This window comes from Rosa chinensis, chromosome 4 (assembly GCF_002994745.2).
Source record: "Rosa chinensis cultivar Old Blush chromosome 4, RchiOBHm-V2, whole genome shotgun sequence".
Classification (NCBI taxonomy): Eukaryota; Viridiplantae; Streptophyta; class Magnoliopsida; order Rosales; family Rosaceae; genus Rosa; species Rosa chinensis.
In genome coordinates this window covers 13,729,944-13,990,990 of record NC_037091.1, presented here as the reverse complement: position 1 = coordinate 13,990,990, position 261,047 = coordinate 13,729,944, and the positions used below count along the sequence as shown (strand labels likewise).

General features: G+C 39.0%; 5 protein-coding genes, 2 long non-coding RNA genes and 2 pseudogenes across 11 annotated transcripts; 4 read left to right on the top strand and 5 right to left on the bottom strand.

Annotated features, from left to right (window-relative positions):
- Positions 1–57,115: 57,115 nt before the first annotated feature.
- LOC112198843 (disease resistance protein At4g27190) lies at positions 57,116–85,988 on the bottom strand. The gene is made up of 8 exons (XM_040518864.1): positions 85,726–85,988; positions 85,514–85,564; positions 85,267–85,427; positions 61,247–63,630; positions 59,816–60,178; positions 59,226–59,702; positions 57,807–58,583; positions 57,116–57,552 (listed from the first exon to the last, which is right to left on the bottom strand). The coding sequence occupies exons 4-8, from the start codon at positions 63,620–63,622 to the stop codon at positions 57,172–57,174; spliced, it is 4,374 nt and encodes a 1,457-aa protein (XP_040374798.1). The 5' UTR covers positions 63,623–63,630; positions 85,267–85,427; positions 85,514–85,564; positions 85,726–85,988; the 3' UTR covers positions 57,116–57,171.
- A 20,297-nt stretch (positions 85,989–106,285) lies between these two features.
- On the top strand, positions 106,286–106,738 carry LOC112198842. The gene has a single exon (XM_024339944.1). The coding sequence runs from the start codon at positions 106,286–106,288 to the stop codon at positions 106,736–106,738; it is 453 nt and encodes a 150-aa protein (XP_024195712.1).
- Positions 106,739–116,404: 9,666 nt separating this feature from the next.
- On the top strand, positions 116,405–117,934 carry LOC121052743. The gene is made up of 2 exons (XR_005810092.1): positions 116,405–116,778; positions 117,430–117,934. It is a non-coding gene; the product is annotated as an uncharacterized LOC121052743 (long non-coding RNA).
- Positions 117,935–119,818: 1,884 nt separating this feature from the next.
- On the bottom strand, positions 119,819–124,536 carry LOC112195885 (annotated as a pseudogene).
- Positions 124,537–133,046: 8,510 nt separating this feature from the next.
- On the top strand, positions 133,047–221,119 carry LOC112198838 (annotated as a pseudogene).
- Positions 152,091–168,965, bottom strand: LOC112198839 (cycloartenol synthase 2-like). Its single transcript, XM_040519329.1, has 16 exons — positions 168,768–168,965; positions 167,740–167,824; positions 167,554–167,618; positions 167,313–167,420; positions 166,729–166,917; positions 166,401–166,514; positions 166,179–166,301; positions 154,749–154,871; positions 154,570–154,668; positions 154,413–154,469; positions 154,245–154,291; positions 153,845–153,988; positions 153,562–153,739; positions 153,338–153,418; positions 153,023–153,106; positions 152,091–152,213 (listed from the first exon to the last, which is right to left on the bottom strand). Exons 1-16 carry the CDS (start codon positions 168,963–168,965, stop codon positions 152,097–152,099), a joined length of 1,812 nt encoding a protein of 603 aa, XP_040375263.1. The 3' UTR covers positions 152,091–152,096.
- On the top strand, positions 193,062–195,771 carry LOC121052690. Of its 4 annotated transcripts, XR_005809801.1 has the most exons (4): positions 193,062–193,806; positions 194,840–195,239; positions 195,346–195,391; positions 195,574–195,771. It is a non-coding gene; the product is annotated as an uncharacterized LOC121052690 (long non-coding RNA). The 4 variants fall into 4 exon arrangements; XR_005809799.1 differs by having other exon boundaries at positions 194,840–195,391; XR_005809800.1 differs by lacking the exon at positions 195,574–195,771 and having other exon boundaries at positions 194,840–194,922; positions 195,172–195,496.
- A 280-nt stretch (positions 221,120–221,399) lies between the features above and the next one.
- Positions 221,400–229,752, bottom strand: LOC112200892 (cycloartenol synthase). Of its 2 annotated transcripts, none has more exons than XM_040518127.1 (18): positions 229,546–229,752; positions 229,276–229,467; positions 227,242–227,331; positions 226,037–226,231; positions 225,037–225,121; positions 224,749–224,915; positions 224,144–224,332; positions 223,823–223,936; positions 223,595–223,722; positions 223,368–223,485; positions 223,184–223,282; positions 223,031–223,087; positions 222,868–222,914; positions 222,464–222,607; positions 222,181–222,358; positions 221,958–222,038; positions 221,598–221,681; positions 221,400–221,516 (listed from the first exon to the last, which is right to left on the bottom strand). In XM_040518127.1, exons 1-18 carry the CDS (start codon positions 229,750–229,752, stop codon positions 221,400–221,402), a joined length of 2,292 nt encoding a protein of 763 aa, XP_040374061.1. The 2 variants fall into 2 exon arrangements, with proteins under 2 accessions (XP_040374061.1, XP_024197671.1); XM_024341903.1 differs by having other exon boundaries at positions 223,368–223,490; positions 223,600–223,722.
- Positions 229,753–254,716: 24,964 nt separating this feature from the next.
- LOC121052785 lies at positions 254,717–255,550 on the bottom strand. Its single transcript, XM_040518651.1, has 2 exons — positions 255,481–255,550; positions 254,717–255,117 (listed from the first exon to the last, which is right to left on the bottom strand). Exons 1-2 carry the CDS (start codon positions 255,548–255,550, stop codon positions 254,717–254,719), a joined length of 471 nt encoding a protein of 156 aa, XP_040374585.1.
- Positions 255,551–261,047: the final 5,497 nt, after the last annotated feature.

Sequence of the window (261,047 nt, the reverse complement as noted above, 5' to 3'; positions counted from 1 at the left end):
ACGCCTGCGCAACCACTCGCTCAAAAGAGACTGTTTGCACACCAGCTGGTTATCAGTTAAAGGTTTTTGGACCACGGAGGCTCTCGTTAGGCTCTGGGAAAAATCCTCTAGTGCCAAAATGTGCCAAAATCCTTTAGAAGTCAGGTCACGGGACTACTCCAATCACTGGAAAATGTTTGGCTCCAAAAACCAGCTGGTGTGCAAACAGTCTCTTTTGAGCGAGTGGTTGCGCAGGCGTGCCAGCACCGCGGGGTGCAGTCTTTGGGGTAGTCCCGTGACCTGACTTCTTCTTCAAGCGCTGTGGACGAGGAGAGCACCAACCTCGTCACAGGGTTCTTTTCTTGCCTTTAGGAAAAGGACTTCTTGCCTTACGCGGGTAAGGGCTTTAGTTGTGGTCTCTTTGCGTTCACCGAATCGATACTTAGTGTTGTAAACTAAGCAGAGCAATCACTGGGAAGTTGAGAGAAGCACGGGTTTGCTAAAGCGTGACTTTAGCTTCGCTGGGTTGCGAGGGCGTTACCCTTGCTTCGCTGGAAGTAACAGTGGCGGTTGTGCTCGCAGTCGGCTCCTGGGGAGACTAGGACTGGAAGTACGGTCGCCGGGTTGATCTGGTGAGGCTGACAGTCGGCTCGCGAGGAGACTAGGACTGGCGGGCGGTCACCAGGTTTCAACAAGGTTGAGGGTTTGCTCCGGGGAGGCTTTGTAATCGCTGGGATTGATTGATTTTCGAGGGCTCTTTCTCTGTATCGTTTTTAGCCTCTATATATAGGCTACTGCAGATTCACTTTCCAAATAGGAATGGAATACTATATTTTAGGCCACAGTTATTGGCCTTGCAAATCAAAACTCTTAATAGTTTTGATATTATCGTAAGTAATAAAAGATTGACTCTGTTATCGCTTAGAATATAGGTCAAGATTAATTGCCTCTTAGAGTCCTAGATGTGATCGCTGGATGCGAACAGTAGGACCCGCACGTATTAATTGCAAATATATCTTCACGCCTTCGCGAGCGCTCATATCTTCATACAATTAAAGCCGATATCTCCTTCCGAAACACGGGATGAGCAGCGTCACAACCCAAGTCCATGTAGTTCCATTTTTGGGCCGCAAGTATCGGCCCACTGGCTCAGACCCACTAAAGGATTTTGCCAAACTATGTTTTGGGCTCAAACATTGCCCCCCAGGCCCCGAAATCAGGCCTGCTAAAATGCAACTGATTGAAGGGGACTTAGAAAGACGCGTCGGTCGCTTGAAACGATGCTATTAATGAGGGTCGCGTCCCTTCATTTGTGAAACGCTTTCTGTCGCATCGTTTCCCTCACAAAGTTCTTTATTTAAACGTACAGCCGCAACCCTGTCCCACCAGACACTCCGTCAAACTCTAAACCCAGAAAAACCCATCTCTGCTCCATCTTCTTTGCAAAATCAGAAATGGCTCCCCCTAAGAAAATCATCATCGATCAGGAAGAAGAATTGAACGAAACGGCTGCTCGGACCTGGGGCACCAGTATCGGTGCTCGCATTCATCTAGAGACCACTATTCACCGACCCCTACTCCTTCGTTTTTTCGATCACCACACCGGATTAGGCCCAGCACCGCAAGGTGTTATCCCAGATGATGCCATCGCTATGTACGGTCTTCCTGTCCGACGGCCCATTCTAGTCCTCCGAAGGACTCCCGGAGACTTTAGCGGTTGGGGTGTCCAAAACCATCGAGCCAAGATAGGGAATTGGCCATCCTCCATCAGTGCACAAGAAACTTCTTGGTATCGCGAGGCGCGGGCGCGAGATCTAGGTCGCTGGAATGCTGCAGGTATCACCCACGCTATTGATCTGTGCTTCCATCTTCCTCGCGGTGGTAATCGTTCGCCACTCGCTGCTTTCCTCTGTTTCTGGAATACCGCCACCAACACATTTGATTTCAGATTTGGTCAAATGAGCATTACCCTGTTGGACATTCTCGCCATCACTGGCCTTCCCATCGATGGCGAGCCGTATGTGCATGGTCAATTTGACTCTATCGACTTTACTTTGACCATGGCTCAACAGGGCCGCAGCGCTCATAGCGGTTCATACCCAAGATGGCTGGCATATTACAGTCGGGAACACAATGCGACCGGAGGAATCGCTTTCCTCGAATATTGGCTCTGTAAATTCATATTTTGCACCTCCTCTTGCAAACCCACTGGCACCTGGACCTATTTAGCAACGGCCCTCTACAATGGCCGCAACATCGGGCTCGGACAACCAGTCTTGGGCGCCATTTATCGCATGCTATACCAAGCGACGATGCATCCCTTTGAGATCAACATTTCCGGACCCTTCTGGATCTTGGACTTCTGGATCCAGACCTACTTCCCATTCTTCCGCCGTGAAGATATCCTGCAATCCCCGCCGGTCGATCAATTGGTAGGTCGATGGTTTTGTCGCGAGGACAAGTACTCCTCTCCCCCTTATTCTGAATGCTTTTCTTATCTGTACTTGCTAGACGACATGCCATACTGTGATTTAATTCTGGGGAGAAGATTCCCTTCTGTGCTTTAATATGGCTTCCTCCCTGGCGATCCTCGTTATCCTGACCGCGCTCGCCTGGCGTTCCACCGCGCCATCTCCTGTTCAGACATCCGGATTGCTGCCGAGGAACTCAGCTATGAGCTCTACGCTCCTAATCATTTCGCCCGCCAATTTGGCCTTGTCCAATTGGTACCAGTCCCTCTGTATGATGCCTGGAATTATAACACTTCCTGGCGAAGATTCGGTCCACCTTCCGGGCCCCCACCGGCACAAAGTATGCTCGTGCTGGTCGACCTTCCCGATTGGGCCCAAAACCTAGAGGCTGTCGACGGAACCGAAGAAGGGTATGGGATTTGGTGGAGAGAAGTCTCTGTCAACTGCTGGACTCAACCAGATGACGAACTCTTCGCTACTCTCTTTGGCGAGCTCAGGAAACCATACCCCGCTGATATTGAATTGCTCGCTCGCTTTTCTGAAGACGCCAACAGGCCTCGACCCCTCCAAGTGGTCAGACCTACGCGAGCTCCTCGCCCGGCCCAGGCTGGCATCGTAATTCGTGAACCACCTCCAGAAGTAAGTACTGCAACTCTAATCTCTGCAAACTCCTTCATTGTTCCTTTATTCATTCTTGTTTGTATTAGGGGAATGCGCCGCGCCCTGGCCGCCGCACGAACCATGCTTCACCGGCCGCTGGACAAACTGGAAAACAGAAGGCAGTACTTGCTGAAGCTACAGCTGAGGGTTCTTCTTCCTCTTCTGATGACGACGATCTACAAACCGTAAGAACCCTTTGTCTTCAGGACCAACTTTGTGATTTGAATGCTAACCTCTTGCTTCTCCCAGGTCGTGGCTGCTATAGCCCGCAAGCGTAGTCGCTCAGATACTCATGCTGACCCCTGGGAAGGAGATGAACCGATGGTTGACCGGCTGGTAAGAGGCAAAGAGCCTATGTTAGAAATTATCCCTGTCTCTGCCCATATCTCATACCCTTCTCCTTTACAGGTTCGTCGCAGACCATCTACATACGTTGGGGAAGGTTCTTCGGCTGCCATTCAAGGAACAACTGCTTCGCGAGCGCCAACACCCGTGGGCCCTGAAAATCTTCCACCTCCTGTCAGCACTGATGGTGGCTCAGCCCCTATTCCTGTGCAAATCATAGCGGATAGCTCCGATGAAACGGAAGAGAATGCGCTCCTTCCGGACACACCACATGAGGATTTGATCGCTACACAACCACCGGCGCTCGCATCACCTGATCACAATCCTGATGAGGAAGCTCAGGAATCCGCGCCAGTAAATGTCTCAGGCGAGGATTCTGTCGCAGAGGTATTCTTAATTGAAAATTGATGCCTCAGTTCTTGTCCTTCTTTGTACACCTGACCGTCTTCCCTCATTGCAGAGTGATGTCCCTGCTGAGGAGGTCGCTTTCGCAGACCCTGCTGAGCCCGCTGATGAAGGCATGGTGAATCGAGAACCTGCCCCCCAGACTCCAGAAATAGGTGTTGATATGGATGCATTATCCGAACAGGTTGCGGCCCCGACCGTCGAACCTCAAGTAGGCCCTGCTGCTGCTGCCGGTGATGCCGATATCATCGCTGAAATTCCTCCTCCTGAGCCTCCTAATAGGCTGGAAAGACTTGTTCGCGTACTCGAAGTGGCTCCTCCGAGGGTCGCAGATGAAGCGAGGGACAATCTGCAACGACTCCTGGGTCCTGACATTTTACTGCCGGGCGCAGCTGCCAGAGCTCAAGAGTATCTGATGGTACTTCGTCGCGAATGTGCCATCACTGAAGACAAATTTGTTGAGATATATAAGCTCTTGCAAAATCTTCCTGCACGGATCAATGATAGGACGACCGCGGCCGCACAGGCCAGGCACGTTCAGGCTCACTATCGCGGCCTTGCACAACAAGCAGAAGTATCTCGCGACTCTCTAGGCGATCAAGCGATTCGTGTCAGGGATCTAAGGATCTCACAGAATCACCTTCGGACCCACATTCAGGACCTCCAAGCCCAACTAATCGAAGCCCAGGCCCAATTAGTGACGGTCACGGCCCAACTGGCGCAAGAGGAGCCTCAGATAGAACAGCCCTTAACGGCGCTAGAAGCGATGTCTCAGAACCTGGCTCAAGCGCGCGAAGCAGTTCGACAAGCAGAGCACGCTGCTGCCGACGCTAGCTTTCGTCTGGATGAGCACTTGCTTCGCTTGACCCATGCGGGTCGAAAACTTTAGGCCTCCTGTTTTAGGCCCATCTTACTTTGTATAAGGATATGTTTAATAGATACAATATTCAGCCCGCTTTGTTCGGCCCAAATATCATTTAAGGTTTGCCAATTAATGAACAGCAAGACCGTTGAAAAGATAATCCCATTTTGGGCGGTTGCTTTCTTGGAGACCGTCCTGCTTCCCACGCGTTTTCAATATCTTCCATTTCCGAGATAATCGCATTTAACCGCATTGATTCTCTTATTGATGGCGTTGAAAGCGTCTCAACTGCTTACCGCACGGTGTGAGATCAATCCTATAAATACCAGCATCCAAAGAAGAGCGATAACCAAACCACCATGTTCCTTCCAAAGATAAACTCGCAAGCCCTGTTGCTTTTCCTCCAATTTCTAAAGTCTTCCCACCGTGATCTCACCCTTAGCCACAGATTCCTAGGCTTCATGGCTTAATCTCAAGACCTGGTTAGGCTTCATGGCCTAATCTCAGGTCCGGCGGCATATCTTTGGTTACTGAAAATCTGGACGTACTTGCCAGTCTCAGTTAAACCGAAGAACACGCCGCGCTCCTAACGCGGCAGAACCACCTTCTGAGGAGTCCAACTTTTCAGATTGCCCGCGCGGAGCAAACGGAGGAAGGGAGGAAGGCCATTTTGAGGCTTACCTTTCTGCCTCCGCGGTTTACCTCTGGGGCCTGGGCACGCACTTTCTGATTTACCCCAGGAGGTAGATGTGGTTGTGAGTCGCGCCTGCTCTGGAGTCGAACTCTTGCCTGGAGGAGAGGCCCCAGAAAGGGGAATGAAGGCTCTCTTTTTCTCCAGTACCGATGACAGCAGCGGCGACTTAGATGGGAGGAAGTTCTGATCGTAGGGGGAAGAATGCTCTGGGGTGGTAACGTCCAGATCCTTCTCACACGGCCACAACGAACATTTTGAACTTTTATGTCTGTAGCCTCGCATGTGAAACTGTATTGCTCTATTCTGTTGTATGCTTCTGGCCGCAAAGCCACTTTATGAATAAAATGCTTGATTTACTCAATAGTCTGTACTAAAAAATTCTGCATAAACCAAAAAGCAAGAAATAGTCCAAAATAAAGCCTCTTGTATAGGCCCTTGTATTTACTCTTAACACGTTTTGTCAAGATCATGAATAAAACCAAGTAACTGATAACATAGACTATAAACGTAAGTAAAGCCTTTTGTATAAGCTCTTACAAAATAAGTTCAAAATAAAGCCTCTTGCATAGGCCCTAATCGATATTGAGGTGCCCCCCAATGTTCAGCGGGGAGCAGATAAAAACAAAAAGGCCACAGAGACAAGGCCGAATAACCATAACGCTGCGAGTCGCTGAAGATTAAGGTTGCCCCCCAGTCGGACCAAGAATAGAGTCGGGAGGATCGTCAAACTCCCAGACACTTGGATAATATTTCTTCAGAAAACGACCGTTAATAGGGTTGCGATGGAGATCACCGTCGATGTCTTTGAGGTGGAAAGCACTGCGCTCCAATATGCGGTGGATAACAAAGGGTCCCTCCCATCGCGGCGTCCATTTACCGCGACCGGCTACCTTTTCACCGAAGGGTAAAATGGCCTTCCAAACGAGGTCACCTTCTTTGAAACTGCGACCCCGTGTCCTCTTGTCATAGGCGCGGGCGATACGCTATTTGTCCATCACCAAATTGTCCAAAGCGGCCAAGCGCTGCTCGCTTAAGTCTTCGTGCTCCTGCCACATAGCTTGAACATAATCCTCGCCAATCAAGTGATACTGTTCTTGGACTCTTAAGGAATGAACATTGATTTCTAATGGTAAAATAGCGTCATGTCCAAACATAAGCCCGTACGGCGTCGTGGCGGTGGGGTTACGTTTGGAAGTGTGATAGGCCCAAAGTGTCTCGTACAAAGTATCATGCCACTGTCGAGGATTCTCCAACAACATCTTCTTCAGTAAGGTGATGATTGTCTTGTTGCTCGCCTCCGCCTGACCATTAGATTGAGCATAATACGGAGTACTATGTGTGAATTGAATGCCAAAGTCATTTACCAACTCCTCAACGCTGCCCCCTGTCCGATACCAGCACTTCAGGGATGCCAAACCTGTATAGAATATTACGGAAAATAAACTGGCGAATGGTAGTGCCGGAGGCTTCCTTCAGAGGCTCTGCTTCAACCCATTTCGTGAAGTAGTCAATGGCGACGATGATAAACTTGTGCTGTAGGGAAGAGTGAGGATGGATCATCCCAATCAAGTCCATTGCCCAACCTCGCGCAGGCCAAGGTTTAATGATAGGTTGCATAGGAATGTTAGGAACATGCTGGACAGGACCGTGTGCTTGACAGTCCGCACAGCCTTTGGCGAATGCGATACAGTCCTTCAAAATGCTAGGCCAATAGTAACCATGACGTCGGAGGAGCCAACGCATCTTAGGCCCAGCTTGATGAGAGCCACATATCCCCGTGTGCACCTCGCACAGCAATCTCTTGGCTTCGCGACCGTAGACACATCGAAAATCTATGCCATCTTCTCCACGTCTGCGCAGTTCATCGCCTCTAAGGAAGTAATTCAGTGCGAGGAAACGAGTTTTCCTATCAGCGCTGGGGTCTGGTTGTTTGAGGTATTCAATCAATGGAATCCGCCAATCGACATCAATGAGCTCTAGTACCGCAACCACGGGATCATCTGGAGGGTCAGGTCGAGCAATCCACGAAGGTAGTGTGCGACGCTCAACTTTCAGGATGCGCTCGCGCACTCCGTACTTCAAGCTAATGCCTGTAGCCAACTGAGCGAGCTCATTAGCAGCAAAGTTACGCTCACGTGGTATATGTTCCATATCAACATCTGTAAATTGGTCCAAAAGCTCGATGGCTCGATTCAGGTATGGGATGAGCAGCCAACTCGTACAGCGATATTTTTCTAGAAGCTGATTGATAACGAGCTGAGAATCGCCGCGAATCTGAACGTCCCGGACGTCCATTTCCAACAAGACTTCAAGTCCAATGATAAGAGCTTCTTATTCGGCCTGATTATTAGTACATTGGAACGTGAGCTGGAAAGAATAAGAGAAACGATCACCGGCGGGGTTCTCCAGAACAATCCCTGCGCCGGCAAGAGTATCCGTTCTTGAGCCATCAAAGAATAACACCCAGGGCTGTAGAGAGATTGTAGCCTGATACCAAACCTCGTATTCAGGGATGCATGCTTTATCTGATCGAGTCGTGGCGTTGCAGGCAATTTCCAACTCTTTCAGTACGGGCATTTCTAGCGGCGGATGATGTGCTAGAAAGTTTGCGATAGCCTGCCCTTTGACCGCCTTCTGGGGTACGTACTGGAGCGAAAACTCCGAAAGTGCCAATACCCATTTACCAATGCGGCCTCTCAAGATAGGCCGGGACAACATATATTTGACCAAATCGGTCTGAGCGATGATGCAAGTAGTAAAGGATAACATATAATGTCGCAACTTGCACGCCGAAAAGTATAGGGTTAAGCACAGCTTTTCCATAGGGGTGTACCTTGTCTCGCAATCCGTCAGTACACGGCTGAGATAAAATATAGCGTGCTCGACACCGTCTTCATCGTCCTGAGCGAGCAGGCTACCAATGGAGGCGTCGGCTGCTGCGATATATAGCTTTAACAGGACCCCGGTTCTTGGTGGAACCAAGACTGGTGGGTTTGCCAGATAGGCCTTGATACTGTCGAAAGCGTCTTGGTGCTTGGGTTCCCACACAAATTCATTCTGTCCTTGTAGTCTCAGCAAGGGTGAGAAGGGCTGGATTTTCCCTGCAGAATTAGAGATGAAACGCCTTAGAAAATTAATCTTACCCAAAAGACGCTGTAATTCCTTCTTCGTCCGTGGGTGAGACGCATTAATGACTGCGCTTGCCTTGTCCTTGGGGACCTCAATTCCTCGCTGGTGGACTATAAACCCCAGAAAGTCCCCTGCTCGAACCCCGAACACACACTTGGCCGAGTTCATTTTGAGTCTATGTCGGCGCATGCGCTCAAACACCTTCCTGAGATCCGCGATGTGATCCTCTCGCTTATGGGACTTGACGACTACGTCATCAATGTATATCTCTAAAACCTTTCCCAGTAGGTCGTGGAAGATCAAGTTCATGGCTCTTTGATACGTCGCACCGGCGTTCTTCAGGCCAAAAGGCATGACCACATATTCGAAAACTCCCGCGAAGCCAGGGCAGCGGAAAGCAGTCTTGTGTCTGTCCTCTTCAGCGACCGGAATCTGGTGATATCATGCGATGCCGTCCATGAAGGACAACAGTTCATGGCCTACCACCGCGTCTACCAACATATCCGCGACCGGCATGGGGTAAACGTCTTTAGGTGTGGCGAGATTCAAGTCTCTATAATCAACGCAGACTCTCAACTTGCCATTTTTCTTTCGGACAGGCACTATATTAGATAACCACTGGTTATACTTGGCAACCCTTATGATGCCGGATTTGTGCATTTTTTCTACCTCCTCCTTTACCAGAATTTGGGTCTCGGAGTTCATTCGTCGAGGTTCCTGCTTGACGGGCCTCTTTTCAGCAAGAGTTGGTAATTGATGACAAACCAAGTCTGGTGACAGGCCGGGCATGTCCTCATACTTCTCCGCGAAGCAATCCTTGAACTCTAGCAATAGTTCGATGAGCCTCTGTTTCTCGTTAGGCTCTAGGTAAGCACTGATCAATACTTCCATGGGCTCACTTACAGTACCCAGGTTGACCTTCTCAGTAGGGTCTTTGACCTTGGGAGGTGTATCGTCCAGCGCCACCGGAGCGAGCTGAATATGGACTTCCTCGTCATCCTCCGGATCAGCGAGTTCTTCATTGACGACCTCTAAGGTCGCAACGCGATCGTAAGCCTCTTTTCCCACCATGTACGATGACAACCGTTCGTGTATCGAGTGGAAGGCTTCCATTCCCTCTTCAATGAAGTCGTAATCCATTAATCAGTTAAAGGTTTGGGCACAGCATGGCCGGGCCGCTCCAAGCCTTCTTTTGCGAGCGTGAGACCCCACTGTGCCAGTTCAGAGGCCGTCACCCCTGTGGGGCGGCCCTTATCATCGATGCCACTAACCTGCAATGGAGTGATAGGCTCCAAATAGTATCTGGCATCTACATAATTTGCGGAGACCGGGAACGGACGGGGATCTGCTGGGACCACCTCTGCCGTGTCTGTTTCTCTATTCCACATAGCTAACTCTTGGTGGAGTGTCGACGGAACACAGTAGCTCCGATGGATCCAATCCCTGCCCAAAATGGCGCTGTAGGCCGCATAACAGTCCGTCACAAAGAAAGCATAAACTCCCTCTGCTGGTCCGACTTTAATACGCAAGAACAATAACCCTAGGGTTTTGGTTACAGTTCCTGCGAAATTTTTGAGCGCAAGAGATGTGGATTGGATTTTCTCCCGCTTGATTCCAAGCAAGTGCATGGTCCGAGTAGTGACTACATTAACGGCTGCTCCGGTGTCAATCATGATTTTGCTGACTTTAATACCACCGATGTCTGCCGTAATGTATAGCGGCCGCATGTGTTGGACCATGGCCGGTGTTGGCCTAGAGAAGTGCATGAGTGACCCCTTGTCTGGAACCCCCGCTGGTTCTGGTAAGGCCCCGTCTTCTAACGGTGTTGCGGCTGCTGAGGTGACCTGCAATGGTTGCGCACCCTCTTCTTCTGTCTCTACGCAATCCTGAGCCGCGACCGGCAAGGCATATTTCGCGAGGAGCACGTAAACCATGTTGCAAGAAACATTATCTGACTCAGTCCCCTCCACGTCGACATTCAGATCAATCTTGGGTTCTTCCAACGGGATATCAGTCTGAAACTGCCGAGCCAAGCGATCTACTAACGACTCCTCTGTAAGGCCTTTTACCTGGCAATGTTCAGGCCCTTGTGACTCGAGTTCTTGCTCAACTGCCAACGGCTTAGGGTTTTCCGGTTCCCTACACTCTTTTGGGGCGGCAATGACCGCACTTTGGACTTTCTTAGGTCGCCATTGCAAGGTGCTAACCACTCTGTCCTTGCCCCCAGCCTGTCGAAGACTGAAGCCTTGACCGCCGGTGCTTCATAGGAGAGTCTGCGCCTGATATGCGGTCGCTGAGTTGGCGAGCCATTCCTTTGGGTAGGCAGCGGTGAGATCTCTTTAGCAATCCTGCAAAACACACTGGGCTTTGAAGCCCCCATTAGCAAATTTGTTTGCTTGTCAAGACCACGGAGAGGTCTCAGTGGTTTAGCGGCCAGTGCCTCCATTTCTTTCTGGTATCGTTCAGGCGACTTGACCAATTGGGAAGGTTTGATTAGGCCTTGGTCTAAGGCCTCTAGAGTGCGCTTGGCTTCACCGAACCTGCGCTGTAGCTTCCTCTTCCTGGACGGGCTAATCTCCACTGCCTTCCCCTTTTCCCTGGTGTACCATCTGCCTTCTTTGATAGGATTAGCTGCTGCAGGTGGTATATAGGGCTTGGTCAGAACATCTTTGCAGCCGCTTCTGACCTTTTCCTGCTCTGGTTCTTTCTTAGTTGCTTTTAAGTTCAGAAATAAATTGGAGTCTCTGGGGGGTGGTGGTGATGTTACTTTCTCCCGTTCCCTCGGGCTGGTAGGCTGATAGTTCCGCGACGGGGAAGCCCACTTGACTGGTGGCAGGGAACCAAAGCGAAATGTCTGCTCGACTTCCTCATGCGGCATTTGGATACCACATTCCTCTTTACATCGCGAGCACAGAACCACGGGTGAGGCCTGGTTGGTTGTCGCAATTTCATCCTTAACAGATGCCTCACCTGCGGTGGATTTATAACCCTGTTTGCTCGTGGCCAAATCCAGTGTTGGTTTCCGTCGCTGCTTTCTATTCCAGTCTACGTTGACCATATTGACCCCAGTATCAGGGAAAGGGTCCACATCCACCAGTGTCGTCGCGGTGACTGGAGCTTCGACCTGCAAGTTACCGTTATTAAGCCATACCTGAATTTGGTCCTTGAGCTTTACGCAGTCCGCAGTGTTGTGGTTCCACAGGTTATGGAACTTGCAGTATTTCTTCCCTTTCAACTGCTCTGGCCGCGGAAACGGCCCAAAATCAGCCTTCACCATCTTCGCAGCAATCATTTCGTCGAGAATCTCGTGCGCTTTGTTGGCATCGTAGGTATATGCTGCGAACTCGGGCTTAGTGAAGGCCATCGACTTGAGCTTAAAAGGCTCCTTGGCAATCTTCAACTGTTTCAAAGACGAGCTTTTCTTCCCAGTCAGTTCGTAGGCTGCTATATCATTATCCTCATCCTCTTCATCGTCCTGGCTCACCTCTCCAATACCGCGATGATAATAAGGGTCGTAAGTGGTCGGCTGGTAGCTCAGGGCCGCTACCGTACGGTGTCTACCAGGCACATACGTTCCTTTGGAAGCATTCTTCCTTGCATCTGTCTCTCGAAGGAGATGCTCAAAACTGCCTACTTCCGTGATGAGTTCTCCCATCGAATGGATCATGCTGCCATGCTGCTTCTTTCTTTGCCGGGGTTCCAAGCCTTTAACCGCTAACTTGACCAACTCCTTCTCGGGCAGAATGACGTTCAGTTTGGCTTTCTGGATTTGAAAGCGCTGAAGATAAGAGACTGCTGATTCTGTAGGCTGTTGGGCCATCTGAGTAAGAGAGGCCAGATCTACTTCAGGCTCAATATTCCCAAATGTTTCCCGGAAAAGTAGTTCCATCGCCGGCCAATCCGTCACTGTCCCTGGCCTAAGTTTGGAGAACCATCTGAAGGCAGCGCCGGATAGGGAGGTACCAAAGATCCTGCACTTGAGGACGTCATCATTCTGATATTGGCCGCACTGCACCCTAAATCTGGCCAAATGAGTGGCCGCATCTTCCGTGTCTTCCCCTGAAAAAGTAGAAAAAATAATGTTCTTATAACCTCGAGGGAAAGGTGCGAGCATGATGTTTGGCGGGAAAGGTCCCTCGTACACTCCATCTGGCTGAGCCCTAGGGTTTGCCAATCTGATCATCTCCTCTACCTCCTCACGTCTCACGTACTCCGGACCCGGAGGCGGAGGAGGCATGACCGCAGCTCGGTGAGCAGTATGCCCAGGGGCTGCCTGGTTTACTATTGTTGATCCTTCCCCGACATGTACAGTGTGGGTAGCCGCTTTTGGCTGGAGAGTCACTGCAGGGTTAATCTCTTCCTTTGACAAAGCGGTTATCCTGATCGGAGTGCCAGTTTGGTCGAGCGCATAATAGCTTCCTGGCAATTCTTGATATACTATTTCCGCTGCGTCACTGTCGTACTGGATAAAAGTCGTAGGCTCTGACGCAACTCCTATACCCTTCGAGGCTTGACGCTTCTTGGCGGCCTGTCCACTCGATGAAGCAGCCTTTTCCTTGCTGCCAGGAATAACCAAGGCCTGCTCCTTGTTCTTTGATGGAGTAGCAGCAGCCATCGTCGACGAAGAACCGACGTTCTGGTTGGCCTTGTCGCGCTGATTTGGTGGTACGTACTTGCCTGAACCGGACGGCTGGCCAAGAGAACCAAGGATAGTATTAGGGTCTCCTAAGGCCGTGTGCATCACCTCCTTCGCATGGTTCAATTCAGCTCTCTGCATAGCCACTTCAGTTGCCAAGTTGGCTCCATCCTTGCGGAGATCGGCTATGTTTGATGCGGTTTGCTTGGAATGATCCGCTATAGCGTTCAGAATTGTCTTATGACGCTCATTTTGTGCGGCAGCGATCGTTATAGCTTGGGCTTTCAAGGCGCCCTCTGTCTGTGTGACCTGCTGCTTGGTGTTCTCCGCATAGAGAGTCATGCGCTGCTCAAACTCGCGGAGGAGCCTTTCTGATTTTGCAGTTTCTCTGGCGAGATCCGCGTCCATCTTCTTGCGATAATTCTCGACATTCTCCATAAGGATCGCGATAGTCTCATTGATGGTTGCTCCTTCCGGGATAGGCTTCGAAACAAAAGCCTCTTCCTCTTCACCCTCCAACACAGTGTTGACAGTGGAGGGATTGACAGGCTCGCTGGCCTGATTAGTGTTGACGCTCTGACCCTCAGTTGCGGCCGAGCGATTCTCACCTTGAGAAGTTGACATACTGGATGATTGAGTCTGCAGAGAGAATCGTAGCGTCACTTGTTCCTCAGATAGACCACGACAGTCCGCACGAGAATGCGATCTGTAGCTGGAGGTCTTATGCTTTGGGCAGCTAGCGTAACCTTTTTGGTAAGGGTTATCGCTGGGCTTCCCAATGGTTGCGTTCAGTAAGAAACCCTAGTCTTGATCCCACCGGGCGTGCCAAAATGTTTGGCTCCAAAAACCAGCTGGTGTGCAAACAGTCTCTTTTGAGCGAGTGGTTGCGCAGGCGTGCCAGCACCGCGGGGTGCAGTCGTTGGGGTAGTCCCGTGACCTGACTTCTTCTTCAAGCACTGTGGACGAGGAGAGCACCAACCTCGTCACAGGGTTCTTTTCTTGCCTTTCGGAAAAGGACTTCTTGCCTTACGCGGGTAAGGGCTTTAGTTGTGGTCTCTTTGCGTTCACCGAATCAATACTTAGTGTTGTAAACTAAGCAGAGCAATCACTGGGAAGTTGAGAGAAGCACGGGTTTGCTAAAGCGTGACTTTAGCTTCGCTGGGTTGCGAGGGCGTTACCCTTGCTTCGCTGGAAGTAACAGTGGCGGTTGTGCTCGCAGTCGGCTCCTGGGGAGACTGGGACTAGAAGTACGGTCGCCGGGTTGATCTGGTGAGGCTGACAGTCGGCTCGCGAGGAGACTAGGACTGGCGGGCGGTCACCGGGTTTCAACAAGGTTGAGGGTTTGCTCCGGGGAGGCTTTGTAATCGCTGGGATTGATTGATTTTCGAGGGCTCTTTCTCTGTATCGTTTTTAGCCTCTATATATAGGCTACTACAGATTCACTTTCCAAATAGGAATGAAATACTATATTTTAGGCCACAGTTATTGGCCTTGAATCAAATCAAAACTCTTAATAGTTTTGATATTATCGTAAGTAATAAAAGATTGACTCTGTTATCGCTTAGAATATAGGTCAAGATTAATTGCCTCTTAGAGTCCTAGATGTGATCGCTGGATGCGAGCAGTAGGACCCGCACGTATTAATTGCAAATATATCTTCACGCCTTCGCGAGCGCTCATATCTTCATACAATTAAAGCCGATATCTCCTTCCGAAACACGGGATGAGCAGCGTCACAACCCAAGTCCATGTAGTTCCATTTTTGGGCCGCAAGTATCGGCCCACTGGCTCAGACCCACTAAAGGATTTTGCCAAACTATGTTTTGGGCTCAAACATTGCCCCCCAGGCCCCGAAATCAGGCCTGCTAAAATGCAACTGATTGAAGGGGACTTAGAAAGACGCGTCGGTCGCTTGAAACGATGCTATTAATGAGGGTCGCGTCCCTTCATTTGTGAAACGCTTTCTGTCGCATCGTTTCCCTCACAAAGTTCTTTATTTAAACGTACAGCCGCAACCCTGTCCCACCAGACACTCCGTCAAACTCTAAACCCAGAAAAACCCATCTCTGCTCCATCTTCTTTGCGAAATCAGAAATGGCTCCCCCTAAGAAAATCATCATCGATCAGGAAGAAGAATTGAACGAAACGGCTGCTCGGACCTGGGGCACCAGTATCGGTGCTCGCATTCATCTAGAGACCACTATTCACCGACCCCTACTCCTTCGTTTTTTCGATCACCACACCGGATTAGGCCCAGCACCGCAAGGTGTTATCCCAGATGATGCCATCGCTATGTACGGTCTTCCTGTCCGACGGCCCATTCTAGTCCTCCGAAGGACTCCCGGAGACTTTAGCGGTTGGGGTGTCCAAAACCATCGAGCCAAGATAGGGAATTGGCCATCCTCCATCAGTGCACAAGAAACTTCTTGGTATCGCGAGGCGCGGGCGCGAGATCTAAGTCGCTGGAATGCTGCAGGTATCACCCACGCTATTGATCTGTGCTTCCATCTTCCTCGCGGTGGTAATCGTTCGCCACTCGCTGCTTTCCTCTGTTTCTGGAATACCGCCACCAACACATTTGATTTCAGATTTGGTCAAATGAGCATTACCCTGTTGGACATTCTCGCCATCACTGGCCTTCCCATCGATGGCGAGCCGTATGTGCATGGTCAATTTGACTCTATCGACTTTACTTTGACCATGGCTCAACAGGGCCGCAGCGCTCATAGCGGTTCATACCCAAGATGGCTGGCATATTACAGTCGGGAACACAATGCGACCGGAGGAATCGCTTTCCTCGAATATTGGCTCTGTAAATTCATATTTTGCACCTCCTCTTGCAAACCCACTGGCACCTGGACCTATTTAGCAACGGCCCTCTACAATGGCCGCAACATCGGGCTCGGACAACCAGTCTTGGGCGCCATTTATCGCATGCTATACCAAGCGACGATGCATCCCTTTGAGATCAACATTTCCGGACCCTTCTGGATCTTGGACTTCTGGATCCAGACCTACTTCCCATTCTTCCGCCGTGAAGATATCCTGCAATCCCCGCCGGTCGATCAATTGGTAGGTCGATGGTTTTGTCGCGAGGACAAGTACTCCTCTCCCCCTTATTCTGAATGCTTTTCTTATCTGTACTTGCTAGACGACATGCCATACTGTGATTTAATTCTGGGGAGAAGATTCCCTTCTGTGCTTTAATATGGCTTCCTCCCTGGCGATCCTCGTTATCCTGACCGCGCTCGCCTGGCGTTCCACCGCGCCATCTCCTGTTCAGACATCCGGATTGCTGCCGAGGAACTCAGCTATGAGCTCTACGCTCCTAATCATTTCGCCCGCCAATTTGGCCTTGTCCAATTGGTACCAGTCCCTCTGTATGATGCCTGGAATTATAACACTTCCTGGCGAAGATTCGGTCCACCTTCCGGGCCCCCACCGGCACAAAGTATGCTCGTGCTGGTCGACCTTCCCGATTGGGCCCAAAACCTAGAGGCTGTCGACGGAACCGAAGAAGGGTATGGGATTTGGTGGAGAGAAGTCTCTGTCAACTGCTGGACTCAACCAGATGACGAACTCTTCGCTACTCTCTTTGGCGAGCTCAGGAAACCATACCCCGCTGATATTGAATTGCTCGCTCGCTTTTCTGAAGACGCCAACAGGCCTCGACCCCTCCAAGTGGTCAGACCTACGCGAGCTCCTCGCCCGGCCCAGGCTGGCATCGTAATTCGTGAACCACCTCCAGAAGTAAGTACTGCAACTCTAATCTCTGCAAACTCCTTCATTGTTCCTTTATTCATTCTTGTTTGTATTAGGGGAATGCGCCGCGCCCTGGCCGCCGCACGAACCATGCTTCACCGGCCGCTGGACAAACTGGAAAACAGAAGGCAGTACTTGCTGAAGCTACAGCTGAGGGTTCTTCTTCCTCTTCTGATGACGACGATCTACAAACCGTAAGAACCCTTTGTCTTCAGGACCAACTTTGTGATTTGAATGCTAACCTCTTGCTTCTCCCAGGTCGTGGCTGCTATAGCCCGCAAGCGTAGTCGCTCAGATACTCATGCTGACCCCTGGGAAGGAGATGAACCGATGGTTGACCGGCTGGTAAGAGGCAAAGAGCCTATGTTAGAAATTATCCATGTCTCTGCCCATATCTCATACCCTTCTCCTTTACAGGTTCGTCGCAGACCATCTACATACGCTGGGGAAGGTTCTTCGGCTGCCATTCAAGGAACAACTGCTTCGCGAGCGCCAACACCCGTGGGCCCTGAAAATCTTCCACCTCCTGTCAGCACTGATGGTGGCTCAGCCCCTATTCCTGTGCAAATCATAGCGGATTGCTCCGATGAAACATTTTGGCACGCCCGGAGCCTAACGAGAGCCTAACGAGAGTCTCTTTTGAGCAAGTGGTTGCGCAGGCGTGCCAGCACCGCGGGGTGCAGTCGTTGGGGTAGTCCCTTGACCTGACTTCTTCTTCAAGCGCTGTGGACGAGGAGAGCACCAACCTCGTCACAGGGTTCTTTTCTTGCCTTTCGGAAAAGGACTTCTTGCCTTACGCGGGTAAGGGCTTTAGTTGTGGTCTCTTTGCGTTCACCGAATCGATACTTAGTGTTGTAAACTAAGCAGAGCAATCACTAGGAAGTTGAGAGAAGCAGACTGTTTGCACACCAGCTGGTTTTTGGAGCCAAACAAACCCTTTATTTGTTGCTAATAAAAAGTTAGGCAATACTAATGCTCTCATTGCTGAAGCAATTGCTTTAAGGATGGTTTACATACTGCTTTCCTCATCATTATTCAAACATTTCTGTTGAAGGTGATTCCAAGTTGCTCATCGATTGCATTCATGGAAGATGTGAATTAAGTACCTTAGCGAATTAAACTTCTAGTCCAGGATATCAGGACTCTGGCTCAACAATTCAACTTCATCATATTCAGGCATGTTTACCGGGAAGCGAACTATGTCGCAAATCACCTAGCTTCATTAGCACATAATTCTCAAAATAATTTTGTATGATTTTCGGTTTACCCCTTGCTATGTCCTCAGTGTTCCACTTAGATGAGCTAGGAGGGGGTGTTGATAGAGGTTTTATGTTTTAGTTTTCTGTTTTTGTCTTACTTTCATGAAAGAAAAAAAAATTCACTGATATTATCTGCGATTTGCAGTAGGTCCTAGGTTCTTATTTTACTCATGCTTATCGTCAAGCTAATTCTGTGGCTCATAAGTTACATAAACTAGCTAATCATGCTCTTTATTATTATTACTATTATTATTATTATTATTTTTGTTTCTCTAGATGCTAGCTAGAGGTCTGTTTCCCCCCTATTTTATTATAGATGTAATTGAAAAGGAGTACTATGCTAATTAATAAAGAATTGTTAGTTTATTCAAAAAAAAAAAACCAAAAGAATAAAAGTGTAATAAAAGACTCCTGTTTAAGGAAAACTGAAATTGGGAGAGAATTGAGTCATGCTTTCATTGATAATAAGGGCCTCTTTATATAGAGGATTACAAGACATAGAATCAGAGTTGTACAAGGAAAGATTATCGCACAATTAATCGGATATCTATGAATATCTCTGAGAATATCTCTAATTCAAAACCCTATTATAACTAGATCAAGTAACCTAGAGTTTGGGCCAGACACATATTCTGGATTTACTTGAACACTCCTCCTTGTGTCGCTCAAACGTGGTGCTTCTCTCGTTGCCTCATTAAAAAACCTTTGCTGAGTAACAAAAACCCTATGGGACAAAAATAACCTCGGTCGAAGGGGAAAAAGAGCACAACATACCCTTCACGTTTCGAGACCACACATGTAGACACCTCCCCCTGATGTCTGCATCTCCCTCTGATGACTACGATTATTGGAGTTCGGATAACTTCCACAAACAATGCTACCAACATGTTTCTCGAAAGTGAAATTTAGGCAATGACTTAGCGAGCAAGTCTGCCATACTGTCCTCAGATCAAACCTAGTTCACTTTGATCTTGAGCAGAGTCTGTTGTTGCTGATTATGCTTGGTGTTGTCGCTTTTGACGTAGCCTTGCTTCATTTGTTCAAAACAAGCAGCATTATCCTAAATGCTCGTAGGTTCATCTGTGGTAGACTTCAAACCACAATTGTTCGAACATGCATAATTATGGATCCAATCCATATACATTCACGAACTATATCGTGAAGAGCAATAATCTCTGCATTGTTCTAAGATATATATAGCGACTAGGGTCTGTTATGTAGACCTCCTAGATATCATAGTCTTTACCCATGGTGAACACTTAACCATTGTGGGAATGACCTTTGTGTGGGTCAGAAAGATACCTAATATCAGTAAAACCTTCCAAAACACATGTCATTTTGGGATGGGGATAGAGGACGCAGGCCAGTGTTAGCGGCGTTCCTGGTGATTGATGGGTATGAATCTATCATCTCTATGTAGGGATAAAGTATGCCCCTATCAGTCGTACATCTTTAGTATCGAAAGATATCTTTTTACATCAATCCAATAGTGTCGCGTTGGAGCACAGTTATACCTAGCTAACAAGTTCACAACATATAAGATGTGTCCGGTCTTGTGCATTGAGCTAAGTACAATAATGCACCTATTATACTCAATTAAGGCACTTCTGCCTCTAGCACATCTTCGTCATCATCCTTTAGACGAAGAGGATCATTTTCAGGATCAAGACTACGGATGATCATGGGGGTGCTTGAAGTTTTGACCTTGTCAAAATGCCTAAGCATCTATTAACACGACGCTGAAGTTCCAAACTGAGACATAATCGTGTTCTCCCAAAATCGTTCACCTCAAAATTGGATTTCAAGTGTTCAGCGGTTTCCCTTAACTCTTTAAGGGCTTCCAATGAAAATCATGTCCAACATGAATCGCGATAGAATCAGGAACTTGTTATGGAAACGCGCGGGCATATCCCTTCCCAATCAAGTAGTCACTTTAGTGAGCGTTTCAATCTTATTGTAAACGCGCTCCGTGGTCTAGAGCCTCTTAACTTGGGTAAATGAAGTTCACCATGAACCTTCGTGTATATTCCGTATTTAGATCCCCATAGAGATACGTAGTTACCACATTTGTAAGCTGCATGTTCAGTTATTCAGAAACTACCAAACTAATAGGGTAGTTGAGTGCAATGACATCCATTACTAGAGAATATGTCTCATAGTAGTCGATTCCAAGGCGTTTTGTGAGAAGCCTTGCTCCATAAGGCTAGATTGCCATATCTTTTTCTCATCACGCTTTCTAACGAAGACCCATTAGTCAATAGGTTTTATGTTAGGAGGTGTTGGCATCACTGGCTCGAAAACCTTCCTCTTCATTAGAGAATCCATCTTAACCTGGATCGCATCTTTCCATTTAGGCCAAATTTCTCTACGTTGGCATTCATTCATCAACGGAGCATGGTTCGATATCATTAGACTCAACAAACTCATGCATAACGAAATGCGCAACTACATCATCAATTATGATGGAGTTTCTATCCCACGCCTCATGTATACTAGTGTAATTTTCATAGAGCTCTATATTCTCAGCAATAGGTTCTGACGTTGAGGCGTCTCCCAACGATAACCATATTCCGGAAGATTCTCATGAGACAGATTTTGAGTCTTGATGATCAAAAGATTGGAATGTGCCAAAGTATCCTTCGAACCCACGGGCCTCCCACGCATCCTAGCTGGGGCCATGGCCTACAACGCTAGAGTGTCATTCTCTTTGGCGTTAGCGCCATGACTGCCTCCGTGTAGAGTAGCACTAAGTCATCTAGTAGGGACGTCCATCCTTGTAGGCATGTTTGCAGCAGATGTATGATCTCGTCACTTTAATAGGGATCGAGATGAGACATAGTAGGGACAGGCCACGACAATTCCTGTCGTTCCTGCTGAACATCCATGTTCTTATCTCCCCCTAAAGACGGGAAGACTGTCTCATCAAAGTGGTATCCGCAAATCTAGTAGTATGGAGACCGCCTAGCAAGGGCATTAAGTGGCAGACGATTGTTGGAATCTCATATCCAACATAATTGCCCATTCGTCTGTAAGGACCTATCATAGTGCACTGTGGCGGCGCAATTGGCACATAAATGGCTCACTCAAATGTGTGTAAGTACAAAATACTTGTACCTAGTCACTAGCTGTAACGCAGAGATACATTAAGTGGCGGTAGGTCGTAGACGAATTAGCATAGCTGCATGGGATATTGCAACATCCCAAGCGGATATAAGGAGGTTGGTGCGCATTATCAATATCCTGACGACCATCGTAGTCGTTTCCGCTAGACCATTTGGGTGTGTACATGGGAATATGATGTCCAACATCAGTCTCATTGCAATAATCATCGAAAGTCTTTGATGTAAACTCTCTAGTATTGTCAAGTCCAATTGACTGAATAGGATGATCAAGGGAGTGAGCCTGTTGTTATATGGTATGTGCTAGGAGTGTAGTATAAACAGCATTTACAAGTGGACAATGGCACAACACGTGACCAGCGTGTTTGCTTGTAAACCAACATTATGAGATATTTAATCGTCCGCAAGTTGGTTGAACTAGTCCACAGAATCCCTACGGATTCTATGTAAGAACAGAATGAGTATTTTCATATCCTTTGCATAGGACGATCTCAGTTCTAATTTCCCTAAAAAACGGGCTTTGTAAAATGAGCGAGAGACTTTAGAAGCAACCAATGAGGATTTTGGTTTGGCCTGAGCGTCTGAAATGCTATTTGAAGCAAAGTCGGTGATTGCAGCATCACCTAGGGCGTCATCACCATGATGGACGCCATCCATGGCTTCATGGATAGAGACTGTGCCAGCCCTAGGCTGGTCATGGATGGCGGCGGTGCCAGAGGCAACAGCGGCGGTCACACTGAGTCTAGGAATCAACTTTTGATTCATGCTTCGTTTCGCTCGAGAGAAATGATGTCCATGTGAAGTCTTTAATAGACGGATCATCATATCATGACTAGGATGACCTATACTGTCGTGACAAAGCCAATATGTGTCTAAATCGAAGAGATCTTCTCTCATAACTTTATTGGATTTAATAGTTCGAATAGTGGCATAGAGTCCACTAGAGAGACACATAAACTTCTCTAAGATGCGCCTTTGTTCGCAATCGTTAGAGGTATTGCAAAGGAACTCATTTTTGTTCTCTACATGCATTTTCGCATGGAATCCGTTGGCTATTCATAGGTGCAATTTGCCCTAGGAGCGTAGAGAGTTTCTGTGACAGTAATCAAGGTGCCATTTGGGAACTTGGGCTATTCCAATTCCTTGAATTAATACTGATGGCCCAGCCATCGTAGTCACAAAGTGATATGCTCATAATCAAAATTGAGTCATAATGAAAAGAACTCGAAATTTTATTCATAAGCCAACAGAGTACATCATTGTCTCTTAACCATTAGGAGAATCTAATCCAAATGATAGCTAATGCAAAACAAAGGTAGTAGTTTGACTTCTTTCGGTAACTCCAAAATAAATATGACCAGGTGAGTAGAGAGATGTCGGTGGAGCAAAGCTTGCTTAAGTACCACTTATCTCAAAACCTTCCTAGACATCACACTCATTTTGGATGAGCCTATGTGAAGAAAAACTAAACCAATGGCATTTACTACAAAGTATATGGCTCGCAATTGCCTATTACATCTCTTGGAAAAATAAAGACTTAAACAGAATTGGCGATCTATTGATCCCAGCCAAATTTGTAGTCTTCAACCCTTCACTCTAGATCATCTTCTTGATCTTCTTGTTCCACATAGTGAGCTTCTCTTGCTTCATAATATGCTTTGTAGGCGGTGACAATTTCTTCACGAGCTTTTCAAATGTGTGCCCAATGACTGGATACTTCACATCGAGAACATACATCTCTTTGCTCAGGCTCCATTGATTGAGGCACTTTGAAAGCGTCATTTAGATGGCTCTTAGTGTTGGTGGTGCCACCAACATGGCCAGAGGCGTTGCCTCCCTCTCTCTTTCCACATTGACCTCTTCGGTTCTGTGTTCGCCTATTTTGGGGGTTACCTTCCCAAGTAGAGTAATTATATGGACCAGAACGTCCAGAATTATCCATGAGATTAGGGTTTCGCTTTTGGCGCTCTCTCTTAGGGGCGCGACTATAATTGGATTCCAGAATATGCTCTGTTTCCACGGATTTTGAATTATAGTTCTTCACAAGGATGTTGTCATGCTTTTCAGCGACATTCATAGCTCCAATAAGCTCATGAAACCTTGTCATCCGTCCTGCAGTAACATCGATTCGATAGTTCTTAGCAACCATCAATGAAGAGACGGGGAAGGTAGAGAGAGTCTTCTCAATCAACATCGCATCTGTGATCTCTTTACCACAGAATTCCATTAAGGATTTAATGCGAAGTGCTTCCGAGTTGTAGTCAAGAACTGACTTGAAATCACATAAGCGGAGGCTATGCCATCTCATTTCTAGGTCAGGAAGCAGGGAGTCACGGACGTTGCCAAATCTTTCTTCAAGTGAGACCCACAGCCTTCTTGGGTCTTCTTCATTCATACACTCGTCCTGGAGTGAATCATCCATATGTCGAGTCATTAGGATGATGGCTTTCGCCTTATTTGCCTCTAAGGCTGCTCTATTTACTTCCAAAGCTTAAGGTTGCTCAACAGTTAGCATGTCCTGGCTAGGCTCTAGAATCGTATCCAAGATTCCATCGGCCTTGAGATGCTGGCAGACATCACGAACCCACCTATGATATCCAGAGCCAGTTGTTCCCAATGGAGCAAAGTCCAATTTGTTTAGGTTACTCATCCTGAAAGAGAACAAGAAAAAGGGTTAGTTTCGGAGCGGAAAAAGCTACCACGAAAACATATATAATTTCTGAGCGTAATCACTTCCAAGAAATTAGGAATTTCTGAGCGAAATTGCTTGCAAGAAGTATTGGATTAGATCGAAACAATGACGTAGTACAAACTCTAAATTTGGAGATCTCAACAAGCTCAAAGCTTGGAGTGAGCACGAACCCCCACAGTTCGGATTAATTAGGTCTCCCCTATGATGAAGAAAGGGGGGTAGAAGAAGGGAGTTTGCAAGTCCCCGAGAAAAAGAATACAAACTTCAAAAACGGGAACTTTTAGTAAAAATTACCTCGAAATAGGTCGCGGGGAAATTTGGCCGGAAAAGTCGCCGGAGGTGACCTGTCGCCGATGATGACATGGCACCACCTGACTGGCTGCAAACGTGGCGTGCTGATGTGGCAGGCTGACCTGGTGTTGAATTTGGGCCTAACTGGAAGTGGGCCAGGGACGTCAGTGGGTTGCGTTAGCCTTCTTTCTTCTCCCTTTTTTTTTTTTTTTTTTTTTTTTTTTTTTTTTTTTCTGGGATGAAAATGACTGTTCAATACTTGCAGTAGTTCCACCGGCCGGTTCAAGAACTTTCCGGCCAGTTTTGGCAGTAATTTTATTGGTTCCGAGTTTCTGGGTTTAGAGAGCCTGTGATGGAAAAGTTTCAAGGTAGAAGGCAGACTGGAAGAGTGTGAACCGGTCAGGGGACTATAGTTCTCTTCTTGCGGTCGGTTCGGTATTTTTCGGCAGGTTCTGGGGGTGGCGCTGCCGGTTTCGGACTCCTGGGATTGAGGGCTTCAATATATGTTGCGGTGGTTGCTAGGATTTGAAGGCTACGATTTTAGGGTTTCAGGGCTAGGGTTTCGTGCTGATAACGTGTTTAAGGAAAACTGAAATTGGGAGAGAATTGAGTCATGCTTTCATTGATAATAGGGGCCTCTTTATATAGAGGATTATAAGACATAGAATCAGAGTTGTACAAGGAAAGATAATTGTACAATTAATCGGATATCTATGAATATCTCTAATTCAAAACCCTATTACAACTAGGTCAAGTTACCTAGAGTTTGGGCCAGACACATATTTTGGATTTACTTGAATAACTCCAACATTTTTTTTTCTTTTGGCAATTGGAAACAAAGAAGAAAAGATCAAACCGAAATAAAGGAGCAGCTCCTCCGTAGTGGGGAGGAGGGGGAACACCATCATACTATAGGATATTAAAGGGAAGCAAGCTGTTTGACCCAACTAGCCGGGTCCAACACCAGTTAACAGCTGGTGAAGCCTGCGCAAAAAAACATTATTAGAAAATTGGCTACCAGCCACCTATTAGACACACTTTTGTAACAGTATCATCTGACAAAGCAAATGAGATCCTTTGTTATTTTCTGTTTCATTTATTTAACAGACACACATAACCATAACAAATGAGAGGGTGAAATTGGTTTATCAAAATATAAGGACTTAATATATACCAATATCAGTATGTATCTAAGAAAAGATAGAGCTAAATAAAATTATATATATATATATAACTGATATATCACACCATTATCCGTATGTTTTATTTGTACACTATTATTATGACCGTGGCTTTTAATTTCTCCCACTGAAATCGATCTGTAATACTTAAATGTTTATCTAATTTATGTTTTTTATTTATTTAATATGCTGCTAAAACCGAAAAATATATACCAAAAATATCTATCAGAGATTTTGCTTCATAATTGCTTTAGATTAATTTCTTATCTTTAGATAAAAAAAAATGGCGAGGGGGTCTTCGAAACCTGCGGAGAGACCCGGTAAGGCGAAAATTCATTTTCGTGATGGCGAGGGCGAGCCTCGTGCTCTCCAATCCAGGCTGAGGCAAGATGACGGCGGCGTGGGATTGAAGAGTCTGTGGTCTCTTCTGCAACGACGTTGGGATCTCGACCAAAATTCTCGAAGGCTCCGGTTGAGGGCTGAGGGTGTTGTTTTGGCTGTGGGTTGGCGGATCGAGTCGGAACTGCGACTTTGGTGTCGGTAACCCGGCTCTACGTCATGGTGTCGGAGTTGGTTGGTCGTTGTCTGATTTGGGCGGCTGGAGGTATTACCTTTGGTGGCGTCGGGTTGTGATGCTGCGAGTGTGCAACGCTTTGTGGCGGCGGCAGGAGGGTTTGCCATGACGTCGGCGGTGGCTAGGCAGGATCTAGAGTGGGCTGGGATTGTTTTGCCGGTCCTGGCGGTGATTGCGGTGGCGGACTGCGCGCAGGAAGAGCGGTCGGAAAAACTGGTGGGAAACTCTAGGTTTCACCTAGGGCTGACCACTGGGTTGACCGGGCTGACTATGATTGGGCCTGAGGTTGTGGCTGGATTTGGGTTTGATCTTCATGGGTCGCTATCTTTGATTGGGCCAGCTTGGAGAGGGATCAATTTGGGCTTTATACTGCATAATCTCCAGAAGGGCTCGAGGAGCAACCTGATGCCGAGGTTGTTGGCTACTGAGGAGGCTGAGCAAGGTGCTGGTTCCAACCCTATAGGGGAGGGACTAGCCCTTGAGTTCTCCAAGCTTTTAGACATTCTGAACACAAGCCTTTTGTTGTAGGGGTTATTTCTATAGGCTTTCTAAGACGTTTCTAGTTGATATATGTACCACAATTGCATGCTTGGAAGATTAGACTAGATGAATATATTTTCCTTAGAGAGCGAGATTAGTCTTGCTTAGTTTAGGCTTGCTGTTCAGCAAGCGTACCTTTAGGCTTTAATGAGTTTAGTTTGTGGCTTAGATAGGTTACCCGGTTTGTTCCAGGATTTCTTATGTAAGTTCAGTTAAACTCTGGCCTGTCTTCATGGCTTGATTACTAATGCAATCAACTCAAAAAAAAAAAAAAAAAAGGATAGTGAGTTATTTTGTCTCTCTCCTTTGCACGAATTTTCTCTCTACAAATAGAGTTCTTCTCTCAAGCACTCAAGAAGCATATATGTCTCTCTTCAAGTCGAATTGGAAAGCCTACTTTGCTACAATCTTCTTATCACTAGGTAATAAAAATATTTAAATCCAATCTTGAATCTTTTATCTTGAGATATAAGCAATACTCATAATAGATCTTGACCGAATTATTTTCTACAGATTAGACTGAGCTTTAGCCGCATCAGATCAGCATGCATGGTCATCCATGGTTGGTTGGTTTCTTTGTGATTATGGTTTTCCTTCTTCCTTTTCTATTTCATACTTTGTGACCTTATGAGTTGGTTGACTTCTTTCTCTTTTTGATCTATTGCTATAGGCCATGATGATGGGTGCCTGGGTGGATACTTAAAAAAGAAAATGGTTGGAAAAAAGAGAAAGAGAGATGCAAAGATAAATGGAGAAAGAAAGAATTGTCAGAGAAAGAGATGATTTTGTCGCCGGAGTTGGGCAGTTAGATATGGCCGTAATTAAGTTAAAAATAAATAATTTACTTAGAAGAAAAGATAATATAAATCAAACATAAAAATGATAAATGAAAATATATTAGTAATAATTTTTTTTTTTTATAGGAAATATTTTTTATTTTGATAAATGTACAAAGAAAGAATAAAAAAATTCTAAAAAACAAAATGAGGAGCGAGAAAAAGAAATTATCACAAAATAATAAAATAGAGAAAATAGAGATACTGAAGTCCAAAGCGTGGCTTTTGGTTATAAAACATGCTATAGAGAATACTCTTTTTCATTACATAGTTGCACCGTGCCTAATGAGTTTTAGATACCATTTAAAACAAAAGATACATAAAAAATTGGGTCTTTCTAAATGTACCAAACAAATTTCTATGTAGACCCAGCAAATTTTTTACCTTCAATAAAAAAATAGAATTTGTAATTACACCAAGCAACTTTTCCAACAATACCCTTATTTTTAACTCACACCCAGCAAAATCTCACGCTCAATTTGCTTATAAGAGAGTTGATCAGTTTGATACCAGAAGCTTATTTTATTTGTTTGGATGCTTTAACTCATATGCTTGAATCAAGTGGATGGCTTGAGTTCTTTATATTGATTATTATAATTGAGCCGTGGCAATGTTTAGACTTGAGGCTTTGTTTGCATTATTTAGCATTGAATTTGCACTTGAAAAAGTAATAAACTCTTATTGAGAACTTGAAAATCGATTTCAATTTTACAGCAATAGGGAATGAGGGATTCAGTTTACATTACGAAACTGATTGATAACATATATGGGCACCAAACTATAGCTAGGACTTCAAAGTTGCTCAACATTTTCTGAAGAAAAGATGATAAGACCAGCTGAAAAAGATATGTTTAGAAATAGATCTTATACATATCGAATTAGCCTAAATGCAGACCTGTTTGGTACCTTAAAAAATATGATTGGATCAGATGTGTTTTTTTTTTTTTTTTTCTTTCCATTTCTGTTGTATTTTCTTTTTGGTTGGTTGAGAAGCTTACAAAAGGTTGTTAATTTGGTTGATCTGGAAAAATTGCTTCATGCCTGACACTATTTAGTCGGCTCATCCCAGACTTTACATCTCTCTTTTCACACTAAAGTCCTTTTTTTGTTTAATTAACATAGTCACACAAACACTCATGGCATTTGTTCCCTTCATATCAGATCCCCGTCCTCTAGTACGAGCATTATTTCATTACTTGCTAGGTACAAATACAAAAAAGAGTTGTAAACTTTTTGATTTCTTTTATTGTTATTTTTATTTACCATAACTATTATGGTCATTTCGTATGAGGATATAAATGTATTTTCATACAAAATTGATTTGCTGGGTCTATATAGAAATTTGATGGGTACATTTAGAAAGACCCTATGTATTCTATGAGACTTTTTCCGAATGTGAATGGTTCAGCCATGATTACAAAATTCCTGGAATACATTTTTCTTTTAAACCAAATACATACTGATGTCGTGAACACACAATATTAATACAGACTCGCTCCATAGAGTCATATATCACATTATAGAAGTTTACGAATTAAGTTGCATAACAAAATAATAAATAAATATTCCTCAGAGCTTACAACACAGCGGAAGTCTTAACAACAGTAAAGTCACAAAAATAGCTTTCTATTCATATAGCTGCTACTAGATCTCAGCTTCACTTGCGATTATCCTGACTTACAGGATTAACCCCTATACCATCGAATAGTGCACCGGGTTGCAACCAGTAAGCTTATGAAAGCTTGTATGAGTAAACTCAAATACATTAATCGAAACAACTCACACCAATCACAAGAAAATCACCCATTCCATTTAAGGAAGCAACTCACACAAATCATGAGAAAATCACCCATTCCATTTAAGGAAGCAACTCACGCTTGATTTCTTTCAAAACTTCCTATCATTTTCTCATAAGGAAAACTTGTGTCACACAGTGAAAAAATCATATTAATTGAAACTCTGACAATTAAAAATAAAAACCCATGTCCTTCATGGACAATAAAAGAAAGAATATACTCAAAACAAGAGTTTTAAAATTTGTACTCACGAGTCCCAAGTAACTTTACTGTTACCCCCATAAGATACTCCGGCAGACAGACTAAAGCTCTAACTAATTGTAACCGCTAATCCGGTTAAGGTGTGGTTCCCAATAACATACCTTGGTCACATTTTTCACAGAGAGAAACGTAGTTTTTTAGTCTCCTCTTTAATTCTCTCTGTAAGTTTATTTAAGATATATATAAAAGAAAAAGAAACATGACACATAAATAAGAACTTAAATTTTTGTATATCTCTGCCCATTACTATTTGGTTTAGTGACATAGTCTCTCTTTTATAAATGAGAGGTTGTGAGTTTGACTCACAAAAAACTAGTTATAAGATTTGAGTTGTTTATCTGACTAAAAAAAATTATATATGTGTATTACTTGCTTTATATGGGTAAGGAATGGCTGGACTAGTTGACACTTGACAGTACGTTGGCTATTAATATTAGACATGAAGAGTTGAAGAGTTGGTGACATGTAGCAGTCATGCACAGGGGATCCCAATATGAAATTAAGAAAATTTTACAAACAATCTCTTCATTATTATATATTAAAGGCCATTCAATAATGCAATGTTGGTAGTCAGGTCATTATTATTAAAAGCCATGCAATCATATATGTTGATTACGTCAGATCAGAGATTTTGCCTCTTCTTTTTTCTTCTATTAACTGGTTTTGGACCAGCAGGGAAGCTAACAGGGCAGCTGATCATGTTGCTCAACTTGCTTCAAGGCTGGAGTGCCCTCTGAATTGGATTCAGAACCCACCTCCAACCCTCTTATCACATCCTCCAATTTGACGCAGTATCTCCCCATGAGAGTGTGTTCCTTGGGGTTTCTGTTATGTCTTTTCTTTTGTTTCTGTTTCTTTCTTTTTGTATTTGTAATGTTACTTTCAATGGGAAAAAAAAAAAGAAAAATCATATATGTTGATGAGAATATGCCAGCAATGACTAAACTAAGTAGTTTTTTTTTTTGGTTGAAAAAAGTAAAGTAGCTTTTCATATTGGCCACAATAAAAAATTGAATTTTCTACATAGACTGAGAAGATAAAGGAAATTGGCATGGACTAGTGCTACTGTCTTCCACTTCTAAAAAGGTAAGTCCTTCCACTTTTTCTTTTGGTCGAATGATAATATTCATTAATAAGTCCAAAAGAATAAACCCAAGGAGGGATCCCTTGTGAATCACATGGTTCGGCAATTTCCAGCAAATCCCCATAATTTGTTTCAGTGGACGTCAAGTTCTTATTCTTAATCAGTTATTTTTATTTTTACATAATAAGTAAATAAAGCAGTCATGTAGAGAGGATCCCAATAATTGAAGTTTTTTTAATTTTTTATATATATTGTTTTTTATAGATTATGATTTGTTACTTCCTTAATAACAATTCTGAATTCTTGGTTTAATAGATTATGACCGGGTGGCTCTTATAAAAATTTCTCTCGAGTTTTTTTTTTTATTGATTATGATCGGTTGCCTAGCCAAAAACCTCACTTATGAGGGTCAAATTTTATTAACTAATAAATTAAACTCATTTTCAGTCATCCTCTAGAAATAACATAATTTTTTGCTAAAAAAACATAAAAGAATAACACATCATTCAAAACATATTAGTTTAAGAAAATGTAAGTGTAATATTTCTTGTACTAATGCGGAAATTGAAAGATTTTAAAATCATGTTGACAGTGGCGTAGCTAGAAATCTTAGTTAGGAGGGTCAAAATTTAAATTATAATATTAAACAAACATAAACTTCATCATATAATATAAAAATTATAAATCATCACAATACTTAAAAATAACAAGTCTATCTAAAATAAGTATAGTTGTCCACGACGATTACTCATTTCTGAAATATCATCATTTGATCATTTGATGTATTTCTTATTTGAGGAGCTTCGGGTGGTGTCAACTGTTCTGTTGCTTTTCTCTTATAATACCTCTCTAAAAAGGCTTTCATATTCCAAATTTTCAATTACGAAGATTTCAATTTGCTGTTCGGAGAGACAAAATCTGAGAGAGACAAAGGACGAAATTATAAGAGGAAATGACTTAAGAGAATGAGTAGGAGACCAAAAAAAGCTATACAAGTCTAAATATATATAGCCATACATAGGAGAAAATAATCATTAATTAGCAAAATATATTAAAATATTAAAAGAATGGGGGAGACCGTTTTCTGTTCAAATTGGGACAATTTTGATTAGGAAAATATATTAAAATATTGGAGATTGTGGGATACTAGGAGTAGGACTGTAGGAGAACCGTCCAAATTGATCATGATAATAATTAAAAGCAAACTTTTTTTTCTTTGTCAGAAGGGTCAATTATTGGATTAAAAAGTCACTATCACATATTTCGACCAACCATGGCTCAGTTTGGAAAATTGAGAAGGGTCAATTGACCCTTCTTGCCCTACTGTAGCTACGCCCCTGCATGTTGAATAAATTATGGGATTTTGAGATGAACAATAAATATAGAAAAAAAGTGTTGGGTGCGGCTATTGCCACCCTACCATTTTCTTAGTTTACTCTACCAAATTTGAATTATTGAAAGACTATATTACTCAAGTGCAAAATGACTAATAAATACACTAATTTTCTAAAATCCAAATCTATAAGAAAACGTAAATACATAACCAATTAATTAAATACAATGACTACCTTTTTTTTTTAATTGAAAAGGTAATTTATTAACTCAAAGAGAGTACTTCACAATGGGGATAATCTGTTCTCAAACGGGGGTTATATCTCAACTAAACTAGTCACCATCAACTAAATCATGGAGCCACAGAGGACCTTGCTCCTTACAGTGCATAGCTTGTGCTAATGACAATTCAAATCTAGCAAGCATATGATCCACAAGATTGAAGCGTTTCTTCACATGCTTCCAAGAGATTAACTCAAACTCACTCATTAACAATCTAACCGCGTCTAACACTCCTCCAAAGTCGCTAAGAACTCAACTATGAGAAACCAACCCATTAAGTATATCGCACTTCACCTCAACTTTTCTTACCTCCAAATTCCTAAAGTACACCAACCCATGCCATAAGGCAAGGGCATCAGTTGTTTCAGGGTTAAGAGAAATTGAAGTGGCAGCGGCATGGATGAAGCACCCAAAAGGCTTCCTTCGTAGTTCAATAGACCTGCTCCCAGTCCGACCCTCCCATTCTCCTTGTCAACCGCCCCATCAAAATACAAAACAGATTCTGAATTTGTACCTATTAATTAAATACAAAAACTACTCAATTTCTCATTGGATAACATTTCGTTTGATAGCTTTATGCGAAGGCGGTGTTCCCTGTTGGAGCGTCACTTGGCCATCGAAAAAGGCGCACCTACATATGTCTTCTTTCTCTGTCTTCTATCAATTCCCCTAAATAAATTTTAAATTTATTAAATTTTCTTAAATCATTTTGTTGCCTTCTCATCGTAATTCATGATTCAATTCACAATACTATTAGTGTTAACATCATCAAATCTTTGCAATACCCTTCATGAACACCGAAAGGAAAAATTTAAAACACAAAAAAAAAATCACTCTCTTATTCATTGCTCATAGTTATTAACTTACTAATCTTCTAACATAGATTGAAATAGAAGAACATTGAAACTGGAAGGAAAAAAAATGGAAGTAAACCATAGAGTGTTTCTATTGGGACCTCCAAATTTGCTCACTTGACCTCACTTTATTTTGAATTATTAATTATTAATGACATATATAATCTACTAGAAAATGACTACTAAGGATAATAATTATACCAAAGAAATATTATATTAATTTTCTCTAGACTTTCCAATTCAATAATATTATATTGTATTCTTTATTATTTTTCTTATCTATTTTCATTTTCCAATTTTACTACTATACTTACATAGGCATTTGCAAGCATAATTAGCTATAATGAGCCACGCTCATGCTACCGCCAGCGGTACCAAAACCCGCCAAAGGAGTGACCTACGGGAACACAGCCAAGCAGGCTATCGCCTGAGTCTTGGCTTACCCCCAGATCACCGCTGACGCACCGCCACGCACCGCGCCAAGATAGCATCAGAAGCTCCAGAAGCTTGGAACTGAAGCATATCAGTCCCACATCGAAAACATGGAGAAGATCAGCTCCCTCCTCACCCATAAAAGGTTCTCTATTCTCTCCTCATTAATTACGCATTTACTACTTACTTACTGTTACTTTGTCAACATAAATACATTGACTAACTTAGGCATCAGAGAAGAGAAGACCGCCCAACGCGGTCTCCCTCTGACGCCCTCTGTATTTTACTTGACAGGTAGCAGAAGCTCTGAATCACAAGTAGCGGTCCGCCCATCGGATCAGCGTTAACCAAGGTTCAGCTACCGCTGAACTTTAAACATCAACATTGGCGCCGTCTGTGGGAATCCTTGAACAAAAGGCCATCCCACCACATCCACCATGACTAACGGTAGCGGGGCAAACACTGAAGAGCAGGCCGATCAATCCACCAACCCCCATCCCACCAACCCAACGACCAACATTAACCCAGCGGTTAACGTTAATCGTGCACTATTCAACACACCGGTCAACCCCAGCGTGGAACCCCAGATTACTCTCCAGGCCCCGCCAACTCAAACTAAAGCGGAGGCTCAGCCGAGTGGCAGCCGCCCACCATTGCAGGACCTAGCCGTTATGTATGAAGTGGCATTGGCGAACCTCCACAGGGAAAATAGAGAGCGCGAGCAGGAGCGCAAAGAAAAAGCCAAGGCCCAAAAGCAGGTGGCCACGCTGATGTCAAGATTCGACGAGCTGAAGAAGGCACTGGAAGCAAACGCTAACCCAGCGCCGAGCGAACAATCGCGGAGCACCAGGCGCAGTCGACCCAATATCGGCGGATTGGTACCTGTACCAATCATACAAATGCAAGTACCGCTGAACCAACCGGAGCTATTGGAAATGGGACCACCTCCCCCGCCCCGACTAATGTTGGAGCAGGAGGTAGAGTCACAGCCACACACCAACCGCTCGGCAATCAGGGCTAGAACTAAGGGAAATCCACCTGCCCCCAGGCGGGAACTGGCCCAGCGGAACCTCCAGGCAGGGCCCACTGGTGACGCAACCGCCCTAATCCTGGAAAGGATGCAGCAACTAGAGCAAAGGCTAATCCGGGTTGAGGCAGGTGCCCCAGCGCCAATGCCAAATCCACTCTTTGCGTCCAGGCCAGGACCATTCACCGCCAGGATCCTACATGCCATCCGCCCAGCACACGTAAAGACACCAAAGATGTCACATTATGGCGGCATGACTGACCCCTTTGTTCATATGGACACCTTCAAAAAAGTCACCAACAACAAGGGGTTTGATGACGCCACCCTCTGCCACTTGTTCAACGAAACGCTGGATAGTGAGGCAATGAGTTGGTTTTTTGAATGTCCGCCAGGATCCATTGACTCATTCCATGTACTATCAAATGCTTTCCTCTCTCGGTTCATCCTATTGGCTGCCGGACACCACAACACAAGTCAGTTGTTCAACGTTAAACAGGGCGAAGAGGAAACATTGAAGGAATTCGTCACCCGGTGGCGAGCGGCGGCATCTCATTGTCGAGATCTTGATAAAACAATGGCGCTAGCAGCCTTCAAGCAAGGACTCCTAAAGGGACCATTCCTCTATCATCTCAATTATAACCATCCAAATGCAGCATATGACCACGTCATGGGTGAAGCAGTCATCCATGCATATGCATAATTCATCACATATGGAGAAACCCCCCCCACCTCCGCCAACACCGGCAAAGGCCACTCAGCCTTCCTCCAGCCATCAGGAAACCGCTAACAAAGCCCCCGCTACGCCGCCAACTGATAAGAAGAGAGAGTGGCAGCAGGGCAACTACTAGAGCAAGCGGCAGAAGGACCAGCATTACAACAAGGGCAACCACTCATCTCATGGGGATAACCGTTATAAACAGACGGAGTCCTCCTAGCGGTACGCAGTGTTCACATTCCTCACAGCCTCGTATGAGGAGATATACGACCAGTGCAAGACCAGATTCTGCCACCACCCCCAAGAAAATACCCAAGGGTGGGAAAGCCCAGAAACACCGGCAAGTGGTGCAAATACCATGAGGATAGTGGTCACAACACCAACAATTACAACGCTCTCAAAACAGCTGTGGAGACTTTGTACCATGACGGCAAGATGGAACAATTCAAAGTGCGCCAACCGCCACCCGTGGTTGCCAACATCGAATCCATACGCCGCATCAATACCATCAACGACGGTGCTCCGATCACCAACATGTCTCACAGGGCAAAAAAGCGTTATGCACGCTCTAACCACCCCAAAGAAGTTTGCAATATCCGCTATGAGCGATCCGCTAAACTCTTAAAGTCTGGGTGGGAACCCATTACCTTCTCAGAGGAGGAGGAGCGCGGAGTACATTTGCCCCACGACGACCCATTCTTAATCGACGCCATACTCGATAAATGGTCAGTGGGAAAGGTCCTTGTAGATAGCGGATCCGCTGTCAATGTCATCTTCAATAGTTGCTATAATCAACTCCAGCGGAACAGAAAATTACTCCAGGATCATGAGCCGCTGCTCAGCTTCTCCGGTGACGTCACGCAACCACTCGGTTCTGACTATATGCGGCTAGTTATCGGCACTAGCCCATGCACAGCAGAAATACATATAGATTTCATCGTCGTCAATTGCTTCAGCTCATACAATGCCATCATTGGTCAACCAGCGCTCAACAAACTAAAGTGCATCATAGCCGGGTACATGCTTCTCATGAAGTTCCCTACGCCCAACGGGACAGGCTGTGTTAAGGGAAATCAGCAATTGGCACGAGAATGTTATTCAACAATTGTGTCGCGGTCGACACGCCGCCATGAAATCTTAACGGTAGGAAACCATACACCAGCACGAAATATCTTTGAAGATCATAGGGATGATGAGAAGAAATATGTCAAAAAAGAGCCTGTCAACCCAGAAACATCCTTGAGGGTTATCAGCATATCCGACGAACACCCTGAGCGGACAGTCCGCATCGGCGCTCAGCTAGACCCAGTGGTAGCTACTGAACTCACCCAGTTTCTAAGTGACAATGCCGCCGTCTTTGCATGGTCCTACACTGACATGCCAGGCATCTCCCATGAGATCATCAAACACAAGTTGAGTATCAAACCATCCTTCTATCCTGTCAAGCAGCGGCGAAGGGCCTTTGATGAGGAAAGGTATCGGGCAATAGGGGAAGAGGCGACAAAACTCCAGAACATTGAGGTTATCCGCCAAGTCAATTACCCCCAGTAGATTTCCAACCTAGTCATGGTCAAGAAACCAAGAGGAAAGTGGTGGATGTGTGTCGACTTCAAAAGCCTCAACAAGGCATGCCTCAAGGATAGCTTCCCGCTACCCCGCATAGACCAACTGGTCGATGTAACTGCTGGACACGAGCTAATCAGCATGATGGACGCCTTCTCCGGCTAAATCAGATCAAGATGCACCCTGGTGACCAAGAGCGCACCGCCTTCACTGACAAGGGCCTATACTATTACAATGTCATGCCCTTCAGTTTGAAGAACGCCGGTGCAACTTACCAGCGGTTGATGAATGCCATGTTCGCTGAGCATCTGGGCAAAATCATAGAGGTATACGTGGACGACATGTTAGTCAAAATCATCAAAGCCAGCGGACACGTGGCCAACCTCCGCATCATATTCGCCATTCTATTGGCCTATGGCATGCGCCTCAACCCAGAAAAATGTTTCTTTGGCGTCACCGCTAGCAAATTCCTGGGTTACATTGTTAGTGAGCGGGGCATAGAGGCCAACCCTGACAAGGTACAAGCCATCCTCACCTTGAAGGCCCCAGAGTGGAAGGTGCACGCCCAGAGGCTCCAAGGCAAGCTAATAGCCCTTTCTCGATTCATCTCCAGACTCACTGACAGATGCCTCCCATTTTTCAAAGTCCTGAAAACGACCCACAAGAAGGTAATCGATTGGAACCCAGACTGTGAGGCGGCGTTCCAGAGTTTGAAAGAATACTTGGCGGCAGTCTCGCTTCTTTCCATTCCCGTGTAAGGGGAGACACTATATGTATACCTAGCGGTATCACTATCAGCGGCAAGATGCGCCATTGTCTGACGAGAGGGCCAGGAGGAGCTCCCTGTGTTCTACGCCGGCAGAGGCATGAACGGGGTGGAGACAAGATATACACCCCTGGAGCAACTCGCTCTCGCACTCATTGTCTCTGCTAGACGCCTCCGCCAATACTTTTAGGCCCATACCATTCATGTCCTAACAAACCAACCGCTGAAGCAGGTAATACAAAACCCCGAACACTCCGAGCGCCTCAGAAAGTGGGCCATCGAGCTCAGCGAGTTCGACATTGACTACAAGCCAAGAACCGCCATGAAAGGCCAGGCAGTGGCGGATTTCATCGCTAAGCTCACCGAGCGTCAGGATGAGCCCAACCCAAGGACACAAGCGGCCAACACAGAAATGATAACCACTGAGGAGCCAGCCACCCAGCATTCAGACTGGAACCTCCACATGGACGACTCTGCTTGCACCAAGGCCAGCGGCGCCAGAGTCATCTTAACAGGACCAGGGGGACTAAACGTGGAATACGCGTTAAAATTCAACTTCAAAGCCTCAAACAACATGGCGTAGTATGAAGAGCTCATTGCTGGCTTGCTCCTTGCCATCGATTCAGGGGATGATAGTGTCAACATATTCAGCGACTCCCAGCTAGTCGTTAACCAGGTCAACGACAGCTTCCAAGCCTAGGACCAGCAGTTGGCGGCATACTTGGGGTACATCAAAACACTCCTAAAAAAAATTCAAATTTCATACCATCACACAGATCCCCAGGAAAAAGAACGTCAAGATTGATTCACTGGCACGACTAGCAACCGCTCAACCACACCAAAGTCCAGCGGACACAAGGGTGGAGTGCCTTGACAAGCCAAGCATCACAAAAACCCTAGCGGAGATTTTCAACATTGAGATCAGTCCTAGTTGGATGGATGAAATCATCGAATACAAGCGCAATGGGACACTGCCAGGGGACAAGGTCGAAGCACGACAACTCAAGCGGAGAGCAACCCGCTACAACATTTAGAATAGCAAGCTTTACCGCCAGGGGTTCACTCATCCCAACCTCCGGTGTCTGACCCCAGCGGAGGGAAACGACGTTCTTACAATGATACACGCTGGGGAATGTGGAAACCACTCAGGCGCCAGGTCTTTGGCCAATCGCATAATGCGACAGGGATACTTTTGGCCCACGCTCGGCGACGACGCTAGAAGGGTGTCAAGGTCTTGTCACAAATGTCAGCAATATGCTGACCTCCCCCATGCCCCAGCAAAACCTCTGTCAATCATCATTGGTCCATGGATTCACTCCACCTGGGGCCTGGATTTGCTGGGAAAATTCCCAACCACCAAGGGTCAGTTCAAATACATCATTGTCACCATCGACTACAACAGCAAGTGGATCGAGGCAGAACCACTGACGGCAATAACTACTGCCAAGGTAACCCACTTCTTCTGGAAGAACATATACTGCCACTACGGCGTCCCCCACACCATCATCACAGACAATGCACGCAGTTCAACAACAAAGAACTCATATCTTTCCCCGCTAACCTGGGCACCAAGATGAGCTTTGCATCTGTCGCTCACCCCCAAACCAACGGCAAAGTCGAAGCATCAAACAACATAATCAAGAAGCTGCTGATAAAAAAACTCGACGACGCCAAGGGTTTGTGGGCGGAGAAACTCTCGGAAGTTCTGTGGGCAATCAGGACTACCCCAACTTCCGCCACTGGTGAGACACCATTCTGCATGATGTATGGCACTGAGGCAGTCCTACCCATCGAAGTCACCCAACCCACAGCTAGGGTCGAGGGCTATTGCTCTGAGACCAACGGCGAGGGCATCAGCCTCGACAATGACCTCCTCGAAGAGAAACGACACAAGGCCCATTTACACAACTTGCAAAACAAGCAGCGGGTATCACGTTTCTACAATGCAGAGTCAAAGCCCGGAACCTCCAACTGGGGGACTGGGTAATGAAGGAAGTCATTCCACCACCAATGGCACTCCGCCCAACTTAGGAAGGGCCATACAAAATAGTGGAAGTCGTTAGCCCCGGCACCTTCTACTTAATGGACAAGGATGGCGTCACGTTGACCCACCCTTGGAATACCGAACACCTTCGCTATTATTACAAATAGTCATGTCGCTACCCAAGAGCATCTTAACTTAGCTAAATTTTTGTTCTATGTTTAGCTAAGGGAAGCTACCCAACGGGTACAACCCCGCTTTTGTAAGCGCTGATCTGTCAGCTATCAATGAAACGAGGAATTATTCAAACCATTGTCACCAAGTCCAAGCACAAGAACTAACTGGCACCGCCAACAGTATCGCTACATCGTGCACTTGGAACAATTTTAATTCCTTTAATATTTCGATTGATTGACAAAAGCCAAAGTCAAAACTCTAGCGGTATGTCAACATGCAAGCAACGCAATCATTATAAACAATCTCACACTTAGAAAATATCAGAGTAACAGCGTTTCATATATCTAGGGTCGGGACTCCTCGCCCAAAAAATATTGTCAAATAACAAAGGCCTTAGCGGCATTACAAAAAAAGGGGGAAGTCAACAAGCGCAGGGCTACAAGGGCTCGAATGATCTTCAGGGATTGTTGAGCGCAGCAGCAACTTCGTCACCATCCACTGGCGGTTGTCGATCGACCAGGTGGCTTATCTGATCGGACCCATGAGCGGTAGGGCTTGGCGTCACTATGGTGCCATCCGCACGGGTATGAGCCGCCATAAAGTTGGCATGAGAAGCTTCTGATTGAGTCGGAGGCGAGGTTTCATAAACAGTCATCCGCCGAACGGTCACAGCTCTCGCCACTGCCTGAGAGGACAGCCTCAGCTTGGGTAGGAGCCGCACTGCTCTCGGGAGGTTCTCTCTGCCCCGACGGCCCAGCAGACTGAGACGCCTTGACCCAGTCAATGGTGTCCTTCTGGTTCAACAATTCCAGGTTGGCGGTGGTGCCAGCCTTCGCCACCTCCGTCATCGCCTGCTTATATTCTGCAGACTGCTTGAATGCCTCCACGGCGGCAGCCTCAGTAGGCTCCTCTCCGCTTCCCACTGGGCAATCTCGCCCTCCAACGGCTGCACCTCCGAGGATTTGGCGGCAGAATCCCGCTGAAGGATCTTAATTTTCTTGACCTTTGCCCCCAATTGATCCTTCAGCAAGGCTATGTCTTGCTCCAGCTGAGACACACAGTCATTCCGCTCGAGGTCCAGTGCGATGGCAACATTCAGCTTGTCGCGGGCATCAGCAGCGTCGCACTCTGCCTTGGTCAGGCACTGCGCAACGTCCACCAGCTTGTCTTTGGCCTCCCCTAGCTCCCTCTGGAGACCGTTAATCTCCTCCCTCAGTTGCCGCTCAGCCCGGGGCTGGCTCGACGCTGCCAAAAACATCTCATGCAGCCCAACAGACAGATGCCCGAAGGCCGAGCTGAATAGCGATTGATCAATGGCAGTCGAGCGCACAATCCCCTCAAGTCTGCCGAACCCCAGCCGCTCACAAAGATGAAAGAGAAACTCTCGCTCAGGGCCGGTCAGGAATTCGGAGTACGCAGCAAAAGAATCTAGCTCGCTCATCTGCACCTCCTCGCCAGTGGCCACAGTCACCTTTGTCACGGCCTGCTTCGCTTTCTTCTGTTGGCGGGCCCCGATGGTCTCCACCTCAGTGACCTCGTCCTCCTCATCTGTGTTGTTCTGCCGCTGCTTCCTCTGCAATACCGCCCGTGTGGTGCCAGCGGCGACAGGCCTCTTTGTCATCTGCGGCTCCAACCCCGCAATGGTAGTTGGTGCCTTCGTGGGCACCACCCTCTCCTTCTACAGCCCGAGCCGATTGGCGGGCACCCATTCTTTCAGCTACGCAGGGGCAGTAGGAGCCTTGCTCTCCCCGGTAACATTGTGATCACCGCCAGCTCCAGCCTGAATGACTGGCAAACTGTCGGCGCCGAGATGAGAGTGGTGCGGCATCGGCAGCACCACTGGGGTTTCATACTGGCTCACCACCAATGTCTGTGGATTCACCGTCGTCTGCTGAGCTGCTAACCCGGCGGCGTACATGACCTCCAAAAAATTGTTCATCTCGGCACGGTCCTTGGCTTTGGCGAAAGCGCCGCGGCTCGCTTTGTTACCCGACAGAGAGTCTACAAAAACAACAGGTTAGCCTGATACAAAACCAAAGCTAGGGCAAAGATCAACGGAAGTCACTTACCAAGGGAGCGTGTCAACTGTTGATCGACCAACAATTCCCAACCGGTGAGAAGCCGAAGGTCAAGTAGGTTGCGGTTCTGCCAACAGCCTCTAATCCTCGCCACGCGGCACTCTTCCTCGCGCGTCAGGTTGTAACATAGGCCCACTACAAAAACAACAAAATAAGAGTGAGAACAAGGTACAACAACATCTCATACAAACAAGGCTAGCAACTAGATTTAGCGGAACCTAGCGACAACCTCGGATAGGTTGGAACTCCGATTTAATCCTGAATGTCGGCTCCCCAACATTCTCCCCCGCCTCATATTCCCATCCAATAGTAGCAACACAGAAGGTCCCCCGCCAGGGAGACATGGAATCCTTCAAATTCTCGATTAGCTTGGGCGCCCCCTAGCGACTGCTCAAATTCACTTGCCCGTTGCAGTCTTGGCGCTTCACATATACCAACTCGTAGAAATGTAGCACCTCCGCCACGGTTGGACCCTCGCAACCAGATAAGCGCCATAGCGAGTTGAGCGCCATGAGCAACCGCCACATATAAAGGCATACTTGCCCAAAAGCGATACCAAACTCGCAGACTAGGATTTGCAGATTTGGCAGAAGAGGAAACGTCACCTCCTGGCGAAAGATCGCCTCATGCACGGCAGCATACCCCACTGGCAGAATGGAGGCCTTCTCATCAGCAGTTGGCGGACGCAACTTCACCACTCCGGGCAGGCGGAACACCCGCTTCAGACGGTTGACGGCGGCCACAGTTATCGGCCCTCCAGCCTTATCAACTGCGGTGCCATCACTTAGAACCCAAGCGGACTCTATCTCTCCATCACCATCCTCTCCCCCGTCAGCGAAACCGCTAGTGGCGCTATTGCTCGCTAACTGCTCTTCGCGCCTATTGCCGGCGGCAGCTCCCCCCCCCCCCGCCCTAGAGCTCTCTGCACGCCCGGCATGTCCCATTGCTACCTCCCAGGTATTGTCTGTAGCGGCTCGATATCTAGCCATTCGGACAGTGAGGTTCCTGCATGGGTAGACGGACGTAACAAATCAATAAATACCCTATCCGCCACACTGAACGACACGTCAGACCTGGAATCCTCACTGCTCGAGACCTCTACGACGTTAGCCATCACAAACCTTAAAACCTAAACCAGTCAGTTCACACAAGATCTAAGCCATCCCTACGTCAATTTTCATCCAAGAACATCAAGAACACCCATACCCAGAAATCCCAGAAAGTGCCAAAACAAGAACAAAATGCATCCACACTCAAACCCAGATTCAACCATCTAGCAAGGCAAGAAACCCCAACCCTCCGTCAAACACCTAAAACCCACCCCAAAACACAATTCAAGACCCTTAGATACACCAGGGAACGACAAAAACCACTTAGAAATAGCAAAAATAGAAACAGAAAAACAAAGAAAATCCAATGAAATAGGGACGAGATTCAGAATACCAACCTCAAAGATGGAAACTCTGGCGTGCTCGAGGGTGCTCGTCTTCTCTTCAAGAGGACTTTGCCCTTCAATTTTCGATAACTTCACAAAATCGTAGGATCTCCTCCTCGGATCTCAGAGCAAAGCTTGACGACGACGATATCAGTTCAAAGTGCGAAGTGTCAAACTACTCAGTTTCCCTCTCTTTTATGTCAACATCAAACCAATCTAGGCCATCCGCTGAAAAACGACATCGCACCACGACCGTACACGTGCCCCACGAACGCACTAACTCCCCGGATTTGCCTCGGTTACAAAATTAATAATTACTCGCATTAATGGCGAGGAGACGGGCGAGTTGCGGGGACGTTGTTCCACACGCTAACCCAATACATATCAGCCACGTGTTGGGCGTCTTCAGACGAAGCGTCTGTACGAAGTAACTATCCACAAGGCAGGCATACTAACCGTCAAGAGCGAGACAGTCTCCGCTAGGGGAACTTCTCCCTCATCTCGCGAGCGAGACAGTCTTCGCTGAACTTCTCCCTCATCTCGCAAACGAGACAGTCTCCGCTAAGCGCAATTCCGCTAGCGGAACTTCTCCCCTTCCATCTTGCAAACAATCTCCGCTTAGTGCAACACCACTCACTGGACTACCGCCAGGAAAATCCTTGCGAAACTGCTGGCCACCCTCTTTCAGAGGATGGACCCCCACCAACGGCGATTCCTGAGGCAACGCCTCACTCGGACAACGACTGCCAGGCGGCGTTGCAGTCAATCCATGGTCCTCCAGGACAAGTAAGGGGACACGTTAACAGTCTTTGACTGCCCTGATCAGGCACGTTGACCTCCGCCACTTGGGTATCAAAGATTGGGCTCGCTACCCAACACCCTCTGCTCAGCGTAGCTCCCCTCAACAAATAATACACCGACCAAACAGAGGTCTATCTTAGCCGGGGAGTGGGGGACTCCATGGGGGGCCTAGCTAGGGCCCGCCCGAAAGGGTATAAAGCGTTTGCTCAGTAAGTCCATGGTTGACAACGCACTGACGCTAATTATGCTTTTGCAAGTCTAGCGGAAGTAATGCTTCGAACAGCTAGGCAACTCCCCAACCAAGATTGCCCTCCTTGACTGGGGACTTGGGGGACTTGTACTTACATAGGCATTTGCACGCATAATTAGCTATAATGAGCCACGCTCATGCTACTGCCAGCGGTACCAAAACCCCCAAAGGAGTGACCTATGGGAACACAGCCAAGCAGGCTACCGCCTGAGTCCCGGCTTACCCTCAGATGACCGCTGACGCGCCTCGCCAAGATAGCATCAGAAGCTCCAGAAGCTAGGAACTGAAGCATATCAGTCCCACATCGAAAACATGGAGAAGATCAGCTTCCTCCTCACCCATAAAAGGTTATCTCCTCTCTCCTCATTAATTACGCATTTACTACTTACCTACTGTTACTTTGTCAACATAAATACATTGACTAACTTAGGCATCGGAGAAGAGAAGACCGCCCAACGCGGTCTCCCTCTGACGCCCTCTGTATTTTACTTGACAGGTAGCGGAAGCTCTGAACATCACAAGTAGCGGTCCGCCCATCGGATCAGGGTTAACCAAGGTTTAGCTACCGCTGAACTTTAAACATCAACAACTAAATACTCATTAAAGTATTCATATATATTAAAAAAAAAACCTAGCTGCTCCTTGTAGCCGCTCCCATATTCCAAACCCTAGCCTTCTCTTCACTACATCCCAACCTGCCCTCACCGTAAGCATGGCATCCATTAAGGATGTTACTGCAAGCTTTGCTCTTTCGCTCGCTCCAGCGGGCTTTGATATTGTCGACATCTCCCACTTAAACGATGGAGGCAACAGATCAAACTCTCAAGCTTTTCTTCTTGCCAAACCCTGGACGAAGAAGAAATATGAAGCATTGGACCTTCAACGCCATTTCCGACGGATTTGGATCCTTGATGGAGGCTTCAAAGTGCAAGCCAGTGGGCAAGGCTGGTTAGTGTTTACTTTTGATCTGAAGAGAGACCAAAACAAGGTTATCTGTGGAGGGCCATGGTACTTTAGCAGATCTCCTATACTGCTAATGGGCTTGCAGATCCGCTTGAGGTTCCCATGAATCATCTCTTCTTCTGGGTCAAGATTTCAGGTATTCCACCTGCCCTAGAGGATAGGAAAACTATTATGAATTTGGCTTCGATTGGATGCAAGTATCTAGACTTTGATCAGAAGCTATTTGATCACAAAGGCCTAATTAGGGTTCATGTAGCGCATGCTATATCCCAACCTGTCTTTCTGAAACGAATGTTGAAACTCATCCCTGGTGTGGTGAAGGAGATAACATATTTCTTTGAGAATTTACATGGAAAGTGCATGGACTGCAATTTGATTATCCATGAATAGGATGAATGCCCTCTGGGGGCTACACCGAAGTTGTAGAACAACACTGAAGCACAGGTTACAATTGGGACTTCTCTGGCGTCTCATTTTCTAGGCCTCTCTGATCTCCGCTTTCAAAATGGAACCTTTCTTTTCATGGAGTTCAAGCCCCCATACTACCATCTATCGCTCGAAATCTGTTTGGTGCTCCATCTACACACTAACCTAGGCGTCCTATTGTCATCAGGAATGAGGATGTGAGGCTTGAAGAGGCAAATATTGTGTTAGCCTTACCTCCTATTGAAACAAACCAAGCAACAGTCAAGAGAGGGCATCCATCCTCACCATTCACATCCCCAAAGAAACTGAAAACTCCTTTTGGAGAGAGTAGCCAGGCTACATGTCCATCTATGCTCCAAAAGAAGCTGAAGTTGCCGGAATTCCACACCAAATTCTCTGCCAAGTGATAAGAGCATTTTAATGCGATGTTTTAATAGTTATTTCCTCATATTTTACTTAGTTATTTCCTTACATAAATCAATTTTAATAAAGTTTCTATTTTTAGGTACCTTGGAGCAAATGGAGAAGAAATGAGCTTAAAGGCACATGTGAAGTAAGGGAACATTGGAAATGAAAGAGCCAAGGCACCAGGGCTGCAGAAATGAGCTGAAATGAAGAAATGAAGTTTTCCTGGTCCAGCCTAGAAATCCTGATTCGACCTGGAAACCTACTCCTGCCAGGAAAAGGAATCCTAATGACACAAGGAGTCCCAGTTGAACTAGGAAAGCAAAAGAAGATTCTGAAAGGTTCAAGAACTTTTCATGTGAAGAGTACTCATTGGACTAGGAGAGCCCAAGAACAAGCTCAAAACGTCCTCTACAAAGGTGATATGGATTGGGAGTCATTTTTGGCAAGAAAAGATGGTTAAAAATCAGATTTTGGGTCTGTATTAGATGCAAACTGATTTTGGCCGAATTTCAAGAATATATATGGATAATGACATCTCAATTAAATCCTAAATGCATGATTATGGCCAAAGGGAGATTTCGACAGATAAGGAAGGAGAATTTCAAGGGATTGCAATAAGCAGAAATGTTGAAAACAAGTCCAGATACATTCCTTGATGTCCACATTCATTTTTGGCTGAAATTGAGGAGACAAATCAGAAAATAATCATGTAATTAATGCAAATATAATCTCCCTAAATCAAGGTGTTAAATTGGAGGTTTCTCATTGGTTGGATGACATAGCAAAGCTGACGTTGAATTATCTGATTGGCTGATGCTGTGTGGATCAATCTTGAAGACTTGGAGACTAAGTTGTCATCCTCCTATAAATAGGAGCATCATTGAGACCACTCAACAACACCACAACACACCACTTCTCCCATAATTCTAAACACCAAAAAAATTCTCTCCATTCTCTAGTCTTCAGAAGCTCTGCGTCTCAACCTAGGAGGAGAAGAAGTCATGCAATACATCAAGATCCTATCCTTGTGTCGTCCCTAGAAGATTTCTTGTTTTCAAGGATCTTCAAGTTCTTCGTCTCAAGGCTTGTCATCCATCTTTCACGGTTTATTTCATACTTTCTTTTGTTTTCCTTTGTTTGATTTCGTAGAGTTATGAATTCTAGTTAACATGACGTTAAGGGCAAAGTTTAAAGCCCGTTTATATGTTTTGAAATAAAGTTTTGATTTCTATATGTTGATTTATATGTTGCTTATGTGAGATTGCTTGATTGATTTTGGATTACAGAAAACTTTTATATGTATGTGTTCTTTGGTGGCCAACTTAGGATATATGCATATAATTGGAGCTAGATTTAGGTAAACAATTCATCTAATAGTTTTGTGAACCTATTTCATAAGTAATAAAGGCTTTGGACAAAAGTCGAAATCAATTAAGGAGGATTGCAAATAGATGAACTTTTTCATACTAGGTTGTGCACTTTGGTTGACATCCTTTCTTTGTTCTTCATGCGTTGAATGTGTTCTTGATTAGCTAGCTTTCTAGACTATGATTGCATGTTCAATAGATTTAATTTAGGTGCTTTCACTTAGATTAAATATTCAAGGAAAGTAAAATATGGGAAATCGTTTGCTTTCTAACATTTCACATGGTCAACTTCTTTCTCATGACATAGAAAATCTACTATAGGATTTGTAATTGGATTTCATTCATATGATCGTGGTTTTGATCTTTGTTCATTGCGTTCCACCCTTGTATATATGTTTTTATATTTTCTTTATTTTATTTATTTGATTTCAAATTTATAATTCTAAAACCCCCTATTTGTGTTTACTTGTACATATTTTTATTCTTTGTTGTATTTTTGTAAATAATATGTTAATACTTATATTAATTCTTTATTTATTTTTGCAATTACAGGTGTACCCTCAATCCCCGGCTAGAACGATCCCTACTTATTCTATATTGACAACTACATTTTACAGGGTTAAATTGCGCGCTGTCTTTCAGCGCATCAATTTTTAGCGCCATTGCCGGGGATTGAAAAATCACTTGTTTTTGTTTATAATTGTTGTATATAAACTGTTTGAAACTTAGTATAAATTGACTAGGTTGTTTTTTATATTGTTGAAAACGAGTTTTAATTGTAAGTTGTAAATTGAATGGAATAGGTGAAGTCTCTTTTGTTAATATTGGCCTAAACCCCTTATTGGTACCTAGTTCAGATCCCTTAAGGTTGAGGGCGGCCTTTATTAACACTTGTTGAACTGTCTTCACACTTATTACCTGTTTCATCTCAGTAAGTATAACCTATGTGGAATGGTGTCTAGGAATGGGACAACGTTCATGACGGGTTTTTGAATCCAGAAGTGCTTCCAAATGGGCCTAAACCACTATGTGGGAGTAGCTCATGCCAAAATGGATTCTGCCTCTCGTGGTCGCCCTCCCCTACCTGGCCATTTCAGTAAGGTTGCCCAAAGAAACTGACAACTACATTTTGCAGGGTTAAATTGCGCGCTTACTTTTAAGCGTATCACCAAGTCTCTTGGATTGATTGAGGCTCCAGTGGGAATCCTAGTTCCTAAGGAAGGAGTTATCAAACAAGAAGACATGCAGCTGATCAAGAAGAAGAAAGGAAGGCCTCTGGGGTTGAAGAACACAAAACCCTCCAAGAGTAAGAAAGTTTATGTTGAAGATGTGCTAAGTGTCATCTGCCCTAGCAAACCTCCAAGCCCTAGTATTAAGGGCAAGGAGAAAATTTAATTTTGTTTCCATTTGAACTTTGCATATTTACTTGTCATTGGTAACATAGTTAAGTTATAGGCTTTCTTTGAATAAATGAGCATGGGTACAGTCAAATGATCGGACATAATCTATGTATCGCTGTGGTGTTACCACAAACTCTTTATCTACCCAGAGATGGTAGAGAGAGGATATGTAATGGTCCTTTATGGCCTGAGATTACTAATATATCGACATGATACTCTTCAAAAATTAAAGTATTCATATATATTTAATAAGAATTAAAACTATGATTAAGTTCATGTGACATAAAAATGTATGATATACATATTGAACTCATATTGGTGAGGGAAAACAAAATAAATCATATTATGACCTAAATCTAAGTCTATCCATTATATTTGTAAAAAACAAAAAAATGAGCTAGCAATTAAAAATATATATATATATATATATTTAAATAATTAATCATGAGATACAGAAAAATAAACATTAAGAAAAAATGATTAATCTTTTTTGTTTTTGCACAGCTAAAAAAGAAAAAAAAAACCACATAATAGTTCATGTTATTTTCTTACTGATTAGAAATTAATTTTTGAAACTCAATACCTTGTGGTTGTGGGAGGAGCCTATTTACTATGTCATCTTCCATAGTTTATAGGCTCACTTTAAATAAGTGAGCGGTTAGTTCGAATATAGATGGTCTGTCTTTATGTATCACAGTAGTTCTCTTATTACAACTTCTTGATCTGTCTAGTTGAAGGTAGCAGAAGGATAAGTAATGTCTATCTTGGCATGCGATAATGAAATCCACATTTCCCTCAAAAAAAAAAAAAAAAACCTTGTGTTTGATTTTCTTTTATTGAAAAAGAGATTTATGGTTTTTTTTTTTAAGGAAAAGAGATTTATGTTATCTGATTAAGGAATGAATATATAATTAAGATTTCTAGAGTAATTAAATCATTGAAATGACTAAGTTTTTTTATTTTAAAGATAATAGTTTGTTTGCAAATTATATGAATGAGGTTATTTGAGGAACTTTAGTGAGGTTTAGTGAGTAAATTTAGTACTTACAAAGTTGATAGGAGGTGTAAAAAGCATAGGAGGTCAAGTGCATGAGTAAATTTGGAGGTTCCAATAGAAAAACTCTAAACCATATTTTGATTTTATTAGGAAACTTAATATATTTTAGTTTTTTCATTGGTATAAACTAAAGGGTGGTTCTAGTTGGACCTCTGAATTTGATATTTGGACCTCCATTTTTTTTTAATTATCAATAGATTTTGTCAACTTATATGAAAAGACAAATTAGGACAAAGAAAAAAAAAAATCTTCTTACCTCCCCTATTAATATAACATTCAAATTTTTCCCGAAATTCCTTATATTACTTATATAACTTTATAATTTACCTAAAACAATTAAGTAAAGATAATTAATTTCTATACAGGGTCCTATCATTTAAAAACAATATGAATTTGAAATTTCCTTAAACTAAACTTATTGAACATCTTGGTGTAATTATTACTAATTAAGATCCAAGCTTTTAATTAGATTTAATCGATGTATATATATTATTTTTCTGAGAACCAAAGTTTTTTCTAGAACCATCCATATTGCATAAAAAAGCAAAAAAAAATTATGATCTGGATTAATAGAAAAATCTTTGTAATTGTCTACTTGTTCGGATCCTCCAAGAATCACTTTCTTGTTTCGTCACTGAAAGTATGTACACCAAAAATATAGGTAGCTTACTCACACAATTCTTCATGATTGAATTTATAGAGATAAGAACAAAAAAAAAACAACAAATTGTTGAAGGTACATATTTAATTGTTCAAGAGTGTTTTGGTAAAATTAAAGAGGTCTACTTAGTTATTTAAGTATTCAAAAAAGTGAATTGGAGGTTTAATAAATAGGAGAGGTCCAAATATCAAATTTGGAGGTCCAACTAGAATCTCCCTAAACTAAATGAGAGATTTTCGTTAGAAAATATTATTTTTTAATTAAATATGTCATATAAAGATATTTCTGGCAATCTTTTTTTTTTTTTTTTTTGAACAATGAGCAATGATTTTATTCATCAAATATGATCTAGATCATACAATAGGGCATCCGAGATAATAGTCGGAGCAGAAGTGAACCACTCGGTCTGAATAGAGGATTCAAAACCAAGGCTAGCCAATCTATGAGCAACAAAATTTGCTTGCCTATTCACATGAAGAAATTCAATGGACTGAAAGGACTTACATAAATCCTTGATGTCGTCTACTATGTTACTTAGTAGAGAAAGGTCACCAACCTGATCAGTAATAGATTGTATAGCAACAAGGCAATCACTTTCAATTTCTACATTTTTCGCTCCCAGCTGTTGAAGCATCTGCATGCCATGCTTGATAGCTAGTGACTCAATGTGAAGGGGTGACGTAATGAACTGCACTTTACCTGAAAAAGCAGCCAAAAAACTGCCGTGCTCATCACGCAATACCCCACCAACACCCCCATGGCAAATACCATTAAGGAAGGCTCCATCCGTGTTCATTTTGATGACACCATAAGGCGGTGGGCTCCAAAACCGGTTCCTTGAAACCTTCTGGCTCAATGAGGTAGGCTTCCTAGTAGCACAAACTTGAATAAACTCCTCCAACCAACTCATGCCAGAAGCCACTAGCGCGGAACCTGTTCTATGATGCCCATTCCACAATTGATCATTGCGGTTTTGCCACATGCTCCACTTGAGAACTAGCAGCTCATCAAACTCAGAAGAAGACAAAGTGCTAGCCTTGTCCAATAACCAGTCCTTAACATTCAAAGGATTAAAAGTATCAATATTAAAAAAGAAGGGAGAAGCAGTCCAAATAGATTGGGCGAGAGGGCATTGACATAAAACATGTCCCAAGTCTTCCCAAGGAAAAGAACACAGTAAACACCTCATCTCCCCTTCATATGCTTTCAGGGCCAAAGATGCTCTAGTAGGCAGTAGATTGTCGGCAACCCTCCACCGAAAAACCGTGACTTTACCTGGTACTTTGGCCTTCCATAAGGCCCTCCATAATGTAGCATAAGGATCTCCTCCAGAACCGGAGGCCATTTCTAGCAATCTATTGCCATTTAATCTATTCGTTTAATTGGATATACCATATAAGGATTTGTTTTTAATTGGATATATGTCATTTAATCTATTCACGCAATAGATTGAATAGACCATAAATTTTATGGTCTATTCAATCTATTGCTTGTAATTCAATCAAAAAAAAATATTGCTTGTAAATATGGAAACGGAGGCGTGTAGAGTTGGTTTACTTCTTGGTATTCACCAAGGCTGGACTGACATTGATATTGAAAGCGACTCTGCCATTCTGATTGCTGCTCTCAGCAGTGAAGAGAAAAATTTCTCTGAGGTAAGTCGAGTTTTAGATGATTGTAAAGAGTATATGTGTGCTTTTCAATCAGTTAGAGTTCGACATATTTACCGTGAACCAAATGGTGTAGCGGATATACTTGCTCACCTTGCTAGTGGGTGTGATTTTGATGATTTGTGGTTAGATGAGATGCCTGTAATCATTCAGGATATTCTCTACGAGGATCAATGTAACTGTTTCTATGTAGCTCGGGGTTCAAGTTTTATGTCCCCCTCGATGCAAAACCCTAATATTAATATAATAAATGGAACCGGGCGTGGGGCTGAGCTTCCCAGCTAGGCTGGGTTCTAAACCCCTTTTAAAAAAATATATATAATAAAATAAGAAAGGGTAAGAGATAAACAAGAAAAGAGAACGCGCCCCACGCGGGAGAGAAAAGAGAACAGATTTGTTCGTGCGATCTCTCCCGGCCGAACGCCGCCGGCGCTCCCGTCGCTGCGTTTCGGTCCAGGAGAGAATGATGGTCCGGGATTTCAGCATGGTTCTTTGGCAGAAGCGAGGTCCACGGTTGGAGAATGGTGGATTGATATTGAAGTGGGCAAATCGATTTCGATCTGTCTTTCCCCGATTGTGGGGGAGGGCAGACGAGGTGCAGCGATGGGGCGCGGCTTGCCGGCGGCGAAATCTGGGGTCACTACTGCAACGGGGACCTGTGCAGTGGCTGGGATCTCGATCTCATGGTAGAGATGAGCCTGGAGAGGGTTTGGCTAATTTTGGGATCTGGTTTCGGACGTTGATCAAGTTGTGGGGTGGCCTGCGAAGGGTTGCAGTGGTGCGGTGGCGTAGTGGTCCAAGGAGGCGGCCTGGTGCCGGTGGAAGGCATTGGCAGCAAGCTTGGTGGGCTGCAGTGTTGGGTCTTCGAGGGAGATGGTGGTTGGGCCGAGCCTTTGTTTTTGGGCCTTGCTGATGGTCTTTAATTTATAGTTGTTTGTTTACAATTGTTGTTTTGTTGACAATAAGTCTTTGCCATATTTTGGTAGGATGCAAAGGACTTTGTGTCGGTCTATGCACCTTGTGTGCCTCGTCTGCTCTAGGTAGGTGGTGAATTTTTTGCATTAGCAACTGGCCGCAACCTCCTAGTTGCAGTAATATGTCTGCTCTAGATAGGCGGCGAGTTCCTTACTTGGTCAAATGGTCGCAGCCTCCTAATGGTAGGGTGAAACTAAGTGTAGTCAGATTTATCCTCGGGCGACAACATAGTAGGAAAACTGTGCAATTGGTAATTATGCTACGTTGTAATCAGGTTACATATTGAGTTATCTTTCCGTTATGTCACCGCTATTTCAAAGCAAATAGAGTAGCCAATAGAGCACTCTTTGCTAGTTGATGCTTGTTAGAAAACATGTACTTTGTAGAGATTCCTGATATTATTTAGGGGAAATACTCTAGATGCTTATTGTAATCAGGGTTTAGGCTCCATGTTCCCCCTTTGTATTCGACAGTTTTATTAATCGAGGTTTGAGGGCAGCCGCACCAGCCCTTTATTCAAAAAAAAAAAAGTTATAAAATATGAGAGAGAGTGAGGAAGATCTAGACTGCGGCACTTCCCGTCAGATCTAGCTGACTTGCTGTACCCGAGATCTAGCGGGATAGGCAGGTGCAGCAGACCTACTTCGATTTTGGCGCCTGATGCAGTTGATAGGTAGGCCGCCAGAGATCATGACAGTGGTAGAGATGCATGGGAGCCTTGCTCGTCAAGATCTGGCTTGAGCTTGGGCATACAGGTTCGGGTTCAGGTTGGGGCTAGTTGGGCTTGTTTTTGGGCTTTAATGTTTCGTTAGGGTTTTAAGCCTGTAAGAGGTGAAAAAATTTATGTGTGTCGTCTATGACATTTCTAGTTTCTTGTTTATACCATATATGCATGATTGGCAAGTGAGGGCTAGTTAAATGATTTCTTTTCCGTAGGAGGCGAGGTTTGTTCTTTCTTATATAAGCTTACTTAAATGTGATCATTCTAGTGATCTTTAATGGTTTGCTCTAGCTTAGATAGGTTAATAAGGATTTTTTGCTGGATTTCTTATGTTAGTTTTTGTAGACCCTGTCCTTTGGCTGTTGATTTAATGAATTCAACTTCTATTTCAAAAAACAAAATGTTATAAAATATGAGAATTATTGAGATGCAGGAAGTCAAGGTGTTCCTTATTGGGGGGGGGGGGGGGGGGGGGGTTTGTTGCTTTGTTTGTAAGAAGGGTAAGATAGAGTTTTAAAATATTTAAAAACAAGTAGAGGTCTAAATGCCAATATAGAAGCTATGACATTCTTTCAAAGCCCAATTGGTTATTATGTAATCTTGTTAAATTATTAATACATTGACATGTTCTCTGTAAAAAAATTTAGTAAATGCTCATTTGGTGTCAGATATTCTAAAGAGTCTGAGAGTTTTTTTTTTTTTCCTGCTTATTGCAAGGATTTGGGCCTTTAGGCCTTTGTTTGGTTTTTTTTCGTTTGGGCTTATGACTACTTAGGCCTGAGCAATGAATGGGTTCGGAGCTTGGGGCTCCGAAAGCGCTCGGTCTTATCAGTCAATAATCATCACACGCCTCTTCTCTGTTTCTCCTTCGGCGTCTACTCGATTCATCCTCCCAAAACCTTCCGAAGAACCCAAAGCAATACCAAGAACCAAAGAGAGTATGGGAATCTTCGAACCCTTCAGAGCGATCGGCTACACAACCCCCTCCGTCCCCTTCTCCGTTCAGCGCCTCGGCACTGAAGCCTTCGTCACTGTCAGCGTCGGCCAAATTTACAATGTAATTTTCACCGAGTTTTTACTCCTTAATGTAAATTTTCAATTTTGGATGATGACTAATACTCATACTCTTATACCCTCCATAGTTGCAGTGCGCAATGAAAGCTCTCTGGTGCTCGTTGGTGAGTTCCTTTCTCTTGTTTTGGTTTTCCAATTTCTAAATTTCTACGCTCTATGACAAAGAAGAATACTTCTTTGTATTGTTAGGTAAAAGCTTCACTTCATTTTGCTGTGTTTTCAGGGTGTTTTGATCAAGTTGTGTGGTTAATGCGAACTCTGTTTGCTTTCATTTCTGAAGGTTCGCAATTTTCGTTACATTACTTATTTCTTTTGTACACAATTAGGTTGTCAAACCCTGTAGGTAGGACCATAGGAGATAAGTTGGTGATTGTAAGTCAGTCGTTATAAGTTGTTTATTGAGCTTTTCGTTCTTCATCAAGCAAAGAAGCCTTTCTATGAGTACCATGACAACTTGAGCTTATATATCTACTCCATGAACCACCAATGACTGGGAACGATATACTGTTTCTCCTGCCTTAGCATATCTATATTTGCTGATAGTAGTTCTACAATCATAGGCATGTTAATTGGACTTAGGATTGCAAAAGTAATTATCAAACTATAAGTTTTTGTTTATTCCTTTTGAAGATTGTTTTCTTCCTCTGTCCAACATGACCCTATTTGTTTTGCAGAATTAATTACTTCTTCAACATTAATCTTTTTTTTACTTTAGATCATAGTTATTCGGCTCTCTCGTCGTTTTTATTTCTTGCTAGAGGTTTTTTCTGATTTGTTATTATTTCTCATGTTATTTCAACCGGTATGTAATAATATTGATGGCATTTTTACTTCTCAAAAAATAAAAAAGTATTGGATAACTAAGATTGAAATGCCAATGTTTAATTGATTAAGATTTGACTCTTTATTCGTCTTTAGATGTGGATTTTTGACACAAGTGATGGAGATGCTCGTCTTTTACAGTTTAGAAGTGGTCATAGTGATCCTCCACAATACATATGGTATAATTCTTTCCTACTAAATACATACACCCAAATGCAAAACTGAGGTCTACAATAGCTGGCGGAGATAAGTGACGATGGAAATACATAAGCTATCACTCTCAGCTTGAGTCCTAAGCAACTCTTGGCTTGTTGAATCCACAGAGAGTTGGTTGAGTTGCTGTTCCTCAACTAGCTGATCCAAGGACGCTTCAAAACCAGAATACCTCTTTTTGCCAAGGGTGATCTCAGCCCGGATTGAAGATGCTCGCGCCTCAAGCTTCTTGATTTGCTCTTCCAGAGCCAGCAGCACCATCTTCTGCTTCTGAACCTTCTGGATGTTTTCTTCAGCTAAGGAACCTTCACAGAGGAGTATGTGACTCCTTACATCAAGCTCGGAGCCCTGAGCTTTAAGAGCAGCCAATTCTTGGCATAATGATTCCTCCTTGTCCAGAGCCAGTGGTAACTTCGATAGCTCTTGAACAGTGAGATCAGCAATCCATTTGGTAGCAGACAGTTGGAGAGTGGGCAGCATTGCCAAGAGCTGTTGTCTGGTGTGGGGGTCTTTCAAGTCTGCAGTAGCAATAAGAGCTTTGAGCTTGGCCTTCTCCTCCTCGGGCAAGCTGGAACTGCTACCAGCCTTTTTGGCAGACAGAGCTTGAAGTTTCTCTCTCAAGGATTGTTTCGTCCCAGATGACTTCGGAGAACTTGGAGGAGGCAGTGCAGGAATGGTAGGTGTTGGAGTTCCTGTAGCAGCAGCTGAAGGCTCCAAGGGATCACTTTGTTCCTCAACAGGCTGCTCTCGTGCATTGGGAGTTTGATGAACATCAGGCTTTACTTCTTCAGGTAGAGGCTCTAGGTTCTGGCCTGAGAATGCTTGTTCCCCAACTTCTTCAGTATGAGGTACTTCGGTGACAGGAGCAGACTTGATGACTGGGAACACAGGAGTTGTGACTTCGCCTACTGGTATGATGGCCAGATTTTCTTCTACTGGTGTTATGACCCCCTGATCAGTCGCAGTGGTCTCAAGGGGCTGAACATGTTCCTAAGAGGTCAGGCAATGGTTGAGCATCAAAATCATGTTACAATCAATTTCAAAGTAGAAGCAAGCAGTGTTATTATACATAATAGAAGAAAGTGCTTATTGTGTGCCCCAGGACATACATATACTACTTCCTGGTGTGAAATGTGGTGAAGATATCAAGTAGACATATATCTGAAAATAACATTTGAATCTGAGAAGTTGAAAACTGAACAACGTGGGAATTTTTTATTACTATTATTTTTCTTATGAAAGCAATACGCAACTTTAAAATTTATAGTTCTAGTTATCTGACATGAGTATATTATGTATACAAGTAAAAAAAAACTAAAAAATGGATTATAGTCTCCGCTGTGATAGTATTTATTATTGTCTGTATAATGAAGACGTAAGAGATTGAAAATAGAAAAGATGTTTGGTGAATGAAAAGTTACCGATCCATCAATGTTTGCGTCTTCGTTTTTGTTTGTTATCCGTGTAGTTTCATCAATTTGTTCACCACCAGCACCAGTATTTGTGTCGACCTTTTCCTTTGTTACCTGTACCGTTTCATCATTTATAAAAACATTTGAAATGCATTAGAAAAGAACTACGAAATTAGTTGGACCAGAAACAGAAATGAAATTAAGTTGCAAAATTGATTTGATAACGACTGCACGTATATAGATAGTAGTAAGTAGTAACATGGAAAGTGTGGCATATTGACTGTCTTTATATAGGGGACATATGTTCAAGGTATTGGAAACCTGAATAAAAGATGTTTGGTCTATAATTGTCATGAATAAAAACTTACCGTTTCGCCATCATCAGCATCAACGTCTGTGTCAACATTTTCGTCTGTTATCTGCAGTGATGAAACATGTTCATCATTATGAAAAATCTTCCATTTGAGGCGTTTGCTCATGGATAAAGTTTCCAAAGATGGGAATCCGACAATGCAATCTCCAGAGCAAAAGCCTCGCAATCTTGGTAGTTTAGAAAGTTCAAGATATTTCAAGCAGCTGAATACAATCTCATGACCTGAACCATCATCGTCTTCTTTGCTACCCACTATTTCTACCAGTCCTGCACAATCCTCAACTCTCAGGTATGTGAGTTGCATGAAACTTTTAGCTGTGGAGTAATTTATCAAGTATTCCAATCCCGGACAACCAGTTACTTCCAGGTTTGTCAGATTTTGGAAGGATATCGCTGATGATCTTAGATTCCTTAGGCTATCACAGTTCTCTATTTCCAGATTTTTCAGGTTCGGAATATTTTGGCCTGCTGATTGGGTGTCGTCTTCCCATTGATGCATCAGCTTCGACAGGCCATAAAGCCGCAACGTACTTAAATTAGGGAGGGCCTCAACTGCATTTATATCCCCACTATGGCTTTTTTCATTGGAAGCAGCAAAACTCGTTACACTTGGTTTTTTGAGATCAAGGAATTTCTCAAGCACAGCTGACATGGAGTGCTGATTCCTGACTTGAAGAGATTCTAGTTTGCTAAAGAACTTTACCGGAACTGCTGGACCATCCCAAATGTCCATGTCCTGCACGTTGACTAGTTTCAAGTTGGGGAATGATTCCTGAAGTGTTTACAATGTGTTAGTGAATGTTAAACAACACAGAGTACTTTCTGAGTTTCTGAACACATACGTCAAATTGATAAATAAGCATAATCTCATTGAATATATAATACTAGACTTGACTACACATGCTTTGTGTTTCGTCAAACAAAACTTTCTAGTAAATCTCTCACATGCAGCACATCGTCAAGGTAAAAAATGAAATAAAGTGGGAGCTGTTTTTAATTACCTATTTAAAACAAATTGTTTTATATTAATTACCATAATTGTTGTTCATGATACAATTGATTTTCTTTTTTTGAATAAACAATTGATTTTCAAAATCTTATAATTTTTCAAGTTCATGTTTTGTCAAAGCTTTCAGTTTTAGTTGACAATATATGTTCTCTTAAATACTAAAAACTACACAAGAAAAAGATTACAAACTCCAGACGGGGCATACAATTAATTATACAATTTAAGTTATATAACTACCTACTTTCATTTCAAGTAAAACTTGGAAAATGATTTTAGCTGCTTCAGTATTAACTAACTACCGGTGTCTACTCTAGTATCAACAGTCAAGAGATCTACCCAAAAAAATGAAGGAAAAAAAAAGGTCTTGGGTACGTGTAATGTATTGCCAAATAAAGATGACTTTACCTTCTTAATTAGAAAGAGAGCTTGGCTAGTTGGAGTAGGATTCGTCGACTCATAGTCTCTCTCAAAGCTTGAACATTCCTGGGCTAAAAATGCCACTTTACAACAACCAAATACCATCAAATCTTCAAGCGACGGCCACCTGGAAGCATGCATTCTGGGATAGAAACACCTCAGATGGGGCAAACCCTCAAATCTAACATATTCTACTTTTGAAAACACAAACTCATGTGTTGTTGTTTGTAGTCCGTCTTCATTTGCAACTATTTCCTCCACTCCGCAATTGACCACTTTCAGATGCATTAACTGCTGCAGACGTCTGACTATTGTGGATGGGAAAACACTTTTCAAACTCTGACATGAGCAAATGTCTACGGTCTCTAGATTTTTGAAACTCTCTGGAGAAAGTTGGCTGTGCCATAATGTTATTAACTTGGTCAAGCCATTGATGAACAATCCCTTCAAGCTTGGAAATAATACCTGTACACACAAGTGACACAACCATTCATCTTATGTAAGATGCATTTTCATTTAAGTGAATAGATTAGAAATAAATGATGAAAGAAATATAAAAAAGACAAACAATCGATCACCTTTTTGTCAAAGAAAGCATTCCCAAGGTTTTCTCTTGAGTCCATTTCTTCAATTTCATTGTTGTTCTTTAGTTGCGAAATCTCCAAAGATGGAATTCCACTATAACTCCTTGGGCATAATCTTGGGCAGAATCTTGTGAGGATTGGAAGATCTTTTAGCTTCAGATGTTGTAGCTTAGAGAATATGTCACTCATATGCTTTTCATCAGATTCATCTGTTGATACTATTTCTTCCATGGTTTGACATCTAGATACCTCAAGATGTGAGAGTTGTACAAGACTTCTAGCCATGGAAGATGATAACAAGAATCCCAAACAATGTAGGTCACTCACCACCAACCTTTTTAAGTTGGGAAAAACACCCTATAACATAAAGCAATTCTGATTATGATACTGAATTAGTATTATAATTAAAAGGAAAAAATATCGTTTTAGTCACTCAACTTTTGCTTGATTGACACTTTAGTCATTCATGTTTATAAAATCTCACTTTAGTCACCCAACTTTAACTCTGACTATCACTTTAATCCGCCAGTGAATTTTTTCAATAAAAAAAGTCACATGACACCTAACATGCCATTTTAAGGGTTATTTTTGTCCTATAATTTCAGAAAATTTCAACCTATATTCAAACCAAAGGTCTCACATCTCTTCAACATCTTAAAATAACCATTGAAAAATGGCATGAGAGGTGTCATGTGACTATTTTTATTGGAAAAATTCACCGGTGGACTAAAGTGATAGTCAAAGTTAAATTTGAGTGACTAAAGTGAGATTTTATAAACATAAGTGACCAAAGTGTCAATCAAGCGAAAGTTAAGTGACTAAAACTATATTTTTTCCTAATTAAAAATGTAGACTGATGAATTTGCATCACATTATAGGCCGGCTATAAAAAATGTTGGGATAGGTGTGCTCAACAATTCTGATTATGGATCGATATTATATAAATATTCTATTTAGCCAAAAATATATAGCAACACATTATAGGCCGGCTATAAAAAATGTTGGGAAATGTGTGCCCAAGAGAGTACGTATTATATACCATTTTAAGTTACACAAATTTGCATATGTGAAAATTTCTCAACATATGTGTCTTTTTTGACTAACTAAAAGAAACTTTTCAAACTCAAAGAATACATATTAAGTTACAAAAATTTGCATTTATGAAAATTTCTGAACATAAGTGTATTTTTTGTCTAACTAAATAGGAAGTTTCTAAACTAAAAGAACGAAAATGGAGTGAGGAAGACAAAAAAAAAAAAATGCCTTTCTCCTAGACTTAATATCCGTAGTGTAACAATAATGTGTTTGCAAAAAGAAAGAAATTGACTAAATATTTTCATAAGAATATGTTTATACAAATGAAAGATAAACTCGATTGGATCAAAAAGACAAAAAAAGATGTCAAACTGAAACTAAAAAGCGTACCTCCCCTTCAATGATGTGTTTAAATTTAGCATTGTGGATGTGGAGATGTTTCAGATGCTGAAATCCGTCAAAATATAATTGATAGGCAATATTATTACCAGCCTCCATCCCATTTAAGTGTAACTCGTCAGTTCTTTTCAGCAGCATATTTACACCAGATTGATACAATTCATTGCTAGTTGTGAGCTTGATCTTTAGTGTGTTGAAGTTCGCATCCTCATCATCCCAGTCCCACACATCACCGATATATATTCGATACCTTTTCAATGCTTTGGAGAACAAACCTGTTGGAAGAATGTTAGCATCCAAAATATGTATTTCCAAGGCGCTTAGCTTAGACAATTTCTTGAGCTCTGAAAGGCTTGCATTATTTTTCCCAGTACTGATGGCTCCTTTGACCTCCCATCGATTAAAGCTATTTCCCATTTTCAATTCTTCTAGTCTTTTCAAACTTGATATAACATTAGGTGAAATTAGTTCGAGCTGAGAGCAATTAGTCAAATCCAACAATCGTAGCCTAGTCAATTGCCCTATTTCTTTGGGCAACTCTTTAAACTTGGATCCTTGAAAGCTAAGCATTTCCAAGTTTTGTAGTTGACCAATTAGAGCTATATCTCCCAAGGTGCACAAATCTAGACACAATGTCTTCAAACTTTTTAGGAACTTAAGAGATGGAGGTAGTGATGGGAGACTCAGACCAGTTAAATCCAACACACTGAGTTTGGCCATTTCTTGAAAAAGGTTGCACGGGATTTCCAGGTAGCAATGAACAGCAGCACTAAGAATAAACAACTTCAGTTCTACGCATTGCAAAACTTCAGGAAGCTTGGGGATATTGGACACTTCGAGGATGATCATAGTGCACTTTTCATAAAAATCTTTATTATCTGGCCATTCTTTCAACTCATCACCACCTTCTACTATCAACACGTTTTGATCCCTTGATAAAATACGTTTAGCAACATCATGCACAAGATCATGCATCTTGACACATCCACTATTTTCATGGTCAAGCAATAGACAAGAATCCTTAAGTTTCTCAAGCAATGAATTTAAGGCATCCCATGCTTCTCCCATTGTATTGAGGTTTTTAAACAAACCCAAACCAATGCCATATTTCAACAGATAAATGATGTGGATAGTTTTTGAAGAATCAGCATAAACTCCACAGAGCAAGAACAATGGCTTTAGCTCCTCATCATCTAATTGTTTATAACTCCACTCTAGAGCCAAGTGTGTCTTTTCTATGAATTCTTCTTTGTCAAAGCTTTTCAAACGTCTCAACACATCTTTCCATGCACATAATGTACTTCTATTTTTCAAGGCACTGGCAACAGTGACAACTAAAACAGGCAAAGCTCCACATCTTTTGGCTACTTTGGTTGCTACAGGTTTTATGGCAGGATCTTTAATAACATCACCTGCCTTCTTCTTGAACAAGTTCCAAGCTTCTTTTTCCCCTAAAAGATCAAGTTGAAACTCTTTTTGTGTATGCATCTCTCGGGATAATACTTCTCGCGTTCTTGATGTCAGCAATATTTTACAAGTAGCCACACCAGAAAGTCCCACATCCTCCAAATTGATTTTTTCCCACACATCATCTAATATTACAAGAGTCTTTTGGTCTTTTATCCGGCTAAATAGACGACGTGCTCTTCCACCAATTGTCTCACTTTCAGGAAGGTCAAGACCTAACTTCTCAGCGATTTCTTTCTGAATTCTTTGGATGGTTGGATTTTGTTTTACATCCAGTATCATAGCCACATCATCAAATAATGTTTTGTCTCCTGTAGCTTTCCAATAAATTTCTTTGATGAGTGTGGTCTTTCCCACACCACCAAGCCCGTACACTCCTATCATGTTAATATTAGGATGATTTCTCAACATATCCATTATTTGGTTCACCACTAAAGTTCTTGAACTGAAAGCCTCATAATCTGTAGTGGGTACATCTTGTGGGGTGGTAGCATATGCAAAAGTGTTAAAATCCTTTTTTCCATAGAGTTTAGCAATGTCGGGAACCAGTTTTGTTGATTTTCGACTTAGCTGATAACGAAGCACTAAATTAGGACAAAATCCACAAAAACACTTCATCTTTTCTTTATGTTCTTCATTCAAGATCTCGATTGCCTCTCTTCTGATCTCTTGGACATCTGTCAGCCATTTGTTGACATCATCTTCAACTTCTCTTATGTTTCTCTTTTCTTCACCAACCTTGCGCTCCACACTATGACTCACAGCAACCAAGTCATTCAGTTGGTCCTCTAGTTTTTTGACGTTCCACTTGTAGTAGATTAGATAACCCACTTGGCGTCCAACTGGCATAATTGTTAACTCCAGAAGTTTTCCAACAATTCCATCAATAAGAAACGCCATGATTGTTACTGAAAAAGTGAAAAGAAAGAAAAATCAAATAAAATTTATAGAAAACATAAAAGGCCTTAGACCACATCTAAACAAAAACAAAACAAAACAAAAAAGATTCAAACGCCCACAACTTTTCTATTCATGAAAATAAGTAACTTTTTTTTATTTATAAGGATGGCTATTTTTAATTCCCATTTACACAACACACACACACACCTAAACCATGCTTCCTTTGTCCGTCACCTTCTTCCTCTCTTATCACCCTTCCACTTACTTTCTTAAGCGGTCTAGTAAGTTTAGTTTGTAAATAAATCTCAGATCTGATATCGACTTCACAAAGTTTTAAGATATTTTGAGAACTTTTATGATGATAAGTCTCTTGCTTATAGACTCTAATTTTGAATTTTTCTTGTAATGCATCCTATGGTCAGATAGCTATGCCCAAACTTTTATATCATAATTAAAAATAAATTGATTTGTAGAACCAAAGATATTCTTTAATTCAAATGATATTTAGGTTTTTCATACAAACATATCATTTCCTACCATGATATCTTCTTCTAGTCAACATCTATTTGTGCAAGTTTTTGTTGGTGGTATTGCTCATGGTTTGGTTTTTGTCCATGCAGCAACAACTAGTGTGGCACGTCATCCTTTATGGTCCGTAATTGAACAAATTAATACAAGCTTCTCGGGTCTTTTGTTGTTAGTTGGTGATTTCAATGCAATCTTAGGAGCCCATGAAAAGATGGGTGTAGGCTGCCTACTCGTGTTTCCTGTGATGATTTTCAACATATGGTGGATGTGTGTCATTTGACACAAATTGATCTTAAAAGGTCGCCGTTTACATGGACAAATGGTCGAGGAGTTGGCTCACATATTGAAAGATTGTTGGATAGGTGCTTTTGTTCTATTCCATGGTTAGACTCTTGGCCTATGACTAGTTGTTCCACTTTGGTTTGGCACTCTTCTAATTATAATCCTCTCTTGATTTCATTCACCAAATATATTGCACAAGGTCCGATTCCATTCCGTTTTCAGAAGATTTGGTTGAGGCACTCAGATTTTCTTAAATTTGTTCAAACAACATAGCAATCCTTTGAGATATGTGGTTGTCCTATGTTTATTCTTTAAAGGAAGCTTAAGCTTTTAAAACCTATTCTGAAAGAGTGGAATGTTAATGTCTTCGGTAATATTCATACTGCTGTGGATAGTGCACGCACCCCTTGAAAAAATTTAACTAGCCATATCTCTTGATGCATTTATTGAAGCGCGTCATGTCGAGGAGCTTTTAGCTCATGATGCTTTTTCGAATGCTTTATTGGTTCAAGAAAAATTCCTGGCAGAAAAGGCTAGGGTGAGTGGGTTAGGGAAGGTGACAGAAATACTGGCTATTTCCATACTTTGGCAAAAATTCGAAGAGCACGCTCCTCTTTCACTTCTCTTCGCATTAGGAATGACTTGGTGGATAATGTTAATATTTTGAGTGATCATGTCGTTCAACATTTCACAAGTGCCTTTTTAGGTGATGGAAGTATTATTGATACAGGTCTGGTTGAAAATATTATTCCTTCAGAAAATTGCTCTTTACTTGCTATTCCTTCTGCTGATCGAAGATGTAAAAAATGTCGTATCGTCCATGAATGTTGATAGTGCCCCAGGTCCGGATGGTTATACTGGTTATTTTTTTCAAGCTTGTTGGGATGTAGTTGGGTTAGATATGGTCCGTGCTGTAAGATCTTTCTTTCAGTCAAGTTATTAGATATTGCCTAATCTAAATTCCAGCTTTGCGGTGCTCATTCCAAAGGTTCAAGAAGCTAATGTTATCACTCAATTTCGGCCCATTGCTATGGCTAATTTGATGTAGGACGAGAATGAGTCTAGTTTAGCCAGAAAACTAGAAAACTAGAAAAAAAAAAAAAAAAAAGCGGCGTGGAATCAAGAATAGTGATTGGAAAATAGGTAATTCACGCATAATGAGGTTACTAGCCGCTGCAATATCCAAGAAAATTTGGTTTTGGACTTTTAAGGTTTCTCGTGCTAAAAGTCAGGTCTTAATTGTGAATCAGATTTGATCAACTTTTAGCTAGAATATCCGTTTGAGAAGCATGACACCTTTCCAGAATGGGAACGACGAGATCTTCAAAACTCACTTTTGTGAGCCCTAACAGATTTAGGCCAATATATATCGTTTTAATTATCTGATTAGGGATTTAATATTTTTAGGCTTGTCTTACATTTGTTTTAGGATTCTTTTTATTTTAGGTTTTTAGTTTTCTTTTAATTTGGATTCTTTAGGATTTCTTGATAGATTATGATTTAGGATTTTGGATGCCTATATAAGCACTATTATGCTTTGTACTAGAACTAGTTTTATCATATCAAATTTAATAAAATGAGAGATTTTTTTTCTTAAATTCTCTTGTGGACACCAAATTTATCTTTTTAGGGTTTATTGCTTGTAAACCCCGTTACTTCCGACTGCATCAGGTGGTATCAAAGCAGGTCTTTTCTGTCTCTTTTATTTACCTTTGTAGCAATGGTTGATGAACGTACTCCAATAACAAGAGCGGATTTGGATGCCCTTACCACTCATATGATTGCTCAGATGACCGCTGCTGTGAACACTCAAATGGCAGTCATGAACGCTCAAATGGCAGAATTTTGTGGCTTGTTGGAAGGAAGGAACAACAACACCAACTATAACGGAGGCGGGGAAGGACAATGTGCTAGGGCTCCACATGGTGGTGGAGGTGATGTTGATCTTGATTCCCAAGATCTCATAACCAAGGCTCATATTCCTTACTTTTTTGGTCACATAAGCGTGGAGGATTTTCTAGATTGGCAGGTTGAAGTGGATAGATTCTTTGAGATCATGGAGGTTCCAAAACACAAGCAGGCTAAGATGGTTTCTCGAAAGCTAAAAAAAGATGTTGCTTATTGGTGGGATCAGTTGCAGAGCTCTCGTCAAAGGCAAGGAAAAGAGCGTGTTCTAACATGGTGCAAGATGAAATGTCTTCTTAGTGAAAAATTTCTACCTAGAGATTTTTCGATCAAAAATTACCTTTTTAAGGTTTTTGAGAAGAAGTTGAAGTCCAAAGAGTTTTCTTTGCCTGTTGAGATTTATAGTTTATCTGAAGAAAAGTCAAAAGAATTTCTAATGGAAGATGCTCCGCAAGAAATCATCCGTCATGACCAAGAAGAGGTTAAAGATGAAATTGTTCATGTAGGCATGGTTATTAATAATGAAGAAGTCTTAGAGCTTGAAATAAATCACTCAGAACCAGATACCATTCAAGAATGCAACCTTGAGAGCCAAGAAGAATCTACTACGGTTGCCTATGAAAGCCAAAATGCATATGACAGACTCATCTATGGTGTTGGGTTCATGATTGTGCCATCAAAATATGCAAAAGATCCTGTCAATAATCCACAGGTTCAATTGTCTAATTTTTTCTCAAGTCTTTTGTCTACCTATTCTTGTCCTTTATTCAAGAGGAACTCGAGGGCGAGTTCTTTCATAGTGGAGGAGAATGATGTAGAATGAGAATGAGCTTGGTTTAGCCGGAAAACTAGAAAAATAAAGAAGCAGCGTGAAATCAAGAAGAGTGATTGGAAAATAGATAATTCACGCATAATGAGGTTACTAGCCATTGCAATATCCAAGAAAATTTGGTTTTGGACTTTTCAGGTTTCTCGTGAGAAAAGTCAGGTCTTAATTGTGAATCAGATTTGATCAACTTTTTGCCAAAATGTCCATTTGAGACGCACGATACCTTTCCGGAATGGGAATGACTAGATAGTCAAGACTCACTTTTATGAGCCCTAACATATTTAAGCCAAAATATATCGTTTTAATTATCCAATTCGGGATTTAATATTTTTAGGCTTGTCTTACATTTGTTTTAGGATTCTTTTTATTTTAGGTTTTTAGTTTTCTTTTAATTTGGATTCTTTAGGATTTCTTGATAGATTATGATTTTGGATTTTGGATGCCTATATAAGCACTATTATGCTTTGTACTAGAATTAGTTTTATCATATCAAGTTTAATAAAATGAGAGATTTTTCTCAAATTCTCTGGTGGACTCTAGATTTATTTTTTTAGGGTTTCTTGCTTGTAAACCCTGTTACTTCCGACTGCGTCATAATTTTTCTTTTAAAATTATTACTTGCATACTGGCAGACTGGCTTGCTCCTATTGCTTCCAGGATTATATTGCCGAATCAATTTGCTCTTCTGAAAGGAAGACAAATCTCTCATTGCATCTTTATGACTTCTGAATGTGTAAACTTGTTGGATAATAAATGTCGTGGAGGGAATGTTGCTATTAAGTTTGATGTAGCAAAGGCCTTTGACACTCTGAATTGGGACTTCCTTTTAATGCTTTTGGTTTTCATGCAACTTTTGAAGAATGGATTAGTTCTACATTGGCTTCAGCTCGACTCTCCATATTATTTAATGGCTCTCCAGTGGGGTTTTTTGGTTGTAGCCGTGGAGTTCGACAAGGTGATCTACTTCTTCCTCTTCTTTTTTGTCTTGCTGAAGAGCTTCATAGCCGTGGTATCTTGCGTCTAGTTGATATGGGGTATGTCTAACCTATTCCCTCTCCTCGTGCTGTGAAAGTCCCTTCTCATGTTTTATTTGCTGATGATATAATGGTTTTTTGCAAGGGAGATAAAAGAAGACTACTAAATCGTATGGCTTTCTTTAAGGAGTACGGACTCAACTCGGGCTAGTTGGTGAACAAAACCAAGTCTCATGTTTAGTTGTTCATTGTCGTACTCTAATTTATTCTTGGTTAGGTGTTTTAGTGGGTAAATTTCCCTTCATGTACCTTGTCGTGCCAATTTTTGTTGGCAGATCAAAGCGAATTTACTTCCAAGTTTTGGCTGATCGAATTCGTAATGTTATGTCTACTTGGAGAGGGCATTCTCTTTCCAAGGTAGGACAGGTAACTCTGGTCTATTCTGTGGTGGTTAGTATGCTTTCCCATAGTTTCACAATTTATGCTTGGCAAAGAACTGTATTGCTACAAGTTCAAAATTGGATGAGGAATTTTATTTGAACCGACAATGTGTCTTCTAGAGCCTATCATCTGGTTTCTTGGAAAAAGTGTTGTGCTCCATTGAAAGAAGGAGATCTTGGAGTTCATAATATTATGGCTCTTAATAAGGCTTTCCTCCTAAAAAAATTTTGGGATTTCTTAACTAAGTCTACACCAGCGGCTGTTTGTTTGTTTGTTTGTTTTTTTTTTTTTTCTGCTCGGTTTCTTCAACGTTCAGGTCAGCCATGTTCTTACTACAAAAAATCATCTATTTGGTCTGGCATGCGACCCATGTTTATGGATATTTTTTACAGCTCTAAATGGTTAGTGGGCAATGGTCGTTCAATTGATTTTTGGCATGGTAATTGGCTTAATGGTTTAGTTGTTGATACATTGGGTATTGAGCATCAACTTGGCATGGCAAAATTTCTGATTTGGTCAAAGATGGCTTTGGGTATTGCTTTACTAATTTAATTGTTGATCTTGTTGCACTTTAGTCAGAAATTTCAGTTGTTAGGCGTCCTTATTCAGACATGGAGGACATGCTAGTGTGATTGGATTCTTCGAATGGGAGTTTATGTTTATCTATAGCCTATGAGTTAAAGAGGAGTAAATAGGCAATTGTTCTTTGGGATAGATGGGTTTGGCGTCAGTACTTTCGTCCTCGAGAATCTGTTACTTTATGGAAATTTCTTCATAGTAAGCTTTTAACAAATGATCTCTTACTTTAGCAAGGCTTTTCTTTTGCCTCTATGTGCTCTCTCTGTCATGCCCACCACCTTTTTATTTTTAGTGCTCTCTATCTATGATGGTCTGGTCTGTATTTTTATCTTGGTTTAAAGTCAATACTCTTGTCCTGGATATATATGCTTTTTTCTCTTACCCACTACAACATGGTTTTGGTACTCAATTGCAATTATTGTGGTGGGGAATGATGGGAGCTGGCTTTTACTCTCTTTGGGATGCTAGAAATTCTATTGATTTTGATGAGCATCACATAATTGCTGATTATTTGATTTGCTCTAGCAAGCTGCAAATTCGAGAGTTCAAGAGGTCAAGAGTTCGAGCCCCATCAAGGGTGGGAATGGGGTGGGTTTTTTTTTTTTTTTTTTTAAAAAAAAAAAAAAAAAAAAAAAAAAGCTGCAAATTCGAGAGGTTGATTCTTGGGGTTTTGGAATTATGCGTAACTTAGTAGATGAGCTTTGTATATTTAGTGCTCTTGGAATCAGCAGTAGAGCCTCAAGAACACATCAAATTTCGTGAAGTAAATTAGCATGCTCTTTGTGTTTTTCAGTTAAAGGTTAATACTAATGGTACTGCTCGTGGGACGCCGGGGCTCGTGGGCTATGGAGGTATTTTTCATGATCACTTGGGCAATTGTATGGGTTGTTTTGCTGGTTTCGTGGGTAATACTACTGCCCTAGAAGTAGAGCTTCAAGCCATTATTCATGCAGTTTCAATAACATCAAGAAAATGATGGACTTCTCTCTGGATTGAGTGTGGTTTAGCGGTAGCAATTCACTTTCTTGCCAATAAAATTTGCTCAGTCCCTTGGCATTCAAGTGTTGATTGAGTCAATTGTTGTACCATTCTCTCCTCAATGCAAATTCGATTTTCGCATATTTATCGAGAAGGGAATCAAGTGGCTGACTGCTTAGCTAACTATAGGGTGGATCATGAGGGGCATTATTGGTGGGACTCTTGCCCTCCTTATGCTTTGCCTGCCTTTGTTCACAATCTGCAAGGTTTATTGAATTTCCATATTAGCTAATTCTAATGTGCTTGATAGATTTCAGGAAAACGTAGGCTTGGGTTATGGTGGTTTCTGCTGCATGGTTGCTGAGGCACTATATGTGTGTTCCACATAAGTGGTTATTGCATGGTCACACACACACACACACACACACACATATATATATATGCATGGTTACTAGATACACTTTTTCTATTCATCAGTTCGTAACTATTTTAACTTAGTGCTGACTTTGAGTACTTAACTTCATTTTGTTCTCAGAGAGATTTTGGTTCATATCTCCATCTCTCTTCTTGTACTTTCTCTTCTTTTATTAATAAAATAAAATAGAGGGACGGGCGGTGGGTTTTCGGTTGAGATGGCCCCCTTTCTTTCGAGATTCTGGGTGGGTGCTAGTCACTTCAAATCGGTTGTCGCAGAAGAAATAATATTGCCTGATCCTCTATTTTTTTTATTAAAAAAAAATGACATTAGATTTAGAAGAACCTAGGTATAACTCAAATTTTTTTTCATAATGTAACTAATAAGGTTGTCGGATAGAAATAAAGCAGGTCCTACATTCCACATGCAAGCCCACACTTTATCGGCCTATGTGCAAGTGCTTAGCCTAGCATATTTGTGACAAGAATGATCAATTCTAAACTTTCAGACACTTAGAGCAACTCCAACAGATTCTCTATAATTTTTATATTATAGGGAAGCAAAAGTCATAGCTTTAAGCAATTTTTCATGTCCAACTCCAACAAATTCCCTATTTTATAACAATATCTAAAATCTCCATAATTCTTCCTTAAAATTTTAAAGATTGCAGTAAATTTAGAAAATTTTATTTCCTCTTTCCTCACTATTCCTAAAATAGTAAAAGCTATAGGGGATCTGTTGGACCAAAAGATACTCACTTTTCTATAAAATAGAGAAAAATCAAAATATTTGGAAGCTGTTGGAGTTGCTCTTAGAAATGAACAGGCCTATGCTAGGTAATTCTTGAGTAGTGATATATTTGGGATCGGTTCAACCTAGTCCATTGTACCATACCCAGGTATTTAATTAGGGTTCTAAACTCATAAGGACATGTTGGTTTTCATTCAGTGGGCTATAAGGGAACTATTTGCAAGTATTTTCTTCTTATTTTTTAATTGAAATTTAGTACGCAACACTATGTTTTAGATTTTTGACATTTTTAAGCAAGAAGCCATTCCTACATTTATACGCTAATATGGTCCAAATAGTAAAAGAAAGAGCAATGTTATGTTATATAAATATAGTTGTGAATGATAATGACTATTCATGCAATATGTATTGCTTAATATATGCGATTGACAGAATCGTAATATATGCAATTAACAGACTCGTAATGTATGTGATTGACATACTTGTAATATGCGATTGATTAGTATAGCTATTATGTATTGCCTTTTGTATACATGATGTAACCCTATATAAACCTCATGGTGAGATGAATACAATACATTTTTCTAATTCTCTACAACACGTTATCAGCAGGATATTCTAACCTAAGCCCTAGCTAGGAAAAAAAACCCTAACACCCGAAATTTCTTTCACCAAAAACTGCCTCAAGCTCCTAGCCCTTGTTAGCCATACCGTGCGCTACTTCTGCAGCCCTTGAGCACCCGTGTGCCTCCTACTGCCCCTGCAGCACAGCAGAACGCTCGTTTATGTGCAGATCATCCTGTTTGCACACCCCAAAACATCTTGATCGGGACCTCAGATCAAAATCCTTCCTTCATCAATGTTTTTCGTCTCTGCCTCTTCTATCTTACCCCCAAATTCACTACACCAAAAGTAGGCTTTAGAGACAGAGCCTAGTGACGGAATAAGAAAGGCGTCTCTAATAATATATAGTAGAGACGAAATTATTAAGAACGTCTCAAATAATGATAAAGGCAGTAGTATCCGTCTCAATTGATATAGTGGGTCCCATCAATTTTTGTAACTTTTAATTTTTGGAGTCGTTTTGAGATCTATACACCATTCGAAGTGGGAGCTGTTCGGAAGCGAATCTGCTCCTAATTTCAACAAGTTTTAAAGATTAAAGTTCCTGCTTTCTTGTCTTTTCAATTTCTTTATTTTCTCCAGGATTTTCAATATACGAACATGGGTTTGATTATTTAATAAAGCGAAATTGTAGGGATTCACGCTTAACGAACTAAGAGTGTTCATAATGCTCGGACTAAGAGCGTCTGTAAGCATCAAATTGTGACCATATTAAAACATTATTGTTTGGTCTAATCCAAAAGAGATTCTTGGAAATTGTTTTCTTGGTACCATAGCTCGGAAATCTTATTATTTTAGTTTTCGTGGAAGTTTAGCTCCGAAACTAATATATCTTCTCTTCTTATTTTCAGGATGTCAAATGAACCTAGACTCGACTTTTCCATGCTTGACTTAACAGGCTCGGATTACCAAAGTTGGGTAACCGATGTTGAGAACCACCTCACTTCAAAGGGAATATTACCCATAATCCAGGCACCTAACCCGGATTGTGTGTTCGTGCGAACACCTACAAAGCATACTCAAGCTGTTATCTTGATGCGACGCCATATGGACAAGGCACTCAGATTGGAGTATATGTCGATCAAGGATGCAAGAGAGCTATGGGTAGCGCTAGTAGAGAGCTTTGGCAATGTCCAAGATTCCCTCCTCCCTGACTTGAAGGTTCAATGGAATAATCTGCGCTTTGCTGATTTCAAGTATGTTGTTGAATATAATTCAGAACCTCTTCGCCTACAATCCATGTTAAGGTTTTGTGGACAACATGTCACAGAGCAAGAGCTAATTGAGAAAACTCTCTCCAACTTCCCCGTTTCAGCCATTGTGGTATCAAAGCAATACCGCACTGAAGTCAATGCTGAACAGATCACGAGGTTTCATCAGCTTATCAATCTCATATCTGTAGATGAGAAATATGATAACATACTCGTGAGGAATTATAATTAAAGGCCCATTGGAACTAAGAGCGTTTATGAGGCGAATTATAATGCACCTAAAAGAGGGAGCAAGGAGCGGGGCCCTAAGAATAAGGGATATAAGGGACATATAGGTCCATATAACTGCCCTAACAAGGAAGGCAACCGCAGGTTTGGTACGAATACATGTGGTGGCAATGCCACACGTGGGAGAGGTGGTCATGGTATCCCTGGTTGTGGTGGTGGCGCCATGGCTCGTGGTGGAAGCGCCATGGGTCGTGGTGGTGGTGCCAACCCTCCTAGGGAATACCCACAATGTGCACAACGTGCACCTCAATTAAAGAGAGGCAACCACAATGACATGTGTCATCGATGTGGATCAAGTGAGCATTGGTTCAAGCAATGCAAAATGCAAGGCAAGCGAGCAACTAGCTTCAAGATACAGGGTATACAGGGACCTAAGGGAGCAAGAAGTGTACCTTGCAGAAGAAGAAGATGGTGGAGATGTCAATCTCACCATAGAGGACTTCAAAGCTGAAGATGAAGTGCACAAAGCTGCTGCAGACTTTGATTAGAATAGTCCTTTTATTTTTCAAGAATTTTTGTAATGGCAATATGCCTTAGTCAATAAATGACAATTGTATTAAATTCTTTCTTATGTGGTGCACCCAATGAAATATGATGTCTAGGAAAGTCATTGAGATTAATGGTACTTAAGAGAGCCTCGCTCCACTAACATCTCTCTCTACTTTCCTGGTCATATTTGATTGGAGTTACCAAACGGATAGAGTAACTACAATGTGTCTTAGTTTGATTTTATTTTGGATTAGACTTTTTGGGACCTTTGATGTAATCATTGGCTATCTTTATTAATAAAGTATAGTATTATTACTCGATGTCATGGACATGTTTTAATTCCGAACTTTATTATTTTTCAGTATGTTTCCTAGAGAGTTGGAATGCTTTGTTGATAGTGGTACTACACATACTATATTACGACATAGGCAACTATTTCTATGGATGACGCCTAGTCGATCTTCTGTGACTATGATGGCTGGACTATCACAATTGATTCATGGTCAAGGACCAGCTCAATTTATGTTGCCAAATAGCACAAGTATTAATATCACCGAAGCTCTATATGCTCCTAGGGCTGGAAGAACCCTATTGAGTTTTAAAGATATAAGAGCCAATGGTTTTCATGTGGAAACACATTATGAGAATGGACAAGAGTTCCTTTGTATCACCTCTAATGACTACGGACATAAACGAGTATTAGAGAAACTTATGTGTCGCTCTAGTGGGTTGTATGCAACCAACCACTACTCAAATTATTGAATCCAACCATATCATGAGAGATAACTTATGGGATTCTGACACATATAGGCTTTGACATGACCGTTTGGGACACCTAGGTCATGATATAATGATTTGTATATTAATGATTTCACAAGGACATCCATTTTTTAGTCAGAACCAAAATTCAATCCAAGGTAGGGCTGACGCCACCTACTCCCTGCGGCCCAAAAGTGGTATTGACGCCACCAATACCTCCTTGATTCCTTTTTCTACTTCTAAAGTCAATTGTGACTGCTTGGCTTAACCGGATACTTCCCTGGTTGCTTCTAAAGCCCATATTTCGTTTTGCAAAGCCTGCTCTTTAGTAAAATTAGGATCGAGACCATCCTATGCAAATGACACTAAGGAAAATATTTCATTCTTACAAAGAATCCAAGGTGATATTTGTGGACATATTCAACCAACTTGCGGACCGTTTAGTTATTTTATGGTGTTGGTTGATGCATCGACATGATGGTCACATGTTATGCTATTGTCCACAAGAAATGCTGCATTGCTAAACTCCTAGCACAAATCATTAAATTAATAGCTCACCACCCTGATCATCCCATTAAGTCAACTCGTCTTAACAATGCTGGAGAGTTTACATCAAAAACGTTTGATGACTATTGCATGTCCATTAGGATTGAGGTTGAACACCCTGTTCCTCATGTTCACACTCAAAATGGTCTCACAGAAGCTGCCATTAAAAGAATTCAAATGGTCGCTAGAGCATTGGTTATGTGCACTAATTTCCCTGTTTCTGCTTGGGGCTATGCAGTATTGCATGCAGTTGTGCTCATTCGTCTGAGGCCTACTGCCACTCAACCCTTTTCTGCATCCCAGATGGTTACTGGATATAAGCCTGATGTCTCACACTTACGCATATTTGGGTGTACATTTTATGTGCCAATTGCGCCGCCACAGCACACCAAAATGGGTCCTCAAAGACGATTAGGCATGTATGTTGGATATGACTCTCCAACCATTATCCGCTACGTAGAACCCTTGACAGGTGATCTATTTACTGCTAGATTTGCGGATTGTCACTTTGATGAGACAGTCTTCCCGTAGTTAGGAGGAGATAGGAACAATAATGTTCAATAGGAACGACAAGAATTGTCGTGGTCTGTCCCTACTTTGTCTCATCTTGATCCCCAAACCGCACAGTCCGAAATTGAAGTGTGGGGAATTCTCGATCTTCAGAACGTAGCAGACTCTATGCCTGATGCGTTTTCTGATATCGCTAAAGTGACAAGATCACATATACCTGCTGCAAACATGCTTGCAGGGATTGCTGTCCCTAAAAATCATGGACATGGCGCCACCCCTAGGGGTATTGGGCATGGCACCAGCACCAATAATAGTGATGGCAATGTGGCTCAAGCCGAGCTCCCAGAAAGGAAACGTGGGAGGCCTAAAGGTTCGATGGATTCTCGCCCAAGAAAGAAAGCGAGTTTGGCACAGAAAGATCCATCAATCATCGACATAAATAACCTGTCTCATGAAGATATTCCAGATTATGGTTATGTCCAAGAGACATCATTGGGGGACGCTCCAATGTTAGAACCAATTCCAGGGAATATAGAGATCTCCATGAATTACACTGGTGTACATGAGACGTTGAATCGAGATTCTATTATCCTTGATGATGTGTTTGCATATTCTATTGCTCAAGGATTTATAGAACACGATTATATCGAACCTCGCTTTGTTGAAGAATGTTAATGAAAAGCATGCTGGCCCAAATGGAAAGATGTGATCAAGGTTGAATTGGATTCACTAACAAAGTGACAAGTATTTGGGCCTATAAAGCTGACACCCCCAAGTATAAAGCCTGTTGGCCATAAATGGGTCGTTGTTAGAAAGTGTAATGAGAAAAATGAGGTTGTTAGATACAAAGCCCGCCTTGTGGCGCAAGGTTTCTCACAATGCCTTGGAATCGACTACGAAGAGACATATTCTCCAGTAATGAACGTTATAACGTTCCACTACCTTGTCAGTTTGGTAGTTTCCAAAAAACTTGACATGCAGCTTATGGGTGTGGTTACAGAGGATGACGAATTAGAGGGAATTGTATTAAGTTATTTTCTGCGGTTGTTTGCATCCTCTAACCCCACTATTTTCTATAATATTCTAGAAGCATTGCCATAGTTACAGCAACTGACAATCATAAGTTGACTAGGTCATTTGAGGCTGATGAGATTCTTAATGTTGTCACGGCTATGCACCCATCCAAGGCACCAGGCCCGGATGGGTTTTCACCGTGCTTCTACCAGGCGTTTTGGGAGTTGGTTGGGGAAGATGTAGTTACGGCAGTGCGCTCGTTTATGGAATCAGAGGAGCACCTTAGACAGATCAATCATACTATGGTTGCTCTTGTTCCAAAAGTTAAGACCCCACAGTATATGGGCCAGTTGCGACCAATTAGTCTTTGCAATGTTATCTATAAAATTGGCTCGAAAGTTCTAGCGAACTGATTGAAACCATTATTAAATTCCATTATTTCACATTTCCAAAGTGCTTTTGTTCCAGGGAGACTAATCTCAGACAACTCATTGGTGGCTTTTGAGGTCTCGCATTGTTTGAAGCGTCAGCGGAGTGGGAAAAAGGGGTATTGTGCTCTAAAACTTGATATGAGTAAAGCGTACAATCGTCTTGAATGGGTTTTCTTGGAGGCCATTATGTATCGATTGGGGTTCTGTGAGACTTGGGTGAAGTGGATTATGGACTGTGTTCGTACGGTTTCTTATGCTTTTATGGTTAATGGAGTGCCTAGAAGACGAATTATTCCCTCTAGAGGTATGCAATTTCACCATACCTTTTCCTCCTCTGTGATGAGACTTTATCAAGACTTATTATTCATGCCGAGCAGGCTGATCTACTCCATGGGGTTGAGATTTGTCAGGGGGCTCCTAGCATTAGTCATTTGTTCTTTGCAGATGATTCCTTTGTGTTCTTCAAGGCAGAACTGCGAGATTGCTTCACTATGAAGAGTATACTGCAGTTGTATGAGAGTGCATCCGGTCAAGAAGTGAACTATGAGAAAAGCTGTATCTCTTTCAGCAAGAATGTGGAGTTAGACTTTCAGGAGGACTTGGCAACCATACTTAGGGTGAATAGAGTGGAGAAGCATGATAAATACCTTGGGTTGCCAACTGAAATTAGTTACTCAAAGGAGGAGGCCTTTGCTTTCCTAAATGAAAAAGTATGAGATAGAACCCAAGGGTAGAGGGAGAAGACGCTATCTATTGCCGGCAAAGAAGTATTGATCAAACCGGTGGCACAATCTATCCCTTCTTATGTTATGAGCTGTTTTGAGTTGCCTAAACATTTGTGTAACGAGATGCATCAATTAATGGCGAGGTTTTGGTGGGGAGGCACGGAGGATGTTAGAAAGATACATTGGCTCTCTTGGGAAAAATTATGCCGGCCCAAGTTGGAGGGTGGAATGGGTTTTATGAATGGAAAATGATTTGTGGCCTCAATGAGGCCTAAGATTTGTGGCCTCAATCTTAGGTGTCATGCCATGTCATCTACACAAATCACGTATTTGTCAAATCATGCCACGTAATTCTTGAGAAAAAGACCATCTTATCCTTCCAAAATCTAATGACTCTAAATTATTTTGGTTTTCTACCTCAAAAATTATTTTGGCTTTCTTCTAAAAAAAAATGGCTTTCTTTCATTTCTTTTTCATTACACTCATGCTTAGATTTAGATAACAATTTTTTTTTCTTCAATCAAGAGTAGAAAAAATTTCATGAAATTCAGTCAATAGATTTGCACGTACATTCGATTAACAGATTTGTATAACACATGTATATGAATTCAACCTTTGTTGGGTTCCTGCAAATTTTGAAAATATAATGTGAAAAATACATATTCATATAACTGTATTTATTCTTTTGTTCATTGTTTTCTCTTTATGTAGCTAGGGTTTAAAAGTTAGATCTGAATTTATTATTTTTTGTTCGTCTTTCCCTTATATTTAGATTGTAGATGTTAATTAATGGTTGCTAACGTGTAATTTTTTCTTACATCTTAATTTAGACATAAGTATTTCCCAAATTCAATTTACTAATGCTATATTTTTGTGGATAAATTAATCAATATTTGGAAAGAAAAGTTAACGTCTATTTCTTGACACATAATTCAATATATTAATACCATTTGGGAAGAAAAATTAAATGATAAAATTTAATTAAATGAAGAAAAATATTGATCAAAGAATCTGTAGACATATCCCTTAAATTAATATATAATTAATAGCTAATATTTTTTTTCACTTAATTAAATTCATTAATGTAATTGATGCACCTCCTAACATCTAAAAGGAAATGTAAAAGGGTAAAGTTGGTGTTGAAATAGTATGATGTGGCAAGATATATTATATGGAATTGAAAATAAATGTTTATTTACTTACATGGCATGACACTTAGGATTTGAGGCCACAAATCTTAGGCCTCATTGAGGCCCTATATCATTGCCCTTTATGAATATGCACGTATTCAATCTTGCTCTTTTGGCTAAACAAGGATGGAGGTTAATACAAAGGCCGGACTCATTAATTGTGAGATTACTGAAAGCTAAATACTTCCCTACATGCTCTTTCATGGATGCGGAGTTGAAGAAAGGTGCTTCTTATACATGGCGTAGTATTATGGCGGGGAGAGTAGTGCTCCAGAAGGGATGCAGGTATCAAGTGGGTGTGGATCAACTATCTCACTCTGGAGTGATCCTTGGCTCCCCATTCCCTATTCTTTTCGGCCCTTCTCCCTAATTATGTAAGGAACTGAAAACAGGTCGGTGGCTGAGGTGATTGATGTAGACGGTGGAGGTTGGATACTTGAGGTTCTGGAGGAATTGTTTACAAATGAAGAAGTGCAGAAAATTGCTTCCATTCCTCTAAGTTCACGAAAAACTGATGACAGAATTATGTGGCACTTCGATAAAAAAAAGGGGTTTATAATGTGCGCAGTGGGTACCATGCTTTCTGTCAATCAATGAAACTGGCAAAGGCCATACCCTCTTCATCCTGTGGAGATGGAGGTCCTTTTCATCTTTTTTGGAGCAAGCTTTGGAAGGCTTCGGTGGCCCCTAAAGTCAAGGTCTTCATGTGGAGACTCATCCAAGGCATCCTACCTACCAGGTTTGCCCTCTCTTCACGTAAAGTTGATTTGGTTGATATTAATTGCATGTTTTGTCATACCTCAGTGGAAACGGGAAAACATATATATTTAAAGATTGTGATGAGTTAAAGAATTTCTGGGACTATGTTCCTTTGCATCTGAAGGCCAAGTCGCATGCAGCGTCGACTTTGAAGGAGTGGATCATTGATCTTGTGGAGGTGTTGGGTGGTGATCAGATTGACTTTTTGTTCATGTCTCTTTGGACCATTTGGACATAGAGAAATAAACTAGTCTGGGAGGGGGGTACGTTTCAACCCATGCACATGATTAGTTGGTGTGTTAACAGTTTGACTGAGTTCCAGAAGTACCATACCAAGGCTATAAGGAAGAAGAAAAGACCACTGACTGAGTGGGAATGCCCTCCACGGGGTAGGCTGAACTTAACATTGATGGTGCATTCTGATATGAGAGTGGAACTAGAGGTATTGGGGTAATGGTCAGGGATGATTTGGGCATAGGGTTGGCAGCTATTGTGAGGCCTTTTCTGCATGCACACTCAGCTATTAATATGAAGGCTGAGGCGCACAGGGTTGGTCTTCTTCTTGGTATACACCAAGGTTGGACGGACATTGACATTGAGAGTGACTCTGCCCTTCTGATTGCTGCACTCAATAGTAAGGAGGAAAACCTTTCAGAGGTAAGTCGGATTCTTGATGATTGTAGAGATTATATGTCTGCTTTTCGATCTGTAAGGGTTTGGCATGCTTACTGTAAAGCAAATGGTGTGGCACATAGACTTGCCCACCTTGCTAGCTTATTTTCCAATGATGATGTTTGGCTAAATGAGACTCTTGCTATTATTCAGGATGTACTCTACTAGGATTATTCTCTTAGTTCTGTTGTAGCACGGGGTTCAGGTATTATGTCCCCCTCGTTGCAAAATTATGAAATTAATATAATAAATGGAACCGGTTGTGGGGCTGAGCCTCCCAGCTAGGCTGGATTCCAAACCCCTTTCAAAAAAAAAAAAATGCATGACAAGGACTGAGGTGTGCACCTTGCAATATGAGAGTAATAATGGTGAGAGCAAGTTTACCCGTTAGGTCACTGGGTTAGAACACCATTCACTATTTTTTTTTTTTAATGTTTTTTTTTTCCATCCATTATGTTTGAGTCACTGGGTCAGGACACTGTTTATTCAATATTATATTAATTTATTTATTGTAAATGAGAAATATATGATGTAAATAAATAGTAATGATGAACATTTTGGAAGACCTATCGATTAAGAGATATTAATTTTAGGTAATTAAAAATTTTGTGAATTTTTTTTTATTTTTTACGTATTTATAAAGAATTTTTCACAACTTTTTAGAATATTTTTATGGAATTGGATTTTTATGAAGCTGTATCTTGATATATCATTAATTCTCTTCTTTTTTTTTCTTTTTTTTTTTGTATAGCCAAAAATAATCTCCATTAGTGACTAATGAAGTACGCAAAACAAGTTGTAATTAGGCCTGGCAACGTGCAGGTATAGTGCGGGTACGGTGCGGGTTCTTAACGGGTTGGGTTTTTAACGGGCCGACCCGGTAAGAACCCGTTAGCTTAACGGGTTTCGCGGGCCAAACCCAGCGGGTTTGCGGGTTTTCCATTGGAACCCGTTAAAACCCGTAAACATTTTTTTAATTTTTTTTTAACTTTTTATCAAAGCAATTAAAATCAATTAAGACTTATATATATCCCCCTCATTTGCCATTTTCTCTATATGAACTTTTTGGTTTTCTATTTTGAAATTTTTTATTTTCTATCTTTTTAGATTTTTTTTCCTTTCCTTTTTTTGACAAAAAATAATTCACAAATCAGAATTATACGACGATCCAAAGGTCAGACCCTCACAGATCACCTAGAGGATCATCTTTACTGATTTATACGATGATCCAACGGTCGGATCCTTACGGATCGCCCTTAGGTTCATTCTCTCAAAATTATACGAAGATCCAACGGTCGGATCACCTAGAAGATCATCTTTACTGATTTATACGATGATCCAACGGTCAGATCCTCACGGATCGCCCTTAAGTTCATACTCTCAAAATTATACGAAGATCCAACGGTCGGATCACCTAGAATATTATCTTTACCGATTTATACGATGATCCAACAGTCAGATCCTCACGGATTGCCCTTAGGTTCATCCTCTCAAAATTATATGAAGATCCAACGGTTGAATCATCACGGATCACCTAGATGATCATCTTTACTGATTTATACGATGATTCAACGGTTAGTTCCTCACGGATCGCCCTTAGGTTCATCCTCTCAAAATTATAAGACTATCCAACCGTCAAATCCTCACGAATCACCTAGATGATCATCTTTATCGATTTATACTATGATCCAACGGTCATATCCTCACGGATCGCCCTTAGATTCTTCCTCTCAAAATTGTACGAAGATCCAACGGTTGGATCGTCCCGGATCGCCCTTAGAATCATTCTCACAAAATTATATGACGATCCAACGGTCGGATCCTCATGGATCGCCTTTTGAATCATCTTTGCACAATTATACGAAGATCCAACGGTTGGATCGTCCCAAATCGCCTTTAGAATCATCCTCACAAAATTATACGACGATCCAACGATCGAATCCTCACAGATCTCCTTTTGAATAGTATACGAAGATCCAACTGTTAGATCCTTATGGGAAATAAGAAAAATTATAAAAATGTCTTGGTTGAAAAAAAAAAAAGGAACCCGTATGTGTAAGGGGAAATGAGTTTTTGGGAATGATTTTTAGTTAACGGGTTCCAACGGGTTCCAATGGATTTAGCCTGCAAAACCCGTTAATTTGCGAGTTTTTTGAGTGCAGGCTTTTTTTAGCCTGGATTAATAAACGGGCGGGTTTGTGCGGGTTTTTAGCGTGCGGGTTTGCAGGTTACATGTTTAAATGTCAGGCCTAGTTGTAACCTTGTCGTTTATCACATAATATAATCATAGCTGACTAGATAAGAAGACGAAATATGTGCTTTGATCCCTTCCCATGTAACTAAAAAGAAGTGGAATATAACCTATGTTTTATCATACGCCATGTTCCAACAGATATGTAGCATATGTCTGTTTCCTTTCCTCGGACATGCCGAAGAACACTCTCAGCAGGTCATGTTGACGAGCTAAAATGTTCGTGGCTCGAAAGACATGAAATTCTGTAAGGCCGTCAATCTTGTTCAACTCACTATCAAGTTTCGCTTGCAATTCAGCCACTTCCTTATCACTTGAAAAAATATTAACAAGAGCATCAATCTAAGATTGATTGTGCTTACATTCTTACTCATCTCCTCCATAACCTTTGCTTTCACCCTACGAATGCTCTCTGTAATTATCGCTCTCAATAATTAACATGCACAACCATTTCATCACTCCTCATTTCCTCAATATCAGTGGCGGAACGTTATTGGGCCAAGAGGTGGCCCGCCCGCACTCCCCCCGCACAAAAAAAAAATAATCATTTAAAATATGATGTGGCTATGTGTGATTGGCTGAAAATTATTTCAGAAAATATAAAACAATTAAGTTAGAGCATCTCTATCAACTTCTCTATAATTTCTCTATTCTAATTTCTAAGGAAGAAAAAGTTAAAATCTCCAAAAAAAATTCTGCTCCAATTCTAACAGATTCGCTATTTTACAGATTTCAAAATTATTCTCGAAATCATTCCCTAAAATTTTACAGATTGCTGTAAATATAGATAATTTTATTTTTTCTCTCATCACTATCTCTATTCTAGGAATAATTATAGGAAATCTATTGGAGCAAAATAACCAAATTTTTCCCTAAAATAGAAAAAAAATAAAGATATGGGGAAGCTGAGTTGCTCATATGACCCTCCATTTTCCTAAAGTGCTATGTTTCCTATGTTTTGTGAAAGGAAACTATTAATTAATTCTTCAATGTTGAGTGTAATTACTTCTAACCTAGTTATTGGTGTTTTGGAGAAAGAAATTTTTTAAAGGAAAACATTAAAACAGATTTTAATATGTACATTTATAGAAAAATAGCAAAAATATTATTTATTTATTTTTTATAATAGTTTTTTTTTTTTTTTTGGCCCCTCCAAAGATAACTTTCAAGTTCTGCCACTGCTCCTCGTGCGCATGTGTATATTCATTCTGGGACGAAGCCACGTAGCAGCATGAAATTAAAGTCCATCCAATGAGAAGGAGCCATGTGCGTGGCAGAAGGTTAATATGAGAGATTCTTAGGTAGGGCAGGCGTGCTACGTGACCGTACACCAAGCGAATCATTGTCTATGCAGAAGGTATTTTGAGTATTTCATTATAATTAAACATGGTTAGTTTTGAAATTCAATTAAAAAAATAGAGAGATATGATTGGCTGGACGTATCACATGGCTGGTACGTTTGCTCTACTTAAAAATTTCTCGGCTAATATTGCTCTACAGAACAAAAAACGGCGCACTAGGTGCCATTACAATCATGTCCTATCTTTTGACTGTTTCGCTGGCGTCAGCTACGTTTTTTAGTTGGGCCACGCTGAAAGCTGAGCATGCTGGGTAGGAAATTGACCTGGTGAGTGACTTGGGTCAGGAAGAGACCAATCTTTTTTCTTTTCTTTTTTTGGCCGATGGAGACCAGGCAAGAAGTACAACACCGCTAAACTTGCTCTGAGGGAGGATATAAATTCCTCGGAGTGAACTTCTGTTCAAATATTTCTTATGATTATGTGTAAAACTTCTTTAAGAACTAGTAGATAATTTCAGTCACCCAATTCACTTTTATGTCACTGATTTGATCACCCAACCTTGAAAGATATATATATTGATGATGTAATAAGAGAATCTTGCGTGGCGAGGACTGCACGGACATGTGGTAAGGAGGACCAATCACTGCCCAACAGATAAGTGTTTTGGGTATTGCACTTTAGGGAGTAGGGGCAGTTTTGAAAAAGATGAAAAATTTCATTTCTTCTAATTGGCTAGCCGTAAATCTACGTGGTGGAGAAACCCCCACCTAAGAATTTCTTTGACGTAATACATATAGAGATAACATAAAAGGAAACAAATGTCAAAAGATGAGAGATGAAGGTAGGGTATTTGGTAAGTTCCGTACACCATACGGAACCTTTTTAAAAGCTGAAAAACACTTGTAAATTAATAGTAATTAGCATGTAGGGTGGTTTAATGAGTAACTGTTTTAAACCCACCATTATCATTGTAAAAGTTTTGAGATCATATTCTACATATAATTAGGAATATATAATAGAAAGGTGTCCCTTGCATCAACATTTCAAAAATGAGTAAAAATGATTAATCAAAAAGTCAAATTAAAGAGCAAGAATTTTTGAAGCAGAGCAAAATTGAAGAAGGAAATTGGATCTCCATGCCTCTCAAAAAGATTAAATAGCCAATAAAATTGTATCGGAACTAAAGAATGTACCTTATCTCTTTGGTTTATATATGACTTCTGAATTTTGGAGCAGATGAAATTACGAACTTAAGTCATACTTCTCCCAATAGACTATTTGGTGTACTTGTCTCTCCATTTCTATATCCCAAGCATTTCTTTGGAATTTGCCAGGACGAACCTGTCCTCGCAATCTTGTTTTTTGTATTTAAAGAATAAATATATAAACAAATAAAATAACAAATAGAATTGAAGATTGGAATTGAATTAAAGGACGTACCTTATCTATTTGATTTATATATAACTTATCATCAAGTTTCTCTTCAAATTCCTTCACTTTGAACATGAGAGTGCAATTAAAATCCTTCTTGTAATAAAATAAGGAATTAAGTACTTAAACTACTCTTATTATAAACAAGATGTAGGTCTCTGTCCTCTCCTTTGACCTACAAAGTAAAATGTCAAATTCCAACTAAAGCAACTAAGAAATACCTGATGTCGACCGCAACCAGTAGGATAAATGAAAACAATCAGCGTAACACTTTCAGCACATGAGGGAGCTGTTTTTCTGGGGATTTGGCTTAGATCACAAAACAAAGACTTTCATGTAGATACAGGAAAGTATGAGGGACAGTACTCAGCTTGTGAATTATCTAAGTTATGCCAAAGCTGAGTTACTATGGATTAATTGGCACAATGTTTCTCTCGAATGAGCTATCTATATAGAAAGATCTACCGAATATTTTTTAAAACATATAGGCGCAGGTTAGGAAGAGTGGAGCCGAACGTGGACACCTGAAGTAATGAGTCTTCATCTTCTGATTTCTGAATCACATTGAGAACTTGTGAATGTGAATCATTTTTTCTCTGCCAACTTGAATTATTGCTATCGTACAGTTACAATATGAAATTGAGAAAATTTACGGTCCCATCAACATTAAACGTCATTAACTTTGAATCACGTTCTCTCTGCCAACTTGAATTATTGATGTCGTACGGTTACAATATAAAATTGAGAAAATTTACAGACAGTCCCGTCAATATTAAAGGCCAATCAATGATGTTGATAAAAATCTGCCAGCAATGAGTAAATGAGTAAAGTAGCTTTCATATTGGCCACAGTAATAAATTTGATTTTCTGCAGAGAAGATAAAGGAGATCGGCATGATTTTTTTTTTTTAATCAGAGAGAAACTCTATTAATAGACGAAGATTATAATGATAATAATGGGACTAAAAATTTTCTCAGCCGGCATGATTTGGTTTTAATTGTTGGAGAAAAATTCACTGTCAGTGTATGTACTTAGGTGTCAAAGCCAACGTGATACTCAGACTCTCATGTGTACCAATGTGATACCTGAAGTCTTAATTTTGTATAAACGTAGTCCCTTCGTCCAAATTCCTTGACAGCTCCGTCTAAATGTTGACGTGTCAAGCACGTGCCCAAACAAAGGGCAGAAGGGACATTTTGTCCAAATGAAGCCATCCTTGAAATTAAAACCTGAATCTCTTCCATTGTGTATCCATTATCTCCTAACCCTAATCAAAGACATACTCAAACCCTTCCAAATCAAGATTGGACTTTTTTTTCTTCTGAGAAAGTGACGAAGGAGGGGAATCTACTTTTACAGTCTGATCACCGCAGGACACGGACTAGATTCGTGAATCTCCGACAGTAGAGGATCATGGAGGAGACGAAGATGTGGGGGATTTTTAGGGAATCTGGACCACCACCACACAGTAAGTGTTTGAATAACACTATCTCAAATGCTATCGTTCTGTCTCTTCTGTCGTATCTCGTGAATTTGCACCTCGTACAACTATTATAAAAATCTGGGTTTCATCGAGTTCTAGGGTTTCATCGACAAAGATTTAAAAATTGGTTTCGTGGTGCTTGAATAATAAACAATAGAGAATAAAGGCAATCGATTGTGTGTTGTGGGTGTTGTGGGTTTTCCAATGTTTTCTCTGTTGGATTGTAGTTGAACATGGGTGTCACGCCCCGAATTTTAAATAAATAAATTCAAATCCGAAAAGCGATAACTTAATGAGCACAAGAAAAACACATATAAAATTTTTCATTTAAATTAAGGAAAATTCCACAAATGGTCACTCAACTATGACTCATTCGACACTTTGGTCACTGAAGTTTCACTTGGTCACTCAACTATTACACTGTCAATCACTTAAGTCACCCAAAGAGTATTTTTTTATAATTTTTTTTAATGAAAAAAATTAACAAAGTGACTTAAGTGATTGACAATGTAATAGTTGAGTGACCAAAGTGATATATTTGAAACTTCAGTGACTAAAGTGTCGAATGAGTCATAGTTGAGTGACCATTTGTGAAATTTTCCCTTTAAATTAAGCAACTAAACAAACTGAGCTCACAATGTCAATACCAACTCGTTCTTTGGAGTCACATATTACATTACAGATAGTTTACAAATTAAACTTAATGACAATTCAAGAAGTAAACACACCCACTACAACTCACTACATAGTGGAATACTTAAAACTAAGAGTACCCTTCAATGTCCACGCTACCGAACGTACACCTCAGCTTTGACGATGATTAATCTATATTCTAACCTGCATAATAAACCCTATACCATGGAATAGTGCACCGGGTTTAAACAACAAACCTAGTAAGATTTTACAAGCTCGTGTGAGTAAACTTAATTAAAATGACTCACGACACGCATGCTTATAATTTCTCAACTCGTGAGATAAATTAAAGCAACAACATTTAATTCCACAAAACACAACCAAACATATAATCACACTTGGTAAAAATTAGTAATCCCTGCATAGAGAATTAGTTCCGGAGATTACCTAAAATTACATAATTCAAATCGTAGCAACTCCTGCATGAAGTTTAGTTCAGGAAATTATATTAAAACAAACAATTCAAAAGGCAGTAATCCCTGCATATAACTCAGTTCAGGAGATTACATTTAAAATCACCTCCACAATTCATTCGAAATCAAGTCTCACATGAATGACAAAAGAAATGACACCGACACTCTCTTTTAAAACAAATATACACATGGGTACACGATAACTCAAAATTATCCCCCAAGAAGTATATTGTACTCAAAGGCATACAATAACTCAAAGTTATTGCCTAAGCAGTACATTGGCAGACAGACTAGTGCTCTAACTGAATCGTAGCTTGTCACCTCGGCCGAAGTTCAAACCTATGATAATACTTGTCTCGATCACCAATGTAATAAACGATACTCAACCGAACATTTGAAAGCCCACTTGACTCAAATACTTTCCTCAAGAAAAATAAATTTTTACACAATAATCAACACATCATGATAATTGTATGCTCGTAAGAGAAATGCTCGAAATAACAATTCAATCGACTCTCAATCATTACTTCACCAATGTCACACCATCCAATATATATATTCCACGTGTGTGTGTACACACACACACACACGTAGTCATTCTTGCGATTCACGCAAGAATGACCACTAATACCAACTATAATTCATACATATTAAAATCAAGAAATTCACTTTATACTTAAATTCATTTTTTTACCTGTGAGCCGTAGCCCTTTGAACAGTAGTCGATCGAGTTCATATTATTTCAAACAAATATTTATTTTCGAAAACAATTTACAATTATCAATCAATTCTGACAATTAAATAACTCGGTTAGTAAATGAACCACGTGAGATTTACTCACCTCTAATCCAGCTCTGTCTTCTATACAGCTCAAAATCACAATCACAATCGTACGCCCAAACAAAACCGTCAATCACCTAATTAAATACGATCCTAACTTAGCAATTATTCATAACACACTTAAACGACGATCCAATAGTCTGATTCTCACGGATCGCCCTTGGGATCATCCTATCAAAATTATACGCAGATCTAACGGTCGGATCCTCGCGGATTGCAAACCGAAGAAAACGCGTAAAACCGAAACCCTAGCATGCATCAACTTTCTCTAAAATGACCTTATAATATATCAAAACGACCGTATCGATACGTAGATGAATAAACTGAAAACAGAACACAACGTTGGACTCGCCGCCACAAGCGGCGGGTCAGCGCGTGGTCAACGGTGGCGGTCAACACCGGGTCAACCACCTCCGATGCAAAAGTTGTCAACTACAAACTTGTTCATATTGAAGAGATGAGCAACCTTCATACCTGGGCTAAGCGAGATTCGGTCTAGATTGTCCTAGATCAAGCTTGGGAGTTGAATTAATCTCGGCCCTCTATTCAGATTCCAGATTCATTATGGACCGTCGATATATTCAAACCTTGATATTTTGCTCCACATTCCAAATCATGATGCAAGGACCATATGGGGATGATAAGGAGGAGGCGAAGATTCCAAAACCGGGAAGAAGTAGGCCAAGAAGTCGCCGGAGACCGAAAAACCGGTCGGATCCTGATTGTGCGACTGAAGGTGGCTTTGATCTCCTTCTAGGGTGCTCAGCCGGTGAAGCTGACACGAGGGATCGACGGAGGGAGGCAAGACGCATGGGTCTGGGCCGGGTCCTCGGTTGTCGGTCACCGGGAAGGGTAGTTTCCAGCCAAGTTGGGTCAAGCGAGACCCGTAGGGTTTGAGGAGAGAGAACGGAGCGTTTATGGGGAGGAAAATGAGATTTTCGGAATTTTTGGGATTTATGAAAAATAATCCGGAATTTTCTTATATTTATAGAATTTTTCCAATTTTCTATCCCTCATAACTTCTTAATATGAACTCCGATTTTTACATTCCACATGTGCACGGACTTGTATCGACGCGCTCTACGACTTTCGTGAAGAAAGTTTTCACAAAATTGAAACGTATAAAAAGTCAACCTTAAGGCGAAGCATTTCGAGCAAATAGTAGTTCAAAATAATTTCCGCTCCACCCTTGAACTACGAAATAGCTCAACGAACACTTTATTAATTACCAAAAACTATTAGAAATTAATAATGAATTTCTGGGATCTTACAATGGTTGACTTCGAATTAGGGTTTTCCAATTTAAAAATCCCCAATCCAGAAATGAGAAAAATAATCGATTTTATGCTGGGTTTCAATATTCAATGGGCAGTTTTTATGGATTTTTATGTTTAGATTAGTGGTGATTGCAAGAGGGGTATAGGGTTTACAAGAAGCTGACTCTAGTTTTCCTTAAATTTCAGTTCCCGATCATTTGTTTACAATGGAGATTTTCCATGGAAGTTATTTTGACAAGCAGCTGGATGGGACGAGGATGTATAAGGTTCCTAGGTTTAACAAGTTGGGGGGTAAGATATACTTGGATGGGCTACATCCTGAGAAGATATAATGGGTAGAGATGAATAACATAGCCCATGCACTGGGGTACTGGGAGTTGCCCATTTCCTACCACTTTAAGCTACTCAGGACATCCCCTGGTGAAGAATGGATTCAAATCAGGAATGATGGAGATGCTGTGGAGATGGTTAATGTGATTCCATTGAAGAAGAGGCAAATTAGTGTTTACATAACTGGTGGTGGGAGAAGGAGGAAAAGGGAGGCTGGATTGGAGTTTGATCTGCCTGCAAACCCAGATTGGGTAAATCCATTAAACAACCAGACTTCAAGACAGAAGGAGAGGGCTTTTTTTGAAGCAAACCTAATGGCCAGTTAACTTTATAGTGAACCAGATAGGGGGGAGGAAGAACCATTTAATGCAGAACCGTTAGATGAAGAACCCTTAAATGACATACCAGGCCCAAATGTCATTGACTTGGAAGATGATGAGGATGTTGAAGTTAATGTGGGTGAAGACAGCAGCAACAAGGTGGGTGAGGGTGTTAATGTGGATGGTGGGGAAACAATAAGGCTGGTAGACCAAGTGAGGGAACTTTTGCTGGTTTGTCTGATATAGTGAAGGATATGAACATGAGTTCACAAGCTAGTGGAGGCCAACCTGAGGTGGGGCATTGTGATGATAATAGTGAAGGGAATGGGCATTGTGGTAACTTATCTGAGAAGCAAAACCCTAAAAGGGTGAAACATTGTGTTAGAAGGCCTTTTTCGGCCTCTGCCAGGGCTGCTTTGAGAAGCAAACTTGAGGCAATATAAAGACGAGAAAAAGAGGAAGCCGAGAAGAAATTGCAAGAGGACTTGGAGAGGGTTGAAAGAGAAGCTGCTGAGTTGAGGGAGAGCCAGGCTTCTGCGGGTTTGAGTGGGGAAGAAGTTGAGTTGAGGAATGTTGAGTTAGTAGAGGAAAGAGAAAGGGAGGCTGCTGAAAAGAGGGCAGTATTGTGAAAGGCCCCTTAGGATCTTTTGTGTTTTACTATCTAGCCAAAATCAGAAGATAGATGAACTGAAAACAGAAACAACACATAGCACTTTTATAGTGGTTCAGCCAAAACTTTAGCCTACGTCCACTTTGTGATCTCTCTTGAGAATCACTAGCACTATGGAGAATAACAACTTTATTACAAGTACTTATTGAAATCCCTATGCTAATCCCCAACCCTTTTGCTAGATCTTTCTATCACCCTTGGCTCTCCCTGCCCCTGTGTTTATATGTAACTGAGAACTATCTGAGAACTCTCTTTGATCTCTTCTCTGATCTGAGGACATGTTATGTGACCTCCCTGCAGCCCTATTCATAGATTATAGGTGCTGGTTACAAACATGTCACATCAGGATTCCTAAAACTATTAGAACAAAGAAACAGAGCAAGCTTTCCTATTCCTAACTTGAATAGAACTTACTTTCCAGCTCTAAATCAATAGGAATAACTCTTCCTATTCCAAAACCCATTAGGATACTAGAAGAATTCTTGTGCGCACTAATCTTCATTTACCCATCTGGTTTTATCTTGAATCCTAATCAACTTAGGCATATTGTTGGATCATAATTCATATACATATTTGTTCCCTAAAACATGAGAATTACTTGTTCTAAAGTCCAAATTTAATGTTGACTAATCCAATTTCATTATTTCCCTAATCTTGTACTTTTGTTTAACCTTTGTGTTTATTTATATATATATTTATTATGTTTTTCTTATCATGCTAGGAAATAATGAAGAAGAATGGAAATGCACTAAAAAGTCAACCTTAGAACATTTTCTTACTCCGGCTAGGAGAACGGGAGCTAGACAAAAAAAGAAGGGTAGCCGCTTGATCAAACTAAATCCGAATGAGTTAAAACTTTCCATTTTCATTCTAGACATCCCAAGGATCATTTCTTATGAAGAGTGCCAGAGCTAGTTTTGAGTGGAAGGCCTTCAAACAGTCAATCCAATGTTCTGAAAGATGAAAACGAGAAAACCTGACCTATAGGTATTTCAGAAGCATTTATGGGCCAACCACAGTGAATTTAACTCTGAAATTTTACCAGGATGATCTACACTCATAGATGAACATTTGATATGAAAAATCAGAGGCCCATTCTGAAGTCTTGGTGGAGAATTAATTGAAGGAATAAAGGGGCAGAAAGTGACCTAAAACCAGCTTAACATTCATCATGTTCATGTTTCCCACCCACATAAAGAAAGCTAGATGCTTTTCTCTTTTTCCTTGAATATATTTTTCTACTCCATTCTCTTTAATTTATCATCATCACATCCATATTTCTGCACCTTCATGCTTTGCTTTCATTTCATCATTACTCCATCTTTTCCATATTTTATAAACCACTTCCATACTCCACTTTCATTATTTTTCTTCCACTCATCATTTCAGTCTTCTTTTTCTTCCCTATATAAACACCTTCTCCTCTCACTCTCAAGGACATTCCTGGATCCATAACATCTTCTTTTCTCTCTTCATCTCCTTCATAAAACCTCCATTACCATCACCATAACCTTCATCATCTTTAACATATACCCATTCCATTTCATAGACAAAAAGCTTCACTACTCCACCATTTCACCACTTGATCATCTCTACATTTCATATTCCATCATCAACCTTTGAAGAAGAAGGAGAGGAGTCTAGCATCACTTGAGGAATCATCATCACCATCACCATTTTCACCATGTCAATGTCTTCATGAGTTCATCTACACCATCCTCAACTTGATTATCACTAGTGCCTTCTCTATCCCTACTTTTTAGTTTGATGTTCATAAACATGTTAAAGCTTATGTATTTGATTATGAGTGAGTAGTTAGTTTGTTGGGGCTAGAGTTGAAAGCCCTAGCCAAACTTGTAATGAATTGATTTTTGAGTCTTATTTGATGCATTTTCCATGATCATCTTCACATGCTAATTCAAGAAGTAAATGCTTGTATTTGAATCTAGCTAATTTGAATACTTTGCATTTGTCATTACATGAACAATATTTAGAGAATAGCTAGCTTTAGACATTAAAAGCATGATAGCACACTAGGTGTGTATGTGAGGGTAGTGAGTTAAATTCACCTAGATCTAGGATTGGTTTGCTTGCTTGATTATCTAAACTCAACTCTTTATGCATCTAGGAACAAGGAATTGATACTTATCCGGTAATATAACTTGTTCTTGGGTAGTTAGTTTCGCACTTATTCGGTGGAAATTGATAAAATAAAAGGAGTTTAGGCCTTAGTAGTCTTATCCAGATGCTAAGAGGGTAATTAGATATTTGAGATTGCATTACTTATAGTTTGAACATCAATGCATGCAAGGGAGGCTATGGTGAACAACCTAAAGCTCTAACTTCCATCCATTTTATCATATCTAGTTTAACATAGCCTAGTTTACATTTTAAGTTTCATTTTGTGTTAATTTGATTTGAAACCATTTTCAAAGCCAAAAATCAAACCACCACACCATCTTGCATATATTCACCATGAACTTTGGTTCACTTGTGAGCTCTTGTTTATGACTTGTACATTTGCATATTCATCTAGCACCCTTTAGGTTTTCCCTAGCTAGAGTGGATTTTCCAATCCCTTGGGTACGATATTTCATACTCACAATCCCTACACTATAACTTGGCCCTTATACTTGAGGGTGGCTATTTGGCTAACACATATCAACTAGCCATAGTCACAACAATCTCCACCTTGGTGAGTTGATACCAAATTGATTGCTGCAACCTCCAGGATATCTTGTAGTTCTTGAAGTAATCCTGAAACCTTCAAGAACCTTCACTTAGGCAAGAGTCTACTTGCCTCAACGCACCTCAAGTGAGGATGTCACACCCCAATTTTTAACATAAATAAAAATCGATATATAATCTCATAATTATACATGCGTGATGGTTCAACCATCAATACAAAATACTTGGAAAATTTTTTCCTTTTAAACCAAGTACATACTGATGCCCTGAACTCACTATGTCAATACAGACTTGCTCCGCAAAGTCAAATATTACACAAATTTACAAATTAAATTGCCACAATAAAATAATATGTAAATGCTTCTCAGAGCTTACTACAAGCGGAAGTCTGAATAACGGTAAAGTCACAAAATTGGCTTCCTATCGTAAAGCTGTAAGCACGCGATTTCAGCTTCAGCCACGATTATCCTGATTTGCAGGATTAACCCCTACACCATTGAATAGTGCACCGGGTTGCTACACAACAAACCGGTAAGCTTATGAAAGCTCATATGAGTAACTCAAAACACACACGCAAAACTCGCCCAACGAGGAAAACCCATCAACTCGTGAAAAAAGAACACACACCTTGTTTTCCCAAAACAACCCATTCTTTTCCCAAAAGAAAACAACACAAATCATCCCGTGACAAAAATTATATTAATTGAAACTCTGACAATTCAATATGCATTTCCCAAAGATCACAACAAAAGTCACACCGTGACAAAATCATATAAATTGAAACTCTGACAATTCAATTATGATACATAGGTCCACCCCAGACATTTAAGAGAAAGAATCCCTGAAACTCCTTTTAAAACACGTTCTCAAATCAACAAAAGTCACTCCGTGATAAAATCATAATAATTGAAACTCTGACAATTCAATATGATACACAAGTCCTCCCTGGACATTTATAAGAAAGAATCCCTGACACTCCCTTTTAAAACACGTACTCATGAGCATCAAATAGCTCCCCACTACCCCCTCTGATGTACAATGGCAACAGACTAAAGCTCTAACTGATCGTATCCACAAACCCGGCCAAAGGCGTGAAGTCCCGATATATATGCCTGAGGTCACTCCCAGCAACCCCAAATCCTCAGACCTCCCCGACCGTCAGATCAAAACATTTCAAAGAGGTCACTCAGGACCAAAAGTTACTCGACTCTCAAAAGGAGATGTCACCCCGTGACCTCCGAATTATCCGACCTTCCTTGTCGTCAGATTCAAAACATTAAGCAAGTCTCACTGGACCCAAAATGTTAAATCAAATCAAAAAGAGAAATTACCACTTGTGACTCTCAGATCTTCCAACCCTCGGTCGTTAGATCAAAACGTTCAAATGACATTAAAGCAACTCACACCAAATCTTGACACTTTTCAAACAATAGAAATTCTCAATTCCTAAAACAATGTTTCCTGAAAAGTCAAGCCTCAAAACAATAAAATGAAACCCTTCAATCCCTATTGCTTAAATCACCCATCAACTCATAAGAATATACATATTTCACGTAAATATATATATATATATATATATATATATGTGGTCATTCACTCAGGAATGCTACTAATACCAACTATAGTTTGCAGTTAACTAAATAACTCTCAAAACAATAAAGGTAATTTCGTTCGTAAATGAACATTGTGAGATTACTCACCTCAGAATCCTGCTGCGTCTTCTATATAGAACAGAACTAACACTCACACCAACAAATCGTCTAAATCACCTTTAGAAGCATCTAAGCACCAATGATCTCAAATTAGTGAATCACCAAGTGATTAAAGTTTGAATCCCCTAATCAAACAACAACCCTGAGAGTAACGCCAATCGAGGTGAAACCTCATCCGAGACCACCCAAAGTCTCTAAAATGCTACTACGATCGATATGTCAAAACCACAAGTTGATCGGATAGTTAGATCCTCACGAATCGATAATCGAACGGTTTGAAACCATAAAAATCATAACATATTCATTCGATCTCCAAAAATTATGTATTATATATCAGATCGCTTGTATCGACGAGTAGATGATATATAAAACCAGAAACTATCCCTTACATGGCTGGAACGCCGCCACCTGACCAAACTCAAAATCACAACAATCAAGCCATCTAGAAATGTTCATCACAAAGAGTAGAGCAACTTTCATACCTGGAGCTAAGCCTAAATCAGTCTAAATCATCCTAGATCACACTTACAAGATCGATCAATCTCTGCCGTCTGATCAAGCTTTAGATTCGTTGTGCACCGCTTATTTTCAAACCTTGATCTTTCATTCCACATGCAAATCATCATTCAAGGAGAGTATGAGGATGATCAAGAGGAGGAGGAGATTCCAAAACCGTGAAAAAATCAAACGGAAGGTCGTCGGAAATTGGAAAACTAGTCGAATCCCAATCGTACAACTGAGGCAGCCTTCAATCTCTTTCTGGGGTGTTCCATCAGCGAAACCAACACCAAGGGTCGACGGCGGAAGCTGAGGTGCGTCGGTCCAAGCCGGGTCTGCCGCTGCTGGTGGCCGAAAAACATAGATGGGTCCGGGTCGGGTCCCACGGAGTGAGGAGAGAGAACGAAGAGAATCTGGGGGAGAAAATGAGAAAAAAGGGAAATTTTTGGGATTTAATGAAAAATCATGTAATTTCTCCTATTTATAGAAATTTCCCAAATTTTCAATCGCTCATAACTTTCTCATACGAACTCCGATTCTCGCGTTTCACATGTCCACGAACTTGTATCGATGCGCTCTACAACTTTTGTGATGGAAGTTTTCAGAGAAACCCAATGTATAAAAAGTCAACGTTTGTGCCCCCCCCTAAAATCATACTTTCCGAATAAAAATTCATCCGAAACACTTCCGTTCTATTCATGAATCACATAATCGTACCAACAACCACTAAATTAATTTCCAGAAAATCATCGGAAAATAAATATGAATTTCTGGGGCATCACAGAGGGGGTGCTCCACCTCAATCTCAACATGCTGTAAGCTCGAGCAGGTTCAAGTAACACTTGAACTCCTCCATGGCAATGGTCCTGGTCAAACAATCTAAGACATTATCCCTTGAATGAACTTTCTCAGTTGTTATCTTCCTTGAGATGACCCAATCTTCGTTGCGATGATCATGAACATCAACATGTTTCGTCTCTGCTTGAAACACTTAATTCCTTGTCAAATTGATGACCCTATTCTTCACCACAACTTCTTGTTGAATTCCAAACTCACTCATTAATCCATTAAGCCATAATGCCTTTGCAGAAGCTTCTGTTAGTGCCATGCAATCTACTTCAATGGTAGACAACGTCGTAGCTGATTCTTTAGTTGCTCTACAACTCACTTCAATGGTGGACAACGTCGTAGCTGATTCTTTAGTTGCTCTACAACTCACTAAATCTTTACCATAAGTAAAGACAGTACTTGTTGCAGGTCTTCTCTTGTCTAAGTCTCCTGCCAAATCTGAACCCTCATGACCAGCATTGCCTGCTTGTTCTTGTTGCCTTTCAAACACAAATCCATGCTCCTTGGTGTCGTCTACCTAGATTTGCCATATACTTTGACACAACGCTCAATGCTTAAGCTAAACCAGGTCTTGTGCAGATTCTAGCGTACATAAGACATCCCACTACTCTTGCATAAGACACATTCATCATCTCATCTAACTCCTTCGTAGATGATCGCTGCACACTCAACTGGAAGTGTGCTACTGGTGGAGTAGACATGGGTTCATATAACAACCATATTTTTTCCGCTTCTTTGTCCCTCCTTATCTTCACTCCTAGGATCTGTTGTGTAGCTTCTAGATCCTTTATGTCAAATTCCTTCCCTAGTTGTGTCTTTAACTTTGAAATTCTAGACATATCCTGACATGTAGTTAACACGTCACCTAAATAAAATAGCAATAGTAAAACCATACTATCCTTGAACACATGATGATAAACGCAGCTATTCGTTGGTGAGATTTGGTCATAATCGACCTTTACTTTCTGTGAATACTCCTGGGCCAATACCTGAGCTTTGAATCTCATGGCTTCCTTATCATGCATTACTTCCTTTTTCCTATAAACCCACTTACAGCCAACCTGATTTCTTTCTTTGGGCTTAGGAACCAACTCCTGAACTAAGTCCTTCTGTATGGACTTCTTCATCTATTCTAACATAGCTGCCCTCTAACTTCCCCGTACATCATTTGCTATAGCTTCCTGATATGTGGTTGGATCTCCTAGACTGAAACTTAGAGCATACTTGTCCAATGCTATGCTTCTCTGGAACTCCTGCCCAAGTGACTGACGAACTGAGTCGTAGGTTCGTAGCGCTAATTACTCCACCTGAGCTTGTACTAATGACTGTTGTTACTGCTCTAAGACTTCATCCACAATAACCCCTTTATCATGCTCCACCTGCTCAATTTGCTCCACCTGAGCTGGAGTTTCTTCCATGATGCCTTTGGTTAGAGGAACTTCGGTTGCTTTCTCTACAACATCAGTCTTCTTCTTCACCTAACTTGTCTTGAATTCATTGAATGGCATTGTCTCCTCATCAAAAATGACATGTCTACTTGGAACCCTTTTCTTGCTGACAATATCCCATAACTTGTAGCCATTCACTCCTTTCTCAACACGGAGAAATATGCACTTGCGTGACTTTAGCTTGAGTTTCATTTGCTCATTGTTGGAAATATGAGCATATCCACTACTACCAAACACCCTTAAGTAAGAATAGTCAACTTGTTTTCTAGACCATACCTCCTCTGCACACTTGAAGTCCAAGACTTTTGATGGTGACCGATTAACCAACTAACACGCATGGTTAACTGCATCTACCCAAAACGTGTCCCGTAATCCTACATGCAGCCACATGCTTCTTTCTCTCTCCAAGAGAGTTTTATTCATCCTTCTAGCAGCCCCGTTTTGTTGGAGATTCTCCTTCACTGTGAAGTGTCTCGTGATTCCTTCATCCTTACAAAATTGTAAGAACCTTTTCATTCTATATTCACTGCCATCGTTACTTCTCAAATACTTGATTTTTCTACCTGTTAGATTTTCTACTTCTGTTTTCCACTCCTTAAACTTGGTGAAAACCTTCGATTTCTCCCTAATAAAGTAGACCCAAATCTTCCTCGAAAAATCATCTAGAAAAGCAACAAAGTATTTGAAGCCTCCCATAGACCTTACTGGTGTCGGGCCCTATACATCTGAGTGAATATAATCCAGCAATCCTTTGCTTTTGTTCTCACAGTTTGGTAATTTGAATGCCACCTTTTGCTTCCTAAGAGTACAATCCTTGCAGAAGTTCATTTTGCAAACACTGACACCTTCTAGCTTACCTTTCTTGTGGAGTTCCTACATTCCTCTTTGACTCATGTGCCCAAGGCGATGGTGCCATAGCTCAGTCTTGTCTTTTACCTCAGTAGACATTGCAACTCCACCTATTATTGTAGTCCCTTGAAGCTTGTATAAGTTGTTAGGTTGAATGTCGCCCTTCATCACAAAAAGTGATCCCTTAAGAACTTTGAGTCTTCCTTCTTCAGAGAGATACCTATATCCGGCCTTGTCTAAAGTACCCAAGATATCAAGTTCTTCCTTAACTTAGGAATATATCTGACATTCTCCAGCGTTCTAACAACTCTGTCATGCATTCTGATTTTCACTGATCCAATGCCTAGGATCCTACATGGTGAGTCATCTCCCCTAAAAACTTCTCCGCTGCTACTCTCCTCATACGTGTCGAACCATTCTCGGATTGCACACATGTGGAATGTACAACCGGTATCCAAAATCCAATTTCTGAAAGCATTGGAGCTGGATGTTACCACAAGGAGTTCACCATCATCTTTATCTTGTTTGATGACTACATTGGCTGTGTTTGAACTCCCAGCGGCCATTGCCTCTGCTCTAATCTTCCCTTCTTTACAGTTTCTTTTCAAGTGGTCAGCATCACTGACAAGACCAGCCTCGGATTTCACCCTGAAATCCGAAATGGCCCTGCGGGTCCCACCTTAAAAGAAATTCATCCAAAAATTTGGCGAAACTTCCCCTAAAAATGGACTACCCAAAACCTGTAGAAAGACTTTTACACTTCTAAACCATCCATCCTTATTCTTCTGGAGCCACCATGCTCCCCAAATCTCAACATCTCAACCTAATAACATTCATCCCACAGGTTATCAGAGCAATTTTAATATAAAAGGTAAACAAGGAAAACATGGATAAAATGGATACGCGGAAGCTGTGCTGTTGGCTATGCCTCAACTCCATGTACGCCCAACCTCAACTAATCTCGCCTGCAAACTGGGCATTTGAAACCGAATGGCCTAGGAGAAAGTAATTGAAAAACATGTTAGTGTGAGTGGATAAAAATCAATAATCAAGATAATTTAAATGAAGCAAACTTGAATACTTTCCCACTTATTTAAATTTATAAAACCTCGATGGATGCAACGTTATAAAACATATTTCTTTAAACTCAAAATCTCGTAAAAACATACCAGCCCCGCTGATTAGGAGAAAATCAGACTAGGCCTGCTAGTCAAGTAATAGTAGAATATGGGGAAGAAGAAATTATCACCATACTGGTAAAGGAGCCCCTTAGGCTCTACCCTCGACTGCCACACACACATTGATTGTATGAGGAGGAGAACTAATAACCTTGACTACCACTCACAAACACAAAGTAAGTGAGGAGGAGACACTATAGAACGACCCCAGTATGGTGAAGAAAACAATCGAAAACCAGTAAATCCATAAATCCATAAAGCTTCCCCAATTTGTCACGAAAAAAAAATAAGTATATTCCAATGACGTGGCCCCGCACGCCAAAATATTCTCAAATTCATAACAAAATAGGCGAGATCAAATTATAAATCGCAAATCAGAAACAAAACCAAATCTAAAATCATCATTAAGGCATTCCCAATGCCAAAACCAAAAGTCGATAAATAAATAAGAAAAATATCTCCATCGAAATTCCATTTTGAAAATCTTTCAGAAATCACAAATCGACGAATAGAAATATAATTAGTTCCGTAGACCACCTCGGAAAATAATTCGTCGAAAATCATTAATAAAATCATAGATCATACTTTATTTTGAAATTCACAATATCCTCTTTAAAACGTAAAGCCAAACTCATTCTGAAACTATAACCGAGATAAATCATAAATTCGAATAATACTCATATATGGAAAAATATACCATTGAAAGCTCAATATCCGAGGAATAGCAACACAAATCCATTTTGCAAATCATAATCAAGGTAAAGTATATTCGATCTCCGAAAATCGTCCTTGAAAGCAAATCCACAAGATAAATGGAAAATCAAATTCTGAAATTAAATTATATGCTCAAAATATAACGTGATAAGTTAAATAAAGCATTAATTCAAGAAATAAACGCATGCATCAACATTTAAAACAAAAGTCCACTCACAGTACTATTTCAGCGACCATGCATACGGGTTTCTTCATCGAGCGGTAGCTCGGTACGTCGCCCTGTACAAAATTATTCGCAAATTAAATACGATTCTAAAATCAAATCCTCGTAAATCACTTCTCTATTTCTTCTCGGATTCAAGCCAAACTCCACCATTGATATCAATCTGTCGATTAAAGTATTCCATATCAGAAACAAGGGAAATCTGAAGGTTCGGATTCCCCTAAATCGACCTCCAAAACTCCAAACTTCGGAAATTCACAATCAATTTCAAACTTCTCCAAAATTCACCAAAATCACATATTCAACTTCTACAACAATTATAGGATTTAACTAGCTAAAAATCGAAACCAGAAACCTACTTTACACTCCCCCTACGCGCCAGCCATAGTGGCGGCACGTGGGCCCCACGCGCCACAGGCCACCACCTTTGATGGTCACCAAATTTCGGCAGCAATACCTATTCTACAAGCCTAACAACTTTCTCAACTATGACAAAGTCAGAAAATACGTCTAAGTGGCCGAACAATTAAGCAACCTGATTGTACAGTGAAATTTTCCAATTATGCTTTCTTCCTCCACGCTTCAAATCGCTGCAAAAGGTTTAGAGAGCATGAAGAGTGGCTCAAGTTACTTCTAATGGATCTGGGTTTGTGGTCGGAGGTGGCCGGATTTGAGAGAAACCGGCGTTGACTTCCCAAACATGAAGTTTACGGCCTTGGTCCTTCATTTTCTGGCCAAAGCATGGTGTTCCACCACCACAGATGCGTTGGGGACAAAGAGAGGAGTCGAACGGTGGTCGAGGCTCGTTCCCAGTTGGTCGGGTTTGCTGTCGGTAGAGGTGAATAGTGGTGGTTGAAGAGAGAGAGAGAGAGAGAGAGAGAGAGAGCACGGGGGAGGAGAGTGAGAGAAAATGAAAAATTACCGTGCAACACAGTAACAATTCAAATTTATACCGACTTACCATGAACAATAATTTTCATTTTCCACTTATAACTTTTGCATACGAACTCTGATTTTTACATATCACATATGCACAGACTCTATTTAACATCCTCTACGACTTCTATGAAGGAAACTTTCTTAAATGTTGACCCGAACAAAAAGTCAACTTTTAGGGCCACTAAAAGTATCGAAACAAAGTAAAAAGTGTAAGTAATTGTTGTTTACCGTCCAAATGATTAGTAAACCGATAAATTTAAGTTCGGGACGTAACAAGCACCACATTTGAAGCAACCTTTTTTTTGTATTTTTCCTTGGATTTTGATATACCCCTATTACGAGATTTATCCTTCTCACTCATCAACTGACCCGTTTCCTTGCCCTTGACATGAAGGCCTCCTTCTTGGGAGCTTTCGGTCTCCCTACTCATCTTAAAATAAGATTGAATAGCTTCTGTAATCTCATCGTACTTGAGAGAATCCTTACCAGAAACAAGTCTGGTGATGAAGTGCTCGAATGAAGCTGGTAAAGATTTTAGCAGCATAAGTGCTTTCTCCTAATCTTTATACCTCACATCCACCTTTGATAAATTGGTAACACAAATCTGAAATTTATTCAGATGATCCTGCAGATCCCCACCTTCTTCCATCCGAAGACTATAGAGTTCGTCTTTTAAGAAGAATTTATCCGCGTCAACCTCTTTGACATTGTCCAATGTCTTACTGTTGTCCATATTCACACCAATATGAACCTTACCAGCATAAACCTTCTCGAGATAATCCCAAGTCTCTTTGTTGTTCATATTCTCACCGGCACTAGCCAACACATGAACCAATACATGATCAGCAAGATGTAGCTCTATAAAGCTCTTTGCCTTCATGTCCATCTTCTGCCAAACCTTGTTTGCCATATCAGCCGCCTTATTCTCTATCCCAAGAATAGCCTCGTAAAGACCTTGTAGAATCAGGACACTTTTCATCTTCCTCTGTCATAATGTGAAGTTATCCTTCCCATTCAACATAATGGGCATCACATTGCTGCCTGCGTCTGCCTTGTCATCTACCATCTTAGAAACACCTTGAGTCTAAGCTCTGATACCACTTATTGTGAAAGCCCCCTTAGGATATTTTGTGTTTTACTATCTAGGCAAAATCAGAAGATAGATTAACTAAAAACAAAAACAACACACAGCAGTTTTATAGTGGTTTAGCCAAAACTTTAGCCTACGTCCACTTCGTGATCACTCTTGAGAATCACTAGCACTATGGAGAATAACAATTTGATTACAAGTACTTATTGACATCGCTAGGCTAATCCCCAACCCCTTTGCCAGATCTCTTTATCACCCTTGGCTCTCCCTGCCCTTGTGTTTATATGTAACTGAGAACTATCTGAGATCTCTCTTTGATCTCTTCTTTGATCTGAGGACATGTTATGTGACCTCCCTACATCCCTATTTATATTATAGGTGCTGGTTACAAACATGTCACATTAGGATTCCTAAAACTATTAGAACAAGGATAGAGAGCTAGCTTTCTTATTCCTAACTAGAATAGAACTCACTTTCCAGCTCTAAATCAATAGGAATAACTCTTCCTATTCCAAAACCCATTAGGATACTAGAAGAATTCCTGTGCGTACTAATCTTCATTTACCCATCTAGTTTTGTCTTGAATCCTAATCAACGAGCCAAATTCACAACAGGCAGCAGATGCATTTGCTGTTAGGAAGCAGTTAGCTACTGAGTTAGAGGCCAGACTAGCTAAAAAGAAACAGAAGGCTGTTGAGAGGAAGGAAAAGAGAACTGGGAAAAAACACGATTGTCTGCACATAAGAAAGGGAAGAGACCTGCTAAGGAAGGTAAGGGAAAAAGAAGAGGTGGGAAGCCTAGGTACAACACAAGGAACAAATGGCAGAAGCATTATGAAGCTGTAGATGAAGATGAAGACAGTGATGAAAGGTCATACTTTTATGTTGACTCAGATTATGATCTTAATGCTAATGAGTTTGATGATGTGGAGTATAAAGAAAATGTCTCTGAACCAAGGGTTGTTCCAGAATTTGATGAGATGGGTTTCAGTGGCTACTACTCAGATGAAGCATATGATTCAGATAAGTTGAATAGCTTAAGTGGAAGTGAGACTGATGAAGATGAAGATGGAAATCCAGTTCTAAAGAAGGGACTTAAGGGAGTGAAGATCAGACCTTGGATCAGATCTGGTGATCTGAAAAATCCTAAGTTTAGGTTAGGTCTAGCATTCCCAAATTCAGAGCAATTGAAGGAAGCTGTAAGAGAGTATGCTATCAGAAATTAACTTGGGCTATGGTTTGAAAACATTCAAAGAAGAAGATAGAGGTGAATTGTCAATGGGACTGCCCATTTAGGTTGTATGCTAGCACAACTAAAGGTGAGGGTGAGACCTTGATTATCAAGACTCTGAACAACAAGCATAACTGCAATCCGGTGGAAACAAGTCATTTTTTGACTTATAGGAGAATAGCTCAAGAGGTAGCTGAAGATCTTTTGGTGGATGAGAATTGATCAAGGAAAGGCATCCACAAACACATTGAGAAGAAATTTAAGTTGGACGTGGGTGTGTAGACAATATCTAGAGCAAAAAGAGCTGCCAAAAGGATGAATGAGGGCCACTATATTAAGCAGTACAACAAGCTTGCTGCATATAGGAAGGAGCTGTTGAGAAGCAACCCTGGATCAACTGTGGAAATCAAGACTTAAATGGATGGTCCTGTGAGGAGGTTTCATAGGATGTACATATGCTTTGCAGCATGCAAGGAGGGTTGGATGAATGGTTGCATGCCTTTTATAGGCTTGGATGGTGCTCACCTAAAGGGGTCTCACCCTGGATAACTTTTAATAGCCATTGGCATAGATGCTAACAATGGGATATTCCCAATTGCATTTGCCATAGTTGAGGTTGAGAACAAAGAGACTTGGACACGATTCCTTGAATATCTGAAGTGGGATCTCAGAATAGAAAGGGACAGCAGTTACACATTTATGACTGATAAGCAAAAGGGGCTGGGAAATGCCATTGCAGGTTAGTATTTGTGCATCTAAGTGTTGAGATAACAGTTTGTTGTTTATTAATGCACTTGAGATATGGAGTTCTAACTATCTCTTTATGCATGTTTCAGGTTTATTTCCAAATGCAGAGCACAAGCATTATGTTAGGCACCTTTACAATAACTTCAAGGCAAAGCATCCAAGAGAGGGGCTTAAACAGCTGGTTTAGAATGCTGCCAGATCAAGTACTGTGGTCTGGTATAACAGACACATGGAGGAGCTGAGGGTGTTGAGTGAGCAAGCATGGAGGTGATTTGAAGACAAGAACCCTGCACAGTGGAGTAGGGCCTATTTCAGATATGAGTCCAAGTGTGACATCCTGCTAAACAACTTGTGTGAGTCCTTTAATTCAGCCATACTACCTGCTAGGGATAACCCTATTATCACTATGTTGGAAAAGATTAGGATGGACATGATGGTTAGGAATACAAATAGAAGGGTTGTTTGTGAGAGGTGGAGGATTTAGTTGTCCTAGGATTAAAAAGATAATAGACAAGATTGGGTAAAGGGCTACATGCTATAGAGCTCATAGAAGTGGGGAATTTATCTTTTAAATTACTAGAAGTGGTGACATGGGCAGTAAGCATGCTGTAGATTTAGGACTCCATACATGCACCTACAAGAGGTGGCAGCTCAGTGGCATACCATGTGTGCATGCTATATGTGCAATCAAGTTCAAGAAGCAGAAGGCAACCTTGTACTATGATGACTACCTCATGCCTTCATCTTATTTGGAGTCCTACAACCCAATCATATATCCAATTGCAAGGGAGGATGATTGGGAGCCAGTTGACTATCCCATTGCACCTCCACCTTTTAAGGTGCAGCCTGGTAGGCCTAAGATGAAGAGGCATAAGGAACCAGGAGAGAAGGAAAAGGCCCCACCACCACCTGCTCCTAAAGAGGGTAAACTGCCTAAAACTGGGATCAAGATGTCTTGCAAGATATGTGGCCAGCAAGGACACAACAAATTGGATTGTCCTGTAACAAAGGCAAAAAAGGCAGCTGCAACTGTGAGTTCATGAACCTCTTATGAATCTTTAGCTAAAATGCTTCTATACACTATGCCAAAAACTGCATCACACTACACTTTTTAGACAACGAAAAAAAAATTTCCGTTGTGTGATCACTGAAAGTGCTTCACACAACATGTTTAATGAGATTGGCGTTGTATAAGGAGGTCATACATCAATTTTTTTGGGTCCAAGATTATTGTACAACAGTTTTAAGGATTTGTCTGTTGTCTGAATGTAAAAAAAATTTCCCCCTCACCTTACTCAAATTTGGGTCGAAATTTTGACTCACCTTGTACAACAGTATAGTTGTATATGTTGTATGAGCAAAATATCATACAACACATTTTTTATTTGTGTTGTGCAAGTCTGGAAGAAATTAGATGTTCACAAACTAGTGCCAAAATGGCCAATTTTTAGGTGAAATGCAGGTCATAATTGTAAGATCCTACAACGGAATTGCCTATTTTTGTTGTGTGAATGTGCCTAGGCGGGAGAAATGAGTTTTTGATTTGCACTAGGCGGGAGATTTGCTTGTTGGGTCCCTCTAGGCAGTGCCTCAATTGTGACTCGCCTCACTCTCGACACGCCCAGACCCAAAATCAAAACCCTTACTTGACTCGCCTCACACTCGACAGACCCAGAACCAAAACTAAAACCAAAACCCTCACTCTCGACAGATTCTCACCCTCTTGACAAAGCCTATAGCCAAAACCTCACTCTTCTCTCTAACCAAAGTCTCATCTCTCCACTGGAAAACTCATTGAGTCAATTCAGCCTCTCCAACCAAGTCAACCCGGGCGGAAACTCACCGGATAACTCATTCCCTTGGAGGTAAAGATTCTGAAGCGCTGTTGGCGAACGGGTGAGCTTATTGGAGCGAAGACTCAGAACTCCTCAAGTCTAGTAAAACCCTAGAAATTTTGAGAAAGCAAACTCAGTCTCTCTCTCTCTCTCTCACTGTGGACGACGAGAGCTCGCTCTTCCCATTTGATTTCAGAGCCGAGGTATGAAATCCTTAACACCCATTTGATTTCTCTCTCCTTTATCTGTTTCCTCATTAATTGTTCTTTGAAATCTGCATTCCAAACGAAATTTCAGATTAGATGAATTTTTCTGTTTTGTGTAATTTTAGATCTGTGTAGATCTGGAGATTTAGAGGTAGGGGCGTTTGGGTTAATGGATATATTGGGGGTTTTCGATATCACTACAGAGTTTTCTTTTTTGTGGCAAATCTTGATCTACAGAGTGTGAGGTGCGTAGTTTGGGAATTGTCCTGAAATGAAAGTGCTTTTGGTTTTAATGTGAAATGAATTTGGAGTATGTTATCTGCGTTGTTTTGCTGGCTTTGAACATTATGATGATAGAGTGGTTTAGTGTTACTGCAACTAAAAGTATGATTTTATATGTTAGTTCAATCATTCACAAGCCCAGAAGCTGAATTCAGATATTTCTCCTCACAGTGCTGGTAAGCGTGTGTTTGGGTTTTTTTTTCTTTTTCTTTTTCTTTTTTCAAAACTGAGAATGGATGTTTCCTTTATCTGCATTTTCAATGGCTTTGAAAGCAACATGAAAAGAGGTGTTGTAAGGATAATTGGTATGAAGTATGGGGTGTGGGACACTATGTTGTTTTGAATTTTGATGGCTTAGTTTCAAATTGCTTTGGCTTGCTCAGTTTCTGCGGTGAGATTGATGAGAATAGAGATCGAAGGTGCTTTTGTTGATCTTCTCAATGAGAAAGGGAAGGGCTCTGGTGAAAACGAGATGAGATATGTTGAAAGAACTCCCGGGTTTTGCACACGAGATAGAAGATCGTGATTTTAGACTGGTCAGCTCTCCGTTCCTCTTATCTTTATTGCACTACAAGTTTGTTAGGTACTATAACAAGGTCTACCTGTAAATGGGGTTTGAATTATGAAGCATAAATGTTATAGGTGAAAATGAATATGGATTTTATCCTGGTTTCTTGAAGCTCAAATAGCACTGAAGTCTTGGAGGTTTAATTATATTTTCTTTTCAATTCCACTGTGTAAGTCACGATATTGTTATATTGCTTTCTTAGTTTTTTTCATGTAAGCATAAGTGATAATGGCTAATGATAGAGCACAGCGACCAAACATTATTGAATTTACAATAGTATGAGTCTGACAGGTTCAGAAACAAGTAGGAGAAAAAATTTATAAGGCACAATGTTTGTCATGGTGATTTTCATATAGCTCAATGTAGTTATATTATGTCTATTTTTTGGTGAATGAAAAAATGATGAAGGCTACTATTCAGTGTTTTGTTATAACACTTTCTACCATGTGCCATGTGGATATAGAATCTGAGCAAAATGTTTGGATTATAGAGAATTTTGTCTTTGATTTTTGTTTTTCTGGATTCTATTACTTAATCTTAGTATTGACTATTCATATTCTCTTTTGGTTTCTTTTTTTTGGTAAACAAAGGCAAGATCTAGCTCTCACCATGCAACTTGGTCATTACTGATTTGGATTTGTAATGGATGATATGGTTTGTCTATCAGCCTATTGTTTTCTTATTATTAGCTTCTTTGTGCACCCTTCTTATTCTATAATGAAACCCCAGCCCTAGCTAGCCTGCATTAGGAATGTAGACTATTTTTTGCCACTCTACTTCTTTTGTCAGTGATCTTTAGAAGATATGCACATTTCAATGTATATTTGAAACTTAACCAAGCATAGAGCACCTATAATACTCATTTAGGCTATTCACATTTTCAGGTGTCCAAAGGATTCTGGTGATGATCGATCTTTCCATTGCTTTCTTTCTATCAGTTGGTAGTGAAAGTCTCGGCCTTTTCTCTTTTGCAGGACAATGGCGATTACAACCCCTTCATCAAATGTGACTGTTCTGATAATGTCATTTGCCACATTACCCTACTGTAATTTAGTCTCTTAATTATGTTCTTACATAAGTTTAAGTGCAGCTAGCTCTTGGTTTTTGCTATCTTTGTTTGTTGTTTGATATCAAACATTATCTGTTTGTTAATTGGATTAGGGAATGAGTTTGAATTATTTAATCTTGTCTTATTTCTGCATAACTTCCCACTCCTCCCGAAAAATCAAGTAAAATGAAGGAAATGCTTAGTCCATCAGTGCACTTTCGAATAAAGTTCATGTATGGCTATATTGATTGAAAAAAAAATTGTTTTAGTACAAGCATATTGTGCTTCATTACATATATATGGAGCGACTGCAAACATTGTCTATATTGATGTTTTTTATCATCCAATTTCAATTTCAATTGTAACAGGTTCGCCTCCAAAATTTGATTGCTAAACTAAAGCAACCGAGAGGGATGTCTATGATTTCTTCTCCTTCTCGGGCTCAATTGAAATGTTTTGGTGGTTGGTTATTGTTGGAGGATCATGGATGTGTATGATTTCTTTAGCCTCTAGCTTATTTCAGATGGATTTCGGTTAGTTATTGTTGAATTATACTGCAAGTGTTTGTTTCTTCTGTTGCTATGAGTCTTCCATCAGTTTCTGTTACTAATTCGATCTCTTTGGGTATTTCAGGCATTTGAGGGAGTTATACCAAGTAGATCCTGCAAGTTATATGCTGGCCATTTTCAGAAATGATGCTCTTAGGGAGCTTTCTTCTCCAGGGAAGAGTGGCAGCTTCTTTTACTTGACTCAGGATGATAGATTCATGATAAAGACTGTCAAAAAATCGAAAGTCAAGGTTAGTTGCTACCTGTTTCACTTCTATCTTTCTGACTTTTACTTTTCTGGCAACAAAAGTACATGAAATTTGGCTAGTACATGTTTTGCTTGTTTTACTGAAATTTGGCTATTTTCTTCTTGCCGATCAAGAGAATGACTTGGTTGAACGATTCATGAATGTATTTATGAATGTCAAGATATCAAGGTAAATTGTCTTGAAGTTTAAATTTCCCCCCTTGATAAACGAACAATGATTAACCTTTTATGTGCACAATAAGATGTTAGCACTTGGTAAGTCTTGTTCTGTCATGAACAACACTGTTACATCCAACCTTCTTTATTCTTTCTTTTCAGGTTTCCTCTTGTTTATTGTGGAATTCCATTTGAATTCCACCAGAATGTGTTTTATTATGAAGTGAAGAGATCTGGATCATAACTTCTCTACATTCTTGTAAAATGTCAGCAACAGTTCATATGCAGCTAAGTAAATATAGTCACTTGACTCAATTTCTCATAACTTTGTTATCATGTCCATGCCTCATTCACCAAAATGATTAACTAATCCTTCTGATATAATAAACTGATTTCAGTGGGAGAGGAAATGCAGCAGCCAATACACCCAACCGGATATTGATCGAGTGCGAAATGAGTGAGGGAAGTTTGTTGTCAACACATATGTGCATGAGCCATGAAGTAGCGCGCTTGTTGCTGGTCCATTTTGCTAAGGAAAGCATCTTTTTTTGTGTTTCTCTACTGGTACATTGTCATGCACCATGTGTTGCATGTTTTGGAACAATGGATATATATGTATAAGATTTTTAATGTCCCAAGTAGATGGGCATGCACTAGAATGCTTTTCTTGTTTAAAATGTAGGGTTCAATGATTAGTGGTTTGCAATGTTTAATTTGATGGTTTGCAATGTTTATATTTGGTATGTAAATGGATCAAATGCACAATTTAATTCAGGAATGGAATCTATTCAAATAATCAGACAACAGAACAAATAATGATAACTGTCGATTGTCTGAATGGCAAAAAATGGGGACAAATCACACTGCAATCATTTATATCATACATCGGTTTTTAACAAATCACTGTCTTCTAATCTACACTCACACAACAGAAGCAATTAAACTCTATTGTCGCAAAGTTAATCAGACAACAGAAGAAATTGAATTATGTTGTCCCAAAGGTAATCAGACAACAGATATAGTCTAAGTACTGAAGTTTGAATATCAGTCAGACAACACACAAAATAAAAGTCTGTTGTCTGAGAAGCTCAACATACAACAGCTTCAAAACTAGCACTGTTGTGAGAAGGCAGCGCCGCACCTGCCGCGCAGCTGCGCCTGGCATCTGCCTAGCCACCTGCCGAGACATCACACAACAGTTATAACACATACCCATTGCCTGTTTGTTTCTCAGACAACTGTGTTCCACCGGTGTCTGAATTTTCAACAGACAACGGCTCGCTCTACAACGGTGGCACTCCAAATCAGACAACAGTTTTTGTCTGTCGTCTGATAAGTTTTTTGGCATAGTGATATTATCACTAACTAAACTAATTGATTGAAACAGGGACAGGGAACCTCAAGTGGAGCTGGAAGTAAGAAAAGGCAGAGAAACCAAGTTTGTGTTTCTGAACCTTATATGCATCTTTTAGCTGGTTATGTTGAAACAAAGGAATTATGTTGGTATGCATTTTTTGCTGGTTATGTTCAAACAAATGAATTGAGTTGGTATGCATTTTATGCTAGTTGTGTTGAAACAAATGAATATATTGAACACAATGAAGGCCATTATGTATGGTTATGTTGTTCTGATGGTAATTGTTGGTGATTTGTTGGCTTCTATGATTCATTTATAGGTTAAAAGAGCCCCTGCCCCTAAGAGGAGCACTAATGTGAAGAATCAAGTCATAAGATCCAGGAAAACATGGAAGAAATTGAAGACCACAGTAGACAGTACTTCTCGTCCCACTGTTGGTGCCTCAACTTCCCAATCTACTCACCAACCTCCTACCCAAAGTAGCCAGAATCCTATAGCAAGAGGTGCTGCAAGGAAGAGTCAAAGGAATGCAATAAGAAGTCCTCAAGGAAATCCAACAAGAGGTCCTAACAAAGGTGCATCAGAGCTTGTACAAACCAACTAGCCTTCCCTTTGAATATGCTGGATTTTAAATCATTGTTGGTTGTTCTAATCTCTCTTAGCTTTCATTTTCCAAGAACTGTTCCTCTTATGTGTATGTGTTTTGAGTGATGGACAAATTATGTGTATTGTTGAATCAGTATTGATGTTTATTTCTGAGCATCTTTTCCTTACTACAGTAACAAATTAAGCAGTTTAGTTACATGCACCTGATTGTTGCTTATTCATGTTTCATTATTTTTCATTGATGGTGTCATTCAATTAGGTTGAAATGTAGTGAAATCATTTTTTTCAATTGTCCAAATAAAGTCAGGTCAGTTGCCTTTCACAATTGAGATGTTTTGGAGGGAAAATCACAAGGGGAACAGTTAAATATGGAGGGAAAACTTGGTGGGCCCAATCAAATTTGGAGGCAATCAAGTCTCGGTCGAACCATGGGGTATTTCTGTCATTGCGCTTATCTTTTGGATGACACATCAACATTTAGACGAAGCCGTCACGGAATTTGGACGGAGGGACTACGTTTATACGAAATTGGGACTTCAGGTATCACATTGGTATACATGAGAGTCTGGGTATCACGTTGGCTTTAGCACCTAAGTTCAGGCACTGACACTGAATTTTTCTCTGATTGTTGTTTAACTTGTTTTTCACTTATACAAAGGTAAGTCTACCACTTATGAATCACATGGTTTGCTAATTTCCAGTTGTTCACATATGTAAGCAATTATGGCTGTTATAGTAGACGTCAAGTTCTTATTCTAAACTGGTTTGATAGGTCGTGCTTTGCTGAGGGTTTTTTTTACATTGACCTGCGTTATTGAAAAAAAAAAAAAAACAGTGTTCATATCAATATAAAGGTGTATTATAAACTCATTTATCTGTCCATAAAAGGCTTGAATACCTCAGTCAGAAGCAATTCAAAAAAATAGGAATTTGATTCGCTCGGGATAAAATTTTGTGCAACAAATATACCAATGGTAGGAACGGTGATAATGATTTCCCTAAGTTAAGCTTATATAAAATGGTGGTCTCACCAGCGGTATAAAGATCGACCATAAGAATACGCATATCTCACCAGCGGCATAAAGATCTACCATAGGAATACGCATCTCTTCTTAGCAAAAATCCTACTAAAAAATTTGGTGAAAGACATCCCCATCTTATATCTGAAACAATCCATATAAACCAAATTATGTTAGAAAGACATAAACCCATTCTTTTCCAACAAAGGTCTCGTAGACCACTAATCACAGACAAATATTGCATCCATGGAAGACAAATCTCAGTAGCATAAACAAATAAACAACTTCTTTTTATTTTTTTTTCAATACGAATTTATCTGTTACTGTCAAGAAAATGAAAACAAAACTTTTTATATACATTATACAGTTTTTCGATGATTATATGCAATATATAGAACTTTAGATTTTCTCATTTTTATAAGCATAAATCTTAAAATAGTAAATAATGTCCATGGCAATATAGTAAATCCCTAAAAATGGAAGGGCAAAAGAGTCGTGCCACTTTTCATTCAATAGTAACCTTCCTCATTTTACTTTAGTGTATAAACTAGCAATGTTGCCCGCACTTTGCTGCGAGATTTGGAGCTAATTCTCCCGTGCGATGGTGCGGGTTTTTTTTAGGATGATAATTTTGAGCAAAGATTTACTTCAAAATTGAACTAAAATCAACCACTATATAATGGAACAATTACTTGCTTGGAACTGAAACTGAGAGCATAGCTTGTACACATAAAAATATGATGTACATCATATTACAATTGAGCAAGTAGAGAGAGATTTCATGGATTGCAGCTTTAAGAAAATCAATGAAGCCCATCATATTGGTCAGTGTTCAACTTTTTCGGTCTCCATATCCTTGTAAGTTATTGCTGTGTCCATCTACAATAAAAGAGTAAATATGAGTAGTTAGTTTTTTTGTATCAAGTTCAGTATATTAACTTGAATGGTAACTTTTCTTAACATTTTCAATTATACTTATGTCTTTGTTAGATAAATACTTGCCATGATTACAAAGGCCAAAATCAAAATTTAGCTTTAACAAAGATAAACAACATTCTTTATGGGTCATTAATCCTAGAAGCAGAATTCACAACTTCTGTATCTACACAGTTATGAATGAGAGGTGCACATAAGATGCAGTAAATTTATAGTTGTGCTTTGTGTATCTGACTCACACAGTCACACATAACGTAGCACATCATAATTAAAGGAAAAAAAGTTGTGCTTAACAACATAACAAAATTTCATAAAATCTAAAATCACACAAAAAAAAAGCATATTGCCTCAGATAGAGACTTCTGGAAAAGTATGAGGTCGGTTGTAATATAGAAGAAATGTATAGAAGCATGGCAACCCGTAATTAGAAGAAGAAAAGAAGGGCAATAGCGTCATTCAATTCGGGCTCGAATGAACAGAAGCACAGTGCGACGTTCTTTAGATATATGTATAATGTTAATTAGTTATTTTACATGCCAAGTATATAAAGCAATCATGTACAAGAGATTCCAATAATTGAAGACTTTTTTTTTTTTTTGAAGATTACGATTGGTTCAACGATTCTGAAGTCGTTTTTTTTAATAGATTATTAAGAGATACCTCCTATACTAATTTCTCTCAAGTCTCTTTTTATTCATTATGATCGGTTTGCCTACGAACTTCTCTTGAATAAATAGGAAAACTATAATATTTGTTGATTACTAGCAACTCATAATTATGCTACTTAAGATTGGATGCGTAGCTCGACTTACTAGCTAGACAACTCAACAACCAGCTCTTGTAAGTTGTAACTCCTACTAACTTCAGCTACAATGCTATGGAGAGAGCCAGTGCACTGCATTTTGTATTTGAAAACTTATTATATATTTTAGTTCATGTGAATTTGTAGCATTCAAATATATCCCCATTAAAATTAGTTTCTAACTCGAGCCGCTACTGTTACCGGCTTAGTAACAATAGCAGGCAGGCGATCAATTTTAATATATGAATAATTTACACTTTCAACATTGGGGATATGGCTGTAAATTGGCTCTATCCCAATTGAATTCGACTCGTAGTCGGCTTGTTTGAGGTCATCTTGTAAAAGATAAAGAGAATAAAAAGAAAACACATCAAGTACAATGACATACCTCAAAGTATCTAATCATCTGCTACCTACAAGTATCAACTCTACATACTATTTCTCCATTCTGCACCACCTTGAAACATGAAAACGTAAACAATAGCATATATGTATAAATCAGCAAGTAGTACGATCACTAATCAAAGAAGAAATGCTAACCATCACAGTTACTTTCATTTTGAACTGGTTTAACAACACTGTGAAAGGAAGAGTAACATATTCATACTATTGTCAAACCAACAGCTAGTTAAAAGCGTGCATATATAAAACCATAACACTATCAAATTAACAACATAAGGTCCTAGTAGACAATAGCTATTAAACTGATTCAATCATAAGCCTTACCTATTACCCCCATTTACCAATAGCTTAGGGTGCAAATTGATTACATTATGTTTAACAATCTGGAAATTTTGGTAAAATGATGAGAGAAACATATCATAACCAGAGATGCAGAATATGAAGTTAAAGGGAATTACATAAACAGAGACAAAAATAAAAAATAAATCAAGGGTCAATGATAAAAAATGTCATTTTGAAGTGTTTTATTATAATATAGATAACACAAATATCTCCATGATAATTAAAGTCACCTCTTTATAACCTACCACTACAGTTAAACTTAATTACAAAAATTGCCACCCGTATCTCTCTCTCAATCAATTTCAGAATATAAACCCCCCCCCCAAAAAAAAGTGATCCTCCGACCTCCACCACCTCCTAACAAAGCCTCGATAGGTCACCTACATGCCTTGACCTGGCGATAAAGCTCCACGTGTGGTATGATCTCTGGTGACTAAATCGAATCGCTTGTCACGAACGCCGTCACGCCTCTTGAATTCTTGCTCCGACGACGCAAAGGTAGTCTTCACTGCTATGATTGTCAGAGGCGAGCTCGGGCGAGCATAAATGGCTATAGATCAGGCGAGCTCGGGGCTCCAATACCCTGAGTGGTTCTACATGGCGGCCTCCTATGCCAGTTTCGACGGATCTCCTGGCTCCTCCTCTAAATCCGTTCGCGCCAAGTTCAACTCTGAGTCCGCTCTCATCCTCTACGCTCTCTATAAGCAGGTACTACTCGATCGCAATTGCATTAGAAATGTCAATGTGGACTGTAATGTGATCCTAATTCTGTTAATTTTGGCTTCAAAAATTGGTTCTGTGGTGGTTTTGACTTGTGTTGTGGATTACTTTTGAATTTTGATGCTCAATTATGATTTTATTTTTTTTCGTGCTTACTCTGTGTAATTGTTTATTGTGTGTGATTTTAAGTAGATCTGGAAAATATTTACATTGTACTTAGGCATTGCACTATCTGAAATGTATATATAAAGTGAAGTTGCTCATTGGTTGCTTTTGGGTCTTTGACGGAGGATTCATGTCTTGAAGTAGTCTAGCAAATGTATTGGGTTTGCCACCACATTCATACTTATAAGAAAACCTAAGTAGCTTCGCAAAATCTGATTATATCTTTCTCCGATTCATAATTAAGAGGGCAATAGTGTCCCCTGCAGTTAGAGTTGTTTTTAATCAATTTGTGTCCTTAGACTTCTGATTCATATCTGTTAAAGTATGGATTTTGAATTTGTTTTTGAGATTGTGAACTTTTGGAGCCGAAGTAAAGCTCCTATATTTTAACATCATTGCAGATATTAGATGTTTCAGGAATGGAAAAGTCTACATTTTGAGTCATAATCAAAATAATAATCATGATGTTTTCAGTGATAGTGTTTTGGCAACCATGGTGAAAAGCAAATTGATGGATCCGTTTTACGGCTTGGTAAATGAATATCAATCATAGATATTGTTGATTCAGGGAGGCAATGGTGCACATTCTGGTACTTTTAAGACCTTTTAGTGTAAGCTGGTACGTGATACATATAAATGATAAAATGCACTTCGAGGTTGTCTTGAAATTATTTCTCAGTAGATTGAAAGATTACTGTCGATGTTAATCTTTAGTTTCCTTGGTATTGTGGTTAGGAATAATATTGTCTAAACACTTGGCCCTTTTGCAGTCAGGTACTCAGCACCTAGATTTGAATTTCCTTAGAATTAATTACTATGTAGAGGTATATTTAAATGGGCACAAAAAGGTCCTTCCAAGAGGGATGTTTCGAAGGCATTCTCTAGATGTCACTGATATAGTACATGACAGTGAAAATATGCTTGCTGTTGTTGTTTACCCCAGATCATTGTGGTTATATTTTATTTTGTTTAATGCACTTATGGGAGGTTGTCCTAATTGAAAAAAGTGTTGTGGTTGTACTTGGACTAAAATCACTTGAAATCTTCTTAAAATCACAATAAAATCTTCTTACTAATGATTGAGCATATATTTTTGTCTTATGCTTGAATTCATTGTCAAAAAAATACGTGGGAAGTTTAAGTGCCTTAAGTTACTAACCATGTCACTGGCCAAATTACTGGCTATGTCACAGTCATAACCATATCACTGATCATGTAACTGTCAGAGTCACTATCAATCCCATGTCATTTGCTAAGTTTGCTAAGGCACTGGCCAAGTTACTGGTCATGTAACTTGCAAACTCAATGCCAACCTTCTTATTTTAAAAATGGAACAAGAACATGTCAAGTCACTGGCTAATCATTGTTATATTCATGTCATTGACCATATTACATTGCAAATCCTTAACCATGTCACTGTTATACAAGTCACTGACATATTTTGAAATTTTCAAGTCATAGTTATATCTAGGTCACTGGCCAGGTAATTGTTAACTTCAAGTCACTGGCCATGCCACATTGTCATTGTTCATGTCACTGACCAAATCACTGTCAATAACATGTCACTTGTTGAGCAAGAAAAAAAATTGCATGAGAAGTAATTCCTTAAAAGCGAATATGTTTGAGGAGAAATCCTCTTAAGACCAATATGAGTGATGAGTAATCTCCTCAAGGAAAATCTAGGTGAGAAGATATCTCCTCAAGGAAAATTTCAGTGAGGAGTAAAGAAATTTCCTAAAGGCTAATCTATGTGAGAATAAATCCCCTCAAGGCTAATATGGGTGAGGAGTAATCTCCTCAAGGAAAATCTGAGTGAGGAGATATTCCCTCAAGGAAAATTTGGGTGAGGAGTAAAGTAATTAATTTCCTTCAGGCCAATATGAGTGAGGAGAAATCACCTCAAGGCCTATATGGGTGAGAAGTAATCCCCTCGAGGTGAATCTAGGTGAGTAGAAATCTCCTCGAAAAGAATCTGGTTGAGGAGCAAGAATTGAACCATATCACTGTTAATCCTTAGCCAAGTCTTTGGCTAATCATGTAACTGACCATGTCACTTATAATCAGGTTTATGAACCATTCGTTTGAAGGCAATGATTTCTTATTCTAGGTCCCCATACAGAGGATTTCTTAATCTTTACAAGCAATATGCCTTTTAATTTACTGATGATAGCTTTCTTCTAGGTTATGCCACTGTAATACACGTCACTGACTAAGTCACTAACCAAGTCACATTACATGTTGACCACGTCACTGTTATACACATATCACTAACTAAGTCACTGGCCAATAAAGTCATTTGCTGAGCCAAATCCCTAGTCAGTGAGGTCACTGGCCAAATCATTGTTAACCTCAAGTCACTGTCAGTGACTTGGCTACTGACAGTTACTTGGTTAGTGACATGGTCAGTTACTTGGTTACTGACATGTAATTAACAGTGACTTGACTATTAACTTGTGACTTAGCTATTGACAGTTACTTGGTTAGTGACATGGTCAGTTACTTAGTTAGTGAAATATGATTAACAGTGACTTGGCTATTAACTTGTGACTTGGCTACTGACAGTTACTTGGTTAGTGACATGGTAAGTGACATGATCAGTTACTTAGTTAGTGACATGATCAGTTACTTATTTAGTAACTGATCACCTCACATGAGAAAAGACTCATATAGATTGACAGTATGAGGTACAGAAAAATGAGTGGAATAGGAAAGATTTGATAGCTGCTAGGCAAGTCACTTAACAGTGACTTGGCCATGAGAAAAGACTCATATAGATTGACAGTATGAGGTACAGAAAAATGAGTGGAAGAATAAAGATTTGATAGCTGCTAGGCAAGTATTGACATTCTATGAGAGGTCAACATTACTGAACACTATTCATTATTACATATTGAAAAAGAATGGGTGGAATAGGAAGCTCCTGATAACCACACAAATTATAGTTACTCAAGTAACTCCATGGTGAAGGATGATGCAAATATTGGTGTACTGGGATCCAAAGCTGGGATCACTTGCTTAGAGCAAAAAAATGTAATTAGTTAGGCCAAGTCCCTTAGTGAAGTCACTGATAACCTCAAGTCACTGATTATGTCACTGTGAATCCCTAGCCAATTCACTATTGACATCAAGTCACTGGTTTTATCACTGACCAAGTTACTGATCATGTAACTGTCAAAGTCACTGACCGAGTCACTGTCAATCACATGACACAACTTAATAAATGAAGTTGTTTTCAAATTCTAAACACAACTTTAAACAAGAACAACCTTTTTTTACAACTCAAAATGGAACCAAACTTCATTCATTGGATACCTAAACTGTTACAGAGAGATGACAAAGGGAAAGGAAGGTGGCATTCTGCTCTTTCGAACTAATCATTAGAATAATATAATGACTATCTTCTTTTGTTTTTTCTTCCTAAGAAACCATGTTAGCTACACAGGTCCTGCAGCTATTAATAGACTAGCCAGTCCAACAACTCTACCATCTGAACTTGCCAAAGAGACGCTCATGCCACCTCACCTACTCTTTGTTCCTTCATTCTCAGTTGGCATATATGATCCAGACAATGAAAGTATCTCAAATCAGCCCTGTAAATAACATTTCAAGTAAATCATTTCAGCCTAGTCAAAAACTTGAAAGTTAAAATCGAGTTGAGACAAAAATACAGAAGTTATATATAAAAACAGTGAGATGCAATAATGTACTATCTTCTACTTGCCAGAGTTGATCCATTTTTCGCAGTAATGTTGATATCTCCTATTTATCTCCTATTTACTAATACAAGAACATTTAAACAGAAAAACTATATTATATGCACAACAGTAAATACAAGAGTAGAAATCAGAATACTTTGCAACTAAGAAGTTACATGATGCATTAACTTCATATGTTAAAAATTACACAAACACTCGCAAAGGACGGAAGGCCGTACCTCATATGTTAAAAGTACCTCCAGAAGTACTGGGCTGTCGAAGTGTGACATTTGATATGGTACCATTTGCAGAAAGTATGCAAATACCATGAGATCCTTGTTGAGAGAATGTCATAATCTTCATCGTGACATCTTGCATAGAACAAAAGACACATCAGAAATCAAGTATAGCATAGATCAAATCACCAAATATTTAACGCATATGCTTAAGATATCTTGAGATATGGGACCTGAATCAACTTTCCTTTCCTTTTTTCTCTTTTTCTTTTTGCTCGTTATTAAAACTGATTTCCCATAGAATCCATACTTTAAGATGATAACTTACATTATCCATTGGGTATTGTCTTGGTGATTTATACAGAAGAAACCCCATACTTGATTTACAATGGAAGTATACCATTAGGCCTCCAGAAAGCTGGGTGTACTAATAAATTTGTATTCATAAACACTTCAGTCTCAAACAAACAAGCAAGTTCTCAAAAAGAGAGAGTAGATTATCATCCAAAAACCGGGAACAATTCAAACTATTAATACAGACAGAGACATGGAAATCCTCAACTAGTAAATCACTAGGCTAACAAGTTAATAACCAAGCAACTCAATACCATTGGGAATCAATTCATTATATTTGTATTCCAACCAATTCTAGCCAATGCAAGAAAACAACATCAACCGGAAAACTAAACAAATAATCGGTTCAACTGGGCACATTGATACTGCTAAGTTTAGATAGTCACAGACAATGTACTCCAACATAACCAAGCAAGGAATGATGACATCAATAAGACTCGGTACCACTGGGAATCAATTCATTATATTTGTATTCCAACCAATTCTAGCCAGTGCAAGAAAACAATATCAACCGGAAAACTAAACAATTAATCGGTTCAACTGGGCACTACTTTGACAGTAAAGAATCTTTATACAACTAGAGAAATAATGCAACAAGTACAGAACCCCTCGTTCCAGAATCTATATTGATATCTAATTACAAACTTCACGGACAACAAAACCATCATTTCTATTCCCATACCACAAAACTAAGCATTTCAAGCTATTTTGCTAGAACTTAATTCCTCATGACAAAACCAAAACAACTGTCCAAAGGTCACAAAATCCTCACCAATATATACAAGCAGAATAACTTTAACATTCAAGGCAGCTATACATACACTTCCATTACAGTCCTAAATAATTCATATTCATTCAATCACTGAAACATATTTAAATGAAAGAATAAATGATCAAGAGATCCACACCTTGACACAAATATGGAAATAGAAGGCTTACTAATTCCAGAAGCTCCGCCAGTGACGAGAGCTGAGAGACCTGGTTTCAACTCCATTTCTTCAGAAATTGAAGAACGAAGGTGATGCTGACGAAGATGATGATGATTCTCTCCTCCAAGCATGTTATGAAGATCCACAACTCTCTTATACCGCATTGGAAGTGAATGATACATTGCCTGACACAGAAAACAAAATTAGTCTACAAAATTTTGTTCCCACTCGTCAATTTCATCAAAAGAGCAAACAAATCTGAAGCACTATGCGCAAATTTGTATGATAATTGAACGAAAACGACTCCGATTTACACAGATGAACTGGAATTTTCAAAACAAGTACAGAAAATAGATTCAATCTACAATCACAGTCACTGCAAAAAACTAGGGAGAATTGAGAAGATAATCAAACTCGTTGGTAAGGAGATCATCGTAGAGCCTCATGTGCTCGTTTGGCTCTGATCTCTGGAGACTCAATCGTCGAAGACTCGCCGGATTGCTGGCACCGCTTCAAGAACTAGCTCACTGATCCCAAGAACGAGTCATTCTTTGCCATTGACACTCGAGAGAGGATGTCAGTGTCTTCGTGGAGGAGGAGAAGAATATAGGGAGAGAATTGGGTTGAAGGGCAGAATCAGAATCAAAAAAATTATAAACTGAATTTTTTTAACATCACCTTATTATTAATAGGGACTAAATTAATATTACTAACAATTCATAATGGACCTTTTTATCAAGTGGGAAATTAGATATCATTTTTATCATTTCACACTCTAATGTAACATTTTCCATCATTTCCCTATAAATCAAACTCTAAGAGAATAACTTTATCAAAGAAAAACAGAACAATCAAAATATGCAGATGCATACCAATTACAAATCTGTCACCTCATAACTCAAATAGTTCCATGCCTTTTGTTTAACTTGTGATATATGCAACCGGTTCAACTCCAGTTAATTAAGCATAGGCTGCAAAACACCAAATACATCAACTCTTACTGTTGCCGCTCATATCTGCATATAAGCCTCAGAAAGAACAACAACTTAAGGAAGGGTATCGGAAACAATAAGATGCTGTATCTCATACCATAAATTGTCTGACTTTCTCTGCACAGATGCTCTATAAGAACCCTCATCAGGTTTACTATCACGAACAACATTACCTATCAAATCATACATAGAACCAATCTCCCAATCTCTTCCGGCCATGGCAAAGGCATGCAGTCTCTCAATTCAAGGTTCCTCACAGGAAAGTCCACTAAAGTAGGATTCTTCTCCACCTTCTCGAAGAACTTGTTCTTTATAAATCGGTGCATATTGAGAATAAGACACTGGGGTAATCTGGTGACTCTATACCTCATCCTTGCTATCTGAGGCCAGAACACTCCAGTAAAATTAAGTGTCACCATCAAATTTCCTCAAAACATTAGACAGCCGGACCTGCGGTATGATGTTTCTCTCCATCACATCCACGAAAAGAGGCGGCGGCGGCAAATCCAATCCAAGCAGTAAGAAAGGCATTCTATAAGTTTCGGCTCTGCCATTCCTCTCCTTCACAACCTCTAGCTCCCCCTGAAAGCACTCATGGATGATTCAATTAATGTTGCCATTTTTCTTTGAATGAGTTTTAATCAAATCCTCATGAATTGCATTGAGCAGCCATGACATGAACTCAATTGGATCAGAGTATCAGACTGCAACCCCACTCCACGCCGCTTCTTACTAGCTTCCATAACCGCCTGCAGAAAGTCATGCTGGCTCACAGGTCCTTTGAAGCTTCTCCCATTCCATATCTTCCTTGTGAGCTCCCCGAATTGATGAAGAAGCCGAGACTTGCAACTTTCATAGTTCTTAGCAAGGAGGAAGTTTCGTAGAGGCGCAACCCTCATCAAACTTTGAACAGTGGCATTCACGAAATCAGTCTTCTCCATAAAATTATTCACCCCCACCATTCCAGGAATGTAATCAGAACCGTCCATTGCCCTAGAACTCTGCTTGTTTTTATCAATCTGCTTAACTTGTTTCTCACTAAACCTAGGGTTTAGAACATATCGAATGTCTTCCAATGATGGATCGTTGATTTCGTATCCATCAGGAAGGCAATAGGACTTTTCAATTACGAGATTGATGTAAACATGGTGCCCTAATTCGAGGCTACGAGAATAAGCATGAGAGTTTCTTCCTCTTCCTTGATAATTTTGTCTCACAAGCTAAACAGGCGTATACGTTCAAGTTTGATCGTGACAGAGAGCAAAACTTCTAGAAATCAAAATCCAAAACCTGGCGGTTAACGGAATCCAGATATGGACAATCCCTTTCCTTACACCAATTTGGCGGCTGCATCATCTTATCTGGTCGTCCTCACTAGAGCACTCATATGAGTGCTCGTTCAGTGTAGGCCTCTTTGGCCCTTTGGCAAGAGGATCCTCTCCTAAGCTATTTCCTTCCTAACCTGCCTAATCTTTTGATAACAAAGCGACATGTGTGTATAACAACATCCAACGGCATACATTAATTTTCATAAATATTTATTTATTATTATTTTTTTAATCCTTGCTGAGGCAAAAAACAAATCAGACACCTCTCTCTCGAGCTCTCTCTTCCCTTCCCCTTTTTTGTTTCTTCTTTGCCAGTTTTCCAGATCTTGTGTCTCCCTCATGAATGCAATTTTTTACGCTTCAAATCTTCAATTCCATCTATTCTCAAAACAGAAATTCTTCAATTCCGTCATTCTTTGTTTCCATGATGGGTTCATGTTGATTGATTAAGAGGAGAAGAAAAGGAGGAATTTGGGTTTGAGCTGAATCTGAGTTTATATAATAAGATCATGGCTGCTAAATGTCACTCTTCCTTTGCTTGATACTCTTCTTCCTCCCTCATGCCTCAATTCATCTCGCCCTCAAATTTCTCTTCGGCATAGTATGAAGGAGCCTGCCGTGTTCTCTGTCTCAAATTGCTTTTAAATTGAGATAGGATTATGACTGTTCCCACCTCTAATTTTCAATGAAAGACAATTAAGGATATGGGTATTGCTATATTTGAATATAATTCATGGGATTTTGTAAAATTTGGGTAGAAGAAGAAGAAGAAGAAGAACTGGAGAGAGAGAGAAACTTCAGGCGTAAAGGAAGAGAAGAATAGGACGGACTAAAAAATGAAAATTGTTGTAGACCATTAGATTCACTATAGCCACGTGTTAAAATCCAATGAAAAGGTTAGGCAGGTTAGGAGGGGAATAACTTAGGAGAGGATCCTCTCCCAAATCAAAATTTGTTTTTAGGTACAAAACGCATTTTAGGTACATGACTATTGGCTACTTGATAGTTGATACAAAGCCCAAATATTTTTGGATCAGATTTTACTCACATTTTATAAAAAATATTGAAACCTGTCATCTTCTGAAAAAATTATTGTCATCTTATTGTCATTTCTTAAAAAACTACTATTGACGAATCAAAAATCTATTTTGGTAAACCAAAAAACTACAGTCCAAATTCAAAAGCTACAGGCCATTTTCAGGGCAAACGAGATCTGACCGGATCACTGCCATTCGGCCACCTTTCAACCACGGACAATGCAGTTGTGTTCCTCTCATCAGCTTGAGTCCACCCATACTCATAAAATGTTCATTCGATCAACTATGATGACATATCGAGCCTCATAAGCTCATAATTCTTTGACAGTTTCACTGTGTTTCAGTGACTCTGATCAATTTTTATACTAATATGAAAATTGATCATCTCATCATAATCTACATATCTCTTGCCCTGTGTCTATTATAAGGAGTTATGTAAGGGCTTTTTTGGTTGTGCTTAAAAGCTTGCAAAAATGATTTACTTACAGTGAGTGATGATTCTTTCTGACTCTCAATGGTTATTATTAATCTTGCTAAATTTTCAATAGATTGACATATTCTCTACAAAAAAAAAAAAATTAGTAAATAATCTTCTTTTCACCCCAACCTATGATGCTCATTTGGTGTCGGTTGTTCCAAATAACCAACAAACCACACAGCTCACCAATACTATGAAAAACAAATAAATTTTTTTGCTTATTACAGGGATTTGGGCCTTTTTTAATTTGTTATTGTTACCTCTCAACCTTTACCTATTTGGGCCTCATCAATGAATGGGTTCGGAGGTCGGGTCGCCGAAATCGCTCCTCTTCCCTAAACCCTAAACCCTCTCTGTATCTTCTCCCTCTTTCTCCCTCGGCGTCTCCTCAATTTGTCCTTCCAAAACTTCCCGAAGAATCCTAAGCATTACCAAGAACCAAAGAGAATATGGGAATCTTCGAACCCTTCAGAGCAATCGGCTACACCACCACCCCCGTCCCCTTCTCCGTTCAGCGCCTCGGCACCGAACTGACCGAAGCCTTCGTCACCGAACTGACCGAAGCCTTCGTCACCGTTAGCGTCGGCAAAGCCTTCCAAATTTACAATGTAATCTTTCACTCCCTATTGTAAATTTTCAATTTTGATTCTGATTAAATACTCATACTTTTATGCTCTCCATGGTTGCAGTGCGCAAAGCTGTTATGATAGTCTACTAAAATGATAGTCTTCCTCTACTAAAGTCTGGTGTTGACTAGGAATAGTCTTTCTTGTTATTTGTTTATTTCATTTACTGTTTAAACGCATCGTTTTATCGTTGAGGAGTATTGTTACTTCACGTGATGATGGTCACCTGTGTCCAAGTGACACGTGTCAGTCATGTTGACGTTATCAGCTATATAGCTGACCCTCTGTAATGACTCTCTCAGGCTTGATAATACAATTTTCCATTTTCTTTCAATTTCCTCTTACAATTTCTACTTACTTTTCCTGAATCCCAGAAGTTAGGGCTTCAATCCTAACAATTTGGTATCAGAGCCCTCGATCGGGAGGGATAGTGAAGCTTAAGGGGGGTGGAGGCGCTGCGGCTCAACCTCACAGCTCCGGTGAACTTACCAGTGTGGAGTTTGATCTCCAGGTCCATAAAGATGAAACAACGGCCAAGTTTTGCGCTCTACAAGATTCGGTAGCTACTCTGCGTTCCAAGATCCTCGAAGAACTCAGATCCATGAGAGCGGAGGCTAAGACTATGCGAACCCAGCAAGGTTCACCTCATTTGAACGTTGGCTCCATTCAAATCCTAGTTGGGTTTGCAGGGGGTAATTCTATGGGGACCTCGGCCTCATCAATTATGGCTATGTCGGCATCAATTCAAATTGAGGAAGGGGGTAGCACATCTAAACCCAATTCCTCTAGCTCCAGTTTTCCCTTAAATTTAAATGATAATGATGTGATTTTGGGGTTTGCTAGTGAAAACTATTCGGAAATGATTAAGGCTACCAATGTTATGCAAACAACTAGTGTGGTTATGTGTGGATCTGATGCTGCTAATAAATTGGGTCTTAAAGTTGTTGGATGCCTGGGCTCTACCAGGACATCCTCTCATGGACAAAATAAATTTTTGCAGCACACTAGTTTTGAATCACAGCCCTTTAACCAGATCTCTGGATCCTGCAACACCTCGTTGAATGGCTTGAATGCATGTGCATATGGATTTGCTCCAACTTCGCACTATAGCTACACTGACCCATTTGTCATGCACTATTCAGGACCCTACCAATACACCCCAATTGATTGTACATCAAATATACAACCTACCCTACCATTTGATGTGCCTTCCTACTTGAATGCAAAACTTTTTCAACAGTCAATGTTAGCCAAAACCATTATCAGCCTTATATTCATTCTCACATGGTGGGCTCATCCACCCCACAAACTAGTCTTGTCACACAGATGGGACACTTGAATGGACCTCAGCACCCATACTGGCATTACCCGGCACAACACCACCCACCACATGATCCTAGCTTACCTACCATGCGTCAAATGAAGCTAGAGTTCTGTACCTTCAGTGGTGGTGACCCAGTTGAGTGGCTCAATAAAGTTGAGCAGTTTTTTGAATTTTACCAGATTCCTGAGGAGAAAAAGTTAGCCATTGCCACAATGCACCTTACAGAGAGAGCTTCTGACAGGTGGTATATGTTTAGGCATGAGTTTCCACCTACTTGGCTGGGCCTAGCTGATTTATTAATGAGAGAGTTTAGTTGTCACAATGTGCTTGACTATCAGGCAGCTTTAGCCAGGATGTCCCAAACTGGAAGTGTTGAGCAATACAAAGAGCAATTCACAAGGCTTTCAAGGAGAGCTCCTGGATTTTCACAACAGGTATTGTTATCATGCTTCTTGGGAGGTTTGAAAAGTGAAATCAGAGTTGATGTGAAAGCACAGAAGCCTAAATCATTGTATGAAGCGTGCGAGTTGGCTAAGATATATGAAGAGAGAGAAGCAAGCCAAAGAAACCAAAATAAGTCCAACAGTAGTGGCAGGCCATTTTCAGCTATCCAAACTAGTCAGTTTAGTAAAGCAACTCTTGCAGCAGGTAGTAGCCAAGCAGGGAGGGGTCAACCAAGCCACATCAGGCCTGCCATGATACAAAACCTTGTAGCTCCCAACATGGGAAAACTCAACAATGGTAACAGGAGGCTTTCTCAAGCAGAGTACCAAGAGAGAAGAGCTAGGAATCAGTGTTTTTTCTGTGAAGAATTGTTTAGGCCGGGGCATAATTGCAGGAAAGGTCAACTCATAGTCATTGAGGTGGTACAGGATGAGGCTGATCAACCAGCCTTGACTGATAATGAAGGAGTAGAGGGGGCTACACATGAAGAGGAAATTCCAGAACCTGAAATACAGTTACAAATCTTGGGTGAACATAATACCTCAGACACAATGCAGTTAAAGGGTGTGTTTAACGACAAACAAGTGCATGTCCTGATTGATACTGGAGCCTCGCACAATTTTATTCATCCTTCCCTGCTCAAGAAGTTCAAGGCAAAAATTGTTGATATTAAACCTTTAAAAGTAAGACTGGCAAGTGGGGCTTTAATGCAGACAAAGGGGCAGGTAACAGTGGCTATGAAATTACAACAATTTACATTTTTAGCTGATTTTTACATTTTACCAATTTCAGGCTGTGAGGTGGTATTAGGAGCGTCCTGGCTTAGAACATTGGGGGATATCACCTGGAATTTTGAAACAATGAAGATGCAGTTCTATCATGAACAAGTGAAGTACACCCTGCAAGGGGAAACTAAGTCTCAAGCTTCTATAATCAGCTGCAAATCAATGACAAGACTTCTCAAAAAGGAAAAAGAAGCAGTGATGGTACAATTGTGCCCCATTACAACAAGGAACAAAACAGCTGAGACCCATCCTAAAATACAGCAACTGTTGCAGCAGTTTGTAGAAGTATTTTAGTCCCCCACATCTCTCCCTCCTGCAAGGGCACAAGACCACAGGATTGAGCTATCACCTAACACCACAGCCATCAATGTCAGACCATATCGGTACCCTCACTTCCAAAAGTCAGAAATTGAAAAGATTGTGCAGGAAATGTTGGAAAATGAGATTATCAGGTCAAGTAAGGGCGAGTTTGGCCCCGAGGTGATTAATTTAAAATCAGCTTTAGCTGTGCTGTGAGAATAATCAGCTGTGAAATTAAGTAGCTGGGTGTTTGGTAAATTGTGCTTTTAAAAGTGCTGTGAGTACAAAAGCAGTGTTTAAGTGTTTGGTAAACTTTAGTATAAAAGTGTTGTGAGTTTAGAAAATGACCAAAAAGGACATAATGTTAAAATGGTGTTACTTATATATATTTTAAGAAATAATAACATTTTTTGTGTTTATAAGTTATACTCTACTCATTCATTTATCGTGACTTTATGAAGTTCTGGGAAATTTTCGGAGAATTTTTCGAATACTCAGACCATTTATCATGACTTTCCGAAGTTCTGGAGTTTTGAAAATTTATTTAAGGAAATGGAAATCAAGTGGCGCGATCTCAGCCGTCAATTTCCTCCACCATCCAATCTGGTCCGTTGATTTGGATTTAAAAGGAAAGGAAACAGACCAGATTGGGCCACAAAGCTCGAGAGAGGGAGCTTGTTCTGACCCGAATGGAGGCCGTCGACCCCGAAGAGAAGCCAGACCGGAACTTTCACCTCCGCCCACCCCACGACGGCGCACGGGCACCATCTTCTTCGTCTCCTTGTACCCATCACGCCTATGGTCTTTGATCGTCCATGCACCGGACGACGAAGAAGAATCGATGGTGAGAAGGTCCGACTGCTCCGGCGAGTGTCAGCGAATTCCGGCGACTCCAGCCACCGATTGGCTTGCATGTGGTATGAAACCTCATCCTCTCGTCATGGTCTACATGCCTGTGTGATTAGTTTCAAAATTCGATTAGGTTCTGATGATTTTCGTTTTTGGGAATTCTCGGCTCCGTCGCGGTTCCTCGACTCCGGCGAATTTTCCGGCTCTTCTCAGCTTAGTCCTGGCTTCGTTGCATCTGTAGAAGAAAGCTGACCATGATTGGAGTTGGAAGTCACGAACTTGCTGGGTTGTAGGCATTGAACCCTCTGTCCATCTTCAAACCAGTTTCGGCAGTGTTGGGAAACTGAGTTCGGGGCTGGAATATGGATGAGGTCAATATAGGTAAATGATCTCAACTTCTGAAATCTCTTAATCTAAAGCATCACTTTTGCAACTTGTGGATTATAACATTGGGAAGTGGGAGATTGAATTATAATCCATAATCTCTTGTTTTACCAAACACCTCATCCAGCTTAAATTACTGAATAAGCAGCTTAAGCTGCTTAGACCTCGGGGCCAAACTGGGCCTAACTCTCCCTTCTCCTCTCCTGTACTACTCGTCAAGAAAAAAGATGGAACATGGAGGATGTGTGTGGACTATAGATCTTTGAATTCAGCTACAATTAAAGATAAATACCCAATCCCTGTTGTTGATGAGTTGATACATGAGGTGCATGGGGCAACCATTTATACCAAATTGGATTTGAGGTCTGGTTACCATCAAATCAGGATGTCTGAAAGAGATATTCATAAAACTGCATTCAGAACACATTCAGGCCATTATGAGTTCTTGGTGATGCCTTTTGGCCTGACCAATGCTCCGTCTACTTTTCAATCTGTCATGAATGATATTTTGAGAGATTACTTGAGGAAGTTTGTTATGGTATTCTTTGATGACATTCTGATCTATAGCTCTACACTGGAAGAACACTTGAGTCACCTACAAGCAGTTTTTGAAAGGCTTCAGCAAAATTCTTTGAAGGTGAAGGAAAGCAAGTGCTCTTTTGGGGTAGAACAGGTTGAGTATTTGGGACATGTTATAAGTTCCAAGGGAGTGGCTGTGGATCCCACTAAAATTGAATGTATCAAGAATTGGTCAAAACCACAAACTCTGAATGGTTTGAGAGGTTTTCTTGGCCTAGTAGGATATTACAGAAGGTATGTCAAACATTTTGGAGGAATTGCTAAGCCACTGACAGATATGCTAAAAAAAGATGGGTTCAAGTGGAGCCTTGAATCGGAAGCTGCCTTTGAACTATTGAAAAAAGCATTGGTATCCACTCCAGTCCTAGCCATCCCAGATTTTACTAAGGAATTTGTGGTGGAGTGTGATGCATCAGACAAAGGTATTGGAGCTGTCTTAGCCCAAGAAGGACATCCAATTGCTTATTTGAGCAAAGCCCTAGGACCAAGGCATTCAACTTTGTCAGTTTATGACAAGGAATTGTTAGCTGTGGTATTTGCAGTGCAGCATTGGAGACCATATTTGTTAGGCCAACACTTCAAAATTTATACCGATCACAGGACAATTGAGCATTTTCTGAAGCAAAGGATCACCACACCATCACAACAGAAGTGGCTGCTCAAATTGATGGGTTATGATTACTCAATATAGTACAAGGCAGGTAAAAACAATGCAGCACCCGATGCTCTCTCAAGGAAATTAGAACTGTCTGTTCTCACTGGAATCTCTCAACCCATCCATCAGTATGTTTTGGATATGCAATTGGCATGCACCAGAGATGATGAAGCTTCCAAAATTATTGTGAAACTTAAACAAGATGCAGGAGCTGTGAAGCATTACAGTTGGCACAATTCTCAGTTATACTATAAGGACAGAATTTATGTGCCAAAAGGTGAACAATGGAGACTGAAAATTATCAGTGAATTTCATGATGGAGTTATGGGGGGCCATGCAAGTAGGGCTAGGACGTACAAGAGGATCAACAGGACGTTTGCATGGCCAGGGATGCTAACAGACATCAAACAATTCATTGCAGCTTGTCATACTTGTCAAATACATCACTATGAAACAGTGAAACCTCCGGGTTTACTTCAACCTAACTCGATCCTAGATATGGCTTGGTCCGAAATCTCCATGGACTTCATTGATGGACTTCCCATTTCAGAAGGTAAAAGTGTGATTTGGGTTGTGATTGACAGGTTGACAAAATTTGCTCATTTCTTGCCATTAGCAGCACATCTATATACAGTAGCTTCTGTGGCCAAGTTGTTTGTGCAAGAAATATTCCGACTTCACGGGATGCCAAAGCATATTATTTCGGATAGAGATCCAGTTTTCTTAAGTCTTTTCTGGAAATCTTTCTTTGAGCTGCAGGGAACCAAGTTGGACAAATCATCAGCATATCATCCCCAAACTGATGGCCAAACTGAGAACCTAAATAGAACATTGGAGCAATATTTGAGGTGTGTGGTGGGGGAGAAGCCCCATAATTGGGTTCAAATTTTACCTTGGGCTGAATGGTGGTACAATTCAGCTCATCACTCAGCCATTCAAATGACTCCCTTCCAAGCTTTATATGGGTACCCCCCCTCCATCGATCACTCCTTATTTGCCAGGCTCAACTGCAGTAGCTCAAGTGGATCAACAACTCAAGGATAGAGATGTGCTACTGGCTACTCTCAAAAGGAATCTGCAGCTAGCTCAATCCAGGATGAAAACCTTCTATGACAGGAAGCACACTGAGAGAGAGTTTTGTGTGGGAGACTTTGTCTACCTCAAACTGCAACCTTACAGGCAAAACTCCATGGATAAGAGTGCCTTTCACAAGCTCTCCCAGAAGTATTATGGCCCGTTTGAGATATTGGAAAGAGTTGGGAAAGTGGCCTACAAACTCAGGCTACCATCAACTGCCAAAATCCATAATGTTTTTCACGTTGCATTGCTGAAGAAAAAAATTGGCCAAGCTGCTGTTGTTGCTGCACAACTGCCCCACATCTTTGACCCTGAGAATCCTAAATGGGAACCCGCTGCCATCTTGCAACGCAGAATTTACAAGAAAAAGGGAGCAGTTGCCACTCAATGGCTCATACAGTGGCAAGGAACCTCCCCTGAGGAAGCTACATGGGAGGATGCAGAGGAAATGCTTCTCAGGTACCCCACTTTGATCTGTGACTCATCCTTGGGGACACGCACCAGTGTGAATGCTGATCAAGCATCCCATCAGCCACCTTCACAGGCAGAACCACAGAACTTGAGGACAAGTTCTATTTGAAGGCGGGTCCATTGTTATGATAGTCTACTAAAATGATAGTCTTCCTCTACTAAAGTCTGGTGTTGACTAGGAATAGTCTTTCTTGTTATTTGTTTATTTCATTTACTGTTTAAACGCATCGTTTTATCGTTGAGGAGTATTGTTGCTTCACGTGATGATGGTCACCTGTGTCCGAGTGACACGTGTCAGTCATGTTGACGTTATTAGCTATTTCTACTTACTTTTCCTGAATCGCAGAAGTTAGGGCTTCAATCCTAACAAAAGCCCACTCTGGTCCTCGTTGGTGAGTCCCTTTCTCTTGTTTTGGTTTTCGAGTTTCTAAATTTTCAAGCTTTATAACAAAGGAGAATACTTTTTTGTGTTGTTAGATGAAACTTGACTGCGTTTTGCTGTGGTTTTAGGGTGTTTTGATCAAGTTTGTGTGGTTATGTGAACTCTTTTTGCTTTCATTTCTGAAGGTCCGCAATTGCTGAAGAAGATTCGAGCTCTTGCTTCGTACCGGGACTACACATTCGCTGCATATGGGACTGATATAGCTGTTTTTAAGCGATCTCATCAGGTTGGCTAGCAACTCCTTTTCTGTGAGTGTGTTTGGATAGGGAGGACTGTGACTAAATTAATCTCCTTGCGCTAAATCGTTGCATTCTCAAGCTAACCAACAGTAGATGACATATTATATGAGGGTGACTGATGTGTTGTTTGTTTTGAAATCAATTTAGAGTAAACGCTTGAGAAGATCATTGTGTTGCTATCGACTTTGGCAGTGATTGTAATCCGGTATAGTGGAGATAGTGGTGTGAGAACCAATGGCCTATATTGTCACTCTGTGACTTCTTATTATAGATCTGCTATTATGTAGATGGAATTTTGGAAATTTTAGGGAGTCATTTGCATTTGTTCTGTTGGAAACCTTGGACGGACGTAACTTCTTTATATGGACATTTACAGGTCGCTACGTGGAGCACCCATAATGCGAAGGTCAATTTGTTGCTATTGTTTGGAGAGCATTTCCTAAGTGTTGAAATTCAATACATTATTCTTATCTAGTTACTTTTTGTGATTAGGATCAACAAAGTCGAGAGTTTTCTCAACGTCATATAACAAAACGAGCTAAGAAACTCAGGGTGAAGGTATGACTGAGACCTATTATTAAATTAAATTTGTATTATTTATCTTTATTCTGTTCTTTAATTGTTATTATTGTAGTATGACAAATCATATGATGCATGCACTGAACTCAATAAAAGCACCTAAATTGGTTTAAAATTTCTTGTTTTTTTCTTGTAAAAATGAAATTTGTTTTTAAAGTCTTTTCTCTGACTGTACCTTGTAATTCAGCTATTTGGTTTGACTCCTGTTCATGTTGTATAATCATTTGTCTGAAATTAAAATTTTGTTTTATGCAATGCGCATGTAAATACAATCTCATTCAAATTGAATTTTAAATTGATAAGCTTAAGCATAGATCAGCATTGTCTGTGTTTCGTTTTTCACTTCACTTTTTCCCAAGGAAAGGATTCATTCTTATAATTATATGCTTCATGGACTTGGTATGCAGTCATTTGGATGGAAAGAAACGAAGGAGGGCGGGAGGGTTTGGAGAGGATAGTCTGGGGGAGGACTCAATTCTGGACTTCAGCTTCATTTTCTTATGACTGCAGGGAGAACTGCTTTTCTAACAATTTTTAAACTAGAATGCAACTTTATCTAATGCCTCGGATGTTCTGGGCTTTGGTTGTTTCTATTTTTGACATTTTGCCCAGTGTTTCTCAGTTGTGGCTTCTAAGCTTCTTTTCCACTGTTCTGTACCCTCTCTCTCTCTCTCTCTCTCTCTCTCTCTCTCTCATATTGAGCTATTTCTTTCTAATAAAAAACAAAGTTACCTGGACTAGGGATTTGGGTTGGATGTGGGTAGTTCTTTAAGTTATGAATTTGATTCCCTGCCTCCCCTTCCTCTTTTCTCTTATGTTTTTGCATCTTTCTGAAGTGTTTTACCGTTGTCAGTTCATACTGTTGACATGTATTCTTTGTAAGTGACATGATTGTTTAAATCTTTTTTTGCCACAGAGTATACTAGTCCATTTTCTAGAAACATACATAGTTCCCCCCTCCCCCTCTGTTTCTGGTTATGATCTGATAAACATGGTATTTAGTCAAGTTCTATTCCAAGTGTGGAATGCATGACTGCGAATTATGACTAAACTTTCTTTGGTATATGCATTGGATGATACAAAGTCAAACGAAACGCGGAACGCTGCGGTACGGGAACGCAGTACGGGTACGCGGTACGCTAGTCTTCAGGGTACGCGGTACGCTAGGATATATTAGCTAATTTTAATTAAAATAAATTACTTATGATAAATAAAATTATAAAAAATAATAAAGAGATAACCATACCATAAATAAAAATCTCAAGAAAAATTATAAAATAAAAATAAATTGTCACTACTACTAAAAAATTAATTGGGTTTTTCAATCCAACAAAGAAAAATAATGCTTAAAGTAATTTTTTTTTTTTTGATGGCTGGAACCCAGTGGGAGGCTTGGCCATCACGCCTGTCTAAGTTCTTATTTCGAAGTGCCGCTTGAGTCTCTTGCTTTTGCAAATCTAGATATATCAGTTTGATGTGTTCCTGGCCGAATCGGTTGTGCATTGAGAATGGGTGGAACAGGTCTGTTTGAAGTACTCTTGGTACGCGATGATTCTTCCTCATCAACATAGTCTCTGTCTAACATTCTCCATCGCAAGTCCTCCAATCTCATTGGTGAATCATCTACTTCCGTTGATTCAGGATTAATGTCCCATCTCTTATAAGTTCCATTATTGTAACCTTCGGAGAAACGTGAAAGCAGACGAATATTGGAATGAATAAAAACTAATTTATCAGCTCTTTCAGCATTCAGCCTATTTCTCTTGACATTGTGAATGTATGAATACGTACTCCAATTCCTTTCAGCATATGTACTTGATACTGGTTGAGCTAGTACCTGTTTATTTGTGAAATCGTGTGAAACAAAACATACATATATCAAGTTAGTAATTAAACTAATTAATATACTTGGTAAAAGAAAAAGATAGCAAGTTACAAGATATTGCTATATAAAAAATACATTGATAACTCAGTGAATAAATATGCTAGAGAATATGGATAAAGGTTTTAATAAGCTGTGTAACAAGCATGGATGCAATTAAGGCATTAAGTGCAGAGAATGAAATATATGTTAATTATAACACAATAATTACGACAATTAATTGGACTTCAATCATTCAACCTACAATAAAGTTTAATAAAAAAAAATCCTATAGCAATAATCAATCATTCAACATACGGAAAAGTTTAACAAAAAAAAAAAAAATCCTATATCTATACATTCAAGATTCAACCTACAGCAACGTTTGACAAAAAAAAAAAAAAAAAAAACAATAATCAATCATTTTCAACCTACGGCAACCTTAATATATATATATAACAATAATAAAACCTACGGCAACCTTAATATATATATATATATATATATATATATATATATATATAAAACAATAATAAAATATATTATAAATGAACAGAGATTAAAAGATTAATAACAACAAAAAATTACCTTTTGTGCAACTTCTGCTAATTCTGGAACTTGTGAACCATACGTTGACCACCAATCAATGGCATCCATAGTTACAGCATCTGTCTGGGCAGCTTGTGTAGCAAAAATACCTTTTCGCTGATGAAAAATGGCATATTGTTGACGTAATAACTCTGCTTCTTCTCGATCTTCTGATATCTTATCGAATGCTTCCATGAGGCTTGTAATCACTTCTATATCTTGATTAGGGCTCTTTCGAGTGAATCCTCCGGGTGCTTTTTTACTGAGATATGCTCTATCATAAAATCTTGGCGTCAGGGCATATCCAACACAATGGATTGGGTAATTCATTTTTTGCCACCTTTGGAGCACAATCTTTTCGACTTCTGGAAAATAATTAGAGTGCGGCCCAGAACTCATAACTTCTCTTATTTCTCCAAGCATATTGTCCATCCTTTCATAAATTTCACCCATCTTTTGACCATCACCATCACAATATTTAATTAAAACATATATTGGCTTTGTGATGTTCACTATAGCCAACCCATCATCCCAAAAGTTGTCTGCCAACACAGCTTGTGTTATATTCTCCCCAAGTTTTCTTTTCTCGGGGTCTAAAGTCTTCACCCAATCTTTCCATTTTTGAAGAATTACCGTACTTGCTAGTGCTTCTTTGCAATCAATAAGTCGCTTCAACAAGATATAATGTGATGCAAATCTAGTTTTTGCAACTTTCAATAACTCCAATTTTGAATGACTTCTGAACATGGCCAAAGCATGTGAATGGTTCAAAAAGAACTTAACAATAGCTTTTCCAATATTATAAATTTGCCGAAACCACTCAAACTCTTTTGCCAAATCTTTAAAAATAAGATTCAAGGTATGAACAACACAGGGAGACCAAAAGATATGTTTATGTACCTTTTCAATCTCTCTCCCAGCAGATTCACAGTTTTTTGCATTGTCAGTGACTATCTGGAGGACATTTGATGATCCTACATCTTCAATTGCAGTAAGCATAAAGTCAGCAATCACTTCACCAGTTTTTTGTATCCCAGAAAAATCTTGAGCATAAAGAAACAACGCTCCTCTACTATTTGCAGCAATAATGTTGATAAGTGGCTCATGCTTCATGTTAGACCATTCATCTGAAACAATTGAAACACCGTGAGTAAACCATGTATCTTTAACAGGAGCTAATTCTTTTTCCAGACTTCGTTTACACTTATCAAGCAAAGTAGTTCTTGCTTTTTCAGAAGATGGAGCCTTATAACCCCTGGGTCCATGATTTATAACTGAAATCATCTCATGAAATTGAGGATTTCTTAACACATTGAACGGAATTCCATTAGCGCACAATCCTCTCATCACCTTCATATCAACACTATTTTTGTCCATAATCTTGAACATGTCATCAAGAGCACCTGCGGTGGATTTTTGCGGTTGTTGCCTCAAGATTGTTGAGCTTTTCAAAGATGAAGAAACTCCTTTTTTTTTCAGCTTTCATAACCATTCTGCGAACCCTCTCATATTCCTCCCGATTATTAATCAATGATTGACATCGACGAATCTTTGATTTTTTTCCAGCGAGATTACCAAAAAAGTGGTAGTGAATGCGAGTATATGAACTCTTAAATTGAATATTACAATGTTTGCAGGTCCATGTCTTTGTTCCACCTGAATTTTTTCCTTGCGCTCCACTGGCGATAATAACTTCATTGAGTAATGGCTTTATGTCAGAATTCATTGGAATTTCTTGAGATTCTTGAGCTTGTTCGTGGCTGTTTCTACTCGATGATTGGTCTGTAGACTCTGTATTACTTGCTTGAGTTTCTTCAACAATATTATTGTCTTCATGCTCGCCGACATCACCTTCATAATTTTCTTCAAAAATTGGTTCTTGACGGGATGGTTTTCTTTTTCCAAACGCCATTGTTGAGTTGAGCTAAAATAATAGAGGTTTTTTTTTTATTTTTAAAGGAGAGGTTTTTTTTTTATGCTTTGTAGTTGTACGTACTGTTTGCTGTTTGCATGTAGTATAAATAGAGTTTGTTTTCAATTTCCTTGTCAATCAACATCTTTAGAAATCAGGATTCCTAATCTTGATCCTAAATGGCTTTTATTTTACCTAAATACCCCTTATTAATATACTATGAGAAGCACCTTACTCATAAAGGATTAACAAGTAAATTAACACATAACATGAAACAAATAATAAAAAAAACTGATTTTATTTTTGATTCTTTATTGGATAATATTGATTCTTGCATCTGATTCTTTGCATCTCTCTTCAAAAACTCGAAGGAAACTGCCGCAGTGCCGCCGCCGCCGTCGATCTATCAGAAGCCAGAGGCAAGCAGTCCTGCAGAGGAAGCCACAGTGGCGTTTGACGATGCGGTGCAGAACTGCAGATCAGCAGAGGCGGCTTCCTTAGATTGGTGTGAGTTTCCAGATTCCGGTGAGTCGGTGACGCCATGTTTTTGATCTGTTTTGACTGTTTGAGACTTGAGTTGTGAATTTGTGATTGGAATGGGCTCTGAGTTCGATTGCCAACACCATGGTTCGACAACAGATCAAAAACACAGGGATTGGCTCTGAGTTTCCAGATTCCGGTGAGTCGGTGAGTGATCCGTATGGCTCTGAGCTCCTGCTTGATCCGTATGGAGGCCATGTTTTTGATCTGTTTGATCAGAGATTCAGAGGATGTGCGTGAGTTCGCCAACACCAGCGATCCGGATCGCGAACGCCCCGCGATTGGGTTCGTTCGATCCAGAACGCGAGTCGCCGGCACAGGTAGCGTTTCCGGTGACTTTGGGATGATATATTTAATGGTTTGAATGTTACATTCATAAGATAAGATTAGTGATATTTCAGATTGCAGATGAATTAACCATTTAATATCTGTTCCGTTCTAGGAGGAAGAGATAAAACTGAAACCTGTAATTGCTTTTGATTGTGGTAAGTTCAAAGTCACCGGAAACGCTGCCTGTGCCGGCGACTCGTGTTCCGGATAGAACGAACCCAATCGCGGGGCGTTCGCGATCCGGATCGCTGGTGTTGGCGAACTCACGCACATCCTCTGAATCTCTGATCAAACAGATCAAAAACATGGCCTCCATACGGATCAAGCAGGAGCTCAGAGCCATACGGATCACGCACCGACTCACCGGAATCTGGAAACTCAGAGCCAATCCCTGTGTTTTTGATCTGTTGTCAAACCATGGTGTTGGCAATCGAACTCAGAGCCCATTCCAATCACAAATTCACAACTCAAGTCTCAAATAGTCAAAACAGATCAAAAACATGGCGTCACCGACTCACCGGAATCTGGAAACTCACACCGATCTAAGGAAGCTGCCTCTGCTGATCTGCAGTTCTGCACCGCATCGTCAAACGCCACCGTGGCTTCCTCTGCAGAACTGCTTGCCTCTGGCTTCCGATAGATCGACGGCGGCGGCGGCACTGCGGCAGTTTCCTTCGAGTTTTTGAAGAGAGATGCAAAGAATCAGATGCAAGAATCAATATTATCCAATAAATAATCAAAAATAAAATCAGTTTTTTTTATTATTTGTTTTATGTTATTTGTTAATTTACTTGTTAATCCTTCATGAGTAAGGTGCTTCTCATAGTATATTAATAAGGGGTATTTAGGTAAAATAAAAGCCATTTAGGATCAAGATTAGGAATCCTGATTTCTAAAGATGTTGATTGACAAGGAAATTGAAAACAAACTCTATTTATACTACATGCAAACAGCAAACAGTACGTACAACTACAAAGCATAAAAAAAAAAACCTCTCCTTTAAAAAAAAAAAACCTCTATTATTTTAGCTCAACTCAACAATGGCGTTTGGAAAAAGAAAACCATCCCGTCAAGAACCAATTTTTGAAGAAAATTATGAAGGTGATGTCGGCGAGCATGAAGACAATAATATTGTTGAAGAAACTCAAGCAAGTAATACAGAGTCTACAGACCAATCATCGAGTAGAAACAGCCATGAACAAGCTCAAGAATCTCAAGAAATTCCAATGAATTCTGACATAAAGCCATTACTCAATGAAGTTATTATCGCCAATGGAGTGCAAGGAAAAAATTCAGGTGGAACAAAGACATGGACCTGCAAACATTGTAATATTCAATTTAAGAGTTCATATACTCGCATTCACTACCACTTTTTTGGTAATCTCCCTGGAAAAAAATCAGAGATTCGTCGATGTCAATCATTGATTAATAATCGGGAGGAATATGAGAGGGTTCGCAGAATGGTTATGGAAGCTGAAAAAAAAAAAGGAGTTTCTTCATCTTTGAAAAGCTCAACAATCTTGAGGCAATAACCGCAAAAATCCACCGCAGGTGCTCTTGATGACATGTTCAAGATTATGGACAAAAATAGTGTTGATATGAAGGTGATGAGAGGATTGTGCGCTAATGGAATTCCGTTCAATGTGTTAAGAAATCCTCAATTTCATGAGATGATTTTAGCTATAAATCATGGACCCAGGGGTTATAAGGCTCCATCTTCTGAAAAAGCAAGAACTACTTTGCTTGATGAGTGTAAACGAAGTCTGGAAAAAGAATTAGCTCTTGTTAAAGATACATGGTTTACTCATGGTGTTTCAATTGTTTCAGATGAATGGTCTAACATGAAGCATGAGCCACTTATCAACATTATTGCTGCAAATAGTAGAGGAGCGTTGTTTCTTTATGCTCAAGATTTTTCTGGGATACAAAAAACTGGTGAAGTGATTGCTGACTTTATGCTTACCGCAATTGAAGATGTGGGATCGTCAAATGTCCTCCGGATAGTCACTGACAATGCAAAAAACTGTGAATCTGCTGGGAGAGAGATTGAAAAGGTACATAAACATATCTTTTGGTCTCCCTGTGTTGTTCATACCTTGAATCTTATTTTTAAAGATTTGGCAAAAGAGTTTGAGTGGTTTCGGCAAATTTATAATATTGGAAAAGCTATTGTTAAGTTCTTTTTGAACCATTCACATGCTTTGGCCATGTTCAGAAGTCATTCAAAATTGGAGTTATTGAAAGTTGCAAAAACTAGATTTGCATCACATTATATCTTGTTGAAGCGACTTATTGATTGCAAAGAAGCACTAGCAAGTACGGCAATTCTTCAAAAATGGAAAGATTGGGTGAAGACTTTAGACCCCGAGAAAAGAAAACTTGGGGAGAATATAACACAAGCTGTGTTGGCAGACAACTTTTGGGATGATGTGTTGGCTATAGTGAATATCACAAAGCCAATATATGTTTTAATTAAATATTGTGATGGTGATGGTCAAAAGATGGGTGAAATTTATGAAAGGATGGACAATATGCTTGGAGAAATAAGAGAAGTTATGAGTTCTGGGCCGCACTCTAATTATTTTCCAGAAGTCGAAAAGATTGTGCTCCAAAGGTGGCAAAAAATGAATTACCCAATCCATTGTGTTGGATATGCCCTGACGCCAAGATTTTATGATAGAGCATATCTCAGTAAAAAAGCACCCGGAGGATTCACTCGAAAGAGCCCTAATCAAGATATAGAAGTGATTACAAGCCTCATGGAAGCATTCGATAAGATATCAGAAGATTGAGAAGAAGCAGAGTTATTACGTCAACAATATGCCATTTTTCATCAGCGAAAACGTATTTTTGCTACACAAGCTGCCCAGGCAAATGCTGTAACTATGGATGCCATTGATTGGTGGTCAACGTATGGTTCACAAGTTCCAGAATTAGCAGAAGTTGCACAAAAGGTAATTTTTGTTGTTATTAATCTTTTAATCTCTGTTCATTTATAATATATTTTATTATTGTTTTATATATATATATATATATTAAGGTTGCCGTAGGTTTTATTATTGTTTTATATATATATATATATATATATATATATATTAAGGTTGCCGTAGGTTGAAAATGATTGATTATTGTTTTTTTTTTTTTTTTTTTTTTGTCAAACGTTGCTGTAGGTTGAATCTTGAATGTATAGATATAGGATTTTTTTTTTTTGTTAAACTTTTCCGTATGTTGAATGATTGATTATTGCTATAGGATTTTTTTTATATTAAACTTTGTTGTAGGTTGAATGATTGAAGTCCAATTAATTGTCGTAATTATTGTGTTATAATTAACATATATTTCATTCTCTGCACTTAATGCCTTAATTGCATCCGTGCTTGTTACACAGCTTATTAAAACCTTTATCCATATTCTCTAGCATATTTATTCACTGAGTTATCAATGTATTTTTTATATAGCAATATCTTGTAACTTGCTATCGTTTTCTTTTACCAAGTATATCAAATTAGTTTAATTACTAACTTGATATATGTATGTTTTGTTTCACACGATTTCACACACTACACCAATTTTGTTATCAGACAACGGCAGAAAACCGTTGTGTGATTTGAAGACCCACCGTTGTAGAGTGAGCCGTTGTCTGATGAAAAATCAGACAACGGTGGAACACAGTTGTGTGATAAACACACAGATAACAGGTATGTGTTATAACCGTTGTGTGATAGCTCGGCAGATGGCTCGACAGATGCCCAGCGCAGCAGTTGAGGGGCGTCTTCAGACAACAGTGCCAGTTTGCAACCGTTGTATGTTAAGCATGTCAGACAACATTTTTTTATTTTGTCTGTTGTCTGATTGCTCTTCAAACTTCAGTTCTTAGACTATATCTGTTGTGTGATTAACTTTAGGACAACAGGGTTCAATTGCTTCTGTTGTGTGATTAACTTGTAGGACAACAGAGTTCAATTAATTCTGTTGTCTGAGTGTAAATCAGAAGACACTGATTCGTTAAAAACCGATGTGTGATATGATTGATTACAATGTATTTTTGTCCCATTTTTGTTACCTGATCATTGTGTGATCAGAATTAGGCAAAATTAATGCTCCATTATTACGTAAATAATGGTACGTCTAGATCGTTGATCAATTGGAAAGAAAACACATTGCAAATGCTCAAATGAGTAATCAAACCTATTCCATATATCTCTTAATGTTAAAAGCATTTCCCAAAAGCTGATACCACTACGTAAAACATGCCACATATAGAGTTTGTGCAGGAACTTGGTTTCAATAGCCAACATATTGATACAAACTCTTGTCTTCCCACTATTCCAGGAACTTAATCTGTGCAGCCATGGTGTCAAACCTTTAAAGTTGAAGCGAGTGGTTTGCAATTTCTGTGCAAATGTCCAACCAAAGACACCTCAGCCAAAAAAGCCAGTCCAGAACCTATATACAAACAAATAAGCTTCAGAAAGTTGAAATTACTCTCTATCCATCTGAACACAACCTTCTGCATGCCATCCAAAAGTGCATATATCCAATTGTTATGCTTATGATTTAAATATTGAAAGTTGCAAGTCAAGTTGTCCAAATAGAAGTCATATACATCTCTGAGCTGTATATTAGTCATTTGCTACACTCTTAATATGATTTGATTGATACATGCTAATATATACCAACCAATGTTACTTACAAACTTCAAATCGATATAGTGATCATTTATGTATGAAACAAAAGTGAAATGCATGAGTATATCGATGAGATTCGATATGATTCGTAAAGCTGATAACTAATTGATATATACTACCACCAGAAATTCTCCGAATCAGATAAAGCTGATAACTAATCTCTACATCAGTAATCCATAGGTAATACCTGCATCTCTCTTCTCCTCTATTCATCTATAATCTCAGTCCGGTGAAACGGATATTGTTTAGTATTATAGTCAGCATTATGTTTAGTAAGTCAAGCTGGTCAAGTAGGGAGAGAAAAAAAAAATCGAAGCAAGATAACTACATAAAGGGCCTTAGTAATTTCCTGAACAAAATAAGAAAGAAAGCTAAATGGCCAAAAACAATACTCTAAAGAATGAAACTTATACAATGACATTATTGCATATTTTCTGTCCATCTGCACATTCAGTTGCTTCTTTAATCAAAATGGTATTATGTAGTCTAATTAATCTTGCCTCATTCTAGCAACAAAAATTAAACTCATACATCTGTCGGCCTCATTCACCACTTTATACAATTTGGTGAATGTAACCAAAGGTGAGGGACAACATAGTATTGATGGAGGTATTCCAAACCAAATGAAGGATAAGAAATAACATGAATTATAGCTTGACAATGCCATCCTCAAATCTCAGTTTTGATAGTGCTATATTTGTTCTTTTTGTCTCATCTTATTTTCAATGGTACAGTTTGGAAGGACTCTATGAATCCTTAGGGATCTAGCTCATTACTACTCCTCTACTTTATGTTCATTATGATACCTACCATTACTAGTTTACTACTGTCCTGTAACTCCAAGTCAAGGGCTTGTGGGCACATGCCATGGTTGAAGGGAATTAGGAAAAGCTTGAATATATGAACTTGACCCTTAACTGAATGCAAAATGTTAATTTTGATCTTTTGTATTACATCTGATGAAAAAGCTTAGAAAATAGTCTGCAAAAGGAAAAAGGGAGAGCATGGTACCTGAATAGAATATGAAGGTTCCAAACTCGATCAAGCAAATTTTTTAACAGCAGCGAGACTTTCAACTTCATATGCATATCATCATACATTTATATATAGTCAAGCCAGATGAAAAAAAAAATCACAGTAACAGTAAATTTCACCAATCAAAACAACTATCAGATTGGTTTACAAAGAGCACATGGTCCAAATCCAACTTTAGTTTACAAAGAGCAGTCATATTCAGTGATAGTGTCGACTACATACCAACTTGCCATTTTCAGAGTATCATTTGCTGAATAGAGAATGTGCATTAATTTGAAGCAATTGGGACTGTAGGTATCTGTAAATCATAAAACCATGAGTCGGGCATTCTACAAATATACAAACACATGACTTAATGGAGAGAAAAGTGATACATCCACGAACCTGGAGTTAAATCAGATGGATAGTTTTTGAGCTAATGCTTTACATAAAGCGGTTTTTCTAGTCCCTAGAGTTCCATGTAAAAGAACAATGCTGCAAATTCATAAAACAAATCACATAGGTAATTAGAATTTCTTAGCAAAAAAAGATGAGAAATGAAAAACATTATGAACATAATACAAAATGACAGCATCAGGAAGCAAAAGAAATTCCAATATTGTTTTTTCCAGTAACTCATTTATAGACATCTAGCTACCTTTAGACCACGAAATATATAGCTTTTCAATGACTTTGCTATGAATGATTCAACCATTCTGCAATTTCAAATAGACATTCTGCAGTTTGAGATTTCTGCACCATATGCATCAACTGACTAATTTATTCTCGGCTCAAATATACACCATATGCATATAACACAAACTCCTTATGCAAATAAGCAAACTCAAAAGGATTCAAACCAAAAATATGAAGACCAAGGAAAAAAAACAGACAACATAAAAAGCAACTCGCCGAAATAGGCAAGGAAGAGCCAATTTATGCATGCAGGGGGAACAACAAATCGGATAGCAGCAACAGCAGCAGAAAGAGAATGAATAGCAAAACCAGAAACAAAATATAAAAAATAATTGATTAGACCTGAATTTAGCATAATCAAAACAAAAAAATACCATTCTCAATAGAAAATAAAACACAAACAACTCACCGAGATCAGCAAATAAGAAGGCCCCAGAAGCAAGAAAGAAGAGATTCTAGACAAAACACAAATCAAAGTGATTATTATGAAACATTCTAAAACAGAAGAAGATATAATTTTAATTGAATTAACTCTAGGCCCAAAAGCAAAACTGAAGACGTTCTGCACCAAACGAAAATAATATTATGGGTCTACGTATCGTAGAGCTGTCTCTATGGAAATTCAACCACCTTAACAATGAGTTCACCCTTTTGACATGACAGTAATCATGTCATAATTGTGTTTTATAATTCAAAAAATAAAATTTCAAATCAAATAACATTAAGAAATTTTCCCTCTGTTGATATATGCAAAAGAATGGCTTGAACAGCGGAGCAGAATTAAATCACCAAGTGTTTAGGTAAAAATGTTTGAAATCCTCCATTTCCCAGTCTCCTACCCTTCCCTGTTTTCTATAGAAGCCAAAGAAACTTTTTAATTTTGCTCATTGGCATGTAAAAAATTGCTGAATTGAGTGACCATTCTGACATATAATAAACACCTATCCTTGCAAGTCCAACCTAAGTAACAGAATAACTTACCTCCCCATTTTCACACACACATCAACTTCCACAAAGTAATCACCTTTTTCTTCTCAACAATCAAAGATCAAATTGCCACAAAGTAATCATCTCGTTAACCCAGTTCCAATATTCAATGTATTGGAACTGCCATTTTACATCACATGCATCAGTTAAAAACTCTGCCATATTACATCACATGCATCTTGAACAACAAAGTTGCCATTGTTATTTGTCAAGAAGCCTTGCTGTATATTCTACTTAAATTCTTGACCTTTTTGTTTCCACCAAGTGTAGAAAAATAGATCTATATCGATGAGATTCGTAAAACAGAAATTAGATTACTAAGGCTTATCAAACCAAGAGATTTGACGAAATTGAAAAAGAACAAAAATTGCCAATTATCACTAGGAAGAACATGAAAAAGAATCATACCCAGAAATAAGCAGTGGGAGTTCTTGAAATTGTGCAATCTCGCAGAGAGTTCACCTGGAACTAGCAATGGATATCGGGTATTCTTTTACAAAACCCTAGATTCACCGCTGTTCTTGAGCAATCTTCTGCAAACCATCTTCCACCCCCCGTTCTCGCCTTTTCGGGAGCCTTAATAATCAGTTCATTTTTCTGGTAACTCGCCCAAATCTTGCCATCGGAGGATGACCAGCGGCACTGCTTGTTCTTCATCAAGTTCCTGGCCCATGGCTGTGCGGTGTAAATCCGGCTAATTGTGGAGACGAGAGTTAGGTCAATGAAATTTGGGTTTCAGATTGAGGGTTCGACCAATAGAGATTTGGTTGATTTCGGGGAATCTAAGATTGGGGTTTCCCTATTTGGGATTTCAGAATGAAAGAGAGAGGAAGATTGATTTCTGGGTAAAGAAGAGAGTTGGATGAAGAAGTGAGTGAGAGAACACTGAGAGTGAGATAGGGAGAGGAGCAATCTGAAGAGAGAGAGAGAGAGAGAGAGAGAGAGAGAGAGAGTAGAACGTGAGAGTTCAATGATGAGGAGGACAGAGATTTCGCGAGAGAGATGGAGAGCTGTGAGTGTTGGGAGTCCTGAGAGAAGAGATCGAGAGGTTATGAAAAATAGCCAAGCAACTTTGTTTAAATGTGCCCTCAGTTGTCTAAGGCATTAAGCAATAGCTTTTTTTTTTTTTTTTTTTTTTTAAGTTACTCAGACAACGTATAGATACATTTACGTTGTCTGAATTGCTACATAGCTGAGGGAACAAAAGATGAAAATTTCCCGCTTGTGCAATTAAAATGCCAGTTTTGGCGCTCACGTTAGGCATTTCTGATTCACACAACAGAAATAGTTCATTATGTTGTAGGAAGTTGCAAGCATGACAAACCATTGAAGCCAAATTTGCTTGTTTTGAGGGGGAATGAATGTCATTTTGGAGACTTCTCCAAATTCTGCCACTTACTTGCACAACGGCACATTAAAAACCATTGTATGATGATTTGTAAGTATACTCCTACAACACAAATAACTAAACTGTTGTACAATTTGGAGCCAAATTTGAGTCTATCTAGGAGGGAAATTTGCCGCAAATTTTTTTTTGATTCACACAACAGATTATTCTTGTAACCGTTGTGCAATGACTTTCTAAACAAAAACTTCAGAATTTTAACCACCTTATACAACGTAAGTTTACTAAACATGTTGTGTGATTAACTTTTCTTCATCACACAACACTTTTTTTTTTTCCGTTGTGCAAAAAGTGTTGTGTGTTAACGTTTTTGGTGTAGTGACAAATAAACAGGTACTAGCTCAACCAGTATCAAGTTCATCTGCTGAAAGGAATTGGAGTACGTATTCATACATTCACAATGTCAAGAGAAATAGGCTGAATGCTGAAAGAGCTGATAAATTAGTTTTTATTCATTCCAATATTCGTCTGCTTTCACGTTTCTCCGAAGGTTACAATAATGGAACTTATAAGAGATGGGACATTAATCCTAAATCAACGGAAGTAGATGATTCACCAATGAGATTGGAGGACTTGCGATGGAGAATGTTAGACAGAGACTATGTTGATGAGGAAGAATCATCGCGTACTAAGAGTACTTCAAGCAGACCTGTTCCACCCATTCTCAATGCACAACCGATTCGGCTAGGAACACATCAAACTGATATATCCAGATTTGCAAAAGCAAGAGACTCAAGCGGCACTTCGAAATAAGAACTTAGACAGGCGTGATGGCCAAGCCTCCCACTGGGTTCCAGCCATCAAAAAAAAAAAATACTTTTAAGCATTATTTTTCTTTGTTGCATTGAAAAACCCAATTAATTTTTTAGTAGTGACAATTTATTTTTATTTTATAATTTTTCTTGAGATTTTTATTTATGGTATGGTTATCTCTTTATTATTTTTTATAATTTTATTTATCATAAGTAATTTATTTTAATTAAAATTAGCTAATATATCCTAGCGTACCGCGTACCCGTACCGCAGCGTTCCACGTTTCGTGTGACTTTGTGCTGGACATTCTGTGAGGTAGCTGCTTCCACTATCCAATATATTTTCTAAGACTCATCGTTTATGAATACAAATCATAGAATTATTTAAAGTTTTAAACCACTCGTACTATGGATATTTCTATATAAATCACCGATGACATATATGGATCTTATCAGAGTGGACAAACTGCGGTCGAGTAGTGGAACCAGGATTTGAAATCAGGACGGTATGAACCTCTAAACTAATATGTGACAGTGTGGAAATCTAAATTGAGAAATCGGATTAGTCATTACTGGAAAACTGATTAATTATAGTTTCAATATACATGCACAATTGAAACACTACAGTAGCAATAAAAGAGATGTTTTCCTCTTTGCTTTCCCCGCTTTACCAAAAACTAGTAGGAATCTTGCGATCCCATCCCTAGTTGTGCGGCTTCTGCCATCCTGTTCAATTTAAGCTGCTAAATTCATTTTTTTTTTTTTTTTTCCTTCTATCAGCTATCAATACTATATGTAGTCTCATTTATAAGGCTCCTACAACACAGAAATACTTTTCTCCGGGTCAACTAAAGTTTTCTGGACCTTTCACTCAAATGTTATGATGTACAGGTCTGGATTTCAAGGGACGTGGAGTGCCTCTAGATGGGAAGTTGGGAGCTCTGTTGTCAGGATTGTATTCCACCGTTTGAACGGTAACTTTTGTTTGACATATTTTTTGGCATGATTTCTTTCCTGCTTTCCTTGGATTATATTGTGATCAATCAAATTAACTTCCAGGTCTCTTGGCTGTTGCGGCTGATGATTTAATTATCCGCTTGTTTGATGTTGTGGCATCAAGAATGGTTAGTAAATTTGAAGGCCATACTGATCGTGTTACAGACATGTGCTTTAGTGAGGATGGAAAATAGCTCGTCTTCCAGTATGGATGGAAATCTTCGAGTTTGGGATGTTATCTTAGCATGACAAATCGATGCATTGCATGTTGATGTGTCTGTGACGGCACTGTCTCTATCACTGTATATGGATATTTTAGCGACCTCCCATGTTGATCAAAATGGGGTCTATCTTTGGTAAGTCTTCACATATGTGGAATTCCAAGGCAATTAAACAGACTGCACCCTATGGATTGACTGAAGTTTTATTTGTGATTCAGTTGAAAGGTTGGCGTGTCAATTGCTGTGAATCTTTGGAAGACATAATGCTAACTAAGATGTGTTTCTTTTGTTGCAGTTTCAGAATTTACTGATTTCATCAAAACTTTGTCTCCATCATCCCTGGTTATGGAACTTCGAATTCTTCAGATTGTAGGTGATGAGGATGAAGAAGAGCCAGAAAAGTTGCTTCCTATTGAACTGCTTCTCGACTATTTTATACACGAGACTGCATGCAGAAACAATTTTGACTTTGTACAAGCTGTGATCAGGGTTTTTCTGAAGGTATAGAAATAATTCCTTTCTGCATTCAACCATCTTTTTGCAATAAGTCATTAATTTCAGTCCGGAAATTGATGAGTAACAAGTAGCATTACCTCAGACCCTTCAGAAATATTATAATATCTCCTAGATAATGGTGGAACACTGAACTAGAACTGTAATTAGAGAACAAATGGTTCTCTTATAAACTTGCCCTTTTAGCTTTTATGAAACTAAAAAAATCAAAAGTAAAATCACCAATTTCCAGTTGGTCGTAAAACTCTGTCTAATGTCTTTTGCCTTCGCTTTAATTTTTTTCCTGGACAGATACATGGTGAAACAATTCGACGCCAGCCAAGACTACAGGATAAGGCAAGCAAACTCTTAGACGTTCAATGCAACATATGGCAAAGAGTAGATAAAATGTTTCAAAGTGCCAGGTGCATGGTCACTTTTCTTAGCAATTCACAGTTTTGACTGCTCCAAATTTTTTTATTGTATTTGGCCATCCCCGATTTTGTGATAGGGTTTGGTCTCAGTTCTGAATAGTAGAAAATATTTGTTGTAATCTCAAGTTGGCCGAGATGATGGTCTCTCTATGTAGTTGATCAGTTGTCTTGGCAAGTTGGCATTAATTAATTGAATCCGGGACTGTTTACATGTCTAGGCTAACATTGAAGATTTCACATCATCTGGATAATACAGTTGTAAACTGTGATATAGTTTTGTCCCAACTACTTATTCCTGAAAATGGTTTTCATAAACACGATCAAATTTGCACAACCACTAATACACTGTACATCAGCACAGTTTTTTACCCACAACTGTAATAGCTACATGAGCATTTACGCACTTATTTTCTTTAATTGATTCATTTGTTAAGTAGCAATACCCGGTTTCGATACTCTCCAAGTGCCCAGATGGGAAAGATATTTCTGTAGGCGGAGTAACTAATCATGCAATTTTTGCTGAAGACTCCCATGATTTGCTGTTGAAATAGACATAGTTAAGTCCAAGGTAGTAATCTTATTCCTCTGAATCAGTGGCGGAACTAGGAATTTTACTTTGGGGGGTCCAGTCTAGCAATTCAGGACTAGATTTAGAATTTTTAATTAATTTATTTTAGTTAACTATATGTTAATTTTAGCCGTGTTTGTAGTCATTTTTCATTTACAAGTTTATTAAAATTTAATTTAATATCCATAACAATAGTGAAACGATACTCATTTGAATAAAGAATTGAGTAAAACAGGTAATCATTTAGCAGGTTAAATATACAAAATCTTATAAAATCATATATATATTTTTTAAATTGAGAATGAAAAAAGTTGAGAATGGAAATTTAGTTCCATACCATCATAATAGCATACTCGCAATAGAGAAGAAGCACAAAATTGACATAAGTTTCTCACATTCAAAACCATTAAAAACCCTAACATCTATGGCAAATATATATATATATATATATTATCTATATATATATATTATCTAACAAATTGTTAATTACTTTTCGTCAACCTACTCAATTCAATAAAATATTATGTAAACTAGTAATCACATGCACATTCACCTTTCTGCTTATTTTTATTATCTCTTATCTATCAAGTACGTGGTAGTGTGGAATTGGCTTTGGGAGGGGTCCATATATAGGAATAAAATGATTTTTAAAGCTTTTATTACTGCAACACATGCTATTGCACGGCATTTGTCAAAATCTTGGGGGGGTCCGGACCCCGTCGGGCCTGATTGTAGTTCCGCCCCTCTGAAACCTTGTACAGTATTTACAATAACAAATACCTGTTGTGGGAAATCTCCATTTTCCATCTGTGAATTGATCAATACCTTTGCTGCTCGATGCAAGGGGATCGGGTCCCTTTCACCCTAGAAGTCACAAAAATTGTGGAAAGAAAAGGACACAAATGAGTGTTTTCCTACCATTTCTAGGGAAGTATTGACCTCCCAATAGTTGATCATATCATATGACAGTGGATATGCTATCAGATCATTAGTTAGGAACCGTTAATTAATACGTTAAAAGTCGCGTCATGTTTCTAGAAACTGCAGTTCATATGCTGTCATCTGTTATGAAAAAACACACATACTGTCACACACCTGCCCTGCTTCAATTAGAGCCAACGTAGCCCATCCAGTGTTTACTATATGTGGTTTGTTCCCTTCGAGATTTGTGTATACCTATTTTATTCAACCACAGCAGAGATATCATTCAAAAACATTATATATGGTTTCCGGAAATTCTGAACAGAAGAAAAGGTAAAGAAAAAGCTGAACACAGATAGCTAGTAAATTCAACATAGATTTCCAAAACACCCCTTTACCTTGTTTTGGCATGAGAGAAAGCTCTCTCCCCAGCCACCTGAATCGAGTTGCTTAGATAGCAAGAAATGACATGCTCTTCTAATGCTATTACTTGTTTGATAGGTCTTGCCACCAGCCATTAACCCCTTTATTCCAAACCATGTTCCATAGGTGTAGCAAACTCCCCAAGACCCATACCTGGAACATAATGAAGTATTAAGCTCAGTTCATGTTTATAAGTCCAATTTTGGTGTTAGCATTTCAAAATTATATATTGATGAAATGGTTAGAAACAAATTTAACCATGAGCCATCAGGAAGTTGTATGCTCTCGATGAATTGAACTGCCTTTGCAATACATGCTTCTATTTCTTTCTTCCAATGCCCTGGATATAATTTCATGAATGCATTAAGGCCTTCAATTGCTGATGATGTGCATTCCACATACCTGCATTTATTCATAAGGGTAGGTAAGCACTTTTTTATCATTACTTATTCGGATGTAATACTAACATACGCGCTTGTCACCAAATTTGTTTACCAAATGATGTGAGAGTATTTCATTTATTCAAATTTGGACTCACTCTCAACCCCATTGGTTATCAAATTCAGTGACTCTGGTATTATATATGGTTGTTCTTTTGCAAATTGAACACAACTACTTTGTTTTGGGAAAGCAATGAGGTACTATTTTTTGTTCTTACTGATAATCAATAGCCATATCTCCAAATGTTTCAGCTGGATTGATCATCTGTTGTTATTGACAGGGGAGGGGAGTCATCAGGTTTTCCCAAAATTAAAAACCAATTATCCACACTTGAGTAGCATATTTCAAATACCAGAATAAAAAACAAGAATTAATTGACCATCACCTCCAGCCAAGCATAGGATCTTGTGAGTTCATATGATGCAAACCCTCCATTGCTGTTCTGTTGTGTCAATGAAATAATTAAAATAAGTGTCATTGCTCTTGCGATTACATTAATACTTTGCAATTGTACTATAAGATGTCACAAGGTCAAGTTGTACCTGTAGGGATAATACTACATTAACAGCATCATGCAGTTGATCAGCTGCTATTGCTTCTCCCACAATTTCGCAGGGCATACGTGATAATAAGAGTGCTGCCTGCAATTAGCTGGTGTTAAGCGACAAAAAAAAATCATATTCATCAGATATTGATGGAGCAACGATTGTTACGTATGTACCTTCAAACCTTCAGCTGTACAATCTGAGACAGGCCAACCATTGTCTGCAGTGGAGAAGGGCCATCCGCCCTTAGAAATGTGACGGTACCAGTAACGCAGATTGCCATAGCTGCCTCTCCTAACCTATTTAAGTGATTTATCACACCAAAACCCATTTTATGGAAGCTAATTAATGATAAACATATAAATGTGTATACCTAAAACCACAAGTTTGAGTTTAATTATTAATACACACTACTAGCAAAATCTCTAGTGGCCACCCATTTTGGATACACTTTTCTAAGTGTATCATTTGAGTAAAGCAAATGACACCCTTTTATATTTTTAGTATTCTTTGTTTTATGGGTACTGATAACAGTGACAAAATAAAAAATATAATCAACAAAATAAGTTAATACATTTATTAAAGACAAAAATCCGTATTCATTGCTAAATAAAATACTAAATTAATATATTATATTAAATATTCGGATAAGTATCTGATATAGATACGGTTAAGAGTGTGAAGTAATAATATCTAATTATTTATTGTATTTAATTTATTCAAATTTACAAATTAATCATCTTTCCTTGCAATCCGTATTGCAAAAAGTATCTGTGTCATTATTTTCTTGTGTTTTTATAGTTAAAATGTTATTAGAGTTTTTGTATAATTAGTTAATGGGCATAATTGCAAAATAAACTATGCATATCTGTATCCATTAAATTGTCATACGTTTAATAAAAATTGATGGTTGTTTAAATATAATTATTAACCAGATTTACTTTGCCAGCATAATTATGAGTTTTAGTTTGCCGTATATCTATTATTTCTAATATATTAGGTGTAGATTGAGAATAAGTTTTCAAAAAAAAAAAGAAGTTTTAATTGAAGTGGGTAAAAGTCAAAATACAAATAAGATCCCAAATTCTTCTCTAACATACAGATAATCGTATTTAATTTTTATTAGCCACGTTCCTTGTTTTCGTATCCAATATGGTAACTAATAGCTACAATTTCAGTTTCCATATCCAATGCTAATTATGCACCTTTTCCGTATCCAATGTTAGTTACTCATTGACTTTCCAAATCCAATTCTAATTGTGCATTGGTGCACTTCCATATTCAATCGTATTGCAAAAAATATATGTTTCATTATTTTCTTATGTTTTTAGATTTAATATGTTATTAGAGTTTTAGTATTATAAGTTAATGGGCATAATTGCAAAATAAATTATGCAATCTGTATCCATTAAATTGTCATACGTTTAGCAAAAATTGGTGGTATTTCAAGTATAATTATTAACCAGGTTTGATTCGCCGACATAATTATCCATTTTAATTTGCCGCATATCTATTATTCCTAATATATTAGGTGCAGATTGAGAATGAGTTTCAAAAAAAAAAAAAGAGTTTTAATTGAATTGACTTACAAATAAGATTCCAAATTTTTCTCTAACATACGGATAATCATATTTAGTTTTTATTAGCCACGTTCCTTGTTTTTGTATCCAATATGGTAACCAATAGCTACAATTTCAGTTTCCATATCCAATGCTAATTGTGCACCCTTTTCCATATCCAATGTAAATTATGCATTCACTTTCCAAATCCAATTCTAATTGTGCATTGTGCACTTCCATATTCAACAACTGTGCACGTTGTGCACATCCAATGCAAACCACTCAATGATATTGATGTTGAGGTGCTATAAATTGCGGTTCAGGAAACAAAATTTAATCAAACAAACTTTCAGTTGAAAAAGAGATAGCATCGATCATCAAAAGGTATTAATTTTTATTCCAATTATTATTAATATTTGTATATCGATCCTTTTTTAGTATCAGTTATGACTTTAGAAATCAATTTTTATTTTCACCAAAAACTAAATACTCGTTCCTTTTTTTTTTCTCTGCAGCTTGATAACAAATCTTTGATCAACGATATGGACAAGGAATGGATATTTTTAGATAAGCACACTGATGAATATAATGTTGGATTAGATGCATTCCTCAATTATGCCTTAGAGCATGCTTCTTTTGAAGGTACAATCAAGTGTCCGTGTAAAAGGTGTCATAATGGCTACAATAGACTGCCAGCTATTGTTGAGCAGCATCTTAGGGTGGATGGCATGGATCCTAAATATGTTAACATCCCATGGACCGAGCATGGTGAGCATTTACCAGCTGCAGTTGATCATAATATGGCAGGGCCTTCATCATATCAACCAGATTTTAATTTGCCGGGACCGTCGTCACATCAACCAGATTCTGATGTGCAAGATATGTTGCACGATGCATTTGGCATGTATGAAGGTGAAGATGATTTACAAGAACCATCAGATCCTACTGAAGGTCCATCCTTGCCTAACGGCCCTACCCCTGATGCACAAAGATTTTACCAGCTTTTAGAAAAAGCTGACACTGAATTATACCCTGGTGCAGGAAAAAAGATGTTCGATTTTTTGATAAAGCTATATCAAATAAAAGCATTGAACAGTTGGAGTGATGTATCGTTCACACAGTTGCTTGAATTGTTAAAGGCTTATTTGCCCCCAGGGGAAACTCTTCCTGCTTCCTTCTATTTAACAAAAAAGTTCATCAAAAGTCTTGGGTTGACATACCAGAAAATCGATGCGTGTCCTAATGATTGCATGTTATATTGGAAGGAATATGCTTCAAACACAGTTTGTCATGTATGTGGTACTAGTCGGTACAAAGAGAACACCTCCCCCACAAAGAAGGTACCAGCCAAAGTTTTGCGTTACTTTCCATTAGGGCCAAGACTTCAAAGGTTGTACATGTCTCGCCACACCTCTGAATTTATGGTTTGGCATTCTGAAAAGAGACCACGAGATGGGGTTCTACGTCATCCAGCCGATTCTCTTGCTTGGAAAGAATTAGACAAAATTGACAATAATTTTGGCTCTGATGGTCGAAATGTTCGTTTGGGTCTAGCCAGTGACGGATTCAACCCTTTCGGTATGATGAGCTTGTCCCACAGTACTTGGCCTGTTATCATTACTGTCTACAATCTCCCTCCTTGGTTATGCATGAAAAAGTCATACATGATGCTATCGTTGCTCATCCCAGGCCCTAAAAGTCCCGGAAATGACATAGATGTGTATCTACAGCCTTTGATAGATGAATTGAAAATGCTATGGGCAGAAGGGGTTCCTACATATGACGCGTTTAAAAAAGAGGTTTTTCAGATGAGAGCTGCATTATTGTGGACTATAAATGACTTCCCTGCATATGCCATGTTGTCTGGGTATAGCACAAAGGGATCTAAGGCTTGCCCAACTTGTGGTGAAGAGACTGATTCTTTTAGGTTGCATCATGGTAAGAAAGAAATCTACATGGGACATCGAAAGTGGCTGCCAGATAACCATATTTTTCGCACATGGTATAATAACTTCAATGGATCAACTGAGCATCGTAAACCGCCTAAACCAATGACAGGTTTAGATTGTTTGAGAGCGTTAAGTACATTGAGCTTTCAATTTGGAAAGGGAAAGGAAACAAGTTCTGGTCGTAAAAGGAAACGAGTTCAGAATAATGATAGCACAAAATATACAGGACCGTGGAGGAAGCAGAGTATTTTTTTTCAACTACCTTATTGGAAGGACTTATTATTGCGTCATAATATAGATGTCATGCATGTTGAGAAGAATGTTACAGAGAGTGTCATTGGGACTTTGCTAGGAATTGATGGAAAAAATAAAGATAGCTTAAAGGCACGCCTTGACATGGTCTTAATGGGTGTTAAGCGTTCGCTCCATCCTGTGGCACGCGGTAACCGAACATGGCTGCCCCCAGCAAAATACACTTTATCCAATGATGAGAAGACACTAATGTGCAAAGTACTTGATTCGGTTCGGGTGTCTGATGGATTTTCATCGAACATTCGTAGATGTGTAAGAGTTGATGAAAGAAAATTGGTTGGTCTTAAAAGTCATGATTGTCACATAATCATGCAGTATCTACTTCCAGTGGCCATCCGTCGTTCACTAAAACCAGACATAACCAAGGTGTTGTTGGAACTCAGCGCATTTTTCAGACAATTATGTACCAAAGTTGGTACTGTGGACCATTTTCGTGATCTGTCAAATCGGATTGCTGAAACACTTTGCAAATTAGAGATGATAATGCCACCATCTTTTTTTGACGTCATGGTACACCTTCTAATACACTTGGCAGACGAGGCAGCAATTGCAGGACCTGTGCAATTTCGATGGATGTACCCAATCGAAAGGTATGTCAAATAAATTTTTTTTTTTTAGATAGCTATTTTTTTTGAAACATTTATACAGTTTATATTTCTGATTTATATATGAAAAAAGAAAACTAGCTGTCGACATATATTATAGTTATATAGATATATTGACAACATGATATATATGCGTATATGCACTGTTTACCCGCTCCATTCAATTTAATTCATAGTTACTTTACTTACTTAGTTTGTTTTAATTACTAACGCTTGTGAATATATATATATATATATATATATATATATATATAGCTAGCCCTATATATATCATATATATATTTTGTTTATGATCGAGCTCCAATTAATTTCATCATAAGGAGTGAATGATATATATCATAGCTAACAATTAACTTTTTTTTTCTTTTTTTCTTTTGAGCCAGATACTTACATGACTTAAAAAAGTATGTACGCAATAGGAGTAGGCCTGAGGCAAGCATTGCAGAGGGTTATATAATTGAAGAATGTCTATCATTTTGCACAATGTATCTGTCAGATGGAGTTGAGTCAAAAAGAACAAGGATTGGTCGTAATGCTGATGACCCTGGGATTGTTCCTCGTCAAGGATTACCATTATTTGTCGGAATGGGACGGTCCATCGAACCAGGACACGAGTTTACACTAACTGACCTTGAGTGGGAACGTGCACATACACATGTGTTGATTAATTGCCCTCAAATTAAGCAACATCTAGAGTAAGTTATTTAATATTGTTCATTCTTTTGCTACCATTGATTAAACATAATTCATGTATCACTAACTAATCATTGTTGACATTGTTAGCGACCATGTGGCAAACACACAGCGGACTAAGAATAGACGCACAACTTTGATGGAGGCTGAAAGACAAGCAAATAATACATTTTCGACATACTTTCAGGAATTGGTAAGATTTTTTTCCATTTAAAGCATATCTTTTTATAACACTTGTGTCATATATATAAGTGAAGCATCATATTTTAATGATACAGATTGAGAGAAGAGTACAACGAAAAGAAGTCGTCGACCCAGACATTAGAGCCTTGGCTATAGGACCACATAAAAAGGCAAGACGATTCAACAAGTACATCATGAACGGGTTTCGCTTTTTTGTTAAATCTATCGATGCCCAATCAAATACTCAAAACTGCGGTGTGTTTGTTAAAGCTGGGGTGAGTAGCTATGCTACTGCCGGAGATCACAGACCAAGGGATGGTGTAAAAGATTACTATGGTGTACTAACAGACATCATTGAGCTAGATTATCACCATGGTCGAAAAGTCTTATTATTTGATTGTGATTGGGCAGATAATAGAGTTCGCAATAGAGCCGTCAAAATGGACGAGTATGGCTTCATTTTAGTAAATTTTGATCATCTACTTCCTAAACCTGACACTCTCATTCTTGCGTCACAAGCAGTGCAATTTTTCTATGTTCAAGACCCAATTGAACCAAATTGGCACACAGTGATCCGAACCCGACCCAGAGATTTATTTGATATGGGCACAGACATAGAACCGGAGCCCTATGATGCCCAAAATTTGATTGTAGGGATTAACGATGACGGAATAGCAAGAACAGACGTGGACGGTGTTTTAGTGAATGATGTCGTAGAATGAAATTGAAGTAGTTTTTTTTTTAACAATTTTTTTTTCTGGTAATTATTTTGTTGCAACTTTGGTACTGTTTTTGTTTTTCAATATATTAACAATTTTTGCTTTTTAATATATTTACACTATGGCACTTTTATCTATTTGTTATAATATCTTTCCTTTTATTAACGCTTGATGACGACGTACTCTTTTATGTGGTCACTGTGGTGCCCTAATTATAAACATCTACTGCTTTAAGAGAAAGAAACAAAAGAAAAAAAGAAAAAAAAAACAAAACAAAAGAACTCAGGCCTGCTATTTACGTAATTACCCCCTCTACCTGTTTGCGTCATGTGCTGCCAGCTGCCGTGTGGTTTTGATAGAGCTCTGCGTGTTTGCTCCACAGTCCACACAGAGATGGCAAGGGTGATGGAGGGAGAGACTGGGTATATGGTGCATGATAGTCATCGGGTTTCTCATACCCCTACCTGGGTTTTGTTAAAGGTTGGGGATTTACAGATTTGTAATATTGTATCGGTATCAGGTCCTATTTATGCTCCATTCGAGTTATGTTTGCAAAGAGAAATACTTGACGGACAAAGGGAGGGTCCTTATGACCAAGGTGGGTATTTCATTATCAATGGTAGTGAGGTTTTAGTTCTTACAAATGGATTGATTTTGGGTTCAGACTGAGAAGCTTTTCTGAGGCAGGCCAAAGTTTTACTGAGGTAATTTTCTTAACTTCAATTTCATTTTATTATCAACATTTGGTTTGGATTCAATTTGATTATGATCTGTATTGTTATGGTTTTGGGACTTTGCTTGGAATTGATGCCATTACATTCTCAATTTGTTTATTTGTTTATAGATTGTTCTGCATGTTGGACAATGCAGGAGATTTAATCTCCAATGGGGTAGTGGACACACTCTTGAAATTGTCCTCCGATAAACAAATCTCCGAGAAAGCTCTTGCAACATTGGGGAACTTGGTTGTGACCTTAATGGGGAAGAAGGCTATGGAAGCTGGGTTTTGTGCTTTATCAAGCAGAGCGGAAAAAAAGAACCTGATGAGGTAGAAACTATATTCCTTTTATTTTATTCAGAAATCAACTAAATTGAATTATATAATTAAAGAGGATGTTTAGAGTATGTAGTCAATTAGAAAACCACCACAGCTTGACGTTTTCAATTGGGGGACCTTCACGGGTGCAAAGAGCGGGACAAAATAGAGTGAGAGCGGGACAAGATTGTGTTGCCGCCAATTGTGTATTAAAATCCCTTCGAACTTTCAAATGGATAAGACGTGGTTCTGCTATGATACGCATATAAAACAACCACGTCTGTAGAAGTGGAGGTCAATTCCCTATCAGGTTTAACAATCAATTCTCCATCTCTCTCATCTCTTTGGTCTCAGTTGGAGGAGGTTTGCATATCTCTGTTAATTACTATTCGTTTGGAGAATGGGTATGATTGTTTTTATTGATTTTTGTGGTTTTGACAGATGAGTCACCTATATGAGGATGAAGAGGATTACGAAGAAAATGGATATGACGATAGTGAGACACAAGATGTTGGTGGCATGTTTCATCAGCAAGATGACGTCAATGTTTCATTAGAGGCTCCTGGGGGAATAAAGAAGCACCGTGGTCCAAACCAGAAGAATTGGGCAATGGAGGGTCGGGAAAAGCTCTTGTGGAATCATTTTGGACTTCCTAAGGGTCCACGATTGAAGGTGGCAAGATTCTCAAGATTCTTGGGTATTTTGGCAAAAGACTTTACACTTTTTCCAATTAGTACACCTGACTACCGGCATTTCAATGCTAGTGACAATCTTGAAAGGGCTTGGAATCGTGTTAAGGTATATGTTGAATGTTTCAATCCTTTGTTAACATTGTCTTATATGTGACTTTCCATTATATTGATGCGTGTAAACAATCTGTGCAGGAAACTATTGATTGGTCTAATCCTTGGGTTGCAAGTTTGGAAGGTAAAATCAAGAAAAGGGTGAAGAGCAAGTTAAATGAACGGTGGAAGCACTGGAAGTCTCAGTTGCGCAAAAAATGGTATAAACCATTCATGAACACACCACGTAGGTTTCAAAAGCCTAATGATGATCGTGTTAATGAGCGTCAATGGAAAATTTTTGTTGCAAACATGGACAAGAAGAAGCATCAGGTACAAAGCAATTATTTCATCTTCTTCATGTAGACTAGATTTAATATTACTTACTGGTGTTCATATGTTGGAACACAGAGAATAGCAAGCATCAACAAAAGAAATCGGTCTCAAAAGAAGATGAACCAATCAACAGGGACTCGAACATATGCAAATGTCACTCATGAATATGTAAGTGAAACTTCAGTGCATACCTTAAATGTTATGTTAGAACAACTTCAAGTCTATTCAACACTGGACAGAGCTATATCAAAGACTATATATGGACAGTAATAATTCCTTTTTCTTTGTTTCATGACGAGCGAGTTGTTGCTGCAACATTTAGTCGCCATTTTCTTTGAAGTACTTCTCTTTGAGTTTGATAATCCTTCTTTTGTTCATTTCCCAGTGAATCCATATTATTACAACTAGCAAAACTAAGAAGCCTAAACTGACACCTGCATAATTACAACCAAAGTTGTTTTCAAAATTAGTTCGTTTACTTGGGTGTAGGATTTTATAGTTTGAAAAGAAGTACAACTAAAACTTGACCTCTAAGTAATTATACATATATGTTTCTTCTATCTAGTTGTATTCTTTAATTTCTTTTTTTTAGAACAAATATATTAATATATGTTCTCGAGTTTGATGAGGTTAATATGGTTGAGCTTTATAAAGTAACATAAGTTCCATCGCGGTTCTCTCCACCTGTTTGTCAACTCTTTTTAGGTTGAATTAGCATTTTAGTTTTAACATGCATCTGCTTTTCTTTTTTCAGTTTCAAAACATTTGGTGACAGAAGTTGGATCAAATCTGTTAATCTAATTTCTTCTATTTCAAACATATTGTTATTCAAAAAGTAGTAGCTAGCTAAAGTAACCTAGGTAACTAAAGGTATAACTGCATGGTGTTCAACAAACAGAATTGAAATTGGATTTTTATATCATTGCTAGCGCAGCATGGATGTTAGTTGATATGTGTTGACAGGTAACTAGTACGTATACATACATACCCAACGAAATTTTCAGGAACTTGATCTTTGATGTTGGATTGTTAGGTATGCAAGTCGTCGGGTCGTCGGCTATATCAAAGACTATATATGGACAGTAATAATTCCTTTTTCTTTGTTTCTGTTGGTAAAATCTTTAGTTTAAGTGATTTTTTGCTAGAGTATGTCCTCATTTTTTCTTGACCAAAGCTAACTTTGAGCTTTCAATGCAACAACATTAATTAATAGGTGTATCTCAACTAATACAGTTTGTTGCTTTGACATTCGCTTAGCTATCCCTATATATACTAACTGCCCACTTCTTAAAAAGAAAACGCCAAATGTGGTAATTGCAAACATATAAAGGGAAGAAGAGACCTTGACATTGATTTATTGTAATGAGTTCCAGATTGGTAGAATATATACTTTGTAGACAACTATGCTTTTTGAGAAGTTAGTATGGCAAGATTAATTGTTGCATGCTTGGTAAGTTCTTCCATTGCTGAGTAATTGTTTAATCTGGGTGAAAAAGTTAACATCTGCCTTGCCTGTAATTAAATAACAAGCTCTATAATTAACGAGTCAAGGAATTATTTTCAGATTATTAGTTCAATTATTAAAAACGTGATTACCTGCATACATTTGGATGTGTTTCCAACTCTTTGTATCTCTGTTTCTTCTCTCTTACCTGCCCACCTTCTTGTATATCTAGTGCATATTTTTAATATACAATCTATTGCACAGGAAATTTCTCATGGTAAAGAGCCAGATAGGTGGGAGCTATTTAAATTAACGCATCAAAGGAAAGGGTCCCAAGAACCAATCGATGCGGCATCTGCAAAGACAATTGTAAGCTAATTTATCTGTAGTTTTATTATACTTGTAGATATTTCGTGTCTCCTTTCCTTATGGTCTATCCATTACATTTGTTGTAGGCGGATTTTGAAGAGGCTGAACAAAAGAGGCTAAGCATGAATGTTGACATCACTGCTCCAGAAATCCGTGAAGAAATGTATGCTGAAGTTCTTGGTAAGGAGAAGGGGAACAGAGTGAGAGGTGTTGGAGCAGGGGTTACTTGGGACGAAGTCCCTGGAATCCATGTTGAAGAGCGAGGAGTATCAAGAGAAGTGAAACAGTTGCGAGAGCAATTGGAAGAGCAAGCCAAAAAGGCACAAGAGAGAGAAGCACACATGATGGAGGAACTACAAAGCAAAATGGCTGAGCAAACAAAACGGATGGAACAATTGTTTGAAGTAAGATGCGTAGAGATGGCACTCCAAAAAATGGGAGAGATGTTTAAACAATGCGGAATATCAGTGGATACACAAGAAGATGTCATGCAAACGATGTCTCAGTTTGCTCGTGACACGTCTCAAAGGCCATCGACTGTTGCTTTTTCACCAGATGATGATGTCTACCGTCCTACAATGCCATTTGATTGCCCCAATAGGCAAATTGATTAATCAAGTAAGTATATATTTATCTTTGCATTTTGACTATATTTATTGGATCTGGAACTTTTTTATAGTTCATATTATGATTTTGTACATATGCTATTTCTGATCAGTAACTCGTCTTTAACTTGGTCCATATGTTTAGGAATCATGCCTCTATCAGCCATTATGCAACAAGAACGGGAGCTAATCTTGTGGAGATGGTGGTCATTGCTTCAAGACTATTAGGATTTCAATTCAATGTCATGTTAGGATTTCAATTCAGTACTAGATTAGGATTTGAATTCGGCATTTATTTTAAATTATGTAGACCTTATAAATAACAAAACTATTTATGTACTTCTGGTAAAATTTAAATGTTGGTGGATTTGATTTTAAATATGAATATTTCATTGAGGTTCTTCTTTGCAGGGGAGTTATAATGGTTGTAATCATGAAACAATTGATAACGAGATGTTAGATTATTGCAGCAATATGAATTTTCATAATAGCAGATTTAAAAAAAAAAAATTGCTCTGAATATTAATGGTAGGTTTCAATAATTTTTTTTTTAATATAAAAATTCAAATGATACCTTTGTCATAGGGTATCCAACGCATAATAGATACTGAAGAAGATTCGTAGCTTTGCTTAATTAACATTATATAAAAATTTATAATATTAAAGAAATCTCTCAAAAAAAAAATATTAAATGAAATATTAAGGTATTTAGTATCTTATACGTATAAAACAAGTATTTTTATATTTCAATTAATATATAAATAGGAATTAAAAGAAAACGAAGAGAAAGAAAGAAAAACATTAATATAACATTTAAAATAAAATAAAAAATAGAGACACTAAAGTCAAAAGCGTGGCTTTTGGTTACTGGAGCCTGCAATAGAGGATACACTTTTTCATTCCGTGGCTGCACCGTACCTAATGACTTTTTGATACGGTTATCCATATTCTCTAGAGCAAAAGATACAGAAAAATTAAAGTGTTCTATAAGGCATATGCTAGTAGTGACAGTACTTGTGTATTTTTGATGAAATGGTGCGCCTTCTTAAGCACGGAACCATATTCATTCACAAGGTTGGTAGAAAGGATTGCTTGAACAGCCAAAGCAACATCCCAGCATTGAGATCCAATCGATCCCTATGTATGCATCACCAAAATGTTTAATTACTCACATTATCTTCTGAATATATAGGAAAATAATAATTCATTAATATTATTGAATTCAGGATTATTGACCTGCATTTTCATTCCATCTTCTGCAACCCATAGATAATCTTTGATTCTTGAAAGATGACACTTGTACGCTTCTGAATTCTGATCCTCCGCCCAACAACAAATCATGTTTAGTACCTGCATGTTTTTGATCATCATAAGCCTTGGTTCTTCAAAATCACAGGGCATACTTGACATGGTTCATCACTCGCTCATTACAAATTCAACCATTCCGGAACTGGAGATTAGTAAAATCATCTCCGGTAGCGTAACATGTCAGATAAATTAACCATCTTTTTTTTTTTTTTTTAATTCTAACATTAGTAAATAGTACTAGATAAATGATAAAAACCTTATTGACAGCTCCAATGCAGATATACTGAGTGCTTTCATCCTCATAGTGTATGTGGTCCATCACAGTGGTGAGAGCTTTTTGCCTGAGGTTAGACAATGGCCATCTCATGAGAAGAGGTTCCCCAACCTTATGAAGACACCCCCACAGCACGTCCTGTAAAATGGGATGTGGGTAATACAAATCCTCCTGCAGATTTATTTACGAGGAATATTGTTTTAGTTTACCTTAATTAGTTGGAAATGTATGAATGTCATAAATTGGATTTCCAACTGAGAAACACCTCAACTAAATTTATCCAGCTAAACCATTACAAAAATTATTAGTAGTTGAGCTAATAAAAACTTACATTAATTGGAAATAGTATGAAACCTTGCATGAATTCTCCAACAAGAATATTCCAATTATCTAGACCTAACCTAATTAGTTCACCATACGCGTCCTAAGACCTCTTGAAACTGAAACTCTAGCATATACCATGTTTCAGTAGTATTTTAATCTACCAGAACACAAGCAAAGCTTAAGAGTGTTATCTCATTGCAATTATTTTTCCCAGTAAGAACAATTTTAAGTAGCAGGCACACCTTGGCGCATTGATTTCTTGCTTGGTCCCAATCAATCAGGTGATAGGGAAAGGTATAAAGCTCTGTTATGAGGGATATAATAAGGCCATTGATGGGACGGGCGGTGGGCTCCCAGAGGGTGGTAGAGGTTTGAGGGTGGAACTTGCTCCTTAAATCATCTACTTCCGAAGAGCTAATATCGCATCATCTCTTATTTTAATTTAAAAAATAAAATAAAAATAAGGCCGTTGATGGGACCAACAAATCTCTTGCCGTATAAATATGACATGGGCAGGTATATCATCCTACAGTGACACCACATTCGGCCTGCACCAGACAATCAATCAATCCCCCCATATAAAAATGAATAATAAAAACTTATCCATTTTATTATTGGGATAAAGTTATAAATGAATGATAATGCCTCATGTATGGAAGAAAACTAAACCTGGGTGTACTGGGAGAAAGTACGGTAAAAGCCACAGTTCAGGAGGCAGTGGATTGTTACCATCCCATTCATATACACCAAGTACCTGCCATGCATAAATTCTTAGTTAACTACCTAGCAAATAGTATCTGAGTGATGATTTTAGATTGTAGATCACTTCTGTAAATTTTCAGTTAAATTGATTATGGTTAAGACATTTAAAATAATGATTTAAGATTATAAGTATGAACAGTTCAAGTTTGACAAATTTGGTTTGTCCATTGATTTAATCTAGTTTGATACCTTAACAGTCAAAATTTGCATAAATGATTTATACATTAGGACCTAAAAACTGAATGGTTAAGATTCCAAAATATGATTGAAAAGTTAGTGTAATGTCTTATCCCTAGAAAAGACTAAAAAAAGAGATCCCTCACTAAAAGGGCAATATATATATATATATATATATATATATATTTTAAGCTACACAAGTTTGACCTTTTTTTTTTTTTTTTGACTTTGTCAAGGGGAACCCAAAAGCTTCCTAGGCCCAAGATAAACTCATTTGACCTTGAGTAGTCCTTAATCATTTTTGAAATGAGTTCAATATGTTTTTACTTTGTAGCCATAAAGAATAACGAAAAAAAATTAATAAAGGTTGATTAAATTAATTCAAATATTGACATTCTAGCCTCTTTTCTTTCTTGTTTAGGTTTGTCTCTGAATTATAATGTTGATTTGATTAATAAATAGGACCACACGAGTTTCACTAAACAAATGATACATACATAAAAGTTGTATTTGGAAATTCCCCTTATTAAAGCACACACCTTATATTCAAAATCATAGCACATAATAAACATAATACAAGCCAAATTCAAATCACATTGACATAAAAAACAAAGACATTGGCCAAATTAAAAGCACACCAACTTTCCAAAACATAATACAAGCCAAATTCAAAGCACACAAACATAACAAAACATAGATATTAGCCAATTATTCCAAAATTTTTCATTTATGATCTACATCTCCATGTTGCCTTGAACGTTCCAAAAATGCTCTATCAGATCTTCTTGAAGGTTTGAGTGACTGTTTGCACATCTAATGGCATCGTATCGATCCATGAATCCGTTGAAGTAATAACCATCTCTACCAACAGGATCGAAGTCATCACTAGTCGGTCCTTCCCAAACCTGGGCCAACCTGGGCCTCATATTGTCACAATTTTCTTGGGTCTTCCTCATTGAGGTACTCATTCTAGAGCGCGTCATTCGCCTCTCTCGAAGTTCTATTTACTTCAAAAGAGGCAGCTTGTTGAGGAGTAAGAACGTTCTAACTTGGCTCTTGGATCGTACTAAGGATCCCATTAGCCTTAAGATGCTAGCGCATAACACGAACCCACTTGTGGTATCTTGAACCTATTGTCTTTAGTGGAGCGAAGCTCAACTTATTCAGGTTACTCATCCTAAAAAACAACAATAAAATAGGGTTAGTTTCAGAACAAAAAAGGGTACCACGAAAACAATAAAAATTTCTGAGTGTAGTCGCTTCCAAGAAATTCAATTCCAAGAGGGGTTGGATTAGATCGAAACAATGATGTTTTGTGGTCGATCGTTTCTTCTCAACAAACTCTAAGTTTGGAGGACTCTACAAGCTCCAAGCTTGGAGTGAGCACGAACCCCCACAGTTCTGCTTAATTAGGTCTCCCATATGATGAAGAAAGGGGGGTAGAAGAAGGGAGTTTGCAAGTCCCCGAGAAAAAGAAGAGAAATTGAATAAAAACTCAAAAACAGGAACTTTTAGAAAAAAAATACCTTGAAAAGGTCGCCGGAAAATTTGGCCGGACTATGGTCAACGGTGGCCAGAGCTGGGCTGGCGGTGGCTGCAGGGGGAGCTGTCAGGGTCTTGCAGGGCTGCGCCGGGGGGGGGGTTGTTGCTGAAGCTGCTGCAGGCCTTGTGCAAGGGGTAGGCGAGGGCTTGTAGGGCTAGTGCGCGAGCTGTCGGCAAGGGTGGCAGGCGCTCGGCAACTACTAGGCAGGTGTCAGCAGGGCTGTGCAGGGGCCTCGACAGGTGCTGCGCGGAGTCTGTCTGCAGATACTTGCGGGGCTGTGCAGGGGTCTGTCCGCAAATGCTTGCGGAAGCTGTGCAGGGGTCTGTCGGCAGGTCTCGGCAGATGTATAGGGAGCAGGCATAGGGCAGGGGTCGGTCTAAAATTTCCAATGGCCGGTTCAGGCGGATTCTGGCAGGTTTTGGTGGTACCGCCGCCGGTTCCGAGCTCCTGGAGACTGGGGCTTTAATATGTGTGACGGTGGATGCTGGAATTTGAGGACTACGAAATTAGGGTTTCAGGATTAAAGCTTCGTGCTGATAATGTGTTTTAGAGAAATGGTAATTGAGAGAAAGTTGTTGTGTATTCTCATTGATAATAGGGGCCTCTTTATATAGAGGATTACAATGCATAGAATCTGAATTGTACAAGGAAATGTAATCATACATTGAATGGATATCTCTAAGATTCTCCGAGATTATCTCTAATTAAAACCCTATTACCACTAGGTCAAGTAACCTAGAGTTTGAGCCAGACACAATTTTTATTTACTTAAACAATTTCTTTATTTTAGAATGAAAACTCATTTATTCAATACTGGCAAGATTACATAACAATGGAGTGACCGGTGGGCAATGGTGGTGGACATAGATTCCCCACACACCTCCTTAAAAGCTACCTCAACTACGGGTCTGTGATCAATGATAACAACCATGAGCCAAACGGGCCCAAACCCTAACCGCCTTAATCACCCTTCTTTTCGGGCTACAGAATGAGACCAATCCTAAGAGTCACCGTGAATTCCCATTGCCAACACTGAAAACAACCATGTCACCCTCTTTGACACCGTGTCTTTAAATCGCCAGACCACGTGCAAGAGTAAACCTCTGTTATATCATCTAATTCAATGCCATTTCTTCTTTATAATGATTTGTGAGAACGGGCTTATTCCCTTCCAATTTCCTCCTCCTCTTATTCTTCTTTTATCTAAGGTCTTCATATCAGTTCGATTGAACCAAGGGGCTCACTTATCTCTAGGAATGAGCAAACGGGGGTGAGGGGCGGGGTACCAGCGGGTTTTTCCTACATTTTTCAAGCGGGGGCGGGGTTTCTCATTACCCATGCGGGTTCCCCATTTTGTTTGTTTGTGTTTTTTTTTTTTTTCAACCTGGGCATTTTTATAATTTTTCTTATTCCTCATGAGGATCCGACAATTGGATCTTCGTATAATTATGAAAATACGATTCAAAAGAAGATCCGTGAGGATTCGACTGTTGGATCGTAATATAATTTTGTGAGGATGATTCTAAAGGCGATCTGGGACGATCCAACCGTTGGATCTTTACATAATTTTGAGAGGATGATCTTAAGGGCGATCCGTGAGGATCCGACCGTTAGATCTTCGTATAATTGTGAAAAGATGATTCAAAAGGTGATCTGGGAGGATCCGACCGGTGGGTCGTCATATAATTTTGTGAGGATGATTCTAAGGGCGATCCGGGACGATCCAATCGTTGGATCTTCACATAATTTTGAGAGAATGAACCTAAGGGCGATTCGTGAGGATCTGACCGTTGGATCATCGTATTAATTGGCAAAGATGATCCTCTAGGTGATCCGGGAGGATCTGACCGTTGGATCATCGTATAAATCGGTAAAGATGATCCTCTAGGTGATCTGTAAGGATCATACAGTTGGATTGTCGTATAATTGTGATTTGAGAATTATTTTTTGTCAAAAAAAGAAAGGAAAATAAAATAAAAAGATAGAAAAAAAAAAATTTCAACATAGAACACCAAAAAAGTTCATATAGAGAAAATGGCAAATGCGGGGGCAGGCGGGGAATCCCCCATTTGAAGATATCCCCAGATGGGGAACGCGGGTGCGGGGGAAAGTTGAGGCGGGGGCGGGGGCGGGGGAATCCCCCGTTTGCTCATTCTTACTCATCTCCCTCGCTAGGTTTAGAGATCTACCAACCCCCAATCCATATGGAATGTTTTCCCAAATTTTCAATTTTCTACGATTTCTTATTTTCTATTGGTAGGTTAATTTTTCTTTGGTCAAGATTTGTTAGATTAGTTGGGTTCCTTTAAATGAAAAGACAATAATGATTTCATTTTTTGGGCTTTTCCAATTGCTCAATCTGGGTATCTATAGATAGACAGAAACAAACATTATGCATGTCAAAAATTTTGGTTTAACATCATATTTTTCTCCTCCACTTTTGTGGTTCACCAAAACCTAATAGTAGTTGAAACCTTTAACTATCCAGCCAATCTGCAATTTTATTATCAAATTTCTCAATCAAAATAAAAGAAAATTTTTGCAACTAATCGTGAAGGACTGGAGTAAAGAAAATCTGTCATGGGTTTGTTGATCGAGAGCGAAAATAGGGGGCTAAACTCGGTTCAGGTTCCTTAGAAAGCCATGACTGAAGCCTCACAATTTTCGTTTTCTATGAAGAACATGATGAGTTTTCATTTTGTATGAAGAACATGATGAGAAGTTAACAACGAAGAAAGATTTGCACAAAAGCTACAGCTTCAAGAATTGGTTCTTGGATATTAATATTTGAGAGCTGGAACCTGGCGATCATCTCAATTATTTGAAGGACTACTAAAACTATTGTAGAGGTTCCGTCGCCTGGGAGGCTGGGTGGCTTGGATAAACAAGTCAGTTAAAATGTGACCCGTCGCTTTGATCGAACAACTTAAATTAAAAGTCCGCATCTGGTCCGCATAATGGGAGTCTGCAATAGAGACGCGGTCAAGTTATTCTTAATTAGTTATTTTACATGATAAAGTATACAAGGGAGTCCTTCTAAATGATGATCGCTATAATGAGGACTAGCTGAAAACTTTATTATTATTATTATTATTATTATTATTATTATTAATTTACATGATAAGTATATAAGGGAGTCCTTCTAAATGATGATCGCTATAATGAGGACTAACTGAAAACTTTATTATTATTATTATTATTATTATTATTATTATAATTATTATTATTATTATTCCAGATTTTCTTACAAGAGAATTTTTACAGGGAAGATGAGTGAAAAAACTCATCCAACTTCAAAAGAATCCTATGCAATGACTCCCACAAGACCACAGCAAAGCAGACTGGTTTCCAGTCCAAATACTTTAAATGTTGCTGGACAATTAGTTCCTATCAGGAACTCTTTCACTCCCTTGGTGGAGCAACCTCAAACGTTTGCTCAAAAATTCACTCAGCCAAAATCTTCTGTTTTACCTTCTTCAAGTCAAACAAAATCTTCAAACCTGCAAAAACCTTTTAAAAGCCCGTATTTTATCAAACCTGAAACCAAAACCATTCTGGTTATTGATCCAGAAATTTATGATACTGAACCGTATCAAATTCTTAGAAAAACAACTTATCCTCATTATTTTGTTACCAATGACCAAAACAAAAGCCAAAGGTTTTATGAATTTATCTTGGTTAATACCAATTCAATCACAATCACCCACAACCAAGACAAAGCAAGTGGCCAAATCTCTCATTCCAAAATTCAAATTCGCCAAATTTTAACATTCGATGATTGGAATCAACACCCAATGACTCCCAAACGGTTTTCTCAAGATTTTATTCCTCAACACTATACTTACTGGGATTATATTGATGCCTGGTCAAATGTTTTTTATCTTCAAAATAAAAACAGGCAGCATTCCTGGTTTGTTTTCTTTTGCAAAAACTTTCGCCCAAAATTTCCTTCATGGTTCAAATCATGGTGGCAGTACTTCGGTGCAACCGAAATTATTTTGCCTCCACCAATGAAAAGCTTGTTCAAATTCTTTCAAGAAAATTGTGAACTTTCTATCATCAAACCCTTTGATGCAATTTTTACTTTTTATGCCTTTCAAAATATTGCATGGATCATCTCGTGGGATATAATTGTATCTCCACCAAATCAAGACAGTTCAATGACACTGGTCAGAAGATTCAAACAGAAGTGGTGGGATGGCTTCACAGTTGACAAGTTCTCTGAAGAGTCTCTCCTCCAATGGTTCAAGACCCATCCTCAATATTGGAAGCAAGGATCAATAGTCCAAAGTCAAGAGCAAAGCCAATTCTTGTTACAAAAATCCAAGATTCAAAGTCAGCTAGCAGGCATCTCTTCCCCTCATGAGTATGCCCTGAAGCTCAAAGAAGTATTATCTCAAATATCACAAAGTGACAATGGAGATGACGACAATGACATCACGGATGAGGTTCAATCTCATTTCGCAAATCATGATCCAGATGCTTTTATCTTCGGCGAGTTTTAATCGCACAGCTGTCTCTCAAAAGATCTCAAATCAGACAAAACCCAAATCAGATCTGCAAACAGACAAGACCCAATGTTTACACATGTCCTAATCCTGATAATTGGGACATATGTGAATAGTGCCACCTCCCTCAAAATTCACCCTTTGATGACACGTTCCATGCTGGGAACACTCAAAAGCAAAAGCAAAGATTTCAAGCAAGACTTTCTTTTCAAAAGCAAGTGATGGTGACATGACCAAGATTTTCAAAGATGGTGACTTTACTCTCCAGCATGACTAAATTCATGCATGGCAAGAAACACGTCAAAAGTTGGTACACCAAAGTCTTCAAAGTCTGTCAAGATTGGCAGAATCGCGACAAAAGTCTTCAAAGCCTGACACGAATCACGACAAAAGTCGGCAAGATCTTATCTTGACGAATCTCTTCAAATCCAAAGAAGATCATTTTACTTTCCAGCTGTAAACTTGTAACAGTATTGTAATCGGCTATAAAAGGCCATCCAATGTACCAATGTAGGCAGAGTCTTTTAGAGACCTGAAGAGTTAACATCAGAGTTTCAAAAGAGAGTTAGTCTGAGAGTTGCATAGTAGCCTGCATACTTGCTCTCATCAAGATCAATCTTGTATTCAAATACTTGCATCAATCAAAGTTTCAACAATTTCAAGGTATCTTTGTTTCATAATTTTTATCATGTATTTACTATCACATTTAAGAGGTAAAATTACTGAATATCAATTTTATCTTCGTCGATTAAGAATTACAACAAAAGTTTGTTCAAGGAATGTATCCTGTTGTTCTTCTTCGTTGTCCACCAAATAGTTATGAGTATGATTGTTACAATTTATATTATATTTCTTCAATGAATTTTGAATGGAGAATTTCAATGATTCAAGGTCTATTAAATTATTATAGAGAAGAACTTTCAAAGTTAACCTGTTAGATGTTTAAGATAAACAAACTTAAAAGAGAAATTGCTAGGTACCAAAAACAACTTGAGCGAACCCAATTACAATTAAGATTTGTAGAAGCCAAATACCCTGTTGTCCTCCCTTCTGTGTGTTTTGATTTTGATCATTTTGATTTATACCTTGTACCCATAGTCGACTATGACTAGTGTATTTACCAACTCAATTTAATAATCAAATACTATTCAAATGAACTTTCCCTGTTTGCTTAGTAGTTCCAAATCTTGTCAACTTATTTCCAAATACTGTGAAGCCATTCCAAATCCAGTTAAGCCCCTCAATTCCAGTTTAGCTTAGCTTAAGCCCCAAATCCAGCTTAGCACCTGTACCCTGGGATACGTCTCTGGTATCAGAGCCAAAAGGCCGAGAGGGAAGTTAGTGAGAGAGAGACCCAAACCTTAGGAGGTTGTCCTTTGAGGAAGTAGCAACTTGTGTTCCCGGTAGTAAGTCGCAGAGAGGCGCAGTGAAACCGTTGGTAAGCTTGGGTGCCCCGTCAGAGACCTCAGCCTAAGAATTAAGTCAATCTCCCTCTAAAATCTCTTAAATCCCGATGACTTCTGAATCGAGTAGTATTTCAGATACTATGCTAAATTGTGAGGAGTGGTCTTCTTATAGCTTAACTGAAATTGTAGGAAATTGGAAATTACCCAAGAAAAGCTACAATGAAATATACAAAATAGGAACCTTTGACTTCAAAACTTTATACTCAATTAAGACACAAGAACAAACTATTGAAGTAGGTTCTGACCATCAAATTATTCAAATGTTCACTCAAAAAGCTTTAGCAGAACACAAAAAGAAAGACTACAAGTATTTGCATATACGTGCAGTACAAGTAGGAATTCAACCCTTGACCAGAAATGGTCTCAAAGCCTCTGTTTTTGTTGCTCTACGTGATTGTAGACACAGAAACTTTGAAGACTCAATTTTAGGACTAGTTGAATCAAGTCTATGCAATGGACCTATTCACTTTGAATGTTTTCCAAACTTTCCTGTGTCACTTAATGATCCAGGACTTTTAAAAGCTTTAACCCTAAATGTCAAAACACATGGTTATGACATGTCTCCAGGTGAACAACCCTTGGCTGTCATTTACCGAATTCACTACAGAGTAATGAATACTCTGTTAAGTGCAAAAGCTAAATCTACAGATCCCAAAGGTCAAACTCTATTATTAGAAACAGATATGAGAAAGTCAAATATTGTCATACCCAAAATGATAAAGTGGACTGACATTGAGCTACCCTCTGAGTGGAAGCTTGATGAGGCAGTTCCTCCAAAACCCATAGAAAGCCATCAAGTAGATTATATTTCCCAAAATTCTGATGGAAGTGTAAATATACGCTTTGCATCAAGTAGTTCAGGAAACAATCTGCTCTGCAGACAATTTTCAAGCTCAAATAGATCTACCCGATCAACCCCAATCTCACATGAAAATGAAAGAAATCTGAGAAACCTTAATTTAAGAAATTTAGATGAATCCTCCACAATACCAAGACCCTTCTATACCGTAGAAGAACAAGAAACTAGACAAGCTTCTCCAACTCAATCCTCAATGGCTGCAGAAGAAATTAGAGATCCTCAAATTTTTACAATATTAAAACCCTTTGAAATTGACAAAGAGTACCTAAGGAAAGACTTTTATTCTGACCAAAATAGTTCCAAACGTAAAGCCTTCTTTGCAATCTTTGACAAACAAGAAAGAGACCAAATTCAAGAAGAATACTATGCTTTTATGAACAAAAACAAATTAAATATTTATTTCTTTGATTGGTACTTTGACTTGTCCAAAACTGAAAATAATTCTAACAAGAAAATTAATGTAACAAACAAAGTCATAAAAACTTGGACTCTAGCAGATAGGAAAACCCTAGAAGCTAAGAGACCACCAATGGAAGAAATAAAAATTCCAATAAGAAAAGAAACAATTATTGCTTCTCCGTACAAAATGCAAAATGCGCTAGATAGACAAAAAGAAGCAACAAAAGATGATATTCAAAAACTCATGGAACAAAACAATTTTACAAACCAGTATTTAGATACGGTAGGAACCCAATTGGACCGTAGAGAAACATTAGTTAGGTCTGAATCTAGACCAGACCCAAAAGGAAAAAATAAAGAAATAAATGAGCCTATACTCAAACCCTTTCAACCAGATGAAAACCTTTCTCTAAAAAATGATAGTCAACTACTAGAAGAAATTGAACAACATTTAAAAAGATTAAATTTAAGTGAACCCACTAGTTCAAATCCTTCAAATTCCTTAAGAATCAATACCCTTTCTGACCTTAGAGAAGATTCAGATAGTGACTCTGACGTCAGTCAAATTGAAGAAAATTTCAAAATAGAAAAACTAAAGTTTCCCCCTTCAAGAAATTATTATCCAAGACCAACTCCAATAGATTTACAATTTGAAGAAGCAAAACTTGAAAAACATGCTGGATATTCTGCTGGTACTTTGTACGAGTGGAACATAGACAGCATGAGTCAATACAGAATCATCCAACACATCAATGAAATGTTAATGGTTAGCAATGTTTACAAAAATACAAAAACAGATAGAGAAATCGGTAACATCCTCGTAGCAGGATTTACTGGCCAATTGAAAGGATGGTGGGATAATTATCTCACATCTGATCAGCGTAATCAAATTTTAAGCAGTGTCAAAATAGAACAAACAACTGGTGCAATGATTGTTGACCAGCAAAATCTGCCTGTAACCGATGTAGTAGCAACGCTTTGTTACTCCATCATGACTCACTTTATAGGTGATCACAAAGCAATCAAAGATAGAATGGCCGAAACTCTTACAAATCTAAGATGTAAAAAGCTTCAAGATTTTCGTTGGTACAAAGATGTTTTCCTCTCAAAAGTCATGCTTAGAACTGACTCAAACCAACCTGTATGGAAAGAAAAATTCATATCAGGATTACCAAATCTTTTTGCTGAAAAAATTAGACAAAAGTTAAAACAAACTTATGGCAATGAAATTCCTTATGGAGATTTAACCTATGGACAGTTAATTAGTACGATTAACACCACAGGTTTAGAACTCTGTAATGATATTAGGTTAAAAGCCCAAATGAAAAAGAATCAAATCACAACAAAGAAAGAACTAGGATCTTTTTGTGAACAATTTGGATACCAATCTCTCAAATCTCCTTCTGGGAAAAAGCCAAAGCATCATAAAAAATATTCAAAATATTATAAAAAACGTAGATCAAACCCAGACAGAAAAGTCACATCTAAACCCTATACAAGCTCAAAACCTTATAAAAAATACAAAAGAAAATTTGTCAAGAAAGACTCAGGTCAAAACTCAAAACTTCCTATTTGCTACAAGTGTGGCAAAGCAGGACATTACAAAAAAGATTGTCGAGTCAAACAAAAAATCAATGCTTTAAATCTTGATGAAGAGACAAAAAACAAACTTCTCAAAATCATGCTTGATTCAGAATCAGATAGCTCAGACTATGACGACTCTGATTCAGAAGAAGCTTTGCAAATAGACGAAATTGACTTCTCAGAAACTTCAAGTTCTGATGAAGAAGAAATAGAATGTAAAATCTCAAAAGAAGGTATAAAAATTTGTAACTGCAAAAACAAATTAAAAATTCAAATGATTTCCCGAAAAACAAAAAATGAGTTTTTAGAAATAGCTGCAAAAATGGAAGACACAGAACTTCAAGCTCAATTTCTTACTATCTTCAAAGATTTAATTAAAGAAGATATAGGAAAAGATAATCAGTCAAATGACCTTTATAACATAAAAGATATTTTTCAAAGATTCGATAAAAGACAAAAATCTGAAGTCACAATTTCAGATTTACAACAAGAAATAAACCAAGTCAAGAAAGATATAATTCTTTTAAAAACCGAAATTACAGAACTCAAGAGTAAATCCACAAATGAAGAACCATCCAAAATTGAAGAAAAAGGAGAAAGTAGCCAAAACGATCAAAATATTCAAGAAAATGTGTTTAATGAACACAAGTTTAATGAACAATTTATTGGATTTATTACTAGAGTAACCTACCAAAAATGGAAAACATTAATAACTGTAGCAATTTCAGATTCTTATACTATCCAAATAGTTGCCTTGATTGATTCAGGAGCAGATATGAACTGTATTCAACAAGGTATAATACCTACCAAATATTGCGAAAAATCAAAAGAAAAACTCACTGGAGCAGAAGGATCAAAATTGAAAATACGATACAAATTACCAAAAGTTCATGTATGTGTAGATAATATCTGCATCCAAACATTTCTCACAGTTGTCACCAACTTAGACACTGAACTGATTCTAGGAACCCCTTTTATCAGTTTAATCCATCCATTTTTGACAACTGATGAAGGTCTAGAAACAACAATTTTAGGTCAAACAATTCGTTTTCCTTTTATTGAAAAGGCAAAAACTAAAAACTTAAACCTAATTCGAAATGCTGCAATCACCAAAAGGGTCAATTTAATTCAAAACAAAGAAAATCACATAAACTACCTCAAAGAAGATCTGCAAATTAAAAGAATTGAACATCAACTTCAACAGCCTTATTTACAAAATAGAATTAAAGAATTTAAAGAAAAATTAGAAAAGGAAGTAAGCTCAAATATCCCAAATGCTTTTTGGAATAGAAAAACTCACATGGTTGAACTACCATATGAAAAAGACTTTGACGAAAGAAAAATCCCAACAAAGGCAAGACCAATTCAAATGAATAATGAATTATTAGAATATTGCAAGAAAGAAATTCAAGATCTCTTAGACAAAAGGTTGATAAGACCTAGTAAATCTCCATGGAGTTGTTCAGCTTTTTATGTTCAGAAGGCATCTGAACTAGAAAGAGGAGCTCCAAGACTTGTAATTAATTACAAACCCTTAAACAAAGTCCTTCAGTGGATAAGATACCCAATTCCAAACAAAAGAGATTTACTCAAAAGACTAGTTCAAGCAAATGTTTTCTCAAAATTTGATATGAAATCTGGTTTTTGGCAAATCCAAATCGCAGAAAAAGACAAGTACAAAACAACATTTAATGTTCCCTTCGGACACTACGAATGGAATGTTATGCCCTTTGGACTCAAAAATGCCCCTTCAGAATTTCAAAATATGATGAATGACATCTTTAATCCTTATTCAAATTTTTCAATTGTTTACATAGATGATGTTTTAATCTTTTCAGAAAATATTGATCAACATTGGAAACATCTCTACAAATTCTTTCAAATTATTAAAACCAATGGATTAGTGTTGTCAGCACCAAAAATCAAATTATTTCAAACAGAAATTAGATTCTTAGGACACAATATCAAACAAGGTACTATAGTCCCAATCTCTAGAGCAATTGAGTTTGCTAACAAATTTCCTGATGAAATTAAGGATAAAACTCAATTACAAAGATTTTTAGGATGTCTCAATTATATCTCTGACTTCTATGAAAAACTAACCGTTGTGTGTAAACCCCTTTATCAAAGATTAAAGAAAACCCCTCCAGCATGGACAGATGCCCATACTCAAATAGTTAGAGAAGTCAAAGCTTATGTCAAAACCCTACCATGTCTAGGGCTACCAGACCCAGAGTCCTTTAAGATTGTCGAGACAGATGCGTCCGACATTGGATATGGTGGAATTTTAAAACAAAAATTAGCAGACAACCAACCTGAACAATTGGTTAGATTTACCTCAGGTTTATGGAACCAAGCTCAGCAAAATTATAGCATTATCAAAAAAGAAATTTTAGCTATAGTGCTATGTATCACAAAGTTTCAAGATGATCTTTTGAACAAAAGGTTTTTACTTCGCATTGATTGCAAAGCAGCAAAATCAGTCTTAGAAAAAGATGTTCAAAACCTTGCCTCTAAACAGATTTTTGCAAGATGGCAAGCAATACTTTCAGTATTTGATTTCGACATTGCATTCATCAAAGGAGAGAGCAATTCCCTTCCAGATTTTCTTACAAGAGAATTTTTACAGGGAAGATGAGTAAAAAAACCCATCCAACTTCAAAAGAATCCTATGTAATGACTCCCACAAGACCACAGCAAAGCAGACTGGTTTCCAATCCAAATACTTTAAATGTTGCTGGACAATTAGTTCCTATCAGGAACTCTTTCACTCCCTTAGTGGAGCAACCTCAAACGTTTGCTCAAAAATTCACTCAGCCAAAATCTTCTGTTTTACCTTCTTCAAGTCAAACAAAATCTTCAAACCTGCAAAAACCTTTTAAAAGCCCGTATTTTATCAAACCTGAAACCAAAACCATTCTGGTTATTGATCCAGAAATTTATGATACTGAACCGTATCAAATTCTTAGAAAAACAACTTATCCTCATTATTTTGTTACCAATGACCAAAACAAAAGCCAAAGGTTTTATGAATTTATCTTGGTTGATACCAATTCAATCACAATCACCCACAACCAAGACAAAGCAAGTGGCCAAATCTCTCATTCCATAATTCAAATTCGCCAAATTTTAACATTCGATGATTGGAATCAACACCCAATGACTCCCAAACGGTTTTCTCAAGATTTTATTCCTCAACAGTATACTTACTGGGATTATATTGATGCCTGGTCAAATGTTTTTTATCTTCAAAATAAAAACAGGCAGCATCCCTGGTTTGTTTTCTTTTGCAAAAACTTTCGCCCAAAATTTCCTTCATGGTTCAAATCATGGTGGCAGTACTTCGGTGCAACCGAAATTATTTTGCCTCCACCAATGAAAAGTTTGTTCAAATTCTTTCAAGAAAATTGTGAACTTTATATCATCAAACCCTTTGATGCAATTTTTACTTTTTATGCCTTTCAAAATATTGCATGGATCATCTCGTGGGATATAATTGTATCTCCACCAAATCAAGACAGTTCAATGACACTGGTCAGAAGATTCAAACAGAAGTGGTGGGATGGCTTCAGAGTTGACAAGTTCTCTGAAGAGTCCCTCCTCCAATGGTTCAAGACCCATCCTCAATATTGGAAGCAAGGATCAATAGTCCAAAGTCAAGAGCAAAGCCAATTCTTGTTACAAAAATCCAAGATTCAAAGTCAGCTAGCAGGCATCTCTTCCCCTCACGAGTATGCCCTGAAGCTCAAAGAAGTATTATCTCAAATATCACAAAGTGACAATGGAGATAACGACAATGACATCACGGATGAGGTTCAATCTCATTTCGCAAATCATGATCCAGATGCTTTTATCTTCGGCGAGTTTTAATTGCACAGCTGTCTCTCAAAAGATCTCAAATCAGACAAAACCCAAATCAGATCTGCAAACGGACAAGACCCAATGTTTACAGATGTCCTAATCCTGATAATTGGGACATATGTGAATAGTGCCACCTCCCTCAAAATTCACCCTTTGATGACACGTTCCATGCTGGGAACACTCAAAAGCAAAAGCAAAGATTTCAAGCAAGACTTTCTTTTCAAAAGCAAGTGATGGTGACATGACTAAGATTTTCAAAGATGGTGACTTTACTCTCCAGCATGACTAAATTCATGCATGGCAAGAAACACGTCAAAAGTTGGTACACCAAAGTCTTCAAAGTCTGTCAAGATTGGCAGAATCGCGACAAAAGTCTTCAAAGCCTAACACGAATCACGACAAAAGTCGGCAAGATCTTATCTTGACGAATCTCTTCAAATCCAAAGAAGATCATTTTACTTTCCAGCTGTAAACTTGTAACAGTATTGTAATCGGCTATAAAAGGTCATCCAATGTACCAATGTAGGCAGAGTCTTTTAGAGACCTGAAGAGTTAATATCAGAGTTCAAAAGAACTGAAAAAAGAGTTTTTGAGAGTTTGAGAGTTGCATAGTAGCCTGCATACTTGCTCTCATCAAGATCAATCTTGTATTCAAATACTTGCATCAATCAAAGTTTCAACAATTTCAAGGTATCTTTATTTCATAATTTTTATCATGTATTTACTATCACATTTAAGAGGTAAAATTACTGAATATCAATTTTATCTTCATCGATTAGAATTACAACAAAAGTTTGTTCAAGGAATGTATCCTGTTGTTCTTCTTCGTTGTCCACCAAATAGTTATGAGTATGATTGTTACAATTTATATTATATTTCTTCAATGAATTTTGAATGGAGAATTTCAATGATTCAAGGTCTATTAAATTATTATAGAGAAGAACTTTCAAAGTTAACCTGTTAGATGTTTAAGATAAACAAACTTAAAAGAGAAATTGCTAGGTACCAAAAACAACTTGAGCGAACCCAATTACAATTAAGATTTGTAGAAGACAAATACCCTGTTGTCCTCCCTTCTGTGTGTTTTGATTTTGATCATTTTGATTTATACCTTGTACCCATAGTCGACAATGACTGGTGTATTTACCAACTCAATTTAATAATCAAATACTATTCAAATGAACTTTCCCTGTTTGCTTATTAGTTCCAAATCTTGTCAACTTATTTCCAAATACTGTGAAGCCATTCCAAATCCAGTTAAGCCCCTCAATTCCAATTTAGCTTAGCTTAAGCCCCAAATCCAGCTTAGCACCTGTACCCTGGGATACGTCTCAGCCAAAATCTTCTGTTTTACCTTCTACAAGTCAAACAAAATTTTCAAACCTGCAAAAACCTTTTAAAAGCCCGTATTTTATCAAACCTGAAACCAAAACCATTCTGGTTATTGATCCAGAAATTTATGATACTGAACCGTATCAAATTCTTAGAAAAACAACTTATCCTCATTATTTTGTTACCAATGACTAAAACAAAAGCCAAAGTTTTTATGAATTTATCTTGGTTGATACCAATTCAATCACAATCACCCACAACCAAGACAAAGCAAGTGGCCAAATCTCTCATTCCAAAATTCAAATTCGCCAAATTTTAACATTCGATGATTGGAATCAACACCCAATGACTCCCAAACGGTTTTCTCAAGATTTTATTCCTCAACACTATACTTACTGAGATTATATTGATGCCTGGTCAAATGTTTTTTATCTTCAAAATAAAAACAGGCAGCATTCCTGGTTTGTTTTCTTTTGCAAAAACTTTCGCCCAAAATTTCCTTCATGGTTCAAATCATGGTGGCAGTACTTCGGTGCAACCGAAATTATTTTGCCTCCACCAATGAAAAACTTGTTCAAATTCTTTCAAGAAAATTGTGAACTTTCTATCATCAAACCCTTTGATGCAATTTTTACTTTTTATGCCTTTCAAAATATTGCATGGATCATCTCGTGGGATATAATTGTATCTCACTTCTTTGAGCTTCAGGGCATACTCATGAGGGGAAGAGATGCCTGCTAGCTGACAGAGCTCCTCTTTCTAGTTCAGATGCCTTCTGAACATAAAAAGCTGAACAACTCCATGGAGATTTACTAGGTCTTATCAACCTTTTGTCTAAGAGATCTTGAATTTCTTTCTTGCAATATTCTAATAATTCATTATTCATTTGAATTGGTCTGGCCTTTGTTGGGATTTTTCTTTCGTCAAAGTCTTTTTCATATGGTAGTTCAACCATGTGAGTTTTTCTATTCCAAAAAGCATTTGGGATATTTGAGTTTACTACCTTTTCTAATTTTTCTTTAAATTCTTTAATTCTATTTTGTAAATAAGGCTGTTGAAGTTGATGTTCAATTCTTTTAATTTGCAGATCTTCTTTGAGGTAGTTTATGTGATTTTCTTTGTTTTGAATTAAATTGACCCTTTTGGTGATTGCAGCATTTCGAATTAGGTTTAAGTTTCTAGTTTTTGCCTTTTCAATAAAAGGAAAACGAATTGTTTGACCTAAAATTGTTGTTTCTAGACCTTCATCAGTTGTCAAAAATGGATGGATTAAACTGATAAAAGGGGTTCCTAGAATCAGTTCAGTGTCTAAGTTGGTGACAACTGTGAGAAATGTTTGGATGCAGATATTATCTACACATACATGAACTTTTGGTAATTTGTATCGTATTTTCAATTTTGATCCTTCTGCTCCAGTGAGTTTTTCTTTTGATTTTTCGCAATATTTGGTAGGTATTATACCTTGTTGAATACAGTTCATATCTGCTCCTGAATCAATCAAGGCAACTATTTGGATAGTATAAGAATCTGAAATTGCTAGAGTTATTAATGTTTTCCATTTTTGGTAGGTTACTCTATTAATAAATCCAATAAATTGTTCATTAAACTTGTGTTCATTAAACACATTTTCTTGAATATTTTGATCGTTTTGGCTACTTTCTCCTTTTTCTTCAATTTTGGATGGTTCTTCATTTGTAGATTTACTCTTGAGTTCTGTAATTTCGGTTTTTAAAAGAATTATATCTTTCTTGACTTGGTTTATTTCTTGTTGTAAATCTGAAATTGTGACTTCAGATTTTTGTCTTTTATCGAATCTTTGAAAAATATCTTTTATGTTATAAAGGTCATTTGACTGATTATCTTTTCCTATATCTTCTTTAATTAAATCTTTGAAGATAGTAAGAAATTGAGCTTGAAGTTCTGTGTCTTCCATTTTTGCAGCTATTTCTAAAAACTCATTTTTTGTTTTTCGGGAAATCATTTGAATTTTTAATTTGTTTTTGCAGTTACAAATTTTTATACCTTCTTTTGAGATTTTACATTCTGTTTCTTCTTCATCAGAACTTGAAGTTTCTGAGAAGTCAATTTCGTCTATTTGCAAAGCTTCTTCTGAATCAGAGTCGTCATAGTCTGAGCTATCTGATTCTGAATCAAGCATGATTTTGAGAAGTTTTTTTTTTGTCTCTTCATCAAGATTTAAAGCATTGATTTTTTGTTTGACTCGACAATCTTTTTTGTAATGTCCTGCTTTGCCACACTTGTAGCAAATAGGAAGTTTTGGGTTTTGACCTGAGTCTTTCTTGACAAATTTTCTTTTGTATTTTTTATAAGGTTTTGAGCTTGTATAGGGTTTAGATGTGACTTTTCTGTCTGGGTTTGATCTACGTTTTTTATAATATTTTGAATATTTTTTATGATGCTTTGGCTTTTTCCCAGAAGGAGATTTGAGAGATTGGTATCCAAATTGTTCACAAAAAGATCCTAGTTCTTTCTTTGTTGTGATTTGATTCTTTTTCATTTGGGCTTTTAACCTAATATCATTATAGAGTTCTAAACCTGTGGTGTTAATCGTACTAATTAACTGTCCATAGGTTAAATCTCCATAAGGAATTTCATTGCCATAAGTTTGTTTTAACTTTTGTCTAATTTTTTCAGCAAAAAGATTTGGTAATCCTGATATGAATTTTTCTTTCCATACAGGTTGGTTTGAGTCAGTTCTAAGCATGACTTTTGAGAGGAAAACATCTTTGTACCAACGAAAATCTTGAAGCTTTTTACATCTTAGATTTGTAAGAGTTTCGGCCATTCTATCTTTGATTGCTTTGTGATCACCTATAAAGTGAGTCATGATGGAGTAACAAAGCGTTGCTACTACATCGGTTACAGGCAGATTTTGCTGGTCAACAATCATTGCACCAGTTGTTTGTTCTATTTTGACACTGCTTAAAATTTGATTACGCTGATCAGATGTGAGATAATTATCCCACCATCCTTTCAATTGGCCAGTAAATCCTGCTACGAGGATGTTACCGATTTCTCTATCTGTTTTTGTATTTTTGTAAACATTGCTAACCATTAACATTTCATTGATGTGTTGGATGATTCTGTATTCACTCATGCCGTCTATGTTCCACTCGTACAAAGTACCAGCAGAATATCCAGCATGTTTTTCAAGTTTTGCTTCTTCAAATTGTAAATCTATTGGAGTTGGTCTTGGATAATAATTTCTTGAAGGGGGAAACTTTAGTTTTTCTATTTTGAAATTTTCTTCAATTTGACTGACGTCAGAGTCACTATCTGAATCTTCTCTAAGGTCAGAAAGGGTATTGATTCTTAAGGAATTTGAAGGATTTGAACTAGTGGGTTCACTTAAATTTAATCTTTTTAAATGTTGTTCAATTTCTTCTAGTAGTTGACTATCATTTTTTAGAGAAAGGTTTTCATCTGGTTGAAAGGGTTTGAGTATAGGCTCATTTATTTCTTTATTTTTTCCTTTTGGGTCTGGTCTAGATTCAGACCTAACTAATGTTTCTATACGGTCCAATTGGGTTCCTACCGTATCTAAATACTGGTTTGTAAAATTGTTTTGTTCCATGAGTTTTTGAATATCATCTTTTGTTGCTTCTTTTTGTCTATCTAGCGCATTTTGCATTTTGTACGGAGAAGCAATAATTGTTTCTTTTCTTATTGGAATTTTTATTTCTTCCATTGGTGGTCTCTTAGCTTCTAGGGTTTTCCTATCTGCTAGAGTCCAAGTTTTTGTGACTTTGTTTGTTACATTAATTTTCTTGTTAGAATTATTTTCAGTTTTGGACAAGTCAAAGTACCAATCAAAGAAATAAATATTTAATTTGTTTTTGTTCATAAAAGCATAGTATTCTTCTTGAATTTGGTATCTTTCTTGTTTGTCAAAGATTGCAAAGAAGGCTTTACGTTTGGAACTATTTTGGTCAGAATAAAAGTCTTTCCTTAGGTACTCTTTGTCAATTTCAAAGGGTTTTAATATTGTAAAAATTTGAGGATCTCTAATTTCTTCTGCAGCCATTGAGGATTGAGTTGGAGAAGCTTGTCTAGTTTCTTGTTCTTCTACGGTATAGAAGGGTCTTGGTATTGTGGAGGATTCATCTAAATTTCTTAAATTAAGGTTTCTCAGATTTCTTTCATTTTCATGTGAGATTGGGGTTGATCGGGTAGATCTATTTGAGCTTGAAAATTGTCTGCAGAGCAGATTGTTTCCTGAACTACTTGATGCAAAGCGTATATTTACACTTCCATCAGAATTTTGGGAAATATAATCTACTTGATGGCTTTCTATGGGTTTTGGAGGAACTGCCTCATCAAGCTTCCACTCAGAGGGTAGCTCAATGTCAGTCCACTTTATCATTTTGGGTATGACAATATTTGACTTTCTCATATCTGTTTCTAATAATAGAGTTTGACCTTTGGGATCTGTAGATTTAGCTTTTGCACTTAACAGAGTATTCATTACTCTGTAGTGAATTCGGTAAATGACAGCCAAGGGTTGTTCACCTGGAGACATGTATTTTGGCTGAGTAAATTTTTGAGCAAACGTTTGAGGTTGATCCACTAAGGGAGTGAAAGAGTTCCTGATAGGAACTAATTGTCCAGCAACATTTAAAGTATTTGGACTGGAAACCAGTCTGCTTTGCTGTGGTCTTGTGGGAGTCATTGCATTGGATTCTTTTGAAGTTGGATGGGTTTTTTCACTCATCTTCCCTGTAAAAATTCTCTTGTAAGAAAATCTGGAAGGGAATTGCTCTCTCCTTTGATGAATGCAATGTCGAAATCAAATACTAAAAGTATTGCTTGCCATCTTGCAAAAATTTGTTTAGAGGCAAGGTTTTGAACATCTTTTTCTAAGACTGATTTTGCTGCTTTGCAATCAATGCGAAGTAAAAACCTTTTGTTCAAAAGATCATCTTGAAACTTTGTGATACATAGCACTATAGCTAAAATTTCTTTTTGATAATGCTATAATTTTGCTGAGCTTGGTTCCATAAACCTGAGGTAAATCTAACCAATTGTTCAGGTTGGTTGTCTGCTAATTTTTGTTTTAAAATTCCACCATATCCAATGTCGGACGCATCTGTCTCGACAATCTTAAAGGACTCTGGGTCTGGTAGCCCTAGACATGGTAGGGTTTTGACATAAGCTTTGACTTCTCTAACTATTTGAGTATGGGCATCTGTCCATGCTGGAGGGGTTTTCTTTAATCTTTGATAAAGGGGTTTACACACAACGGTTAGTTTTTCATAGAAGTCAGAGATATAATTGAGACATCCTAAAAATCTTTGTAATTGAGTTTTATCCTTAATTTCATCAGGAAATTTGTTAGCAAACTCAATTGCTCTAGAGATTGGGACTATAGTACCTTGTTTGATATTGTGTCCTAAGAATCTAATTTCTGTTTGAAATAATTTGATTTTTGGTGCTGACAACACTAATCCATTGGTTTTAATAATTTGAAAGAATTTGTAGAGATGTTTCCAATGTTGATCAATATTTTCTGAAAAGATTAAAACATCATCTATGTAAACAATTGAAAAATTTGAATAAGGATTAAAAATATCATTCATCATATTTTGAAATTCTGAAGGGGCATTTTTGAGTCCAAAGGGCATAACATTCCATTCGTAGTGTCCGAAGGGAACATTTAATGCTGTTTTGTACTTGTCTTTTTCTGCGATTTGGATTTGCCAAAAACCAGATTTCATGTCAAATTTTGAGAAAACATTTGCTTGAACTAGTCTTTTGAGTAAATCTCTTTTGTTTGGAATTGGGTATCTTATCCACTGAAGGACTTTGTTTAAAGGTTTGTAATTAATTACTAGTCTTGGAGCTCCTCTTTCTAGTTCAGAAGCCTTCTGAACATAAAAAGCTGAACAACTCCATGGAGATTTGCTAGGTCTTATCAACCTTTTGTCTAGAAGATCTTGAATTTCTTTTTTGCAATATTCTAATAATTCATTGTTCATTTGAATTGGTCTTGCCTTTGTTGGTATTTTTCTTTCGTCAAAGTCTTTTTCATATGGTAATTCAACCATGTGGGTTTTTCTATTCCAAAAAGCATTTGGGATGTTTGAGCTTACTTCCTTTTCTAATTTTTCTTTAAATTCTTTAATTCTATTTTGTAAATAAGGCTGTTGAAGTTGATGTTCAATTCTTTTAATTTGTAGATCTTCTTTGAGGTAGTTTATGTGATTTTCTTTGTTTTGAATTAAATTGACCCTTTTGGTGATTGCAGCATTTCGAATAAGGTTTAAGTTTCTAGTTTTTGCCTTTTCAATAAAAGGAAAACGAATTGTTTGACCTAAAATTGTTGTTTCTAGACCTTCATCAGTTGTTAAAAATGGATGGATTAAACTGATAAAAGGGGTTCCTAGAATCAATTCAGTATCTAAATTGGTGACAACTGTGAGAAATGTTTTTCTTTTGATTTTTCGCAATATTTGGTAGGTATTATACCTTGTTGAATACAGTTCATACCTTATTATTATTATATATTTTTTATTTTTTATTTTTTATTTTTTATTTTTTTTGTATAATGGGGACCAGAGGCCCAAGCAAAGAAACAAAAGAAAACTAGCTATCGGTGCCAATGGTCACTCTAGATCGAACAACACCAACGATGTCATCAAGAAGAATATTAATCACAAAGGTATAATGGGGACTTTGAAGGATGCAAATTCCCAGTGAGTTTGAAACACTAGCTTTGGCCAGAGCATCAGCTGCCATATTCTTCTCTCTACTAACGTGATTAACCTGGACATAAGAGAAGAGCTGCAATAGCTGTTGACAATTTCTCAGTAAAGTTCCCAAGGGATGAAGAGCAATGTCTTCTTGTTTGACGAGTTGGACTAGCACAGAAGAGTTGAATTCCACGTCAAGTTGAGTGATAGAAGCATCAAGTGCAAGTTTCAAACCATAAAATAATCCCCAAGCCTTTGCCTGCAGCACTTCTCCATAACCAATGTTGCACATAAATCCACTAATCCAAATCCTAGAAGAGTCCCTAATGAGAGCTTATGAGCCAATACTTCCAGCACTAGTTTTAGAACCATTTACATTAAGTTTGAAGAGATTATTCACAGGCCTAACCCATGATAACAACTCAATCTGTAAAGTTCTTTGAGTCACTGGTTTACAAGTAGCTTTAAAATACTCAGAAGCATAACCAACAATTACTTCAGAAATATTGTGGGGAGCACAAAAATTTTGTTCGAATATACCCTTACATCTCCATTTCCATATATACCAGCAGCAGAAAATGAAGATAGAGTTCCAAGGAAATTCTTGAAATCTCGCGTTTTTTTGAAATAAGTTAGCATAAAGCCATCCATTCCAATCCAAGGAAAAAGTAAGTCTCACTGACATAGGGATCTTGATAGAATTCCATACCTGTTTAGCTCTCACACAGTCTCTAAACATATGCACAAGAGTTTCTTCTTGGTTAGCAAAATAATGACAGAAGGGATTTCCAACAATGTGCCTTTTGTATTGTTGCTCATTAGTTAAGATTCTTCCCTATAAAACCATCCAAAGAAAGATTTTTAATTTTGGGTGGCACATTGAACTTCTAGATTGCTTTCCACCTCCTAGCAATATGATCTTGACCTTCACATAACAGTTGGTAGGCTGACTTGACTGAGAAATTGCTTGAAGAAGTTCCTCCCCACATGAGCTTGTCAGGGTCATTAGAAAGAGAGATGGGAATACAAGTGATTTTATTAATAAGATCAGCAGGAAGACACCTTTGAAGCAAGATCATATTCCAATCACCATTATTCCAGAAGTCTTGAACAACAACATTATCATCCATGTGAGTAGGGATATTAATAGATTGACTAATAATGCCACACGGGGACCAACGTTCATGCCAGAATTTTATAGTAGCACCATTCCCAACTCTCCAATATAGCCCATGCCTTAGGAGATCAGCACCATAACAAATTCCATACCAAGTGCTAGAGCAATTTTTTGGTTTTTGGTAGTCTTGCTTTAGAATCGAATCAGCTCGAATATATTTTTCTCTTAATAGCCTGCACCAAAGGCCATTATCACCTTGAGTTAATCTCCAGCTTGCCTTAGCAAGCAAAGCTTTATTTATATCTGCAACCTTTTTGATTCCTAATCCACCACATTCTTTTGACCTGCAAACAGCATTCCAGTTAGTGAGATGAACTTTTCTATTTTGAGCAGTGTCTCCCCAAAGGAAATCCCTATTGAGTTTATCCAAACTATTAAGGATGTGAGCATGGAGTTTTGTTGTTTACATAGCATAAAGGGGTATTGTAGCAGTGACGGCTTGGATAAGAGTTAATCTGCCAGCCATAGTGAGGGTTTTACTTTTCCAACTAGCTAATCTAGCTTGGACTTTATCAAGAATTGAAGCATAGGTGTTCTTTGTTACTCTAGAGTGAACCAAGGCATTCCAAGGTACATTCCCAAATCCTTGGTCAGAGGAGAACCACAAATAGTGCTAATTTCCTTGGCAAATTCACTCACGACATTAGGAGAATAATAAACCATAGACTTTTCAAAATTGACGGTTTGGCCAGATAAACTACATAACAAATCCACACATTGCTTTAGAACATGAGCTTGTTGAATACTAGCCTAAGAGAATAAGATAAGATCAACAGCAAAGAAAAGGTGGGAAAAATAGGGACTAGTTGGAGAAGAAGGAACAGGTTTCCATTGATTTACCTCTATAGCAGAAATTAATGAGGTGGGACAATCTCTCCACACATAACACAAAAATGTAAAGGGATAAAGGGTCTCCTTGCCTAATGCCTCTTCCACCCACAAAGGTTTCAATTAATTCTCCATTGACAATGATTTGATAGCTAGTAGAAGTAATGCAACTCATGATTAGCTTGACTAGCTTCAGAGGAATTTGCACTTCAGACAAAACTTGTTCAATAAACTGCTAATTCAGCTTATCATATGCCTCAGATAAATCAATTTTCCAAGCCAAGAAGCCCTTCTTTCCCTTAGTATTCCTGCATTTATGAATTAATTTGTGAGCCCCTGAAAATTTTGTTCAATTTTTGAAGGTAATTTTTTGCTAATAAGATTTTCGCAAGGTGATTTAAGTGAAGAAATCGATTTCGGAGATTGTTTTAGTGTCGAGACCACCTATTAGGCCTTATGATAGTTTGGGCCGAGATTCTTTCATTTGGGCCTAGAAGGTTACAAAAGTTTAGTGAGGCGACCATTTGTTGAAGTTTCGAAGACGATAAATTGAGTTGTAACAAAGTTTTGGATTTTGAGTTTTTACGAGATCGAGTTTTGGGCCTATGACGAAATCGAGAATTAACTTAGGAAGTTTCCAACGAAAAACGAATAAAAAAAAAGTTACGAGTCCAAAACCGAAAGCAGTTGGCTAGAGGAGTTTTTTAATTCGTCGCAAGGGCAAAGTGGGTATTTCACTTACATAAGTATAAATGGAAAGTTAACAAGGAGAAAACCCTAAAATCCTATTCTCTTCCTCTCTCCTCTCTTGGCCGCGTCCCTCTCTCTCTCCCCGTCCCCTATCCTTTTCTTCTTCTTCCCTCTGCAATCACCGGAGAACACCATCTCTGGCCACCATACAACGTCACTGCCACCCCCAATCGACACAGCACCTAAACCCAACCAAAGCCCAAGCCTCACCATCGACATGCACTGCCGGCAGCCTCCATAAGCGACAACCCAAGGGTGCGATGCCAATGTTCCTCGACCCTCGCCGGTTTCGGGTGATTTCCTTGCCCTTTCGCCACCGTCATTCTACTCAGCAAGCAAAGCGAAGCAAAACCCAGAAACTCCTCTTTGCCGCTGACGCCTGACGATACCGTTCAAGCATCACCAGAGGTCTCAACTCTGCATGCCTTCGATCTCCAATTTCCAACTCGAATTGAGCTCAACGACTTCCCTAATCGGAATCAGAGCCTTGTCAACCACCAAAACCCCATAGTTTCAATCTCTGGTTCCAACCAGAGACGCCGCACCCGCCACCACTGGTGCATGGACCACCGTAGCTCCGCCTTTCACGGTTGCCGGATTTTCAGGACTTCTCGGTTAGGTAATTTAGTGATTTCTCTTTAGCCGGAGCTTCTGGTTTGAGTAGAGTGAACCTTAATAACATGTTGTTTAATTTGGAGTATAAGGTTTGTGGAATCTGCGTTTTTGAAGATTTTGGAGAAGAAGGAATTGTTGGGTCAGTTTAGATTTGAATCGGAAATGGTAAGGTTTAAAAGCAGACTCTGTTTTGGTTACAAGATTGGTCAGTGGTTGGTTGTTAATCCTTTGGTGCCTTAGGTGTTAAAACGATTGTGGTGGTGACTTGTTGCATTGAAGAATTGATCTCTGAATCTGAAAAGAAGAATGATAAGGGTCTGGGCACTTGAAACTATCTTGCCGTATATTGCATGTACTTGGTGAAGTTCTATTTTTGTAGAACGTTCGAAATGAAAGTGGTAGGTGTTGTTTGAATGGTGTAGGAAACTTTGCATGATAGTGGAAAAGGATGAAATCAGTTTAGTATAGAGGAAATTGGTCTTGTGAATTAGCAAAAATTCGTTATCAACATTGAAATGTAAAATAAGAATGTCTATAACTATCATTTCGGATACCACGGTTGTAAGAAAGAAGTGAGTTGGTTATTGTTAACGAAAATGTAAATTGCTCAAGTTCATAAGGAATTGGTATCCGAAATGAAGTTATATTGGCTAATGATTATTGGGCCGAACTTAATAAGAAGTTCGTTTAGTAAATACTTTGACGATTAAAAGGGAAATTAAGGAAGCTAAGGTATACCAAGAAAATAGAAAGGTCTAAGAAGTTGACCTAAAATTTAATTTCGGATCATAGCTTTGTTAATTTCTCTATGTCCCGAAAATTGAGAGAAATTTATTTAGTAGAATGTTCGGGAATGGAAATTGCCATTTGTTTTCTTAAAGTAAAAAGGGTAAAGAAATGAAGGTCAAGGTGCTAAGTATAATCACCATATCTCAAATGGTTCAAATGCCATTTCACTTGGATTATTTGGGAATGGTAAGTGTATTTGTTGCTTAAGAAAGGAATGCTAGATAATGGCATCAAATATTTAACCCGAACTATATTATCGAAAGAAATATGATCACCATATCTCGAATGAGCTTACAATTCTAACTGAATTGTTCGGAATGGTTTCTAATAATTATCGATCATGGGTTATTTGGTGAATTTTAAAGTGAGTTATGAATTAATTACTTATCGGATATAATTTTTGTTAAAGGACTCGAGCGTGTGCACGTGAAATTGGAAGAAGTATCGAAAGTTGGAAACGAAGCTAAGTTTGGGCGAGCACTCCAATTGCAGGTAGGGTGAGTTGTCTCTTCCTTGTTAGAGACTTTTCTATATGTGGAATGCTCTAGTATGATAGTATGTTGCCTGCAAATACGTTTTTGGTTGTTCATCAGTCGACGCCTCGTGATATCTATGTTTGCGTAACTGATAATTGCTGATTGCGAAAACCGAGGCTAGACTTGTATGTTGAGATACTGTACCCATTGTATGTTTGTACTTGTGACCTGAAAGTGAATAGGACCTAAACACGTTAATTCCTAGGCATCCCACGGTGTTGATAACCGTGAACCTCCGGAGGTGGCTGTGCTTCTATGTACGTCAAGGAAAAGGTAAGTACTGACGGTGAACCAGCCATAGGACACTTAGGGCTAGGAAATGGACATTTTCACTATTTGTAGTCAGAAGCACTACAGAGTAGTTGGTTGGTTCTCGAAGGATGACGAATCGAGCCAGTCACCAATTGTTTTAGAGTAGCCAGCAGGTAAGTATCTCGGAGCTCCAAGTTGTGTGAAGCATGATGCGTATGTTTTATAAAAGAGAATAAATGTTTGTAGTTGCCTCTTTTTAAAGTATTTTCGATAAACGTGCACAATATTATGTAGTAAATATTTTCCAAGTATATTATTTTTCAAACCTAGTATGGTTGGGTCGGCCCTACAACAGTGTGCAGGTTTCGAGCATGTGGTCGAGAGCGTACAGAGGAGGCACATGGCCCGGCTTGGCGCATTCCTCTTTGACTTTATTAAAAGAAGGTTTTGGTCCCTTATCGGATTTTGAAGTAACTTATTTATTTACTTTTTATTTATTTATTTGTTTTCTACTAGCTTATTTACAAAATTTCGGGAGACCCGTAACCCTAGGGCTCGTCTCTCATACTTGTATTTACTTAGTGATTTGTTATTTTCCAAATTGGGCTCCTATTGTAAGCCCAAATCCTTTAGCCCACTTTAAATTCCGCTTTTGAAAATATGCTATTCGGTTGCTAGATGATTTGCCCAAAGAAAATATTTTGTAAACCAACAAACTAAACCCAAAAGGCCTTGCGGTTTTGGGTTGATGAGTCATCGGGATATCATTCGTGATATGTCGGTTTCTCATTGGCTCGGGGTCGTGGCGCTGTGGGACCCCTCTCTCAGGTCACCACATAATTCTTGTGCAATCACAATATTATCAGCAATTTTTCTACCCGGTACAAAGCTTACCTGGTTAGGACTAATCCATTTGTGCATCAAAGGTTAATTCTATGCACAATGATTTTTGATATAATTTTATAAATGGTGCACCAAAGACTAATTGGTCTAAAAAGTTGCATATGTTGGGGCCCTTGAGTTTTTGGCACGAGCGTAATGAGAGTATGATTCAAGCCATTAGCTAGGGATCTCACCAGTATTGAAAGCATTGCTAACCACATTGAAGATATCTTTGGCACACCAGTCCTAGTGTTTCTGGAAGAAAAGAGCAGGAAAAACATCAACACCTGGAGCTTTGAATCCACCAATCTTGAACCAAGCAGTTTGTACGTTAGTCATAGTTACAGATCTGTCCATCCATTGTAGGTCATGTGGACTAATAGTTGGGAAAAGAAAGGGAATATGGAATCTCAAATCAGGTCTCTCTTCGGCTGCAAATAGATTAAGAAAAAAATCTCTAGCAATTACTTTCATAGTAGAGGGATCATTAGACCAAACTCCATCAGCATTAAATAAACCATCAATTTTATTCCTTCTCCTTTTGATCATGGTGGTTATTCCTTTTTCTAATCATGGTGGTTAGATGAAAAAATTTTGTGTTTCGATATCCATCTTGAAGCCACTTATCCCTATATTTCTGTCTCCAGAAAATAGCCTCATCATCCCTTATTTACTCTTATTGAGATATTAGATCCTTCTCAAGGTTTTGCAGAAACTTATTTGATCTTCTACCCATATTTCTTTGAATCCACATAGCCTTGCCAATAGTCTTCTCTTTCTTATGAAAATGTTACCATAAATATTCTTATTCCAGTCAAATAAGGTAGAAGCTAGGGTTCTTGTTTTCTCCATAGCATTCCCATTAATACCATTCCAAGTATTAGAAACAACCTTGCAGTAGTCACCATGTTGGATCCACATAGCCTGGAAACGAAAAGGAGTGTTAATTCTAGAGTTTCTATTATCAGGTTTCCATCTAATGAGAATAGGACAATGATTCGATTGCATTCTTGCCAGATGAACTACACAAGCATCAGGAAATAGAAAACGCCAATCATCAGAGCAAAAGCTTCTATCTAACCTCTCCTTAACCTAGCTAGTTGTCTAAGTATAATCAGCACCTTGATAACCCATATCAATAACACCACTTTGCAGACCCAATCTCTGAACCCACCAAACCTTCTTATAGCAGCCCCACCAATCTTATTAGCATAAGAAAGAAGTTCATCAAAGTCACCTACTTGAATCCATGGTAAAGGAACTTTTCGAGCTAAGTCATCCAAATAGGGCCACAAAGAACTTCTAGCAGTGTTGCATGGACTAGCATAAATACTAGACAAAAGCCAGCTATGATTTCCAACATCAGTAACTTTCACAGTGATTGATTGAAATGTAAAGTCAACAGTGCTAATACTAACTTTATTTTTAGGGGTCGTGACCACTTACCCAATTTCAGCTTAAGAATTGCCCACTTACTGCACTAAGAGTTTTTTAACCTCATTTACCCAATCTAACATCTATTGACAGTATTGCCCTCATTTTAATTAATAAATTATACTCATCTCTCTCTCTCTCTCCCCCCTCCCTTCTTCGATCTATTCTCTCTCTCCTCCCCCTCACCGATTTCTCTCTCTCTTTCTCTCAACTCGTCTCAGACTCTCTTGGCAAAAACACTTCTGCTTCTTCCCCCGGCCCCGGAGGCCTAGACCTAACCCATGCCTTCTTCAAGCCCATCCACGGCGCCGCCCCTCCCTCCTCCTCCAACGGCCAGACTAAGATCTCCGTCATCTATGCCGGCAACGTTGGCATGGCCATTGCCCAGACCATCCTAACCCAGGACCTCCAAAGCTCGTCCTCGTCGACGCCATACCCAACAAGCTCCGCGGCGAGATGCTTGACCACTGGTCACTAGAGAAGAAGAAGAAGAAGAGTCCGACAAGGTCTCTTCCAATAATCATTTTATTGCCATCGTTTTATTGTCACCGGAGAAGAAGAAGAAGAAGAGTCTGGCAACATTAACAAGGCCATCGCCCAAACCATCCTAACCCAGGACCTCCGAAGCTCGTCCTCGTCGACGCCATACCCGACAAGCTCCGCGGCGAGATGCTTGACCTCGACTGCATCTCTGATTGCGAGCACCGCTGCCATGAGAAGAAAACCTCCTATGCTCCGCCACCACTCCAGGGTCGTCATCTAAAGCTCCACGCAGCAGCCACAGTTCAGGTCTGGGCTTTGCTCCGGGTCGGGGCTCTGACGCCGTCGTTCAGGCTTCTCTTCTTCTTTTTTCTTTCTTTTTTTTGTTTTTGTTTTTTCCCCTCTTTCTGGTCAAATGCGTAGGAGGCCTCCAATGGTTGTTGCGGTGGTTTGTTTCTCCAAAAAATTGGCCAATTTCAATATGGGATGTTGCTAGCAGTGATTGTTTTGTTTATTATGATTTGGTTGGGCAATAATAAGATCATCAGTGGGGAATAAAACGATTATTGGAAGATAATAATATGATTATTGGAGGGCAGTAAAAAGATTATTGGGGGGCAATAAAATGTTTATTGGGGCAATAATAAGATTATTGCGGAGTAATAATAAGATTATTAGGGGGCAATAATAAGATTATTATGAGGCAATAATAAGATTATTTATTTGGATAACTCTACTAAAACTTTCAAAATTATAAACATCTTCATTTTTCATTAATTATTGATCCCTAATAAACTTGTTATTGGGGGGCAATAATATGATTACTAGACATTATTAGAGGGCAATAAAAACATACGCCAAAATCCGGTCACTAGTCCGGTTGTCGGATTCGGGATTCCGGTGACCGGTCGCCTGATTTCGGTCACCGGTCGCCAGAGTCCATCACCGGAGTCCCCGGCCGGCCATTGGTCACCGGAGTCCCGCAAGGTCTCCTATGACTTCTCTCACTAAGTGACAAAGAAGGAGAGGGCAAAATTGTCCCAAAAATAAATAAAAAAGAATTAAAAAAATACTTAATTGGGTATTAGGGAAATAATCTCTTAGAGTGTTTGGGTAAGTGAGCAATCTCTTAGAGTGTTTGGATAAGTGGGCAATTTTTAAACTAAAATTGGGTAAATGATCATTTCTCTTTATTTTTATTCCATAGAAGCCAAATGACACCAAAGAAACCCATAGATTCAACAACTTTAAAGTCAAAGACACCCAAATTTAGGAGAAAATTTATTGTTTTTTTTAAACTGTACTCTAGGCTCACAAATAATCAGGATATCAACTCTATGCGTTTTCACAAGATCTTGAATAGCAGATCTAAACTTATCACTTCCAGCCCCACGAGCATTCCAAAATAGAATATTATCCATCAAAACAGAGGAGGGGGAAGGGTTGAAACCCATGATCAGGACACCACCATGTCCTCTCCATCAAAATAGAGGAGTTGAAGACTTTATTGTTAGATATACTTTTCTACACATTTCCGCAAATCGATAGTTAGAAAAATAGGTGTAACAATAAAGTTCTTTACTAGTCCTTATTATAGTAGTCCTCATTAGAAGGGCTCCCAAGTATATAAAGCAATCATGTACAAGAGATCCCAATAATTGAAATTTTTATATATAGATTATGATTAATTAGTTTAAGAATTCTGAAGTCTTTTTTTAATAGATTATGATCAGTTGCCTCTTATACAAATTTCTCTGGAGTCTCTTTTTATTCATTATGATTGGTTTGCGTACAATTTTTTTTTTTTTTTGAAAGAAGGCAGTAGCCAATATATTGATCAAAAGCCAGAATGACTCTTACATACCCTTCTGCTGCCATCTATAGACAGACAAGAAGATGTGTTAGTACCCACAGTGGTACATAGAACTAGGTCACTCATTTGACATTAAATACATCGAAATAGCATGAATCTTCCATCGGTACGAATAAAAAGAATAGTACAAGAACGACTACTCTGTTTCAACAATTGTAGCTTAAAGTAGTCTATGCTAACAATAATATCTCGCCTTGTAGGCAATCTAAACTACTTAATCTCAGATGCTAAGCACGTAATTGTAGTACGCTAAGATGAAGCACTTCTACAAAGGCTCATAGAGACACCCTTACTAGCATAGACATTTATTCGAAAAAAAAAAAAAAAAAAAAAACAACTAGGTGAATATGAGCTCCTATCCTTTAAAAAGGTCAGAGCTCTTGATAGGCCCAAACAAGCCCAAAAACCTACGCCCAAGCCCAAGTTAAAGCCCAGGGGCAGCCAAAGAACAATTCCAACATAAATCATCTACCTTTGCCAAGCCATCGCTGCCGCCTCCGCCAAGCTTTTCGACTGCGCCCGGCATTTCCAACACCACATCAAGGTCGGAATCCTGCAAATGTCGTTGTTTTGCAAACTTGCTTGGTCGGAAGAAGTACAACCTGCACTACTTAGTCACGACCAAAACCATTCAAGAAAAACCCGATCAGATCGCTATCACCACCTTCACCACAGGTCAGCCGTCTCTTACTCCGATTCCAAAGGCTTCTTCTGTGTCGAAGCAACATTAATACCGGCACACAAAGCGAAGAAGAACACGATTCTGATCCAATTGAAATGATCAAGTCGAACTCCACCACAGGCGAAAATTCCAACCACAGAAGTAGGGACAAACGATTGGGCGCAAGGCGTGCGCAAGGCTCAAGATGGTGTCTAAGCGCAACGGAAGCGTGCAGCTAGGCTTGAGCCACAGTCACTCAGCTAGGGTTGGTTTGCCTACAAACTTCTCTTGAATAAACAGGAAAACTACCGTATTTGTTGATTACTAGCAACTAATAACTATGCTACTTTGTCGAAAAAAAACTAATAATTATGCTACTTAAGTTTGGATGCGTACCTCGACTTACTAGCTAGACAACTCAACAACCAGCTGTTATAAGTTGCAACTCCTACGAACTTTAGCTACAATGCTATAGAGAAAGCTAGCTAGTGCACTGCATTTTGTACCTGAAAACTTATTAATTTAGTTCATGTGAATTTGGGGATAGGGCTGTAAATTGGCTTTATATATCTCAATTGACTTCAACTCATGTTCATCTCGTTTGAGCTCATCTTTAAAAGAAAAAAGATATTAAAGGAAAACACATTAATTACAATGACATACCTCAAAGAATCTAATCATCTGCTGCCTACAAGCATCAACTCTACATACTATTTCTCCGTTCTGCACCACCCTGAAACATGAAAATGTAAACACTACCATATATGAAAATACAAGGACAGAATATGATTTTCTGGAAAATGGGGATTGCAGTGCACTGATCAATCCCTACTGGGCAGAAACCAAAAATAATCAACAGAACACCAAATTTTTGGTTACGCAGTGAAAATCTCAACTTTTGAGATTAAAAACACTGTGGGACTCTTACTCTTGAGAACCCAAAATAAGAATTAACTTATGATAAAGGTTCTATACAAACTTGAATAGCATTGGCTCAGCTACAATGATTAGATGAATACTAATACCAAGTTTGTCTTCCGTCTTGAACTCCTTCTTCACTTGAACAATCACCAAATATCGCTCTCCTTTCTTCATAGCTCCTCAACTGATCTCATGAGAAGTTATACATATGAAACAATGATCAAGAACACTTAAGCATGGACAATTGTTTTGATCCTTGTGAAGGCTCAATTAGCAAGCATACAAGACATCTCCAAATCTTCTTGCATTCCACGTCCAACCTATATGCCGTCTATTTTTCCTCTTCTTAAGATAGCTGCCGTGTGAACGAATAAAAACAAAACCAGCTATTTACCCTAATCCACCTTCTACAAGGAAAAATAAATCTTTTGTGTTAACAGAAAATATCTACAATTAAGGACCCCAAATTCTACAATAATTGGGAAATCAATAATACAATAGGGCACACAGAAAAATATCTTTAAATGAATAAGAGATATTAAACCCATTAACCTCAACGATACTTTCCGGTTTTGTATGGAATGCCAACACACCAAGTTAATCAAAACTTGTACCTACAATCTCCCCCTTTGGCATTCCTATACAAAACACATCTAATCAATGCAAACTCCCCCTCAACAAGTACAGGAGGAACATCCCAACTCTTCATCCATTGATTCCTGAAACACTTATCACACATTGGTAAAATGCATAAGATAGAATAACGTTATCACAGTCACACATCTAATTTCTCCCCCTTTTTGAATAGGAATGACAAAGGTAACTTAGCGGAAGCGATGTAAAAGGAGGATCACAAATAGATGGTGCACATTAGACACTAGCCCAAGGCGAATCAATCAGAGGAAGATAGTCCAAGTATTAATACTTCCCCTAAGGGTGATCATGTGATGAGAGATGCATGAATGAAATGCAAACACACAATGAGTGGGTTGTATCCAAATGCTAAGAATAGATTTAATTCGCATAGCTTTTCTAACAAGAGCAATACCACTTAACCATAAACAAGAGTGCAACAAAATAAGTTCACACGATTGAATTGATTCCGACAATCACAAGGGAAGATAGAGGGTGATCGAGTATTCTATACCTCTTGTTGTGAAGAGTGAACATATCTCAAGATGGGGTGTGTAATATTTGTGGAAGTAAGGTTCACATAAGAAACAAATTTAAGTACGTAAACTATATTCCCCCTTATAACGCCGTGTGGGCATGATTATGAATTTTTTGTTTTTGCTTTTCACACAAACATTTTTGCTCAAGAAGACTATGACCCATATAACGAGTATTATGCTAGTAGCTCCCAAGTTAGATGACTTTAGGGTACTAGATGTAACAAAGACATCCCAAATAGCACATCTACTCGAGTCAATAGTCTCATAATCCACTGGGGTGACCAAACCATTCTCGTTTCTTCCCAATCCTCATATCGTTCGTCACGACCGAGGCTTGTTTACTTTGGGAATAGCCTGGCCATGCTCCATAAATCATTCATTTTTTTTTTTTTTCAAGGAATAGCAAAAATAAGGAAATATTCCATACAAGAGTATTGAGAACTGGCCAACCAACAAATATGACTTACCACCACTTAAAGTATGTGTACATGTGAGGATTCAAGGTGATAGAGAATATGTTGTTCAAGCTCACAATTACAGAGTGATGCAAGAGCAAATTCAAAACGTGCTAGGCACCTCATTGCACACAGATTTAAAGAAAAGAGTATGGTCCTTGTCAATCTAAGTTCAAAATAATCTGTCAGACACTCGGGGATACAAACCACCATTTCAATCTTGAATTTCCAGAAATTGAACCTAACAATGCAGAAACGTAAATAATAATGCACATATACTATGATAAAGATAATAATGCACCTATATTACAATGAAAACATACAATATGAATGCATGCAAAATGGATCAAGCAAAGTGAGAGTATCAATACTCAGAGCATCCACCAACGGTGCTTCTAAGTGATTCAAATTGAGTTATGTCTAAAGGCCTAGTAAATGAATTAGCCAATTTGTGTTCAGTAGAAACAAAAGCAAGCTTAAGCATATTATCAAGATTATCCATATGAGCAGAAAAATGATTATTTGAACCTTTTTTAATCAACAGCTAGTTAAAAGCGTGCATATATAAAACCAGAACACTATCAAACATAAGACATAATTAACGTTCTAGTAGAGGATAGTTATAAGACTGATTCAATGATAAGCCTTACCTATTACCCCCATTTACCTATAGCCTAGGGTGCAAATTAATTACATTGTGTTTAACAATCTTGAAGTTTTGGTAAAATGATGAGAGAAACATATCATAACTAAAGATGCAGAATATGAAGTTAACAGCTCGGATGTATGAAAATCCGGAGATGAAGGGAATTACATGAACAGAGACAAAAATAAAAAATAAATCAAACTCTAAGAGAATAATGTTATCAAAGAAAAACAGAACAATCAAAACATGGATGCAGATGCAAACCAATTACAAATCTATCACCTCATAACTCAAATAGCTACGTACGTACCTTTTGTTTAACTTGTGATATATGCAACCGGTTCAACTCCAATTAAGCATATATAGCCTGCAAACCACCAAATACATCAACTCTTACTGCTGTTTGCTGCTCATATATCTGCATATACGCCTCAGAAAGAGCAACAACTTGAGGAAGGGTATTGGAAACAATAAGATCCTGCATCTCATACCATAAATTGTCTAACTTTCGCTGCACAAAGTCATACCATAAGGAGTTTTGTAAGGATTTTTTTGGCTGCACTTTAAAGCTTGCAAAAATGATTTTCTTACAGTGATGATTCTTTGTGATCCTCAGTGGATATTATTCTTGTTAAATTTTCAATAGATTGACATTTTCTAAAAAAAAAAAAAAAGTAAATAATTTTCTTTCCACCCCAACCTATGATGTCTCATTTAGTGTCAGTTATTGATCACTTATTCTAAATAACCAACAAACCACATTTGGCATACATGGTAATTATAGCATTACCTACAGTGGAATTGGCTTCAAGTCCAGCTTTGATAGCCAAGCAGGCTTCCTCAGCAGACAAGCTAAGTAGCCGAGAAAAAGTTATGGAATCCGGAATTATGCCAGCATATCTTGATTGATTAAATAAGATAATGGGATCGTCTTCAGCATGTATACCATGAATCGAACCAGAACTGCATTGAGTGAGGCAGTATTTTTACCTGAAAGACCATCGAAAACCCGTCTTGCAGATTGAAAGTTCCCACATTTGGCATATATATATGTCGAAGGGGTTTATCTTGGGCCTAGGAAGCCTTTGGGTTCCCCTTGACAAAGTCAACAAAAAAAATGTCTATCAAAGCTGTCCCAACATGAACACCAGAGTAGTAACCAAGTTTTGTAACACACGCGTGGATTTGACGTCCCAATTCCAGATTTCTGCACTCTGAGCAGGCATCAAGAATAGTGCATAAAAAACTAGAATCACAATGAATGCCTTGATCAAGTACTTTCAAGAAAACATCCAGAGCCTTAATTATCAACAGGGCCATTTTTGACATACATTGATAAACACAGCTGTCCAAGAGATCAAGTTCCTCTCATCCACTGTATAGAACATTGTGAAGAGGCCCTTTTCAATCATCTCCTTTTTGTAGCTACTTCATTGGTCTATAAACCCTCTCTGTTTTGACCTTTCCGAAGAACCCAAAGCAATACCAAGAACCAAAGAGAATATGGGAATCTTCGAGCCCTTCAGACCAATCGGCTACACAACCACCTCCGTCCCCTTCTCCGTTCAGCGCCCCTCGGCACTGAAGCCTTCGTCACCGTCAGCGTCGGCAAAGCCTTCCAAATTTACAATGTAAATCTTCACTTCCTATTGTAAATTTTCAATTTTGATTCTGATTAAATACTCATACTCTTATGCTCTCCATTGTTGCAGTGCGCAAAGCTCACTCTGGTCCTCGTCGGTGAGTTCCTTTCTCTTGTTTTGGTTTTCGAGTTTCTAAATTTTCAAGCTTTATAACAAAGGAGAATACTTTTTTGTGCTGTTAGATGAAACTTCACTGCGTTTTGCTGTGGTCTTAGGGTGTTTTGATCAAGTTTGTGTGGTCATGTGAACTCTGTTTGCTTTCATTTCTGAAGGTCCGCAATTGCCGAAGAAGATTCGGGCTCTTGCTTCGTACCTGGACTACAGTCTACACATTCGCTGCGTATGGGACTGATATAGCTGTTTTTAAGCGATCTCATCAGGTTGGTTAGCAACTCCTTTTCTGTGAGTGTGTTTTTTTTTTTTTTTGGCATTTTTCTGTGAGTGTGTTTGGATAGGGAGGACTGTGACTAAATTAATCTCCTTGCGCTAAATCGTTGCATTCTCAAGCTAACCAACAGTAGATGACATATTATATGAGGGTGACAGATGTGTTGTTTGTTTTGAAATCAATTTAGAGTAAACGCTTGAGAAGATCATTGTGTTGCTATCGACTTTGGCAGTGTGGTGTGAGAACCAATGGCCTATATTATAGATCTGCTATTATGTAGAGGGAATTTTGGAAATTTTAGGGAGTCATTTGCATTCGTTCTGTTGAAAACCTTGGACGGACGTAACTTCTTTATATGGACATTTACAGGTCGCTACGTGGAGCATATCCTAAGTGTTGATGTTGAAGGTAATCTGTATATATGGACATTTAAAGGAATTGATGAGAATCTTGATCTGGTTGGACATATTAAGTTGGACGAAAATTTTACTCCTAGCTGTATAATGCATCCGGATACCTACTTAAATAAAGTAACTTCTTTTCTCTTCAAGAAGTTTTGTGATAATTTCAGTACAAAGTGGCCTCAAACTCCCATTGTTATCTGCACTGGTTATCATTGGGAGTCAAGAAGGTTCTCTGCAGCTTTGGAATATCAGCACAAAGAAAAAACTTTATGAGTTCAAGGGATGGAAATCTTCTATTTGCAGCTGTGTTTCGTCTCCTGCACTACATGTTGTTGCAGTTGGTTGTGCTGATGGAAAAATTCATGTTCACAACATACGATATGATGAAGAGTTAGTGACGTTTACTCATTCAACACGAGGTGCTGTGACTGCCTTATCTTTCAGCACAGGTAAGAACGTCAGGCTGTTGGTTTATAATACTAATTCTTTTTGCAGTACTGTTTTACATGATGCTACTAGATTATTATTATTTTTTTCTTAGTACCATACAGTACTAGCACATTGTCAACAGTAGGTTATGTACAAGTATATTTCACCAGTATTACACTTGGCGGGTTATACGATGGTTTGTCTGTATTTGTTCTCTGCTTAGTGTCCTGGCATTTTCCAAACACTAAAACTGAAGCAGGGGCATCTACTCTAAAACCAAAGAGAAAGACCCAAGCTCCACCTTACCTCAAAGACTTTGTGCCCAAGTAAAAGAGGAGCAGATCAGTTGGTTTTGCTGAGATTGCTGCTAGTGATTTGCACAATTACCTTGCTGATTAAGTGTTGATCACATTGCTGAATAAGTGCAGTTAGCTTTTATTTCTTTTTGATTGAATGTAATCTTTGCTTTAATTCTTTTTCTTCCTTAAACGTTCGTATTTGAAAGGCTATTTAAGCCTAACTTTGTAATGTTTTCAGCATCTTATTTTTGAAGAATATAAACAGAAAACGTAGCAACTTTGCTGCTAAAGTGAGTGTTGAGTTCTTTGATTTCTGGTGTGGTGTTACTAGTGTGTTCAGACCTGTGTCCATTTTGATTTCCCATCAAAAACATTTGGCGTAATTTTGATTTCCCTCCTGTTCAACATAATCCATTTTCTTTGTGTTTATATGGACATCAATCTTGAAATGTTTTGACTTTTATATGAGTCAAGTCATTAACTAGCTTATGCTATGTATTCTTCCTTTTTAGATGGGCAGCCTCTTCTGGTGTTATAACCATATGGAATCTCAAAAAAAGAAGGCTTCAATCAGTTATAAAAGAGGCACACGATGGTTCTATACTTCCACTGCACTTTTTAATGAATGAACCAGTGTTAATGAGTTCATCATCAAACAATTCTATTAAAGTAAGAGTAATCAATGTTCTTTCTTGGTTTTCGTTACGCATTACTTATTTCTTTTGTACACATTTAGGCCTCGTTTGGTTCATGGAAAGGAAAATAATTCCTTGGTCTTTCCCATGAGAAGAGAAATGAAATTTCCCAAGAACTTTCCATTCCAATGTTTGGTAACATTAGGAAAGTTATTAGGAAGAGTTGTTAAAAAGATTGTAATTAATGCAATAAAATAATGTTTTGTGAGTAATAAATGCAAGGAAAGAATGGGGGCAGTGATTCCTTTGGTGTTTGGAAGGATCCACTTTCCCCCGTATTTCCCTTCCTTCAGGAAAGTATTTCCTTCCTTTTGTATCCCAAATGCAAGAAAGGAACAATTTTCTTTTCCTGATGCTTACTTTCCGCAAACCAAATGTGGCCGTAGGTTGTCAAACTCTGTAGGTAGGACCATAGGAGATAAGTTGGTGATTGTAAGTCCGTGGTTGTAAGTTGTATATTGCTTTTCCTTCTTCTTCAAGCAAAGAAACGTTTCAGTGAGTACTATGACAACTTGAGCTAATCTACTCCATGAACCAACCATGATTGGGAACGATATACTGTTTCTGCTGCCTTAGCATATCTATATCTGCTGATAGTAGTTCTACAAGCATAGGCATGTTAATTGAATTTAAGATTGCAAAAGTAATTGTCAAATTAGAAGTTTTTGTTTATTCCTTTTGAAGATTGTTCTCCCTCTCTCCAACAGGACCCTATTTGTTTTGCAGAATTAAATACTTCTTCAACATCAATCTTTTTTTTTTTTTTTTTACTTTAGATTATAGTTATTCAGCTTTCTCGTCGTTTTTATTTCTTGCTCGAGGTTCCTTCTGATTTTTATTATTTCCCATGCTATTTCAACCAGTATGTAATAATATTGATGACATTTTTACTTCTCAAAAAATAAAAGAGTATTGGATAACCGAGATTAAAATGCCAATGTATAATTGATTAGGATCTGACTTTATGTGTCTTTAGATGTGGATTTTTGACACAAGCGATGGATATGCTCGTCTTTTACGGTTTAGAAGTGGTCACAGTGCTCCTCCACAATGCATAAGGTATAATTCTATTCATATCGATTTTAGGTGCTAATATTTAGCTTCACCCTCTGTTGTTATAGTTACAGATGAGGGTCGTATATATTTTGAACATTGACCGTGCAACCATTGATCTGGCTGTGTGCTGTCTTGTGGTCTTGTGGTTCTTTCCTAGATCAAATTAGTTGGAAAATGTCATGGTTGTAGCTCTTTATCCTTTAGCGTTTTTTTTTTCCTTCTACACAACAAATTGAGTATTTCTGGACTTCTAGTTTGAACTCTATACTAAAGTGAAATACTTATAAATTTCTATTTTTTCTGTAAGCTTATTTCATTACTTTTTGTTGGGGGAATTTGTTGCATTTCGGCATAGATTCTTTATCAGTTTCACTTGTCAATATTAGGTTTTATGCAAATGGGAGACACATTCTATCAGCTGGTCAGGATCGTGCCTTTCGCGTTTTCTCTATAATCCAGGTTTGGACTCACACATCTGTTGAATCATTTGATGTCAAATAGGAACATCATTATTTTTGTGTATTGTTTCTTAATATTCCCCTTGCTTTCTGTCATTAACTTGTTCAACTACCCGTTTAGTTTAGAAACTCTAGCAGTCAAATAGCTCAGTTTATTCTTCAATTGTGTATTGTTTCAGGGCTTTAGTGTGCTATAGATAGACGTGCAAAAATTCAGGATAACAATTGAACTAATTATCTATGAGCTCATCAATAGTTAGTTCAATACCAATCTTTGTTAAACTTTTTCATACATAAATGCCATATACCGAGTACACTTACATACGAGTCATTCACCTCTTTATGTAGTGTACGTGGGCCCTTGGATTTCTTTCTAGTAATTATTTTCACGGTTTACATTATCCATTATCATTATAATACATCTAAACAACTTCTCACCATTCTCTTTTTTATTTGAAATTCAATATATATGTTGAAGGATATCGACATAATGTGTGCCTCTACAAACTAGGGTTTAGAGTTGTAATAGGAATGTGTTTTAGATATTCAATTGTAATCGGATTCTATTACCTTTTGGGTACCTTGTAACTCCCTATTTAAAGGGCTCATATTATCAATGATAACACACAATTCTATTCTCCTACAACACGTTATCAGCACGAGTTCTGACCCTAGCTTCAGAAAAAGAAAAAAAAACCCTAGAAGAAAAAAAATCTTTTTCTTCTTTGCCGCCAACCCAAAACAAACAAAAAAAAACAAAAAACAAAAAAAGTCTCCATTCCGGCCGCACAGACCGGCCTCGTCCGGCCCCAAGGATCGGTGCCGTCTTCTTCTCCAGGCCATCTTCTTAGAAACTTAGCTCGGCTTTTACCTCCTCTGGCAACCTGTGCAGCAGCCTGCATCCTTCACCACCGGCCTGCATCCCTCCTCCGGCAGCCTAGCATCCCATATCTCCTACTTGCAGCGGCACCACCGGCGAACTGCAGCAGCAGCAGCCTCCCAATCACCTCAGAGCCACCGCCAGACACCAGAGCCAGCCCCCCTCAGCCTGACCCCAATCCTGCCGATCGCGCCCCATCCGCCCCGACCTACAGCGCAGCCCAGTCCTTCTTCCGGCCACCAAATCCTCCACGATCGGCCTCCCTCTCCAGTTAGCTTTCCTCCACCGCGTCCTCGTCAGTCCACCGTGGCAGCACCCATCTGGGCTCTCCACTGTCGCAGCACCACCACACTGCGAGAAAGCTCGAGAACCCTGACCCTTTTGGCCTGAGAGTCATCGGAGCAACCTAGAAACGGCAAGTATTCCACACTGCCCACTCGGCCCTGCCCAGTCCGCCTGTCCACTCGGCCCCAGCTGCTACATCCTTCCTGCCGCGCGCCTCCTGCAGCCTGCACACCCGCGCAGCACCGAACAAAGAAGAAGAAGACCGAAAAAAAAAAAAAAAAACAAAAAAACAAAAAAAAAAAGAAGAAAAGGAAAGGGACCCGACCGGCCCAGAAGAAAAAAAGGGGGGAGAGAAAGAAAAAAAAAAGAAGAAAAAAAGGAAAAAGGAAAAAAGGTGGGCCGCAAATCAGCCCAACAAATCAGCAGAAACCTGAAAAAAATCTTTACGCACGCCTGCATCAACACGCGCGTGTTCTCAAGCCCCGAATTATCAAGTAAGTTTTTGTAATTAAAGTTGCTGCTTTTCGTACTTTAAATTCATTTTATTTTCTGCAAATATTGGAATATATGTTGCCAAATGATTTTGATATTTAACAAAGCGGAATTGTGGGGATTCACGCTTAACGAACTAAGAGTGTTCGTATGAACTAAGAGTGTTCATAATTTAACGAACTAAGAGTGTTCATAATTTAACGAACTAAGAGTGTTCGTGTGAACTAAGAGCGTTCACAATGCTTGGACTAAGAGCGTCCGTAAGCATCAAATTGTGACCATATTAAACATGATTGTTTGGTCTAATCCAAAAGAGATTCTTGGAAATTGATTTCTTGGTAGCATAGCTCTGAAATCTTATTATTTTAGTTTTCGTGGAAGTTTAACTCCGAAACTAATATATTTTCTCTTCTTATTTTCAGGATGTCGAATGAACTTAGACTCGACTTTCCCATGCTTGACTCAACAGGCTCGGATTACCACAGTTGGGTAACCGATGTTGAGAATCATCTCACTTCCAAGGGAATATTACCCATAATCCAAGCACCTAACCCGGATCTTGTGTTCAACCGAACATCTACAAAGCATGCTCAAATAGTTATCTTGATGTGACACCATATGGACAAGGCACTCAGATTGGAGTATATGTCGATCAAGGATGCAAGAGAGCTATGGGTAGCGCTAGAAGAGCGCTTTGGCAATGTCCAAGATTCCCTCCTCCCTGACTTGAAGGTTCAATGGAACAATCTGCGCTTTGCTGACTTCAAGTCTGTTGCTGAATATAATTCAGAGGCTCTTCGCTTACAATCCATGTTGAGATTCTGTGGACAACCTGTCACAGAGCAAGAGCTAATTGAGAAAACTCTCTCCACCTTCCCTGTTTCAGCCATTGTGGTATCAAAGCAATACCGTACCGAAGTCAATGCTGGACGGATCACGAGGTTTCATCAGCTTATCAATATTATATCTGTAGCCGAGAAACATGATAACATACTCGTGAGGAATTATAATTCAAGACCCATTGGAACTAAGAGCGTTCATGAGGCGAATTATAATGCATCCAAAGGAGGGCGCAAGGAGCGGTACCTTAAGAATGGGGGACATGAGGGACGTATGGGCCCATATAACCGCCCTAATCAGGAAGGAAACCGCAAGTTTGGTGTGGATACACGTGGTGGTAATGCCACATGTGGGAGAGGGGGTCGTGGTATCCCTAGCCGTAATGGTGGCTCAATGGGTCGTGGTGGTGGCACCAACGCTCCTAGGGAACGCCCGCAACGTGCACCTCAATTAAAGGGAGGCAACCGCAATGATGAGTGTCATCGATGTGGATCAATTGAGCATTGGTTCAAGCAATGCAAGGCAAGTGAGGAGCTAGCTGCAAGATATAGGGCATACAGGGACCTGAGAGAGCAAGAAGTGTACCTTGCAGAAGAAGAAGAAGATGGTGGAGATGTCAATCTCACCATAGAGGACTTCAAAGCTGAAGATGAAGTGCACATGGATGCAACAGACTTTGATTAGATTAGTCCTTTTTATTTTTCCAAGAACTTTTGTAATAGCAATAAATGACAATTGTCTTAACTCTTTCTTATGTGGCGGACCCAATAAAATGTGATGTCTAGGAAAGTCATTGAGATTATTGATACTTAAGAGAGCCTCGCTCCACCAACATCTCTCTCTACTTTCCTGGTCATATTTGGTTGGAGTTACCAAATGGATAGAGTGACTACAATGTGTCTTACTTTGATTTTATTTTGGATTAGATTTTGGAAACTTTGATGTAATCATTGGCTATTAATAAAGTATCAATTCTTTTACTTAATGTCTTGGACATACCTTAATTCGAACTTTATTACATAAGAGCCAATGGTTTTCATGTGGAAACACATTATGAGAATGGACAGAGTTCCTTTGCATCACCTCTATGACTACGGACATAAACGAGTATTAGAGAAATTTATGTGTCGCTCTAGTGGGTTGTATGCAACCACTATTTGAGTTATTGAATCCAACTATGTCATGAGAGACGACTTATGGGATTCTGGCACATATAGGCTTTGACATGATGATCCGTGTATTAAAAGACTTTACACGGACATCTATTTTCAGAACGAAGAAAAGTAAGAACCAAGAATTGGTTTGAGGAGCTGCACATGCGCCTCATGGCGCCATGATTGTGCAAAGACAGGCCACACATGGCCAGCGCCGCCTACCCCCTGCGGCAAATACATGGCATTGACGCCATAAACTCCTCTCTCTACTTCTCAAGTCTATTGTGACATTATGGCTTAACCAAAACCTTCATTGGTTGATTATAAAGCCCATGTTTCGTTCTGTAAAGCCTGTTATTTAGGATTGAGACCATCCTATGCAAAGAAGATTGAGGAAATAATTCCATTCTTACAAAGAATCTAAGGGAATTCTATGGATTTGATCAACCAACTTGCGGACCATATAGATGTTTTATGGTGTTGGTTGATACGCAAACACGCTGGTCACGTGTTGTGCCATTATCCACTCGTAATGCTGCATATACTACACTCCTAGTACATAACATATGGCTACGGGCTCACTACCCAGATCATCCCATTCAGTCAATTTGCCTTGATAATGCTAGAGAGTTTACATCGAAAATTTTCGATGACTATTGCATATCATTGGGTATTGATATCAAGTATCATATTCCCATGTACACACCCAATTGGTCTCGCGGAACAGCCACCATTAAACGACTACGATTGTAGCCTGGACATTGGTAATGCGCACCAATATTTCCGCTTGGGTTATGCAATAACGCATGCAGCTATGCTAATTCGTCTACGACTCATAGCAGCCACTCAACTTTTATTTGCGTTACAGCTAGTGACTAGGTTCGAGTTTAATATCTCGTATTTATGCATATTTGAGTGTGCGGTTCATGTGCCAATTGCGTCGCCACAGCGCATCAACATGAGTCATTGCAACGAATGCATATATATATTTGTTGGACATGAGTCTCCAACTATAAGTCCGCTATGTAGAACCCTTGACAGGCGATCTCTATTTCGCTGGATTTGCGAATTGTCACTTTGATGAGACAGTCTTCCCGTCGTTAGGGGGAGATTAGAACGTCAATGTTCAATAGGAACGACAGGAATTGTCATGGTCTGTCCCCACTATGTCTCATCCTGATCCCCTAAAAGTGACGAGATCACATATACCTGCTGCAAACATGCCTGCAAGGATTGATGTCCCCACAAGAGGACATGGTGCCACCCAGAGAAGATGGGTACTGCACCACTACCATGGATGGTAGAATGGTGACGCCACAAAGGTGGCATAATGGCGTCATAGGCCGTGGGTTCCGCTAGAGAGAGTAGGAGACCCATAGGTTCGATGGATTCTCGCCTTAAGAAGAGAGCGAGTTTGCCACAACTTGATCCATTGGTCAATGATACTCAAAATCCGTCTCATGAGAATATTTTGGATTGTGGTTATGTCCAAGAGACATCGTTGGGGGACGCCTCAATGATAGAACCAATTCCTGAGAATATAGAGATCTCTACGAACTACACTAGTGTACATAAGGACGTGGAATTATTGAGACCAATGACATCGAACCTTACTCCGTTGAAGAATGCCAACGTAGAGAAAATTGGCCTAAATGGAAAGATGCGATCCAGGTTGAATTGGATTCACTAATGAAGAGGAATGATTTAGGGCCTGAGATGCCAACACCTCCTAACATAAAACCTATTGACATTAATAGGTCTTCGTTAGATAGCGTGATGAGAAAAAGAGATGGTAATCTCGCCTTATGGCGCAAGGTTTCTCACAACGCCCTAGAATCGACTACGAGAAAACATATTCTCTCGTAATGGATGTCATTGCACTCCACTACCTTGTCAGTTTGGTAGTTTCCAAATAACTGAACATGCAGCTTACGAATGTGGTCACTATGTATCTCTATGGGGATCTAGATACGGAATATAATGAAAGTTCTTGTGGACTTTATTTACCCAAATCAAGTGGCTCTAGACCACGGAGCGCATTTGCAACGAGGTTGAAATGCTCACTAAAATGACTACTTGATTGGGAAGGGATATGATGAACTATGCCCACGCGTTTCCATGACAAGTTCCGGATTTGCAATTGTCGCGGTTTATGTTGATAAACATAATTGGAACTCTTGAGAGTTAAGGGAAACCGCTAAACACCTGAAATCCGAGTTTGAGAGGAATGACCTTGGGAGAACACGGTTTGTCTAAATTCAGAATTTGTATACCGTGTCAAGAGACATTTTTGATAAAGTCAAAGATGCACCATGGTCGTCCGTAGTCTTGGCCCTAAAAAGGATCCGTTTCGTTCCAGGGATGATGACGAAGACGTGTTAATAGCAGAAGTGCTTACTTATGTACAATAGGCGCATTATTGTACTTAGCACAATACAAGACCGGACACCTCAATTATTATGAACTTGTTGGCTAGACATAGCCTCGCGCCAACGCAACGCCATTAGATTGGTATAAAGACAATCTTTCGATATTTGAGAGGTACGATTAATATGGGCTTATTTTATCCCTACAGAGAGAAGAGAAACAACGGAAGTGTAGGATCGGACTCCACAAGGCAAAATACCACCTTCCGTGCTCCTCCTCCCCTCTATCAAAATGACAACAAGCACTTCTAAATACTGAAGTGAACCAAATCCGATAAGAGGATAATGTAGCGGACTTATTTACTAAGTCGTTACCAAAATCCACCTTCGAGAAACATGTGAAGAGCATCGGATTGAGAAAGTTATCCGAACTCCCATGATTGTAGCAATCAGGGGGAGATATTGACATCAGGGGGAGGCATGATGTCTACATGTTCGATCTCGAAGAGTGAAGGACGTGTTGTGCTCTTTTTGTCCTTCGACCAGGGTTATTTTTGTCGCACAGGGTTTTTGTTACCTGGCAAGGTTTTTAACGAGGCAACAATCAAAGCGTCATCACCAAGTTTGAGCGGCACAAGGGGGAGTGTTGAAGAATATCGACATAATGTGTGCCTCTACAAACTAGGGTTTAGAGTTGTAATAGGAATGTGTTTTAGGTATTCAATTGTAATCGGATTCTATTACCTTTTAGGTACCTTGTAACTCCCTATTTAAAGGGCTCTTATTATCAATGATAACACACAATTCTATTCTCCTACAACATTATTCTTATTTAGTTACTTATTGTGATTAGGATCAACAAAGTAGAGAGCTTTCTTAACGTCATATAACAAAACGAGCAAAGAAACTCAGGGTGAAGGTATGACTGAGACCTATTATTAAATTAAATTTGTATTATTTGTCTTTATTCTGTTCTTTAATTGTAATTATTGTAATACGAAAAATCATATGATGCAGCACTGAACCCAATAAAAGCAACTAAATTAGTTTAAAATTTTTCTTTTTTTTTTCTTATAAAAATCAAATTTGTTTTTGAAGTCTTTTCTCTGACTGTACCTTGTAGTTCAGCTATTGGTTCGACTCCTGTTCATGTTGTATAATCATTTGTCTGAATTTTATAATTTTGTTTTATGCAATGCGCATGTAAATATAATCTTATTCAAATTGAATTTTAAATTGATAAGCTTAAGCATAGATCAGTGTTGTCTGTGTTTCCTTTTTCACTTCACTTTTTTTTAAGGAAAGGATTCATTCTTATGTTTCTATGCTTTGTGGACTTGGTATGCAGTCATTTGGATGGAAAGAAACAACAGGACTTTTAAAAATGCAAAGAGAGAAAAGGAGGGGAGGGAGGGAGACTATTCTGGACTTTGGCTTCATTTTCTTATGACTGCAGGTTCAACTGCTTTTCTGACCATTTTTTCAAACTAGAATGCAACTTTATCTAATGCCTTGGATGTTTTAGTTTTTGGTTGTTTCTATTTTTGACATTTGCCTAGTGTTTCTCAGTTGTAGCTTCTAAGCTTCTTTTCCACTGTTCTGCACTCTCTCTCATATCGAGTTATTTGTTTATAATAAAATACAAAGTTACCTGGACTAGGGATTTGGGTTGGATGTGGGTAATTATTTAAGTTATATATTTGATTCCCTCCTCCCCTTCCTCTTTTCTCTTATGTTTTTGCATCTTTCTGAAGTGTTTTACCGTTGTCAGTTCATACTGTTGACATGTATTCTTCGTTAGTGACATGATTGACTGTGATCTATGACTGAACTTTCTTTGGTATATGCATTGGATGATATATCTCATGGTTTGAATGTTACATTCATAAGATAAGATAAGTAGTGATATTTCAGACTGCAGATGAATTAACCATTCGATTTCTGTTTTCCCTTCTAGGAGGAAGAGATAAAACTGAAACCTGTCATTGCTTTTGATTGTGGTAAGTTCCTGTACGGAAATTTTCTGTTCGCTTTGTAATAATACTGTTAACTGACATACTAGTTTAATCTTGGAATACTAGATTTAGAATTGTAGTCTTACATTTTGAAATTTGAAGTATATGTTTTTAACAGTTCAATCTATGAACTGTCAAAATAATACTTCACTGTATAATTGAATTTGTTGCTGTTTCTTGGCCTTAACAACGTGGAGTTGAAATTGCAGTAGATTTGTGCAGCTAAATCCATTAGGAATTTGCTCATTAAGCCTATTCAATTTAAGAAATCAGTTTCATCTAGGCTAATGTATGGTTTATCAGACATTCTAATTATATTTGTCTTTATTTGGAAATGTATATCAGCTGAAATAAGAGAGCTAGATTGGTGCAATGTTGTTTCATGTCATATGGATACTGCACAGGCATATGTTTGGAGACTTCAAAACTTTGTTCTTGGGGAGCATATTCTGAAACCAAGACCAGAAAACCCTACTCCTGTGAAGGTTAGAACTTTATTTACCATATCTATTGTTCTTTTTCAATACCTTTTGGGCAATATTTACAAGAAATAATCAAGTTGGATATTTCTTCCCTTTTGGATATGAGCTTGTTTTTTATTTGAAATGTACGAAATGGCAACAGCTTTCATAAAAAGATCCGGTGCTAATGAGTATTTTCTGTTCAACCTGAAAGGCTTGTGTAAAACCACTTCCATACTGCACCCACTGTAAGAAATAATTTACGAAATTCACTGAATGATTGGCATTTGTTTGGTGATAGGCCTGTGCCATCAGTTCATGTGGAAATTTTGCCATACTAGGGACAGCAGGTGGTTGGATTTAGTGGATCAACCTGCAGTCAGGAAGCAGCCGATGTAGTTATGTGGACCCATCGGAAAGAAGCATCTGTGCCCATGATGGGGAAGTTGTTGGAATTGCTTGTGATTCAACTAATACTCACATGAGAAGTGCTGGATATCATGGAGACATAAAGGTCAGTCTGTAATTCTCTCATACATTATTCTCTACCTTGCTATTGGATTTACTGGTAGATAGGCACTTTGCACACGAATATGCTGTTAAGTAAACTGTCAAATGATTAAATGAATTAAATAGCAAACAGAGTTTGTTCATGTAAGCATAATGTGAACGGCTTTACCCTCCTGTTTTCTGCTGGACATTCTGTAAGGTAGCTGCTTCCACTATCCAATATATTTTCTAAGACTCATCATTTATGAATATAAATCATAGAACTATTTAAAATTTTAAACCACTCATAGTATGGATATTTCTATATAAACCACCCATCACATGTATGGGTCTTATCAGAGTGGACAAACTGCGTGTTAGGCTGAGCAGCGGAACCAGGATTTGAAATCAGGATGGTTTAAACCTCTAAACTAATATGTGACAGTGTGGAAATCTAAATTGAGATAATGGATTAGTCATTACTGGAAAACTGATTAATTATAGTTTCAATATACATGCACAATTGAACGCACAATTGAAACACTACAATGTAAATAAAAAAGATGTTTTCCTCTTTGCATTCCCCGCTATACCAAAAACTAGTAGGAATCTTGCATTCCCATCCCTAGTTGTGCAGCTTCTGCCATCTTATACATTTTAAGCTGCTAATTTCGGAGTTTTTTCCAATCGGCTATCAATACTATATGTAGTCTCATTTATAAGGCTCCAACAACACAGTAAGTACTTTTCTCCAGGTCAACTAAAGTTTTCTAGACCTTTCACTCAAATGTTATGATGTACAGGTCTGGGATTTCAAGAAAACGTGGAGTGCCATCTAGAATTCTGGATGGGAAGTTGGGAGCTCTGTTGTCAGGATTGTATTCAATCGCTTGAATGGTAACTTTTGTTCGACATATTTTTTGGCATTATTTATTTCCTGCTTTCCTTGGATTATATTGTGATCAATCAAATTAACTTCCAGGTCTCTAGGCTGTTGTTGGCTAATGACTTAATTATCCGCTTGTTTGACGTTGTGGCATCAAGAATGGTTCGTAAATTTGAAGACCATACTGATCGTGTTACAGACATGTGTTTTAGTGAGGATGGAAAATGGCTTTTGTCTTCCAGTGTGGATGGAAGTCTTCGAGTTTGGCATGTTATCGTAGCAAGACAAATCGATGCATTGCATGTTGATGTGTCTGTGACGGCACTGTCTCTATCACCGAATATGGATATTTTAGCGACCTCCCATGTTGATCAAAATGGGGTCTATCTTTGGTAAGTCTTCACATATGTGGAATTCCATGGCAATTAAACAAAGTGTGAAACTTCATTGGGATGTTGAAGTTGGTAATTGTCATTGGGATTGTATGTAGTGGAAAATTGAAGATATTTATGCTTACAGTGAATAATGAGCATGCAAAACAAAGAATTTGAAAATAGTTTTTTTTTTCCTTTTTTTTTTCTTTTTTGGTCATTCATAACATGAATATTGCCTTGTCATTAAATTCTGCACCTGGCAACTTTATCAGGGTGAATCAATCAATGTTTTTCGGGAGCTTCAAAGGTAGATTCCTATGCAAGTGGAAAGCGAGTTGTGAGTGTTAAGTTGCCATCTTGCCTCTTTGACAAAAGGTTCTGAAGCTGAGGATTCTGATGAGCCTGTTGGAAACTCTGAACAACTGAAAGATGCTTCTGCTCTTCCAAGTCCTGTACAGCAAATTCCAGATCTTGTTACTCTCTCATCATATCCTAATAGCCAGTGGCAAAGCTTAATCAACTTAGACATTATATAAGGTACTTTTACTGCTGCCTGTTTTTATTCAGGCTTGCGACCTCATTTCTAAATTTTTGCAACTGTCATGGATATTCTTTATGTTCTTCAGTACATTTTGTTGGTTACTAACCTGTAAGTTATGCAATTTCCAGGAACGAAATAAACTGATTGAGCCCCCGAAGAAACCCGAAAAGGCTCCTTTCTTTTTGCCTTCAGTTCCATCTCTTTCAGGAGAAATAATGTTTAAGCCTACTGGGTCTACAAATGAGGAGGCAAAAGGGGTGAAGAATCATCTATAATAAAGACTGCTCTGGCACCATCAATATTCCTTCTGGCAGAAATGAAGAATTGTAAATATGTTATCTTTTAGACTGTACCCTATGGATTTACTGCAGTTTTATTTGTGATTCAGTTGAAAGGTTGGCTTGTTAATTGCTGTGAATCTTTGGAAGACATAATGCTAACTAAGATGTGTTTCTTTTGTTGCAGTTTCAGAATTTACTGATTTCATCAAAACTTTGGCTCCATCACCCCTGGATACGGAACTTCGGATTCTTCAGATTGTAGGTGATGAGGATGAAGAAGAGCCAGAAAAGTTGCTTCCAATTGAACTGCTTCTCGACTATTTTATACACGAGACTGCATGCAGAAACAATTTTGACTTTGTGCAAGCTGTGATCAGGGTTTTTCTGAAGGTATAGATATATTTCCTTTCTTCATTCAACCATCTTTTTGCAATAAGTCATTAATTTCAGTCCGGAAATAGATGAGTAACAAGTAGCATTACCACAGACCTTTTAGAAATATTATAATATCTCCTAGATAATGATGGAACTCAGAACCAGAACTGTAATTAGAGAACAAATGGTTCCCTTATAAACTGGCCTTATTAGCTTTTATGAGACTAAAAAAATCAAGAGTAAAATCACCAATTTCCAGTTGGTCGTAAAACTCTGTTTAATGTCTTTTGCCTTTGTTTGAACTTTTAATTTTCTTCCTGGACAGATAGATGGCGAAACAATTCGATGCCAGTCAAGACTACAGGATAAGGCAAGCAAGCTCCTAGACGTTCAATGCAACACATGGCAAAGAGTAGATAAAATGTTTCAGTGTGCCAGGTGCATGGTCACTTTTCTTAGCAATTCACAGTTTTGACTGCCCCAATAAATTTTATTGTATCTGGTCATCCCCGATTTTGTGCTAGGGTTTGGTCTCAGTTCTGAATAGTAGAAAATATTTGTTGTAATCTCAAGTTGGCCGGGATGATGCTCTCTCTATGTAGTTGATCAGTTGTCTTGACATTAATTAATTGAATCCGGGACTGATTGGATGTCTAGGCTAACATTGAAGATTTCACATCATCTGTATAATACAGTTGTAAACTGTAATATAGTTTGGTCCCAACTACTTATTCCTGAAAATGGTCTTGATAAACACGATCAAATTTGCACAACCACTATTACAGTTGTATACCCACAACTGTAATAGCTACATGTGGATTTACGCACTTATTTTCTTTTATTGAATCATTTGTGAAGTACCAGTACCCGGTTTCGATACTCTCCAAGTGCCCAGATAGGGAAGATATTTCTGTAGGCGGAGTAACTAATCATGCAATTTTTGCTGAAGACTCCCATGATTTGCTGTTGAAATAAACATAGTAAGTCCAAGGCTGTAAATTGTATTGTTATGCCTCTGCAACTTGTATTTACAATAACAAATACCTGTTGTGGGAAATCTCCATTTTCCATCTGTGAATTGATCAATACCTTTGCTGCTCGATGCAAGGGGATCGGGTCCCTTTCACCCTAGAAGTCACAAAAATTGTGGAAAGAAAAGGATACAAATGAGTGTTTTCCTACCATTTCTAGGGAAGCATTGACCTCCCAATAGTTGATCATATCATATGACAGTGGATATGCTATCAGATCATTAGTTAGGAATCGTTAATTAATACGTTAAAAGTGAATCGTAAGTCGCGTCATGTTTTTAGAAACTGCATTTCATATAGCATTACTCATGTAGTCATTTTTATATAGGCCAAGCTTTAAATCTGTTATGAAAAAACACACATTGTCACACACCTGCCCTGCTTCAATTAGAGCCAACATAGCCCATCCAGTGTTTACTATATGTGGTTTGTTCCCTTCGAGATTTGTGTATACCTATTTATTCAACCATAGCAGAGATATCATTCAAAAACATTATATATGGTTTCCGGAAATGCTGAACAGAGGAGAAGGTAAAGAAAAAGATGAACACAGATAGCTAGTAAATTCAACATGGATTTCCAAAACGCCCCTTTACCTTGTTTTGGCATGAGAGAAAACTCTCTCCCCAGCCACCTGAATCGAGTTGCTTAGATAGCAAGAAATGGCATGCTCTTCTAATGCTATTACTTGTCTGATAGGTCTTGCCACCAGCCATTAACCCCTTTATTCCAAACCATGTTCCATAGGTGTAGCAAACTCCCCAAGACCCATACCTGGAACATAATGAAGTATTAAGCTCAGTTCATGTTTATAAGTCCAATTTTGGGGTTAGCATTTCAAAATTATGTATTGGTGAAATGGTTAGAAACAAATTTAACCATGAGCCATCAGGAAGTTGTATGCTCTCGATGAACTGAACTGCCTTTGCAATACATGCTTCTATTTCTTTCTTCCGATGCCCTGGATATAATTTCATGAATGCATTAAGGCCTTCAACTGCTGATGATGTGCATTCCACAGACCTGCATTTATTCATAAGGGTAGGTAAGGACTTTTGTATCATTACTTGTTCAGATGTAATACTAATGTAAGCACGCGTCAGTACTTCAAATTTGTTTACCAAATGATGTGAGAGTATTTCATATATTCAAATTTGGACTCACTCTCAACCCCACTGGTTATCAAATTCAGTGATTCAGGTATTATATATGGTTGTTCTTTTGCAAATTGAACACGGCTACTTGTTTTGGGAAAGCAATGAAGTACTAATTTTTGTTCTTACTGATAATCATTCATGATATCTCCAAATGTTTCAGCTGGATTGATCATCTGTTGTTATTGAAAAGAGAGTCATCAGGTTTTCCCAAAATTAAAAACCAATTATCCACACTTGAGTAGCATATTTCAAATACCAGAATAAAAAACAAGAATTAATCGATCATCACCTCCAACCAGGCATAGGATCTTGTGAGTTCATATGATGCAAACCCACCATTGCTGTTCTGTTGTGTCAATGAAATAAAATACGTGTCATTGCTCTTGTGATTACATAAATACTTTGCAATTGTACTGTAAGATGTCACAAGGTCAAGTTTTACCTGTAGGGATAATACTACATTAACAGCATCATGCAGTTGATCAGCTGCTATTGCTTCTCCCACAATTTCGCAGGGCATACGTGATAATAAGAGTGCTGCCTGCAATTAGCTGGTGTTAAGCTACAAAAAAAAAAAAAATCATATTCATCAGATATTGATGGAGTAACAATTGTTACGTATGTACCTTCAAACCTTCAGCTGTACTATCTGAGACAGTCCAACCATTGTCTGGAGTGGAAAAGGCCCATCCGCCCTTAGAAATGTGACGGTACCAGTAGCGCAGATTGCCATAGCTGTCTCTCCTAACCTATTTAAGTGATTTATCACACCAAAACCCATTTTATGGAAGCTAATGATAAACATATAAATCTCTATACCTAAAACCGCAAGTTTGAGTTTGATTATGAATACAGTACTTGTGTATTTTTGATGAAATAGTGCGCCTTCTTAAGCACGGAACCATATTCATTCACAAGGTTGGTAGAAAGGATTGCCTGAACAGCCAAAGCAACATCCCAGCATTGAGATCCATTGTATCCCTATGTATAGCATCACCATAGTGTTTAATTACTCACATTATCTTTTGAATATATAGGAAAATAATAATTCATTAATATTATTGAATTCAGGATTATTAACCTGCATTTTCATTCCATCTTCTGCAACCCATAGATAATCTTTGATTCTTGAAAGATGACACTTGTACGCTTCTGAATTCTGATCCTCCACCCAACAACAAATCATGTTTAGTACCTGCATGTTTTTGATCATCATAAGCCTTTGTTCTTCAAAATCTTAGGGCATACTTGACATGGTTCAGCACTCTTGCTCATTACAAATTCAACCATTCGGAACTGTAGATTAGTAAAATCATCTCCGGTAGCGTAACATGTCAGACAAATTAACCATCTCTTTTTTAAATTCTAACATTAGTAAATAGTACTAGATAAATGATAAAACCTTATTGACAGCTCCAATGCAGATATACTGACTGTTTTCATCCTCATAGTGTATGTGGTCCATCACAGTGGTGAGAGCTTTTTGCCTGAGGTTAGACAATGGCCATCTCATGAGAAGAGGTTCCCCAACCATATGAAGACACCCCCATAGCACGTCCTGTAAAATGGGATGTGGGTAATACAAATCCTCCTGCAGATTTATTTAAGTGGAATATTGTTTTAGTTTACCTTAATTAGCTGGAAATGTATGAATGTCATAAATTGGATTTCCAACTGAGAAACACCTCAACTAAATTTATCCAACTAAACCATTACAAAAATTATTAGTAGTTGAGCTAATAAAACCTTACATTAATTGGAAATAGTATGAAACCTTGCATTAATTCTCCAACAAGAATATTCCAATTATCTAGACCTTACCTAATTAGTTCACCATACGTGTCCTAAGACCTCTTGAAACTGAAACTCTAGTACATACCATGTTAAATAACTACTTAATCCAGAAGATATATTTTAATCTACCAGAACACAAGCAAAGCTTAGAGTACTGTTATCTCATTGCAATTATTTTTTCCCAGTAAGAACAATTTTTAGTAGTAGGCGTACCTTGGCGCATAGATTTCTTGCTTGGTCCCAATCAATCAGGTGATAGGGAAAGGTATAAAGCTCTGTTCTGAGGGATAAAATAAGGCCGTTGATGGGACCAACAAATCTCTTGCCGTATAAATATGACATGGGCAGGTAAACCATCCTACAGTGACACCACATTCGGCCTGCACCAGACAATCAATCAATCCCCCCATATAAAAATGAATAATAAAAACTTATCCATTTTATTGTTGGGATAAAGTTATACATGAATTATAATGCCTCATGTATGGAAGAAACCTAAACCTGGGTGTACTGGGAGAAAGTACGGTAAAAGCCACAGTTCAGGAGGCAGTGGATTGTTACCATCCCATTCATATACACCAAGTACCTGCCATGCATAGAGTCTTAGTTAACTAACTAGCAATAAATAGTATCCGAGTGATCGACTTTCATTCCTAGCAATGAGAGGTAAAGATCGATAGAGTGTTCGACAAATTCATTATATTCAATAGGAGATGGTAAAGTAAGACGGAGATTCAAACTCTGAGCCCGAGTGTCAAGATGAATATATACTTACTATATAGAGCTACAAACCCCATCATGTTACATTTGAACCAAAACCCTAACTACAAGTATTGCCATACATAATTTAAGCTAATTACATACGTGAACTTAAGAAATAACACACTTTGATAACATGACACTAATTAATTGCTACCAGCTACTCGTTAGTAACTCAAACCCCTAGTTATTTTGTCGTATTATAGAGCTGCCGCCACTATGTACAGTAACTTTAACATATAATATATAGCAATATAGAGAGAGAGGGTCATTCCACTACGAGATCTCTTTTTTTGGTATTTTTTAAGGATAGGGCATTAAATCAATTTTTCAATCATATTTTGGCATCTTAACCGTTCAGTTTTTAGGTTCTAATGTATAGATCACTTTTATAAATTTTCAGCCAAATTAATTATTGTTAAGACATTCAAATTAGATTAAATCAATGTACGAATCAAATCTATCAAACCTGACATTCCAGCCTCTTTTCTTTCTAACTTGCTTAGGTTTGTCTCTGAATTATAATGTCTATTTGATTAACAAATAGGACCACACGAGTTTCACTAAACAAATGATACATACATATAGGACCACATTTATAATGAAGATTTCTTAATAGTTATATGATAAATTAGGATTTAGGGCCGCATTGTAGGGCAAAAGGGTGGGCAATACCAAATGCTAGCAATTCGAATATTGATCTGCAGATAATTCATTTTAAGGTTTAGGTGCTGAAGCTTACTGAGAGCCACATCTTTCCCCATGATGGGATGGTGGTAACTCCTCCACGGTGAAGAATCCATTTTCTTGCCTTCTCCATGGCGCCATCACCGCCGTCCATCTCCTCTCCGAGCAATCTCAAACTCACATAGGACAGAGCTGTACAAAACATTGTGCTTGGCCCTTCTATATGCAGTCCCCAACCTCCATCTTTGTTCTGCATGCAATTCATTAGTTGCAATTACATGATGGGAGTACGTGTTAATCCAAACCATTTATTAAGGTTTTCTTAGAAGCACCTTTGGTTAATTATATGCACGTACTAATTACTTATTGAAAGTACAACAAATGCAAGTATATACACTTGAAATGTTTCAAATAATAATACTAAAAACTTTCATAAACTTAAAAATAACCTTTACAAAGTAAGTTAATTTGTTTGATTTTTTTTTTTAAAGTAAGTGCCGGTGCGTTGCGGTTGTCCTTAACCCTTTACAAAGTACACGAACTTGTTTGATTATGAGGGAGAAAAAAGTTTGAATTCGATACGTCATCAGTCATTCTGAATGGAGATATTATGGCAACACATTTTGTTTTAATTTTTAAATAGTTTTTTGCTATTTAAGTGCTTATACTTATCATTCTAAAAAAAAAAAAGTGCTTATACTGATCGAAAACCACTAACTAAAACAATTAGAATATAGCAAATTGCTTTTTAGCACCTGGCTAATTAAGTTATCAATAGAGGTGCAAGATTATAGTTTTGACAATTAGTATAGCATCAATACTCGTTGAAAGAGAATATTGGCCATAGTACATAGTACCAGCAGCATCAAATCAAAATGGATTGTGGATACTAATTAATATTCCATGCAAAAAAGATAACAGATCGCGCGAGTTGAGTTGGGTGTGATTTGGTTTAACGTAATATATATAAAACTCCAAATAAATTACACACAATTGGGGATCGACTAGTTTCTATTTTCAAAAGTCAATCGATTGGATTTGGTAGCTCATTATTATATATGATTTATTGGTTCCAAACTTCCAACTAAATGGCTGAAATATGTCAGCCTTGTTTGTTTCTGATTCAGAATGAACTTACTAAAGCAAACCAAACTACCCACCTCGATCATGTAATATTATGACAGGTAGCATTTGAAAAATACAAAATAAAACTTCAAAGAATATTGAAAATGGAAAGCATGAAGTGATATGATGCAATACCTGATGGTTATAAAGATAGCGGCGGATCTCCTTTGAATGCTCGTGTGGCAAGATTGCATCAAGGGCCCCTGTTACGGATAATCCAATAATCTACGGCACGGCACCAATATTATTAACTGCTTAATTAGCTTAATTAATCTGTGTGCATGTAACATAACCCAGGTGATTGCTTGAGATTAGTGAATAAAATAGAGATGAATCGATCTTGTAACGTAAATAACAAAATATAAAGATTATTTTAAATCCCAGAGCTTTATATTTTGCTAGGGTTTTCTTTTTTAAGTTGAGAGGTCGGGAGAAGTGTTAATAATATCGAGTGTTAGGGCAAATGTTGCATCGTGGGAATTATACATCTCTACAGACAATCTTAATTTCATTTTAATTTATTTACGTTGCTCTCGATCAAGTTTGTAGTAGGCGTAGAATACTAGCTTCATTGGAAAAGAACGTATGCAGTTGAATGAGCTCATCCAAATTTTGTCCTTAATTATGTATCGTTTTCATTATTCGAACAATTTTAAAACACTATTAATAATTATTATCACAACAAAACTTAACAAATTGGAGATGGTTTGTTCATATGTACAATTGTATCAAATAAGTGGATGGTTAGTTAAGAGAATATATGTTAATTTTTACTAAAATATCATTCATTTGCTAGTTTCTTTTATAAAATGTTTCTTTCGAGAGTTAAGATTTTTACGTCTCACTAATTGACTAATTAAGTGCACTTCTTTGTTCCTAACTTTCTTTTATAAAAAGTTTCTCGCCCTGCCTAGTTCGCCTAGAAATTTCGATAATATGTATTTAAATTGTTCTTTCATGGTACATCAATCGATAAACATAAATGTATGTAGGTGCTAATGACCAAAAAACATTGAGCCTCAAGCTTTTTGAATATAAAACCTTCTTTCATTGATTTCAAAGTTTAGCGAGGAATTTGTCAAAATAATGAAGGAGGATATTAAAAAAGGAAAAGAGAGTAGGAAATAGCCCACATGCATGCATGTCATATCTTCTCACATTTTTCTTTGGACTATCAATAATGTAACCTGTGTTCTATAAAATTATATAGTATTGGTATTAATCATACATACAAAACAAACATTTGGTTGGTATTATGGTATATATATAACAGATAGTACATAAATATTGATAAAGATGAATATGACTACGATATAGAATTCATCCATATATTATTTGTTGGGAGCATTAAAATGATAACTGTAAAAGGAACAAAGAAATGGTTTGCTTTTTATTTGTAAACATCCATTGATCAGAAACTTTATAATAAATACTTTATTTTTCATCGTACAAATTATACTCATATATAATTTTGTTTAAAAATGATTACCACGTTGAATAGTTTAAGCAAATCCTTTCGACACTGGCTGCGTGGATTGAATATCAATAATATTTCGAGATACATATTGTTGATCATTTTACTAATTGCTTAAATTTTGGAATAATTAAGTCTACATCTGAGATGGCAATAATTAAAATTTTGTTGGCAATAGAAGTCCAGGATACAAAACCTCCAGTAATCTATTATTCTTTTTATTTTATTTCGCATCTTAGGGTAGTTACAAGCCAAAAATATGAAACGTGGAAGTCCCACAAAAAAAAAAAAACAGAGACACAATAATATAAGATACATGAGTTTGTGGATTACTCTAAATAGTATCAAGAGATTTGATAAAACCTCACATTTGTTGTTGCTACTTGCTAAAGTGGTTAATTTGGGGTTACGTGAGGAGAGTATCAATACTTTGTCCTACGGTCCTACCCTTAAGAATGAAAGCACACGGTTGCACAACATCTTTTAGCATCTCTCTTTATAAGACGGGACACGCACATGATTGTTAATATTATGATTTTTTTTCTTGGTGAAAAAAAAGCACTCAGTAATTGAAAACTTAAATTTTCTATATATTTAATTGGGAAGGAGATACACATCCATACCTAATACGCTAAAATATCTAATTTATTAATTCAACAATATTATTTGGCTAGGGTTAAACTTTACGAACGTACCAAGCCAGGTAGAAGAAACAGAGGACCGCTATAGTCACCAGGCCAAAAACCATCCTCAGCCTGAAGAGTCGAGTAAAATCTCAACCCCCTCCTCAATGTGGTTGTTACTACTTCTTCATTAATTTCTTCTTCACTTTTTATTTTCACCTGAGTTGGTAGCTCCATTCGATCACTTTCTTTCTCCTTTGCAAACTAAATAAACATATGCACAAACGTAAATAGCTTTTCAATGATGAACTATTAGTCATTAACACATGAACTAGTACGTACCTGAAGTCTCATTAATAGATCAGAACTATGTTTGGATCGAAAACGATTGTTACGAAACTCAAGACGTGCTTTTTCCACCTGAACTCTCTCTTCCGGTGTTCCGAGATTTGGGTCGAACTCCCAAAATTGTCTCCCGATGTGATTATTCACACTTGTGAGCCATGGATTACCATCTCTTTCTCCTTCTGAAACCTTCAGCCTCCACATTTTTGATGGCCAAATAGTATGTTTAATGTGAGTGATTGTGAATTTGTGAGGATGATAAGTTTATCACACGAGCTTATTTATATACATTTTGCAGGTGATAGGATTACCAAAGTACCCCATGCCATCCATATGTTTTCAGACTGTTGATTTTTGTTTTGTCCAATGGCACATTGGCACATGATCCTCAATTAATCCATCTGTCCATCCTAATCAGTGGCCCTCCCACAAAGTAATTATGATTAAGGATACACTATTTTTATTGATCCGAAACCTAAAGGCTAGGGTAACCTTATAAAAATTGACTATGAAAAAAAACATAGAACTCGTCAACAAAAGTCCTTAATTTTTTTTAAGGGGTGAATTATAATTTATAACCCTCATAGTCACATAAGCTTTTTCAGAAAACACGGGACAACAATTTCATTAATAATAAGAAAAATTATAAATAATTAGTCTTCCTCCACATATGTTCTGCATGTGCAAGTATTTTAAAAAGAAAGAAAAAAAAAGTATTTCAATTTTCTTTTTCAGAAATTAAAAAATAAAAGACAATGGAAGAAAACGGTTATTGCAGAGAGAAATTAGTGGGAGAGAAAAGTGGGTTGTGAGATTTATTTTGTTTATTTTTCTTAATAAAAATATAATTTGTAATTGTCATAATTGTCCATGTGATTTAATTAATTCTCAAAGTTTTTAATCACTTTCGGTCATTTCTGTCAAAATTTTTGATTTTGGCTAACAAAATATCTTCTCTTAATAATAGTATAGATGATCAACCCGAAAGGAATGTAAGAAAAAAAATTATCTAACTAATTATTTTCGACACACAACATGGAACAATACAAAGAAATAAAGTAAAGAGAAATCAAATATGGCACGTTTGCTTCTCCCTCGTGAAACCCTAGCAACGCCGAATAGTGACTCTGAGCATCATGATGGCGGTCGTCGCAGCCCTCGCACAGAGCATCAGGCTCGCCTCGGGATTGGCTCCCTTCTCCTACTGCTTATCTGCTTTTTTCATTCCTTGGCTCCGACTTCAATCGGATCCCTCTGATTCTTTGCGGCTGCTATGCCCCTGATGGAGACTATTTCCACTGGAGCGTGTCTGTCCTCTAGGGCTGATGACGTCGGGACAAATGTTGGTCACTCTTGATGGCCTCCCGGTGGGTTGGTTTGGCGGCGAATGACTAACGTGGGCAGAATCAATCTGTCTCTTCTTGTTCCTATACCAGACGGTGGTTGGAAGAGGTCATATGTGATGGTTGGTATTCGAGCGTCGAGTGGTGGTGGCCCTATGAGGTGAAGCTTTCTAGTGGATGTGTTGGGTATTGTTTTGGTTTTCTGGAGCAGTCAGGGCTGCTGGTGTCGTTGAAACCTTCATGGTTCAGGAACATGGCAGGTGGTGCTGCGGGAATCATTCGAGTGCCGCGGCGCAATCGAGGTTCAGCGGGATCTCAGGCGGAGGAAGGGGGTGGAGAGAGACGGCGCTGCAAATCTGGCGACCCCAGTCAATTGCTGGCTTGGGCTTTGTTATGGGGCCACGTTGTAGCTAGGGTTTGGTTATTGGACTTGGGCCCTATCTCAAGTTTTGGACTTATTTTTTGGGTTCTTGCTGTTATGGCTATTGATTTACTCTTGTAAGATTGCGAGCTCCAATTCTAATGAAGGGAAGGAGTTCGTAGTTGCCTAGTTGTCTTAGTTAGTTTTTTTTCTTGGTCTATGCTAGTAGAAGCCTTTGTAGAAGTATTTGGCGTTAGCGTACCACAATTGTGTGCTTGGCGTATAGGGTCAAATAGAATAAATTGCCTACGAGGTGAGGTAATTTTTTTAGCATAGACTACTCTGCGCTGTCATTGTCCATACAGAGTAGTCCATTTTTTTGTACTATTCTAATCTATGAACAAGAGTCATAATTTTGGTATGAACTCTTTCTTTCAAAAAAAAAACAAAATACAAAGAAATGAAGTTAAACCTAATCCCTGGTCAAGCTTTTATTCATCATAATAGCCTCACTAACTAATCTGATTAGCTGATTAGTTAGTTGATATTAGTGGTTCAGTTGATATTAATGGTGGTTTATTTTTGGGCCTTCATTAAGCCCCGTCATTGATCAGGACACCACTGCTAGAACAACGATGAAATCAATGTTAACAAGTTTGGCTGCTGCATTCGTAGTGGCTAGTTGCATTCGGCTCCTAATTTTTCATTAGGATGCACTTATTGCTGGGTCACTGCCCAGATAATTCAAGCTGGCCAATCCTTGCACTTTATGAATAAAAAGAAAACAAAAATGAAGGGAAAAAAAAAAACAGAAGAAGAAGGAATGGAACCCCTTTGTACTAATACTTTGTTATCATTTTCAACAGCAAAGAAAGATCAAGTCACACCTAAATAAACTTACCTTAAGAAAATGAGTGAGAAGTAACCTCATTAAATCTTACATTGTTATGTATGTTTGTTATTCCGTATGTTAATTACTTTCTCGATATTGCGTACTGTTGAACAATTTGTTGCCGGACTCCGAGCACTATTTTGAACAGTGGCGGACCCAGAATTTAATTTATATGGGGGTGTAATGAAAAATATATTAAAAAATTTAAACAAGATAATTAGAGACAATTCGTTGTTTTTTTTTTTGACGAAAAGATGTCAACCCATTATCTAAAATTCAGCAAGTAGTACAAAAACGAAACACCCCTATGGGGTCGACAGAAAGAATCGTTCCTTAGGGAACCCTAAAACCTACTCTAAACAAGAATAAGACCCAGGAAACTCCTAGTACACCCACCTTTTAATACCGATACGCACCATTATTCCAAACAAAAATCTAAAACCCCCGAAGCAAGAGAGTAAAATGAGTCCTCAGAGGAATTGATTTTTGCGACCTTGTAAAGAAATTAAATAACATTCAACATGAGGGGAGAAGACTCCCCGTTCATGTCATCTTCCTTCACCTCACCCTCCACTTCAGAGGGCGCCGTCACCATGCCAGCCTCATCCATGCTACCCACACCCACAGTCTCCCCCTTACTCTTCCATTTCCTAGGTTTCTTCACTTGCCCTTCCAATTCAAGGCCCCAAGCCACTTTGGGCTTGTTCTTACATCCATGAGGGCGCCCAAGTTTCTTCTTCTTAGGAGAAACTATAATTTTACCATTCTTGTGCTGCAGCATTAGAGTAGTATCTTCGTCCACCTGCAACTCAAGAGTAGTATTTAGTAAAAATAAAAATACAATCACTTTACAATCTTAGAAAGAAAGAAAAAATAGCTCAAACATTTAAAAATAAATCAACCAGATAATAAAAAGAAAGAAATAATTGTAAAATTGAGGGAAGACGAAAATTTCACTATTGTTCAAACCGCAAAAGTAGAAACACATACTCACAGAGGATAGTGCTTCATTTCCACTAGACAAATCAAAATTCTCTTCTAGTATTAACTTTGTGGCTCCCTATTCCTCTATTTCATTTTGAAAATATGGAAGCCTTTGATAGGTAATAAATATAGTCAAGTTTGTAGGCCTTAATTGGCCTTCTTCTCTGATTAAATGTTGTTTAATAGCACTTTGTTCAAAAGAAATTCTTTTTGGCTGCTGCAAGCCTGCAACTTGGGGACTTGTCATATCAATTTGTAATATATATATATATATATTATTTGAAGCACTGGGGCAAATCTCTTTATTTTAGAGTTGAAAACATTGGGCTGTGGGGGCATCTATACGCCCAATGGCGGAGCTAGGATTTTAAAATATGGTGGGCTAAAAAAAGTTTTTAATAAAAGTTTACTAATGCTTTAAATTATTTTTTTTCCCTAAGTTTTACTGGAAATTATTCTATGCATCGACCGTGCAAATGACCCAACATTTATAAGATGATGATATTTATAATTAATATTTTTACTAATAACCTAAGAGTGTATTTAATATAATCTAACCATGAACCATCCATTTATGTCAGTGCAAGTGCACGCCGGTGCATTGAATCCTCCCTTAAGTTTTACTAGTAACATGTTTTATTCTTTCCTTAAATTAAACCACATCATATATTAATTACATATGAAATAATCAAATAGCTAACTGATCCAAAAAAATCAACATTGTATCGTTTGATAGAAATTCGATAACAAAAGTCTAAGACAAAAGAACATATCTACTCAAATTTTATCTTGTGCTCTTGAATAGAACAAAAAATCTTTAATTATTTAATTTGTATCATAATTCTCAGCCAACTCTTATTCTAACCTAATTTACCTAAAAAAAAAGCAAGTTTTTTATGCGAATATGTCTCTTAAAGCATAATAGAAAATAAAACACAATCAAATACTTCAAGCAAAGAAATAACATAGGTATGACCCAAAAAATTAACATATGGGCTAACTTTAGAAATTTGAAGTGGGCTACTTTTTAATATTTAATTGGGCTAAATACTGTTTAATCCCTGAACTTTTGCTGAAAAAACACTTCAGTCCATCGCCTTTAAATTTGACATGTTTACTCCCTGTTCTTTCAGTTTTGCACCCAATAGGTCCATTCCATTAGACTCAGTTAAATTATGCCGTTAATTCCCTATTTTTAGAATAAAATGACTATTATAGCCCTGACTTTCCCTTTCTTTAATTTTTTTAATTGTTTTTATTCTTCTCTTTTTTTTTTTTTTTTTTCTGATTCGTACCAATAAAATTACTAATTTTTTTTATTCTTCTCTTTTATTTTTGGTTTCTTTAATTTTTTTTAATTTTTTTATTCTTCTCTTATATTTTTTTTTCTTCTAGTTCGTACCAATAAAATTACTAAAATATTTAAATTTTTTTTATTCTTCTCTTTTTTTTCTTTTGATTCACACCAATAAAATTACTAATTTTTTAATTATTTTTATTCTTCTCTTTAATTTTTTCTTCTCTTTTAAGGATAAAAATTACTATTACATTCCCTCCCTTGTTTCTTTTGCTATGACTAATTTTATTGGGTGTTAATTTAGGTGAGGCGGAGTAGAAAAAAATAGTCATAACTTTTAATACAACCTTTATAAAAGAATTGGTGTGAATCAGAAGAAAAAAAATAAAAGAGAAGAATAAAAATAATTTAAAATAATTAAAGAAAAAGAAAGTTAGGGCTGTAATAGTAATTTTATCCTTAAAATAGAGAGTTAACGGCATAATTTAACGGAGTGTAACATAATGGACCTATTAGTTATGATTATTTTTTCTTCTCCGGCTCACCCAAACAACCAATAAAATTAGTCATAACAGAAGAAACAAGGGGTGGAATGTAATAGTAATTTTTATCCTTAAAAAAGAAGAAAAAATAAAAGAGAATAATAAAAACAACTAAAAAAACTAAAGAGAAGAATAAAAACAATTAAAAAAATTAGTAATTTCTTGGTGCGAATCAAAAGAAAAAAATAAAAGAGAAAAAAAAAAAAATTAAAGAAAGCAAAGATAAAAGAGAAGAATAAAAATAATTAAAAAAATTAAAGAAAGAGAAAGTTAGGGCTATAATAGTAATTTTATCCTTAAAATATGGAGTTAACAGTACAATTTATCGGAGTCTAACGGAATGGACCTATTGGGTGTAAAACTGAAAGAACAAGGAGTAAACATGTCAAATTAAAAGGCGAGGGACTGAAGTGTTTTTTCAGCAAAAGTTCAGGGACTAAACAGTATTTAGCCCTATTTAATTTTTTAAACTAAAATTAAGCTATAAATGAATGGTTTTTCAAATTTGGGGTGGGTTGTAGCCCAGTAGAGTCCGTGTGTAGCTACGCCTTTGTATACGCCGGATCATCTATATGAGCTAGTATAACTATGCTTATGGGAGTTATGACAAAAAGTCAGTGGGTGCATAAGCCCTCAGTTGTCCTTAGCCAATGATTTTGAATACAGGTTAAAGTCTTACAATCTTAATTATATTTATTCAAAACCTAACTATATTGTTATGTATGTTTGTTATTCCGTATGTTAGTTACTTTCTCGATATTATGTATTGTTGAACAATTTGTTGCCCGACTTCTAGCCCCCTTTTGAATACAAGTTAAAGTCCTACAATCTTAATTGTATTTATTCAAAGCCTAACTATTTAAAGGGGTCGATCATAAGTACTCGTGAGTTCATTTAGTTTGGACAATCTATAACAATAAATTTAATATTAGACAACAATAGCTCTTTCTCAACAACTAATTTTGGGTCCTAAATCTCCTATCAGAATTCTGAAAGAAAGAGAGCCATGGTTTTAATAATAATGGGTGGATGATACCTAGAGGACTTTCAAATGCAATGCACTAGAGGACATTCAGGTAGGGCAGATGGTAGAGAAGAGAGGGAGCATGTGCTATGTTAAAATGGTCCCAGCAAGGATTTCTAGAACATTGGGTTCTTCTTCATCCTCTTGTATTTATCAAAGGTCGGCAATATTGTTAATAGAGGCCATTAAATTTCTGTGGTGAGCATTGTCATAGACCTTAAAATAGAAAACTGATTCACATTATTAAGCTTAGGTTATCAATCCCAAACTAGAAGCCATCATCGTCATCCACCTTAAGAAAAGGATAGTAGTGCATTGTGTTGAGTGTAGAATTTGTAGAGATATCTATACCTAGTATTGAGAGTGAGCTAAGATTGATGTACTAGGGTTCAAGGGATCAAATTTGAGATATAAACTTGTGCGATACAGTTTGTACTTCTGTAATACCCCGAAAATTCACTATTATTTTTTGAAGATTTATTGGAATCTAAATTGTGGTTATAGGACGGTTTCGTGGCTCGTAAACGGAGCGGAAGTGTTTCGGACGAATTAATTATTTGAAAAGTATGGTTTTAGGGGAGTGCAAAGGTTGACTTTTTTTATGTTGGTATTCTCTGAAAACTTCCTTCACAAAAGTCGTAGAGCGCGTTGATACGAGTTCGTGGACATGCGGAACCCTTCAATCGGAGTTCATATGAGGAAGTTATGAGCTTCGGAAAATCTTTTCATTTTTGTATAAAAGGACAAATTTTTGGGAAAATTGCAAAAGAGCCCAGATTTCCCAAAAAGGAAACCCGAGCTCAGTCTCTCTCTCCCGAGCCCGTGCGCAGCCTAGCCATTTCGCCGGCTTTGTTCTTCCTCCTCCGGCCACCATAGGATGTGAAATCAAGTGGGCTTTCTTCGCCTCAATCTCCTCTACACGTCTATGGTAACCATCCAGTGTGGGACGAGCTGTGGTGAGAGTTTAAAGTCCGAGAAGAGGCCGCTTCGGGGACAAATTGCCTTGATCAGAGTCGGCGATTCAAGCCACCATAGCCGGTGGTTCGTGAGGGCTTTTGGAGCCCTGATGACGTAGATGCTTCTCCCAAAGTGGCTTGGAGCGATTTCACTTGTGGAGGACGAATCGAAGCTTTGAAGTTTTAGGGTTTCAATCGGTCCGATTTGTTCTAAAGTAAAATTCAATCGATTGGTTTATATTTGGACTTTGTTGTAGTTATGACAGTTGAAATTGGGGTTGAGATGAAGAACTTTGGTGTTGGAAGTTTTGCCAAATTCTGACTTTAGATTGGCAGCGGCGCCGCCACTATGGTGGTGTTTTCCAGCCGTTGCCGGCAACCTTAGGAATAGTTTCTATTCCTGATTTCGATCTACTCGTCTATACGAGCATGTTGATATATGATACGTAATTTTTGGAGATCGTATGAGCATGTTAGGGTTTTTGTGATTTCGATAGTTTCGGTTATCGATCCGTAAGGATTCGACTATCCGATCGACTTGTGGTTTTGTCACATCGATCGTAGAATGTGTTCTGGAGACTTAGGGAGGTCTCAGATGTAGTTTCACCACGATTGGAGTTACTATTGGGATTTGGGTTCAAAACGGGGGTTTCAAACTTTAATCACTTTGTGATTCGTGCATTGAATCAAGACCCTATATGTTCAGGTGCTTGTTGGACTTGTTGAATGGATTGCGGCGATTGTGCTTGCTTTGGTTAACGTGTGAAGACGCAGCGGGATTCTGAGGTGAGTAAATCTCACGATATTTGTTATGAGCATGATCGATATTTGTTATGAGCAAGATTACCCTATTGTCTTGGAGCTATTATGTTAACTATGACTATAGTTGGTATTAGTGGTATTCCTAAGTGAATGACTACGTATATATATATTTACGTGAAATATATATGCATTGATGAATCTTTGTGATGATTGCCATGTAAAGCTTGTGTAGGAATATTTGTGTAATGAATTGTGGGAATCAGTGTGATGAATCTTTGTGATGATTGCCATGTAAAGTTTTTGTAAGAATATATGTGTAATGAATTTTTGGAATCAGTGTGATGAATCTTTGTGATGATTGCCATGTGAAGCTTGTGTAGGAATATTTGTGTAATGAATTGTTGGAATCAGTGTGATGAATCTTTGTGATGATTGTCATGTAAAGCTTGTATAGGAATATTTGTGTAATGAATTATTGGAATTAGTGTGATGAATCTTTGTGATGATTGTCATGTGAAGCTTGTGTAGGAATATTTGTGTAATGAATTGTTGGAATCAGTGTGATGAATCTTTGTGATGATTGCTATCTGAGTGATGACCGGCGAAATCTGTGTAATGACCCGCTGGAAAATGGCTATATGTGTGATGATCAGCTGGACAATTGCTATTTGTGTGATGATCCTCGAAATCTATGTGATGATCAGTAGGACGATGGCTATCTGTGTGATGACCGGTGGAATCTGTGCGATGATCAATGTGACGACTGCTCGGTAGCGCAGCTGAATTGTTATTAAGTTAACAATAATCGAGAAGACTGATGTGATGGCCGAGGCTACCTACAGACGTCAGAGTGTGGGATTACGATGATTACTATGATTTGAATTGCTTGACTTAGTGTGACCTCCTGAACTAAATTATATGCATGGGTTACCATGAATTGTTTTGCTTGTTTTGAAATGTGATTGTCTTGTTTCTTCTTGATTGTATTGATTGATGGTTTGATTTATCTTAAGAACCATAGTGGTGACGAATTGTACTCTATGGTGAGGATATGAAGGTGATTCATTGATTTTCACCTTTGATGTCATGTTGATGACAAAAGCTTCCAGTGGGGCGGGAATGAGTGTGATTTGGAATTCTCCGTAGTGCGTTAGAATGGCATCAAACATTGCTTGAGGAAGTCTTGTTTGATTGAATTTGTGTAATGGGAAGCTAGTTGAGAACCTGAGCATGAGATTGTAGTCACCAGTTGACTTATGTAAGCACGACATGGAAGGATATGGAATTGATGGTTGTAGGTGTGAGATGTGTGCTTATCGTTGTTTAGGTTGTGGTGACTTAAGAAATGTGTTTTGCTTTGTAGTTTTAAGTTTACTCATACGAGCTTTCATAAGCTTACCGGGTTTGTTGTGTGGCAACCCGATGCACTATTCAATGGAATGGTGTAGGGGTTAATCCTGCAGGTCAGGGAAATCGTGGCTAAAGCTGAGGTAGCATACTGGCAGCATTTCGGTAGGAAGCCAATTTTGTGACTTTACCGTTGTTAAGACTTTCGCTTGTAGTAAGCTCTGAGGAGCATTTACCTATTATTTTGTTAACGGTAATTTAATTTGTAAACTTTTGTAATATATGACTCTACGGAGTGGGTCAATATTGACATAGTGGGTTCAGGGCATCAATGTGTATTTGGTTTAAACAGAAAAAGTTTCCAGGATATTTGTATTGATGGCTGAATGATCACGCATATATAATTATGGGGTTGTATATCGATTTTTATTTGTGTTAAAAATCAGGGGCGTGACAACTACTACTTCGTTATTATTTTCAACAGCTAAAAAAGATCAGGTCACACCAAAATAGACGTACCTTAAGAAAAGGAGTAAGAGAGAACCTCATTAAATCTTATATTGTTATGTATGTTTGTTATTCCGTATGTTAGTTACTTTCTCGATATTGTGTATTGTTGAACAATTTGTTGCCCAACTTCGAGCACTATTTTGAATACAGGTTAAAGTCCTACAATCTTAATTATATTTATTCAAAACCTAACTATATTGTTATATATGTTTGTTATTCTGTATGCTAGTTACTTTCTCGATATTGTGTATTGTTGAATAATTTGTTGTCTAACTCTGAGCACTCTTTTGAATACAAGTTTTTTTTTTTTTTTTTTTGAGGGAAATGGAATCAATTTCCATTAATATAATGACCTCTCTCGGTCAAGTTAGAGAAATTCAAAAATCCCTCATATTACATCTCGATGACCAAATCAGACTGCATATAGTAGAGCTACCAAACAAACAAACCAAACTAAAAAATAAAATGTAAAAAAGAAAAATGTAAAAAATTCTTAGACCTATCCAACCCTAAATCAGAGCCACTGACTTGACAAGCGTTGACGCCTAAGATCCTCATGATGTACATCACCACTCATCAACCAACAAACAACTACAATCGAGGGCAGAACATGGTGAGGATAATTATTCAAAGCAAAAGAACATAATTAGGGCTCTGCCAGCCCCAAAAACGCCCCCAGGCCCGATCCAACGGAAGAAAGAAGGAATAATGGAATGGCCCTGAAGGCAAACGACAAGCCTAGTGTCCCAGGCCCAGAATACAGGTTAAAGTCCTACAATCTTAATTATATTTATTCAAAACCTAACTATTTAAGGGGTTCGATCATAAGTCCTGAGTTCACTTTGTTTCTAAAATCTATAATAATAAATTATCATTCAGGTATATATTCCTACAAACTGCTTTGTGATAGAAAGGCTAGTAAGAGAACGCGCCTCCACGCTCTTGTCGCCCCTTAGTTGTTTTGCTTCTCCGTCCGGCGGGACGTCCTAGCGACATCGTCGTCGGACGGGACCTCGTGTTCTAGCGCCGCTTTGGCTACTTGATTGGTCGGTGGTAGGATTTGGGTCTGAAATCCGGGTCAAGGATAGGGAAAGGAGATTGGGATGGCTGGAAGAGTGGTCAGGTTCGATGGTGGCTGTCGATGTTGAGAGGGAGGTGTAGGCGACATTCACCGCTATGGGGCGCTAAGGCCCGACGGAGTAGGGGGCCGCACAGCGAAAAGAAGCTGGGATCGGAGATATTTCTGCCAGGGAGAGTTCTATCCTATCTGAATCGATTGGTGGTGCCAAACCCATTCCAGATCTGGTATCTGGCCAACGAGAGTCGTCATCTCCGATCTGGCGAGTGGCAGCATATTAACGACAGTGCTACGGCAGTGGTGAAGGCTCGATCGGCGGATGGTGGTGGGTGTGCGATGGTGGGAATGCAGCTGGAACTCTTTCGGGCTTGGTGGGGCTTTCCCACATTTTTGGTCGGGTCTGGGGCCTGGGTCATGGTGTTGGGCCCAATCAGGGCTATGTTGCTTTTAATTTTCAACTTGTTTGGTTCTTTAGTTGCAACTTATTTTATGCTTTTAATAAGTCCTGACCACGTTTTGTTTTGGAGATGTGGGCTTTGTCCAGGCCTGCGCACCTTGCGTGCCATGTCTGCTCTAGGTAGGAGGCGAGTTCCTTGCTTAGTCAAATGGGCGCAGCCTTTTAGTGGCAAAATGAAACTAAGTGTCACCAGATTATATTTCTGGTGGCAGCATACTAGGAAAGCTGATAGTATTGGTAATTCATGGCTCCGAGTGAGCTTTATCTTTCCAGTTTGTCACCATAATTGTAAAGCGAATGGAGTAGCCCGTGGAAAACTCTTCGCTAAAAGGTGCATGTTAGAATGTATATTTTTATATGAGACGCCTGTTATTATCTTGAGTGGTTCTCTTGAGGCTTATTGTAATTTGGGGTTAAGGCACTATGTCCCTCCCCCCCCCCCCCCCCGGTGTATTCTATGGTTTCATTAATGGTTAAGGCGTGAGGGCCGCTGCACCAGCCATTTCTTTAAAAAAAAAAGGAATATTAGACAAAATTAACTAATTCTCAACAACTAATTTGGGGCCCTAAATCTCGGTGTAAATTGAGAAAAATTGAGAAGGCACTAAGTCCAAATCCAGGTGACCCAGTGGTTGTATTTGTTTACAAACCTCAAAGTAGTAGTAAAACTAGGACCCCTGTTTGGTGGGTTAATTGTTTAATACAGAGCCATAAGTTGAATTACTTGTAGCAATTCATAGAAAAAAGACAAGCATAGGTACCATGATTAATGCATAAACCCATGTAGTAATGGGTTGTGTTGCTCTCTGGGCTTTAGTTTAGAAAGTAGTAAGCATAATGAATTGTTTAAGCTTAACCATAACTTGAAGTTTCGAGGACCTAATCAGGACCAAAACAAAATTATGAAAGAAAGAGAGTCATCGCTTTAATAATAATGGGTGGATGATACCTAAAGGACTTTTAAATGCAATGCACTAGAGGACTTTCAGGATTCAAATTTGCTCACCACCATCGTGGTGATACCATCACTCCATAAAAACTGCCACGTTTAATAAACTAATAACCCATTATTATAGCTAACTATAGTTAACTTAATTATCGGAAAAGATAAAAAGAAATTTAATAATAGCAAAACTCTTAAATTTTATTATTTAATTATTCATTAATTAAACTAACCTAAACCCTTTTGTCGTCTACTATCTCCATTAACCATCTCCATTGTTCATCATCATCCTCTACTTTGGTCAACCTCAGTTCAATTCCATCCTCATCATCTTCTACCCAGAATCCAACTAGCCTCAGAACCTTTAAATTCCTTGAAAATAATCAGAATCCCTATTTGGGTATTTACCAAACAATTTTTTTCTCAATTGGGTCACTCTACCTTCACTGACAAGAAATGAATTTTCAGGAGCTTAGATAAGTTATGGGGCTTCTATCTTGGATCATAAGAAGCAAGCAGGAGGTGAGAATGACAATCAGAACGGCCATGAAACCTGTAAACTTGTAATTATTACTCTTGCTGTGATCCTGAAATCCTTAGAACCATGAGGAGGGTACTTGTGTGTCTACTGATGATGGATTGTCAAAGCACTTTCAAGCTAAGCTATCTTCTTTGCTCAAAGATCAGTTCTTAACTGTAATTCCCAACAATGACAGTTAGACCAGCCAAAAACGTATCCAACACTTCTAAAATTGAGGATTCTCTGTATTCCCATGAACCAAAATATTTTCCCAAATATTGTTTTCCCTTGTTGCACTTTGTCGCGAACGAGACACTTAAAACATCCATTGCATTATGAATCTATCTGGCACTATAATCGGGTAAACCAATTAACATAAAGAGTGCACATTACATTCCGGGAACATCACTTTGTTGCGGTATAGAGATCTTGGCAGAAGTGATAAACCACAGAAGGTGAGCAATTTGAATCCCTAGTTTCATCGCGGTGAGCAATTTCATATATAAGAGTTAGAAGACGAATATAGCAGTGAACTGGAGAAAAAGAAAAACCAGAGTAGAAGATCGATGATGATAGCTAGGCCTTTGTTTATTAGAAGACCAAAGGGTTTAGGTTTTGTTTATTTAATGAATAATTAAATGTTCACTCACCGATTTGCGCTATGACGTCCACCCAACAATTACTCCTCGAACTCGATCTACACGTCGTTCTAAACAAATTGATATTATGAATAATTGATTTTGAGAACCGAAAGTAAATTGACGATAATAAAATCGAAGCTCTAAAACGATAATTCGTCGAATGCTCAATATCAATTAGAACGAGCTCAAACTTCAAAGGTTACGTCGACTTAATAATTATAACATTGTAAACACAAGAATCTGAAAACAAACAAAATGCAGACACGTGTACAATAATAATAATTTTATTAACAATTTGAGTGCGGGTTACAATCTTTGATAATCCTCTGTTTCTATCTCCGACGATGAATTTCACTCAAGGGCTTGACGCTTGATCTTGAGTTGTACGATGGTCACGAGAGTCGACACGTGACGAATGTTTTGACTTGAAGTTGGTGAGGAACTGGCTATTTGGCAGCTTGAGGGTTCTTCACACGAGCTTGGGAGGCTTCAGAAATTTTGAGAGTATTTTCTTCTCTTTTTTTTGCCGAAGTCCTTCTCTTGATTTGAGAGGGGCTATTTATAGTGTCGGCGTCTCTCTCAATTTGGAATGCCTTGATGACAAGTACTTAATTGCATTTTCCTTAATAACATAATCAAATCAATCAGCCTGATTTAATCACGATCATTAAGGAATTAGCCAATCAATTTGATTGCTGATTTTAATTGTTTTTCCTTAATAACATAATCAAGTCAATCAGCCTTAATTGATTGATTTAATCACGACCATTAAGGAATTTGCCAATCAATTTGATGGCTGATTTTCATCTTGATTATCAATTTAAATAAATTGACATCTAATCAGCAGACGAAATTTAATACTTGATTTAACTCGGAATCAATTGATTTAATTTAATTGATCTGCCTTAATATTAGCTGATTAAGTCAAAACAAATTTATTTATTGCCGTCGGGTTTTTTGTATGCCGCCATGTGTCATTCCCTAAGTCCGCTTGGTTTTGCCTACTCATAAGCCATGTGCACATTTTGTGGGACCCACATGCCGACTGAGTTTGTTCGGTCATAATTTCAAGTGTTGACCGAATTATTTAATGAATTTATTTTCATTAAATTTTTTCGTGTCTACAAATGCCCCCACTTCGAGGTGCGTCGTAAACATGTCGTCACGTGTTGGAGGCGTGACTTGAAGTTTTGAATTTGACTTTTTTTTTTTTTTGGTCACCTTGACTTTGACGTCTTTTCCATTTTAGCTTGTCGCAATGCTTTGCTTTAACGGAGCTAGCTTGTAGAACTCCACAGTCGTAGAGATTCCACAAAAATATTGTGATTTAATTTAATAAATATATTACGGATTTCAAATAGTAATGAAAACCCATAACATAAATATTCATGGAATCACTTCTTGGTTTTTCCTTACGTAAGATATTCACCTGCAAAATTTCAGCAATTGATATCTATAATCATCACACAAATTTGGTGCCATATATAGCAAGAATTTTGATTCCTTCCATATTTTTCTGGTCTCAACTAGGAAAGTAATGAAGTAAGAAACCCTAGCCTTTCAATACAAAAGGACGGCCTCCTTTGTATTTTGGAACACAAACGACTTGGCTGCTAGCTTCATTGCCTTTTGTCTTTGGTGTTGCAGAAGTTCATCAAGCAAAGGTTATTTGTCTTTACACGTTTCTTCATTAATAATTGAGACAACCAATAGCCTGTGCTCACTTTTTATTTCTCTACTCTCTGACAGGGGTTACTGCTACTTGTTTCTTGTCTCGGGCTTTGTGTGACGTTAGCACGTAGAAGAGACTAAGATATGTCTCTCGATCCTTTCTTGATATATATTGGGAAAATTTCACAAACAGTACACTAAGTAAAGGTCACTAATAATTCTTATACATAAAGTTCCAAACCAAGCATTTCGGTACATGAAATCTGAAACTCGACCCACTATCAGTACACGACGTCAATGACGCCGTTAATTTGAGGGGTAATATGGTCTTTTCAATTTTTTACTCTGAGCACCCGGCTTTCTTTCTCTGGGCACCCAACGCTCTCTCTCTCTCTCTCTCTCTCTCTCTCTCTCTCTCTCTCTCTCACTATAGGCACCCATCTCTCTTCCTCCCTCCCAATCCCGATCACCTCTGCAATTCCAACCTAATCAATCCACAGTTTTTCACCTCTGCTGAATCAACAACCATTATCATAATCCTAATCCTGGTGTTCAACAACAACCACAACAACAGCAACAACTCTGGGTTCTCACTGCCTCTTCCGGTCCTCCCCGACCAGAACCTGACTTGCTCCGCCACCAAGCCGCCCAAGACCTCAACTGAATAGATCATAATCCATCTCACAACTCATCATCCAAAACCCCAAATTCCAATTGAATCTTTCTTCTTCATCATCAAAACCAATCAATCACATGCATACCCATCTTCTCATACCTAATTTCTCTCTCCTCACCTTCATCTCAGTGATTCTCTCTCTCTCTCTCTCTCTCTCTACATCTCAATTTGCTAGAAAATCCTAAGAGGTTGTGATGAGAGTGCGGGAAGAGAGCACTGAAGCTTTGCTCGAAGAATAAGAGGAGAGAATATATTGGTCATATGTGACGTAAAACTAGAGTGGAAGCCAGAGTGGAATCAATTTCCGGTGACGGAGAAGGTGAGGTTGAAGGCCAGGCAAGGATTGAGAACTGTTGGGCTGACTGAGGCAGATGTGGTGGATCCAGAGATGGGCGTAGGGATTGTGGTGGTGATCGGTGGTGGGGATGGGGCTGGGATTAGAAGTGGGGTTAAGTTTCGTGGGTATGGATTTGGAAGGTGGAGGAGATGTGGTCACCGGGGTCGAGGTTTCTGGGTTTGGGCATGTGGGGGGAGAGAGAGAGAGAGAGAGAGGGAGAGAGGGAGAGAAGGAGAGAATCAGAGGAGATCAGGAGAATTTTTTTTTTTTAACCGAAAAAATGAGCCAGAGTGTGATAGTACTAAATTACTCTTTGACAAATACATAATGGCATTAGAGTTAATGGTGTCATTGACGCTGTGTCTACATAATGGGTCAAGATCGAGAGTCCGTGTACCAAAATAATCGGTTTGGAACATTATGTATAAGAATTATTAGTAGTATTTACTTGATGTACTGTTTACAAAATTATGCCATATATATTTTATATTTTCATAGCATCCTCGAATTATGTATTTTTTCGGGTCTAAATACTTGATCTTTCTATTACTGCCTCACCTTCTGACGATACATATAAGAGAAAGAGAGAGAGAGAGAGAGAGAGATGCATGCACGTGTAGACCCCAAAGTCTAAGCATGATGATTTTGTTTTTGTCGGTCTGAGTGCAAAGCATGAATTCATCCATGTCCAAATATGGTCCTACAGACTTGTGCAGACCAATTCACCCAAAAGCTTAATTGATTGATTCCATGATTCACCAACTCACCTGCACGTGCAAACCATTGAATGAATTTTTTTTTTCTCTTCACATCATACATGCAAAAACATGATTAATTAAAGGTTAAATACTGTTTACTCCCTGAACTTTGAAGGAAAAAACAGTTCAGTCCCTACCTTTTCAATTTTACATGTTTACTCCCTCATCTCTCAATTTTGGACCAATAGGTGCAATTTGTCATTCTCTGACCAAAAATGTCTATTCTACCCCCAAATTTTTTAATTAATTAATTAATTTTTTTGAAAAGATTTTTTTCTCTTTTTTTTTTTTTTTTTTTTTTTTTCCTTTTTTTGATTGAGCAGATGAAGAGAGGTTTTGTGTTTCGGATTGATCTGGTCGCTTTAGAAATTTTGATGTTGAAGGAGAAGAGAGGTGGAAGAAGAAGAGATAAATAGAAAAGGAAAAAAAAAAGATAAAAAAAATAAATTAAGAAAAAGAAAAAAGATGAACTGAGGGTATAATAGACATTTTAATAGAGTTTTTTTACGGAATGGACCTATTGGTTCAAAATTGAGAGATGAGGGAATAAACGTGTGAAATTGAAAAGGCAGGGATTGAACTGTTTTTTTTCCTGAAAGTTCAAGGAGTAAATAGTATTTAACCCATTAATTAATCATTCATGTTCACATGTCCCTTTCACCTTCTTCCTCTTTTGATGACGTCCAAAGCATGGCCAGTTTTTTTTTTTTTTTTTTAATTTCTCTCACATGCCCTTTTTTTTCTTTTTTTTTTTTTTTTTTTTTTTTTTTCTGTACCGTACATGTATTCTGAAAATTGTTCTAAATATATATTTTGCTTTCTTTTCAGGGGTTTGGTGATAATTGAAGAATCCTCATTGCTGCTTCTGGTGCGTTTGCTTCTCCTGGGACCTTGATTGGACGCCGGTTCTTGGTAGTGGCAAAGGCAAGTTTTTGGTACTTGTCATTGATTAACCTTCCTTTTACTATTATTATTGTTTAATACATGCCATGAAGCTTTCTCTAGATATCCATGATGCCATGTGTGAAGACCCGAAATTCTCAGTTAAATATTTCGTAATTCGATATTTGTTCAATTATTTGATATATGAATTTTGGGCATGATTCGTATGTTGCTGTGTGAGAAATTTGGTTTCGAATGAGTTTATTTTCAAAACAAACATTATTTAGGGGGGGTCACTAAATGCAAGAATCGGAGTTCGTACGAAGAAGTTATTGTGTTTGGAAACATTTCTATTTTGGGTATATATACCTAGCTATTTTTGGAAATTTCCAAAAATAGCTAGGGTTTCCTTTTTTAGCAGCAGCGCTGTTTGTTCTCTCTCTCCTCCCGAGCCCGAGCCGAAAACAGAGCTTCCCTTCTCCGGCCACCAATCTTTACCAAACTTCTTCCGTCAGCTTCGCCTCGACCTTGCGCAGCTGCCAGTGGAAGCCTTGCGCGGCGGCACGGCCTGTAGCGGCGGCGGTAACCACGTTTCCATTTCCGGCCGAATTGAGTTCCAACCAAGATTTCTCCTAGCTCCGGCCACTAAAACTCGAGTTCTTTGGCTTGTTGAACTCTCCTTGAGTTGCTAATCAAACTCCAAGAAGACCCGAACCGGAGGTGAACGTTTTCACGCTCGTCGGAGCTCTCGCCGTTTTCTGCAAATTTTCCCGCCAAACCGGACTGTTTGAGGTATTTTCGATCACTTGCGTCCATTTTCTGACTTCGAGCTAGTTATGAAAGTTGCTCAAAATGATTAAACGAAGAGGAAAAGCTCGGCCCCGACACCATAGGCGGTGGTCGGCGGCGGATCTGTCCCTAACTCCGGCGGCTTTTTCCGGCCACCTCCGGGGGTCCCAAGGGCAGTTTCCGCCCATTTTTATGTTCTACATGTCGATACGATCATTTCTATATATAGCATGTAATTTTTGGAGATCGTATGATTAAGTTATGAATTTTACAATTTCGATCGATTTCGATCGTTTGATTTGTGATCTGTGAAGATCAGACCGTCTGATGGACTTGTAGTTTTATTATATTGATCGTATGACTGTCCCGATGACTTTGTGTGGTCACGGGCGAAGATCCGACCGTTGGATCTTCGTATAATTGTGAAATAGTGATTTGGAAGGCGATTCGTGAGAATCTGACCGTCGGATTTTCATATAAATTTGTGGAGATGTTAGTAACGGCGATTCAGGAAGATCCGACCGTTGGATCTTCGTGATAATTTAGGAGGATGATCCTAAGGGCGATCTGTGAGGATCCGACCGTTAGATCATTGTTTAATTTCGATCCGACCGTTAGATCATCGTTTATTTATGTCGAGAGTTGTTGGCTAAATTCAAGTCACGTTTGATTAGGTGTTTGACGGTTTGATTTGGCGGACGATTTGTGTTTCATATTTTGAGCTGTTATGAAGACGCAGCGGGATTAGAGGTGAGTAAATCTCACATGGTTCATTTACGAACCGAATTTCCTTATTGCACAATTATTTGTTATGTGTGAGACAATGGTTTTAAGAAAATGAGTTTTAAAGTATATAAGAAAATGAATTTCTTGGTTTTACTGCGTGTGAACTATAGGTGGTATTAGTGGTCATTCCTGAGTGGATGATTACATATATATATATTTACGTGATTTTATACGGAATGGACCTTGAAATATGTGGGTTTTGATGATTTCGTTTATATTGTGATAGTTGGTATTGTTGTGAGTATGATTTGGGTGGAGACTTGATTTTGTGAATCGGGGGGGGGGGGGATTCTTTTTATATTTTGTTCTGCGGACTGAAATGTCCAAAGTTCGATGGTTATAATAACCAGAGTGTTTTGTTCTGAGGGTAGCAATGTCCAAAGTTCGACGGTTATCATTATGATAAAAGAAGTATTTTGTTCTGCGGGTAGAAATGCCCAAAGTTCGACAGTTATAGTATTAACCGAAGTATATCGGATGCTTGCACCTAGGCCAAGGTGACACGTAACGATTCAGATAGAGCTCTAGTCTGTTGTGGGAGTACGGTCATGGTGGTAACTTGGTTATTGCATTGTGAGTACTTTGTGCCACGTGAGTTGGGTTGGTGATTAAATTGTTGGGGTTGTTGTGTGTGTTCAGATTGTTGGATTGTTTTACTTGAATTAAAAGAATTGTGATTTGATAAATCAACCATTCATTTCTTATTTACTCACGAGCTTTGCAAAAAGCTTACCGGGTTTTGTGTTGTTGCAATCCCGGTACACTATTCAAACTGTGTAGCGGATAATCCTGCAGGTCAGGATAATTAGGGTGGAGAGCGAGCTGAGTAGAGCAGCGGGGTTGACGTCAGCACTTAACCTATTTTGGTGTGTTGTAGACTCTTTTGAGCGTAACTTTTATTTATGGTGGTATTGTAATATTTGACTCGAGAGATAGTTTACTACGAGGTTTGTATTTTGGTTTTGCGAGACGCTGGTTAAGACAAAAAAAATTCAGGACGTTATTTGTTTTGGTTATTATTCATGTTTCGGATTTGAATTTGTTATTCAAAATTCGGGGCGTGACACCATGTCCTACCCTCTGACAATCTTCACATATATACATGCACGTGTGGTCCAAATCAAAGCATAATTTCATGATTCATTCTTTCCTTCTAACCATCCTAGCCTTCTTTCACATGCCATGACGTCACTGCTCTCTCTTTTTTTAAGATGTTGCACAATATTTTCATGACATCTCCTCTCTTTTCTTTTTTTATGTCACACAATTTCGTATGTATTTCAATATATATATTGCTTCTTTCTTTTCAGGGTTTTGGCAACAATTGAAGAAAGTAGACAATCTAAATGCTTGGATTTTTCCACTTTTTGATAGTGAAAAAATCTATTCAAAGCAGTTAGGCTTTGCGTGTTTGTCAACGTCAAGTAGAAGAACGTGAACGTCCTAAGCGCTTGGATTCCTCCACCTTTGCACGTGGTAGGGTCCATTAAAAGCGGTTAGGTTTTTACGTATTTGGTGGTTCATGAAGAGAAGAACGCGAACGTCCTAAGCGATTGGATTCCTCCACTTTTGTGTGTGGTAGGGTCCATTGAAAGCGGTTAGGCTTTGCGTATTTGGTGGCTCACGGAGAGAAGAACGCAGACGTCCTAAGCGCTTGGATTCCTCCACTTTTGTGCGTGGTAGGGTCCACTGAATGCGGTTAGGCTTTGCGTATATCGTCAGGCACTCGCGATAGCGCTTCCCGTCCTTTTGTGGCCATGGCTTTCTTCAAGTGCTTCAAGAAAGGGACAATCACCATCCTCGACGATCCTGAGGACACTCAAAGTGATGGCATTACTCTGCAGGTGTATCCATCGTTGACTGGGCCTCAAGCAATCGACGTACCTCCTTATGACCCTTCAGCTCACATCCTCCAGTAGACTCATGTAGCACCTCGCCAACTAGCCATGTTCCAACAACCGAGATCTGGCAGAGATCAACAAAACTCGTATGTACTGTTGCTTAAGTCTTCGCATCATGATCAGAACACTCCTCAGGTCCCATTCATGCTTCTCAGCGATCGTATACGCAACGGTTCAGTGAAGTGGAGCAGTGCATTTCGTGCAAACGAGGGCTTCCCTTACACAGAGTTCTACTGGGAATGGGTAGAAGATATCTTAAGCAGGAATGGCAAGCTTACTCGGGAGGCCAGTCTCTATCAAGCGATATTCGCCTCACTATTCAGCTATAACCATGTTGCACCTGTCATACGGGCTTTCTGCGAGTACTGGTGCCCCACGACGAATATCCTCCACACTTCTAGTGGGGAAATGTCAATCTCCCTTTGGGATTTGGACCAACTTGGAGGTTTGCCCATTGCCGGACGATTTTATGATGAGGTTGTTCCAGTTGCTGAAGAGCTTTCTACAAAAAGCAAAGGGAGTCAACAGAGCTGTCGCTATTTGTTTCTCGCCTACCAAAAGCTCTGGAAAGAAGGCCAAAGGCAAAAAGTGAAGATAACTTCATGGATACGATATTGGTATAGAGGAGCTTTGCGCTATAAGAGGCCTCCAAACAAAAGCACTAGGAACAAAAGAGATCCGCCCCTGAATGTGTTTAATCCATCTGGCAGGATCCATGAGATCCGACAACGTACTTTTGCAGACCTCGCAGTATTTGATGATTTAGGCATTGAGAGTGAAGATGTAGAGCCCACCTATTTGGCTGCCTTTCTTGCTTGTTGGTTGTGTTTGTTTGTTTTACCCAGAGACGACACTGGTTTGATTCGTCCAGGAGTATTCAAAGTTGCCAGCAAAATGTCATAGGGTGTACAGTTTTTCCTAGCGGTTCCAGTCCTAGCCAGCATCTATCAGGGTTTGAATGAGATTTCTGTTTCCAGCGATCCAGGTAATTACTCGGCCGCTCTTCCTTTTCATTATATATATGCTTGGTTAGCAGAGTACTTGGCACCCATTTTCAATTTCCACTTCCCAATGACCTAAGGCCCCGTATGGTTCGCTTTTCAGCTAAGCATTTTGGGGACACACAGGCTCTTTCTTTGTTCAACGCATGTGACAATGTGAGGATGGATGCATTTGCCAGGGTATTTTCGGAGAGCAGAGTGATCATCAACCGTGATAACATCTCCCATTTAGACTTCATATATCTCATCAGCCTTCGATCAGGGTATCTTACTCTCAGACAGGATAACTGACGAGTCATTCAGCCATAAAGTCCACATCTGTTCAGTCAACAGTTTGGTTACGTCCAAGACATTCTGGCAGCCTTAAGAATGACATTCGCACCAGCGTACTGGCTCTGACTTATAAGCATTGGGACTCTTGCACCAGAATGAACATCAAATGTGCGGTAACGTTGCCAATCCAGAGTGCTATCACGGAGTATATGGTTACTTGAGACTATGTCGGTTGGTGGTCTAAAGTGTACCATTCTACACCAGTGAAGGCAACAACGCCTACTAGTAGACCACCGCACAAGACTCTGAAAGCAAAAGAAGACAAGAATGTCAACCGCACGGCGCCGCCCCTTCACCAAAATGTGATTGCTTGTGAAGTCGAATGTAGCACCAACGTCCCTGCGTCTCCTGATAGGGCTTTGCTCCCAGACAGTGACAGGCAGGCTCATCCGGTCGACATTCTAGAGGATGATGGAGACTCTTTAGATTCTCAAGTCGCTTTGGTCCGTCCACCTAAACTGAAAAGACCCGCAATCCAAGAAAGAAGGCGTAGTGGGAGCAGTAGTAGCAATAATAGTGAGGTACACTTTAAGCGTAAGAAGACCGACATCAGCCTTGGCCCTACTTATTGCGATCTCAATGCTGAATATACTCTAAATACCGACTTTCTTGGTGACGTTCCAACTTCTTCACAACCGATGCTGCAACATAATGAGTTAACCCTTTTTTGGACTTGCGTCAGTTTTTTTTTTTTTTGGAACTTGAATTGTTCTTTTCCTATCTTTTCAAGGTGCAGAGATTGATGGTCATCCACTTTGGGGGAACGATGACGCCTCTTTAGACCCTATACGCGTTCCTTCTGCAACGGAACTTGAGGCTTACTCTTTACCCACGAAAGGAACATCCAATGCAAATAATGACTTACAGCAAATTGATCCTTCAGGTACAATTCTTAACTCTTGTGTATTTTTGTGCACTTTAAGCCCCATTTTTAGCTAATGATACGTGCAGGTCCACTTACCAAGGTGCATCCTCCCAAGTCTCTGAACACCATAGCCTTTTCTGAGGTCTCTCTTGGTGGAGCTGCTATTATAGATGCCAGCCAAAGACTTCGTGATATTCGTCAACAAGCTGCTACTGCAGTTTGTGAACAAATTGAAGATATGATAATGAAGCACTCCTCAAAGACCATTCTTTCCAGCAAGGGGGAACTTGACAAGCTGATAGCTGAGCTTAGCCCTTATGGGATTGATCCTCATCCGTAAGGGACAAAGTTGAGGGATTTTTGACTAGTGCTGACTAATGCAACTTGGCACGGCTTGCTTGTTCATGCAAGGCTACTCCAGGCACACGTAATCAACATCTGGCTGAAATAGAATCAGAAATTGCAAAGGTCACTTCAATTCGTCAAGCTGACTCTGATCATCGCCAATCTGCACTCAAGTCTTTGGAGAAATTAAAGGAGGAGCAGCGAAAATTGGAACAAACAGTGACTTTACTAGACGAGAGACTTCTACTACAGGAGAAGAAGCTTGTTGACCTAGAAGAAGAGAAAACTGAAATCCAAGAGATCCCCGAGGTGACCACTGCAGAGGTTGAGATGACAAAATGATTGCGAGATATTTTTAAGAGTCACCGCAATAGCTTCAAGGGTTTAACTTGGGTGTGAAAAGTTGTTCTCTATTCGTAGTTTATGATGATTTTTTTCATTTTCCTTTATTACTTGTAATAAGTCAAACTTTGACAGTCATAACTTATTATGCAAATAAAGTACTTGTCCATTTATCTTCTTTATGAATGGTAAACAAACCCTTTATTTTTATTTGATTTGACTGAACTTGAGATTTTTATTTTATTTTTATTACTTGTAATAAGTCAAACTTTGAGAGTCATGACTTATTATGCAAATAAAGTATTGTCCATTTATCTTCTTTATGAATGGTAAACAAACCCTTTATTTTTATTTGATTTGACTGAACTTGAGTTTGTTATTCCCAAGCTGCCTACGTATCATTCTAATGAAGGAATCAAGTCATCACGTAGTTCAAGGGTTTATGGATGAAGTGAAATTTTTTTTTTGATCCTCGGGTTTTCAACTCAACGGATTTTTTTTTTTTTTTTGTGTCATGTGCAGTTTAGGCTCGTGCTGACTAGGAGCGTCTTCTTACTTTCTTCAAGCGTAGTACCTCTTCAGGAACTTTCCATTTATGGGGCCAATTCTCAAGCCATCTTTAGCCACAATTTTGTAGGCTCCATTGGTGTAGATTTCGCTGACAACATAAGGTCCATCCCACTTTGACTTGAACTTAGGACCAGTCTTGTGTGTCATGATGATAGGCCTGCACACAGCAAGCACTAGGTCACCAACTTGAAAGGATCGGGGTCGAACCCCTTTGTTGAAAGCTCGTGACATTCGAGCTTGATAACATTCCAAGTGCTATTGCGCATCAAGTCTCTGTTCATCTAAGGCTTCCAACTCCTGAAGGCGTAACTTGGCGTTCTCTTCATTAGTCAGTCCTTCTTGCAATGCAATCCTCAAAGATGGAATTTGTTTCTTCATGGGTAAGACAGCTTCAACACCATATACAAGGGAGTAAGGTGTAGCTTTCATGGGAGTTCGATATGTCGTTCTGTAGGCCCAAAGCGCCTCACCCATTCTTTCATGCCAATCCTTTTTCGTTTTGCTGACAACTTTCTTCAAAATGTTACACAATGTCTTGTTAAATGCTTCAGCCAACCCATTAGTCGAGGCGTTGTACATAGAAGAAAAGTGCAGCTTGAAGTGATATTTCTCACAGAGTTTCTCCACGGCACTATTGGAAAAGTACTTGGCGTTGTCTGTGATGATGCAGCGCGGAACACCATATCATTGAATGATATTCCCTTTGATGAAGTCTACAATGTTTTCTTTCTTTATTTCCTTAAGCGGCACCGCCTATGCCCACTTTGAAAAAGAATCCGTAGCCGCTAGAATGTATGAGTGACCGGCAGAGGATTTTGGAGTGATGGGCCCTACAGCATCAAGTCCCCACACATCGAATGGGTAGGAAGCAAAAATTGGATGCAATGGCTCTGGTGGTTGATGGATGAAGTTTGCGTGAAACTGGAAAGTTTGACACCTTTGTTCATACTCCATGCAATCTTTAACCATGGTGGGCCAATAGTAACTCATCCTCTTTACTTAAAAATGGAGCTTAGGACCTGACTGGTGAGCTCCACATACTCCTGAATGAGCTTCTTCCATAGCTTTAGCAGCTTCCTCTTTCCCCATATATCTAAGAAGCAATCCATCGAATGATCGTCGATAAAGAGTCTCCTTGTAGTAGAAGAAGCGTGGTATTCTTCGTCTTATGTCCGAGCGTTGCTCTGGGTCATCAGAAAGCTTATTTCACTTGAGGTAATCAATCAATGGGTACCTCCAATCATCAACATCGATCAAGTAAACAAAGACAACATTGGAGTCTTCATGCCAAAGCTCAGAGATTGTCGGTACGACCCACTGTTGGCAGATTGGAAGGTGTATGATTTCATCCTCTGATAATGCCAAAGTTGCTGCTAAGTTGGCCAAAGCGTCTGCCGTTTGATTTTCTTTTCTTGGCATATGCGTTAGTGTGACAACATCAAAACCCTTTAAGAGTTGTGTGGCGAGCTGAAAATAAGGAACCAAATCCTCTTTCTTCACTTCATAGACAGTTAGTAATTGATCAACTACTAACTTCGAGTCTCCATACACCTCTAGATTTGAGATTTTCATTTCAGTTGCGGTTTGTAGTCCCATAATTAGCGCTTGGTACTCAGCAACATTATTGGAACATAGTTCACTAAGAGTGAAGGCATAAGGCAATATTTGCCTTTGCGGAGAAATGAAAACCACACCAGCTCCTGCCCCATCTGCCCGTGAAGACCCATCGAAGAACATTTGCCAACCAGGGGGACTTCTGTATTAAAGACTTCTTCATCTGGCAAGTCTTCTGAAATTTCCCAATCCGCAGGGATAGGATGGTCCGCTAGGAAATCAGCCAATGCTTGTCCTTTAACCGCTTTGGCCGGTATGTAGATAATTTCATACTGATTAAGGAGTAGTGCCCATTTTACCATTTGCCCTGTTAAGATTGGTTGTGACATCACAAACTTGACTGGGTCAGCTCGTGCCACTAGATGCACAGTGTAAGCTTGCATGTAATGTCTTAACTTTTGGATGGCGAAGACGAGTGCGAGACAGATTTTCTCTATCGGTGGATAATTCAATTCCGGTCATGTGAGATTTTGACTCAAGTAATACAACGCCTTCTCCTTCTTTTCTTCATTTTCTTGGGCTAGGAGTGCTCCGAGTGATCGCTCTTGAGCAGCAATGTAGAGGATAAGCGGCTTCCCAGGGATGGGTGCACCTAACACTGGAGGGTTTTCCAAGTACTTCTTTATACTTTCAAAGGCGTTATGGCAAGCTTGATCCCATACGAAAGGCACATCCTTCTTCAGAAGTCGACTAAAAGGCTGACAACGGCTTGCGAGGTTCGATATGAACCGTCTAATAAAAGCGAGTTGTCCTTGGAGACTTTTTAACACGTAAATTTCTTGGCTCAAGCATGTCTTGAATGGCCTTGATATTTGATTGGTCCACTTTAATGCCACAATGTTTAACAATGAATCCAAGAAACTTGCCTGAACTGACGCCAAAAGCACATTTGAGGGGGTTCATCTTGAGCTGGTATTTGCGTAGTCTATCGAACACCCTTCTTAGGTCTTTCAAGTGATCCATCCTCTTTTTTGACTTGACCACCAAGTCATCGACATAACATTCCATGTACTTATGAAGCATGTCTCCGAAGATTTTCTGCATAGCACGTTGATATGTTGCACCAGCATTTTTCAATCCGAATGGCATGACCTTGTAACAATAAATGCCTTTGGGAGTGCGGAATGCAGTAAGCTCTTCATCTTCTAAGGCCATCCTAATTTGATTGTACCCAGATGACCCATCCATGAAGGATAAAGCTTCATGCCCTGTTGTTACATCCACCATGAGTTCAACGATGGGCAAAGGAAAGTCATTTTTCAGACATTCGTCATTTAAGTCGCGGAAGTCCACACATACAAGGAGTTGTCCGTTCTTCTTCTTGACAGGAACAATGTTTGCAATCCACTTAGGATATTGAACCTCTCTGATGAAACCTGCAGCAATTAACTTATCAACTTCAGCTTCAATTTAAGGAAGGAATTCTGTCCGAAAGCGTCGTTGTGTTTGCTTGATCGGTCGAGCCTCAGGTTTAACTGCGAGACAATGAACCGCTACCTTTGGGTCAAGGCCAGGCATTTCTTTGTACGTCCATGCAAAGACGTCTTTATATTCAAGCAGCAGATCATAGTATTCCTTTTCTTCTTCGGGACTCAGCGCAGCGCTCACGAAGATAGGTCTTAGATCTTCGTCAGTTCCCAAATTGAGCTCTTTAAGCTCGTCGACAGTAGCTTGCCCCCCATCTTCAAGTTCTGGAGGAGCTTCATCCTCGGAAAGATCATGGTCTTCTTCTTCAAAGGCCTATACTTCTGCTACCGTGATATGATAGGCAGACTGAACAATCTCATCTTCGCCATTTCCATCAACATTACTAGTTCCGACTTGGCCAGTAAGTACGATGGTGTGCTCCTTTACCTTGAATTGTTCGCTTGAGCTCACCTCTAACACAGAGCGTCGCTTCATGCGTGACGGGATGAGACTTCGGATCTCTTTGTCGTTTCCTTGGTCGTCGATCCCCTTTCTCTTTCGCCTTTGTTGCTCTTTGGGTGCTTGTATCCTCTCAAGTGCCGACTTTCGAGGGGCTGACTCAGATTTCTTATTTCCTTCATCGGAAGACAACAACCTACTGAACACGGAAGCTTGAGTGGTTGTTTGGGTGATGCGATTGGAAAATGAGATTCGGCTTGTTGATGTGTCGACACGATCAAATACAGAAACTCGAGGCACCAATTCATCCACTTGTTCAGGCACCGCAACTTGAGAATTAAGATGAATGCGATCAAATGTCGAAACGCGAGAGGCAGATTCAGATTCTTAAGCCTCTTCTTCTATTACTTCAACACTAATGTGTTGCGTGTTTGCCTTCACAACTTTTCTTCTTCCTGAAATTTTAATTGGTTTTCCTGGTACAAAACCAAGACCTGCTTTAGCAGGGTCAGCAGTGCATCCTTGCTCGCTCAACCTCCTTTAAGATTCATTAAGCTCATGCACCTTCTTACTAGGGATGACTTGGCCACCTTCCTTGCTTGACGAACCAAAGTCATATCCAGCCTTTGCTAGCAGCTTGTAAGCGTTAGGGTCAAATCCTTCCTTTATCCTTTTGTTAGGAAGTGTCCCATGCTCTGTCTTGCCTTGAATCGGTTTGACAAACCCCTTTAGCGGCTGCTTGGTGGGAGTTGTGTTGCTCAACTTTGTCAACAGTATGATTGATGTTTCTTTTAGCAATTCTACGTCCTTCTCATCTAGCTTTCGCGGACGTTCTTGCTCATTTGCCTCCACAAAAGGAGATTCCCCTTCTTTTCGCCTGGACTTTGGCACATAACAAAGGACTGGAGCAGAGGAGTTGATTTTGTTCTTTGAAGCTGCCACATTAGTTTCAGGCGAAACTTTATGTGGTTCCTCATTGCAATTTCTTGCCATGCTGGGTTCCACTTCTTTATTACGCACTTCTGCAGTCTTCCCTGTAAAGGGTACTCCAACTGGGAGAAATTCCCTTACTGTTTCATCATCCATGTAAAACTTGGAATCTGCAAAGTAAGATTCAGCTTCAGTGAACGGTTTAGTATCACCTGCTACTGTTTATACTCCGCCATCGTAGAACTTGAAGCATTGATGAAGAGTGGAGGGAACGACACCATTTTCGTGAACCCACGGTCGCCCCAACAATAAATTATAGGAGGTCTTCGCATCGATCACATGAAACAAAGTGTTCGACTTCATTTCTCCAATTGTCATATCTACTCTGATCATGCCTATGGCTCTTTACCCCCCTTGGTTGAAGCCTTGAATCATGAGACGGCTTCGAGACAACTCTTCCACTTTGATGCCGAGTTGCTTCATAGTCTACCTAGGCATAATGTTCACAGCAGACCCTCCGTCCACAAGCATGCGGTTTAGCTTTTGATTTCGCACATACCCTGTCACGAAGAGAGGTCTATTATGCGGCTTAGAGCCTAACTGAAGGTCTTCATCCGTAAAGTGAATGGCGTCACAATCTACAACACAAGTGACACATTCCTTTGGCTTCACCTTGTTAATCTTTGTGGGGTACTTGCCTATGTCGATTAGCACCTGTACCAAAGCACATCTGGCTGCTTTTGGCAATTGTAGTAGATCAGAAATACTGAAGTGCAATGGCAGGTCTTCTAGCTGCTTCAACACCTCTTTCTCTTCTGATGTTTGGTTCGTATTGACCGTGCTTGACTCAGGCTTGGCAGAATCCTTTGAACCAATTTCGTAGCTTGTTGTCATGTGGGCAGCTCTTACCTTTTCTTGTTCGTTGCCTCTCTTGGGAAAGGCTCTTGCTGATAAAGCCACACCATGGGGTCTTCGAACGAAAGGATTGCCCCTCTCTTTGACAAATCTTGTCCCCCCTTTCTCGAGACACCGACAACTTTCTTGTGATTGCTTGCATTTTGCTTGAGTGATAGGCAAACATGACGATGGGCTCTTGCGTGCCTTCCTTCGAGTGACAAGTATCCATCCCTCGTCATCAATAACTGAGTCAACTTTAAGAGTTGCAACAGGTGCGAGGCTCACTTGATGGATTGGCTTGACTTTCTCCAACTTTGACTTTATGCATGGCTTTCTCGAAAGCTGATATGGTGCTTTCATTGGAAGAGGAGGCAACGGGGCAGGCTCGAATGAACCAAACACGATGGTAGTGCAGTTTACCTCAGCAACATCGTCGACATCCAGCTCAATCCTTCCTTGCTTGGCGAGATTCATTATTAAATCTTTCATAACAAAGCATTTCTCCACTGGGTGACTGATGATCCGGTGGTACTTGCAGTATTTCAGATCCTTAAGACGATGCATTTCCTCGGGCCTCTTGCATTCTGGGAGTTTTATCACCTTCTTCTCAAGTAAATCTTCCAACATGCTAGCCACGTCAGAATCTGGGAAGGGATATGTCTTTTGTTGCCACTCCTTCAACGAAAGCTTTGTTCTGTCATAGGTGTGAATTGGCTCTGCTTTCTTAACCTCCTTATCTCATGTACCTAACAAAGTTACACACAATTGTCAACTTACAGAAATTTTTACATCCCTTACAGATATTCTTATGTTGGCACAGAAATATCTACACATATATAACAAACTAAATTTCTGTTTTCCATCAAGAAAATATTATCATATTTAAAAGGGAGAATTCCACAAATGGTCACTCAACTATGACTCATTCGACACTTTGGTCACTGAAGTTTCAAATATATCACTTTGGTCACTCAACTATTACACTGTCAATCACTTAAGTCACCCAAAGAGTATTTTTTATAACTTTTTTTTAATGAAAAAAATTAACAAAGTGACTTTAGTGATTGACAGTGTAATATTGAGTGACCAAAGTGATATATTTAAAACTTGAGTTACCAAAGTGTTGAATGAGTCATAGTTGAGTGACCATCTGTGAAATTTTTCCTATTTAAAAATTTATTTAAAAGTCGCCATAGGATAATATCATAACAACATGAAAACAGACTTCATTAAACTATACCTTCTTTATGCGCAATGCCTAACTGTCAACAAACCAAGA

What these genes read in the sequence shown, in the direction of transcription:
- LOC112198843 (XM_040518864.1), bottom strand. Translation starts at nt 63,622, where the DNA reads ATGGCGTTTCTTATTGATGGAATTGTTGGAAAACTTCTGGAGTTAACA. An exon ending in ATGCTTTCTTTGACAAAAAG is followed by an intron (nt 59,703 to 59,815) that starts GTGATCGATTGT and finishes TTGTGTGTACAG; the next exon opens with GTATTATTTCCAAGCTTGAA. An exon ending in CTCTCTTTCTAATTAAGAAG is followed by an intron (nt 58,584 to 59,225) that starts GTAAAGTCATCT and finishes TAAACACTTCAG; the next exon opens with GAATCATTCCCCAACTTGAA.
- LOC121052785 (XM_040518651.1), bottom strand. Translation starts at nt 255,550, where the DNA reads ATGGGGAAAGAGGAAGCTGCTAAAGCTATGGAAGAAGCTCATTCAGGA. An exon ending in ATGTGGAGCTCACCAGTCAG is followed by an intron (nt 255,118 to 255,480) that starts GTCCTAAGCTCC and finishes GCATCATCACAG; the next exon opens with ACAACGCCAAGTACTTTTCC.
- LOC112198839 (XM_040519329.1), bottom strand. Translation starts at nt 168,965, where the DNA reads ATGAGGAAGACCCAAGAAAATTGTGACAATATGAGGCCCAGGTTGGCC. An exon ending in TTCTCTCATGCCAAAACAAG is followed by an intron (nt 153,419 to 153,561) that starts GTAAAGGGGTGT and finishes TGAATAAAATAG; the next exon opens with GTATACACAAATCTCGAAGG. An exon ending in ATGGAGATTTCCCACAACAG is followed by an intron (nt 152,214 to 153,022) that starts GTATTTGTTATT and finishes CTATTTCAACAG; the next exon opens with CAAATCATGGGAGTCTTCAG.
- LOC112200892 (XM_040518127.1), bottom strand. Translation starts at nt 229,752, where the DNA reads ATGTGGAGGCTGAAGGTTTCAGAAGGAGAAAGAGATGGTAATCCATGG. An exon ending in ATCTATTAATGAGACTTCAG is followed by an intron (nt 229,468 to 229,545) that starts GTACGTACTAGT and finishes ATGTTTATTTAG; the next exon opens with TTTGCAAAGGAGAAAGAAAG. An exon ending in GATCCTATGCCTGGTTGGAG is followed by an intron (nt 222,915 to 223,030) that starts GTGATGATCGAT and finishes CAATAACAACAG; the next exon opens with ATGATCAATCCAGCTGAAAC.
- LOC112198842 (XM_024339944.1), top strand. Translation starts at nt 106,286, where the DNA reads ATGGGCAGTAAGCATGCTGTAGATTTAGGACTCCATACATGCACCTAC.